At 41.1% G+C, this 288,358-nt stretch overlaps 3 protein-coding genes across 3 annotated transcripts; 1 reads left to right on the top strand and 2 right to left on the bottom strand.

The window, feature by feature from the left end:
• Positions 1–51,414: 51,414 nt before the first annotated feature.
• cwc27 (CWC27 spliceosome associated cyclophilin) lies at positions 51,415–220,167 on the bottom strand. Its single transcript, XM_063043006.1, has 14 exons — positions 219,780–220,167; positions 211,393–211,489; positions 209,290–209,402; positions 208,640–208,783; positions 203,912–204,010; positions 201,233–201,336; positions 200,136–200,205; positions 193,201–193,280; positions 191,266–191,305; positions 189,092–189,240; positions 133,915–134,015; positions 91,631–91,740; positions 83,141–83,244; positions 51,415–51,762 (listed from the first exon to the last, which is right to left on the bottom strand). The coding sequence occupies exons 1-14, from the start codon at positions 219,819–219,821 to the stop codon at positions 51,600–51,602; spliced, it is 1,416 nt and encodes a 471-aa protein (XP_062899076.1). The 5' UTR covers positions 219,822–220,167; the 3' UTR covers positions 51,415–51,599.
• Positions 220,168–220,374: 207 nt separating this feature from the next.
• srek1ip1 (SREK1-interacting protein 1) lies at positions 220,375–250,498 on the top strand. Its single transcript, XM_063042111.1, has 5 exons — positions 220,375–220,435; positions 228,781–228,828; positions 240,819–240,962; positions 245,770–245,845; positions 248,418–250,498. The coding sequence occupies exons 1-5, from the start codon at positions 220,423–220,425 to the stop codon at positions 248,605–248,607; spliced, it is 471 nt and encodes a 156-aa protein (XP_062898181.1). The 5' UTR covers positions 220,375–220,422; the 3' UTR covers positions 248,608–250,498.
• A 9,109-nt stretch (positions 250,499–259,607) lies between these two features.
• LOC134343404 (protein shisa-like-2B) lies at positions 259,608–272,553 on the bottom strand. Its single transcript, XM_063042110.1, has 3 exons — positions 272,288–272,553; positions 267,081–267,238; positions 259,608–259,970 (listed from the first exon to the last, which is right to left on the bottom strand). The coding sequence occupies exons 1-3, from the start codon at positions 272,476–272,478 to the stop codon at positions 259,822–259,824; spliced, it is 498 nt and encodes a 165-aa protein (XP_062898180.1). The 5' UTR covers positions 272,479–272,553; the 3' UTR covers positions 259,608–259,821.
• Between the last annotated feature and the right edge of the window lie 15,805 nt (positions 272,554–288,358).

Below are 288,358 nucleotides of genomic sequence, written 5' to 3'. Positions count from 1 at the left end.
ATTAAAGCAATTAGGACATTATGTTGTGCTAGTCGTAGGTGATTCTGCATTTGGAGTACTCTGTATAGTTTTAGTCATGCTGTTATAGGAAAGATGTAGTTGAACTGGAAAGAGTGTAGAAAGGTTTTACAATGATATGTCAGAACTAAAGGGCCTGAGTTAAAGAGAAAGGTTGGCCAGTCCAAGTCTTTATTCCTCAGAGTATAGGAGAATGAAACCTAGTTAAAATTATGAGAGATATTGAAAAGGTGGATGTACCAATCTTTCCTCCAGAATAGGGGAGACGGATTTAGGGTGAGAGGAGAACGAGTTAAAAGGGACCTGAGGGGCAATTTTTTTCATACAGAGGGTGCTGAGTATATGAAATGGACTGCCGGTAGAAGCGGCTGAGGCAGGTATAGTATTATCATTTAAGAAGCATTTGGATAGGTACATGTGGGCATGAGGCTGAGAGGGATATTGGTTGAACAGAGGAAACTGGGACAAAATGGGTGAGCACGGTGGTCAGCAAGGCCTGGTTGGGCTGAAGGGCCTGTATCCCTGCTGAATTACCATAGGACTATGACTCTAATTCTTCTGTTGTTCGATTGAAATAAATACTCAGCACTAATGCTGATATACAATGAGAATTAGTCAGGTTTGTGTGTAACACATGCAATAATGGAAACTAGGAATGCTTGCACTGAATAAAATGGGATTTAGGGCACAGTTAGTTTTTCTAATTTTCTGTTTCTCAACACTTCCATGAGTTTCATCAAAGGTCTCCATTTAATTCAGGCACACAAAGTATACAAATGAAGGATAAATTCCAAAATCTGTTAATGTTTCATATGATTGTTGAAACTCACAATCTATAACACGCACAATTCATTCCATTAATACCTTATTAACAACGTTGAGGAAAAAGTGTATTTCAGTGTCAACATTTGAGATTATTTGTAATAACCCGATCAAAATCTTTCCTTTCTTTGAAACAGGTGTTTAATTGCTTCTTCATGCTCACATATGTTTAGGATTTCATACCTAAATACTTACGTTGCCTATTAATCATGCAGACTATGTTAAAAAAAACATTTCCTTGATCTGCTGTGAAGTCCAGACAAAATAGAATGATGTAAAGCATTCTACACAGATGTAGCTGATAAGTTTTATGGAATCAGTGACAATCAAATCAGTTCAGATGGAATTCTGATCTTCACAGTCGCTTCTTAAAAGGTTGCATTTCAGATGAGATCAAGTTTGACCATGTCTGGAATTGAAAAATGTTTTCAAAACGCTTCCTGATAGTTGCTAATAGTGTTCCTGTTACATTGATGTGCTGTTGAGTGTTCTAATATGTGCAACCTCGCTGCAGAAATTAGCAGATACTCAACACCTTACAAGTTATTATTGCTGCAGCTCATGAAACTTGGATTTCTCCACATTGTTATTTAACATTAGCAAATTAGCTTTATTTGTCACATGTATGTCAAAACATCAAAACATCCACCCAGTCGCCACCTTATTAGGTACACCTGCTCGTTAATGCGAATTTCCAATCAGCTAATCATGTGGTGGGACACAACGCATAAAAGCATGCAGATGTGTTCAAGAGGTTCGGTTGTTGTTCAGACCAAACATCAGAACAGGAACGAAATGTGATCTAATTGACTTTGATTGTTGGTGCCAGATGGGGTGGTTTGAGTATCTCAGAAACTGAAAATCTGGGATTTTCATGCACAACAGTATCTAGAATTTACAGAAAATGGTGCAAAAAACAAAAAAAGTCCAGTGAATGACAGTTCAGTGAATGGAAATACCTTATTAATGAGAGAGGTCAGAGGAGAATGGCCAGACTTGTTTCAGCTGACAGGAAGCTGACAGTAACTCAGATAACAGTGGTGTGCAGAAGAGGATCTCTGAATGCACAACATGTCAAATCTTGAATGGGTGGGTTACAGCGAAGAGAACACCGGATTCCACTCCTGTGCCTCACAAAGTGGCCACCAAGTTCACAGTGAAATGCATTGCTTGGACAATGACCAACAAGAATGAGCTGGAGTCAGCCCACAAGTGTTGTTATACACACAACTTACTATCCCTAACCCAGGCATACATCTTTTGAACGTGGGAGGGAACTGGAGCACCCGGAGGAAACTCACACAGTTACAGGGGGGAGAACATATAAACTCCTTACAAACAGTGGCAGGAAGTGCATCTCAATCTAACTATCACTGACTCTAAAGTGCTATGCTAACTACTATGCTACTAGGGGTAGGTTTTGGGCACAAGTTAAAATACAGAGAAGAAAGAAGGCAATGCAGTCTTGGCGTGGCATCAATGTGTTAGCAGAATTCTTCATTCTCAGTGCTGGGACTGGAGGAATTTAGTTATACGTAGAGGCTGGATAGGCTGGGACTGTTCTTCCTGGATTGAAGGAGACTGAGGGGCTAGTCTTACAGAGATATACAAAATGATGAGGGCACAGATAAGGTGGAGGGTCATAGTCTTTCTCCCTGGGCCGGAGGATCAAAAACCAGAGGACATACATTTGAGGTGAGAGTGGAAGAATTTAAAGAGGACCTGGGGAGGGGGAATATTTTCAGAGAGAATGTGGTGGGTATCTGGAATGAACTGTCAGAGCAAGTAGTAAAGGCAAGTACAGTTAAAGGTTTAAAAGCATTTGGACAGGTATCATGGGTGGGAAACATAGTTGGATGCATCAGCAAGGGAGATGAGGCTGAGTACAGGGCTACGGTAGGAAACTTTGTCACATGGTGTGAGCAGAATTACCTGCAGCTTAATGTGAAAAAGACTAAGGAGCTGGTGGTAGACCTGAGGAGAGCTAAGGTACCAGTGACCCCTGTTTCCATCCAGGGGGTCAGTGTGGACATAGTGGAGGATTACAAATACCTGGGGATACGAATTGACAATAAACTGGACTGGTCAAAGAACACTGAGGCTGTCTACAAGAAGGGTCAGAGCCGTCTCTATTTCCTGAGGAGACTGAGGTTCTTTAACATCTGCCGGACGATGCTGAGGATGTTCTACGAGTCTGTGGTGGCCAGTGCTATCATGTTTGCTGTTGTGCGCTGGGGCAGCAGGCTGAGGGTAGCAGACACCAACAGAATCAACAAACTTATTCGTAAGGCCAGTGATGTTGTGGGGATGGAACTGGACTCTCTGACGGTGGTGTCTGAAAAGAGGATGCTGTCCAAGTTGCATGCCATCTTGGTCAATGTCTCCCATCCACTACATAATGTACTGGATGGGCACAGGAGTACATTCAGCCAGAGACTCATTCCACCGAGATGCAGCACTGAGCGTCATAGGAAGTCATTTCTGCCTGTGGCCATCAAACTTTACTCCTCCCTTGGAGGGTCAGACACCCTGTGCCGATAGGCTGGTCCTGGACTTATTTCATAATTTACTGGCATAATTTACATATTACTATTTAACTATTTATTATTTATGGTGCAACTGTAACGAAAACCAATTTCCCCCGGGATCAATAAAGTATGACAATGACTATGACATTTACAGGGATATGAGCTTAGGCTGGCATCTTGGTTGACCTGGACGTATTGGGTTGAAGATATATGACTCCATGACATTGACTGTATCCTATCTATGCCTCTCACAATTTTACATACTTCTATCAGGTCACCCCTCAGATTCTGATGCTCAATTGGAAACAATCCAAGGTTGTTCAACTCTCCTTGTAGCTAATACACTCCAAACTATTGGAGGGGAAAAGATTGCAGACAAAATATCATTACAAAAAAAAACAGGTATGCTTAAACCTTTGGAAATAATATGTTCTTTTACACTGTCTTACAAAAATATAATTTGTTCTTCGAACTATATCAATTTCTGTCCACACTGGATGCCAGGTGACAGGTGAATTTCTCCAACACAGTGTACATGTCAACACCAGAAATCCATCTCTTTCAAACAAGTTGATGTTTTTGTTTGAAATGCCAATTAAAGAAAACTTTTAAAAGAAAACGTATGTAGTGCTGTCCTTTTGTGACAATAAGATTAATCCTCACTGCACATTCCACTTATGCACAAGGAGGACCGTATCTCCTACCTGCAATTTGCAGTAAATGGAGGTCCTACTGACAGCTACAGTCCAAGCTGCTATTTCTCAGGGCTTTCTCAGACAAAGATTTCCTTTGCAAGAAACGTCCTGTATCTTTTAATACTAGTTATTCTTAAGTTGGTTTTAACTCTTTTAGAGAGAAGAAGCACAACATGATAAATGGAATGGTTTTTTAATTTCAGAAATACAATAGCAAACTCTCTAACTAATCTGAGAAAATCATTAACAAGCCTTGGTTTATATCTTGAACTAAGTATAGGTCTGATTAAAGTTAATATTTTTGGTCTGATCCAACCTATCTTAACTCTTACTCCAAGCTTTTTCACAATATCTAGAACAGGTACCATTACATTAAAGTATATTTTTAATGGTATTTCGGACTCATTTTGTGGATTGATACAAGTAACTGGGTTATACTCCTGGGATCCCCTACATTCAGGAAAAGAGAATTAAGCATCCTTAAGAAAATAGTGCACAAAAACCTCAGCTTGTGGATTAAAAAAAAATTCCACAACAAAAGGCAATGAAAGTGGATTGCTGTAGATACAAATTGATCCACTAATATCCTTTGTGATGGAAACTTCTCAGTCTTTGCAAGTCCAGGTACTTGTGTTGAAGGACATAACCATACATTTTGTCTAATACGATGTTTTCAATCTCTATATGAGAAAAATGTTATCAAATATTCATTGCTAAATGATATCAGATTCCTTGTGGGAATACTGTGTGCTCTGGAAATGTGATTCTTATGCTCCGTACATACGATATACATACACCTACCAAATGTTGGACTTCCACACTTCACAAGAGAACAACACATACCTCGAGCTCTAGTATGTGTCTGAACAGGTTGGTGAAGACCACTTGGGTGTTGGTTTAGATGGCTGACCTAATATGAGCATCAACAGGGTAGACTGAGGCATCAGAATCTTTCATTATCTTCTCATCCATAGTGATTCCTTCCTCACCCAACAACTCTCTACCAATGTCCTCTCAACTCCTTTTTCCATGCTCCCTCTAATTATCTGGTTAGAGGGTTGATCTACTCATTTTCTCCTGACCTGCTCCCTAGCCCATTTCAGGGTTCCATCACCAGTCATCTCTCCCCACCACCTAGAATCCTCTCTCTATTCACCTGCATTTTTCGTCAGTCGCTTTTCATCAACTTCTGATTCTCTCAAAAGCATCTCCACCTCTGTCCCCTAAGTCTCCCTCACTAATCATTTCACCTCTCAGCCCGATATGGTGTACAAAATGCTGCCGTCTCCATTTCATTCCATACCATAATAGTGAGAGACTGTAGAGACGACTTCATGCAGTTTTATTTATTAAAGCCTTATTCTGCTGATAGAAGTTTATAAAATTATGGGATGTATAGGCAGACTAAACAGAATCTTTTCTCCCAGGGCAGAAATGTCAAATACTATAATCATCATCATCATTATATGCCGTGTCATATCACGTAGATGATCAGTCATGGCAAATTTTTCTACAGAAGTGGCCTGCCACTGGTTTCTTCTGGGCAGCGTCTTTACAAGATTAGTGACCCCAGCCATTATCAATACTCTTCAGAGATTGTCTGCCTGGTGTCGGTGGTCACATAACCAGGACTTGTGATATGCACCAGTTACTCACCCACCATCGACGTCCCATGGCTTCACGTGACCCTGATCTCCCTTGGTAGAGTCGTACCTCCACCCCGCCACCCTATAGGACATGTATTTAAGGTGAGGGGGGAAAGTTTAAAAGAGATGTGTGGGACAAATTTATTACACAGATAGTGGTAGGGTCCTGTAATAGGCTGCCAAGACAAGTGCTGGAAGTGGATAGGATAGTGGCTTCGAAGAAGCTTTTAGATAGGAAAATGAATACGTTGGGGATGGAGGGATGTGGATTAGCTGCAGGCAGAAGAGATTTTGATTAATTTGGCATCTTGTTCGGCACAGAGATTGTGGCTGAATGGCTTAAAATTGTGTTGTTCTCTTCTATGTCCTGTATTCTGCTACATCTGATATGAATCTGAAAAATCACAGGGGCATATCCCAAAAATAATAATATTAAAACCATTGCTTTCAACTTTTTCTTAGATATGGAGAAACAGAGCAGCTCAAGTAAAAGAAGCAATCTGTTTCTGAAACAGTTACAGGTTTCTAGAAATTCAATCAGAAAACCCATTTTATTTCACTACACAATTAGCAGCAATGTAAAATGAATTGCAAAGTGAGATCGTAACATGAAATGAACAGGTGCTTTGATGCAGTACACGTGCTCATATTGATTGCTATAAAACCTGCTCTGTTATGAAAAAAGGTAATACCCTTTTATGGAATACTCACTGTGACATGCCAGATTGCGTCAGGATGGCTGACTATGAATTGCAGAAGAGTGCCGACGGCCATCCTTACAGGTATTCTTCCTACCTGCTTCTTTGGATGAAAGAGCTCCCATTGTATAATTTAGACGAAGGCTGGGCTTTCTGCGTACCTGACCATAACTCCTCCCTCCAGCAACGACAACAAAGCACACTGTCTGATCAATCAACTCGTTTGTTTATGAAACCTTGGTAGGAATGGTTCACTGATAAGGAGTTTACTAAACAACAAGGAATATACTACAAAAGGGATTGACAGATTTGAAATGACCGTGGGGCATTGCAGGAATGTGAAAAAAACACAAAACACAAGCTCAATCTTCACATAATCAGATTATAATAGCTAGGAGAATAATTACCACAGTCATTAATCTTTCAAATCTGCATCATTTTTACACAAGTAATAATTCTACAGCTGGAGGGCAGTGAATCTATGAATTTATTGCCATGGACGGCTGTGGAGATCAAGTCAATGAGTACATTTAAAGCGGAGGTTGGTAGGTTTTTAACTAGTTCGGGCGTGAAAGGTTATGGGGAGAAGGCAGGAGGATGAGGTTGAGAGGGATAATGGATCAGCCACAATGAAACGGTGGAGCAGACTCAAAGGCCCAAGTGGCCTGATTATGCTCCTAAGTCTTATATGTTCTTATCATAAGGATCCGATAATTAATCAAATGGCTATTAGGAATAAAACTGCTTTAGTATAGCTTGATTTTAGAATTCTGACCTTCAGTTGCCAAGCTTATATGGTGGTTCTGAATATTTAAACTGCCAACATGAACTGCAATTTCTTCATCCAGATTCGAGACAATTTTTGTGACATTGGATAGTGAGGCATGTTCAATTCCTATCAATATACAACGCCACATATGCCTGCCTCCGCAAACCTATGCATCAGGAGTTTGTTTCAAATACATTCGTGGATGGGAGTTCTGCTTTTTATTTCACCAACGATAGAAGACACAGCAATTTGTGGTACCATTAATCCCTTTAGTTATAAGGCTCCAGGCTATGTCCATCAAAGTTCAGCCTTGGTTTAAAGGTTACATACCAGAATTCATGAAGAGATTTAAAAAAATTCTGCTTGCATTTTTGTGGTATCATCATCATTGTAAAAGTATTTCTCATTCTTTATCTCTAATAGTTGAGGATGTTAAAGTTATACATTTAGACCTGGAATACTTAACAGGAAATTTTCAAAAATTGGCAACATCGATTGAATCAAATTGAAAAGCTTTTTCTCAAGAGACCTAATGGGTTTATTACTGTCTGCATTTTAGAAACTGTATTAACATTGGGAATATATTTTCAAACCGCACTCATATTTTCATAAAAAGGGCTGGATTTTAATTTACGCAGAGGATGGTTGAGGATAGGATGTTGGACAAACAGGACTTTGTGCAGGTCAGGGTTTGTTTATTGGAGTTTAGAGATATTTACAGAAGAGATTGTGAGAAACCACCAATGATAACTCAAAATTGAATCAACAAGTTTGTTTTAGTAAATGGAATGCTGTAATTATTTTCTACACCATTTGTCCAGTCTGGACACTGCCAGTTAGACCTTCTGTGCCTGAGAGAGCAGCTTAATAATATATTTCCATCTTCCAGCAGAATACTTCCTGAGCTGGTTGCAAACCAATTTATGATCGACTCCATTTCTCCCCAATCCTGCCGATTAAAGCGTCGAGGAAGATTGAAATCAATGAGAACGAGAGCAGAAGGCGGGCAGATGCTTAGCATCATCTATCTGTGTGTGGAAGGTCTCTCTCTCTCTCCTTCTGGCTTGCTTCCCTGGAGGAAGGTGCCTATGTATGAACGAATGGTGTTTCTCAAAGCTGCCGGTGAATGGTGCCGGAGTCCTTGGGGGTCTTGGGCAGGATTTAGTCGACCTGGTTTGAGGACTGGTGGACTCTGTAGTTCACATTACAATGTCTTTCTGGTTTCTGGTCACCCAGTTTTCTGTTGCTGCTTTGTACAATTTTGATGGGGTGGGCTTATGTTGCAGCCTGCAGATAGTGAGAGATTAAACTGAACTGAGCTGGACTGAACGTACCTGGACACTTTTGATGCCTTTGTGATTTGATGTTTTGTATTGTGTGTTTTCTGCTCCTTTTTTGCCAGTTTTGGTGTGACTTGTTCTTTTTTTGTTCATTGGGGTTTGATGTTTTTCTTTAAAAGGATTCCATGGTTTTCTTTGTTTTGTGGCTGTCTGTGCAAAGATGAAGTTCAGGGTTGCATATTGCATACATACTTTGATAATACATGTACTTTGAATCTTCGAATCTTGAATGGCACAGCATTTTGCCTCCCTCTAACTTTCTTATTCCAATTGCCTAACTCCGCCTTCTCTCATTTGCCAGATTGTCTACATGTTGCTCATACAGCCATTTTCACTACAGCAGCCAGTGCTATCAGACTTACAAGTCAGAGCAAAAAGCGAAGAATACATCCATTAAATGCTAAATGTGTCAATCATTACGAACTGATGAAACTTTGCAAACTTCTATAGATGTGTAGTGGAGAGTATATTGACGGGCTGCATAACTGGTATGGAAACATCAATGCTCTTGAATGGAAAATCCTGCAAAGTTAGTGGATACGACACAGTCCATCACGGATAAGGCTCTCCCCACCATTGACCACATCTAGAGGAAGCGTCAACTCTGGAAAACAGCATCCATCGTCAGGGACTGCTGCCACCCAGGCCATGCTCTCTTCTCACTGCTGCCATAAGGAAAAAGGTACAGGAAGCTCAGGACTCACACCACCATGTTCAGGAACCATTATTACCCCTCAAAGTTAGGCTCTTGAACCAAAAGGGATAACTTCACTCAACATCACTTGCCCCATCACTAAGGTGTTCCCACAACCTCTGGACTCACTTTCAAGGACTCGTCATCTCATGTTCTTAATATGTAGAGTTATTTTTTATTATTATCATTTCTTTATTATTGTATTTATGCATTTTGTTACTGTTTGCATATGGTTGAACACCCATGTTGGTGTGATCTTTCATTGATTCTGTTATGGGTATTATTCTATTATGGATGTAGTGAGTATGGTCTCAAAAAAGTAAATCTCAGTGTTGTATATGGTGATGTATATGTACTTTGATGATAAATTTACTTTGAACTTTGAAATAATGACCAGAACTGCAAAACTAACAGTATGAATAAAAACAAATAAATTCACTTGGTGACTTTTGGACTTCTTAAGATAAAATGCTGGATAATGGCAAATGGAATACAGGTTTATTTTATACAACTACCAGTGGAATCCAGCATGCTTGGGTCAAATACAGCACATTAATCGGAAATTAAAGGCCTTCTTTGTTTCATCAGATCAGATGTTTATATAAACCACTCGTGATCAGTTTGAGGAATAAGCAGTGGAAAGTGGAGTAGTTTCAATTCCTGGGTGTCAACATCTCTGAGGATCTATCCTGAAGCCAATATATACTTTTTCTTTTAATGATGAGGTGGGCCCTTCTAACCCTTTGAGCCACACCAGCTCAGCAACCCCTGACAACCCCGATTTTAATCCTAACCTAATTACGGGGCAATCTACAATGATCAATTATCCTACTTGGTACGTTTTTGGACTGCGGGGGGAAACTGGAGAACCCGAGAAAACCCACGCATTCCACAGGGAAGATGTACTGACTCCTTACAGATTGCACTGGAATTGAACTCCAATCTCTGATGGCCTCAGCTGTAGTAGTGTCACCCTAACCTCCATACTACTGTGACAACCTTATATATTGATGCAATTACAAATAAGGCACATCAGTGGCTAATTCATTAGGAGTTTGGGGAGATCTAGCATGTCAGCAAAGACTCCAGCAAATTCCTACAGATGTGCTGTGGAGAGCATTCTAACTGGATACCCCTTCAGCCTCCAAGGAAAGGAAATGTAGACTATCGCAACTCTCACAACTGAAATGCCTATCCTTGCCAGTATCCTGGTGATCTTCATGCAGATATTGTCGGATCTACTAAGTTTTTCCAGCATTTACCACTTTGATTTCAGATTTCCTGCATTTGCAGGATTTTTATCAAGTGCCTGTACCCACCTATGTCCAATATCCATTGGTAACTTTGGCAACAGAAGAAACTAAGAATCTCATATTTAAAGTTATCAATTAAATCAGCATTGATTGCAATTTGCAGAAGAGAATTCCAGACTGATAGTTCTTTGTGTGTAACATGTTTGCTAACTTTTCCTTTGGAAGGGCTGGTCCATTTGCCATGCTGCATGCTATGGTCCTATATTTGTCAAAAAAGCAGAAATCCTTAGTTCTATTTTAATCAAATTAGACCTTCCACCTATTCAGTACTGGGTATGAGGAACTAGTCAAACTTGACTAATTCCTGATACCCAGTACTCACTGTCCCTTACTAATGTTGTGGGCATTATTTGCTGTCTGAAGTACATACAGTCTATACACTACAAGAAGGAGTGGATAAATATTAACTGGGCTACTCCCTATAACTGACACAAGCAAGGAGACAGAGGATGATCACTTCGGCACAAGTCTTTAACTTGCAGTGATGAGGGGAAAACATATTGGTGAAAGGAAATCATTTTCCGGCAAGGAAGAGTAGATATCCCCATCGAAGGTTACAAACTGTATGGATTGAATATTATATTTTCTAGCAATGGGTATTGTCAGCATTGAGTGTTAATTTATTTAAGCTGATTAGCACAGACTAAAAGCACATACAATTGTCCGGTCATAAGCAAAGGATGTAATGGAACTGTCTTCCTCCGTAATTCCATGCAGATACACAGATCAGTTTTAAATATTTCTCCAGATGACACTCACGGTTGTCATAATAAACATAACATTCAAACAGAAACAACTGCTGTTACACATACTAAAAATCATCTCAGCAGTTGCAGTCAGTGATTGCAGACTTTAAATATTTTACTCCTGCAGGGAAGATGGAGGGATATGAACATGGTGTAGGTAGGAGGGATTAGTGTTTGGGTATTTTTGCTTTGTTTTTTTAGCTGGTTTGGCATAACATTGTGGGCTGAATGGCCTGTTTTTGTGCTGTATTCTTTTATCTATCTATCTTCTTGACTTTATCAGTCCATTAAAAATTCTCTGCTTGCTTGATAGTAATAGGAAGAGTCACTTATAGCAATTATACACTTAATGCAATGTATTCATAGCATACCAACATTTGGCTGCTGTTTACTGAATTCAGCGCAACGCAATCCTATCTTCATTAACAAGCTCCAAAACCTGGGCCCCTTTTCCTCCCCATGCAACTGGATCCTTGACTTCCTCAAAAGGAAGTCTGTGTGGATCAGATATAACATCTCCTCCTCACTGACAATCAACACTGGTGCAACTCAAGGATGCGTGCTTAGCCCACTGCTCTACTCTCTCTACACCCACAGTTGTGTGGCTAGGCACAGCTCAAACACCATCTATAAATCTGTTGATGACACAACTAATGTTTGCAAGATTTCAGATGGCAATGAGCAAGTGTACAGTATGACCGAGGAGTCGATTGTGGATTTCAGGAAGGGGAAGTCGAGGGAACATGGACCTGTCCTAATCAGGGGATCAGAAGTGGAAAGGGTGAACAGTTTCAAGTTCCTAGTTGTCAATATCTCTGAGGATTTGTCTTGAGCCTGACATATTTTTGCAATTACGAAGAAGACATGACAGCAGCTATATTTCATTGGGAGTTAGAGGTGAATTGATATGTCACCAAAAACACTTGAAAATTTCTACGCCTATCCTGGACAGCATACTAACTGTGTGGTGTGGAGGAGAAATCATATATCACTGCCTGGCACAAGATTGGAAAAGTTGCAGAAAGTTGTAAACTCAGCCAGCTCCATCTTGGGCATAATCTCCCCAGCATCAAGGACATCTTCAAAAGGCTGCACCCATCACTAAGAACCCCCATCCCCCCAGGACACGCCTTCTTCTCATTGCTACTATCAGAGAGGAGGTACAGGAGCCGGAAGACAGACACTCAACATTTTAGGAGCAGCTTTTTCCCCTCTGCCCTCAGATTACTGAATGGATACTGAACTCATGAACACAACATCAGAAGGTTTTCCCCCTCTTTTTGCATTTCTTAATTAATTTAATTTTCTTTTTTGTATATACTTTTTGATTGTAATTTATAGTTTTCATTAGTACATTTTGCAATGTACTGCTGCCACAAAACCACAAATTTCACAACATATGCTATAAAAACTGATTTTGATTCTGATCCTTCTAACCAGGTCTGGTGTACTTGCAATATTCAGCAAGTCAGGTAGAAACTACAGACTTAAGGCTGAGAGCCTTCTTAATGACTAAAATGTTGCCTGTTTATTCCACACCCCCCCCCCACCCGGCACCCCCATAGATGCTCCCTGAATTGCTAAGTTCCTCCAGCATTTTGTGAGTGTTTCCAGCGCCTGCAAGATTTCTTCTGTGTTACCACTTGTGTTATTGATGTTCAGCTGTCATCTATAACAAACAGGCGTGCTTTTTATTAATGTCAAAATGCTACAAAATTAATTATTGCCAGAACCAACAGATTGTTCAGTACATTGGCCAGGCGACAAACAATAATCCAATGAGGAGGGAGGAAGTGCACATCAGAAGCAGTGCCTGGTGTTACGTACCCCGTAACTGGGTTGCCAAACCAGCAGAAATGGACCACTTGTTGGAGTCTGGATTACTAGGAACTAATAAAGTTTTATTAAAGAAATAAGTAACACAGTACTCTAATCGTAAGGATATAAATGCAACAGGTTCGCAATGATAATACACACATGTACACAGAACTAGGGTAATAGGGATCAACCAAGTCTAGGAGTAAAATGATCAGTCGTAAGTGATGCAGAGTTCAGTTCAGCTTAGTACAGTTCGCAGTAATCGCTGTTGTGCCATTGGGGAGAGAGAGAGAGGGAGGGGGATGCAATTTGATTCAGGCAGACCTTCGATGCCTTCACAGTTGGTTTCAGGTGGACCCTTTTATGTCTTCTATCCCGCTGTGGTCACCGACTGTGACCCCTCCGTTCCGGATATGATCGTTCTTCCGTTGTGAACCCAGCACCCAGGCAAGGGCGGACACACACACCAGGTTTCCACCAATCGTACCTTTACACCCTGTGAGCCTATGGTCGGTTCCCATTAACCGGACCTCCAAACTCCTACCAACTTGTGGGGGCACACCGCTCTTTCCAGGGTCTCGCTATCTCATGATCTCATGGTGTGTCGCATGCCTTAGCGAACCTGCTCTTTTTATCCTCCTGCTGGGGTATCACCTATCCATCAAACTTCAAAGAGTTCAGGTTCAAAGTAACCGGTCTGTCAATATTCTGAATTGTGTTTCTTTTCCGTTAATCCCTCTCTCCTCTCTTATTAGCATTTTGAATGTTTCTCCATTGTCTCTCTTATCTCTCCAATTAGCATCAATTGTCCGATAGCTTGGTTTGGCGTCACACTGGCATATCTAAAACCAAAGTGTCAGCCTAGCAAAGCTACAACCATGAACAACAGGAGCGTTTAGCAGCATTCGATGGACAGTTCCAAGAGATCTCATGCTCAATGTGGTTCCTATCTTTCTTCAAGACAATCCCAAGATGACAAACTCCCTGTTGAAGTGCAACATGTTCTTTCTTCATAAGGGGGAGAGAGAAAGATGTTCAAATTTTTTTTAAAGCGCAGCATTTTTTTTCAGAATTGCAGCACATTTTGTTTCCTTTGCAGGTGGAGAAAGATGGTCGAGTTAAAAAAAGGCAGAAAACAGACGAAATTCATGGGTTCATAAGCAGTGAGTATTGGGTGATAATATAATTTTAAAAAGCAGAAATGGCTGGTCACATTGGAAAGATAGACGCGTTCGATTGCAGAACAGGTAACTAGATGTTGTATACTGAACAAATTGAGAAGTATTTTGAAGCAAATGAAATAGCCCATGAAAAGCTAATGCCAGTGTTACTGAGTGCTAGAGGTGGAAAGGCATACAGTTTGCTTTGAGGTTTAATCGTTCCAACCAGACAGCTAAAGTTAGCTTGCTGGAATCATGAAAGTAACACAGGGACATTTAGGACTGAAGTCATTGTTGATTGCAAAATGCTTTTGGTTTCATAAGTGCAATCAAAAGAAAGGGGAGTCTATTTCAGTGTACATGGCTGAATTGAAGAGATTGTCAGAGCATTGTCAGTTCAGTGATGGACAATGATTCACTGAGAGGTCATTTATTTTGTGGAATCTTTCAAGAAAGCATTCAAAAATGGCTAACTAAAGCATTACTCACATTTAACAGAGTGGTTGAAATCACTGTATCAGTGGAATCACCAGACAGAGACAGAGCTGAGTTGCTGACAGGAATGAAAACGAGCAAGATCAAAATTGCAATGTCTAAACAGGAAGCTGCCTGGCTGAACAAACTGTGTGGCAGGGGCTCACATACACCAGACCAATGCAGGCTTGATGGTGAAACTTCTAGAAAATGCACATATAAAGAGCATGTCAGGCAGAAAGAGTAAATGGACTACACAGGGAAGAGAAAAAGCTAAATAGTCAAATTCCAGTTTCGAAAAGAGCACTAATCTGCACACTGTTAATGAAAAATCTGATAATGACCAGAGTGACATAGGACTGACAGCCTTAAGATTTAAAATATGAAAACTAACAAGAGACAAACAATATGGTTTACACCAGAAGTGAACTACAAATTAATTAAAACAAAATTGGACACCAGCTCAGGTGTTTCAATACTTCCATAAAATGAGTTTGAATGGCATTTCAAAGATACTGAATCAAATTCTGCAAGTATCTGAGTAACACAAATAGCATCTGCTGATTTTCTCTTGTTTGTGAAGCATCCAAGTAAGAACTTAAACTAGAGAAAAGATAACTCCTGTGGAAATGATATTTGTAGTAGTGAACTACAACAACCAACAAGCCACATTAGACTTGTATAGGGTAAAAACATGAAGGACAACTTTGAGGGGCTGTGATTAACTGAGACAACTACAACTTGATTGAAAGTGAATCAAGAAAGGTACTGAATGATGCCACGGCAGTGTTCAAAGATGGCACTGAAAAATTCAAACATATCAAGGGTAAAATAGTGTGAAATGAAAATGCCACACCCAAGTTTTACAAAGCCTGCCCGTTCTTCATACCATCCTTGATAAAGTAGCTGGCAAGCTAGATCACACAGAGGCTGAAGGAAATCTTTGCAAGGTTGAATTTAGCCCACGGTAACACCAGTAGTCCCAATAGCCATGAAGAAAGGGACCTATGGTGATTTTAATGTAACCATCAACCCAGTACTGAAAGTAGATCACTACCCCCTGCCCAGGATAGAGGATAACTTGTAAACATTTCTGGAGGAAAGCACTTCAACAAAGTGGACAGCTGAGGCCTACCTACAGATGGAGATGGAAGAAGAATCCAAAGTATTTCTTACTTTAAACACTCACAAAGGACTTTATCACTATAACAGGCTTATTTTTGGTGTTGCCTCTGCAGTTGCGTCCTGGCAGAAAGCTATGGACCAGGTGCTGCTGGGCTGCACTGGCTCTTGGTGTTACCTGGATGACACCTTTGTTACTGGTAAGGATAATAAGGAAAATCTCCAAAATCTGAAGGCAGTGTTAAACAGATTAAAAGATTATGGGCTCAGAGCATGACACATCAAGTGCGATTTATTTAAACCAAGCAACACTTACTGTGGCCACACCATTGTCACACAAGATTTATTCAAGTGTGCTGAGAAAATTCAAACAGTGGATGCCCCAAGGCCAAAGGACGCGTCACAGTTGTGGTCCATTTTAGGATTTGTCAATTACTATAACAGGTTCCTGCCAAATCTGGCTACTGTGCTCCACCCCTTGAACTCGTTACTACAGCTTGGGAAGAAATGGCAATGTCAGGTGGCCTTCCAAAAGGTAAAGGAAATGGTGAATCAGACACTATGATCGATATTGTCCGGTGAAGCTTGCCTGTGATTCCTCACGTTATGGTATTGGTTCATTCATGTCACATGTTATGAGTGATGAAAGTGCATGCCCCATAGCTTTGCATCACATTCCTTACTGCTGCAGAGAAAAATTACGCACACATTGACAGAGAGGCCTTGAGTCTGGTTTGGGGTGTAAAATGGTTCAACCAGTATTTGTATAGGTGAGTTTACCCTCATCACTGTGCTGGGGAAATGGCATCAACACGGGTGATGTCAACAGGCTCAAAAATCTGATTAGAAAGGCTGGCTCTGTAATAGGACTGAAACAGGACACACTGGAGGCTGTGGTAGATCAAAGAACCCTTTGGAAAATACTGGCAATTCTGGACAATGTTTCTCACCCTCTGCGTGCCTGCTTGGCTGTACAGAGGAGCAGTTTTAGTAATAGACTAAGACAACTGTGCTGCTCCAAATAGCGCCGTATGAGGTAATTCCTACCCTGAGCCATAAAGCTCTATAAGGAGGCAACCTATAGCCGGGGAAGTGATGACCCCCCTCCTGTTTAGCTGTTTGAGGTAACTTATTTTTTATTCTTTCTACTTCTCTTCTAATATTTGTATATCTGTGCACTTGTAATGCCACTGTGACACTGTAATTTCCTTTGGGATCAATAAAGTATCTATCTATCAACAACTAGTGTACTCTTTCACCCTATTTAATTCTTTCATGTAGGTAGGTGATCAAAACTGCACACGGTACTCCAAATTAAGCCTCACAAGCGTCTTATATAACTTCAACATAACATCCCACCTCTTGTACTCAATACTTTGATCTATGAAGGGCAATATGCCAAAAGCTTTCTTTATGACCCTGTCTACCTGTGCACCACTTTCAATGAATTATGGACCTATACTCACAGATTCCTTTGTTCTACCGCACTCCTCAGTACCCTATGGTTCACTGCGTAAGACCTACCCTAGTCCGTTCTACTGAAATGCAACACATTGCTCTTTTCTGCATTAGATTTCATCTGCCTTTTTATCAGCCCATTTTTCCAGCTGGTGCAGATACCAATGCATGCTCTGATAGTCTTCCTCACTGTCCACTACAACCCAATCTTGGTGTCATTCATAAATTTGCTAATCCAGTTAATCACATTATCATCCAGATCACTGATATCAATGAAAAACAACAATGCAGCCAGCTCTGATTTCAGCACCACTCCACTAATCACAGGCTTCCAGTCAAAGAGGCAACCATCTACTACCTCTGTCTGGCTTTTCCCAGAAGGCCAATATCTAATCCAATTTACTACCACATCTTGAATGTCAAGCGACTGAACCTTCTTAACCAACCTCTCATGCGGTACTTTGTCAAATGTCTTGCTAAAGTCCATGTTGACAACATCCACTGCCTTGCCTTCATCAACTTCCCTGGTAACTTCCTTGAAAAACTCTATAAGACTGGTTAGGCCCAACCTACCATGCATGAAGCCATGCTGTCTATCCCTAATCAGCCCTGTCTATCCAATATTCATATATCCTGTCCCTTAGCATACCTTCCAATAATTTTCCCATTACTGATAGCAGGCTCACTAGCCTATAATTTCTAGGTTTATTTTCGAAGCCTTTCTTAAACAGCAGAACATAATTGAGGTACCAGGATCTTCCAATCCTCTGGTACCTCAGCTGTTGCTAAGGATGATTTAAATATCTCTGGTGGGGCTCCTTCAATTTCTGCATTTGACTCCCACAGGGTCCAAGGGAACACCTTGTCAAGCCCTGGAGATTAATCCACCCCAATTTGCCTCAAGACAACAAACACCTCCTCCTCTATAATCTGTGTAGGGTCCATGATCTTACTGCCACTTTGCCTCTTCCTGCTCTGTGTACATCTCCTGAATAAATACATATGCAGAAAATCTATTTAAGATCTCGCCCACCTCTTTTGTCTCCATGCATATATTACCGTTCTGATCTTCCAGAGGACCAAATTTGTCCCTTGTAATCCTTTTGCTCTTTATCTGTAGAATCTCTTAGGATTCTCTTCCATCTTGTTTGCTAGGCAACCTCATGCCTTCTTTCAGCCCTCCTGATTTCTTCCTTAAGTGGCAAAGATCATCCAAAGGAAAACCGAAGAGACACCATACTGTCTCAGGTCTACACGATCACCCAAAATGACTTGAGTGTGCAACTGAAATTCCAGATCCCTCATTGTTACTGGTGCTGGGATGAAACTGCCCTTGACAGGTTTGCATTATGTTGAGATTATGAGTTGTTTTACAATCTAATCTGAATCTGAGAGCTAAAGTGTTGGAGGAGCTACATGCTGGTCATCTAGTCAAAATGAAAACGTTGGCTTAAAGCTTTGTCTGGTGGGCTGGAATAGATCAACAGTTTGAGCAGCTTGCATGCACTGTTCAGGATCTCAATGCCTACAGATGATGCCAAGAGTAGCACCTCTCCATCCCTGAGAATGGTTTGCATTGCCCTGGAAGAGGATTCGTGTCAATTTTGCTGGACCATTCATGGGCACAAAATTCTTGGTAGTAACGGATGCAGCTACAAAGTGGCCAGAAGAGTTTCCAATAGCCTCCACGACAGTCTTGCACAGAGCTGATGTGTTGAGAAGCCTCTTCACAAGGGCTGGTGTTTCATAACACCTAGTCAGTGACAATGGACCACTGTTTGTTGTGGAACAGTATTCATCATTCCTGAAAAATTAATGGAATAAGGCATATTACATCTGCACCGTCCCACCCTTCTGCAATGGCTTGGCGGAAAGGTTTGTTCAGAGTCTGAAGAACACACTGTTAGCAATATCAGCAGAACACAGTATATTAACACTGATTCAGAAGCTTCATCCTTGGATATTGCAGTGCAGCACACTCCACGACCAACAACTCACCAGCTATGCTGTTCTTGGGTCGTCCTTTGCACTCACTCTTCGATCTCCTCAAACCCAACCTGAGAAGGAATATGCAGGACAAACAGCTGAGACAAACTGAGGGCTCCTCAACCAAGGAGGTGAGATGTTTCACTTCTGGACAAGCAGTCCTGGTGAGGGGCTACGGAGGTAATCAGATGTGGGTACTCTGAAAGTTTAAGGATAGAACTGGACCACTCTCCTACATGGTGGAGATTGCGACTGATAACATCTGGAGATGACACATCGATCAGTTGAGGAGAGCAGAGTCAACCAGAAGCTCTCATTCTTTCACAGCCAGAAATCTCACCTGCCAAGAAGAATGACCCACCCTTGTCAGCAAAGACATTATCCCTCAAGAGTACAAAATCTTCCACAGCGAGTAAGTCTTTAGTCCTGAATGAAACAATTTAAAATTTAGTATGCTGTGGATGTCTATATAGTTCTTGTATTATATAGTATACTGTATATGTATATAAGTTGCATTCTATATTGAGTTGGAGTTTGTAGCTAAGCAGGGTAAGTGTTGGCATTAATATCTCAGTAAGAGTTGAGTAATATTGTAAATATACTGTTTGATAAAGCATTTTTTGTTGTTTACATAATTCATTATGGGTTCTATGTAAAAGTATATGAATGGCATATGTCATTATGTTACGCACCTCGCTACAGTAAAACAAAGTACACTCATTTATCTCTGGTCTCTCCATGTTTTTCTTTTGATCAGTTTTATGATTTGGCGTTCCAAAACATAACAAAGTGCTTATTGATTATTGAGGGAGGGGTGAAATGTGCTGTTACTGGAAAACAACACCGCCCAACCTCAAAGCTGCTGCTTTACCTCTCGAGTTGTAGAGATGCTTGTCAACAACTGAAGCATCCAGGGTGAAGCTCGTATTCTGAGGCATGTTATATCGAGGCGTATGAACAGCGCTGAAAAATGCTTTGATCATGATCTAAATTAATTGACCAGTTGGCTCAAGGATTTGGCTCGTCCTAAAAGCTAATGTAACACTCAGTTCGGGCACATTTGCGGGACAAGAACACCATGTGCCACAACATTGCAATCTGTTTCCAGTCCATGTTCCATGCCTACCCCAGAAATGCTCATTGTTTCTTCCGCTACGTTGATGACTGCCTCATGCACCCATGCTGAGCTCATCATTTTCATCAACTTTGCCCCCACCTTCCACCCTGCCCTCTAATTCACTCGGTCCATTTCCAACACCTCCCTCCTTTTTCTCGATTACTCTGTCTCCATTTCAGGAGACAAACTGTCAACCAACTTCTATTCTAAACCCACTGAATCCCATGGCTATCTCGACTACACCTGTTCCCACCCTGGCTCCTGTAAACACACTATTTCTTTTTCTCAGTTCCTCCATCACCACCACATCTATTCCCAGGATGATGCTTTCCTTTCCAGAATATCAGAGATATCCTCCTCCTTCAAACAAGGTCTCCCTTCCCCCACCATTGATGCTGCCCTCACCCTCATCTCCTCCATTTCCTGAACATCCGCACTCATCCCATCTTCCTACCACCTTAACAGTGATAGCTTCTCTTGTCCTCACCTACCACCAATGAGCCTCTGTATCCAATGCATCATCCTCCACACCTCCTGCCATTTCCAAAGGGATCCTACCACTAAACACGTCTTTACCTCCCCTCCACTGTGTCCTGCTGTTGCAAGGAGACCAATTTTATGTAGTTGTCTTGGATGCCAGTTATGTGAAGATTCTAAAAGATTAGCTTTATTTGTTACATGTACTTCAAAATAGTGAAATGCGTCATTTCACATGAACCACCTCATTCTTCTAAATTCCAGTGAGCACAGGCCCAGGATCCTTCAATCGCTGTTCATATGATAACCCTTTCATTCCCAGAATCATTCTTGTGAACTTCCGGTGAAGCCGATCCAGTGTCAACACATTCTTTCTTAGATAAAGGTGTCACAACCACGGATTCGGCAGCGCAGTAGATATGGCAATTGCACCTGTGAATTTGCACATGTCAGTTAATTATTATCTAATCGTGATGGTATTTAACTCCATACTTGGCGTCGTAATTCTTATCGAGACTTGGACAGAGCACAGCAACGCTTCGCTGTTGTTTTGCATTTGGCCTTCCCTGAAATACTGGACTTTCAAGTCAACTGCCTCTGAAGACTAGTGGTATTTGTTTAATATTTAGATGTTCTTTTCAGCCGCAGTGTAGACTTTGTTTTCCTCTTGAGAGTTTTAGTTAACAACTCTGTTTGGCCTAGCATTTATTGTTTTGTTCTCCCTTTAACACTGTTCGTATTAAAGTCTGTGAACTATCGACCTGCTTCAATGTCTCTCACCCCACGCTTGGGCCACATCCGAACCTGGTAACAAAATGACCCAACACTGCTCACAATAATCCAAGTGAGGCCTCACCAGTGCCTTTTACAGGTTCAGCATTACATCCTTGCAATAATATTCTAGTCTTCTTGAAATGAATGCTAACATTGCATTTGTCTTCCTCACCACTGATTCAACCTGCAAATTAACCTTTAGGGAATCCTGCATGAGGACTCCCAAATCCCTTTGAACTTCAGATTATTGAACTTTCTCACCCATTTAGAAAATAGTCCATGCTTTTAGTCCCTCTACCAAAGTGCATGACCATACACTTCCTGACACTGTATTCCACCTGCCAGCTCTTTGGCCATTTCTTAATCTATCTATCCCTCTGCAGCCTCTCTGCTTCCTCAACACTACCTGCCCCTCCACCTATCTTCATATTGTCCACAAACTTGGCCACAAATCCATCAATTTCATCATCCAAATTGTTGACATACAACTGTAAAGTGCTGTAAGGGTTCACTGCTAATGTATTGACGTTCACTGCTGAAGTAATGGTTTCTCTGTATCAGCAATGTTTGGGTTATGGCTGGAGGTAACAGGACTGTGGATGCATGTTAGCCAATCAGGATTTTGTTGCCCTGCCTTGTGATTCTGGAAGCAGTTGATTTTGCGGGCTTTTGGGAGAGGGAGAGAGAGAGATGAGGGGAGAAGACGCGAGTGGAGAGATTTGGTAGACTGCTGGATGGGGGTCTGAAGTTTGGTGATGCTCGGAGAAGACCGATGGTGGAAGAAGGACTACCAAATGAGCTCCAACTTTGTGCACAGACTGTTTATTATTATATCTTATGATTTGGGCCCTTTTTCTTTTATATTTTGTTTCTCTACTAACCATATAGTCAAAGTAAGAGTTATAAAGCTTAATCATTTAATCACATATTGTGTACTGTTTGTTATCTCGGGGTACAGATTTGTAACAGGGGACACTGTGCAGCATCCAACCAAACGAGATTTCTTAAGTTTGGCCAGGCAGGGGGTTATCACCCCCTATATTAAGCTGCTAGGTGAAGCGAGTGTTACACAACATAAACAGAAGCAATCCCAACACAGACCCCTGTGGAACACCACTAGTCACAGTCAGCCAATCAGAAAAGGTTCCTTTTATTCCCACCCTTTGCCTCCTGCCAATCAGCTAATGCTCTATTCATGCTAATACCTTTTCTGAAATATTCTGGGCTCTTATCTTGTTTATCAGCAGCATGTGTGGCACCTTGTCAAAGGCCTTCTGAAAATCCAAGTTCACAGCATCCACCAATTCTCCTTTGTCTATCCTGCTTGTTATTTCTTCAAAGAATTCCAACAGATCTATCAGGCAAGACTTTCCCATAAGGAAACTATGCTTACTTTGGTCATGTGCCTCTTTGTACCCAATAACACATCCTTAACAATCAACTCCAACATCTTTCCAACCACTGAGATCAGGCCAACTGGCCTATAATTTCCTTTCTTCTGCCTCTCTCCCTTCCTGAAAAGATGGTGTGACATTTATAATTTTCCATTCCTCCAGAACCATGCCAGTACCTATTGATGCACCAATGTAACTCTGACGCACCAAATTTCTCTCTCCTATCAAGCAAACAGTCTCTCATCCCTGGAATAAATATCTTGCTAACTATGAAAAGTTGACAATTTTTTTGTCATACTTTATACAAAACTGCAGCTGAGCATCATGTGTTACTTCTACTTTGCTATATCGATATCTTGTCAGAAAAGGCTGAAGAAGTACTTGGGATGATGAACTGCTCAGAGGTGAGCCTTATGCAGCCAAATGAAAAACAGACATGGCATCAATTTTGTGGTAAATTGAGCACTCTGTGCACAATATATGTTGAAACCAGATTGGATAAAGAAACTAAAGCCAAGAAAACTTTTCCAGAAATTCCCCAGAAGCTACTGGGGAAAGGACTGTGGAGAGAAAATTCCCTCCAAGACTGCTAACTTGATAGCAGGGCTGGATTTCTCAGATTGTGCAGGGAACGCGTTTGCACAGAGATATCACTAGACTCGACTAAAGACGTGCATTTATGAAGTGAAATCTTTTCCTGTTTTGGTGAGTGTCTACACTCTCTGAAGATGGGTCGACAGGTCTCAGGATATCAATAAAGTTGATAATACGTATCATTAGAACACAAACAATACACTGGAGGAAATCATTAGGCCAGGCAGCATCGAAGGAAATAAGTACAGAAAAAGGGTGATGAAGCAGGGGAGGTGATAGATGGAAAAGGTCAAACTTCTTACTTACCTACCCCACCCACCCACCCACCTCGGTTCACCTATCACCTTTTAGCTTGTACTCCTTCCTCTTCCCCTACTTTCTTACTTTGGCTATTTTCCCCTTCCTTTTACAGTCCTGATGAAGGGTCTCAGTCTGAAATGTCCACTGCTTTTTCGTTTCCATAGATGCTGACTGACCTGCTGAGTTCCTCTGGCACTTTGTGTGTGTTGCTCTGGATTTCCAGCATCAGCAGAATACCTTCTGTTACTTATATACTTATGATTAGTTTGCTTTGTCGCTACAGCTGGACGATCGGCAATTTGAAATCTAAAGTTAATTTCATAACTAAGACACAATCACATCTGGCTGTTCTGCAGGCATTCCAAGTATACATTTTATGAGGGTTGCCACATAACCTGGGCCCATTTGTCTCTGACCTCATATGCCCAGATGTCATGTGCTGTTAATGTCAGTATTTTTCTTGCTGTTCTTTGATATCCAATAAAAAATAATTAAGGAAGCATAATTTTAATTAAAGAATGACCAATAATCTTAATAGAAGTATTTTAGTAATGCAGGTGTACTCAGCAATATCCACTCCAAAGCAGTTTTCTTTTATTGGGGAGTGGGAACAGAGGGACAAACAGTGTATCCAGCACTGTTCATTTGTCAGTGTCATGTAATGTGTTGGCTATGGATAGTTGAAAAGAGGAAAAGGTATGTCACCAAAGACTCTAGCAAATTTCTACAGAGGTACTGTGGAGAGTGCTCTGACTGGCTGCGTCACCACCTAGCAAGAAGGCTCCAATACAGAGAATCGAGAAAAGTTACAGAGAGTTGCATACTCAGCCAGCTCTGTCACAGGCACGAGCACGAGAACGAGCCTCCCCACCATCAACGGGATCTTCAACAAGCGGTGCCTCCAGAAGCTGACATCCATCATTACGGACCCTCACCGTCCAGGACATCCCCTCTTCTCATTACAACCATCTGGGAGCAGGTACAGGGAACTGAGAACACAGACTCAACAGTTTAGGAACAGGTTGTTCCCCTCTACTATTAGATTTTTGAATGGTCCATGAACGCATGAACAATACCTCACCATTTAGCCACCTTTTTGAACTATTTATTTGCTTCTTATTTCTATGTTTCTTATTTCAACTTAACGTAATTTTTTTTGCCTTGCACTGCAGTGTTACCACAAACAACAGATTTCTTGACATACGTCAGTGATAATTAAACCTGATTCTGATAAGGAAAACAAGAAACAGTAACAAAGAAAGAATGAAGAGAATTTAGTAATCCAGAAAAGCAAAGATGAAGGGTAGCGGGGCAAATCGAAAAAAGTCAGAGGATATGTTTTCTTCGGCTCTTTTTACAACATTGTATACCAGGCAGAATGCGTTCATACCTGTTCAAGAGCCCTACAGCTATCACACAATACAATTAGATGCTGGATGCTGTTTGCAAATTGCATACTATAATCTGGATTAATTTTCCCCCCTCCTCATATACCTCTAAACTCCCAAGGCAGTTTGCAATATAGTATACTAAGATTAAAACTTCTGTATTTGATCAGTAATATTTCATTTATTTAAATTGAATTTTGAGGGATGAATATATTTAAAAAACAAAAGTAACTACATTCCTGTGGGTATTTGAAAGCAGCACATTACATAAAAAATGAAGGTTGCCATTAACTGAATCTCTTTTGTTAAAATTCATCTTCAGGCTGACAGTTTTTCTACTTGATCAATTTCTTGCTTAAATCAGCTTTTACTTGATTATCCAGGTAAATATTGACTAAAATTAGACCATTAATTAGCCCAGCACGATCATATCATTTCCTCTTTTTTTCTCCAGGCCTGCTGAAAGTGTCTCAGCCCAAAACATTGACTGTATTTTTTCCATAGATGCTACCTGTCCTGCTGAGCTCCTCCAGCATTTTGCTTGTGTTGCTTTGATATCATTTCCTCTGACTCCTGCTGAGCTTCTTGGAGGCCATACTGCCATTTAACACTAAGAAACTGACCTTCCTGCTTAAAAGAAATAATATTTCAGATGCAGAAAATCTGAAATAAAAACTAAAAATGTAAGAAAAAAACTGATGAAATTGAATGGTAATGTTAACTCTGTCTCTTTCTGTAAATGTTTCTTATACTGTCGAGTAATTCCTCTACTTTCTAAGCTTTATTTCTGATAATTTTATTGCTCTCTTAGAAATGGGTCACTCAAAATTTTAAAATGAATCATAAACAAAACCACCGTTTTGTGATTTTAGAGAAAAATATCTGCAGATTTTAAATTGCAAAAGATTATTGGAAGTCTTGCAATTTCACTGTTGAATATTATTTGCAACAAATAGTGTTTCTATCTAAAATGTATTATTAATCTCAAACAAGAGAAAATCTGCAGATGCTAGAAATCTAAGCAACACACACAAAATGCTGGAGGAATTCTGCAGGCTAGGTAGTATCCATGGAGAAGAGTAAACAAATTGTGTTTCCAGTTCTGATGTAGGGTCTCGGCCTGAAACGTCAAATGTTTACTCTTTTCCATGGATGCTGCCTGGCCTGCTGAGTTCCTTCAGCATCTTATGTGTGTTTTATTATTCATCTGCATGCTTTTCAGTTAGAAGCACTGTAACATAATAGACAGGACCAAGGTCACAAACTTACACAAAGTTATAGGCCTGATTTTCTACTTTCTGAGAATGGTTGTCCCTTAAGTGGTTTTGAAATGATCGGAAGTATCCAAGTGCAAAGTGTCACAGCTGCTTAAATCTGCAGTTAATGGTTCTTTAGTTACTGATCAGTTCTATAATCTATTCAAGTTCATTAATTGCCACTATATGAATTGAGTGCACTTTACTTAAGCTCACTATTACCATTTTAGCATTTTCTTCATTTACTTATTCACCAACTCACAAGACTGCCAACTTCTTATCCATTGTCTGAGCTTACATTAGGCATTGTGTATTGGCTTCAGTATGTGAAAACACATTACTAGGGTATGGATTCCCCCTGCAATAGTACCAGAGAGGTGCTTCAATCCACTTGTGCAAACCTTGGCCACTTGCTGGAATGGAAGTGATTAATCATGCAGACTGACTCCTGTTGGACTCCAGGCGGGAATATAACCACACATAGGGAACCTGCCACTTTCAGAAAACAAAATTGGATATTGTAAGAAAGAGGAACCATGATTAAAGAGGGCAGGACATTCCATAAAGGGCTATATTATCAGAACAAAGGATTTGTACTGCAACGTGTTCAACTTCAGGACTCTCAGGCTTGTTCTGCTAAATCTCAGAACTGAGCTAGAGGCTTTAAGCAGAGTGCTGGAAAATGAGATAAATGCAGTTAGGTACTCAATGTCTGGCAAGAGCCTGCTTCCAGATTGATTGACCTGATGACTTTGTGTTCTTTCTCCCCAGGACCATTGCCAGTTCCTCAAATGCTGCTAAATAATTCCATGCAAATAATGCTAAATACAAAGGCCTTGGTTTTACAGTATCTTGTCTTTCCCAAATTTGCCATATGAATAACAGAACTCCTACACATTTCATTACTGATCTGTTAGTGTTGATCCTTGCGTTGTTCAATATTCTACTGTTCTATGATCACCCGCTGGAGAGATATAACCTTCTGAGTGTGGCTGTCTATCTTCATATAATGAGTCTATGTTCCTATTGTTAGATCTTCTCAGCTTTTATACGAAGAAAATAAACAAATAAAATTTTACTCCATTACTCTTTATACACTCCATTGCAGATATACTTATTAACAAATAATGAATAAATACATTTATGATGGAATATGCAAAGATTAACAGAATAAACTTTTATTTGTGAAAAAGAGAAAGAACATTATTCAATTCATCTGAAGGAACAGCAGAGCTAATATACATATTAATAAAGTCTACAATTATAAAATAAAAAAATAAAACAGATAGGGGCCTTTCTGAAACTAGTTCCACAATACCTCTTATTGTCCATAATCTGGTAATTCCTCATTTTCAAATGTGTATCAAACCTCTTTCTGAATTGTTTAAGAATCAATTTATGCTCAGTTTCCTGCTGGAATATTTGAAATCTCATTTAGAAAGGATAAAACTCTTGCAGTTTGGACTTAACAAGACTGATAATAATTGGAGAATAAAAAGTGGAATTGGCCAGATCAAGATTTGGGAAAGAAAAGTTATTTGAATTGTGGTTAATTTTTTAAAATCTCTTAAGAGGCATACTACTTGGAGGCATTCTCTTTCAACTGTGTAATAGATTATAGGAAAGGAATTTTGAGCTTTTACTCTCACTATTACATATCTCTAAAAGCAAAGTATCAATCATATACTGTAAATGTGGTTTGAAATATTTTGTACTTTAATTGATCAATGCATTAAGGAATAATTTCTGCCAATATATTGTTTCATATGGCAATTTTGTTGCACCACTGAGCTGGTTTATATACTTCACACTTCAGAGCTGTCAAATGTACTGTGGCAATACTTTGATAAATCTCTTACCCATTAATTTTATTCCTGCCATGAAAACATGCCAGCACTTTGCTCTTTGTGACCTTGGATTCCAGTGATTCTTCATTTCTTTCGTAAAATGGTGAAATAGTAGTAAAATTTTCTGTTGAAAGGAGGAAGAAAATACTAACATTGATTAAAATTCTTCTGAGTCATGTAAAATTTCTTACTTTATTTCTTATATATACTTACTTATATATCATTATTCTTCACTCACTTTGCTTCAAAGTTCCCTCTACTCAGCTGTTTGCAAGGTAGCTCAAGGTAAATCACTTTTACACTTTCTCCTTACCTGCTATGCAGAAAAAGATCTCTGACTTGTGGTCTTATAGTACACACCAAATAATATAAAATATTAAAGGGCGTTATGTGAACTAGAACCAAGTGAGTTTGAAGGGAACACAGGAATCAAGGCACAGTGAGTGGATGGGTATTGTCGGAACTGTGGCCAATAACATCGTGTGAGGCAGATGTAAAACAGTTGGGATTTCTGAATAGTCAGATAGTCATTATAAAAATGTAAAATATTTTGGTGTTACCTATTTAAAAATTTTTACTCTTCTTTCATTCTGCATATAATGTTTACTAGGGGATATTAAAGGACAGTCTTTTGAATTTTAATCAACACACATCAAAGTTGCTGGTGAACGCAGCAGGCCAGGCAGCATCTCTAGGAGGAGGTGCAGTCGACGTTTCAGGCCGAGACCCTTCATCAGGACTAGTTGTTTGCGTTTTGAATTTTAATATTGGGCCATACTAAAATTAGTAATTAATTTTGTTTCAGTAGTAAAGGTAAATATGTTTAAATTGATTTACAAACAGAAAACAAATAGAATCAATGGGAATTGTGTTACTCTTATTCTGAGAGGATGGACAAGTCTTTGAATTATACACAAAAACAAAAAAAAATTACTAGTAGAACTCTCATGGCATTTCTCATAGTCAGAGAATAGGCTGTATTATTAATAATAGGCATCCGTTAGTCTCATGAGACCATGGATTTGCGCCTTGGAAGGTTTCCAGGGCACAGGCCTGGGCAAAGTTGTATGGAAGACCAGCAGTTGCCCATGCTGCAAGTCTCCCCTCTCCATGCCACCGATGTTGTCCAAGGGAAGGGCACTAGGACCAATACAGCTTGGCACCGGTGTCATCGCAGAGCAATGTGTGGTTAAGTGTCTTGCTGAAGGACACACATGTTGCCTCAGCCAAGGCTCAAACCAGCGACCTTCAAATCACTAGGCGAACGGCTTAACTGCTTGGCCACATGCCAACACGCTGTATTATTACATTTCATATAAATGTTAAAGGTTTGTATGATGGAATTAAATGCAACATTTTCAGGTTTACAGAAGACACATTCGGGGAAATTGATAGGAAGATCAGGAATCAGACTGGAATTGGGGTTCTAAATAAGTTAGATAAGGAGATTACTTGTAATATATCCAATCTCCCCGTAAAACAAAGCAATGCAGCATTGAGGGGTGAAAAGAGAAAGTAGAAAAGCTTCAGGAGTTAGAGGAGAATGGGTAAATGTGGAAAAATGATACCTATTTTTGTTAATAAATATTAAAAAGGGGGAGCATGTTTTAAATAGTGAAAATTTGAAATGTTACATTGCTTCAAGGAACCTGGATATCATCACAGATCAATCACTGAAATTTAACACACAGGCATGTTAAACAATTCAGAAGGCAAATTGCATGATGGGCTTTATTATAAAGGGATTTTGAGCCCAACAGTATAAGTCATAGAATCATAGAATACTACAGCACAGAAACAGGCCCTTCGTTCCATAAGTCCATGCTGAACGATTAATCTGCCTGGGCTCATAGACCAAAGCCCTCCATACCCCTCCATCCATGTACCTATCCAAACTTCTGTTAAATGTTGAAATTGAACCCACATCCACCACTTCCACTGGCAGCTCGTTTCTCACTCTCACCACCCTCTGAGTGAAGAAGTTCCCTGTCATGCTCTCCTTAAAAATTTCACCTTTCATCCCTATCAAAAGCATGCTTATATTTACCCTATCTATACTTATAATTCAGTATACTTTTATCAAATCTCCCCTCATTCTTCTATGCTCTAGGGAATGAAGTCCTAACCTGTTTAACCTTTCCCTATAACTCAGTTCCCAGCAACATCCTTGTAATTTGTTTCTGCAAGTACCTTGTTCCTATTATACAAAGCGCTGGTGAAATCATAATTAGCATATTGCATATAGCTCTGGGCTCTCCCCTTAACAACACATTGACTTATGATATGCAAAATGCCACCAAGTGCATCAGATTGATTCCTGATAAGAGGTAAATGATTATCCATAATCTTATTAAATGGCAGATTTGGCAAGAGGGGTTCAGTAGCTTATGATGATGATGTTAATTTTTGTCACGAATATATTTTGTTTCTGATTTGCCAACTTCTGTGATCAAGACCGGTCAAGACGGTGCCATCAAGGTCCTGGCGCTGACTTACTTGTTTTTAGGTTCTTATAGATATTTTTGGTTACCTGGACTGTGGTGTAATGGCATCAGCACTGGCGAACTGGTGGCGAGTGGTCCTGGGTTCGAATCTGGCCAGCTCCTTGCACGCTTTCCATTCAGGCTGAGCACTGAGCCAGCGACTCAGCCTTGTAAAGAACAGTCAAATGCAGCAGGGTTGCCGCATTGCGATGAAAGGAACAACAGGTTGTTTTAGGGGCAATGTGAGTAGATAGGGGACAGGTTGGGTTTAGGGACAGTGTTAAGGGGAGTTGATTATTATTATTATGATTATGAGGACACACAGTTCTCTTTCATTGTCATTTAGTAATGCATGCATTAAGAAATGATAAAATGTTTTTCCAGAATGATATCATGAAAACACATGATAAACTGACTTAAAAACTAACAAAAACCACATAATTACAACATATAGTTACAAAGCAATACCATAATTTGATAAGAACAGACCATGGGCACAGTAAAAGTCTCAAAGTCTCTCAAAAGCCCCATCATCTCATGCAGATGGTAAACTTCCAGCACCGCCAACTTGCCGATGCAGCATCCCGGAAGCATCCGACTACAGTCCGACTCCAAGTCTGTCCGAAAACTCCGAGCCTCCGACCGGCTCTCCGACACCGAGCACCAAGCACAATCTCTGCCAAGCGCTTCGACCCCGGCCCCAGCGATACGCAAAGCCGAGGATTTGGGGCCTTCGTCTCCGGAGATTCTCGATCGCACAGTAGCAGCGGCAGCGAAGCAGGCATTTCAGAAGTTACTCCAGATCTTCCTCTGCGCTTCTCACAGCTGTCCCCATCAAACCCAGATTGTGCACGGCCACTAGTTAACACATAATTGATATCATTCGGAATGGCGGTGCGCGCTGCATCACTGAGTTGAAGGTAAGGGGTAGTAAATGAAGAGCTGTAGTCCAGATTTCGTGTTCCACGGTAGAAAGTCAGTGATCCTTGTAAACAGGTGTTGGGTCGTCAGGTGCTGAGATGTAAACCGGCAAACCCTGTGGTCAATAACCAAGGTAATTGGGCCCAGTAGACAAGGGCTGGTGAACCCCTAGATCGGTGAGTCCCAGGAACAGGGGATCGGAGGTTCATGTGAACAGAAGGCCGGAGGGCAAGTGACCCCTCAGGTTGGCGAGTCTCATGCTAGTCCTAACTTCAACACTCCATGAATCAGTGAGTCCTGGGGTTGATACTGAGGGTTGAAGACAGAAATCGGGTGGTCTGGAAGTCGAGGCCCCTAGGTCAGTGTGTCTAGAAGTCAGAAGTCCAATGTCTGTGAGTCTGAATCCACCCAAGGGACTGGAGATTGGAGGCTTGGAGACAGCCTGTCCTGTGTTGGTGGATTGTAGGTGGGAGGGGTAAAAGGGGTCTGCTTTGCTTTTGTTTTGTAGCTGTGTTGATCTGCTAAATGTTGAGGGCATGCCATTCTGGAATGTGTGGCGACACTTGTGGACTGCTCCCAGAATATCCTTAGCTTGTGTTGCTTGTTAATTGTACATGTAATAAATAAATGAAACTGATTCTAAAATCTGAAACACTTATAACAAAAGGATTCTAAATATATTGATAATAAGGAAACCCTAATTCCTAAAGAAAACATAGAAAATAGGGGCAGTAGTAGGCCATTCGGCCCTTCGAGCCTGCACTGCCATTCAGTATGTTCATGGCTGATCATCCAACTCAGAACCCTGTACCAGCCCTCTCTCCATACCCCCTGATCCCTTTAGCCACAAGGGCCATATCTAACTCCCTCTTAAATATAGCCAATGAACTGGCCTCAACTGTTTCCTGTGGCAGAGAATTCCACAGATTCACCACTCTCTGTGTGAAGAAGTTTTTCCTAATCTCGGTCCTAAAAGGCTTCCCCTTTATCCTCAAACTGTGACCCCTTGTTCTGGACTTCCCCAACATCGGGAACAATCTTCCTGCATCTAGCCTGTCCAATCCCTTCAGGATTTTATACATTTCAATAAGATCCCCCCTCATCTTCTAAATTCCAGCGAGTATAAGCCTAGTCGATCCAGTCTTTCATCATATGAAAGTCCTGCCATCCCAGGAATCAATCTGGTGAACCTTCTTTCTACTCCCTCTATGGCAAGGATGTCTTTCCTCAGATTAGGGGACCAAAACTGCACACAATACTCCAGGTGTGGTCTCACCAAGGCCTTGTACAACTGCAGTAGTACCTCCCTGCTCCTGTACTCGAATCCTCTTGCTATGAATGCCAGCATACCATTCGCCTTTTTCACCGGCTGCTGTACCTGCACGCCCACTTTCAATGACTGGTATATAATGACACCCAGGTCTCGTTGCACCTCCTCTTTTCCTAATCGGCCACCATTCAGATAATAATCTGTTTTCCTGTTTTTGCCACCAAAGTGGATAACCTCACATTTATCCACATTAAATTGCATCTGCCATGAATTTGCCCACTCACCTAACCTATCCAAGTCACCCTGCATCCTCTTAGCATCCTCCTCACAGCTAACACTGCCACCCAGCTTCGTGTCATCTGCAAACTTGGAGATGCTGCATTTAATTCCCTCATCCAAGTCATTAATATATATTGTAAACAACTGGGTTCCCAGCACTGAGCCTTGCGGTACCCCCACTAGTCACTGCCTGCCATTCTGAAAAGGTCCCGTTTATTCCCACTCTTTGCTTCCTGTCTGCCAACCAATTCTCTATCCGCATCAATACCTTACCCCCAATACCGTGTGCTTTAAGTTTGCACACTAATCTCCTGTGTGGGACCTTGTCAATAGCCTTTTGAAAATCCAAATATACCACATCCACTGGTTCTCCCCTATCCATTCTACTAGTTACATCCTCAAAAAATTCTGTGAGATTCGTCAGACATGATTTTCCTTTCACAAATCCATGCTGACTTTGTCTGATGATTTCATCGCTTTCCAAATGTGCTGTTATCACATCTTTGATAACTGACTCTAGTATTTTCCCCACCACCGATGTCAGGCTAATCGGTCTATAATTCCCCGGTTTCTCTCTATGAAATATTTCCCCTGAATTCTTGTAGTTCTTTGTATGTTGTCACAATATTCCCACATTTCCTATTCTCTTTCTGGTTTTCATTGATATTAGTTGCTTTCTTTCTTTCAAACTGACAATAAAAATAATGCAAGACAGGTTTTTCACTGTATCTTGGACGATAATAAACCGAAACCAAAGATCTTCCCTTCAGAAATCTAGATGCTCCTGCAGTGTAAGATATAGCTGCATCTCCAGTCTCCTTCAACATGCTCCTACATCTCAGGTTTCTTGTTGGTTGTCTGCAGAATTCCGTATTTGAATCTCTCCAATTAAGTTTTGCTTTTGCCCAAGTGACTCTTTATCAAAGTCACATGACATCCAATGTGACGATGGAAAAGATAGGGGATCCCTTCTCAACTTGTCTGCAGCCTTTGCATGATTGACTGCACATCCTCCTTCAACACCTCATCTTACCAGAGTTGTTCGGGATCATAAGTGCATTGTTTACATATGTATTTATAATTGAAATTGGATAATTTCCTATATGAGTTCTCTCTACTTTATTACCATTACCTCTAGTGTCCCCAAATAATCATTTCATTGACCGCTTTTGCTTCTCAGCTCTATATTTTCTCTTGAGGTCATTATCCAAACATGGCTTCAGTTCCATTGAAACCTTGTTGATATTCTGCCCAACCTCAACACTATCTAAGTAGACCATTTTAAAAAAAATCTATAAAATGCTTAATTGATACAAATATCATGAGAGAAATCTAATTATTTTTGTTATACCCAGCCACAAATTCACCAGCCTAACCGTAGCTCCAACACTCTCCTTCATAATTGCCTGAAAATTAAGCGGTTCACAATCTGTGTATCCTACAACATATGGCTAAGATGGGACTTAAAGGATAAACAAACCATTTTCAATGACTTCCTGCTATGCAATGAGCTAGTTCTCTTATAGAAACCTTAAGACCATAAAAGATAGGACTGGAATAAGGCCATTCATTCCATCCAGTCTACTTTGTCATTCTATCATGGCTGGTTTATTTCTCCCAACCCCATTCACTTGCCTTCTCCCTATAACCTATGATGCCTTTACTAATTAAGAACCTATCAACCTCTGCTTCAAATATACCCGATGACTTGGCCTCCACAACCATCTGTGGCAATGAATTTCACTGATTCAGCACCTCTGGCTAAAGAAATTCCTCCTCATCTCTGTTCTAAAGGGACATAACTCGATTCTGAGGCTGTGCTCTCTGGACTTACGTTTAAAACTAATAAAATTTTGCACCAATGAGGCACCTTCAATCAAACCAAACGATCTGAGATAGTTCTCAAGAGCATTACTTAGCAAAAATCTGACACAGAGAAATAAAAGGTGACTCTATTGGAAGTGACAAAATGTCACGCCAAAAAGGAGAGTGAAAAAGAGGCAGAAAGGTTGGGGGAAGAATTTCTATAATTTAAAGCTTATGCGGTTCAAGGGATGGTCACCAATGGAGATAAACAGTTAATTTATCTTGTGATACATATCTCATCCTATGATTAAATCACTTCCATCTCCATAACACTACCTGACTCCATTCCTCAGCACAGCTATTACTAATGTTTTTATTTGTTGCAATTCCAAGGCATATGTCCAGATACCTTATTTTCTTTCATCCAAAAAACTGGCGTCCATTGCCTATCATGCCCATTCCCTCTTTGACCTACATTGATCCTAATAAATGGCACTCCAAATTTTAAAACATAATCCTTGCTCTCACTTCGCCTTCCACCTGCACCTCTTAGATATCTCTGATTTTAAGCACTCCACCACAGGTAGCCTTACCTTCACCTTTTTTCATCTATGAAATACCTTCTCTAAACATTTCTATTTCTTTTTCCTCCTACAAGATGCTCTTGGAAACCACTTCCAACATTCCCTTCTCCCCTGATTTGTTTGTATCCGTGATTTATTTTCCTGCATATATGCCTATCAATTCCCCTTTGAGATTTATTTTTTGGTCACACTAATAATACAGCATAACTCAGGTAGATAATTAACCCACCAGCATGTTTTTGGACTGTGGGAGGAAACCAGAGAATCCACATGGTAAAAGAAGGAAAAGTAAAGCTCCAGACATCTTGCACCCGAGGTTGGGAATGTACCCAGGTCCTTGGAGCTGTGAGCCATCACCACCAGCTGCTACACCACTGCACTTTTACCGCAGCCTAATCTTCAAATGGGTGAGTCTGCTAAGGGTTTTATAACTACTGTAATAATTGAAAAAGGATCTTGTGCTTTCCCAGTGTTTATGACAAATAGGCTTCTTGCTGGGTACAGGTTTCGATTTTCAGCACGAGAAGAGTTTACTATAATAATTACTTACCGAAAATGTAGAAAAAATAGCTGGTGTGTTATCAGATCATAAAGAAAGCACTGCTGGTTTCCATTCAATCCAGGCTGATATTCTGTTTCATCTATATTTATAACAGCATGCTACCTGCATCATTTCATACAGCATCGCTTGCTCCTCCTCGTGCTGTTCAAATGTGCATTTCCACACTTGATAGTTTAAATTTGATAGTTTTTGAAGGGGTACCTTGAACAGTGACATATTATACTTAAATGTGCAATGTAATTATTGGGAGATGGAAGTGTCTTTGTGTCTTTGCCCTCACACATTTGTACACACCTTTAGTTGTCACCATCTCTCCTTGCATCCTTCAATCCAGACCCAAAACTGCGTTACTAGCAGAGACTGTGAGTCCATGCCAGGGTCTGAGATTGGAGCCTGGATATCTGAGTCTGAGAATCTGGGGCCAAGTTCTGAACTTCATGGGCACGGTATGAGACATCATACTATGTGGCAAAACTTGTGGGCTGCCTCAGCACATCCTTGGGTGTGTTGATTATTAATGTACATGTGAGAAATAAATCTGAATCTGAAGTGCTCTCAACAGGTACAAGTGAGGCTTCACGTTACAACCAACCTGATGTGTGACAAGGTTGAATATTCAGTCAAACTTACAGCTTCTTACCATCTGTCTCTAAAATTTGAGAAGGTTCTTTTAAACTAAAACAAAACAATGCATAATTTTAGTTAAGTCTGGATCACAGAAAGGAAATGCTGCTTGTTGTTACACATGGGAAACTGAGGAAATTATTGTTTTTTAAAAACTTGATCTCTGAATGTGGAACTCTGGGCCGAAGAAGTTCCTCTTTGTCCCTATGGAAATTGTGTGACGCTTCCAGAAAATGATCAGAGCTTTAAAAATTGCTAAATAATGTGTAAAGATTGGGAAAGAAAACTTCAGAAGATATATATAAAGGTGCTGCTAAACACTCCATGAACACCAGGAATCTTGACCACAGAAAACAATAAGCAAGTCATAGAAAATAAAGGTCAAAATATTCACAAACACTGGGAAGTTCTGTTTGTGAAAAATTTAACACATCCTCTTTGAATGTCTTGAGATGGTGGGTTGACCAACATCCACAATGAAACATGCTGTGTGCTGCTATTCTGTGCTTTCTCAAGACCTTTTTTGTTTATACGAACATAATTTTTTGACTGGTGTTCATGCTAACAGTATGCTACTCAGTGTTTCTTATTCACCCTGCGAATATTTTGAGTTTTATGAACAGATTTGTAAAGAAATGTAGGCAAAAAACTTTTGGATATTCTTTATTACAAAACAATTCATGGAGTATGAAGTATGTGTCATCATACAACTGTTGTACACTCATTGCACCCATTTTCAAGGACCCCCGCCATCCAGCCATGCTTTCTTCTTGCTGCTGCCATCAGGAAGAAGGTAAAGGAGCCCCAAGACCGGCAGCATTAGGTTCATGAACAGTTATTATCCATCAACCACCATGCTCTTGAACCAGAGGGGAGAAGTTCCCTTGGCCCATCACTAAACTGTTCCCATAACCACTTGCAAGGACTCTTCATCTCATGTTCTTGCTATTCGTTGCTTATTTATCTTTCCTTTCTTTTTGTATTTGCACAGCTTGTTGTTTTATTGTTGCACATTGGTTGTTGTCTGTCCATTTGGGTGCAGTCCATTGTCCATTGTGTCGATTTTTGAAGAGGAAGTATGAGATGGAAGAAAAAGATTCTAGGCTTCAGCCTATGGACAATTCTGATAAAGTTAATGATGAAGAATTACAATCTTCAGAGTCATTTCACTGCACTAGTGCAACAACAGACACAAAAAAGACTGTCTTTACAATGAACACGATTTATCAATGGGTTTTACATGGACTGGTGATCCAAGTTAGAAACATAGAAAACCTACAGCAGAATACAGGCCCTTCGGCCCACAAAGCTGTGCCGAACATGTCCCTGAGAACTACCTAGGCTTTACCTATAGCCCTCTATTTTTCTAAACTCCATGTAGCCATCCAGGACTCTCTTAAAAGACCCTATTGCTTCCACCACCAGCAGCCCATTCCACACAATCACCACTCTCTGCGTAAAAAACTTACCCCTGAAATCTCCTCTGTACCTACTTCCAAGCACCTTAAAATGCTAGCCATTTTAGCCCTGGGGAAAAACCTCTGACTATCCACACAATCAATGCCTCTCATCATCTTATACACCTCTATCAGGTCACCTCTCATCCTCCGTCGCTCCAAGGAGAAAAGCCCGAGTTCACTCAATTTGTTTTCATAAGGCATGCTCCCCAATCCAGGCAACGTCCTTGTAAATCTTCTCTTCACCCTTTCTATGGCTTCCACATCCTTCCTGTAGTGAGGCGACCAGAACTGAGCACAGTACTCCAAGTGGGGTCTGACCAGGGTCCTATATAGCTGCAACATTACGTCTCGGCTCCTAAACTCAATCCCACGATTGATGAAGGCCAATGCACCGTATGCCTTCTTAACCACAGAGTTAACCTGCGTAGCAGCTTTGAGTGTCCTATGGACTCAGACCCCAAGAACCCTTTGATCCTCCACACTGCCAAGAGTCTTAACATTAATGCTTTATTCTGCCATCATATTTGACCTACTAAAATGAACCACCTCACACCTATCTGGGTTGAACTCCATCTGCCACTTCTCAGCCCAGTTTTGCATCCTATCGATATCCCACTGTAACCTCAGACAGCCCTCCACACTATCCACAACACCCCCAACCTTTGTGTCATCAGAAAATTTACTAACCCATCCCTCCACTTACTCATCCAGATCATTTATAAAAATCACAAACAGTAGGGGTCCCAGAACAGATCACTGAGGCACACCACTGGTCACCAGCCTCCATGCAAAATATGACCCGTCTACAACCACTCTCTGCATTCTGTGGGGAAGCCAGTTCTGGATCCACAAAGCAATGTCCCCTTGGATCCCATGCCTCCTTACTTTCTCAATAAGCCTTGCATGGGGTACCTTATCAAATGCCTTGCTAAAATCCATATACACTACATCTATGGCTCTACCTTCATCAATGTGTTTAGTCACATCCTCAAAAAATTCAGTCAGGCTTGTAAGGCATGACCTGCCTTTGACAAAGCCATGCTGACTATTCCTAATCATATTATGCCTCTCCAAATGTTCATAAATCCTGCCTCTCAGGATCTTCTCCATCAACTTACCAACCACTGAAATAAGATTCACTGGCCTATACTTTCCTGGGCTAACCCTACTCTCTTTCTTGAACAAGGGAACAACATCTGCAACCCTCCAATCCTCCAGAACCCTTCCCGTCCTCATTGATGATGCAAAGGTCATTGCCAGAGGCTCAGCAATCTCCTCCCTCACTTCCCACAGTAGCCTGGTGTACATCTCATCTGGTCCCGGCATCTTATCCAACTTGATGCTTTCCAAAAGCTCCAGCACATCCTCTCCCTTAATATCTACATGCCCAAGCTTTTCAGTCCAATGCAAGTCATCCCTACAATCACCAATATCCTTTTCCGCAGTGAATACTAAAGCAAAGTATTCATTAAGTACCTCCACTATTTCCTCTGGTTCCATACACACTTTTCCACTGTCACACTTGATTGGTCCTATTCTCTCACGTCTTATCCTCTTGCTCTTCACATACTTCTCAGGGTTTCCCTTAATCCTGTCCATCAAGGCCTTCTCATGGCCCCTTCTGGCTCTCCTAATTTCATTCTTAAGCTCCTTCCTGCGAGCCTTATAATCTAAATTCCTATCATTACCTAGTTTTTTGAGCCTTTCGTAAGCTCTTCTTTTCTTCTTGACTAGATTTATAACAGCCTTTGTACAGCATGGATCTTGTACCCTACCATCCTTTCCATGTCTCATTGGAACAAACGTACTCAGAAACCCACGCAAATATCCCCTGAAAATTTGCCACATTTCTTCCATATGTTTCCTTGAGAACATCTGTTTCCAATTTATGCTTCCAAGTTCATGCTTAATAGCCTCATATTTCCCCTTACTCCAATTAAACATTTCCCTAACTTGTCTGTTCCTATCCCTCTCCAATGCAAGGGTAAAGGAGATAGAACTGTGATCACTATCTCTAAAATGCTCTCACTGAGAGACCTGAGACCTGACCAGGTTCATTTCCCAATACCAGATCAAGGACAGCCTCTCCTCTTGTAGGCTTATCTAACTATTGTGTCAAGAAAACTTCCTGAACACACCTAACAAACTCTACCCCATCTAATCCCCTCACTCTAAGCAGATGCCAATCAATATTTGGGAAATTAAAATCTCCCACCACAACAACCCTGTTATTATTACTCCTTTCCGGAATCTGTCTCCCTGTCTGCTCCTCGATGTCCATGTTACTATTGGGTGGTCTACAAAAAAACACCCAGTAGAGTTATTGACCCCTTCCTGTTCCTAACTTCCACCCACAGAGACTCAGTAGACAACCCCTCCATGACTTCCTCCTTTTATGCAGCTGTGACACTATCTCTGATCAACAGTGCCACGCCCCCACCTCTTTTGCCTCCCTCCCTGTCCTTTCTGAAACATCTAAAACCTGGCACTTGAAGTAACCATTCCTGCCCCTGCACCATCCAATTCTCTGTAATGGCCACAACATCACTGCTCCAAGTGCTGATCCACGCTCTAAGCTCATCCACTTTATTCATAATACTCCCTGCATTAAAATAGACACGTCAAACCATCGATCTGAGTGCGTCCCTTCTCTATCACCTGCCTATCCTCCCTTTCGCACTGTCTCTAAACTTTCTCTATTTGTGGGCAACCTCACTTTCCTCCGTCACTTCAGTTCATTTCCCACCCTCCAGCAATTCTCATTTAAACTCTCAATAGCTTTAGCAAACCATCCTGCCAGGATATTAGTCCCCCTCTGATTCAAGTGCAACCTGTCCTTTTTGTGCAGGTCACACCTGCCCCGGAAGAGGTCCCAGTGATCCAAAAATCTGAATCCCTGTCCCCTGCTCCAATCCCTCAGCCACGCATTTATCCTCCACCTCATTCTATTCCTATACTCACTGTCACATGGCACAGGCAGTAATCCCAAGATTATTACCTTTGAGATCTTGCTTCCCGACTTCCTTCCTAACTCCCTGTAGTCTGTTTTCAGGACCTCCTCCCATCTCCTACCTATGTTGTTGGTACCAATATGTACCACAACCTCTGGCTGTTCTTGCTCCCACTGTAGGATATCGTGGACACGATCAGAAAGATCCTGGACCCTGGCAAACTACCATCCGCGTTTCTTTCCTGTGTCCACAGATTGCCTATCTGACCCCCTAACTATAGAGTCCCCTATCACTGCTGCCATCCTCTTCCTTTCCCTATCCTTCTGAGCCACAGGGCCAGACTTTGTGCCAAAGTCTCAGCCCCAGGTAGGCCATCCCCCCCAACAGTACTCAAGCACCTGCTTCTTGCCCTTCCCTCTCCTGACTGTTACCCACTTCTCTGTCTCCTGTGATCCTGGGGTGACTACCTGCCTATAGCTCCTCTCTATCACGTCCTCACCCTCCCTGACCAGATGAAGGTCATCGAGCTGCAGCTCAGCACACCTGGTGCAGATGTGGTCATCCGGGAAGCCGGGAGTCTCCAGGACTTCCCACATCTGACACCGAGCACAGAAAACTGGCCTCACACACATACCTTCTGTCTTTACTTTAAATAGATAACCCACCTGGCCTCGACCCCTTATCGTCTAAGCCCCGTTGAGCCAAAGCCTTCCTACTCTATCTCCCACTACTCCATCACCTGCTCCTCCGATGCCCGCTCTGTAAATCTGTCTTTTTTTTAAACTCTTCCCACTGTTCACACTGGGCGACCTCCACGTGCATGAGCAGTTGCGCCCCGTTCAAACTGCTGAAGAAATAACTGTCACCTTTTAAACTCTGCTCACTTTTAAACTCTTCCAGCTGTTCTCACTGACTGACCTCCACGCACTTGTGCAGTCATGCCCCGTTGAAACCACTGAAGAAATAATCGTCACCCTTTAAACTCTGCTCACTTTTCAACTCTTCCCGATGTTCTCACTGGCCGACCTCCACGTGCTTGCGCAGTTGTGCCCCGTTCAAACCGCTGAAGAAATAACCTATTCCGTCGTGCCTATTCTGTGGCAAAAATATACAAATGCAGCAATGGCTCAGCAAAATTGAAAAGACTATAGTTGAAGTCAGAAGTTTACATACACCTTAGCCAAATACATTTAAACTCAGTTTTTCACAATTCCTGACATTTAATCCTAGGAAACATTCCCTGTCTTAGGTCAGTTAGGATCACTACTCTATTTTAAGAATGTGAAATGTCAGAATAATAGTAGAGAGAATGATTTATTTCAGCTTTTATTTCTTTCATCGCTTTCCCAGTGGGTTAGAAGTTTACATACATTTCGTTAGTATTTGGTAGCATTGCCTTTAAGTTGTTTAACTTGGGTCAAACATTTTGGGTAGCCTTCCACAAGCTTCTCACAATTAGTTGCTGGAATTTTTTTCCATTCCTCCAAACAGAACTGGTGTAACTGAGTCAGGTTTGTAGGCCTCCTTGCTCGCACACGCTTTTTCAGTTCTGCCCACAAGTTTTCTATCGGATTGAGGTCAGGGCTTTGTGATGGCCACTCCAGTACCTTGACTTAGTTGTCCTTAAGCAATTTTGCCACAACTTTGGAGGTATGCTTGGGGTCATTGTCCATTTAGAAGACCTATTTGTGACCAAGCTTTAACTTCCTGGCTGATGTCTTGAGATGTTGCTTCAATATATCCACATAATTTTCCTTCCTCATGATGCCATCTATTTTGTGAAGTGCACCAGTCCCTACTGCAGCAAAGCACCCCTACAACATGATGCTGCCACCCCCATGCTTCACAGCTGGGAAGGTGTTCTTTGGCTTGCAAGCCTCACCCTTTTTCCTCCAAACATAACGAAGGTCATTATGGCCAAACAGTTCAAATTTTGTTGCATCAGACCAGAGGACAGTTCTCCAAAAAGTAAGATCTTGGTCCCCATGTGCCCTTGCAAACTGTAGTCTGGCTTTTTTAACACAGAATAGTAGAGCACATTACAGGCCCTTCGGCCCACAATGTTGTGCCAACCCTCAAACCCTGCCTCCCATATAACCCCCGACCTTAAATTCCTCCATATACCTATCTAGTAGTCTCTTAAACTTCATTAGTGTATCTGCCTCCACCACTGACTCAGGCAGTGCATTCCACGCACCAACCACTCTCTGAGTAAAAAACCTTCCTCTAATATCCCCCTTGAACTTCCCACCCCTTACCTTAAAGCCATGTCCTCTTGTATTGAGCAGTGATGCCCTGGGGAAGAGGCGCTGGCTATCCTCTCTATCTATTCCTCTTATTATCTTGTACACTTCTATCATGTCTCCTCTCATCCTCCTTCTCTCCAAAGAGTAAAGCCCCAGATCCCTTAATCTCTGATCATAATGCATACTCTCTAAACCAGGCAACATCCTGGTTAATCTCCTCTGTACCCTTTCCAATGCTTCCACATCCTTCCTATAGTGAGGCGACCAGAACTGGACCAGTAGTCCAAGTGTGGCCTAACCAGAGTTTTATAGAGCTGCATCATTACATCACGACTCTTAAACTCTATCCCTCGACTTATGAAAGCTAACACCCCATAAGCTTTCTTAACTACCCTATCTACCTGTGAGGCAGCTTTCAGGGATCTGTGGACATGTACACCCAGATCCCTCTGCTCCTCCACACTACTAAGTATCCTGCCATTTACTTTGTATTCTGCCTTGGAGTTTGTCCTTCCAAAGTGTACCACCTCACACTTCTCTGGGTTGAACTCCATCTGCCACTTCTCAGCCCACTTCTGCATCCTACCATTGTCTCTCTGCAATCTTCGACAATCCTCTACACTGTCTACAACACCACCAACCTTTGTGTCATCTGCAAACTTGCCAACCCACCCTTCTACCCCCACATCCAGGTCGTTAATAAAAATCATGAAAAGTAGAGGTCCCAGAACAGATCCTTGTGGGACACCACTAGTCACAATCCTCCAATCTGAATGTACTCCTTCCACCACGACCCTCTGCCTTCTGGAGGCAAGCCAATTCTGAATCCACCTGGCCAAACTTCCCTGGATCCCATGCCTTCTGACTTTCTGAATAAGCCTACTGTGTGGAACCTTGTCAAATGCCTTACTAAAATCCATATAGATCACATCCACTGCACTACCCTCATCCATATGCCTGGTCACCTCCTCAAAGAACTCTATCAGGCTTGTTGGACGTGATCTGCCCTTCACAAAGCCATGCTGACTATCTGTGATCAGACCATGATTCTTCAAATGCCTATAGATCCTATCTCTAAGAATCTTTTCCAACAGCTTTCGCACCACAGACGTAAGGCTCATTGGTCTATAATTACCCGGACTATCCCTACTACCTTTTTTGAACAAGGGGACAACATTCGCCTCCCTCCAATCCTCCGGTACCATTCCCGTGGACAATGAGGACATATAGGTCCTAGCCAGAGGCTCAGCAATCTCTTCCCTCGCCTTATGGAGCAGCCTGGGGAATATTCCGTCAGGCCCCGGGGACTTATCCGTCCTAATGTATTTTAACAACTCCAACACCTCCTCTCCTTTAATATCAACATGCTCCAGAACATCAACCTTACTCATATTGTCCTCACCATCATCAAGTTCCCTCTCATTGGTGAATACCAAAGAGAAGTATTCATTGAGGACCTCGCTCACTTCCACAGCCTCCAGGCACATCTTCCCACCTTTATCTCTAATCGGTCCTACCTTCACTCCTGAAATCCTTTTTTTTTCACATATTTGAAGAATGCCTTGGGGTTTTCCTTTACCCTACTCACCAAGGCCTTCTCATGCCCCCTTCTTGCTCTTCTCAGCCCCTTCTTAAGCTCTTTTTTTGCTTCCCTATATTCCTCAATAGACCCATCTGATCCATGCTTCCTAAACCTCATGTATGCTGCCTTCTTCCACCTGACTAGATTTTCCACCTTCCTTGTGACCCATGTTTCCTTCACCCTACCATTCCTTATCTTCCGCACCGGGAAAAATTTGTCCCTAACCTCTTGCAAGAGATCTCTAAACATTGACCACATGTCCATAGTACATTTCCCTGCAAAAACATCATCCCAATTCACACCCACAAGTTCTAGCCTTATAGCCTCATAATTTGCCCTTCCCAGTTAAAAATTTTCCTGTCCTCTCTGATTCTATCCTTTTCCATGATAATGCTAAAGGCCAGGGAGCGGTGGTCGCTGTCCCCCAGATGCTCACCCACTGAGAGATCTGTGACCTGACCCAGTTCATTACCTAGTACTAGATCTTGTATGGCATTCCCCCTAGTTGGCCTGTCCACACACTGTGACAAGAATCTGTCCTGGACACACTTAACAAACTCTGCCCCAACTAAATCCTTGGAACTACTCAGGTGTCAATCAATATTAAGGAAGTTAAAGTCACTCATGATAACAACCCTGTTATTTTTGCACCTTTCCAAAATCTGCCACCCAATCTGCTCCTCTGTATCTCTGCTGCTACCAGGGGGCCTATAGAATGCCACTACATCATAATTCCATGTATGTATCCAAGCTCTCAGTTCATCACCTTTATTCCTGATGCTTCTTGCATTGAGGTACACACACTTCAGCCCTTCTGCCTTACTACCTTTACAGCATTTATTCAGCTTCTCTTTCCTCAAAGCCTCTCTATATGTTAGATCTGGCTTTACTCCATGCACTTCTTTCACTGCTCTATCGTTCTGGGTTCCATCCCCCTTGCAAATTAGTTTAAACCCTCCCGAACCATGCTAGCAAACCTACCTGCAAGGATATTGCTCCCCCTCGAGTTCAGGTGCAACTCATCCAATCTGTACAGGTCCCACCTTCCCCAGAAGAGATCCCAATGATCTAAAAATCTAAAACCCTGCTCCCTGCACCAACTCCTCAGCCATGCATTCAACTGCTATCTCCTCCAATTCTTACCATCACGGTCACGTAGCACTGGCAGCAATCCTGAGAACGCCACCCTTGAGGTCCTGTTCTTCAGCCTTCTGCCTAGTTCCCGAAACTCACACTTCAGGACCTCATCCCTCTTCCTGCCTATGTCGTTCGTACCAACATGTATCACGACTTCCGGTTGCTTTCCCTCTCGTACCAGGATGTCGTGCACCCAGTCAGACACATCCTGGACCCTGGCACCCGGGAGGCAACAAACCATGCAGGTGTCCTTCTCACATCCACAAAATCTCCTGTCTGCTCCCCTGACTATAGAGTCTCCAATGACGACCGTTCTCCTCTTCTCCGTCCCACTCTTCTGCACCACCGGGTCAGACTCAGTGCCGGAGGCCTTGCCACCGTGGCTCACACCTGGTCGGTCGTCTCCACCAACAGTATCCAGCACGGTAAACTTATTATTCAGGGCTGCTCTGCATTACCTGTCTGCTCACCTTCGCTTTCCCCCCTCTGACTGTCACCCAACGACCTGCTTCTGACAGCCTAGGTGCAACTACCTCCCTGTAGCTCTGGTATGAACACAGAATTCTCCAACTTCCGGTAATTCCCTCCCCTTCCCTTCCTCTATCCCTATTTCACATCACCTCCCTCATAGTTCCGCCTCCTTCTACTACTGTGCATTGTTCTCCTGCCAATCACCTCCCTGCTTCCCCTCCCCCACCCCTTTGTCTTTCAAATTACTGATTTTTTTCAACTACCAGCATTCTTCAAACCTTCCCCAAAGTTCTTCCTTCAGTCCTGATGAAGGGTTTCGGCCCGAAACGTCGACTAATCTTTTCAACTTATGCTGACTGACCTGCTGAGTTCCAGGGCATTGTGAGAGCTCTCATCTATGACTGCCTCATTCTCCCTTATGAGTTGAGGGGCATCCAGCTGCTGTTCCAGATTCCTTACACGGTCTTCCAGATCGCCCAGCCGCATGCACTTCTGGCAGATGTGACTCTGCAGAGAGGGACGTTCCCCCAAGACTGCCACATCTCACATGAGAGGCACATCACCGTTTCAGGAGGCATTGTAAAGTCTAACTGCGAGCAAGCTTGTCCTCCGCCTCTTCTCGTCAAAGCCTCTTGAGTCAAACCCTCAAATCTCCACTCTTTCCCTACTCACTCACTGGCCGCTTTCCACAGGCCCTCCGCTTGAGCTAACCCTCTATCTATCTGTTCGAGCTTTTCAAAATGCTTGGGAGTTTTGGAGCAGTGGCTTTTTCCTTGCTGAGCAGCCTTTCAGGTTATGTCGATATTGGATTTGTTTTACTGTGGATATAGATACTTGTCTACCTGTTTGCTCCAGCATCTTCACAAGGTCCTTTGCTGTTGTTCTGGGATTCATTTGCACGTTTCGCGCCAAAGTACATTCATCTCCAGGAGACAGAATGCGTCTCCTTCCTGAGCGGTATGATGACTGCATGGTCCCTTGGTGTTTATACTTGCGTACTATTGTTTGTACAGATGAACCTGGTACCTTCAGGCATTTGGAAATTGCTCCCAAGGAAGAACCAGACTTGTGGAGGTCCACAATTTTTTTTTTCTGAGGTCTTAGCTGATTTCTTTTGATTTTGTTTGTAAACTTCTGACCCACTGGAATTGTGATATAGTCAATTAAAAGTGAAATAATCTGTCTGTAAACAATTGTTGGAGAATTTACTTGTGTCATGCATAAAGTAGATGTCCTCAATGTCTTGCCAAAACTGTAGTTTGCTAATATGAAATCTGTGGAGTGGTTAAACAATGAGTTTTAATGACTTCAACCTAAGTGTATGTAAACTTCCGACTTCAACTGTACGAATTACAGGCAAATGACATGTACAAGTGCTGATTATTTTAAATAACTATTGGAGTCTTAAAACAAACGGATTAAAGCTTTTGAAAATAAAGCCACAGTCAGTAAAAAGTGGAGGAGGGAAGTTATTTAGTAGTTTTAAGACCAGATCACTCAAGAATGTTTGAAAAACTGTGAAAGCCTGGACAAGGAGCACACCAATCTCCTGCTATATACAAAAATACGGTGGCTTTGCAGAGGAAAAGTTCTCAATAGGGTGTTTGCGCTGAAAGGTGAATTGCAGGAGTACTTTCAAGAAAATAGTAGGACAGATTTTGCCATGTGCTTTGAAGATGAAGAATGGCTGCAGAAGATGACCTACTTAACAGACACTTTTCATCATATGAACCAGTTGAACAAGTCTCTGCAAGGCCCTGAAGTAACTATGTTGAATTCAAGTAACAAGATTCTTGGATTTAAAAGGAAACTGAAACTTTGGAAAAATCATGTTGCAAAAGGAAATTCCGAAATGTTTCCATTGCTGCTTGGCTTGAGAGCGAGGAAGGATATCAGAAAGTCTTGAGTCTTATTGAAAACCATCTGCAAGAACTGCTGAACAAAATTGAATAGCATTTTTCCCCCTTTTCTCTGAATCTTCTGCTCAGCCTGAGAACTTGATTTTGAGAGAAGAGGAAGAACTTTGTGAGCGGCAATCTGATCATGCATTCAAGATAAGATTTACTGACCTGCCCCTGGATTTCTCTGAAAGAAGAATATCCTGCCATTCATAGGAAAGCAATGAACATTTTGCTGCAGTTTTCAGCTACTTACATGTGTGAGCAAGTTACTTCTTGTTTAACCAGCATCAAGAGCGAGGACAGAAATTGTCTCATTTCAGTTGAAGGTGAAATCCATGTGAGCTTATCTCAAGTTCAACCCAGAACTGAGAAATTTATTAGAATGCCCTATGAGTTTTTAAAATTTATGAAAGAGAAAGAAAGAGATTAATTTCAAGAAAGGCAAGCTAAGCTTAACTATCTGGTGCTTTTTTTTTCCAAGGGAGGTTGGCTAAAAATTCATTCCCTACTCAAAAGAGCATTTGACAATTATTTTTGGATTACTATATCTACAATTTGCTGATCACAGTAACGTATTGAGAGCTCTGGATATAATAATTTTTTATGCAAGGGTTCCCTGAGACCTGAAAATTATTTCAAGGGTTCCTCCAGGGGAGAAAGGTTGAGAAAGACTCGAGTAGAATGACAAGCTAAGCAGGCATCCTTGAGGTGCACTGGTGTTGTACTGTCAATGAGGAGTAGATGTTAGCTCCAATCCACATTGACTGTGGTCTCCCGATGAGGAAGTCTAGGATCCAGTTGCAGAGGGTGATACCGAGGCCCAGGTTTTGAAGCTTCTTGATTAGTACTGAGGAACTGATGGTGTTGAATGCTGAGCTGTAATCAATGAACAGCAGCCTGCTGTAGGTACTGTCGGCCCTCCTTATCCGCGAGTTCCGCATGCGCGAATTCAACCAACCGTGAATCGAGAAAACCTGGAAGTGCTCTTCCAGCACTTTGTTGTTCGAACACGTACAGACTTTTTTTTCTTGTCATTATTCCCTAAACAATGCAGTATAACAACTATTTTACATAGCATTTACATTGTATTAGGTATTATAAGTAATCTAGAGATGATTTAAAGTATTCGGGAGGATGTGCGTAGGTTATCGTGGATTGGGATCGGAAAAAAAACCTGGAAGTTCTCTTACTAAGTAAGTCAGAACAGGTACATCCGATATTATTTAGCGCCAGTTAGTTAAACGTTTGTCTTAGTAATTTTACCTTTCTATGCATATAAAACACTTAAGAAACGTATGTTTCAGCGCTGGGCTCGGGATCGGAAATTCCTGAGTTCGATCCAGTGACAGACACTCCCGAGCGCGCTCTCCATCCGTGCCGGGTTGATGCGGAGGATCAAAAACCCAAAAACCCAATAATTAAACCACTGCGTTGCTTAGTAATAATTGTAGCTTCCATCGGGGCAGGGCCTTTCTCACTTTATCCCTTAAAATTGTTCCAATCGTTGACTGACTGTAGCCTAACGCTTTTCCAATGACCGATGGCGTTTCACCTCTTTCCGATCTCTTTATTATTTCCACTTTATTTTAAATCGTGATCGTGATTATTTTCGTGAACAGAAACACTGTGGATTCAGAGCTCCGCCACCGGGTCCTAATGTCCACTGCACTGAGACAGGTTAAATAAGGTCTGGGGTTCCGTTGGGTCCTAAGATCCACCACATTTAGACAGGTTGAATAAGGGATTTGAGCATCCGCATTTTTTGGTATCCGTGAGGGGTCTCGGAACCAATCCCTCGCGGATAAGGAGGGCCGACTGTATTGCTGTTGCCCAGCTGGTCCAAGGCCGAGTGGAGAGCTAGTGAGATTGCATCTGCTGTAAACTTACACCAGTTGGTTGGCACAGATTTTCAGTGCCCTACCAGATACACCATCACCTTGAGAGGGTTTAACCTCTTGAAAGATGTTCTGCCATTGGCCTCTGAAACAGATAACTTAGCGTTACCATATGTGGCTTTATTTGCCCTTTCAATGCATGCATAAAAGGAATTAGGCTCACCCGTCAGTGAAGTATCACAACTATTTATGATGCTGGGTTTCACTTCGTAGGAGGTCATGGCCTTTAAACCCTGCCAGAGCTGACTTGCATCTAATTTTGTATCTAAATTCATTCAGAATTGTCTTTGCACTCTCAAGATAGCCTTCCATAGGTCATATCTGGACTTCTTGTAGAGTTCTGGATCAACGGTATTGAACTCCACAGATCTAGCCCTCTGTAGACAGTAAGTCTCAAGGTTTATCCATGGCCTTTGCTTTGAGTATGTACAATATGTTCTTGAAGGCACAAATTCATCCATGCAGGTCTTGATGGAGCTGGTGATAAATGTGGCATCTGCAGACGAATCTTTGAATATTGCCCATTCTACCAATTTAAAGCTGTCTTGTAACTGCTCGTCCACCTCCCTTGACCACACCTTCATGGTTCTCACCACTAGTGCTGTGGTCCCCAGTCTCTGCATGTAAGCCGGGAGTAGAAGTACAGCCAGATGTACAGCTTTATGTTCTGATAGCATGTGAAGGCTACAGGAAGAAATATTAAACTTTACAAAGAGTATTCTACCAGGTAATGATGCAGTTTGTGCACAGGAGACATAAAATACTTGGCATTATTAAAGACACTACAGAAGAACAAAAAAATTGCTATAATAAAATTTATTTTCTTGCTATTTGAAGAAAAATTATTAGAAAATGTATTCTTTCAATGAGCATCACTTGGCAAATTTGTAACATTACAGACTGCTTCAAGCTGCTTAAATATTAGCAGACGCTGGATGATTTGTGAAGAATTTATCATATATATACAGCTTCCTCTTTTAGGTATGTTAGGGTTTATCTTCTTTCTTTTTTCTCTTTCATGATCTTCTTACTTTCTTCCCTTCGTCTTTTATTCACTGGATTCCGGGGATCGTGTATTTCAAATGTGTCTTCATCTTGCATGTTTGCATCCTTTACTTTTCTTGTTTGTTCTTCAAACTGAAGAACGTGAGACATCCTGGAATAGAAAGAAATAAGACAAGTACAATATAAGCAATAAAATTCTCCTGAATGAAATGAAGCACAATCAATTATGGAAAACACGGACAATGATTTATCAGTTAATACGATAGCAAATCAAAACATAAAGGTACCTATAATTATTTTTATACATATGTTAGGTGTATTATCTTCTGTGTCGAATAAGATTCGACACAGAAGATCCGTGGCAGAGAGAACATCACAATCGCCATATGGAATGTAAGAACGCTGAACCATGCAGGGAAACTCAAGGAAGTCACGCATGAGTTGGAAAGATACAACTGGCACCTCCTCGGTCTCTGTGAAGCCAGATGGAAGAACGCTGGAGAACTGCATACTGAGGAAGGACGTGTACTCTATTATAGCGGAGAAGAGAACAGACATGAAAATGGCGTAGGGTTCCTAATCAACAAGTCCATCAAGAATGCTGTTCGAGGATGCCAACCAGTGTCAAGTAGGCTCATGACCATCCGCCTGCGAGCAAAACCATTCGACATCACAGCGGTTCAAGTCTACACCCCAACAACAGACTATGACAATGAACACATTGAAGAATTCTGTAGGAAACTACAAGATGCATCAACAAGGTGGACAAAAAAGTTATTTTGATCATTCAGGGTGACTAGAATGCCAAGGTGGGCAGAGACGCAGAAGATGATTGGGGAAATCTCATCGGCTCCTCATGCAATGACATCTCCAATAAGAGGGGACTACGCCTGCTGGAATTTGCCAGTTATAACAACATGGTGCTGTCGAACACACTTGGAGAGCACAAAGCATCCTGAAGGTGGACCTGGCATGCCCCCAGTGGTCAACATCACTAGATTGACTACATCCTGGTGCAAAGATGGCACAAATTTGGTGTGAACAGACTGAAGACCAGAACATTCCCAGGAGCAGACGTGGGCAGTGACCATGACCTTGTCATGATGAACATCAGAGTGCCCTTGAGGAGAATCAACAAGCCAAAAAACAGCAGCTGAGATTCGACCTTCAAAAACTGAAAGACCATGGCACCTCTGAAGAATTTCAGGCAGCAATTGGGGGGGGGGAAGTTTGCACCAATACTCCTCCTTGATGAAGACCTGGAGACCACCACAAATAACTTTAACACAGTGACAACGGAAACAGCAAGCAAGATTCTGGGGAAAAGTTGCTGCAAGTCTAAACCATGGGTCACTAACAAGATACTGGATATGTGTGACACAAGAAGGAAATTAAATAAACATAAAAACACAGCAGCGGGAAGAACAGAATACAGGAAAATAAACAAGGAAATCAGGAGGGAAATGAAGGAAGCAGAGCAAAGATGGATAGCCAAACAATGTGCGGACATTGAAGGCAGCCTCTCCAACAACAACACAAGGAAGGCATTCCAACTGGTGAAAGATCTTACCAAAGAAAGACAAGCCAAAGTAAACACCATCCAAGACAAAAATGGCAAAAGTCTCACAGAAGAAAAGGAAATAATGGAAAGGTGGACAGAGTACTGTTCAGAACTGTACAACTACCTGAGCAAAGGGGATCCAAGCGTGCTGAATGTACAGGAATCTTCCAATGAGGATGACTATCCAATCATGTGTGAAGAAGTTGAAGCCAGAATACGATCACTGGAGTGCGGGAAGTCAGCAGGAATTGACAACATCCCTGCTGAACTGCTGAAGCATGGAGGAGAGGCCACGATAGACATGCTTACCACCATCTGCAATAAGATCTGGTAGACAGGTGAATGGCCGACAGCTTGGACTCAGTTGCTGATCCAAGAAAGGAAATCTCCAACTTTGCCAGAATTACCGTACCATCAGTTTGATCAGCCATGTAAGCAAGGTAATGCTCAGAATCATCTTGAACAGACTGAGACCTCAGGCAGAAGACATCATTGCCAAGGAACAAGCAGGCTTCCGTAAAGGCAGAAGCACCACTGAGCATACGTTCAACCTCCGCACCCTCTGTGAGAAACACCTTCAGCACCGAAGAGAGTTTTATCATGTCTTCATAGACTTCAAGAAGGTGTTTGACGGAGTCTGGCATGATGCCTTATGGGCCACCATGAAGAAATTCAACATGGGGCAGAGGCTGATTCATACAATCCATCAGCCTTACGCCAGGGCAACCAGTACAGTACTCGATCAGGGCACCATCGGGGGAGTGGTTCCATACCTCTGTAGGAGTCCGTCAGGCCTGCCTTCTCTCCCCCACTCTCTTCAACGTCTTCCTGGAACGGATCATGAGTGTTGCCCTTGAAGATCATGTGGGCACAGTCAGCATCGGAGGGAGGAACGTCACAAGCCTAAGATTTGCTGACGACATTGATGGACTTGCAGGAAAAGAGGATGAACTGGCCAACCTGATCAGCCACCTTGACAGAGCCTCCACAAAGTTTGGAATGGAAATAAGTGCCAAGGAAACCAAGCTCATGGCAAATGCTAATGGTGCCATCACAACAGACATCTCAGTCCATCGTCAGAAACTTGAGACAGTGCAGCAGTTCAAATACCTGGGGGCAATCATCAGTGATGAAGGATCAAGACCAGAAGTCCTGGCAAAAACCACGCAGACTATGATTGCACTATCCAAACTCAAGACAATACGGAGGGACAGCAACATCACCATGAAGTACAAGATCAGACTCCTGCGTGCATTGGTATTCTCCATCTTCCTGTATGCATGTGAGACATGGACCCTCACAGCAGAGCTACACAGGAAGATACAGGCATTGGAAATGAGATGCTATCGCAACATCTTAGGCATCTTATACTTGGACCACATCACAAACGAGCAGGTCTGCAAGACCATCCAGCACCACAATGGCCCCCATGAAGACCTTCTCACAACTGTGGAGAAAAGAAAGCTGAGATGGTACAGCCATGTAACAAGATCCAGTGGCCTTGCAAAGACTGTTCTACAAGGAACTATGGAAGGGAAAAGACGGACGGACAACATTAAAGAATGGACAGTGAAAACATTTGCGGTGACCCAGGCTCTGGCACACGACCTCGACTGATGGAACAGACTGGTGCAAAGCTTGACATGACGGCACCCCGACGACTCCACCGGGGGTTTGGGGCGCAAGGCAAGGCAAGGAAAGATGTATTATGAAAAGGAATCTTCAAAAGAAACACTGGCATAGGATAAGTATTAAACATAATTTGAGAAACATTCATTTATATTAATATGCCAAAATAAGCAACTAATTAGAAAGTAACACAGTTCGAAATTTATGTACCTAGGAAGTCTTTGGAAACAACTTAAAAATAAAACAAAACATGTCCTTCTACAACAATAACATCTCCAAGCAGGGATCAATCAGAAACCTGCTATTGTAAAGACATACTAAGGTAATGCCACTTCAAATGAACTCTAAAGATACTTATAACATTTCATGTATGCCAGATTCTCGGTTATTAATTGATAAACACATACGTCTCTTCATGATTTCTGAAGTGGTAGTGACAAGGAATGTAATTAACCAATTTTTTTTACTGTGGTATTATCAGAAACTCTTAGAAACAGAAAACCTACAGCACAATACAGGCCCTTCGGCCCACAAAGCTGTGCCGAACATGTCTTTACCTTAGAAATTACCTATGGTTACCCATAGCCCTCTATTTTTCTAAGCTGCATGTACCTGTCCAGGAGCCTCTTGAAAGACCCTATGTATCCGCCTCCACCACTGTTGCCAGCAGCCCATTCCATGCACTCACCACTCTGCATAAAAAACTTACCCCTGACATCTCCTCTGTACCTACTTCCAAGCACATTAAAACTGTGCCCTCTCATGCTAGCCATTTCAGCCCTAGGAAAAAGCCTCTGACTATCCACATGATCAATGCCTCTCATCATCTCATACACCTCTGTCAGGTCACCTCTCGTCCTCCGTTGCTCCAAGGAGAAAAGGCTGAGTTCACTCAACCTATTCTCATAAGGCATGCTCCCCAATCCAGGCAACATCCTTGTAAATCTCCTTTGCACCCTTTCTATGCTTTCCACATTCTTCCTGTAGTGAGGTGACCAGAACTGAGCACAGTACTCCAAGTGGGATCTGACCAGGATCCTATATAGCTGCAACATTACCTCTCGGGCTCCTAAACTCAATCCCATGATTGACAAAGGTCAACGCACCGTAAGCTTTCTTAACCACAGAGTCAACCTGTGCAGCAGCTTTGAGTGTCTTATGGACTCCGACCCCAAGATCCCTCTGATCCTCCACGCTGCCAAGAGTCTTACCATTAATACTATATTCTGCCATCATATTGGACCTCCCAAAATGAACCACCTCACATTATTGTAAACAAGCAATATCATTTAAGTTAAGATGATTGAATTTTACAGTGTTATGAGCATAAGATGGTAGCTTTGCACCTCTAAAATGTTATAGTAATACATTGTGGTGGGGTAACTGTGAAAGGAACTACATGTGTGACTCATAATCTGAATCACATTTAACATCACAGACATATGTCATGAAATTTGTTGTTTTGTATCAGCAGTACAGTGCAATACACAAAAATAGTATAAATTTCAATAAGAAATACATATAAAATAAATTAAATAAGTAGCGTAAAAAGAAAGCAAAGATAGTGAGGTAGTGTTCATGGGTTGATTCAATGTCTATTCAGCAAAGGGGAAGAAGCTGCTCCTAAAATGTTGAGTGTGTGTCTCCTTTGTGATGGTAGTAACAAGAAGAGAGTATGTCCTGGAAGATGGGGGTCCTCAATGACAGATGCTGCCTTTTTGGAGGCATTGCTTTTGAAGATGATTCTATGCCGAGGAAGCTAGCGCCCATGATGGAGTGGCTAAGTTTGCAACCCTCTGCAGCTTTCTCCAATCCTAAGCAGTGGTCCCTCCATACCAAACAGTGATGTAATCAGTTAGAGTGTTCGCCATGGGTCATCTGTAGAAATTTTCTAGCGTCTTGGGTAACATACCAAATCTCCTCAAACTCTTAATGAATATAGCCACTGTCAGGTCTTCTTCATAATTGCATCAATATGATGTGCTCAGGATAGATCTTCAGAGATGTTGACACCCAGGAACTTAAACTGTTCACCCTTTCCACTGCTGATTCTGATTCTGACCCCTTGATAAGGACTCTGTGTGTTCCCTCAACTTCCTCTCCTGAAGTCCACAATAAATTCCTTCGTCTTACTGATGTTCAGTGCCAAGTTACTGACGCACCCTCCTCTGCGAATATATAGCTCCTCTGCAGAAAGAGTTCAATGCACCAAGTACCTTGGAGTTCACATCAAGATGACCTCACCTGGTCCCTTTCTGTCACCTCCCTGAACAAGAAGGTACAGCAGTGCTTCCTAATAAGATTGAGGCAAGCAATGCTCCCACCACCCTCCATTTTAACTGTGTTTTACAGAAGCACCATTGACAGCATCTGGACAATTTGCATTTCCATCTGGTACAGGAGCAGCTGAGCATCAGACCAGAAGGCCCTACAAAGGACTGTGAGAACAGCTGAGAGGATCATAGGGGTCTCCCTACCATCCATCAGAAACATTTGTCAGGAGCACTGCATACACAGGGCCCTTAGTATTATTAAGGATCCCACCCGTCCATCCAACATCCTCTTTGACTTTCTAACATCAGGCAGAAGGCTACAAGAATGGTCAGGATGCAAAACAGTTTCCTCCCCCAGGCCATTAGGCTTTTGAATTCTCTGCTGCATTGTGTTTGAAGTGACACTGGTTAATCTGTTCTGTACATTACAATATTAATATAAAGTGCACTTTAGTTTGTTATTTATGTTTGATTCATCTGTAGATTTTATCATTACCTTCATAAGTTATTGTGTGTTACGTTTACTACTGTGCTTTACACCATGGCTTGGAGAAACATTGCCTCGTTTTTATATAATTTATATGGTTATATCCATTTTACAACGTATGAAGTTAAATGACAATAAACTTGAATTGACTTGACTTGACACTTGCAACATCATTCAACCAGCCATTCTATGATCAGCAAATGTATAGATGGTGTCTGAACTGCGCCTAGCCACACAGGCATGGGTGTAGAGAGAGTAGAGCAGCAGGCTCAGCACACATCCTTGAGATACATCGGTGTTGTATCATCAATAAGCAGTAGATGTTACTTCCAATCCGCACTGACTGTGGTCTCCTGAAGAGGAAGTAAAGCATCCAGTTGTAGAGGAAGGTACAGAGGACCAGGTTTTGATTATTAAACAAACATATCATTCAAATGTATCTGGATCAAATGATATAGAATTTTATACATTATATAAATTAATATATATTAGAAAATAAAATCAGCAAGGAAAATAATAAAATCTGTACAAAACTGTTGACTGCATAAATCTGCCAATCAGTTTTAAACTATTATGAGGAAAGGTAATTCACTCACAAAATAGTGAGTCACATTTCATGATATAGATTTTATATTAATCATAAACGGAGAATAGATACCATACAATTACAACACCATTTTCAGAAAAGGATATGTAACTTCAATAAGATATCATTGCAATTGCAGTATTTAGATAAAGCATTATAGTTAATTCAAGGACTTTGGAGATTCATAAGGGAGACTTACAGAATGTACAGGTGTCCCCTGCTTTTCGAACGTTCGCTTTACGACACCTCGCTGTTACGAAAGACCTACATTAGTTCCCTGTTTTCGCTAACAGAAGGTGTTCTCACTGTTACGAAAAAAGGCAGCGCGCGCCACAAGCAGCCGCTCTCCCCTGGATTTGGAACTGTATTCTAGCCGGCTGCATTGGCACTGCTTCCTGCACGCATGCAGAACTCGTTGACTTTATTAACTTTGCCTCCAACTTTCACCCTGCCCTCAAGTTTACCTGGTCCATTTCCGACACCTCCCTCCCCTTTCTAGATCTTTCTGTCTCTGTCTCTGGAGACAGCTTATCCACTGATGTCTACTATAAGCCTACTGACTCTCACAGCTATCTGGACTATTCCTCTTCTCACCGTCTCTTGCAAAAACGCCATCCCCTTCTCGCAATTCCTCCATCTCCGCCGCATCTGCTCTCAGGATGAGGCTTTTCATTCTGGGACGAGGGAGATGTCTTCCTTTTTTAAAGAAAGGGGCTTCCCTTCCTCCACTATCAACTCTGCTCTTAAACGCATCTCCCCCATTTCACGTACATCTGCTCTCACTCCATCCTCCCGCCACCCCACTAGGAATAGGGTTCCCCTGGTCCTCACCTACCACCCCACCAGCCTCCGGGTCCAACATATTATTCTCTGTAACTTCCGCCACCTCCACGGGATCCCACCACTCAGCACATCTTTCCCTCCCCCCCCTCTCTGCATTCCGCAGGGATCGCTCCCTACGCAACTCCCTTGTCCATTCGTCCCCCCCCATCCCTCCCCACTGATCTCCCTCCTGGCACTTATCCATGTAAGCGGAACAAGTGCTACACATGCCCTTACACTTCCTTCCTTACCACCATTCAGGGCCCCAAACAGTCCTTCCAGGTGAGGCAACACTTCACCTGTGAGTCGACTGAGGTGATATACTGCGTCCAGTGCTCCCGATGTGGCCTTTTATATATTGGCGAGACCCGACGCAGACTGGGAGACCGCTTTGCTGAACATCTACGCTCTGTCCGCCAGAGAAAGCAGGATCTCCCAGTGGCCACACATTTTAATTCCACATCCCATTCCTATTCTGACATGTCTATCCACGGCCTCCTCTACTGTAAAGATGAAGCCACACTCAGGTTGGAGGAACAACACCTTACATTCCGTCTGGGTAGCCGCCAACCTGATGGCATGAACATCCACTTCTCTAACTTCCGCTAAGGCCCCACCTCCCCCTCGTACCCCATCTGTTACTTATTATTATTTTTATGCACACATTCTTTCTCTCACTCTCCTTTTTCTCCCTCTGTCCCTCTGAATATACCTCTTGCCCATCCTCTGGGTACCCCCCCCCCGCCCTTGTCTTTCTTCCCGGACCTCCTGTCCCATGATCCTCTCGTATCCCCTTTTGCCTATCACCTGTCCAGCTCTTGGCTCTATCCCTCCCCCTCCTGTCTTCTCCTATCATTTTGGATCTCCCCCTCCCCCTCCAACTTTCAAATCCCTTACTCACTCTTCCTTCAGTTAGTCCTGACGAAGGGTCTCGGCCTGAAACGTCGACTGCACCTCTTCCTACAGATGCTGCCTGGCCTGCTGCGTTCACCAGCAACCTTGATGTGTGTTGCTTGAATTTCCAGCATCTGCAGAATTCCTGTTGTTTGCATTCTAGCCGGCATTGCTTAAACACGTGCCTGTGAGCAGCTGTTAGCAAGATGAGTTCTAAGGTATCGGAAGAGCCTAAAGGAGCTCGTAAGGGTGTTACACTTAGCGTAAAACTAGACATAATTAAGCGTTTCGATCGTGGTGAATGAAGTAAGGACAAAGTGAGTTTGGCTTGTGGAAGTTGATGAAGATGATGTTGAAGAGGTTTTGGCATCTCATGACCAAGAACTGATAGATGAAGAGCTGATGCAATTGGAAGAGGAAAGGATAACAATCGAAACTGAATGAGTAATGATAAAGTACGACTTTAATTTGAAAAGGTACGTCGGTTTAGGGCATATTTGCAAGATGGTTTGAGACCTTACAAAGAACTGTATGATCTAAAAATGCGCGAGGGTAAACAGTAAAGCAAGCTTTCCACATCAGCCACAGCAGACGATGAACCTCGACCTTCGACATCGAGGCAGGCAGAGATAGAAGCAGATGACCTGCCTGCCCTAATAGAAACAGACGACGATGAGATGACACCCCAGTGTCCCACCACCCCAACCCCCAGGCCGCGGACAGATACCGATTCGCGGAGAATGCAGCGGTAGCTGGGAGGCACACAGCACATCTTTAAGAAAAATGCCGAAATAAACATGCTAATTAATTAGGTGCCGCCCGACATGTAATTGCTGGCCCAGATCATAGGTGATGCAATCGGAAATCGGCACTGATCTGGGCCAACAATTACGTAAGGGGCATCACCTAGTTAATTAGCTTGTTTATTTCGGCTTTTTTCTTAAAGATGTGCTGTGTGCCTCCCAGCTACTGCTGGACCGCTGCATGCTTCGTGGATCAGTATCGGTTCGCTGCCCGGAGGGTGGGGGCCACTGCACCACCCCAACCTGCAACGACTCAGCCTAACACACCATCATCAGTGTGCTTGGCGCTGTTCCAATTCCGGTAAGTGATACTACACTGTACATACATTATTTCTACTTTATATAGGTTGTACATTTTTACGTGTTATTTGGTATGATTTGGCAGCTTCATAGCTTAAAGGTTACTGGAGAGCGCTTGCGTGAGGTTTTCGCTACGGAGAACAGTTCAGGCAATGATTGTGGAAAAGTATTTCTACCTTATATAGGCCGTGTATTTATCATATCATTTCTGCTTTTACTATATGTTACTGTTATTTTAGGTTTTATGTCTTGTTTGGCATGATTTGGTAGGTTATTTTTGGGTCTGCGAACGCTCACAAAATTTTCCCATATAAGTAAATGGAAATTGCTTCTTCGCTTTACGACATTCCGGCTTATGAACCGTTTCATAGGAACGCTCTACCTTCGGATGGCGGGGGAAATCTGTACTTTTATTATTAGAAAATTAAATACCAAGCAAGACTTCTAAACGTTTAGAAATCAATGAATACCAATTGATACGTTCAATTAAAATATAGAGAAAAGATTTCAATAACCATATTTTACCGTCTAATTGAACTTGAGAACAAACATAATGAATATTTTCACATTTTGTAAATATGTGTATAAATTCTGAGGAATCATATGGAGAGAGTGGATATAGGAATGCTGCCTTGATTCTGCAGTTTATGCTGTTAGGAAGTGACTTCCCACTTCTTACACATCTTAGGCCCCAGAACCTGTATAAGGTTTTCTGTTCAGTTAAACAATGAAATAGAAGATAATAAACCACAAATCATTCCCCTCCCAAAAAAAATGTAAACCACTGTGAAGTTTGCAGATATACACATGGATTCGCAATGTGTGGAGTACTCACAGAATTCAAAGAAGGTAAAAACAAACTACCAAGACAGATAAACTATTCCACTTCTTCATTTTGCATCCTCTCTGTAATATAAAGTTAGAATTTTAAAACAAAGTTTAAGTTGCCTTAACACTGATTCTGGTGATAAATGGATTTTCAACTCAAAGATCCTCACTGAAATAATGTATAGGATCATACTGATTAGTTTTCAACTAATTAACAATTATTTTCAGATGATTACCTGCAATTTATTTCTACATAAGGGCAAATCTGATGTCAAGATTCACAGCAGAACTGCACTCTGAATACTCTGGAATCAATGAGTGATAATTTAACTTTCTGCTAGGGCAGTGGTCCCCAACCACCAGGCCGCAAAGCATGTGCTACTGGGCCATGAGGAAACGATATGATTTGGCGATATGAGTCAGCTGCACCTTTCTTCATTCCCTGTCTGCACTGCTGAACTTAAACACCCACCTTTCCCCACCGTCGCTGGTCTGCAAGAATATTGTCAATATTAAACCGGTCCATGGTGCAAAAAAGGTTGGGGACCCTTGTGCTAGGGGAATGGTAAGGATTTTATTTAATTAAGTTAGTTTGCTTGCTGCAATTACTTTTATAGCACACACTTTTCTTACTTCTAAATATTAAGAAAGCTATCTTTAAGCTATTTTCTTGCTCGGTACTGTCTGATTCTAAATAGTTGTGACCATCACATAACTTCAAATCAGACTGAGTGAAGGGGTCTCATTTATAGCCAAAGCAGAATAAAAAGTTATTGGAGAATGCCACTTGTGTTGGGGCAACACTCACTCTACCCTTAACTTTGTTGAGATATTAGGAGACAGACTCCTATTATAAGGCTACTCTATCATTATTGAGGACTAAAAATTTATTGATAGTTGACTGGGTATCAATCAGATTAAACTAAAAGTGTGTGTCCACATGCTGAAGTTAGAATGTCATAGCTACTCCTGGATATCTCTAGGCTTCAGTTATGGCTGATAGCAGATATGTTAATTCGTTTAACAGTCACAATCCTCACAGCTCCCTGGTTTCACCATCTAGAATTATTGCTTCTTAAGAAACCCTACCATGCTGCACATGCTTATCCATATCTCTTAACAGTTAATTTCGCACTGCTGTAACACACGGCCTCAGACCAGTTTGTTTTCCTTGCTTTTGAAGAAAAAAGTAATCTCCTTGGAGAGACACAGATGGAATAGTTTACATTCATGGCCCAGACTTGACTTCCAGTGTCTGACCTACTATAACCCACATTCTGTTAGTAGGCCTCAAAAGTCACTGACTGCTTCTTGTTCTAAACCTCCCACCAGTGCTATCTGCAATACTTCCTTTCTACTTTACTGCTCTCCTATCAACTCGTGTTTCATTAGGCTGTCCTGTGGATCTCGTGATTTGTTTGGATTTCTTTGTAACTAGCTGTTCTTTAAGTATTAAATCTAATAAGCAATATTAAAATGCTGGTGAAGCAAGCTAATTTTCTGTTCTAACTGTAAATTAAATGCCTTATTTTTTTCAGTTGTGTTGTTCCACAGATTAGTAAAGGGCTTTTCCCCAAATTCAGCATCTGAAGTTTTATAATTACAAAAATGCCACATAAAGTGAATCTTAACTGAATCACTGAATATTACCTGATATCTAAAGTGCATGCAGTAGAAAGTTACATTGTAAATCTGAAGTGAGATTGTATCTTAAATACAGATGTAGAGGATAAAATTACAGCCATGGCACAATACTGTTGGCACGATGTAATTGGAATTTTTACTTTAGGAAAGCAAAGGGGAGAACCACAAGGCAAGTGTGCTTACCCTTCTGCTCTACTGGCTTTATACTTACGACTACTAAGCAGAGGCTAAGTAGAACGTCACAATTAAGTTTGCTGATAGCATTGCTGTTGGCTGAATCAAAAGTGGTAACAAATCTGCATATAGAAGAGAGATTGAAAATCTGTTCGAATGGTGCCACAACAACAACCCCTCACTCAGCATCAGCAAAACCAAAGAGCAGATTATTAACTACAGAAGGAAGAAATCGGGGGTACATTAGCCAGTCCTCATGAGGGGATCGGAGGTGGAGAGGGTCAGTAACTTGAAATGCCTTGGAGTTATCCTATCAGAGGATCTGTGCTGGGGGGCAATTATAAAGAAGGCATGGCAGCACCTCTACTTTCTAAGAAGTTTGTGCAGGTTCTCAATGTCATCTAAAGCTTTGACAAACCTTTATAAATGCACAGTGGAGAGTAGCCTGACTGGTTGCATCACGGCCTTGTACAGAAACACCATAGCCGAAGAATGGAAAAGCTTAAGTGGTGGATACAAACAACAGGAATTCTGCAGATGCCGGAAATTCAAGCAACATACATCAAAGTTGCTGGTGAACGCAGCAGGCCAAGCAGCATCTATAGGAAGAGGCGCAGTCGACGTTTCAGGCCGAGACCCTTCGTCAGGACTAACTGAAGGAAGAGTGAGTAAGGGATTTGAAAGCTGGAGGGGGAGGGGGAGATGCAAAATGATAGGAGAAGACAGGAGGGGGAGGGATAGAGCCGAGAGCTGGACAGGTGATAGGCAAAAGGGGATACGAGAGGATCATGGGACAGGAGGCCTAGGGAGAAAGACGGGGGGGGGTGACCCAGAGGATGGGCAAGAGGTATATTCAGAGGGACAGAGGGAGAAAAAGGAGAGTGAGAGAAAGAATGTGTGCATAAAAATGAGTAACAGCTGGGGTACGAGGGGGAGGTGGGGCCTAGCGGAAGTTAGAGAAGTCAATGTTCATGCCATCAGGTTGGAGGCTACCCAGACGGAATATAAGGTGTTGTTCCTCCAACCTGAGTGTGGCTTCATCTTTACAGTAGAGGAGGCCGTGGATAGACATGTCAGAATGGGAATGGGATGTGGAATTAAAATGTGTGGCCACTGGGAGATCCTGCTTTCTCTGGCGGACAGAGCGTAGATGTTCAGCAAAGCAGTCTCCCAGTCTGCGTCGGGTCTCACCAATATATAAAAGGCCACATCGGGAGCACCGGACGCAGTATATCACCCCAGTCGACTCACAGGTGAAGTGATGCCTCACCTGGAAGGACTGTTTGGGGCCCTGAATGGTGGTAAGGGAGGAAGTGTAAGGGCATGTGTAGCACTTGTTCCGCTTACACGGATAAGTGCCAGGAGGGAGATCAGTGGGGAGGGATGGGGGGGACGAATGGACAAGGGAGTTGTGTAGGGAGCGATCCCTGCGGAATGCAGAGACAGGGGGGGAGGGAAAGATGTGCTTAGTGGTGGGATCCCGTTGGAGGTGGCGGAAGTTACGGAGAATAATATGTTGGACCCGGAGGCTGGTGGGGTGGTAGGTGAGGACCAGGGGAACCCTATTCCTAGTGGGGTGGTGGGAGGATGGAGTGAGAGCAGATGTACGTGAAATGGAGGAGATGCGTTTAAGAGCAGAGTTGATAGTGGAGGAAGGGAAGCCCCTTTCTTTAAAAAATGAAGACATCTGCCTCGTCCTAGAATGAAAAGCCTCATCCTGAGAGCAGATGCGGCGGAGACGGAGGAATTGCGAGAAGGGGATGGCGTTTTTGCAAGAGACAGGGTGAGAAGAGGAATAGTCCAGATAGCTGTGAGAGTCAGTAGGCTTATAGTAGATATCAGTGGATAAGCTGTCTCCAGAGACAGAGACAGAAAGATCTAGAAAGGGGAGGGAGGTGTCGGAAATAGACCAGGTAAACTTGAGGGCAGGGTGAAAGTTGGAGGCAAAGTTAATAAAGTTGGAGGCAAAGTTCTGCATGCGTGCAGGAAGCAGCGCCAATGCAGTCGTCGATATAGCGAAGGAAAAGTGGGGGACAGATACCAGAATAGGCACGGAACATAGATTGTTCCACAAACCCAACAAAAAGGCAGGCATAGCTAGGACCCATACGGGTGCCAATAGCTACACCTTTAGTTTGGAGGAAATGGGAGGAGCAAAAGGAGAAATTATTAAGAGTAAGGACTAATTCCGCTAGACGGAGCAGAGTGGTGGTAGAGGGGAACTGATTAGGTCTGGAATCCAAAAAGAAGCGTAGAGCTTTGAGACCTTCCTGATGGGGGATGGAAGTATATAAGGACTGGACATCCATGGTGAAAATAAAGCGGTGGGGGCCAGGGAACTTAAAATCATCGAAAAGTTTAAGAGCGTGAGAAGTGTCACGAACATAGGTCGGAAGGGATTGAACAAGGGGTGATAAAACAGTGTCGAGGTATGCAGAAACGAGTTCGGTGGGGCAGGAGCAAGCTGAGACAATAGGTCGGCCAGGACAGGCAGGTTTGTGGATCTTGGGTAGGAGGTAGAAACGGGAAGTGCGGGGTGTGGGAACTATAAGGTTGGTAGCAGTGGATGGGAGATCCCCTGAGCGGATAAAGTCGTTGATAGTGTGGGAGACAATGGCCTGGTGCTCCTTGGTGGGGTCACGATCGAGGGGTAAATAAGAGGAGGTATCCGCGAGTTGTCGCTGTGCCTCGGCAAGGTAGAGGTCAGTACGCCAGACTACAACAGCACCCCCTTTATCAGCGGGTTTAATAATAAGGTTAGGATTAGTGCGGAGGGAGTGGAGAGCAGAGCGTTCCGAAGGAGTGAGGTTGGAATGGGAACAAGGTGCGGTGAAGTCGAGACGGTTGATGTCCCGTCGGCAGTTGGCAATAAAGAGATCCAGAGCAGGCAGAAGACCTGTGGTGGATACAGCCCAGTTAATCACAGAAAAAACCTTTCCCATCACCGAGTATATCTACAAGGAGTGCTGCCACAAGAAAGCAGCGTCCATCATCAAGAACAACAACCATCCAGGCCTTGGTCTCTTCTCGCTGCTGCCATCAGGAAGAGGGTGCAGCAGCCTAAGGAAGTTTCAGGAACGGTCATTACCCTTCAACCATCAGGCTCCTGAACCAGCATGGATAACTTCAGCCACTTCAACTCTGACTCACTTTCAAAGACTGTAAAACTCATGTTCTCAGTATTACCTGTGTATGTGCTGTATCTACCTGTCTGAGTCTTTCATTTTTTTTGTATTTGCGCAATTTGCCTTCTTTTGCAGATTGATTGGTTGTCAAACTTTGGTTGTGTATAGTTTTTCACTGATTGCCTGCAAGAAAATGAATCTCAGGGAGGTATATAGTGACATTTATGTACTTTGATAATATACCGGTAGCATAGTAGTTACAACAACACTTTATTACAGTCCACTACTTTTACAGGGTTCAAGTCCCGCCACTGCCTTTAAGGAGCTTGTACACTCCCGCTCCCCTGTGACCACGTGAGTTTCCTCTGGATGCTCTGGTTTCCTCCCACAGCCCAAAGACCTGCCGGCTGGTAGGTTAATTGGTCATTGTAGATTGTCATGTGATTAGGCTAGGATTAAATAGGGGGATTACTGGTGGCGCAGCTCGAAGGGTGGGAAGGGCCTTCTCTGTGCTGTATGCCAATAAATAAATAAATTTACTTTGAACGAGATGAAATACGTAAAACAAAATAAAATTATAATCCGCTGCAAAAAATAAACTGCTGACTTACCAGATTTGAGTACTACCTGTGCAGAGAGAATAATTGTAGTTTATGGTTGAATCCCTGCATCAGAACACTGAAACAGTCCTGATGCAACTTATCGATCCAAACGTTGACAATTCTTCTCTCCACACAAAGGCTGCCTGACTAGCCTTATTCCTCTTGGAGACACTAGAGACTGCAGGTACTCTAGATTCTAGCATCTGAAGTCTCTTGTGTTTCCATGATAAACTGTTATCTGATTGCTGGTTCATTATTGGGCTGACTGGGCCTAGTTCCCACACCCTCTCTATGCACCAGAACCCCTGATTCCTGTACTCTTCTCCTGAAGCCCCCAAGAACCTGCACATAAACTCTAGAATACTAAAGTTTCAGTTTGCACACTCCCTTTCAATAGACCAAGACCCTGTTTCCCACATTCCCTTCAAACACACCAGGTTCCAGATACTTGCATTCTCTTTAAATTCACCTGGTTGTGTCTCACAGCTTCTCTTGAAACTTAGGTTCACGGGAAGTGTTGGTGTACTACTACGCTGAGTAACATTTTTAAAAAAGTGCAATAAAGTGTGTTGATAATTTAAATAACATCAAATCATATGGAAGATCTACAAATCTCGTACCACCTAAATACTGAAGGTACTGAATTACCAGTTTTACAAATAAAAATTGGATTTAATGTGATCATTAGACTTTATTATTAGTCATAATTTAATACAGCAGATTAATGGACTTGAGGATAAACTGCAGCTATTCAGAAAGAGAACTCCCCACCACATTCTTCCAGCAATAAAGGGCATGAAAAAGCAAAAAGTTTTAATATCTGTAGCTGACTTTGGTACTGAAGATGTCTAGGGAAATGAGTTAAATGAAAAAAAATCCACTGTAGAAGTCATTACTGATTCCAGTAAATTTCTTGGCTCTCTTAGTCTAACCAAACTGCATGTCACTCTGACATTAAATGAAAGCTGAAACAAACATTTCAAAATAGAATAAATGAAACATCACGAACAATTTCCCTACAATGCAAAGGGTACATTTTTATGAATATTAACCGATGAAAGCAAAGTTAATGTAATACATGATTGAATGCTCAAAATGTCCAAGATATTGAAACCCCTCTGGAATGCAGTATTTTTAAATGGAGTTTCTGGAATTCAAATCAGACTTTTTTTTTGTTTCAATAATGTCCAATTATCCCATGTCCACTTAGTTTAACAGCAGCATAAACTAGAATTGCGCAATATATGATTACATGACAGTTGCAATACTTAATTGGTAGTAGAAACATCAAACTACAAATAAAATAATTTTGGTTCCATTTTGGATGTATAAAGAAAATGCAGCAACAAGTACAAAACAAATGTTTTTTTTAATATATTGGGACCAAGCTTTTACAGATAAATCTGCTGTTAAGACCTACATAATAACCACAAATGAAAGTAGCTGGATAACAAAATTATTCACTATGTAAACGTATCGCAGACCACATCGCTACTTGTCTAGACTTCAGTCCTGTCTATCTTCCTTCAGTTACATCTTTTTTTATATTAATTTCATATATACTGTATAAAAATAAAATCAAAATATCTGTAGTAGTATTACAAATTCCAACCAACAAATATAAAATATATAGCAACTGTGAAAGTTTATAAAAGTGAGTGTGCATTGCATGCCAACTAAATTCCATTCCTCGGGTGGGGGAGGGGAAAAGGAACTAAAGGGAGAAGTATAGCAGGTAAATGGAGAACCAGTATAAGGCATTAATCACATATTCAAGTGGCAACATAATTGAGACTCTAAACTTAAAGGGTTGGTGCAACAATTGTTTCTAACATACAGTATTCTAACTCTAAAGTATTTACATTAAGTTAACTTCATATTTCAAGTGTTAACAGGACAAGACTGCTTCCTGCTGGCTACATCAGACAATGCAAATGTTCTGGCTTCCAGAGCCACAGTTGTATGAACATCACTTCTCATACATAAGCTGTTTTTTAAATATAATTTCCTGCATGGGTTAACTTGGATTCGATATGAAGCTCATGGTGGAAAGACATCCATTTCAATCCTTTCTTTATTTGCCTTTGAAACAGCAATATCTGTGAATCTTAAGTTTTGTTAATATTAGTAAACATTTAGTAGATTTATTTTGAAGGATTGTGTTTATCTCTTATCATTGCGCCACGGGTTTACGCCACAGCATAATCATGGAGTACTGCGTGTGTGTATTACCTTGGTTAACACCGATTATCAGAATAATCAACAGGATTAGTATAGTCAGGGGAGTGGTGATTCTATATTGAATTTAATATGTAATTTTCTTAATTTTCTACAGTTTCACAAGTAAGATCTCATTAAAAACCTTGAAGAAAGTGTTCATCTCAGGCGATTTTTGAGAAAATGCTTAACTCAGTGCATAGCTTTGTATATCCACACTGCACAGGGATCTACATACACAGTAGAGTATATCCACTCAACTGTGAAAAGATCATTCACTTTCAGAGGCATGGCGCACAGAGGGGAGACGCGTCTGAATGCTACACGACAATGTCAGCCTCTGAGCTGAGCAACGACGATTGCCAAGATCTGGAAATGAGATCAAAACGTGGTGATTCAATTGCTTCTTAGAAAGAGTCCATCGTTATCATAGCTGCAGCACGAGTCTGTACCAGAGCTGAAGCGGCAAGAATGAGAACAACTTGGGCTAAAAGCGAAGTTGAGATGTAAACAGAGAAAGCCTACATATTCATGGAGAACACTCACAGAGACAAGAAAAGAGCACGTGTAGAGGCTACATTAAGTGTGCTCAAGTAAGAGGCTGCCTCAGCAGAGGCAAAGGTGTATGAGGCAGCAGCTGACTCAGACAGTGGTGAAAGTACAACCAGAATCTGTCACGCTTTGCCATCACAACAGCCAATGCAGCTTACTAAAGAATATGTCCAAACACATTTTGGCTATAAAAAGATGGCGCTCTAGCTCTACGAGAAGTCGTCTAAACCATGCAGCCAAAATACCTTTCACATAGTCTAGGTTTTGACAGTCAAGGTCTACAGTTGCAAAGACCGATGACATCCCTTTCTGCAGTTTCATCACAGCAAAGACTTCAGTCAAGAATTGTTACCGATGTCAATTCCATCAGCACAGACATGGACAGACTGAACTTCCAACCATCCCAGAACACACATTTGGCAAACCAGTTTCCACAATGTCCTCTTTCAGGAGTCACAGGTGGATTAAATTTGGCTTGTTTTCTGGCTCATCGAGACTTAGTCACAGCAGAACTAAAGGTGTTCGACAACCAGTCTGCCAGTTCATCTGTTTTGGAAGTCAAGGTTTTGCAATGCTGTGGGAGGACCAAGTCTCAAACCTAGCAAAGGGCTAGACCTTCTCTAGAAGCATATTGATGGGGAGTCATGTAAACATGCAAAAGGGTTAGGGAAGTGCACATTACCAATACAACTGTGGGTTTGTAAGTGCTGTAGCAGAGGCTGGACAAATGCGATGGCTCTCCAGTGGCAATTGAAGTATCTCTCTTCAGCAGACTCGATAATTTTCCAAAGCTTTCACACAAACTGTGGAAGCTACTGCAGCTTGCTTTGCAAGCCACAAAGAATGAAGGTTACTTACTAGGAAACATCAAGAGGAATAAACACAAAGGTGGAGAAACCAAACAATATGCAAAAACAATGGATAACTGAAGGGTTCAAGCATAAATTGAAGCATCCTGCCTTCTAACTGCAATTTTCATTCTTAGTGGAATTTGTCTGCTGCCATGCAAAAATGCAAAATGACTCTAGTCTTGTGCTCTCAACTTCCGGTAACTCGCCTTAGAGAGGTCTCCAACAGAAGAATGGGAAACCATAATCACAAGTGGAAAATTCCATTCGAAGCCCGTCAGACAATGCCTGGTCCATAAGAAACCTCGCCCCTTAGGGAAGTGCAGAGGATGCAGGGAGAAACCACTTGCAGATAGGAGATGCTTTCTAAAGGAGCACTCAATATGTTTCAAATTTCATGCTTCAACAGAGCACCAAGCAAGACTGTAAATCTATCAGTGAGTGCAACACTGGCCAGCAACTTTGGTCACTATTAGCTCCAGCAAATCTACAGCAGAGCATGGAGGATGCCAGCTGAGCATCTGTCGGATGTAGCTACTTCCACAGCAGAGGTATGTGGGAAGGGCTTCTAAGGCAAATCCTGCTCTATGATATGTTTAGTCAAAAACCTAAAGGTATATGTTATATTGGATGAGCAGAGCAATATATCATTGGCAAAATCAACATTCTTTGACACAGTTAGTATTCAAAGTTCTGTTTCCCCATACACTCTAAAGTTGTGTTCTGGAACATCAGGAATTGCAGGAAGAGGAGCCAGTGGATTTGTTGTGGAGTCAATAGTAGGGAGATCTGCTTACCTTTGCCAACACTCATTGAATTGAGAGTGACCATATTCCCAACAACAGGGATGAAATCCTAACTCCTGAAGCTGCACACTGACACTCACATCTTACGGCCGTAGCTGAGGATATCCCCATTTAACTCTTCTGCTGTGATTTTCCTGTTGCTTGGCAGAGATGCCATCCATGCACATAAGGTATGTGAACAGTGCAATGATTGGTACAATGCACCTTTTGCCCAATGACTGGACCTGAGTTGTGTCATAGTGCGTGAAGTGATAGCACTCATCAGCTCATTGTCAGCACATTTAAGAGTAATGTCCTAAAGAACGGTGTTCAAGTCATTTTAGACCCTGTGAGAGCAGAATCCATAAGAATGACAAAATTGTAGACAGCAAATCAAGCACCCTGACATACCTGCTTCTGCTCAACCAGATTAAGGCAAGCTAGTCTTCTGTCACTCGAAGATGGTTATAAGCTGGCACCAGCCATTGAACACGAGGTCTTCCATCGAATCATGAACGACGTGTTTAGTAAAGACGTGTCAAACAGTTGGGTAGCTCCCTTTCTTTTCCACTCTCCACAACTGCCAAACAAAGAGCAAGTCCTTCGTTGACTCAGGTCTCTCAGTCACACATTGATGAAGGTAGAGCAGTGGATGTAGTGTATATCGATTTCAGTAAGGCATTTGATAAGGTTCCCCATGCGAGGCTCATTCAGAAAGTAATGAGGCATGGGATCCAAGGAAACCTTGCTTTGTGGATCCAGAATTGCCTTGCCTATAGAAGGTAAAGGGCGGTTTTAGATGGTTCGAATTCTGCATGGAGGTTGGTGATCAGTGGTGTTCCACAGGGGTCTGTTCTGGGACCCTTCCTCTTTGTGATTTTTATAAATGACTTGGATGAGGAAGTAGAAGGGTGGGTTAGTAAACTTGCTGATGACACAAAGGTTGGGGGTGTTGTGGGTAGTGTGGAGGGTTGTCAGGGGTTACAGCAGGACATCAATAGGATGCAGAACTTGGCTGAGAAGTGGCAGATGGAGCTCAACCCAGATAAGTGTGAAGTAGTTCATTTCGGTAGAAATTTGAAGACAGAATATAATTATTAATGGTAAGACCCTTGGCAGTGTGGAGGATCAGTGAAATCTTGAGGTCCGTGTCCATAGGACATTCAAAGCTACTGTGCAGGTTGACAGTGTTGTTAAGAAGGTGATGGTGTATTGGCCTTCATCAACCGTGGGATTGAGTTCAAGAGCCGTGAGGTAATGTTACAACTATATAAGACCCCACTTGGAGTACTGTGTTCAGTTCGGGTCACCTCATTACAGGAAGGATGTGGATGCTATAGAGAGAGTGCAGACGAGCTTTACCAGGATGTTGCTTGGATTGGAGAGCATGCCTCGATAGGTTGCGTGAACTTGGTCTTTTCTCCTTGGGGGCGACAGAGAATGCGGTGACCTGACAGAGGTATGTAAGATAATGAGAGGCATTGATCAAGTGGATAGTTAGATGCTTTTCCCCAGGGCTGAAATGGCAAAAACCAGTGGACATAGTTTTAAGGTGTTTGGACGTAGGTACAAGGGGGACTTCAGAGGTAAGTTTTTCACACAGGGTCGTGGGTGCGTGAAATGCACTGCCAGTGAAGGTGACAGAGGTGGATACAATAAGGTCTTAGATGATTAGAGAGGTACATGGAGCTTAGTAAAATAAAGGGCTATGTGGTAGGGTAATTCTAGGCAGTTTCTAGAGTAGGTTACATGGTCAGCACAACATTGTGGGCTGAAGAACCTGTAATGTGCTGTAGATTTCTATGTTTCTATGAACCAGAAATGAAAGATCATTACACGGAGTTCACAGAAAGACCCAAAGGAACAATCATGCTGAGTTAGTGGCTCCATCAGATCCCATAAAAGAAAACTGGTATTTGCCCAGCTTCAGTATTTACCATGTCCAGAAGCCAGCACAAATATGAATTGTCTTTGATTCAAGTGCTCAATTCAAAGGCGTATCACTAAGTAATGTGTTCTTGCAGGGTTCAGACCTCAATAATAGTCTGCTTGGGGTCCTCGTACACTTCAGAACTGAGTCTGTCACAGTGATGGCAATCTCAGATTCTTGTGATTTCATGACCACCAAGTGGACAGAGAGATTCTGAAGTACCACATGAGAGTTCATGTAGTTAGTACCTGTCCCTCACCAACTGTGGCAATCTATGGCCTTAGAGGACAGCAACTGAAGGAGAGAAGGAATTCGGGACTGTAGGCACGTATTAACTTGTCGATGGTCTTAAGTCATTTTCTAGTAGAGAGCAGTCATTGCACTGAAAGCAGTGCAAGATGTGTTGATAGTCTGATCTCAAACTGCATAAGATCACATCCAACAACGCTGAGGTCTTACAGTATTTCCCATCTGAACATCCGTCCGAAGGTCTGCAGAAATTTGATCTTGGAAAGGACCTTCGTCCTATGCAATGCAGTCTGGGCCTTGGATGGAATCCTGTTACCAACACTCTTATTTTCCAGGTCACTGATACTGAAAGACCCTTAACCCGTCATGGCGCACTACTGACTATCAATAGCTTATTTGACCCTCTTGGATTTGCTGCGCCAGTCAGTATCCAGGGTAAGAGAGCTGACCTTGGGCACTTGTGGATGGGATGTTCCATTCTCCAAAGAGAAATATAAGCAGTGGTGTTCTTCCCTTCAGAACCTTAAAGGCTTGAAAATTCCAAGAACTTGAACAACAACTCTTCCAGCTACAGCTCAAAAGAAAGAGATCTGCCTTTTCTGTGATGTGTCAACTAAAGTTAATGCTGTTGCATACCTGAAAGTCACAGATGTTGCTAGGATTCATCCTGGCCAAGGCTTGAACTCAGTACTGTTGTTCTAGTAGTGAGACAGCAGAAATGATAACCGAAGAGCTGGACACATAACTAGATAATATTGAGCACTTTACCGACAGCAAAGTTGTGCTCATTTTATGTAGTTAATGAAACAGGGAAATTCTACTTGTATGTACATAATAGGATCTAACTTATCAGGCAATCAACTCAGAACAGCCAATGGAACGATGATCCCACTGATCTCAGCCCGGTTGATCATACCAAAACAGGGCTCCAAGCTAATCAGCTCACCCTCTTCTCATGGGTAACTGCCTTGAATTTCTTGCTGATCCCCAGCAATGTCATCAAGGCCAGTATTTTCGATGTGAGAATGGTTAAAGACTGTGTAATAAGAATGCTTTCAAGACACAAGTCTCCGAGACTATCCTTTTTCCAAACACTTAATAAAACAGGCATTTGACTTTTGTTTCAATAATTAAGTTTGACATCCTATGAAAGCTAGGTGGGTAGGGTTTTGGCCTGTAGTGTTGCAGTTCATTTTGTATGAACATCACTTCTTGTACATAAGCAGTTTTTATATCATTTCCTGGATTGGTTAATTTGGATTCGACATGAAGCACACGGTGGAAAGACATCCATCTCAATCCTCTTTATTTGCCCTTGAAATAGCAACATCTATGAGTCTTAAGTTTCGTTAATATTGGTACACATTTAGTAGATATATTTTCAAGAAGTTTATCACTTATTGTTGTGCCACAAATTTATTCTTGTTTACGCAGCATAATTATGGAGTGTGGCGTGTGTATTACCTTGGTTAACACTGATTCAGGGGTGCAACGATTCTGTATAGAACTTAATATGTATTTTACTTAACTCTCTGCAGTTCCACAAGTAAGGTTTCATTAAAAACTCTGAAGGAAGTTTCTGACTCGGGCGATTTTTGAGAAAGTCCTGCTTTTCAGCTTTCTGCCTAACTCATTGTATAGTTTTGTATATCCACATTGCCAGGGTGGTAGAATAAGACCAAGAGACAAAAGAGCAGAATTAGGCCAATTCCATCATGGCATATTATTATTATCATTGTATATTATTCATCTCAACCCCATTCTCCTGCCTTCTCCCTGTAACCTTTGCCCTGACTAATCAAAAACCTATCAACATCAATCTTAAATCTACCCAATGAACAGACCTGCACAGCTGTCTGTGGTAATGAATTCCACAGATCTACCACCCTTTGGATAAAGAAATTTTCCCTCATTTCTGTTCTAAATGGACATCACTCTATTCTGAGGCTGTGCCCCCTGGTGCTAGACTCCCCCACTACAGGAACCATCCTCTCCACAACCACTATCTAGACCTTTCAATATTCGACAGTCCTCAATGAGATTCTACCCCCCGCCCCCCCATTGTTCTACACTCCAGACCACAGGCCATCAAACACTACCCTTTCATTCCTGTGATCAATCTCGTAAACCACAAATGTGCTCTTCAATGCCAGCATATTTTTTCTTACATCAGGACCCAAAACTGCTCACATATTCCAAATGCAGTCTGACCAATGCCTTATAAAGCCTCAGCATTACATTATTGCTTTTGTATTCTAGTCCTCTCAAAATGAACTCTAACATTGCATTTGCCTTCCTTACCACCAATTCAACCTGCAAGTTAACCTTTAGGAAATCCTGCATGAGAAGTCCCTTTACATCTCAAGAGTTTTGAATTTTCTCCTTATTTAGAAAATATTCCACGTCTTTATTCCTTCTGCCAAAGTGCACGACTATGCACTTCCCTAAACTATATTCCATCTGCCACTTCTATGTCCATTCCACCAATTTGTACGTCTTTCTAGAGACATCTTGCTTCTTCAACGTTACCTGCCCTTCCACCTACCTTCGTATCGTCCGCAAACCTGGCCAGCAAGTCATCAATTTCTTCATCTAAATCATTGACATATAACGTGAAAAGAATTGATTCCAACTCTGACTCCTGCAGCACACCGTTAGTCACCGGCAGCCAACCAGAAAAGGCTCCCTTTATTCCCACCTTTGCTTCTTGCCACTCAGCTAGTACCTTTCCTGTATAATACCATGGGCTCTTATCTTGCTAAGCATGCTAATCTGAAGCACCTTGTCAAAGCCCTTCTGAAAATTCAAAAAAGCAACATCCTGACACTCCTTTGTCTATCCTACTTGTTACTTCCTCAAAGAATTCCAACCAATTCGTCAGGCAAGAGTTGCCCTTGAGAAAACCACGCTGAATTTGGGCTATTTTATCATGTGCCTCCAAGTACCCCAAAACCTCAAACTTAATAACAAGCTCCAACAAATACTTATTAAGGTTGCTTACCATTTCTTGTCCCCCATTACTACCACTCCAGCGTCAATTTCCAGCGGTCTGAAATCCACTTCCATCTCTCTTTTACTCCTTATATATCTGAAAGAGCTTTTCGTATCCACTTTTACATTATTGGCTAGCTTATCTTCATATTTCAACTTTTCTCCCTTTATCGTTGTCTTAGTTGGCTTCTGTTGGCTTTTATGATGTTTCCACTCCTCTACCTTCCATCTAATTTATGCTTTCTCTTTTGCTTTAATGCTGTCTTTGACTTTCTTCGTCAGCCATAGTTGCCTCATCTTCCCTTTAGAATAATTCTTTATCTTTGGGATGTTCCTTTCCTGCACATACTGAATTTCCCCCAGAAACACCAGCCATTGCTGTTCTGCCGTCATCGCTGCTAGTGTCTTCTTCCAATCAACTTTCACCAACTCCTCTCTCATGCCTCTATAATTCCTTTCACTCTCTACTGTAATACTGATTTTAGCTTCTCTTTCTCAACCTGCAGGGTGAATTCAATAATATTATGATCACTGCCTCCTAAGCATTCCTACACTTTAAGCTCCCTAGTCAAATCTGGGTCATTACTTAACACCCAACCCAGAATTGCCTTTCTCCTAGTGGTCTTAACCATAAAGCTGTTCTAAAAAGCCATCTTGTAGGCATGCTACAAATTACCTCTCTTGGGATCCACCCCCAACCTGATTTTCCCAATCTACCTGCATATTGAAACTCCCCCATGACTATTGTAACACTGCCCTTTTAACATGCTTTTTCTATCTCCCATTCTAATTTGTAGCTCACACCCTGGCTACTGCCTATATGTAACTCCCACCGGGGACTTTTTATTCTTGCAGTTTCTTAACTCTAATCACAAAACTTCCACACCTTCTGATCCTATGTCACCTCAATCTAAAAATTTAATTTCTTTATCTTTACCAACAGAGCCACCCCAACCACTCTCTTTTTGATACATTGTGTATCCTTGGACGTTAAGCTCCCAACTATGATCTTCTTTCAGCCATAACTCAAAGGTGCCCACAACATCAAACCAGAGTGCAAAAGACAACAAACAGCAAATGCAAAAATAATTAAAGTTTTAGATGTCACGCCGAATCTCTGTCGACTCTGAAGGAAGCAAACTCCTTCAGTGCTACATTCGTCACCCTTTTTGATTTTGGCCCCATGTTACACTTTAACTCATCCCACTGACTGCAATTTTGCCCTATCATCTATTTGTCCTTCTTCAGTCTCACTACACACTACATCAATTTGTATACCAACTACCCCATCCTCAGACCTATCACTCCCAATCCCATCCCTCTGCCAAATTAGTTGAAGTCCTCACCTACAGCTTCAGCAAACCTGCTTGCAAGGACATTGGTCCCCTTCGGGTTCAGGTGTAACCTGTGCTTTTTAACAGGTCATACCTTCCCTAAAATAGATTTAATGATCCAGAAATCAGAAACCTTGCCCCCTGCACCAACTCGTCAGTCATGCATTCATCTTCCAAATCATCCTATTCTTACTCTCACAGTCATGTGGCACAGGCAGCAATCCAGAGATTTCTATCTTGGAAGTCCTGCTTTTCAGCTTTCTGCCCAACTCCCATAAGACCATAAGACAAAGGAGCAGAAGTCGGCCATTAGGCCCATCGAGTCTGCTCCGCCATTTTATCATGAGCTGATCCATTCTCCCATTTAGTCCCACTCCCCCGCCTTCTCACCATAACCTTTGATGCCCTGGCTACTCAGATACCTATCAATCTCTGCCTTAAATACACCCAGTGACTTGGCCTCCACTGCTGCCCGTGGCAACAAATTCCATAGATTCACCACCCTCTGGCTAAAAAAATTTCTTCGCATCTCTGTTCTGAATGGGCACCCTTCAATCCTTAGTCATGCCCTCTCGTACTAGACTCCCACATCATGAGAAACTACTTTGCCACATCCACTCTGTCCATGCCTTTCAACATTCGAAATGTTTCTATGAGGTCTCCCCTCATTCTTCTAAACTCCAAGGAATACAGTCCAAGAGCGGACAAATGTTCCTCATATGTTAACCCTCTCATTCCCGGAATCATTCTAGTGAATCTTCTCTGTACCCTCCCCAACGTCAGCATATCCTTTCTTAAATAAGGAGACCAAAACTGCCCACAGTCCTCCAAGTGAGGTCTCACCAGTACCTTATAGAGCCTCAACATCACATCCCTGCTCCTATACTCTATTCCTCTAGAAATGAATGCCAACATTGCATTCGCCTTCTTCACCACCGACTCAACCTGAAGGTTAACCTTAAGGGTATCCTGTATGAGGACTCTCAAGTCCCGTTGCATCTCAGAACTTCGAATTCTCTCCCTATTTAAATAATAGTCTGCCCGTTTATTTCTTCTGCCAAAGTGCATAACCATACACTTTCCAACATTGTATTTCATTTGCCACTTCTTTGCCCATTCTTCCCATCTATCCAAGTCTCTCTGCAGACTCTCTGTTTCCTCAGCACTACTGGCCCCTCCACCTATCTTCGTATCATCAGCAGTATACCGGACTTCGTATCAAACTTGGCCACAAAGCCATCCATTCCATAATTCAAATCATTGATGTACAACGTAAAAAGAAGCGGCCCCAACATGGACCCCTGTGGAACACCACTGGTAACCGGCAACCAACCAGAATAGGATCCCTTTATTCCCACTCTCTGTTTCCTGCCAATCAGCCAATGCTCTATCCACGTATGTAACTTTCCCATAATTCCATGGGCTCTTATCTTGTTAAGTAGCCTCATGTGTGGCACCTTGTCAAAGGCCTTCTGAAAATCCAAATATACAACATCCACTCCATCTCCCTTGTCTAGCCTACTTGTAATTTCCTCAAAAAATTGTAATAGGTTTGTCAGGCAGGATTTTCCTTTAAGGAATCCATGCTGAGATCTGCCTATCTTGTCATATGCCTCCAGGTACTTTGTAACCTCATCCTTGACAATCGACTCCAACAACTTCCCAACCACTGATGTCAAGCTAACAGGTCTATAATTTCCTTTTTGCTTCCTTGCCCCCTTCTTAAATAGCGAAGTGACATTTGCCATCTTCCAGTCCTCTGGAACCATGCCAGAATCTATCGACTCTTGAAAGATTATCGCTAATGCCTCTGCAATCTCCACAGCTACTTCCTTCAGAACACGAGGGTGCATTCCATCTGGTCCAGGAGATTTGTCTACCTTTAGACTATTCAGCTTCCTGAGTACCTTCTCTGTTGTAATTGTGACTGCACTCACTTCTCTTCCCTGCCACCCTTGAGTGTCCGGTATACTGCTGACGTCTTCCTCAGTGAAGACTGATGCAAAATACTTGTTCAGTTCCTCCGCCATCTCCTTATCTCCCATTACAATTTCTCCAGCATCATTTTCTATAGGACCTATATCTCCTCTCACCTGTCTTTTACTCTGTATATACTTGAAAGAGCTTTTATAGTATCCTCTTTGATATTATTTGCTAGCTTCCTTTCATAGTTAATCTTTCCCCTCTTAATGACCTTCTTAGTTTCCTTTTGTAAGCTTTTAAAAACTTCCCAATCCTCTGTCTTCCCACTAATTTTTGCTTCCTTGTATGCCCTCTCCTTTGCTTTAACTTTGGCTTTGACTTCACTAGTCAGCCACGGTTGCATCCTTTTCCCATTCAAAAATTTCTTCTTTTTCAGAATATACCTGTCTGGCACCTTCCTTACTTCTCGCGTAAGCTCCAGCCACTGCTACTCTGCCGTCTTTCCCGCCAGTGTCTCTTTCCAGTCAACTTTGGCCAGTTCCTCTCTCATGCCACTGTAATTTCCTTTACTCCACTGAAACACCGACACGTCAGATTTCGGCTTCTCTTTCTCAAATTTCACAGTGAAGTCAATCATGTTATGATCACTGCCTCCTAAGGGTTCCTTCATCTCAATCTCTCTAATCATCTCCGGTTCATTACACAATACCCAATCCAGTACAGCCGATTCCCTAGTGGGCTCAACAACAAGCTGTTCTAGAAAGCCATCTCGCAGACGTTCTACAAATTCTCTCTCTTGAGCTCCAGTACCGACCTGATTTTCCCAATCCACTCGCATGTTAAAATCCTCCACGATTATCATAACACTGCCCTTCTGACAAGCCTTTTCTATTTACTGTTGTAATTTGTAGTCCACATCACTGCAAGCTGTTTGGAGGCCTGTATATAACTGCCATCAGGGTCCTTTTACCCCTGCGATTTCTTAGCTCAACCCATAAAAATTCTGCACCTTCCGATCCTCTGTCACCTCTTTCTAATGATTTAATATCATTTCTTACTAATAAAGCCACGCCTCCCCCTCCCTATATTGTCTCTTCAGGACCTCCTCCATTTTTCTACTTATGTCATTGGTACTAATATGTACCATAACTTCCAGCAGTTCACCCTCCCCATCCCCCTTCAGAATGCTGTGGATCAGATCCAAGATATGCCTGATCCTGGCAACTGGAAGGCAACATACCATCTGGGTGTCTCTTTCGTGCCTACAGAATCTGCTCTCTGCTCCTCTAACTATGGAACCCCCTGTCACTACAACACTACCGCAACATTGCCCTTTTGACATGCCTTTTCTATTTCCTGTTATAATCTGTGGTCCACCTCCCAGCCTCTGTTGGGAGGCCTGTATATAACTGGCATCAATGTCTTTTTATCCTTGCAGTTTCTTAACGCAACCCATAAGGATTCAACATCTTCCAAACCTGTGTCACATCTTTCTATTGATTTGATGCCATTCTTTATCAGTAGAGCCATGCCAACCCCTCTGCCTACCTCCCTATCCCTCCGAGATAATGTGTAACCTTGGACATTCAGCTCCCAACTACAACCATCCTTTAGCCACAATTCAGTGATGGCTACAACATCATACCTGGCAATCTGTAATTTACTTTATGTACTTCATAGTAAAAGAATCAAATCTACATTCTGAACTTATTACAACAGCACTGTCGGAGGGCTTGCTTTCCTATAAAATTGGTTTTATTTAGATTTTTTGCAACATGAACTGTTGTTAAAAGTTTTCAACCTTTGTTGTTTTTTTCGATGTTGTGTTTAGTTAGGTTCCCCCCCCACATAAATTCTGTAAAGGAACATTTTAATTCTATATTTCAGTTTTTTGGTAGTCGTTTGTGAATTCTGTAATTATGCAAGCTGCTGTAAGAATGGAGTATGCTGTACTTGCATCTGTGCATGCAAAGAGGGAGAAAGAAGAGGGACAGAAGGGGAAGAAAGAAGGGTAAAATGAGAATGAAAAAGATTGTGATAATAAAATAAAAATCAAAAAATGTCCTTAAGGTTTGTAAATAGTAACAGTATAAGAAAAGGAGGTGGGCTTACTGTGGGACCAAAAACTAGGTGGAGAGCATGACCGAGGTAATGAGAGTATTTTATATTCATCTGTACCCAAGATTCCACCAGATTATCAACCAAGTAAGATATAGTAGAGATAGTAAATAGGTCAGAAATTGATAAAGAGATGCTAGAAAGCTCGCTGTAAAATTAATTGTCCAGTCCAGAGAGGTGCTACATCTTAAACGGCTTGATGGAAAAGTAGATTCTGGCAAAAATCTCTGCTATAAAAGTCTCTCCTTCAAATGCCTCTTTCATTTCTCTTAGTAACTTGCGAAGCTTTCTCTTAACTGGTTTATTTAAAAGATATCCCTGTCTGTGTGTGTATGAGTGGGTGGGTGGGAGGGAGGCAAGAAGCTTCGTTTGCTGTTGTTGCTGTTGCTTGCATGTCCTACTAAACATTGTGGGCAGGCTACGTTGGCGCCAGAATGTGTGGTGACTCTTGCAGGCTGCTTTCAGCACATCCTGTTTGTTAATGCAAAAGATGCACTTTACTATATGTTTTCACATACATGCGATAGATAAATAAATCTGAATCAGAATATCAAATTTTAAAGTACACTCTCTTCATTTACTCTTACCCAAGTCATTTTCATATTCAACATCCTTTACTGTGACAAGGCAACATATGGTGCTTTATGAAATTGCTGCAAAACACTCAATCATGTCCTCTCTTTCAGTAAGATAATTTTCTTTTAACACAAAAAATTTCTTGGCCAGTGTTTGCAGAATAAAGAATCCTTACCAAAGTTTTTTCTAAAACATAAATATATTAACAATCGATTGGAAATTAATTATTAAATAATTATACAAGATAAATATGGCGTCTTGTTGTTAATAGAACTCACCAGCCTTCATCATCATCTCCTTCTGGTTGAACTACATCTTCCTCTGGAGTTTCTGAGATAGCTTTTGTAAGCTTTGATTTGAATCGATCAAGCAATGCCAAAGTCTGTGAATAGAAATTCTCAGTAATTAAAATCTGTTGAAATCATGCTCGGTTTTACAAATTGTTTTGATTTTTGGAATAAAAACTTTCTGTACTTCATAAGCCTTATGTTCGTCTGCTGTTTTATACAAGTTAATCGTGGAAATGCATGGTAAGGATATATATTGGACTCAGCTTAATTGGGCCATCAGTTAATTGGGGCAGCCACTTACTTGGGACAACTCTTAACAAACAAAAACTAATCAGTTGTGTGTACTTGAGTTCAAAAAGCAGTAATTTTTTTTCACTGACAGTTGGTGAGAAATAAAGAGTAAGCCAAATCAGAACTGTTTTGCTCAGTGTGGCTTCAAGCATTTAGGTTTGGAGATGCCAGAAATAGCAGGAAATGAAAATGAAACAATTTCACTTTATCTACAAGTTAGAAACGAAGAAGAATTTGAAGGTATCGACAATCATCTTGAATGTTAAAATTAAAATGAAGAATTGGAGGATGGAATTAGCAAAAACATTGTATAAAGGCAGTCCATTATCTGCACTAACTGATTTTGTTCATTTACAATTGAGAGAACATGACAGGGTACTCTGGATAAATTCCTCCGTTGATAACTACTAGGAACTAATGCACAGTTTTATAGTAGTGTATATAATAGTGTTTTTGTTAGTGTTCTAATTTGCTCTGTATTTTATTTAAATACATAACTTGTTACTCAGTTTTTCTTTTATGCCTTGCTTCAGCTAATTGAGGCAGGCGGTTAATTGGAACAAAATGTACTGGTTCCAATGTGTTCCGATTAACTAGATTCCACTGTATTCCTTTCTTTGTGACCATATTTTTGGAAGAGTGCATTGCATAACAAAATCTTTGCATTGTTGTTTCAGAGCTTAATCCTAGTGCATATTGGAATAATAATCTTCTCTAGTAGCCCTAATAACATTACATAAAAATTAGCTCACATGTAATCTGATGCTGAAGGCATCACTGTAAATATGCTTATATGGATGCCTGTTGTTAGAAGTGAAAAGATTTCCAAAGGTGAGTTTAGGGCCAAGGAGGATTGCTGTGGCCATGAAAATAATTATTATAATTACTATGTATATAGCTAAATGGAGGATACATAATCTTAAACACCAAAAATGAAAACAGTGTACTGATTTTCAGTGACTTATTTTGTCTACGAGTTAAGGATTTCCAATGGAAAAAAAATCTACTTAAAGATCATTATCAAGGTAAGTCAAATGCTATGAATAATGCTACAGCAGTCACATTTCACAATTTTGAACTTAAATGCCATCCCCATTACCCTACTATCTTGCTATTTGAGAGCCGTGATTTAACAGCTGGCAGGTGCAAATCCAATAAAATAAGTTAATTTAGGGTAAGCCAGGTACAGCAGGGCAAATTGTTCCTATATTTCCTCCTTACTCTTTTACTATAGTGCAGTAACATTTCTACTTTTTCAAAAAGAAACGTCATGCTTCACCCATTCTTAGATAAATTCACTTTACCAGACTAATAGTTGACTAGTACCATTAAATTACAACAGTGATCATGAAATTTATAAAATAGGTTTTGATTTGGATACATATTTTAAAGCATGGAGCTGTCCCGAAGATGGATTGGTGGATAGTGTGCTTTTTAGTAATGATTTAATCTAGGTAGCATCTCAAAATCATGGCACTATATGAAAGTTCAAATAACATACCCCTGCATGATCAATCTGGCATGTGGGAATTTATCAAAAGCCTTGCTAAAATTCAAGTAGGTACCATCAATAACATAACCCTCATCAACCCACTTTGTTACCTACCTAAAAAAATTTAATTATAGTCAAATATGACCTTCCCTTGAAAAATCAAAGCTGACTATAATTATTATTGTTCTAAATGATAATTAGTATCAAACTCCATCCAAAAATTAGTCCAATAGGGAAAGAGACAGACTTCTAATTACTCTCTCATTTTCCCTACTACAGAATGGGATAATGTCAGCAGACCTTTAGTCTTTGCCAGTGAGGTTTGAGAAAAGTCCACATCCTTTCTCACTTGTAACAACCTGAGTTTTTAATTCATGCTGTAGTTTATTTGCTTTCAAAAATGCTTTTTGAATGCTTTCAAAAACAATGTACTATTTTCTCTCTCACTAAAGCTATCCATCCAATATTTCAAATTTTATCACTTAAAAACAACATGCTTTGTGAATGCAAATAAAAATATACATTAAAAATCAACTTAAGAGTGTTGATTGTGATTTCTGCATTGGAGATCAGAGATTTAAAATTTCACTTCAAAGATAAGAAAAGATAGACAGACTCTCCAGCTTACGATTTGATCTTTATATCTAGGTTTCTATTTCCATGGTAATCATGTGTCAAGAATAGATACAGTAGGTTTTCAGGAGTGAATACTACTTCAAGTTAATGAAATAATACTTTGGTCCACCTGCAAGCAAAATAATATAATCCTTATACTGTTCGGAAATAACTGTAAGCAACACACACACAAAATGCTGGAGGAACTCAGTAGGCCAGGCAGCATCTATGGAAAAAACAGTACACGCGACGTTTCGGCAGGACTAGAGAAAAAAAAAGATGAGTAGTAGATTTTAAAGGTGGGGAGGGGGAGAGACAAACACAAGATGATAGGTGAAACCGGGAGGGGGATAGCTGGGAAGTTGATTAATGAAAGAGATACAGGGCTGGAAAAGGCGGAGTCTGACAGATGAGGATAGAAAGCTACGAAAGAAAGAAAAGGGGGGAGGAGCTCCAGAGGGAGGCGATGGCAGGCAAGAAGATAGGGTGAGAGAGGGAAAAAGGGATGGGGACTGGTGAAGGACAGAGTGGGGGTTGGGAGAGTAGCCATTACCGGAAGTTCGAGAAATCGATGTTCATACCCTCAGGTTGCAGGCTACCCAGGCAGAATGTAAGGTGGTGTTTTTCCAACCCGAGTGTGGCCTCATCGTAACAGTAGAGGTGGCCATGAATTGACATATTAGAATGAGAATGGGGGATAACTGTCACTTAACTACCATTGATCATAACACTATGCCAAAGATGATATTTAAAAAAGAGACACATTGTGGAGTTCACTATTTTTGCTAAACTTTCCCAAAGACCAATGGATTACGGATGCTTAAAATCAGCAACACATTTCAGTAAGAAAACATCCCCTCGCAATAATCTTAGAACAGTTCAGAAGAATCTGTTCATTAGGTATAGGAATGAGGTACGATAAAAATTATCACATTTCTGATAATTATATGATAGGATGAAAGATTTGTACTTAAGCTATGTTTTCATTCACAAGTGGTTGGACAACAATCTGGAGATATCCTCATATTCCCGAGAAACAGAACTCGCCTGAATTTGATATGCATATTGGGAAAACTTGGAGTTTATAAAGAGCATGAAGTACCAATACAAAGGTACCTTTGTTATCTGCTTCTAGTGCAAGTCTACTTAACTGTTGCAAAAGGTAAACACCTGGCTAATGTTGTCCACAGTGGTATAACTCTAAATCATCATCTGTGGAAACACACAAGCAACAGGCCTAACAATTTGAGTACCGAAGGGTAATGTTCATCCAATGATTATGGTAAGAGATTACTAATGCCATGGATGTTCCTTGCATACAAAATATTTTACTTTAGGTGTCCTAAAAACTTTGATTCCACTGGACAGATTAGGCCTTTAGCTGAAGATGCATTATTTAATCATTACCTGAACAACCATTAAAGAATCAACCAGTCAGCAGTTTGGAAATCATTTCGTCTACAAATCTTTATCATTATTCCACTTTGAGGGCTCCTTCTATTCGGATGAGAAAATACAAATAATCTGAGAGATCTCAACATAGGGATCATTAATCTCCCAGTAAAAACATTGCTTAGGTAAACAGTTTACTGTGTGCAAATGCCTGGGATAGACCACTTCAGTTATAAGAAAAAATAGGATAGGTGGGGTTTCTTTTTGTAGAGTAGAGGGGATAGGAAGAAGTCCTTAAAGAAATATACAAAATAATGAAGGAGCATAAATGCTGCCTGGCCGGCTGAGTTCCTCCAGCATTTTGTGTGTGTTGCTTATAGTTATCTCTGAACAGTTTAAGGATTATATTTTTTTTGCTTGCAGGTATTATTTCAATAAATTGAAGTAGTATTCGCTCCTGAAAACCTACTGTAATAATATTGGGATGAAATTTTCTATGATGAGATTCTTCTCAGTTATTTTCATAACCACTTTTGAAACTCAAATACAGCATTAACAGTCCAGGCCAATGAAAGAAAATATTGAAATGATTACTATATAGATAGGTGTAAAGGCCTTTCTAAAACTGTTGTTACAAAAATACATTTGTGGGTTATCTCACAAAAAGAAATGGCAGAAGTTATAGTAGAGGCTTTGGTGATAATTTACCAAAATTCTCTGGACTCTAGGCAGGTCCCGGCGGATTGGAAGACAGTGAATGTTGCGCAATGTTCAAAAAAGGATGTAGGCAAAAGGTAGATAACTATAGGCCAGTTAGTTTAGCATCTGTAGTTGGAAAAATGCTTGAAGCTGTCATTAAAGAAGAAATAGCAAGGCATCTGGAAAGAAATGGATTCATCAGGCAGGCACAGCATGGATTCAGCAAAGGCAAGTCGTGTTTGACAACCTTACTGGAGTTCTTTGAGGATATAATGAGCGCAATGGATAGAGGGGAACAGATGGTCATTACTTACTTGGATTTCCAGAAGGCGTTTGATAAGGTGCCACATAAAAGACTTATCCATAAGATAAGGATGTATAGAGTTCAGGTTTATGTATTAGCATGGATAAAGGATTGGTTAACTAATAGAAAGCAGAGAGTTGGGATACATGAGTGTTACTCTGCTTGGCAATCAGTGGTGAGCAGTGTATTACAGGGGTCAGTGCTGGGCCTGCAACTGTTCACGATATACATTAACGACCAGAAAGATAGGACCAAGTGTAGTGTATCTAAGTTTGCTGATGATACTAAATTGAGGTGAAAAGCAAATTATGCAGCAGTTGTGGAGAGTCTGCAGAGAGATATAGATAGGCTAAATGAATGGGCAAAGGTCTGGCAGATGGAGTACAATGTTAGTAAAGGCGAGGGTTATCCACTTTGGAAGGAAAGATGAAAGACCAGATTATTATTTAAACCGTGAAAAAATTGCAGCATGCTGCTGTGCAGAGGGACTTGGGAGTACTTGTGCATGAGTCACAAAAGGTTGTTTTGCAGGTGCAGCAGGCTATCAAGAAAGCACATGGGATGTTGGCTTTCATTGGCAAAGGAATTGAATTTAAGAGCAGGGAGGTCATGCTGCAACTGTACAGAGTACTGGTGAGGCCCCACCTGGAGTACTGTGTAAAGTTCTGGCCTCCTTACTTGAAGAAGAATATCCCGGGCTTTGGAGGCATTTCACCAGGTTGATTCCAGAGATGAGGGGGTTAGACTTTCAGGAGAGATTGAGTTACCTGGGTCTGTACTAGTTGGAATTCAGAAGAATGAGAGGAGATCTTATAGAAACACATAAAATTTTGAAAGGGATAGATAAGATAGAGGTAAGAAAGTTGGTTCCACTGATAGGTGAGACTAGAATTAGGGGACATAGCCTCAAGATTTGGGGGAGTAGATTTAGGATGGAGATGAGGAGGAACTGCTTTTCTCAGAGGGTAATGCATCTGTGGAATTCTCTGCCCAATGAAGCAGTGGAGGCTATCTCAGTAAATATATTGAAGACAAGGTTGGATAGACTTTTGCATAGTAAAGGAATTAAAGGCATTGGGGAAAAGGCAAGTAGGTGGGGATGAATCCATGGCCCGATCAGCCATGCTCTTATTGAAAGGTGGAGCAGTCTCGATGGGTAGATGGCCTACTCTTGCTCCTATTTCCTATGTTGTTGCATATAAAGTCTGTATTTAAATGCTCAGTGAAAGTGACACTTGTGGATAACGTGAAAGAGGGTAGCTTTAGCAATTATAGCTTCTGGACTGGACACCCATTCAAAATTCATTACAGAAAAATAAATGTAATTTAGCAATGACTCGTACTCACAACTTTTTATATTACAAAGTGGGTTTTAAGATAGAGATGTCTCTGCTGCTGTGTCTCCACAGATATTTATTTATGTATCTGAGTGGAAAGACCATCCAGTGGCAAATGGTAATTAATCTCAAAAATGTAGTTCGGACCAAGACAGGAAATACTATTCCCAGCACTTGATTCATGAACTAGTTTAATTCATGAGCAAAAAAAGAGATACAAAGGAGTGGAGATGCTCCAACATGCTAAAAATAAACTGCTGCAAGAACTCAGAGGGTCAAGCAACATCTGGGAATGTTGATGTTCTTAATGTTTCAGATCAAGATCTTGTATCACAACTGAAAATGTGGAGGGAAAATACAGAAGTGAGAGGGAGGGGTGAGACAAAGGTTCGTAGGTGATAGGTGGAAACAGCTAATTTAGTTATTGTTGTGAAAAAGGTTACTCAAGGTACATGATCAATACAGAGAAACTATGAACAAACAAAAAAGACATAATCGTAATTTTTACTATAATGACAAAGCACAGTTACTAAATTAAACCGGGCAATTTGTTCAGAGGACTAACAAACCCTGAAAAGAAAAATAACATCTTGCTATATTAGAAGCATTGTATTAATGAGGCACTGTACTCAACTCCAAAGATGCAGTTCTGTCCTCATATAAGTACTTGATGAGACCATCTTGATACTGCCTCCTTTTTTGGCTACGAAAATGTTCAGAGGGAAGCCAGAAAAATAATTTGAAGCTTAAAGAACCCTAGCTTTTTGGATAGAACTTATCAATTTATTTATTTATTAATTTTAGGGTAGTGTAGATGTTAAGGTATGTCAAAAGTAGCACATCAACTAAATAATGCAAAGCATGGGTTTTTTTCCCTCATAAGTTGCAAATTGATAAATGAATTAAGTATCCATTTCAGCAAGAACTGTATAAACCTACAACAGCAAAATGGATTTTGAATTTGTTTGGTGGTTCTTTTTTCCCTAGAACGTATGACAACAGTTGACATGCATTGTTGACTCATATGATTTATACAGATTCAATATACGTAGTCAAAAGAGAACTGCATAGTTTCTTAGGTAGGTTAGGGATCACATAAAAATTACATATTATTTATCAATTGATACAAGTATGATCCATGAGGTCTCTTGGATTAGTTTATCACTATCCATTGTGACTAGAAAGAAAATTTACCGGTCTGTTTTCTCATTCTAGCCCTGAATTTCTTTCTGTTTTAATTTTGCTTCTTTCAGGATATTACAGAACCGCAAATGAAGGGATAAATATAGTAATGTAGTCAGTCTCTGGTCATAACCCTCCTATAATCATTAATGTTGGACAAGTTTGAGAGATCAAGTAATAACTTCTTGCCATTTACTTCACATGCTTGTGAATGGAACATAATTCCTTATCATCTTCAACAGCACTGTAATCTGTGGCAAAGTTGATATCATCTTCCTGCAATGGGTGTTTTATTAATTATTGTCACTTTATTCTACTCTTAATTATCTGATTGCAGTCAGAGTTCAGAATGGATAAATAATCTTTTTTTTCTACTAGGAAAACAGAAGTAAGTGTTTTATTTTGTTTGCAGAGCATGCACCAAGGAGGTTGCTGAACTTTGACCTGACCCCCTTGAAAAAATAACTACTGCTGCTCTGGCTCCTGATCAGTGATATTGTCACCCGTCATTCTGAAATGGTAAGAACTGCACGCTGTTACTTCTTATTCTACCTTGCGCTGTATTCTGATAAATGGAAGTATCGGACTCAGATATTTGAAAGAACTTAGGTTCATGAGAAAACATCAGCGTACAAAATAACTGGAAAAACCCTTTCTCCTACTAGGAAAACTTAAGTATCTTGTTTAATTTTAGAGTAAGAATTGAAGCGTCAGTACAAGGTGAGTGTCCAGTCAAATACTGAGTGTGATCAAAAGTATGGCAGTATTAGTTGGGATAGGAACTCTTCTGCTGATTAAGTACAGGTTGAAGAAAGTGAAATATTAAGTTTCTTTTTCCTCAGAACAACAATTAGTACTTTTGTATTGGGATACGTTATTAGTGTAGAGTTTGGGAGGAAACAGCGACAGTTGATCCTGATAAAAACATTTAAAACATTGCAGCTTTGCACAATCGTTAAAGTCTGGTAAAATGGATTTGCGATGTCTAAATTGTTTTCTCAGGTATGCTTATTTTGGTAATAAAATGTTGATAGTGCACTTTTCTAGTAATTTACATATGTTTTACAAACTTTAAACTTGGTTTGTTATTTGCATTATGAATTATCAATACTATTATGAATGCTTCCTTTACAGTTCAGTTAAAAGCATGGCTGAAGATTCATTACCTGTTCCTCACGGCTTGAGCCATTCTTTGGCTTTTGTCTGCGTAATTCTTCATACTTCTTCCTTTCATTTAGGTATTCTGCCAGGGCACTGTTTGGAGCTGGTTCACTCTCTGCAGATGAATAAAAATAACACATTGCATTTTTTTTCAAATTTTGCATTCCAGAGGCAACAGTATTCTGTCCAATGTAATAGATAATCAATGAATTTAACAGGACAATGACAGACTAAATAGCTTAAGGCCAGTAAGAGGAATCTTTTAGAGAGGAACATTCAGGACAAATCTACCGAACATAAGGTTATGGCAAATAAACAATTAGCATGGATATTTATATCGAGATCATGTTTAGTCCACAATAGGTATATAGTGATGAAACATACATCAACAGTGTGAACCTAAACTAAAAATAGAAAATGCTGGAAACACTCAGCAGGTCAAGCAGTATCTAAAGAACAAGAAGCACGGTTAATGTTTGCACTGTTTAACATCTGATTTTTCTTTTTTGCTTTATTTTCAAATTACCAGCATCTGGAGTTCTTTAAACTTCAACATGCTGAAGCTGCATGATTTCTTTTCAGTCTTTAAGTCCACAGAGCTCGGTATTATATTTGCTGTTATGACATAACTGCAATGGGCGCCACATTAGCGTAGTGGTTAGTGCAACACTATTACAGCTTGCAGCATTCTGGAGTTCAGAGTTCGATTCTGGCACCATCTCTAGTAGTTTTCACGTTCTCCCTATGAGTGCGAGGGTTTCCTCCCACAGTCCAAAGACCTACTGGTTGGTAGGTTAATTGGCCATTGTAAATTGTCCTGTGATTAAGCTAGAGTTAAATCGGTGGTTGCTGGGCAGTGCAGCTCATTGAGCTGGAAGGGCCTGTTTCACACCGTATCTTTAAATAAATAAATATTGTCATGCTTCTACAAAAGATAATCAGGGGCTCTTCAGTAATGTTTGGATATTATGATATTAGATGGGTATTTAAAAATACCTTCCAATTGTAACATTACTATTTTTGGTGTGTGTTGAAATACAATGGAATCAGAAAATGCAGAGAAGGACCTGCAGGGTAACCATATTGAAACACACTGTGACTAAGTGTAGCACTGAGGAAAATGATAAAATCAACACAAAAGGCCTTATCTAATATTTAAAATTTAATACCTACTCGAACACCTAGATAGGAACAGCTAAAAAACTATAAACATCTCTATTTATTTATTTAGAGATACAGCTTCGAATAGACCCTGCCAGCCCTTCAAGCTACACTGCCCAGCAACCTCCGACAACACTGATATAACCTAAACCTAATCATGGGACAATTTATACTACCCAATTAACCTACCTCTTATGTCTTTGTACTGAGGGAGGAAACCAGGGGACCCAGAGAAAACCCACGCATTCCATGGGGAACATGTACCGATTCTTTACAGGATGCTGGAATTGAACTCTGACGCCCCAAACGGTAATAGCATTGCACGATCTGCTATGCCACCATCGCACCAATTTATAATGATTTATTTGAATCACACTATAACTAGTCATTAGCAGAACTGGATAACCACTGGGTCAAACTGTAGTAGCTGTCCAAATCATCCGGAAGGTTCCACGCTGCTACATCAGACTTCTTGTTCCATCAGTGGACTCATCACTGACCTGGTGGAAGAACTTAACATACTTAATTTATTTTAACTGCGTACTTAATTTTAATGCTAGCAAACCTCCTAGTGTTTAGTGTATTTTAATTTTAAGTACACATGTATTTTAAGGTTATATAAATTTATCATAAGCCTGTGCAGTCGAAGGGTATCAGGACATTCTGGACTCAAGTAATGGCAGAATATACGCAGCCTGATGGTTAAGCACAGCATGAAGCCCATTATCCTCACTAGATGTCAGCTGACAGTTGAAAGGATTAGCTTGCTCAGCTTTCCATGTTCAGTAACAGAAAATAAAAATAGCTGGGCTATTACTAGTTCCTCATACAAATTCTTCAATTGGCCACAGGGATGCATCCCTAGAAAATGTCTCAAAAAGCAAAATTTCATAAATGAAAAAGGCTTGCAGAATGCATTATTTGCATTTCAATACAGTGTAATCCAATGTACAGAGTGGCACACCTTCATTTTTTGCCCAAAATAGCATAATAACCCATAGATGCGTATCCCAAAGGATCAAAGGCATTAAAGTGAACATCTGTAAATCAAACCATCATAAATCAAGGAATTATTGCTTGGGACAAAATGCGATGAAAGATAAAGTAATCAACAGTTCTTAAGAAGTCCCATAAGGTAGCAATCAAAAATCTTTTATTATCCAGGTAAGGAAATTTAAACTATGTCAACTGGTGGCAATGGATTAAGCAGCCTTTAAAACTGAACATTTTGCATTCTGACCTATTTTCAATAAAACCCCGCTGACCACAAAGGTAACTGTCAACTGCAGTTAAGTAACTAAAATGACCACCAGCAGCAGATGGGAAATTCATAAATTTATATCATAATATTTGAAGCATTTCCAAAAGTATCCAAAAATTTATTTTTGGAGGCAGAACTAAAAGGAACAGGAGGTCTCCCTTGGATTTCACAAAGGAAGCCGTGATCTCCCCTACTCATAACTGTTTCCACTATCATCAACTTAACCCCTTGATGACATCACACTTCAGAGTGGGTCAGTGGATTCAAGGCATCTTACAAATGACACAAGAATAAAATATACTGGCTCCAATTTAGGTTTGCAAGAATATTTGCAATGAACCTGAACTTACTTGGTGGTTAAAATATAAATATATATGGAAATGAAGATCTTCTTGCCACTGATTCCCAGCTTCACAAAGGGCACTCCTGGGAAAGGACAGATTTTTTGAATGCACAACCTGATGTTCCTTTATTTGCTATTGACTTAATGTAACCAATTCTCTAAAGGTATCCTGGCACCTGGTTTGGATTGTAGGGCTATTCTTATTTTCTGTTTTCTTTTCCATCTGTACCCAGCCATTCAAAACCCCCCAAAATGTCTGGCTTTTTAAACAGCTTGAGAACAGCTGTGAAACCAGCCTGCCTTGTAACATGCATTCGAGATACTATAATCGAATCCAGCCGTTTATACTGTCGAGGCCAAGACCAACTATAATCATCTCTTTTCTTTTGTTGGATGATCCTTCACAGCTGTCAGCAATACTCTTCATCTTTGTACTAACTCATTTAAGTTGCTTCTTTAGTGCTAGAACCTGACTGTAGAATATAAGAGTCTGAATGATGTTGCCTACAGGCACTACGGAAGAGTAGATACCTTACTACTCCAGCTGTTGTCACTAAATACTATCCTACAGTTTTGAAGGTGATTTTGACAACATTCCTGCTTTGTCCTGCCACTCAGGCAGAGGTAACTACAAATCATCACTGATGTGGCAACAAAGGATAAAGAACATCAAATTCTTCAGCATAAACACATTTAATCTTGCCAATCTGAAAGTTCATTTAAGAAACAAACCAGTGGTTATTTTTAAAAGACCCTGAGGCTGCTGTTCTCATAAATAGCTTAATGATTTCTTGTAGATTAACACAGGTGTCAAGTAATTTTGCAATTTAATGTTTTGTTGCAGCTAGCCCCTTATTAACTGAGAGACTAATCACTTAAAGTTAATAATGAAATTTTGAAATTTCTGAAGCAATAAATACAATGCAAAAGCATTTGAAAATGCTTTTAAAATTTAATGAGTAGAGAGGTAGTAATTTGACTTTAATCAGGAACTACGCTATTTATATCTCAGATGAAGGATTCATAGAAATTCTCAACAATAATCTAATATTTATCAGCATTAAAATAGGGATAGAAAATGTTACATGTCAGATTATTCACAAAGAAGGTGCACAAGAAAATCCACATTTAATCCATCTTTTAAAGGGATTATTCTGTACCATTGCAGAACACTGATTTAGCTCTAACTCAGCTTTGATCCAGAATTCGTTATGCTATACTTCAAGGATATCTCCAAGAGCAGGAACCAGAAGACATACATTTACAGTGAATATCGAAATAACAAATGATGAAGAACGTTGAGCAATCGTAATTTGAAATTTATTACCATCAACGGTAGTGGACGCAAATTCATTTATTACTTTCACATAAAAATGGAGAACTTAATAGATATATGTGGGACAAAGTAATGTACAATTACAAGTGGTAACAATGATTTAGTTGCTCTTGCAGACAGTCAACACAGGCTTAGTGGGCTTACCTCACAAGTTAATAGCTTCCTCAAGAGCTGAAAATGCTCCCTTATTCTGTAAGATGCTTTATATCTATTAGAACAGTGGACATGCATAACTGACCTTTTTAGGATTTTCGTTTGTTAACGAGTTGAACTGTACAGCCAAAACACTGATAGAAATGTTTACCTTTTTTTTGGCAATGGATTAAAATAGATGCATGATTTTGAAAAGAAAATCAAGATTTAAACTTACTTTTATTTAAAATGGGAAAAAATCTTAGCAGCCCCACAACTGACATTTTGATTATAGAACAAGTTAATGATGGTATATATGCTTTTTCTCACTTATTTGGAAGTTTTATTTTTATCCTAGTTGCTACGAAATATATAGCAGCAATGTGGGGTGGATTCTCCTTACAAGTTTCCCTCCTCATAGTAGCTAAGTAAACTGAAAATTCAGTGAAATGGGAACAATTAATCCAAATTCTATTTTGGCTTTGTAGTAAAACACAGCTTTATACTTTAAAATAATTATTTAAATTTCAGTTGGGAAGACTGCTAAGGATATTTCTTCTGATTAGCTGCCGGCTGTATTGCCTAGGGAAGCTTCAGCCTGAACTTATTATGAACAGTATAATTATATTTAATATATTTAAGCGTAATAGAAGTTGTATTTGTACCACACAAGAGTCAGGAATTAAAGATAAGAAGGTTCAATGTTACCTGTTCTTTTACTAATTTTACTTAGCACCCTTTGAATAACTTTGTTGGCATTAACTTTGATATGATTAATATCACTAAAATTAATAAAAGATCTAACTGTATTCCTTGACACTTCAAAAGAAATCACACAGAGTCTGCCAATGTAGATATAAACTCAAAAATGTAATAGGATTAATATGACAATTACGTTATACCAAAAAGGGATAACTTGTAGAATAGAACAAAATACTTTAAAAGACAAAAGTCTACTAAACTCCTGCATACCGGATGTAGTTTGGACAATACCATATAAACAAAAAAGTGAGGCAAATAGTTCAATAAATGAGATATAAAGCATTTGCTATGTTTCTAACTACTACACAATTGATGGCATGGTCAGATGATACATGAATAAAGATGCTGGAGGAACTCAGTTGGTCAGGCAGCATCTATGAAGGGAAACGTATAGTCAATGCTTTGGGAATAGTCTCTTAATCTGAATTGATCCACTGACTTCCTTCCAGCATGTTGGTTGTTGTTCCAGATTCCAGCGTGCCCAATCTCTTGTGTATTTATGATACATTAATTACTTTATTCCATCCAAGGCATTCGTATATCTTTCTCAACTAAATTTCTCAGGCCTATGGTTGTTTTTCTCCAATTCATAAAAAAGGTGCAGTTCTGGGAAACGTTTTATTAAGTCAAAATTCGTAAACACAAAACACAATTCAGGCAACCATCAATATAAATGTATTGGTTGCAATCCTGAACTCAATAATTTCAGTTCAAAACACCTAAACATTAAAATATATCAAAACAAGGGTCTGACATAATATACTACCTTAAAATTAAATTAAGTACGTACACTTAAGTACCTAAAATTTAACAGAGTTTAATATACAAGACAAACAAGTGAAAATCTCTAGATGCTGGAAATCCAGGCCACACACACAAAATGCTGGAAGAACTCAGCAGGCCAGGCACCATCTATAGAAAAAAGTACAGTTGGCCCTCCGTATCCACAGGGGATTGGTTCCAGGACCCCTCGCGGATACCAAAATTTGCAGATGTTCAAGTCCCTCACATAAAAACCTAAGAGAGCTCGTAACGGTGTTACGAAAAGCCAAAATAGCGTTCAGCATTTGTTTTGCAGCGAGCCGTTATAGAGGCAGCGCACGCCCCGAGCAGTGAGAGTGTTTTATCTCAATTTATTTTGTGCATCCGTGAGCAAGATGTGTCCTAAGGTATCAGAAAAGCCTAAGAGAGCTCGTAAGGGTGTCATGCTTAGTGTAAAACTGGACGTAATTAAGCGTTTCAATCGTGGTGAACGAAATAAAGACACTGTGCGTGTGTTGAACTTGCCTGCGTCCACCATTCATACTATTTACATGCAGAGAGAAAGAATCTTGAAAGCTGCCGATGTTACAATTGGTTCTGCTATTAGCATATCATTCCTGCTTTTACCCTCTTTTGCCCTCTGACCCTCAACACAGGAGTCCTCCTTTACTCTCTGTATACTCATAACTGTGTCGTCACCCACAGCTCTAATCTGCTAATTAAATTTGCTGATGATACTACACTGATTGACCTAATCTCAAATAATAACGAGGCAGCCTACAGAGAAGTCATCATCCTAAACAGTGGTGTCAAGAAAACAACCTCCCCCCCAATGTTACAAAAACAAAGGAGCTGGTTGTGGACTACAGGAGGAATGGAGACAGGCTAACCCCTACTGACATCAATGGATCTAGGGTTGAGAGGGTGAAAAGCTTTAAGTTCCTCGGTATACACCTCACTTGGTCTGTACATACCAGCTATTTAGTGAAAAAAAGCACAACAGCTGGTTGAAGAAGTTTGGCATGAGTCCCCAGATCCCAAGAACTTTCTACAGGGGCACAATTGAGAGCTTCCTGTCTGGCTGTATCACTGCCTGGTATGGGAACTGTACCTCTTTCAATCAGAGGACGCTGCAGAGAATGGTGCAGACAGCCCAGTGCATCTGTGGATGTGAACTTCCCATTATTCAGGACATTTACAGCGACAGGTGCGTAAAAGGGGCCCGAAGGATCATCAGGACCCGAGTCACCCCAACACAAACTGTTCCAGCTGCTATCATCCAGTAAACAGTACTGCAGCATAAAAGCCAGGACCAACAGTCTCCAGGACAACTTCTTCCACCAGGCCATCAGAATGATTAATTCATGCTGACACAATTGTATTTCTAGGCTATATTGACTGTTCTGTTGTATATCTTACTCTACATACTATTTATTATAAATTACTATAATTTGCACATTGCACATTCAGACAGAGACATAATGTAAAGATTTTTACTCCTCATGTACATGAACGATGTAAGAATTAAAGTCTATTCAACTCAAATCAATTCTCTCTTCCCACTCCTATTCTCTCAGGCAGTTGTCAGGTGAGTAAATTGTGATCTTCCTGACAAAAAAGACAATTAGAACCATTAAAAATTAAGGGACACCTATACTCTGGATCAACTCTTCAGTTCAATGACATGAATTCACAATACAAGTAGCCCCAACATGACAGAGAATTATTTCTAATTTCATTACAATAACATTTCCAGTCTACAGACTGGTATCCTGAATTCAGAGAATGGGACCCAGGTAGATTAGCATTATATCTGGAGATGGAGTCAGTTTTTTTTTGTCTGGGATGCTCCACATATTCAATATTATTTGATTAGCCTAGTAGGAGGTGCAATTGTAGCAAATAAAATGGGTACTCTATTCAAAGAAACTTCTGCAAACAACCGTTAGAAAAAGATCAGAGTCCTGGTGAAGGGTTATAGCCAGAAATGTTGACTGTACTTTCTTCCATAGATGCTGCCTGGCCTGCTGAGTTCCTCCAGCATTTTGTGTGTGTTACTTGGATTTCCAGCATCTGCAGATTTTCTCTTGTTTATGTATATATTTGTGGTATTTTTTCAGTGTACAAATTTTCACGTTTTGTTTTCACTTTTTCTCATACTAAACTTTTACACACACATGACTAATTGGGGGTAGCAGGTAGGATTTTAATGATGAGAACTTGAATAAATCAAAAAAAGCATGACTGAGCAATGGCATGGGTTAGTGAAGAGAATGAAATTAAAGCACAAGAAAGGTCAGACAGCATAAGCAAAACTATGCAGCAGCAAGTGAATTGGGAGTAAGTGAAATCTGTAAAAAGTCAAAGCTCTAGGGAAGGGGTTCCCAGACTTTTTTAAATGCCATGGAGCCTTACAATTAACTGAGGGGTTCCATGGACTCAGGCTGGGACCCCCTGCTCTATAGCTTGATCTGAATGCAGTAGCATTTTTAACAAGACAGAGTTGATGGGAAAATAGTAACCAATGAGTTTGAATTGATAGCTGACAGTTGAAACTGATGGTTTTAACATGAATATTCAAGCAAAATAATCAGATCAGATCAATGTTTTATGTTATTTGATATTCTGAGAGGGCAAAAAGGGGAAGGAGATGAGGTAGCGCTAGTTGAAGTTGGAGAATTGGAAAATTAAATGTGACTCCCTTGTTCAAGTAAAGAGGGAGAGGAAAGGTGGGAAACTATAGGCTGGTAGCTTAACATGTTGTTGGCAAGGTAATATAATCTACAGTCAAGGATAAAGTTGTTAGACATTTAGCGCTTAATGTAATTTAATCAACATGGCTAGAAGGAAAACCCTGTATGATGAATTTGCTAGAATTCTTTTAAAATGGAGCATGCAGAGTTGATGGAAGGGAAATTATAAATCCAGCATATTCAGACTTCAGGATGACACTTGACAAGTTACTACGTATTAGGCTGCTGCACAAGAGCTCATGGTATTAGGGAAAGTTGGTTAACATGGACTGAATACTGGTTACCACATTAAAGAAAGAGATGGTTCTTTATCAGATTGGAAGGATGTAATTAATCGAATGCCTAAAGTATCATTTCTCAACTCAATTATTCACATTCTACAGTGTGTTAAGTATCCAAATAAGTCATTAACAGGAAAATGGATGCAGAAATGTGGACATTTCTACTGTGAAGAGGGATGCGTGTAGATTGACTGGGGAAAAACAGCGCATAGCGTGCAATGGAAAGATCTACCATTTTTGAAGTGGAACATGAAAATATGACTCTGTGGAGAATTGCATTGGATAGTAAGTTAGACCAGGCACTGTGAGCTCCATGCATGTGTGAATACACCACCCATTTGAGGAAGGGAGCACTCAAAGAATGATGATCTCATATAAAACTCATTTGCTGCAAGAGCTGAAACTACAAGCAGGTATTAGAGGCAATGCTGATATGTTTAGGAGACTTAACCATTACAATTCTCTAGCAAGAAGAACAGAGGGTTTGAAAGCCCTACAGAATACCTTGGGGATTATGTGGATTTATTAAGAATGCTTAAAAACAAATTAATTTAAGATCCTTTAGACAATTAGTAACTGAGCTTTCAATACTCAACAAAAAAAAGTCAGAGATTTAATTGCCAATTGGCTTGTTTTCGAAAAGATTTGTGCACAATAGTAGATTACAACTAAAGGCGGTGGACCAGCTTAACTTGGAATTTAACTAGCACTGTAGGAGTGCTGTCATCTATTTAGGCATGTCATCTGTTGGGCTTGTGAGGTTTTGTTCTAAACAAAAATATTTGGGGAAATATATCTTTGTTGGCTTTTCTACAGATCATGCAAATTAGGACTCTATTCTAATAAAGAACAAACTTAGACTACAGCAATCAAAATAACGAGGGCAGCATTGTGCTTTGAATCCCTTATCTATCTTTGTAGTTGATCGTGTAAAATGTAGGTCTCCGTCAGAACTTTGAAGCTATTCAAATCAGGTCATGCCAAAGACTTTAAGAGCTCAATCTAGAATGGAGGTCTCTCCCAGTGAACCATTTAACATAAAAAGGGAAAGATGATGTGATGGTTATCTTACTAGACTAGAGGCCTAGACGAACATTTCAGACACACAAGTCTGCGTCCCAGCGCGGTAATTGAGCAATTTTCATTTAACAAAATAATTTGAAAATTTTCTTTAATAACTACTCTTAGCAGTGGCAGACGCAAAGCTTTCAGAATATAATTGTTTACTGATGTTCTTTACTCAGTTTGGCACTATTTGTGAGCAGTGCAGTTAATTTGCAACAGTTCTCAGAAATGCCAACAGCAAGCTTTCAACTGTCAGTTGTATGAAAATTGCTACATTGAAATGTAAAAGAATGAAAACATGTACAGTACCTTATTTAATAGATCAAATCATGGTTATATCACTCCCAGTCCAGTCGACCTAACAAAATCTTTCTTCTCAAACATCTCAACACTGACATCCAAATTGCCAATTCTAAACCACAGACCATGCAGGCTGCTGTTTGACCAGCATATAGGCACGGTTACATCTTATAGCTAACATTTCAGAATCCTCTATCAAAATCCTTTGACATCAAAGGAGGTGGTAACACTGTAAAATACAGTTGAGGAGTGACAACCTATGAATCCTCAATCTTGATAAAGTACTAAAAGCTAAGAAATTTAAATTAACCATGAATATATTAAAAGTGAAATATCTTACATCCATTAAATCCTTTACGCACATATGTTTGCTGTATGTGACATTTTGCAAGCAGCCCACAAAACCTTTTCTTAATTACTATTGCTGTAATTTGCAGCCTGTAATTTTCCTTTATGTAATGTACTTTTGAACACTCACTGGCCGTTTATTTGTCTCTATAGTGTGCAGTTCCTCATCAATTCTATCATGCTTCTTTGTATTTACTATGAATACCCACAGGAAAATGAATGTCAGGGTAGTATACCATGACATATACGTACTTTGATAACATTTCAATCATCATAAACTACTAAAGTCATGTATCCACTGCAGCAGTGCTCTAGCACCAGATTGCATCACATTTTCCATTGTGCATTAGAATTTACACAGTAATATAAATATACAATGTTAACTGATCCTGAATTTGTGAATCTTTAGGGGAAGAAATCCAAGTCTTAATTATTCTGTGTAAAATCCAGTGATTCCATCATAAATTCCTACATCCACATTAAATATGGATGCAGGTCAGCAAATTCTTACCTTGCAGTTGTATTCTCTGGAAAACCGAGGCCCTAGTTTTATACTTGGAGCTCCCTAATCTGATTTCATATTCCCTTTGCTTCAGCCAATTCTACACCTTGTTCTTCACAACTCCCATATTTTGTTTTCTATGCACGTTAAAGTGGGGAGAATTACTTCTAAATAAGGCACATTATTCCTTTCACTTTAACCTCCATTGTACTTAAAAGCCATAATTTGAAAATACATGTCTACCAATGTGTGTACTTCAGTTTATATAATTTTGTAATATTATTTCCCATTCTCTTCAAACTGTTTCACTTGAAAGGTACATTTGGAAGGTAACATTTGAATATAAATCTGCTGGCAGTGCCAAAGAAAATATTTAGTAAAAATTCATACAGCGGGAAAGAGAAAAATATGATCCACAAGACTTCATTACTCAAGCAGATTAATGAGTGGCAGAGGATGAAGAGTGATAAAATATATGGTTATCAGTGGTAAAGGATGAAGTGTCTTGACCTGAAATGTGGACTGTTTATTTTGTTCCACAGATGCTGCCTGACCTGCTGAGTTCCTCCAGCATTTTGTATGTGTTACTCTGGATTTCTAGCATCTACAGAATCTCTTGTGTTTATAGGTAGAGTAGTCAGCCAGCATCTTAGCCCATGAGAACAGGGGCCAATAGCAGACGACATACATTTACAGTGATTGGAAGAACATTTAGGGGAGATATCAGAGATAGGTTTTATTCTTCATACAGTAGAGTGGCGGATTCTTGGAAGGCATTGCCCAGGGTGGTTGTAGAAAGTGATACAATAGAGCTATTTATAAGACACTTAGATAGGTCCATGGATGTAAGAAAATGGGGGTTATGGGCTGTGTATGAGGGAGGAGTTAGATTGAGGTAGGCTTACATAGATTGGCACAACATTGTGGGCTGAAAGGCCGAGCCTCTGCTGAACTGTCCAACATTCCAGACTGTGAACAATTTAATCTTACAACACACACAAAATGCTGGTGGAATGCAGCAGGCCAGGCAACATCGATAGGAAGAGGTACAGTCAACATTTCGGGCCGAGACCCTTCGTCAGGACTAACTGACAGAAGAGATAGTAAGAGATTTGAAAGTGGGAGGGGGAGGGAGAGATCCGAAATGATAGGAGAAGACAGGAGGGGGAGGGATGGAGCTAAAAGCTGGAAAGTTGATTAGCAAAAGGGATACCGGGCTGGAGAAGGGAGAGAATCATGGGACGGGAGGCCTAGGGAGAAAGAAAGGGGGAGGAGAGCAGCACAGGAAGATATAGTGAGAGGGATAGAGGGAGAAAAAAGAGAAAGGGGGGGAAGAGAGAGAGAGAGAGAGAGAGAGAGAGAGAGAGAGGAAAAAAAAGAAAAGAATAAATAAATAAATAAATAAATAAGGGATGCAGCAAGAAGGGGAGGAGGGGCATTAATGGAAATGAGAGAAGTCAATGTTCATTCCATCAGGTTGGAGGCTACCCAGACGGAATACAAGGTGTTGTTCCTCCAACCTGCGTGTGGCTTCATCTTGACAGTAGAGGAGGCCATGGATGGACATATCAGAATGGGAATGGGACATGGAATTAAAATGTGTGGCCACTGGGAGATCCTGCTTTCTCTGGCGGACAGAACGTACGTGTTCAGCGAAACAGTCTCCCAGTCTGTGTTGGGTCTCACCAATATATAGAAGGCCACACTGGGAGCACCAGACTCAGTATATCACACATCTCTTCTATTTCTTCTTTCAGTTAGTCCTGACAAAGGGTCTCGGCTTGAAAAGTCGACTGTACCTCTTCCTATAGATGTTGCCTGGCCTGCTGCGTTCCACCAGCATTTTGTGTGTGTTGTTTGAATTTCCAGCATCTGCAGATTTCCTCGTGTTTGCGTTTTAAATTCAATCTTACGTTGCATTTTAGATACAATATTAATAAAACATAATATATTAACAAAATTCTGAATATAAATTTATGTATTTAGCTTAATATTTATTTCAGTCTTGAATGAATTTAAATACTGGAGTAAAAGAGCTATACATGACGTATAGAAAAATAAACCACCTCATTGATTAGAATAATTAAGTGACAATGTATAGTTGAATGGAGTGCAAGGCAATAAACAGCTCTCACATAGGTTATTTGCCAAAGGAATATGCCAAGAGCTTTAAGACCAACCATAGAAAGTGATATGCAGAGGACATTTTGTACCATCATTTTGCCTATTATTCTTTAAAATATAAAATGTTAAAAGAAATTCCAGTAATAGGTGTCATCAGGATTAAAAAAATTTAACTTCCTTTGTCAGCAACTACAATTGAAAATAAATCTCACTTAAGAAACACGTGAATAATCTGGATGACAGAATCATGTCCTGATTCAAATATTATAATTTCAATCAGATCATTTGTGTGAGAAAAACAGAATTAGATATTAAATCTAGAGGTCTGGGAACACAATAGATATGAATGTTAATTGATCGGTTAACTGGAATTTTTTCTCACTAATTATCATTATTTTTAGCTGTGAAATGAGGCCAGTCTTGGCACAATTACTTCACAGACACAATTCTTAAAATGATTCTTACCATTTGGGGGTTATTCAGGGACATTTGGTAACAAACCTGAGCATACCAATGGTCAGCAATAGGACCAGGGGTATGGAAACTAAGGCTATGTCCACACTACGCCAGATAATTTTGAAAACAAAGCTTTTTCTCTTTGTTTTGACCCTCCATCCACACTGAACCGGTGTTTTCATCCCCCAAAAACGGAGATTTTCGAAAACACTCTCCAGAGTGTGTAAATTTGAAAACGATTGTTTCGTGTTGTATTGTGTATGGGGTACATAGAACATAGAATAGTACAGCACATTACAGGCCCTTCGGCCCACAATGTTGTGCCCACCCTCAAACCCTGCCTCCCATATAACCCCCACCTTAAATTCCTCCAGATACCTGTCTAGTAATCTCTTAAACTTCACGAGTGTATCTGCCTCCACCACTGACTCAGGCAGTGCATTCCACACGCCAACCACTCTCTGAGTAAAAAACCTTCCTTTACTATCACCCTTGAACTTCCCACCCCTTACCTTAAAGCCATGTCCTCTTGCATTGAGTAGTGGTGCCCTGGGGAAGAGGCGCTGGCTATCCACTCTATCTATTCCCCTTATTATCTTGTACACCTCTATCATGTCTCCTCTCATCCTCCTTCTCTCCAAAGAGAAAAGCCCTAGCTCCCTTAATCTCTGATCATAATGCGTACTCCCTAAACCAGGCAGCATCCTGGTAAATCTCCTCTGTACCCTTTCCAATGCTTCCACATCCTTCCTATAGTGAGGTGACCAGAACCGGACACAGTACTCCAAGTGTGGCCTAACCAGAGTTTTATAGAGCTGCATCATTACATCGTGACTCTTAAACTCTATCCCTCAACCTATGAAAGCTAACACCCCATAAGCTTTCTTAATTACCCTCTCCACCTGTGAGGCAACTTTCAGGGATCTGTGGACATGTACCCCCACCGATCCCTCTGCTCCTACACACTACTAAGTATCCTGCCATTTACCTTGTACTCTGTCTTGGAGTTTGTCCTTCCAAAGTGTACCACCTCATACTTCTCTGGATTGAACTCCATCTGCCACTTCTCAGCCCACTTCTGCATCCTATCAATGTCTCTCTGCAATCTTCGACAATTCTCTACACTATCTACAACACCACCAACCTTTGTGTCGTCTGCAAACTTGCCAACCCACCCTTCTACCTCCACATCCAGGTCGTTAATAAAAATCACGAAAAGTAGAGGTCCCAGAACAGATCCTTGTGCGACACCACTAGTCACAATCCTCCAATCTGAATGTAATCCCTCCACCACGACCCTCTGCCTTCTGCAGGCAAGCCAATTCTGAATCCTCCTGGCCAAACCTCCCTGGATCCCATGCCTTCTGACTTTCTGAATAAGCCTACCGTGTAGAACCTTGTCAAATGCCTTACTAAAATCCATATAGATCACATCCACTGCACTACCCTCTTCTATATGCCTGGTCACCTCCTCAAGGAACTCTATCAGGCTTGTTAGACACGATCTGCCCTTCACAAAGCCATGCTGACTGTCCCTGATCAGACCATGATTCTCTAAATGCCCATAGATCCTATCTCTAAGAATCTTTTCCAACAGCTTTCCCACCACAGATGCAAGGCTCAGTGGTCTATAATTACCCGGACTACCCCTACTACCTTTTCTGAACTAGGGGACAACATTTGCCTCCCTCCAATCCTCCGGTACCATTCCTGTGGACAATGAGGACATGAAGATCCTAGCCAGAGGCTCAGCAATCTCTTCTCTCGCCTCGTGGAGCAGCCTGGTGAATATTCCGTCAGGCCCCGGGGACTTATCTGACCTAATGTATTTTAACAACTCCAACACTTCCTCTCCCTTAATATCAACATGCTCCAGAACATCAACCTCACTCATGTTCTCCTCACCATCATCAAGTTCCCTCTCATTGGTGAATACCGAAGAGAAGTATTCATCGAGGACCTCGCTCACTTCCACAGCCTCCAGGCACATCTTCCCACCTTTACCACTCATCGATCCTACCATCACTCCTGTCATCCTTTTGTTCTTCACATAACAGAAGAATGCCTGAAGAATCCCTGCTCGCCAAGGCCTTCTCATACCCCCTTCTTGCTCTTCTCAGTCCCTTCTTAAGCTCCTTTCTTGCTTCCCTATATTCCTCAATAGACCCATCTGATCCTTGCTTCCTAAACCTCATGTATGCTGCCTTCTTCTACCTGACTAGATTTTCCACCTCACTTGTCACCCATGGTTCCTTCACCCGGCCATTCTTTATCTTCCTCACTGGGACAAATTTATCCCTAACATCCTGCAAGAGATCTCTAAACATCGACCACATGTCCATAGTACATTTCCCTGCAAAAACATCATCCCAATTCACACCTGCAAGTTCTAGCCTTATAGCCTCATAATTTGCCTTTCCCCAATTAAAAATTTTCCTGTCCTCTCTGATTCTATCCTTTTCCATGATAATGCTAAAGGTCAGGGAGCAGTGGTCACTGTCCCCCAGATGCTCACCCACTGAGAGATCTGTGACCTGACCCGGTTCATTACCTAGTACTAGATCTAGTATGGCATTCCCCCTGGTCGGCCTGTCCACATACTGTGACAGGAATCTGTCCTGGACACACTTAAACTCTGCCCCATCTAAACCCTTGGAACTAATCAGGTGCCAATCAATATTAGGGAAGTTAAAGTCACCCATGATAACAATCCTGTTATTTTTACACCTTTCCAAAATCTGCCTCCCAATCTGCTCCTCTGTACCTCTGCTGCCACCAGTGGGCCTATAGAATACCCCCAATAGAGTAACTGCTCCCTTCCTGTTCCTGACTTCCACCCATACTGACTCAAAAGAGGACCCTGCTACATTACCCACCCTTTCTGTAGCTGTAATAGTATCCCTGACCAGTAATGCCACCCTTCCTCCCCTTTTTCCCCCCTCTCTGTCCCCTTTAAAGCACTGAAATCCAGGAATATTGAGAATCCATTCCTGCCCTGGTGCCAGCCAAGTCTCTGTAATGGCCACTACATCATAATTCCATGTATGTATCCAAGCTCTCAGTTCATCACCTTGGTTCCTGATGCTTCTTGCATTGAGGTACACACACTTCAGCCCTTCTGCCTTACTGTCTTTACACCATTTATTCTGCTTCTCTTTCCTCAAAGCCTCTCTATATGTTAGATCTGGCTTTACTCCATGCACTTCTTCCACTGCTCTATCGCTCCCGGTCCCATCCCCCTTGCAAATTAGTTTAAACCCTCCCGAACCATGCTAGCAAACCTACCTGCAAGAATATTGCTCCCCCTCTGGTTCAGGTGCAACCCATCCAATCTGTACAGGTCCCACCTTCCCCAGAAGAGATCCCAATGATCCAAAAATCTAAAATCCTGCTCCCTGCACCAACTCCTCAGTCACGCATTCAACTGCCATCTCCTCCAATTCTTACCATCCCTGTCACGAAGCACTGGCAGCAATCCTGAGAACGCCACCCTTGAGGTCCTGTTCTTCAGCCTTCTGCCTAGTTCCTGAAAGTCACACTTCAGGACCTCATCCGTATTCCTGCCTATGTCGTTGGTACCAACATGTATCACGACTTCTGGTTGCTTTCCCTCTCATACCAGGATGTCGTGCACCCGGTCATAGACATCCCGGACCCTGGCACCCGGGAGGCAACAAACTATGCGGGTGTCCTTCTCACGTCCACAAAATCTCCTGTCTGCTCCCCTGACTATAGAGTCTCCAATGACGACAGCTCTCCTCTTCTCCGTCCCACCCTTCTGCACCACAGGGTCAGACTCAGTGCCAGAGGCCCTGCCACCGTGGCTCACATCAGGTTGGTCATCCCCGCCAACAGTACCCAGGACGGTAAAATTATTATTCAGGGGAATGGCTACAGGGATGCTCTGCACTACCTGTCTACTCATCTTCACTTTCCCCCCTCTGATTGTCACCCAATGACCTGCTTCCGACAGCCTAGGTGTGACTACCTCCCTGTAGCTCTCACCTATGACTGCCTTCTTCTCCCTTATGAGTCGAAGGTCATCCAGCTGCTGCTCCAGATTCCTTACACGATCTTCCAGGTCGCCCAGCTGCATGCACTTCTGGCAGATGTGACTCTGCGGGAGAGGGACGTTCCCCCAAGACTGCCGCATCTCACATGAGAGGCACATCACCGTCTCAGGAGGCATTGTAAAGACTAACTGCGAGCAAGCTTGTTCTCCGCCTCTTCTCGTCGAAGCCTCTCGAGTTAAAGCCTCAAAGCTCTACTCCATCACTGGCCCACTCACTCACTGGCTGCTTTCCACAGGCCGCTCCGCTTCAGCTACCCTTCTATTTATCTGTTTGAGCTTTTCAAAATGCTTGATCACCTGACCTCGATTGCCCAATCAGCTGCTTTCTGCTGAGTCTGAGCTATTCAAATCTTGTTTGTCTAATCAACGGCTTTCTGTGGATCTATTCAAATCTTGATTAACTTGATTGCACAGACCAGCTTCCGAAACTGCCAGAATCTCTCGAGTCAAAGTCTCAAAGCTCCACTCCTTCACTGGCCCACTCACTCACTGGCCGCTTTCCACCGGAGAGATTTTAAAACGTTGTCATGACAAAACAACGCTTTTTCTTCTTCTGCTTGGGACTGCGCAAGCACTGCTGGATGGCTATTCTTGGTTCTTGATCCTCCAAAATATTCCGCATGGAATTTAAACTGGAGGTGGTGTTCAAGCTGGTCCCCTCGGTTTCTCTGTTTGCATCCTCTGTTCTTCTGCCTGTACTCTCCGGTCTCCCAGTCTGTGGTGGTCGTACCTTTGATCTCCTGTACCCCGGTGTCTCCAAGCTGGCACTGTCACTGACTGACCACCACTGTTATAACGCGCAGTTGGTGTGAACAGCGTGAGAGTTAAATTGTAAAGTGAGCTTTTTTGACTAGATCCGCTAAATTGACTTGATTGAGTCTATTTTTAAAAATATTAATGTCAGAAATACTGTGCAGACCTGGCGGCAGAAGGTTCCACTCTTTTGTTGATCTTGGGTAAAGAACGGCTTCATGCGTGTGTTGTTTACTTTATTGTCTATGTTAATAGTTTGTTTGGAATTAAACATCTCCACTGCTTTGCTGACTTTGTAGTCGTTTGTAACTCGCAGAAACAGATCGACCTCATTGTCTGTCTAAACAGAGAAGTCCGGTCTGATTTTTCCAGCGGAGATTTTCTTTGTATTCCTCGAAGACATTGTTGAAAACTTTCTTTCGCTGTTGTTGTTGGTACTCTAGTTTTACTCTATGGAAATAGCACAACGCCGCCGTGTAAACGTAAATATTATACCGTTTCCTCTTCTCTTGTTTTCTGTAGATGTGTCTGCGTATGCCCAGTAGGAGGAGATTCGCCCAAATATCCATTTTGGTGAGGACAGAGATATTTTGAAAAATGTGTACTGTGGACGCCTATCGTTTTTACTCGAAACCGGCGTTTTCAAAATTATCCAGCGTAGTGTGGACGTAGCCTGCAGCAAAAATTAGTGGCCATGTACAAGTTTTAAATAAACGTGTTTGCTCTATTGAATTTTAACAGTTTAATAGGAAACTTTTGAAATTGTTTATGTGGTGCAAAATGTGAGTTCCTGTTAAGCTGACAAATGTTGATAAGTACCTGTAAACGGTATGATTAGCTACTCATCTTCTGAATTTTTTTTTCTCTCTGCAGTAACTGGCTTACTGTAGAACTGAAAAATAACGTGGGTGTGATAAGCAACACACACAAAATGCTGGAGGAACTCAGCAGGCCAGGCAGCATCTGTTGAGAAAAGTACAGTTGACGTTTCGGGCCAAAACCCTTCGGCAGGATTGGAGAAAAAATGCTGAGAAGTATATTTGAAAGGTAGGGGGACTCAGTGTGATGATATCAGCAGAAAATAAGTGAACAGGAGTAGAAGATGAACCATAAAAGTAAGTTTTGAGGTAGCTCTGGGGAGAGCAATGAGATTGGGTTTTTGAGCAGCAGAAAGCTAATAACTGGACAGGGAGTTGAAAGGACGATTAGGAATCAGGTGGTAGAAACTCATGGGAAAAACAGGAGACCTTCATTTAAAGTCCAGGAAATAGATCATGTGCAGAGTGATTCAGAGGGTTAAAAGGAAGAGCGTGGGTTCGATTCTTGACTCCACAGAAAGGAGTATACCATGAAACACAGGTTGGAAGACCGGAACTTGGATGAATGAGGGAAAGCCAATAGGGAAATGAGACAGGATAAGAGTAATGAAATGGATTGTTATGTAGAGCTTGATACAGCAGCAATGTGGTGAATCAGCAAACAAAGGTTAATTACCAAGGCCAGTGAAGGAGTGCTACAAGATTTGTGATGTCAACAATGGTGAAGTTATCTGCACCATCTTCATGGAGTTAAGTCTCAGCAATTTATAAAATATGCAAGTTAAATGTGGAAATCCAATAGTTGTCAGTAATTCCCTATTCCTTCACAAGATAACATGTTACAGCTTTCTCTGGTACAATCAGTGAGCAATCAAGAATTTGAGATACAGTGGATTCCAAGTTAATTGAGACAGATGAGGTAACATATTTTGACCTAATTAGTTTCATGGAAATAGTTTAAAAGGTATAAAAACAAAGAAAAACTACCGTTTAAGTGAGTAACAAATTCTGTATTCAAGAGGAATTCAGAACCATTTAGAACGCTACCAATATAGTACTATAAAACTAACAGTTATCAACACAGGTTTTCATCCAGAGTATACGGCCATGTTCTTTTGATTGACTGCACTGGTGAGGCCTCACCTTGAGTACTGTGAACAGTTTTGGGCTCCTCATTTAAGAAGAGATGTGCTGGCATTAGAAAGGGTTCAAAGGAGGTTCACAAGGATGATTCTGGGAATGAAAGGGTTATCATATGAGGAATGTTTGGTGGCTCTGGGGCTGTACTAGCTGAAATTTAGAAGAATGAGGGGGGGGATCTCATTGAAACCTTTCAAATGTTGAAAGGCCTAGACAGAGTAGATGTGGAAAAGATGTTTCCCATAGTGGGGAGTCTAGGGCAAGAGGGCACAGCCTCAGGATAGAGGGGCATCCATTTAAAACAGAGATGTGGAGAAATTTCTTTAGCCGAAGGGTGGTGAATTAGTGGAACTTGTTACCACAGGCAGCTGTGGAGGCCAGGTCATTGGGAGTATTTAAGGTGGAGATCGGTACGTTCTTGATTGGCCACAACATCAAAGGATATGGGGATAAAGCTGGGGATTGGAGCTAAGTAGGGGAAAAAAGGATCAGCCATGATTGAATGTGGGTACAAACTCAAAGGGCCAAGTAGCCTAATTCTGCTACTATGCCTTATGGTCTAATGGACAGTAAATGAACAAATCAGTGCAGACACTTAGTGCAGATAACCGACTGTCTTCAAACAACGCTTATGTCGATTGCATCCTCTAAATCTTCACTTGATTACAACTTTCAAGATGATTGTCAATACCTTCAAATACTTCATAGTTCCTAACTTGTTGAAATAATGAAATGGTTACATTTTCACTCAAGGCTGTTTCTTTCATCCCCAAGCCTGAATGCTTGAAACCACAGTGAACAAAACAGTTCTGAATTGTCTCACTGCTTATTTCTTGCCAACTATCAGTGACAAAAATAGCTGATTTTTGAAAATTAACACACGCAAATGATACAATTTAAAAACTGTTTGCTTTAAGCATAGTGTAATGTCTAACGGCCACGCAAATACACGTGACTAACATTAGTTAGAAACTGTTCGGCGACAGTTTTCTGTTCCAATTTAGCAGCAGTGTCCCAAATAACTAAGGGAATCTCAGATATTTTCTCGTTTACTTTTATTTTCTATAAGAGTTATCCCAAATAAGTCATCACCCCATTACTCGATGGCCCAATTAGCCAGAATTCACTGTATTTATAACCTATTTATGAAAATATTACGGCTTGTTTGATAAGGTGAAGTTGATTTTTAAAATGTAATACTAAACTATATTTAATGCTTTAAGATCACAATAGATCAAAAACATGTTAACAATTAACACCTATAGACTCAAAAATGCAATAGTTTCTAAATTAAAATATGAGGGGTGATTGATAAGTTCGTGGCCTAAGGTAGAAGGAGTGAATTTTAGAAAACCTAGCACATTTATTTTTCAACATAGTCCCCTCCTACATGTACACACTTAGTCCAGCGGTCATGGCGCATACGGATCCCTTCTTTGTAGAAGTAGTCCACAGCAGCGGTGATTGTTAAGTTTGTGGCCTAAGGTAGCAGGAGATGAGTTACTAACTTCAAACTTTCTGCATTATCGCTCAGAGTTGAACTGCACGTGTATGTAACAAGAGCGTCTTGGACCTCCAGGTGGTCCAGAGCAGGTGTGATTGATAAATTTGTGGCCTAAGGTAGAAGGAGATGAGTTATACAGCTCTCATTACATGCAACTACAGTTCAACTCTTTGAGTGAAAATGCAGAAAGTTTGAAATTAATAACTCATCTCCTTCTACCTTAGGCCACGAACTTATCAATTACCCCTGCTGTGGACCACTTCTGGAGGTCCAAGATACCGACTTCTACAAAGGGATCTGTATGCTCCACGACTGCTGGACTAAGTGCGTAAATGTAGGAAAAATAAAAGTGCTAGAGTTTCTAAAATTGACACCATCTACCTTAGGCCACAAACTTATCAATCACCCCTCATATGTATGAGTGTGTTAGGATATTTCAATTTTATCAGAATTTTAAGTCCATGCCCAATCTTTACAAAAATGTTTGAAATATTAGTTAAAAAGAGAGTTTTTAAGTTCCTGGTTTGGTGCCGTGAATAAAATGTGATTGGCAACTGAGCCAGCTTAATGATGTTATTGTTGGATGTCAGAAATATCCTGAAGTTCAAATCTGTGAGCACCAGACATCTGGAAAGAAGAGTTCTACATCATACTTATCACTAGGTCTTTGAGAAAATCAAGCCATTACTTCCACCATGAATTCTAACTTTATTCAGGAAGTATCAGAGTCAAATGCTTGCCAAGAGATACAGAAGAATGTAATCTGAGTATTTCCAGCAATTACACATAGTAATGCTGTTGAATTTGAACTATCCTTCCTATCCACCCAACGCACAAAATGCTGGAGGAACTTAGCAGGTCAGGCAGCTTCTACGGAGGGGAATAAACCATCATCAAGACTAATGAAGGATCTCGACCCAAAACGACGACTGTTTATTCCCCTGATCTGCTAAGTTCCTTGAGTATTTTGTGTATTGATCTGGATTTCCAGCATCTGCAGAATCTCTTGTGTTGCTATTACCATGTGCTTCACAGAAGAAACATTTGATGAAAAATTCTAGCATTCCTTTTACGTCTGTTACCTAGCTCTCCTTATAGCTGAAAAAAACTAGCTGAGTCAAATGCTTTCTCCTTGGTTTCCATATCTTTTACAAAAGGATTAAAGTACATGCATTTATATCTAAAATGGTCAGACAGTTGGAGAAATTGGTGGAGTGGTGGGGGGCATGTGTCATTAAATCCCATATTATTTTATCATTAACATAATATGGGTTTTAAAGTGGATAAACAATTAGGGCCTATAGGGAGGTATTCCTGGCTGTTGTGGGTGGCAAGGGAGAAGATTACTGGGGCCTGACAAATATTTTTAAAGCTTTGCCAGCCACATGACTGAAGACAACAAATAGCTTTTTCAAGAGGGCATCAGGGATAAACAATTAAAAAATGGGGGATGAAAGGGGAGTAATGACATTCAAAAGATTGTACAGGGGCCACTGAGTGAACACTAAATGCAGTACCAAACAAGCTACCGGAGAAACTCAGTGGGTCAGACAGCATCTGTGGGAGGAAAGGAATTGGCCTAATGTAGGAGTTTGACCCTAAAGGTGACAGTTCCTTTTCTCCCACAGATGCTGCTCAACCTGGTAAGTTCCTCCAGCAGACAGCTTGTTGCCCCAGACTTCAGTTCACTAAATGCAGTACATGGATTGAAAGTTGAAGTAAAAACGGAAGGTGGTATCTTCTACATTGGAGAAAACAAATTCAAATTTGGTGATGGCTTTGCAGAATACCTGTGCCCAGGTCAGGAGTGACCCTGATCTTTCAGTTCCCTGCATTTTTCTTCATTACCCTACTCCTAGTGTGATCTTGTGGTCTATGGCTTCCTTCAGTGTTACAAATGTGACTTAGCAAAAACTCAAAGCTCATCCACATCTCATTTTTATCTGAATACATTACAGCCTCCATACTGAATTCTCTAACTTCAGATAACTTACTCTTTCTTAATGTTTGTAAAGGACTCCCCATTTGTGTTTGCAATTTCTTCTTCCCTACTGATTTTCACCCTTTATTTTCCCTCTCACTTTTATATTCTGGCCTGCTCCGCACATCCCAGTACACCAATCTAAACAATATCACCCAGATTTAACAACCAACAACAGATTACTTTACACAAAGGAGTGGAAATGCCCATTCAGTGGCTAAATCATCCTTCTCAGTACACACATTGCTTTTGATACACCCATTGCCCAAGCCCTCCCATATTTTTGCTACTTAAACTTCCTTGCTTTTTCAGTTTTTATGAAGTTTCCAACCTGAAATGTTAACTGTTTCTCTTTTTACAAATGCTGCCTGATCCGCTTATTCTTTTCTAGTATTATCTGTTTTTATTTCATTGTCTGCACTTTTAATATTTTTATTTCATTCTTGAGGACAAGAACGACTGAGCTATTGACTAATCAAAATTGTCAATATCTATTAATTAGTCTAAATGTTGAGCAAGCTATGAAGAAGAGAATGCTGTTGGAGAGACCTATAGGAACCATTGAAACATTCTTTCCAAGCATTCTATAGTTACAGCATATCAAATTACAATTGCACTGTAAACTTACATTATCTGAATGATATTTATCATAAAACCATAAGCTATAGAAATAGGAGTAGCCCATTCAACTGCTTATGCCTGCTTCACTATACAGTACAAGCAAGGCTGATCTTCTAACTCAACACCACTTTCCTGCACAAACAATGCATTGATCACAGTCTTGAAGATACACAGCCTTCTTGGATAGAAAATTCCAAAGATTAATCGCTATCTGGTGGAATATATTTCACCTCATCCCATTCTCGATCCTTTATTTTGAGTTAACTTCTAGACAGCTCCGCTGGAATTTTAGATGTTTCTATGAGATCACCTCTAATTCTTCTACTAGAGACTACAGGCCTAGTCTGTTTAATCTCAAACAACATTACCCTACACCTCGTTTAATCTATCCATTTATACAACCTCCCCTACATCTCAAGAAACATTACACTGAATTTTAATTGCACTCCTTTAATTGTAGTTATATTTTCTTTTGATATAGTATGAAGAAACCTGTTCACAATTTTCAATAATTTCACAAGGGCCATTATAAGAGCAGTGACTCATCTTTACTTTTGATCTCAATACCTCTTACAATGAAGACTGATACAGTATTTGCATTCCTAATTGTTTGTCAAATCTGCATGTTAACTTTTAGTGATTCACAATTAAGAATTCCCTGTTCCTCTGAACACCTTTCAATCTTTTATTCTTTATAAAATACGAAGATCTTTTATTTCTACCAGAGTGGTAAACCTCACATTTTTCCATATTATATACTACCTCTATGTCCTTGTCTATTTACTTAACCTAGATTCATAAACCTTCACCTCATCATCTTTACAACTCAGAAATATATAGGCTAATAATTCAGAGACAACATGCTAAAAGTCCTTGTGCTAAAGTTCAAGTTTACTTATCATTCAATCATACATGAATACTCATGAATACAGCCAAACGAAACAGCATTACTCCGGGGCCAAGGTGCAAAACACAAAATCAATAGCTGTACATAGCACAAGGCACACACAGCGCAGATAAGACAGTAGTAAAATACAGTCACATAAAAAAAATCCTTCAAGTCCCTGAGTCCATGAATGTTGCAGCAGTCAGCAGTTGAACACAATACATCTTGTCTTCTGCCAAGCGAACACTGGGCAGCAGCACCGACTTCAGCATATACACCACACCACCCCAACTCTGGCACTCCGGTAGAGCACTCTGACCCCGATGCCTCCCTCCTAGACAGCTGTGAACAGGTGACACAGTGACTTCAGGTCTAGTCCTCGTTACAACTGAGGATACACAGCTCCCCCGCCATTCTCCAAGGGAACAGTGAGTTGGACTTGCAGCATTCCACATTAACATGTCCAACAGGGTCTTGCAATCACAAGCAATGGACTAAGATGATCACTCACTGGTAAGCTGCACATACTTCAATGACACAGGCAGCACCACGATCTGCACCAAGTGCAACTCCTTCAGTATCTCTGCCAATGAGCAACTCACTGATGGGGCAGACCTGCAGTACTTTAAGTTCTTAATGTCCAGCAGGGTCTTGCAATCATAAAACATACATTTAAAAAAGACAAAAGCACCTTTGATTAGCCACATGGAGCTGCATCTTGATCAAAAGTGCTAAAAGAGAAATCAGGCTAACATAATGGTCTTAATTGAGAAATTAAAGGAGATCACGTGGACGTTCTTTATGTATTTTTTCAAAAAAGCAATTACTCAAGAATACCTAAATTGATAAAATTAAGTCATTCAGAAAGTATAGCAAATCATTAGGATGTTGCGAAATCAGAGTGCAAATGAAGCAGCATTACACTTTTGAACTTCTCTACATAAATTTTGTCAATTTAATTGTTGGTACAAGCATTACAAACGATAACCAGGGAGAACAGTTAGCAACAGATAAGCACGTTATACTGTTTCAAAATAGTTAAACCACCTCTAGACATTGCTGATAACTGCGAAATTAAGTGCAGAATGGCCTGTGAATGGAATATTTATTATTGTACAAGAACCCAGCTTGCTTAATTTGTGTGTCAGATTTCAATTGCCAACCAGGGTAATGGTAAGCAGTGCCATGCCTGATTAGGAGTGGTAACAATTTGATTTATTGATGTTTTGTAAATTTCTACAGATGTACCATGGAGAACATTCTAAATGGCTGCACCACCATCTGGTATGGGGAGGGGAAGGAGGAGGGATCAACAGCACAAGATCGGAAAAGGCTGCAGAGAGTTGTAAGCTTAGTCAGCTCCATCGTAAGACTGTAATACCAGAAGACATAGGAGCAGAGTTAGGCCACTAAGCCTATCGAGTCTGCTCTATCATTCAGTCATGGCTGATTCACTTCTCCCCCTCCTCAGCCCCACTCCCCGGCCTTCTCCCTGTAAACTTTGATGCCATGGCCAATCAAGAACCTATCAATCTTCGCCTTAAATACACTCAACAACCTGGCCTCTACAGCTGCATGTGGCAACAAATTCACTACCTTCTGGCTAAGGAAATTTCTCCACATCTCTGCTTTAAATGGTTGACCCTCTATCCTGAGGCTGTGCCCTATTGTCCTAGATTTCCGCACCATGGGAAACGCACTTTCCACATCTACCCTGTCTAGGCCTTTCAACATTCGAATAGTTTTAATAAGATCCCCGCTCAACAACTTGTCTCTGAATGTGAACAAAACAAAAGAGATGGTTGTTGACTTCAGGAGGACACGGAACAACCACTCTCCGCTGAACATTGATGGCTCCTCCGTAGAGATCATTAAGAGCACCAAATTTCTTGGTGTTCACCTGGCGGAGAATCTCACCTGGTCCCTCAACACCAGCTCCATAGCAAAGAAGGCCCAGCAGCGTCTCTACTTTCTGCAAAGGCTGAGAAAAGTCCATCTCCCACCCCCATCCTCACCACATTCTACAGAGGTTGTATTGAGAGCATCCTGAGCAACTGCATCACTGCCTGGTTCGGAAATTGCACCATCTCGGATCGCAAGTCCCTGTAGCGGATAGTGAGGTCAGCTGAGAAGATCATCGGGGTCTCTCTTCCCGCCATTAGAGACATCTACACCACACGCTGCATCCGTAAAGCAAACAGCTTTACGAAGGACCCCACGCACCCCTCATTACAAACTGTTCTCCCTCCTGCCATCTGGCAAAAGGCACCAAAGTATTCCAGCTCTCACGACCAGACTATGTAACAGTTTCTTCCTCCAAGTCATCAGACTCCTCAATACCCAGAGCCTGGACTGACACCAACCTACTGCCCCCTGCTGTGCATATTGTCTTGTTTATTATTTATTGTAATGCCTGCACTGTTTTGTGCACTTTATGCAGTCCTGGGTAGGTCTGTAGTCTAGTGTTTTTTTAAGTAGTTCAGTGTAGTTTTTGTATTGTTCATGTAGCACTGTGGTCCTGAAAAACATTGTCTCGTTTTTACTGCATACTGTACCAGCAGTTATGGTCAAAATGACAATAAAAGTGACTTGACTTGACTTGACTAAATTCCAGCCAATAAAGGCCCAGACCCATCAAACGTTCCTCATCTGATAACCATTTCATTCCTGGAATCATCCTTGTGAGCTTCCTCTGAACCCTCTCCAATGCCAACACAACTTTTCTTAGATAAGGAGACCAAAACTGTTCACAATACTCAAGGTGATTCTAGGCCTCTTGAAATGAATGCTAACATTGCATTTGCATTCCACCGACTTAACCTGCATGTTACTGTTTAGGGCGTTCTGCACAAGGACTCCCAAGTTCCTTTGCATCTTAGATTTTTTGATTTTTCTCCGCAGTTAGAAAATACTCTGTACTTTTATTTCTACTACCAAAGTGCACGACTGTGCATTTTCTAACATTTCATTTGCCATATCCTTGTCCATTCTCCTAATATATCTAAATTCGGGAAATTAGGGAAGTTAAAGTCACCCATGATAACAATCCTGTTATTTTTACACCTTTCCAAAATCTGCCTCCCAATCTGCTCCTCTGTACCTCTGCTGCCACCAGTGGGCCTATAGAATACCCCCAATAGAGTAACTGCTCCCTTCCTGTTCCTGACTTCCACCCATACTGACTCAAAAGAGGACCCTGCTACATTACCCACCCTTTCTGTAGCTGTAATAGTATCCCTGACCAGTAATGCCACCCTTCCTCCCCTTTTTCCCCCCTCTCTGTCCCCTTTAAAGCACTGAAATCCAGGAATATTGAGAATCCATTCCTGCCCTGGTGCCAGCCAAGTCTCTGTAATGGCCACTACATCATAATTCCATGTATGTATCCAAGCTCTCAGTTCATCACCTTGGTTCCTGATGCTTCTTGCATTGAGGTACACACACTTCAGCCCTTCTGCCTTACTGTCTTTACACCATTTATTCTGCTTCTCTTTCCTCAAAGCCTCTCTATATGTTAGATCTGGCTTTACTCCATGCACTTCTTCCACTGCTCTATCGCTCCCGGTCCCATCCCCCTTGCAAATTAGTTTAAACCCTCCCGAACCATGCTAGCAAACCTACCTGCAAGAATATTGCTCCCCCTCTGGTTCAGGTGCAACCCATCCAATCTGTACAGGTCCCACCTTCCCCAGAAGAGATCCCAATGATCCAAAAATCTAAAATCCTGCTCCCTGCACCAACTCCTCAGTCACGCATTCAACTGCCATCTCCTCCAATTCTTACCATCCCTGTCACGAAGCACTGGCAGCAATCCTGAGAACGCCACCCTTGAGGTCCTGTTCTTCAGCCTTCTGCCTAGTTCCTGAAAGTCACACTTCAGGACCTCATCCGTATTCCTGCCTATGTCGTTGGTACCAACATGTATCACGACTTCTGGTTGCTTTCCCTCTCATACCAGGATGTCGTGCACCCGGTCATAGACATCCCGGACCCTGGCACCCGGGAGGCAACAAACTATGCGGGTGTCCTTCTCACGTCCACAAAATCTCCTGTCTGCTCCCCTGACTATAGAGTCTCCAATGACGACAGCTCTCCTCTTCTCCGTCCCACCCTTCTGCACCACAGGGTCAGACTCAGTGCCAGAGGCCCTGCCACCGTGGCTCACATCAGGTTGGTCATCCCCGCCAACAGTACCCAGGACGGTAAAATTATTATTCAGGGGAATGGCTACAGGGATGCTCTGCACTACCTGTCTACTCATCTTCACTTTCCCCCCTCTGATTGTCACCCAATGACCTGCTTCCGACAGCCTAGGTGTGACTACCTCCCTGTAGCTCTCACCTATGACTGCCTTCTTCTCCCTTATGAGTCGAAGGTCATCCAGCTGCTGCTCCAGATTCCTTACACGATCTTCCAGGTCGCCCAGCTGCATGCACTTCTGGCAGATGTGACTCTGCGGGAGAGGGACGTTCCCCCAAGACTGCCGCATCTCACATGAGAGGCACATCACCGTCTCAGGAGGCATTGTAAAGACTAACTGCGAGCAAGCTTGTTCTCCGCCTCTTCTCGTCGAAGCCTCTCGAGTTAAAGCCTCAAAGCTCTACTCCATCACTGGCCCACTCACTCACTGGCTGCTTTCCACAGGCCGCTCCGCTTCAGCTACCCTTCTATTTATCTGTTTGAGCTTTTCAAAATGCTTGATCACCTGACCTCGATTGCCCAATCAGCTGCTTTCTGCTGAGTCTGAGCTATTCAAATCTTGTTTGTCTAATCAACGGCTTTCTGTGGATCTATTCAAATCTTGATTAACTTGATTGCACAGACCAGCTTCCGAAACTGCCAGAATCTCTCGAGTCAAAGTCTCAAAGCTCCACTCCTTCACTGGCCCACTCACTCACTGGCCGCTTTCCACCGGAGAGATTTTAAAACGTTGTCATGACAAAACAACGCTTTTTCTTCTTCTGCTTGGGACTGCGCAAGCACTGCTGGATGGCTATTCTTGGTTCTTGATCCTCCAAAATATTCCGCATGGAATTTAAACTGGAGGTGGTGTTCAAGCTGGTCCCCTCGGTTTCTCTGTTTGCATCCTCTGTTCTTCTGCCTGTACTCTCCGGTCTCCCAGTCTGTGGTGGTCGTACCTTTGATCTCCTGTACCCCGGTGTCTCCAAGCTGGCACTGTCACTGACTGACCACCACTGTTATAACGCGCAGTTGGTGTGAACAGCGTGAGAGTTAAATTGTAAAGTGAGCTTTTTTGACTAGATCCGCTAAATTGACTTGATTGAGTCTATTTTTAAAAATATTAATGTCAGAAATACTGTGCAGACCTGGCGGCAGAAGGTTCCACTCTTTTGTTGATCTTGGGTAAAGAACGGCTTCATGCGTGTGTTGTTTACTTTATTGTCTATGTTAATAGTTTGTTTGGAATTAAACATCTCCACTGCTTTGCTGACTTTGTAGTCGTTTGTAACTCGCAGAAACAGATCGACCTCATTGTCTGTCTAAACAGAGAAGTCCGGTCTGATTTTTCCAGCGGAGATTTTCTTTGTATTCCTCGAAGACATTGTTGAAAACTTTCTTTCGCTGTTGTTGTTGGTACTCTAGTTTTACTCTATGGAAATAGCACAACGCCGCCGTGTAAACGTAAATATTATACCGTTTCCTCTTCTCTTGTTTTCTGTAGATGTGTCTGCGTATGCCCAGTAGGAGGAGATTCGCCCAAATATCCATTTTGGTGAGGACAGAGATATTTTGAAAAATGTGTACTGTGGACGCCTATCGTTTTTACTCGAAACCGGCGTTTTCAAAATTATCCAGCGTAGTGTGGACGTAGCCTGCAGCAAAAATTAGTGGCCATGTACAAGTTTTAAATAAACGTGTTTGCTCTATTGAATTTTAACAGTTTAATAGGAAACTTTTGAAATTGTTTATGTGGTGCAAAATGTGAGTTCCTGTTAAGCTGACAAATGTTGATAAGTACCTGTAAACGGTATGATTAGCTACTCATCTTCTGAATTTTTTTTTCTCTCTGCAGTAACTGGCTTACTGTAGAACTGAAAAATAACGTGGGTGTGATAAGCAACACACACAAAATGCTGGAGGAACTCAGCAGGCCAGGCAGCATCTGTTGAGAAAAGTACAGTTGACGTTTCGGGCCAAAACCCTTCGGCAGGATTGGAGAAAAAATGCTGAGAAGTATATTTGAAAGGTAGGGGGACTCAGTGTGATGATATCAGCAGAAAATAAGTGAACAGGAGTAGAAGATGAACCATAAAAGTAAGTTTTGAGGTAGCTCTGGGGAGAGCAATGAGATTGGGTTTTTGAGCAGCAGAAAGCTAATAACTGGACAGGGAGTTGAAAGGACGATTAGGAATCAGGTGGTAGAAACTCATGGGAAAAACAGGAGACCTTCATTTAAAGTCCAGGAAATAGATCATGTGCAGAGTGATTCAGAGGGTTAAAAGGAAGAGCGTGGGTTCGATTCTTGACTCCACAGAAAGGAGTATACCATGAAACACAGGTTGGAAGACCGGAACTTGGATGAATGAGGGAAAGCCAATAGGGAAATGAGACAGGATAAGAGTAATGAAATGGATTGTTATGTAGAGCTTGATACAGCAGCAATGTGGTGAATCAGCAAACAAAGGTTAATTACCAAGGCCAGTGAAGGAGTGCTACAAGATTTGTGATGTCAACAATGGTGAAGTTATCTGCACCATCTTCATGGAGTTAAGTCTCAGCAATTTATAAAATATGCAAGTTAAATGTGGAAATCCAATAGTTGTCAGTAATTCCCTATTCCTTCACAAGATAACATGTTACAGCTTTCTCTGGTACAATCAGTGAGCAATCAAGAATTTGAGATACAGTGGATTCCAAGTTAATTGAGACAGATGAGGTAACATATTTTGACCTAATTAGTTTCATGGAAATAGTTTAAAAGGTATAAAAACAAAGAAAAACTACCGTTTAAGTGAGTAACAAATTCTGTATTCAAGAGGAATTCAGAACCATTTAGAACGCTACCAATATAGTACTATAAAACTAACAGTTATCAACACAGGTTTTCATCCAGAGTATACGGCCATGTTCTTTTGATTGACTGCACTGGTGAGGCCTCACCTTGAGTACTGTGAACAGTTTTGGGCTCCTCATTTAAGAAGAGATGTGCTGGCATTAGAAAGGGTTCAAAGGAGGTTCACAAGGATGATTCTGGGAATGAAAGGGTTATCATATGAGGAATGTTTGGTGGCTCTGGGGCTGTACTAGCTGAAATTTAGAAGAATGAGGGGGGGGATCTCATTGAAACCTTTCAAATGTTGAAAGGCCTAGACAGAGTAGATGTGGAAAAGATGTTTCCCATAGTGGGGAGTCTAGGGCAAGAGGGCACAGCCTCAGGATAGAGGGGCATCCATTTAAAACAGAGATGTGGAGAAATTTCTTTAGCCGAAGGGTGGTGAATTAGTGGAACTTGTTACCACAGGCAGCTGTGGAGGCCAGGTCATTGGGAGTATTTAAGGTGGAGATCGGTACGTTCTTGATTGGCCACAACATCAAAGGATATGGGGATAAAGCTGGGGATTGGAGCTAAGTAGGGGAAAAAAGGATCAGCCATGATTGAATGTGGGTACAAACTCAAAGGGCCAAGTAGCCTAATTCTGCTACTATGCCTTATGGTCTAATGGACAGTAAATGAACAAATCAGTGCAGACACTTAGTGCAGATAACCGACTGTCTTCAAACAACGCTTATGTCGATTGCATCCTCTAAATCTTCACTTGATTACAACTTTCAAGATGATTGTCAATACCTTCAAATACTTCATAGTTCCTAACTTGTTGAAATAATGAAATGGTTACATTTTCACTCAAGGCTGTTTCTTTCATCCCCAAGCCTGAATGCTTGAAACCACAGTGAACAAAACAGTTCTGAATTGTCTCACTGCTTATTTCTTGCCAACTATCAGTGACAAAAATAGCTGATTTTTGAAAATTAACACACGCAAATGATACAATTTAAAAACTGTTTGCTTTAAGCATAGTGTAATGTCTAACGGCCACGCAAATACACGTGACTAACATTAGTTAGAAACTGTTCGGCGACAGTTTTCTGTTCCAATTTAGCAGCAGTGTCCCAAATAACTAAGGGAATCTCAGATATTTTCTCGTTTACTTTTATTTTCTATAAGAGTTATCCCAAATAAGTCATCACCCCATTACTCGATGGCCCAATTAGCCAGAATTCACTGTATTTATAACCTATTTATGAAAATATTACGGCTTGTTTGATAAGGTGAAGTTGATTTTTAAAATGTAATACTAAACTATATTTAATGCTTTAAGATCACAATAGATCAAAAACATGTTAACAATTAACACCTATAGACTCAAAAATGCAATAGTTTCTAAATTAAAATATGAGGGGTGATTGATAAGTTCGTGGCCTAAGGTAGAAGGAGTGAATTTTAGAAAACCTAGCACATTTATTTTTCAACATAGTCCCCTCCTACATGTACACACTTAGTCCAGCGGTCATGGCGCATACGGATCCCTTCTTTGTAGAAGTAGTCCACAGCAGCGGTGATTGTTAAGTTTGTGGCCTAAGGTAGCAGGAGATGAGTTACTAACTTCAAACTTTCTGCATTATCGCTCAGAGTTGAACTGCACGTGTATGTAACAAGAGCGTCTTGGACCTCCAGGTGGTCCAGAGCAGGTGTGATTGATAAATTTGTGGCCTAAGGTAGAAGGAGATGAGTTATACAGCTCTCATTACATGCAACTACAGTTCAACTCTTTGAGTGAAAATGCAGAAAGTTTGAAATTAATAACTCATCTCCTTCTACCTTAGGCCACGAACTTATCAATTACCCCTGCTGTGGACCACTTCTGGAGGTCCAAGATACCGACTTCTACAAAGGGATCTGTATGCTCCACGACTGCTGGACTAAGTGCGTAAATGTAGGAAAAATAAAAGTGCTAGAGTTTCTAAAATTGACACCATCTACCTTAGGCCACAAACTTATCAATCACCCCTCATATGTATGAGTGTGTTAGGATATTTCAATTTTATCAGAATTTTAAGTCCATGCCCAATCTTTACAAAAATGTTTGAAATATTAGTTAAAAAGAGAGTTTTTAAGTTCCTGGTTTGGTGCCGTGAATAAAATGTGATTGGCAACTGAGCCAGCTTAATGATGTTATTGTTGGATGTCAGAAATATCCTGAAGTTCAAATCTGTGAGCACCAGACATCTGGAAAGAAGAGTTCTACATCATACTTATCACTAGGTCTTTGAGAAAATCAAGCCATTACTTCCACCATGAATTCTAACTTTATTCAGGAAGTATCAGAGTCAAATGCTTGCCAAGAGATACAGAAGAATGTAATCTGAGTATTTCCAGCAATTACACATAGTAATGCTGTTGAATTTGAACTATCCTTCCTATCCACCCAACGCACAAAATGCTGGAGGAACTTAGCAGGTCAGGCAGCTTCTACGGAGGGGAATAAACCATCATCAAGACTAATGAAGGATCTCGACCCAAAACGACGACTGTTTATTCCCCTGATCTGCTAAGTTCCTTGAGTATTTTGTGTATTGATCTGGATTTCCAGCATCTGCAGAATCTCTTGTGTTGCTATTACCATGTGCTTCACAGAAGAAACATTTGATGAAAAATTCTAGCATTCCTTTTACGTCTGTTACCTAGCTCTCCTTATAGCTGAAAAAAACTAGCTGAGTCAAATGCTTTCTCCTTGGTTTCCATATCTTTTACAAAAGGATTAAAGTACATGCATTTATATCTAAAATGGTCAGACAGTTGGAGAAATTGGTGGAGTGGTGGGGGGCATGTGTCATTAAATCCCATATTATTTTATCATTAACATAATATGGGTTTTAAAGTGGATAAACAATTAGGGCCTATAGGGAGGTATTCCTGGCTGTTGTGGGTGGCAAGGGAGAAGATTACTGGGGCCTGACAAATATTTTTAAAGCTTTGCCAGCCACATGACTGAAGACAACAAATAGCTTTTTCAAGAGGGCATCAGGGATAAACAATTAAAAAATGGGGGATGAAAGGGGAGTAATGACATTCAAAAGATTGTACAGGGGCCACTGAGTGAACACTAAATGCAGTACCAAACAAGCTACCGGAGAAACTCAGTGGGTCAGACAGCATCTGTGGGAGGAAAGGAATTGGCCTAATGTAGGAGTTTGACCCTAAAGGTGACAGTTCCTTTTCTCCCACAGATGCTGCTCAACCTGGTAAGTTCCTCCAGCAGACAGCTTGTTGCCCCAGACTTCAGTTCACTAAATGCAGTACATGGATTGAAAGTTGAAGTAAAAACGGAAGGTGGTATCTTCTACATTGGAGAAAACAAATTCAAATTTGGTGATGGCTTTGCAGAATACCTGTGCCCAGGTCAGGAGTGACCCTGATCTTTCAGTTCCCTGCATTTTTCTTCATTACCCTACTCCTAGTGTGATCTTGTGGTCTATGGCTTCCTTCAGTGTTACAAATGTGACTTAGCAAAAACTCAAAGCTCATCCACATCTCATTTTTATCTGAATACATTACAGCCTCCATACTGAATTCTCTAACTTCAGATAACTTACTCTTTCTTAATGTTTGTAAAGGACTCCCCATTTGTGTTTGCAATTTCTTCTTCCCTACTGATTTTCACCCTTTATTTTCCCTCTCACTTTTATATTCTGGCCTGCTCCGCACATCCCAGTACACCAATCTAAACAATATCACCCAGATTTAACAACCAACAACAGATTACTTTACACAAAGGAGTGGAAATGCCCATTCAGTGGCTAAATCATCCTTCTCAGTACACACATTGCTTTTGATACACCCATTGCCCAAGCCCTCCCATATTTTTGCTACTTAAACTTCCTTGCTTTTTCAGTTTTTATGAAGTTTCCAACCTGAAATGTTAACTGTTTCTCTTTTTACAAATGCTGCCTGATCCGCTTATTCTTTTCTAGTATTATCTGTTTTTATTTCATTGTCTGCACTTTTAATATTTTTATTTCATTCTTGAGGACAAGAACGACTGAGCTATTGACTAATCAAAATTGTCAATATCTATTAATTAGTCTAAATGTTGAGCAAGCTATGAAGAAGAGAATGCTGTTGGAGAGACCTATAGGAACCATTGAAACATTCTTTCCAAGCATTCTATAGTTACAGCATATCAAATTACAATTGCACTGTAAACTTACATTATCTGAATGATATTTATCATAAAACCATAAGCTATAGAAATAGGAGTAGCCCATTCAACTGCTTATGCCTGCTTCACTATACAGTACAAGCAAGGCTGATCTTCTAACTCAACACCACTTTCCTGCACAAACAATGCATTGATCACAGTCTTGAAGATACACAGCCTTCTTGGATAGAAAATTCCAAAGATTAATCGCTATCTGGTGGAATATATTTCACCTCATCCCATTCTCGATCCTTTATTTTGAGTTAACTTCTAGACAGCTCCGCTGGAATTTTAGATGTTTCTATGAGATCACCTCTAATTCTTCTACTAGAGACTACAGGCCTAGTCTGTTTAATCTCAAACAACATTACCCTACACCTCGTTTAATCTATCCATTTATACAACCTCCCCTACATCTCAAGAAACATTACACTGAATTTTAATTGCACTCCTTTAATTGTAGTTATATTTTCTTTTGATATAGTATGAAGAAACCTGTTCACAATTTTCAATAATTTCACAAGGGCCATTATAAGAGCAGTGACTCATCTTTACTTTTGATCTCAATACCTCTTACAATGAAGACTGATACAGTATTTGCATTCCTAATTGTTTGTCAAATCTGCATGTTAACTTTTAGTGATTCACAATTAAGAATTCCCTGTTCCTCTGAACACCTTTCAATCTTTTATTCTTTATAAAATACGAAGATCTTTTATTTCTACCAGAGTGGTAAACCTCACATTTTTCCATATTATATACTACCTCTATGTCCTTGTCTATTTACTTAACCTAGATTCATAAACCTTCACCTCATCATCTTTACAACTCAGAAATATATAGGCTAATAATTCAGAGACAACATGCTAAAAGTCCTTGTGCTAAAGTTCAAGTTTACTTATCATTCAATCATACATGAATACTCATGAATACAGCCAAACGAAACAGCATTACTCCGGGGCCAAGGTGCAAAACACAAAATCAATAGCTGTACATAGCACAAGGCACACACAGCGCAGATAAGACAGTAGTAAAATACAGTCACATAAAAAAAATCCTTCAAGTCCCTGAGTCCATGAATGTTGCAGCAGTCAGCAGTTGAACACAATACATCTTGTCTTCTGCCAAGCGAACACTGGGCAGCAGCACCGACTTCAGCATATACACCACACCACCCCAACTCTGGCACTCCGGTAGAGCACTCTGACCCCGATGCCTCCCTCCTAGACAGCTGTGAACAGGTGACACAGTGACTTCAGGTCTAGTCCTCGTTACAACTGAGGATACACAGCTCCCCCGCCATTCTCCAAGGGAACAGTGAGTTGGACTTGCAGCATTCCACATTAACATGTCCAACAGGGTCTTGCAATCACAAGCAATGGACTAAGATGATCACTCACTGGTAAGCTGCACATACTTCAATGACACAGGCAGCACCACGATCTGCACCAAGTGCAACTCCTTCAGTATCTCTGCCAATGAGCAACTCACTGATGGGGCAGACCTGCAGTACTTTAAGTTCTTAATGTCCAGCAGGGTCTTGCAATCATAAAACATACATTTAAAAAAGACAAAAGCACCTTTGATTAGCCACATGGAGCTGCATCTTGATCAAAAGTGCTAAAAGAGAAATCAGGCTAACATAATGGTCTTAATTGAGAAATTAAAGGAGATCACGTGGACGTTCTTTATGTATTTTTTCAAAAAAGCAATTACTCAAGAATACCTAAATTGATAAAATTAAGTCATTCAGAAAGTATAGCAAATCATTAGGATGTTGCGAAATCAGAGTGCAAATGAAGCAGCATTACACTTTTGAACTTCTCTACATAAATTTTGTCAATTTAATTGTTGGTACAAGCATTACAAACGATAACCAGGGAGAACAGTTAGCAACAGATAAGCACGTTATACTGTTTCAAAATAGTTAAACCACCTCTAGACATTGCTGATAACTGCGAAATTAAGTGCAGAATGGCCTGTGAATGGAATATTTATTATTGTACAAGAACCCAGCTTGCTTAATTTGTGTGTCAGATTTCAATTGCCAACCAGGGTAATGGTAAGCAGTGCCATGCCTGATTAGGAGTGGTAACAATTTGATTTATTGATGTTTTGTAAATTTCTACAGATGTACCATGGAGAACATTCTAAATGGCTGCACCACCATCTGGTATGGGGAGGGGAAGGAGGAGGGATCAACAGCACAAGATCGGAAAAGGCTGCAGAGAGTTGTAAGCTTAGTCAGCTCCATCGTAAGACTGTAATACCAGAAGACATAGGAGCAGAGTTAGGCCACTAAGCCTATCGAGTCTGCTCTATCATTCAGTCATGGCTGATTCACTTCTCCCCCTCCTCAGCCCCACTCCCCGGCCTTCTCCCTGTAAACTTTGATGCCATGGCCAATCAAGAACCTATCAATCTTCGCCTTAAATACACTCAACAACCTGGCCTCTACAGCTGCATGTGGCAACAAATTCACTACCTTCTGGCTAAGGAAATTTCTCCACATCTCTGCTTTAAATGGTTGACCCTCTATCCTGAGGCTGTGCCCTATTGTCCTAGATTTCCGCACCATGGGAAACGCACTTTCCACATCTACCCTGTCTAGGCCTTTCAACATTCGAATAGTTTTAATAAGATCCCCGCTCAACAACTTGTCTCTGAATGTGAACAAAACAAAAGAGATGGTTGTTGACTTCAGGAGGACACGGAACAACCACTCTCCGCTGAACATTGATGGCTCCTCCGTAGAGATCATTAAGAGCACCAAATTTCTTGGTGTTCACCTGGCGGAGAATCTCACCTGGTCCCTCAACACCAGCTCCATAGCAAAGAAGGCCCAGCAGCGTCTCTACTTTCTGCAAAGGCTGAGAAAAGTCCATCTCCCACCCCCATCCTCACCACATTCTACAGAGGTTGTATTGAGAGCATCCTGAGCAACTGCATCACTGCCTGGTTCGGAAATTGCACCATCTCGGATCGCAAGTCCCTGTAGCGGATAGTGAGGTCAGCTGAGAAGATCATCGGGGTCTCTCTTCCCGCCATTAGAGACATCTACACCACACGCTGCATCCGTAAAGCAAACAGCTTTACGAAGGACCCCACGCACCCCTCATACAAACTGTTCTCCCTCCTGCCATCTGGCAAAAGGCACCAAAGTATTCCAGCTCTCACGACCAGACTATGTAACAGTTTCTTCCTCCAAGTCATCAGACTCCTCAATACCCAGAGCCTGGACTGACACCAACCTACTGCCCCCTGCTGTGCATATTGTCTTGTTTATTATTTATTGTAATGCCTGCACTGTTTTGTGCACTTTATGCAGTCCTGGGTAGGTCTGTAGTCTAGTGTTTTTTTAAGTAGTTCAGTGTAGTTTTTGTATTGTTCATGTAGCACCGTGGTCCTGAAAAACATTGTCTCGTTTTTACTGCATACTGTACCAGCAGTTATGGTCAAAATGACAATAAAAGTGACTTGACTTGACTTGACTAAATTCCAGCCAATAAAGGCCCAGACCCATCAAACGTTCCTCATCTGATAACCATTTCATTCCTGGAATCATCCTTGTGAGCTTCCTCTGAACCCTCTCCAATGCCAACACAACTTTTCTTAGATAAGGAGACCAAAACTGTTCACAATACTCAAGGTGATTCTAGGCCTCTTGAAATGAATGCTAACATTGCATTTGCATTCCACCGACTTAACCTGCATGTTACTGTTTAGGGCGTTCTGCACAAGGACTCCCAAGTTCCTTTGCATCTTAGATTTTTTGATTTTTCTCCGCAGTTAGAAAATACTCTGTACTTTTATTTCTACTACCAAAGTGCACGACTGTGCATTTTCTAACATTTCATTTGCCATATCCTTGTCCATTCTCCTAATATATCTAAATTCGTCCACAGCCTTCCTGTTTCCTCAACATTACCTGTATCTCCACTAATCATCATACTTGGCAACAAAGCCATCTATTCCATCATCTATATACAGAATAATAAGAAGCGGTCCCAACTCTGACCCCTGTGGAACACCGCTGGTCACTGGCAGCCAACCAGAAAAGGAACCTTTTATTTCCACTTGCTGCCCCCTACCAATCAGCCAATGCTCTAACCATGCTAGTAATTTTCCTGTTATACCATAGGCTCTTAGTTTGGTAGGCAGCCTCATGTGTGGCACCTTGATAAAGGTCTTCTGAAAATCCAAAAATACAACACTATTGTTCAATAGATAGATAGATATACTTTATTAATCCCGAGGGAAACTTGGTTTCGTCGGGATTAATAAAGTATGTCTATCTATCTATTGAACAAGGTCATAACACCCTCAGAAAAGATCCCAATGATCTAAGAACCTGAAGCCCTACTCCGCACCAGCTTCTCAGCCACACATTTATCTGTCAGATCATTCTGTTTCTACCCTCACTGGTGTGTGGCACAGGTAATTTCTGGATTGCTATGTCATTTCTCCAAACAAACTGTTTCAGAACATCAATATTTCTCAAATAGCTTGCATGAAAAGCCCTCTTCAGGTCATGCCACAGCATCTCAATTGGGTTAAGGCCTGGACTCTGACAATCTAAAACATGAATTTTCTTCTTCTTAAAGCAGTCTGTTGTTGATTTACTCTTGTGTTTCTGATTACTGTCTTGTTCTAACTTCTGTTAAACTTCAAGTGAAGGACTCTGACATTCTCCTGCAAAATGTGTTGATAAAGTTTTGAATTCATTGTTCCCTCAATGACTGTAAGCTGTTCAAGCCCAAAGGCAGCAAAGCATCCCAAACCATGATGTTCCTTCCACAATGCTTCATAGTTGGGATAAGGTTTTGGTGTGGGTGTGCAGTACCTTTTCCCCTCCAAACATAGCATTATGTATTTCTACCAAAAATTTCAACGTTTTTCTCATCTGTCCAGAGAATGCTGTCCCAGAAACATTGCGGATCATCTTGGTCATCTTTTGCAAACTTGAGATGCGCAGCAATGTTTTTTTTTGGAGAGCAGTTAGTTCCTCCGTGGTGTCCTTCCATGAATACCGTTCTTGTTCAGTGTTTTTCTTATAATGGACACATGAACAGATACATTAGCAAGTTCTAGAGATTTCTGCAGCTATTTTGCTGTTACTCTGGTTCTTTTTCACCTCCTTCAGCATTGCACGTCGTGCCCTTGGTGTGATCCTAGGGAGAGCGGCAACAGTACTGAATTTCCTCCATTTGTAGACAATTACTCTTACTCTGGACTGATGAACACTCAGGTCTTTAGGAATGCTTTTGTAGCCTTTTCCAGCTTCATGTATCTACAGTTCTTCTTATAAGATCCTGCGAAGGTTGTTTTGATCGAGGCATGGTGCATATAAACAGATCTTTCTTCAGAAGAGCTGGCTCTGTCAGTAACCTAGCTTTCTGTGTCTTTTTTATATGGCAGGGCATTTCTACAATCCATACCTCCAATCTCATCTCATTGATTGGAACACCTGACTCCAAACAGTTTTTGTAGACAGCATTACCCCAGAGTTTCATATGCTTTTTCTAAAACCTAACTGTGCTTACTGTAATTCCAGTGTTTTTTCTTTATTATGTATTGCATTATACTGCTTCCACAAAGACTACAGATTCTGATTTACAATTGCCATATTATTTGTCGTTTACTGATTTTCAAACCACCCATTAGAAAAAAACTAAATGGTTTTTATAAATATATTCTTAATTCTACCTTTTGATTCTGTTTCTTCCTTTTTCAGATGGTCTGCCTTTTTCAGTTTTGCCGCCAACAGTTCTCGTTTTAACTGACGTGCTTCTCTGCGTAGCTCTTCGCTGCATGAAAAAATATTTACATAAGCAATTAATTTTCTCAGCAATAAAATCAACTACAAGGACGAGTTCAAAGCAATTGCTTAGAAATTCAGAGCTATATAAAAAAGAATGAAGTATTAGAAACATATGCCATTATTTATTACTATCCATAAGTTCAAGAAGCACTCTGATATTTTCAGGTAAAATCAAGTTCTAAAATAATTCTTAAAATCTTTTGTTTTAAAACATTGCAACACTCAAAATTGCTTGTTTTATGTCTTTGCACCAGTTCAAGGCCTCTCTTCACATTCCACTCCTTCTTTGTATCAACTTTTTTCTTCATTGATCATCCAACCCTTACCTTGTTGATGACTGCAATGTACATTCAAAAAACTACCTACAGATCCACACAGTCAATGCTCAGATCTTCAGTCCTCTCTCAGTGAGACAGCTGAATCACTACCATTCAAAATTTCCCAAGCTTGCTCCCCACACTCACTGCCCATGTTTCCCAGACCTGTATTCCTTGAAACTACATCTTCCTGTTTCAGCAAATTGATTTTGTTGGTGGACATGTTCTTGGAATAGGACGTTGACGACCTGATCTAGGTCAGGTCCTCAAACAATATAATTGTGTCAAGCAGACAAGCTGGAATAAGTCTTGTACATAATTGCTCCGGAAACCTGAACTTAAACTTTGCCAGCTTTCCAAAAGTTCAAGGGTTTTCAATGCTCCTAGATGGCCAGGTATTCAAAAATGTCAAAAAAACCACTAAAAATGAAGATATTTTTAAAATCTAAAATCATTTCAAAGCATTAGTAAATAATTAAAAACATTAAAAAAAGGAGGAATAATTTAAGGAAACAATTTTCTTCTCCACAAACTTCATCCAAAAGCAGTCTTCCCAAATTGTGCTGGGGAATCACACCAAGCTCCTGCTCTGCTGCTGGGGATTTTGTATTCACAAAGGAGTTCCAAAAGCTGCTAGCATTTATAGTGAGTAATGACAGCAGTTCCATGTGGACCTGCTGCTAATACCCAATGAAATCAGCATCAATAACTTCCATTTATATCCATGTCCTTTCAATGCAGCAACCAAAACCTTTTCAATTCATTAGATAGTTTCTTCATCTTCCTGTCTTGTCCAAATTACATACACTGGCCGAGAAAAAGTTTACCAGAAACTCTGGTGTAAATCCCAAGACTGTTTCCTGCAAGTTTATTTACCAATATAAACATTAAATTGAAGTCTTGCACCTCATGCAACAGAGTATTGCCTGGCAGCAAAACTCCATGCACAATATTCCAAGTGTAGCCTCACAAGCACCCTGAGAGTAATATTAAAGTATTAAATGTACTTGAGCATTGTGGAGAGTTAGCAAGAGGAGAATAAAGGGTAAAAGAAAAGTTCTCTTTTTTTAAAGATAGACTGAACAGCAGAAGGAACAAAAGCAGATGAAGTAGGTGAATCAATGAAGAGATCTTGTATTTATAATCTTTCAGGGTAGGATAATTAGAAGTACCTCATGACTCATGAATAGTTTTGAAAAATAAACAGAAATATAACATAGACAAATGCAGCAGTTAAATTACATCCAGTAAGGCTCCACAGAGATGACATAATTGTTTAAATAATCCACTGTTTTTAATCAGTTAAATTGAGGAAAATATGATAGGAAGAGAAACCTAGAAGAACTATCTTGTTCTTCTTTAAATAATGCCATGGGATTTTAAAAGTTCACCAAGAGAATAAATAGAGCCAATGTTTAACATTTTTATTTGAAATATGGCACTTTTGGCAGTGCAGTGCTCTGTCAATACTTTGCAAAAATGTTAGTCTATAATGTGTGCTTAATTCTTTGGAATGGGCTTGAATGATCAAATTTTTTGAAGGTGCTATCAATGAGTCAAAGCTAACACCTTACCACTATGGTGTATTTTCAGAAGAGTGGGTTGGGATGCATTATAAGGCAATTTAAATTGTGTTAGTTCAGCTATTTTTCTGTCCTACCAAGAGTGCTGGAAACTTGGCAGGTGTGCAAAATAATCCCATGGTACTCTCAAATTATGATATGATTCAGAGTTTGAGAAAAAAGTAGAACATTAGACCATAAATTTGAAAGCTCCTTCCACTTGGGTAATGGCACAATCATTTAGATACAGAAGTGAGAGATTTTGATATCACAGTGAAAATACAGAAGTCTCTGCAAAATATCTCAGAAAATGTGTAGCCCTTTAGAAAAAACTGTTACTATAGCCATGGCACAAATTCTAATGTTAAAATAGTACAAAGTATTTCAAGTACTTAAATGCATTTATGCTGAATCTAAATTCCATATGCGCAAGTATGCTATTGATGTGCAAATGATTTGTTCTTTAGAGGGAATATTCTTTGTCTCTTTTTAACATTAGTACAGAACTCCTTCCTGATATTCTGGACATCAATGTAATCTTTACACTCACTTATTGCAAGTTTATATGATATTGCAACAGTAATGATTTTGATCACATAAAGACTCTACTTCAGATAATTTTAGGCAAAATATCTTATTTGAAAATGCTCTCCAAGGTGAATGAACTAGAGTAGAATACTTGAAGTTTTGCACTTCTCGATAACTATATATACTAAAACTATTACTGTTCTCTTATTCTGCAAATTTGAATGAAATAAAATTGACTTCTTATCTCTTCATATTGATAAGGATATCTATGCATTCCAGGTGCTGAAATTGCTAGTATAGTTTCTGAAGTTCTGTCTGAATGGATTCCGTGGCCAGCATTGCATTTACCAGAACAACCAGTATGGTATCCAGTGGCAAAGCCCCAGGGGCAGACGCCATACCTGCAGAGATCTACAAAGCTGGTGGTCCTGTACTTATAGAAAAGCTCACGGAGTTGTTCCAGTCTTTTTGGAAGCTAGGATCGATTCCTCAGGAACTTAAAGATGCATCCATCGCACACCTCTATAAGAGGAAGAGCAATCAACAAGTATGCGACAACCACCGAGGAATCTTGCTGCTTTCCATTGCAGGAAACGCACTTCAAGTCAAGTCAAGTCAAGTCACTTTTTAATTGCCATTTCGACCATAACTGCTGGTACAGTACACAGTAAAAACGAGACAACGTTTTTCAGGACCATGGTGCTACATGAAAGAATACAAAAACTACACTGAACTACGTCAAACAACACAAAAACTACACTAGACTACAGACCTACCCAGGACTGCATAAAGTACAGAGAACAGTGCAGACATTACAATAAATAATAAATACGACAATAGGCACAGCAGAGGGCAGTAGGTTGGTAGTCCAATGGCTTGGGGGAAAAACTGTTACATAAGCAAACAGCTGATTGGCGGCGTCCGGGATCATGTCTGTTTCTGTACTCCCGTTGAAGTCCAATTTAATGTCCATTGGATAGCAGAATGGATGGGCTAGGGCTTGGCAAGACAAAATACCAGACACTGAAGTTCTCTCCAGAGCAAGTCTACCATCAGTCCACACACGGCTGATGAGAGCACAGACCTGGTGGGCAGGTTATGTCATCCGCATGCCGGACGAGCGCATACTCAAGCAGCTCCTTTTTGGGGAACTCTCTGCTGGAAGAAGCTCGCATGGAGGGCAGAAGAAACGTTACAAAGACACACTAAAGGCCTCCCTGAAGCTACTCGACATAGACACAACTTCTTGGGAAACGCTGGCACAAAACCGCCCTGCCTGGCACGGCCTCATCCACAAGGGCTGTCAAGCTTACGAAGCAAGGCACATTGCTGAAGCACAACATAAGCGCGAGCTGCGCAAGTCCAGAGGCACCAGCGCAACAACTGCAGTGCCTACGCATGTCTGCCCAACATGTGCCAGGACATTCCGTGCCCGAATTGGCCTGGCCAGTCACCTTCGGACACACCGCATCCAGTCTCAAAGTGACTAATGATGTCGAGGTCTTCATCAACGACAATGGACAAACCACCAGTTTCTGAAGTCCTGTCTGAATGGATTCAGTGCCTAGCATTGCATTTACCAGAACAACCAGTATGGAAAAACATTTACAACAATATTTTGAGTTACTCTTTCTTCTTTTTTAAAATTGTACAATTGCAGTTTATTTTTATGCCTTCCTCCTAAGAAATGCAAGAGCTTTTATTTTCCTGCTTCATGTACTGTTTAAGATCATACTTTAAATCGTATTGGTGACACCCAGTTTCTAGTCAAAATAATTTCACTCCCAAGATTCATGGGCTGAAATCTGGGTCATGCCTTAATTTACTGCCCAAGGTTCCTGTGCACCAGAATCTTCTTGACTTGGTAACTCCACATTCTGGAAGCATCTAGCGAGGCACGGCAAATCCTCAATAACAAGCCCTTTGGTGACACAGTGCTAAGCCCCATCTCTGGAACATTCTACAACAATGATTTAAATCTTTAACCGAAGGTCTGCATTTCAGTTCTTCTTGGACTTCAATGGATTCACTTTTAAGGGGTTGACTAAGTTAGCTTACTGACAAATCTTTTTAGTGGTTCCAATGAAAAAAGCATTCCTTAGTACAGGAATGTTGCAACAGTCACAAATATCGATTTAAGATTCTGTCATGAGACAAATCCTAGCTAGGATGATTGATTCACTGAACTATGAAAACAGTGCAGGTGAGTGAAAGGTGAAGAGGAATCCTATCATAGTTCTGGATGACGGGTGCTGACAGCATCAATATGGGACACAGAGCAGATGCCATTGAGAGCTACATTAGCTCTGAAAAGAGAGGAAGTTACAGTTTAGGAAAAGAAAGACCTTTTGGGTTCCCAGGGTAGGGGAGTCAAAAGCTAGATGGCACAGGTTTAAGGTGAGAGGGAAAAGATTTAAAGGGGACCTGGGGTAAGTTTTTCCAAATTAGGAAGTGGTAGAGCCAGGTACAATTACAATGCTTAAAAGACATTTGTACAGGTACACAGATAGGAAGGGTTTCAAAGGAAATAGGCCAAATGCAGACAAAAATGACCAACAGGTAGATACCTTGGTTGGCATGGACTAGTTGGATGAGGGGCCTATATACATGCTATATATCTCTATAATTTTATCTCAGAAGTGCTGCTGTGAAATGTCTTGTTATCAGAGAAGAAATGGCAATGACACTGAAAACAGGTGAATGGAAAAGATCAAAATGTCTTTGATGGGGATGTAGAGAATATTCACAGTGAAGATGAGCTGGGTGGAACCAGGAAGTTGCAAAACATTCAAAGTAATATACTAAGGTATCCTAGGCACAACTGGGAAGTTTTGGGACAAGGGGAGAAATAATAGATATGGGGAGAGAATAGGAACAGATTTTGCCTGACCCATGTTGATTACCTGCAGTATTTTCCGATTTTACTTTAGATTTACATATTTTCTTTCCATCTGCAGGAGCTTGCATTTGGGAGACTAAGTGGCTACGAAAATATATTCATCGAATGTTTCAAAACTTTTTAAATTAAGAAGAGCAGAGATTGATATTGCATACATTAAAATCCAGAAGCAGTGGGAGGTGAAATAAATTTGGAAGTAACACATGATTTTAAATGCTGCATTTTAAAAGTCTGAAGTTAGAAACAAGAACAATAGAGACAGATTGAAATAAATGTGGAAAATACTTATCAAGAAGCAGAAGATTTACAACAGAAACATAAATGAGCACAATGGCAGCAGTAAAGCAAATTATAGTAATAAATAAAAATAGACATTGGGGAAAAAAAGACAGGGTTAAGCAGATTGAAAAAATGTTGTGCATGATTGAAACCTTAATCGTGAGATGAGATATACCCAAACCTTGAAAGCCAATTTGATCAAACTATAACAAATTCAGAATTTCAATGTGACTACCATTTTCCCACTAAAACAAAGAACTATTGTACATTGAAAAAGGTACTATTTATCTCTCCAAATACACATCAGCATTTTTTCCTGGTTATGCAAGCACATTTGCTTGAGGTACTCTTCGTGAAGTAATCAGCAACCATCCATCCATTCATTAAAATTAGGTTTCAGACTGGATTGCAGGGCTAACTGTGAGGTTTTCAGCATTTAACAGTAACTTTCAACCCAAGTAAACATGGATATCAGTTTGCTGCCCAATTTGCTCTCTTCTTCCTGTAGCTTTCCAAAACTGAAACTCTAACAGGAAGTTTAACACTCAAATGTATGAAGGGCATGAAGTTCCAGTCCTCATCTACTAGGAAACACTATATATGTTATGGCTTCCGGTAAGATGGCGCTATTAGGTGACAACTCTTTGCATGCAGCTCCGATGCGAGTCATCAAATATTTCTAATTAGAACTACTGCAGCTGAAATCTGGAGTCACAGCCATGTGTACTTCAGTAAGAAATGTTGTTTTAAGACGTTTAAAAGAATCCTTCAATACTCAAAATCAACAAACCACAGATAGCAGACTCCCCTTTAAGAAAATGAAAGCACAGATCCCCCAGCTGTCTACAGGTACAATTGATACACAGAGGCCTTAGACTTCCACTTCTGACTATCCTGCTGGTGAATTTACAGTCTCTGGAAAATAAATTTGAAGACTTCAGAGTAAGATTGCTGTACTAGAGGGACATCAGGGATTGTTATTTACTTCACTTCATGGAAATATGGTTCAAATCAACCATTTTGACTGCAGCATTGCAGCACAATGGCTTCACCATTCTCCACAAAGACAGGATAGCTGTCTTTTAAAGGCAGAGGTGGAGTATGGTCTATAATTAACTCATTGTAATGCACAAATGTTATGTCTCAGTCTTGTTCATCTGACCTGGAATATCTCGCGGTCAAGTGTCATCCATTTTATCTGCTGAGAGTGTTTTCCACTGTTATCTACTGTTAACAGTGTCCATTCCACTACAAGCCAAAGTCAGGCAGACACTGGAGGTGCTGAGAAACATAATACACAGGCATGAAACTGCACTCCCTGATGCCTTTCTTAATATTGTGAGAGATTCCAACCAGGCCAGCCTGAAGAAGTTGCTGAACAACTACCACCAACATATCACCTGTGAAATCAGAGGAACCAACACACTTGACCACTGGTATACCACCATGAAGAAACCTCACCATGCCATTTCACACCCATACCTTGTGAAGTCCAATCACCTGACTGTTGTTCCTCTCCCGGCGCATAGGCAGAGACTAAAGACCGCAGCACCAGTGGTGAGAACCAAGAAGGTATGGTCAAGGGAGGTGCCGGAGTGCTTACAGTTCTGCTTTGAGTCGGTGGACTGGACAATATTCAGGGATTCATCTTTGAGTCTATGCCTTCAAGAAAATGCAGATATGCCCAAACCAAAAGCCATGGATGAACCAGGAGATTCATAGTCTGCTGACGGCTAGATCTGTGGCATTCAAGACCGGTGATCCAGAACTATACAAGAAGTTCAGTTATAATCTACATAAAGCTATTTTAAGGGCAAGAAATCAATTCCAATTGAGGTTAGAGGTGGAACTGGATGCACGTCAGCTCTGGCAGGGTTTGCAGGCCATTACTTCCTACAAAGCAAAACCTAACGTCATGAACGGCTGTGATGCTTCACTTCCTGGTGAGCTCAACACCTTGCTATGCATGCTTTGAAAGGGAGAATAAAACCACACCTGTGTGTATACCCTGCACATTCTGGTGACCCTGTGATCTCTGTCTCAGAGGCCACTGATACAACACCTTTCAAGAGGGTAAACCCTTGCAAGGTGTCAGGCCGTGCTGTTGTACCTGGTGGAGCTCTGAAAACCTGTACCAATCAACTGGTGGGAGAGTTCAAGGACATCTTCAATCTCTCACTGCTGCAGTCGGAGGTGTCCACCTGCTTCAAAAAGGTGACAATCATACCAGTGCCCAAGAACAGCGGAGAGATCCGCCTCAATAACTATCGTCCAGTAGCATTCATATTTATTGTGATGGAGTGCTTTGAAAGGTTGGTCATGGCTAGTATCAACTCCTATCTACGCAAGGACCTGAACCCGCTGCAATTTGCCTACTGCTGCAAGAGGTCTACAGTGGATGCAGTAGAGATCAGCAGATGTAAACTGGCTCTCTACTGGGCCTTGGATCACTTCAACAACAGTAATACCCACAACAGGCTGCTGTTTATTGACTACAGCTCAGCATTCAGCACAATCAAACCCTCAGTTCTAATCAACAAACTCCAAAATCTGGGCGCAAACAACAGGAATTCTGCAGATGCTGGAAATTCAAGCAACATACATCAAAGTTGCTGGTGAACGCAGCAGGCCAGGCAGCATCTATAGGAAGAGGCGCAGTCGACGTTTCAGGCCGAGACCCTTCGTCCTGACCCTCCTGATGAAGGGTCTCGGCCTGAAACGTCGACTGCGCCTCTTCCTATAGATGCTGCCTGGCCTGCTGCGTTCACCAGCAACTTTGATGTATGTTCCAAAATCTGGGCCTCTGTACCTCCTTCTGCAACTGGATCCTTAACTTCCTTACCGATAGACCAGTGTGTGCAGATTGGAAATGACATCTCCTCCACACTGACATTTACTTGGAGATACAGCGCAGAATAGAGTCTTCTGGCTGTTCGAGCTGCACCAACCAGCAACTCTTGATATAATCCTAGACTAAACACGGGACAATTTACAATGACCAATTAACCTTCAAACAAGAGGACATGAGTTTGAAACAAGAGGACATGAGTTGAGAGTTAAAGGACAAAAGTATAGGGGTAACATGAGGGGCAACTTCTTTACTCAGAGAGTGGTAGTTGTGTGGAACGAGCTTCCAGCAGAAGTGGTTAAATCAGGTTCGATGTTGTTGTTTAAAGTTAAACTGGATAGATATATGGACAGGAAAGGAATGGAGGATTATGGGCCGAGTGCAGGTCGGTGGGACTAGGTGAAAGTAAGAGTTCGGCAGGACTAGAAGGGCCGAGATGGCCTGTTTCTGTGCTGTAATTGTTATATGTTATATGGTTATATGGATAGTCAGAGGCTTTTTCCCAGGGCTGAAATGGCTAACATGAGAGGACACAGTTTTAAGGTGCTGGGGAGTAGGTACAGAGGAGATGTCAGGGGTAAGTTTTTTATGCAGAGAGTGGTGAATGCATGGAATGGGCTGCTGGTGATGGTGGTGGAGGCGGATATGATAGGGTCTTTTAAGAGACTCCTGGATAGGTATACGGAGCCTAGAAAAATAGAGGGCTATGGGTAACCCTAGGTAATTTCTAAAAAAAAGTCCGTGTTCCGCACAGCATTGTGGGCCGAAGGGCCTGCATTGTGCTGTAGGTTTTCTATGTTTCTATATTTTTCTATGTTTCTATAAGCTAGTAACCTCCATGTCTTTTTGGACTGTGGGAGGAAACCAGAGGTCCCAAAGAAAACCCACGCATTCCTCAGGGAAGACATACAGATTCCTTACAGATGACATCGGAACTGAACTCCAAATTCCGAAACACCGGGCTGTAATAGCATCACGTTAACCTCTACACTACCGTAGGTGCAATTTCACTTATTGTCTCTTAATCCCATTTGTCTTCCCTGTTTTGCCTTTTAATTTTGGTTTATAAAATTACAATTAATATTTCTGTTATTAGATTTTGCATTAAATTTAGAATTCTTCACAGTTTGAAGAATTCGCTTTTTTAAAAAAACATACTCTTAAGATCCCAAAAGGGAGTCTATGTTATACTGGTCTCCCAATGACCATAAATTGGCATGCAAAAGACTAGTAAATTTTAGTGGTATCTGCAAGTATAATGCAAGATGAATATCAATTTTTCATTATTCTCCACAAAAATTAAAACTATGTATTTGTGCTTTAACTAGAGGATTGAGGGAAAATCTTAACTATAAATCACACTACACTTAAGGTCGCTAAAACAATAACATGGATATACTGTACACCGAAAAGCTACATAAACAAGACCTCTACTTCTACTTGGCATTAAAATCATATACAATACCAGCTAAAAAAATAAAACACATTGATTTAATTGCCTGTGCTTTTCTAATCTCAACACATTGCAAAACATTGGCTTTTACTGCTTAACTCAAAAAGCTTCCATATGTAGCACAGAGTCCATAGAATGAACATGTAACATGTTTATACCACAGGATTTTTGTTTTTTAATCAGCTTTCATCTCAGTGTAACAATCTCTAAAAGTGAGAAACAATGTATAAAAGTATAAAAACATAACAAGTAAGTAAAATTTCTCCCAAATCTACCTAGCAGAAACAGACAAAATAGGAATAGCTGTTGTCATAGAAGACAGGTTTAATCCAGTAGAGAGAAAACATCTTAACTCAGTTAATCCTAGGAATTGAATCAGTTTGGGTGAGCTAAGGATCAGCAACAAGAATGAAACACTGATGAGTTACCTAGTGCCCCCCAAGATAGCACTGGTCATTGGAAAATTTCAAGTGCTTGTAACAAGAATTATATGTGTACATGTGTGCTTAGTCCACTGCTGTACTCTGTCTACACCCATGACTGTGTGGTTCAGCACATCTCAAACACCATTCATAAATTCATTGTTGACATTATGTTGGTTAAGAGAAGGCATATACAGTAGGAATGAAATAGATCCATTGTTTGAGGAATGTTGCAATAACAACTTTGTACTCAATATCAGTGAAACCAAAGAATTGATTGCAGACTTCAGGAAAGGGAAGTCAGAAGAACAAATACCAGTCCTCATTTAGAGGTCAGTAGTGGAACGGTTGAGCAGCTCCAAATTCCTGAGCATCAATATCTATCCTGATGGATCAACATCTATGGATGCATCTTGGGCCCAATATATTGATGTGATCATGATGAAGGCATGCCAGAGGCTTTACTTCATTAGGAGTTTGATGAGATTTGGTATGTCACCACAGACTCTTGCAAATTCCTACAGTTATGGTGGAGAACATTTTGATTGATAGCATTACAGTCTGGTAAGGACATGTTCGTAACAGCATTGTGGGCCAAAAGGCCTTCATTGTGCTGCAGGTTTTCTATGTTTCTATATGACTCCAACATTCAGGATTGAAAGATGTTGCAGACTTAGCCAGTTCTATCATGAACACAATCTGTCACCATCAAGGACATCTTCAGGAGGTCAGCATCCATTATTAAGGACCTTCACTGTACAGAATATGCCCTCTTTTTGCTACTACCATTGGGGAGGAAGTGGAGGAGCTTGAAGACCCACACTGAACATTTTAGGAACAGTTTCTTCCTCTCCACCATCAGATTTTGGAGTGGTCCATAAATCCATGACTGCCACCTCATTATTCCTCATTTGAACAACTCAATTGTATAAATTTAATAATTTTTATGTCTTGTACTGTACTGCTGCTGTAGAACAAAATTCACTACATATGACAGTTATAATAAACCTGATTCTAATTCTGAATCTGAAATGGGAACTGCAATAATCACAGGGCAATTTAATTCACATGTGAACTGACAAACTAAATAATTAATAACAGTGTGGAAGGAACATTCAAGAGGTATAAAAGAAATACGTTTCAAGATAATTATATTGAGAAAACAATAATGAAACATCTTATTTCAAATATAGGACCTTGCACCAAGAAAAGGTTAATTAATACTCTGGTAGCTAAGTAACTTTTAAGGAAAATTGATCAAAATAAACAGAACTTTATAACACTTGAAAGTAATTTAAAAACAGCAAACCACAAAGGTATGTAGCATGAAAAAGCTATGGTAGATTAGTAAATGGAATGAAAATGGATGAAAAGTGCATAATATTTAAAAAATGTACAAATACAATAAATAAATATTCCTTTAAGTGACAAAAGCTCAAGAGGAAATGTCTACTGTGGCCATTAAAGTTAGTACAGGTTAGTACAAAGTTTATCAAAAGAAAATGTTTATAATGTCAAAAAATGCAGCAAACTCTGGGATTGGGAAGATTTCAGAATTCAGCAAAGGAAAATCAAGGGATTAATAAGAACATTTAGAATATGGGTAAAATCCAACAAGAAATAATATTTTGTAAAGCTTCTATTGGTATGTGAAATACAACAGCTTGTATCTGCACAGAAATCCTTCTGAAAATAGTAGGGAGCAGCCAGAACTGAGTAGGGAGCTGAAGGAGATTGTGAAAGCTGTAAGTTAGTACTGGATCTATATTGGACTATCATCTTCCAAAATTATAGTTTCTAGAACAACTTCCCAGCAAAAGCATCTCCATGATTGAAAAATAGAGAGATAAAACAGGGAATTTTAGACTAGTTAACCTGAAATTGGAAAATTGCTGGAATCGATTCAGGAAGTGATAACGGGGCAATTAGAACGCAATAACAGGATTGAACTGAGTAAATATGTTCTTATGAAAAGTAAATCCCGATTTACAAACTTGTTGTGCTTTTGAGGGTATAACCAGCATTCTAATTAATTGGAAAGCTGTTGAATGTGGTATACTTGGGACTATCAGAAGGGCCTTAATAAGGTGCCAAGCAAGAGGTTATTAAACAACTTTTGAACACATAGGTTGGGAGTAATATTCTACTCCAGACAGAAAACAGAGTTACAATAACTGGATAATTTCTGGTTAGGAGGCTGTAACCAGTAGTACAAGGATAGCTGCTGGGGATCCATCTGTTTACAATCTACAGCTATGATTTGAATGAGGGGAGAACTCAAGCAAAATTTATCCAAGTTTACTGGTAATAAGAAGCTGTGTGACAGTAAGAACTGAAAGATACAGAATTGCTTCAAGGGGATGTAAGTAGGCTAATGGAAAGGGTGTAAGGGTTTCAGCTTGAAACATCGACTGTACGCTTTTTTTTAGATGCTCCCTGGCCTGCTGAATTCCTCCGGCATTTTGTGTGGGTTGATTAGTGATAAGGGTGATATGGCAGTTCACCAGGGTGACTGCTGGTTTTGGGGTGGGAAGGGGGAATTATCCTCAGGAGAGAAATCAAGGAGATGGGCCTATACTCCCCTGTTTAAAAGCTGTGAATTGACTTTACTGAAATATACAAAACAAATTATGAAGCTTTGTCATAGCAGATTCAGGAATAATATTTCCCTCGGCTAAGGTGCTTCACACTAGAGCCTGGTTTCAAAAAGAGGGTTTGTCCATTAAGGATCAGAATGAGACTTTTTCTGACCCAGAAAGTTGTAGATTTTTGGAATTCTTTATGAGGAAACTTGTGCAGGATTTCTGAGAACATCCAAAATGCAATCTAATACATTTATGGGTACTAAGGGAATCACAGTAAATGAAGCAGAGGTAAAGTATGTATAACATCATCCATTTGGAAGGGATGCAATCAAAATCTGTATCTCAGGACATGACAATAAGCCAATACCAATATATCAGTAAATCTTAATCTCTCAGCTATAACATCTACTTAGTATGGTAAGCATGAAAAACATACAAGAGTTTGCATTGTATAGAGTATGTAATGTCTAGTCTTTAAACAATCACCTCTGTACTCAATGAAGTGTCAAGAAGGGAATTTCCAGCACAATAGACATATATACTGAAGCATACGTGTTTGCTTTGTCTCAATAGCACTAGTGCACTATAAGGCAAGTACTATAAAGGTGTAAAAATCTGGAACAGCTTGGGTCAGACTGTAACAGAAAAACAGTCATTAGTTCAAATGGAAGATACTTCATCATTCTGCTGAATGTACAGTATTCCTCTAACTGCAGATGCTGCCTGACCAGCTGATTATTTCCAGCATTTTCTAGTTTTTTTTTCAGCATATGCAGCTTTCTAGCACAAATGCCAATCATATGAGGGGCATGTTCTACAAAAAAAAACAAAATCAAAGGAATGGAGCATTAAGTTAGGGAGGGGGAGGAAAAGTGTAAGGTCAGAAGGTAGAAGTAATGGAGAAAAGAGTGATGTAAGGTACCAGAAGTGGAACATTCATTCCTCAAATTTTACTCTTTCAATTAATAATATCATGCTCTTGGGTTAATTGAATGTTTGATGGAAATTACAAGATAGAGAAAGTAAGGTTCATGAGAGATATAATCACAGATTCTAAAGCATACCACACAGGAGGTCAGTTGGCATGTTGTGCTTGTGCTGGCTCTTTAAAGAATTGAGCTTCATACAAGTATTCTGCTGATGTATTTGAATGTGCTCGGTATACAGAATAAGGTAGGTGAACTTGCAGCACAGTTACAGATTGGCAGGTATGGTGTTATAGGCATCACTGAATCATGGCTGAAAGATTGTAGCTGGGAGATTAATATCCAAGGAGATAGGACAGGCAGGAAGGCAGAGGAGATGGCATTGCTCTGTTGGTAAAAAATGAAATCAAGTCATTAGAAAGAGGAGACATAGGGTTGGAAGGTGTTGAATCATTGTGAATAGGGCAACTGCAAGGGTAAAAGGACCCTGGTGGGAGTTGTGGACAGACCCCCAAAAAGAGGTAAGGATGTGGCCTACAAATTACAACAGGAGACAGAAAATGCATGTCAAAAGGCCAATGTTACAATAGTTGAGGGGGAATTCAGTATCCAGATAGATTGGGAAAATCAAGTTGGTGCTGGATTACAGGAGTGGGAATTTCTGGAGTGCCTACGAGATGGATTTTTAGAACAGCTTGTGGTTGAGCCCACTAGACGATCAGCTATTCTGGAATGCATGTTGTGCAATGATCGGAAATTGATTAGAGAGCTTAAGGTAAAAGAACCCAAGGGGAACATGATCAAATACACTCTAAAATTTGAGAAGGAGAAGACAGTCAGATGTATCAGTATTACAGTGGAGTAAAGGGAATTATAGAGGCATGAGAGAGGAGTTGGCCAGAATTGATTGGAAAAGAACACTGGCAGGGATGACAGCAGAGCAGCAACGGCTAGAATTTCTGGAAACAATTTGGAAGGCACAGGATATATACATTCCAAAGCAAAAGAAGTACTCTAAAGGAAAGATGACACAACTATGGCTAAGAAGAGAAGTCAAAGCCAAAGCGAGGGCATACAATAGAGCAAAAAATTGTGGGAAGTTGGAGGATTGGGAAGTTTTTAAAAACCAACAGAAGGCAACTTAAAAGGACATTAACAAGGTAATGATGGAATATGAAAGCAAGCTAGCAAATAATATTGAAGAAGATAGCAAAAATTTCTTCAGGTACATAAAGTGTAAAAGAGAGGCAAGATTGAATATTGGACCGCCGGAAAACAAGGCTGGGAAGGTAGCAATGGAGGACAACAGATGAACTGAATATGTACTTTGCATCAGTTTTCACTGAGAAAGACACTAGCAGTATGGTGGCGGTTCCAGGAGTCAGGGGTCATGATCTGCGTGAAGTTACCATAAGTAGAGAGAAGGTTCTTGGGAAACTGAAAGGTCTGAATGTAGATAATTCACCTGGACCAGATGGTGTACACCCAGGGTTCTGAAAGAGGTGGCTGAAGTGATCATGGGGGCATTAATGATGATCTTTCAGGAATCACAAGATTCTGAAATGGTTCTGGAAGACTAGAAATTGCAAATGTCACTCCACTCTTCAAGAAGGCAGAAAGGCAGGAGAAAGGAACCTACAGGCCAGTTAGTCTGACCTCAGTGGTTGAGAAGATGTTGGGAGTCAATTATTAAGGATGAGGTCTCAGGGTAAAAATATTTTTCTCGAGAAAATCTTGTCTGACAAATCCGTTGGAATTCTTTAAAGAAATAACAAGCAAGACAGACAAAGGAGAATCAGTTGATGTTGTGTACTTGGATTTTCAAAAGGCCTTTGACAAGGTGCCACACAAGGCTGCTTTTTTTCTAAACGGAGAGAAGATACAAAAAACTGAGGTGCAAAGGGACATGGGAGTTCTTGTGCAGGATTCCCTCAATGTTAATTTGCAGCAACACACACAAAATGCTGGAGGAAATGCAATGGAAGACGGTCCTGCCGAAGGATTTTGGGCCAAAACTTCGACTGTACTTTTTTCCATAGATGCTTCCTGGCCTGCTGAGTTCTTCCAATATTTTGTGTGCTGCTCGGATTTCCAGAAACCTGGGAGCAGGTTTGGGCCCCTTATTGTAGAAAAGATATGGTGAAACTGGAGAGAGTTCAAAAGAGGTTCACAAAAACGCTTCTACGATTGAATGGCTTGTCATATGAAGAGCATTTGTTGTCTTTGGGCCTGTTCACCAGAATTCAGAAGAATGAGGGGTGATCTCATTCAAATCTATCAAATGGTGAAATTTCATGAGAGAATGGATGTGAAGAGGATGTTTCCTATGGTGGGAGAGTCTAAGACCAGAGGACGCAGCCTCAGAATTGAGAGGTATCCTTTTAGAACAGAGATGAGGAGGAATTTCTTCAGTCAGGGAGGGGTGAATCTGGGGAATTCTTGGCCACAGGCAGCTGTGGAGGCAGTCTCTTTGTATATTTAAGGCAGAGGTTGATAGATTCTTGATTATTCATGGCATGAAGGGTTACATGACGAAGGCAGGAGATTGGGGCTGAGGGAAATTGTATCAGCCACGATGAAATGGTGGAGCAGACTCAATGGGCCAAATGGCCCAATTCTCCTCCGATATCTTATGGTCTTATGTCCATAACAATGTGAACTCATTTTCAAATATTTATCATTATAAAATTACATGGCATTATCTCACATCAGTTTTTTTTCCCCTGAAACGAACAGTATCCCAAATCCCATCATTTTTCACAATAGCGCATGAGGTTACACAAATCTCATTACTTTCTATATCCTCTAGTTTCTGATCCACTCCAAAGGGAAGGGTTGTTCTCTACCCAAGATGAAATCCAGAAAATCTCTAACTGTTACCCTTTGTCCTAAGGAAAATTACTTTCCAATCTCTTCTCGATTCCAGTCCGCATCCTGATAAACCACCTCTAGTTCTTGCAAGCCTTTATAACTTTCTGTAAAGTGGTATAACAAAACTGCAATAATCCACCATCTAACTATTCAAAAATTCCAATGGCTCTTAATTGGGCTCACTTGGTGATTGATACTGTTCTCACTTTCTTTTCATCTTGGCTTCTGTTCCCATTCATTCATCAGTTCCCCAATTCCTGCACTCCCTTTAAATCCCAAGGATTTATGAATATATTTTAGGTTTGTATGTAGCATCTAGACGTGTTAAGATATGAAATAGAATTAATATCCAACAATTCTAGTCTAGCCACGTGGATGCTATGACCAAGAAAACACATCAGCATCTCTACTGCCTCAGAAGGCTAAGGAAATTCAGCTTATCCCTGATAACCCTCACCAATATTTACATATCCATTCTAGAAAGCATGTTACCTTGGTATGGCAATTGATCTGCCCAAGACTATCACATAATAGGGAATTTTGAACACTGCCCAGTCTCTTCTCCATTGATTCTGTCTACAGTTTCTGCTGTTTCAGGAAAGCAGTTGGCATTATCAAGGATCCCTCCTACCTTGGTCATTCTCTTTCCTTTACCCTTCCATTAAGTAGAAGAACAAAGGCTTGAGAATATATACCACTAAGCTCTAGGACGGTTTCTGTTATGCTGTTATAAAACTCTTGAAAAGAATTCTTATATTGCAGTTTGCCTACCAGGAGCAGGTTGGAGTTGACAATGCTGTCATCTACCTGCTGAACAAAGCCTACTCCCATTTGGATATGCAGGACAGCACTGTGAGGATCATGTTTTTTTGATTTCTGATGGAAGTGCCATCAATACCACAAAGCCCTCATCACTGGGGGAAAAGCTCCATTTAATGCAGGTTGGCACTTCCATTGTATCCTGGATAATGGACTACCTGACTGACAGACCACAGTTTGTGCGTCTTCAGAACTGTGTGTCAGGCGTGGCCATAAGCAGCACTGGGGCCCCACAGGGGACTGTATTGGCTCCCTTCCTGTTTACACTGTATACTTTGGGCTTTAGATACAACACAGAGTCATGTCATCTGCAGAAATTCTCTGATGACTCAGCAATAGTTGAGAGTATAAAGGGAAGATGGGAGGATGAATACAGGGCTCTGGTGGAGGACTTCTGAAGTGGTGTAAACTAAATCATCTGCAGCTCAACATCAGTAAGACAAAAGAGATGGTGATGGACCTTAGGAAAACTAAGCCTGTACTGTTCCCTGTTACTACTGATAGTGAGGACATGGATATGGTGGGAACCTACACGCACCTAAGGGGGAACATGGAAGACAGACTTGAATGGAGCACCAACACAGAGGTTGTGTACAAGAAGGACCAGAGTTGCCTCTTCTTCCTGAGGAGACTGAGGTCCTTTGGAGTATGCAGGCTTTTCCTTCACATGTTCTATCTGTCTGTTGTCACCATTACAATTTTCTACGTGGTGATGTGCTGCCCCAATAATATCAACACGGGTAATTCCAAAAGGGTCAATAAACTGATTAGAAAGGCTGGCTCTGTTTGACGAGTCAAACTGGACACATTGGAGGCTGTGGGAGAACAACTGACCCTATGGAAACTCCTGGCAATTCTGGACAATGTTTCTCAGCCTCTGCATTCCACCTTCGCTGATCAAAGGAGCACTTTTACTAATAGACTAAGACAATTGTGCTGCTCCAAAGAGCGCTATATGAGGTCATTCTTCCTCTTGGCCATTAGACTCTATAATGAGTTAACCTATAAGTGATGACCCCCTCCTGTTAGACTGTTTGAGGTAACATTTTTTTTAATTCTTTCTTACGTTTCTTCTAATATGTGTACATCTGTGCACTTGTAATGCTACTGGGACACTATAATTTGCTTTGAGATCAATAATATTTATCTATATGATAAAAGTGGACTCTTAATATACCTCGTCATGGCCCATGCAATTTTCTTGTCTACCTGTGCTGCACCACTGTTTAAATGGCTTGCAAACAAAAACATTTCAGAGGACTTTGTACATGTGACAAAAATATATCAATTATCATTACCATTCCTGATTACTCCATATTACTTCAGTTAACTCTAACCAATAATCACCAAAGTCAGAAAGTTATAGAACTGTTAAAGCACAGGAGATTGGGTGATTATTTTTGTTATATAGCACACTACAGCTTCAAATACTCTGCCCTTTCCCTGAAAATAGCCTAGGCTGTATGTGAACTCCATTTAACTAATGCTTTCAATGCTCCACAGCTGAATTAAATTTTGCCATACTTCTCACTTATTGACAAAAATGACAATGAACATTTAAAATTAAGGTGGATATTTTTCAAGGCTATTGAGAGAGGAAGGAAATGAAATTGCTGAGGCCTTGATCATGACCTCTGTGTCTTCAGCTTTAGGCAAGGTCCCAGAGGACTGGGGAGTACCTAATCTGGCTCCAGTGTTCGAGAGGGGAGATGAGATAATCTGGGAAACTATAGACCAGTGAGTTAAGTCAGTGGTAGGGAAGCTATCAGAGAAGGTTCCTAGGGATAAAATTTATGAACATTTGGAAAACATAAAGCTATTAGGGATGGTCAGCATGACTTTGCACAGGGAAAATCTTACTTCACAACCTTGATTTAGTTTTTAAGAGGAGATAATTGATGGAAGTATTGAGAATGTTGTTTACATGGATTTTAGTAAGGTGTTTGACAAAGTAGGCTCATCCAAAAGATTATGATTCACAGGATTGACAGTGTATTTGCCAGCTGGATTCAGAATTGGCTTGGCCATTGAGAACTGTGGTAGTGGTTGACATAGACTTATTCTGGCTGGAAGTTTGTGACTAGTGATGTTCCACAGCAATCTGTACCAGGATCCCTGCAGTTTGTGATGTATTTAACTGACATGGAAAAACACTTGGATTTGGATTTTGAAAACATGAGTGGGTTAGTAAGTTCACAGTTAATACAAAGATCAGTGGTGTTATGTATGGAGTAAAAGATTTCCAAAGGATTTAGCAGGATACAGATCAATTGTAGATATGGCTGCAGAAATGACAGATGGAAATTAGCCCAGCCAGATATGAAATGCTACACACTGGGAAATCAAATGTAAATGAACAGTATACAGTTAATGGCAAGACCCTTCTCAGTGTTGATGTACAGAGGCCAGCTTATGGTCCAAGTCCACAGCTCCCTGAAGGTGGCGGCACAACTTGATAAGATGCTGAAGAAAGCATATGCTTGGTTACCTTTATTAGTTTCATTGAGGCACTGAGTTCAAGAGTCAACGAGTTATGTTGCCGCTTTATAAAACTCTGTTTAGACTGCATCTGCAGTATTGCATTCATTTCTGGTCACCCCATTATAAGAAGGATGTGGAGGTTTATCAGAATGATACCCGGAATAGGGGACGTATGCTATTAGGATTGGTTGTACAAACATCTTCACTGCAGTTACTGAAGCTGAGTGGAGACCTAATAGAAATGCATACTGAGCTCATCAATTTCAATCAACTTTGCCTCCAACCCACTCTGTCCTTAAAATTTCCGACACCTCTCTCCCCATTCTCGCCCCGTCTCCATCTCTGCAAACTGTCTACCAACATCTTTTATAAAACTACTGATTCCCATAGCTATCTTCACTATACCTCTTCCCAGGATGAGGTTTTCCTTTCCAGGACATCAGAGATGTCCTCCTCCTTCACAGAACAGGGTTTCCTTTCCTCCACCACTGATGCTGCCCTCATCCGCATCCCCTCAATTCCCTGGATATCTGCGCTCACCCCATCTTCTTGCCTTCATTAACGGGGATTGAGTGAGCTTCTTTTGTCCTCACCTACCACCCCATGAGTCTCCACATCCAACACATCATTCTCCATAACTTCTACAATCTTCAATGGGATACTACAGCCCAACATATCCTTAAATTCCTCCCACCGCCACTATGCAAGGATTCTCTTGTCCATTTGTCCCCATCTACTAATCTCCTTCCTGGCACATATCCCTGGAAACTACTGAAATGGTACATTTGCCCATTCACCTCCCTCCCTCACCTCTTTTCAGGGCCCCAGACTGTCATTCCAGGTGAGTCAACACTTCACCTGCAAATCTGTTGGGGTTGGTTATTGTATCCAGTGCTTCCAGTGCAGCTTCCTCTATATCAGTGAGACTTGATGCAAATTGGGAGACTGTTTTGTTGAGTACCTCTGCTCCATCCCAGTGACTATCCATTTTCATTCCTATCCCCATTCCGACCTGTCAGTCCATGGCCACCTCTTCTGTCATGATGAATCCACTCTCAGGGTGAAACAGCAAAACCACATATCCTGTCTAGGATCTGACAGCACAAACATTGATTTCTCCTTCCAGTAACCTTTTTCTCCCTTTTTCCTTTTCTCCTCCACCTTCCCTCTTCTTCTATTCCCCACTCTGGTCTCTTTTACCTATATTCCTCACCTGCCTATCACCTCCTGCTGGTGCCCCCCTTCTTCCCTTTCTTCTATGGTTCACTCTTCTCTCCGATCAAATTCCTTCTTCTCCAACCCCTTACTTTTCCCACCCACCTGGATTCACTTATCACATTCCAGCTTTTCCTTCTCCTCCCCCCACATTTTTATTCTGACACCTTCTCATTCCTTAGTGTGTATTGCTTTAGCTCCAGTAGTTTCTTCAATACCACTTTATCATTATTGCCAATTCCCTTTAGTACTTCATTTACTGTACAGTAGTTGTTTCCACTATGGGCAGTTCAGCTTTCCCTAAATAAACAGGTCAACTGCTGCCAGTGCGAGAATGAAAATTCCCACCACTGTCTGTAAGGACTTTTTTTTGTATAATCCCCATGATCGCACGGGTTTCCTTCAGGTCCTCCAGTTTTTTTTCTCCCACAGTCCAAAGGCATATACCACTTGGTCATCATAAATTGCCCAGTGATTAGTCTAGGGTTAACAGGGATTGCTGGGCGGTGCAGCTCGAGGGGCCGAAAGGGCCTATCTCAATAAATAAATAATATGAAGATAATTCCCTAGACAATGAAACACTACATGAATGCTCTTTTTTAGATAGAAAAAAATTTGCTGTACATTCCAGAAAGCACAAAATTACAAAGTCTACTTTGTCAGGAAGAGCTGAAAGGATTTGCCCATGGATATTAATTGGAAATGAATCTTTTTGCTTTTTAACTTGCACTTTATTTGCAATTTCCCTAATTACTTGCTTTGATTCATTGTGGGCTCTTATACAAGAACAAAAATTTGATGAACTGTGATGCTGTTGGATTTAACCCGAGAAAGGAGAATGAATATGTTGATTTAATTGGTGATTCAAGTTCCTGTACTTTAAGCTGTGGCAAGGTTTTATTTAAGTACTCTTTTTATTACACATCACTTGAGCAAAATAGCCTTACAGATATAGTATGTAAGTTGAGTTGAGAATCCTGTGGCTCTGCACGTTTACTATGAAGTGTAGTTTTAGGATCAATCTTGCACTTTAGAATAACTGTACATTTTGATGGTATGGTTTCATTTTCCCGGTGATGTTATTCTCAAGTAGTTCTTCAAATCCTAAAGCATATGCAAGTAGCTTATAACTTAAAAACTACCTGCTTATACTTCAGTGTAGCAATGAATTCCATTTCATTTTTACATGAACAAACCTGCACAGAAGAATGGACAACAGAGGATGACTTGGACTGTTTTGGTCTCTCAGCCCACTGGTAGCTATGAGAACATTTCTCTTTTGCCAGCGAAACAACTTTGATTCAAAAGCTATGTTGGACAGTGCACACAGTCATTGATAGCAGTAGAAATATGCTTTTCAAATGTATTGAATATAGCACTAGTAACAAACCTGAAACTGGTAGTCCATGCTTCAACAGGGGAAATTAGTATGTAGTAATGCAATACTGTTTATCCAAACGGTTCTACAGTGAACCCGTATGTTAATAAACACCACTACATGACATCTGATAAGAATTTATAACAGATGGAAATGATTGCAAAGTGAACAGCAACCTTCAAGCTCTGTATTCAAAAGCATTAATCACAAAAACCTGGATCTGCTTATAATCAAACAACAATAGCTCTGTTGTCAATGAGATCATTGAATGTCCCAGAAAAACCAGACACTGTTAGATCTGGATGTCAAACATGTATTACACACTTGGTTGTGTTTTTGTAAAAATTTACATGCTTAAGTGATTCCAAAACAATACTTAATGGTTTGTCCACCTGGTAATATGCTCTTCAGGATTTTGACTATAATCAAAAAAGATAACAAACTCTTTAGTATTTTATTACATTCTGGTTTCTATCAAACAAGCAACACATTTTTACCATTTTCACTTCACACTGAAAGCTTAAGTACCCATTCAAACTAATCAGGAAATATGGAAGCAATAATTCACATATCACAATCTTTATCTTTTATCACACAAGTAAGGTGCACAGTTCAGTGAAAATGTTGACCTAATCCCGTGTATATCTGTTTGCAAAAATAAAACAGCATTTGAATCCAAACACTGAAAATACTATTTGTCAAATAAATGATAATATTCTGACATCTGCAGTTATTTTATATTTGTCCATTATTGTTTCATTGCTCAAAGTTTTGAATCAGATGGGAAAAACAGTAAAGGAGGTATTGGTTTATAATTGTCACATGTACCAAGCAATGTTCCCTCTAATTTTTAGTCATCAGTGTGCGCAGAAATCTTATGTTGTGCAAATTTATTTCCTGTGACAAAAGTATGTGCGCACTGAATGCACACATGGCACAGTTTATGTAGGTTTACAAATTATTTGACATAAAACTGCACAGAATAACAACAAGATAACTTACATATTTAAGTCACTCAGTTATTTTTTCTCTCTCCTGTCTTTGGCATTTACCCATTCTTTGTAAACTCTATCTAGACCATAGAACTTTCATCCAATTGATAGCTTTTGATTCTCAGTAACATATCCAAATGACATTCACCTAAACGGTTTCTCAGCTTGTTTTTGAGTTGATACATTAGGCTAAAACCTCGCTCACAGTCCGCACTAGACCCAAGAAAGGTTCCCCAATGTCCCAACTGTGCAAGGTCGCAAAACTGTTCATTTTGAAGTACAAATGCCACCATTTGAGCAGAGTTTGAAATCAGTCTGGATTTTTCATGTACGGAAAATTTGAAATCATTAAACTGTCTAACTATTACAGTATTTTCAGCTAGAAAATCATGATATTTTAGACATAAGGCATTAACTTGTTCATCGGCAAATGTGAAGTCACAAACTGCAATTGCGGAGAAATCAAAAGCTGACTATTCTTGTACCTCATCTTCAGGAAACCTTTCTTCTAAATGAACACAAAGACCATTTATAAAAGTCAACAGCGAACTTGTATCTACTGCGACATTTTCTTCACGTTGTTGGCTTAGCAAAGCTTTAACTTTGTCACTCCATGAAACATTGTCTCCTAGATACTACTTTCTCATCTTGTTAATTTTACCTCATGCAAAATGAAGTGAATCAATCAGTGTCAGGCCACTCTTTTGTAGAATCTTGCAGAGTGCAGCCAGTTCATCAAAGACATCACTTAAAACCTGTAAAGCTACCCTGTATGTGATGTTTATCAATTTCTTGTGACAGCATTTAGCCACAGGGTCACTTGACTGATCTTTTTCAATAAAAACTTAGTAAGCTATCTACAGGATTTGAAACAGGTCTTTGTAAACTTTACGATATGAACACTGTCCGCCAAAGATGGCTGGGGCCGTGATGCAGCTGTACAAACTAGAATAGGAAAGGTGAGGTGACGTAAATTAGTGATGTGCATTGTGGTACAGTATTTGAAAAACCGACTAACTAGTTAACAGAAACATTTAGCTAAAAGATTATTTTCAATAAGTATAATTATTAACTACTACATTATTTTAGGTAACTAACCTTTTGTGCGCACATTAATTTCCTTTGTGCACTGGTTGAAAGATGTGTGTGCGCGCACATGCGCACAGCTTAGAGGGAACATAAGTACCAAGATAGAGTGAAAAATGTGCCTTGCATACTGTTGAAATAGATCAAAGTAATTGAGCTAAAAATGTGTCGAGGGTGCAAGTCCGTGATCAATGCCATTGCCTCTCCGACTGAGGCATTGAGCAAGGTTGAAGTCGAAGAGGACGAGACTAGAGGACAGGTGAGTGTTTGGCGCAGTCTGCCTGCATTCAGCCGGTTTTTCTCTCCCTCTCACAAGCTGCCAGAGGAAAGTGCCAGAGTCTTGGGATCTACATTGCCAGGATTGATCGGCGAGTCTGAGGGACTCATTTTGGATACTTTGAGGTTGATGTTGCTTGTGTTCCTGGATTCTGGTGAGTTTTTTTTCCCCGTCCTTTGAGCAGCTTGATTGGGACTATCGAAGTGGACTGCGGTGCTTTGGCAAAGAATGGCCTATGGCCTGCATTGGCTAGTGGCACGGCACTGGATGGAACTAAACTGAATACTACTGGTTTGATGTTTCCATGTGCTGTTCACTCATTTTTTTGCTGTTTGCACGATTTGTTCTTTTCTCCCCCCCGCGCATTGCATGTTTGATGTCTTCTTGAACGTGTTCCATGGTGGTTTCTCTGTTTCACGGCTGCCTGTGGGATGATGAATCTCAGATCTGCATTCTGAATACATACTTTGATAATAGATGTATTTTGAACTTTGAATAACGATGCAGAATAAAGTGTAAAAGGTACTGCAAAAGAAGCTGCCTGTGAACCCGCTGGTGCATGCATTCAGGATTTTGTATCTTCTACCTGATAGGCAGGGGAGAAGAAAGAATGGGTGGGGTCTTTGATTCGTACTGAGGCCCAGCTGCCTCTGATGATCAGGCATCCTGATATATCATGTAGCGATAGTCAAAAGTGTTATTCCGAAACCACTCAGTTAACCACTCCCATATGGGAGGAGTTCACATACTATATAAATAGGGTTGTCAACAAAGTTCAGTTGAGTATCCTGCATGCTAGCATCCTGGGGTGCTCTGCACTGTCCCTCAATTACAAATACAGCATGCCGTGGGAAGTGGTTGATCGTCAATGAATTGGTGCTACAGACCAAGTGAGATCCCCAACAAGGAAGAATTTAAAGTAAGACTGTTCTTGTTTGCCAATATCTATGAAAAATATCCAGATTTATCAACCTAAACTGCCTCTGCTAGTTGCTAAATGTGTGCACCTTGAGGGATGAGCTGAGAAAGGGCCAGGATTTCTAGGTAACACCTTCAGTCTATACCCAGAAGTGGATACATTGTAATAATCTGTGGGCCATTAGCTTGGGGAAGTGCACAGAAACACAGACACAGCAGAGAAGTCACTCAAACTCTCAGGGAGAGTAGTCCAAATAAACAAAATAATAAATAAATGAACAAACTGAAAAATGGAGCAAATACCTGCAGTACCTACATCTCCTTATCTGATAAAGCGCCCCGAGACATTTGATTTCTCTAAACCAGAGGACTTTTAGAAATGGCTCAGATGCTTTGAGAGATTTAGGGTTGCAAGCAATCTCATTCAGGTTTCAGAACAGCATCAAGTAAGCATACTGGAGTACTGCATGGGTGACAAAGCAGATGACATCATGGGTGAATTAAGATTGAGAGATAGTCAGAAAACGGAGTGCAAACTAGTGCAGGTCAAACTCAAAGAATGTGAAATGCCATATCTGAAAGGGTAACGTTCAACTCCAGAAAACAGGAGACGGATGAAAGTGTAAATGATTTAATCACAGCATTGCATAGCCTGTTAGATATTAGAGAGATGAGCTCATTAGAAACAGGATTATTGCTGGGTTTATAGACATCAAATTGTCAAAGAGACTTCAGTTGCAGGCAAATCTGACACTAGCAAAAGCTTTTTCTACGGTCAGGCAGTGTGGGAATGTTCATCAGCAACAGACAGAACTCAGGCATGAAAATAATGCGGAGCTAAAGCTAGAAGCTATACAAAAAGGGTACAAACAAGGTGCAGTCATAAAGACTGCAGAAAGAGGTGACAGTAGAGCTCATCTCAATCAAAACAAGCAAGCGAAATAAAGAGCAGGTAAAATATCCAACTGCAGGAGATGTGGCAAGTCTCCGTTCCAAGTCAAAGAGGTCCGACCAGTAAAAGAAGTGAAATGCCACCAATGCAATTGAGTCCGCTATTATAAAAGCCAGTGTTACTCAAAATAAGTTCTTCAAGAGGTTAAAGACGACCATGATAAGAGAGCTTTACTTGGGCCTCTAGATTCAAATAGAAAAGGCTAGCGTTCTAAGGTTCAGTTGCAAAATGAGGCAGTGATGTTCGAAATGGAAACTGGGGCAGATGTCATAGCAATCCTTCAATGTCTGTTCACAAAACTGGTGTAAAAAAAAAGTATTATATTAAACCCAAGAAAGTAAGTGCTCATGAGGTCAGGAAAACATAAGCTCAGTGTGAAAGAAATGTTTACTACTTCCATCTGTAAAAATGAGAAACAATTTAAAGAGGATGTCAACACGAAGAAATCTGCAGCTGCTGGAAATTCAAGCAACACACACAAAAAATGCTGGTGAATGCAGCAGACCAGGCAGCATCTATAGGAAGAGGTAGAGTCGACATTTTGAGCCGAGACCATTCGTCTGAACTAACTGAAAGAAGAGACAGTAAGAGATTTAGTACTGTACCTCTTCCTATAGATGCTGCCTGGTCTGCTGCGTTCACCAGCATTTTTTGTGTGTGTTGCTTAAAGAGGATGTCTATGTCGTTCAGAATATCTTCTCACCACTAGTAGGATGACGTGCCTTCTAGAAAGTGAATCTCATTGCAAGGTTGGGATTTGCTAAACGATGTTCAGTGGCAAAGGTACCCGGAGTTGTTCACATCTGGGATGCACCACAGAAGAAGTCATTCTCATCACTTAAAGCAGAGTTCATCGGTCAGCCAACACCGGCATTGCTTGATCCAAACAAAGCAACCAAGGTCTCAGCAAATGCCTCTTTCTTTGGCCTAGGAGAAGGTCATGCAGTACTGTGGTGGTGTATGGAAACTGGAACATATGCATCAAGAGTACAGACTCCTGCTCAAAAAAGAGATGCTGGCTCTCGTGTGGGCTTGTGAATGCTTCAGCTGCTACTTGACAAGCACTAATTTCCCCCGGGATCAATAAAGTATGACTATGACTAAGTTCCTATCTGAAACACACCATAAGCCAATTGTCAGCCTCCTCAACTCAAAACACTTGGATGACTTACCTCCACATCGGCAAAGATTCAGAATGAGGTTTATATGATATTGTTATGACAATGAATATGTCCCTGGCAAACCTTTCATAACACCAGACACTCTGTCAAGGATGCCATGCAAGAGTGGGTGGACGGAATCTGACTCTACCATCATGGAAGACGACAACATCTTCTTAGCTCAGGTACTTGAAAGCTTTCCTGCATCACAGAGTAAACGGGACGAAATTTGTGCTGAGTTTTAAAAGAACCAAATCTCCCGCTAGGTCATGCGATACTGTGAGCGTGGATGGCCAGATGTTCCAAAAGGAGCTCCATGGACATTACATCCTAGATGTCTACATGATATGCAAGGCAGTGCACAAGCAAAGGCAGTATGATGTGGAGAAAGCTGTTGTCCATATAGCAGGCTTCACCTCTCTATGCAGCTGATGAATCCAAAGGAACAGTGGAGACCGATACATTTGACACCACTGGCATCGCAGGAGTTGCTGGTCAGTGTTGAACTCAACGTGGGGCTGCCTTAGAGACTTCAGCTCCGGAATTTTCTTTGGGGTTTACTCCCAAAGTCTTCCTTATGTGTGGGTGTAGCTACAAGGTAGCTGAGGTTTGAGATCAATGTTTTCCTTCTACTTGACGAGCCCTATCTTCCCGAAGCAACTGGTTTTAAGGCATCAGTAACCCACCTTTGCTCCTTCTCCTGTCTGTAGAAACGGTTCCCCTAGGCTAAGCCACACATGAAGCCATGGATTAAACTTGGATGTCGACGCTATTTGAGACACATGCCATTGGGAATACTTAATAGGTAGTGGGAGCTTATCCCCACTACAATTCCCAGCTATAGCAACCTTAAATAACCATTCTTGGACATGAAACTGATTAATATTTTAGATTATCTTTATACACATCAACACCTAATAGTGCTTCTTTCAAGGTTAAGTACTGTTGATACTTGCTTATAAAGTCAGTGGTTCAAAAGCAACAACCCTACTTCCTATAACTTTTGATTATTTTGAGTCTTTTTTACTTTACCAATATTATGAGCTGAATTCTTCCTTGTCTCACAGTCTACACAGTGGCCACTCCTTGCTCTAGTGGCAGCTCTTTGAAGCCATTGTACATAAACATAAGCTTTCCAAACCAACAGTCTGCCCTCAACCTCTTATTTGTCTTCTTCATGTAACTGGGCATACTTCGCCTCTGTTTGCTTGAGTCATTCCAATACACTATTTACATATACGCTGTACACGAGTATACATGATACACAGGCAATTCTAGTAGACCTGAGTATCTACTGAAGTGAAGAGCTAACCAGCTGGAGCACCTGCTGCCAACCCCCAAGGCCTGATCTGTTGTGTTTGTTATTGAGGGACAGTGCAGAGCACACAGGATGCCACCATGCAGGACACTCAACTGAACTGTATTGACAACCTTGCTGCCACAGTATGTGAACTGCTCACACGTGGGAGTGGCTAACTAAGTGGCATAGGAATAACATTATTAACTATCACTACATCCCCCCCTTCCTGGGGAAAATAAAGCAAAACCAGAAACAAAAAACTCTGCATGTACTTCTTGACTATAGAACACCTTTGAAATTATAGTCACTGAAATTGAGTGATTCAGTTCACTTTACACATAAGACTCCGAGGTGCACTGAAGTCAAGATGGCACTAAACGGCAACTCCTTTGCTTGCATCTTCAGAAACAGCTCTATTTTTATCATTGATATCTCTTTTTTTCCTTTTCAGGGTGTGGGCGGTTATTTTGAAGACCCTGACCTGGAGTTAGACTCTGACTTTGGTCTTTGCAAGAAATGGGACCCGCTCTCAGGGCCTCACGACCAGTCGCTTTGTGATATCCCAAGGACACGGCCTGGAAGACGATCACGCCTTCAGAGTTCTGGGTTCCGGGTTTTCGTGGCTCTGAGGACGTGCTGATTCTAGGCTGGAGCCCCTGACTGAAGCATTGTGGGAGAACATGGAACATCGGGTGCAGTCGGTTAGCTGCCAGGGGTTGTGTGCCTGGAGAAGAAGAAGAAGAATAGCCCTTAACTCGGCAGTGGAGTTATCAGGGCGCCGTCATGACGGTGTTTCCGTAGCAAGCTATTCTTGTTTTTACGAGGCCGAGTTGCTAGCTCGACACTCAACCCCACTTGGATTCGAACTCCTCAGGAACCTTCGCTCCGGAGTCTGGCACTGACATTATTGCACCACCAAACGGGACTGTATGTCTGTAGAGCTGCGTCTTTTTGCAGTCTCTGGGCGCAGAGCTTCAAAAAAGTGACGCAATTGACTTTTAACATCATAAATCAGTGAGTTGTTTGTTATGTCTCCCCTCTCGCTGTGAAATGAGGACATCTCTTTTTCCCCTTATTAGGGAGGCAGAGAGCCTGTGGTATGTCGAATTACTAGGTGAACAAGTAGCCTTTGGGGTACTGCAAGGCTGTGTCTTTATTGATGCTTTACTGCACGCTTGAGTGCTCAGTGGGGGGTGCTGATGCTTTTTTGCTTGTGAGGGTGGCGGGGTCATTGCCTTGCTGCTGCTTATGTGTGGGAGAGGGGAGTTGGGGGGGGTCATTGGGGTTCTAACATTTTAACTGTCATTCATCCTTTGGGGTACTTCTGTTTTCATGGATGTTTGTGAAGGAAAAGAATTTCAGGGTGCATATTGTATATATTTCTCTGATATTAAATGTATATTAATATTAATCTGATATTAATCCAGAGGAATAATAGTCCAGTAGCATGGACAATGACCGTTTGTGCTCATCACAACGTGAAATCAGGCAGAAAGGATGTGCGTTCCTGTACCTTCAAAATTCACGAAAGGTAGAGAAAGAAATAGAGTGGCCTAATCCTTATGATGAGGACCACTTACCTGAGATGGTGCACCGATTCAAGAATCTCCATCTGCTCCAACACTTCCAGGAACCTACACCAGATCGGGTTGTTTATCTATCCCACCACAGAGATATACATAGCCTATAGCTTAGGGTAAGTGACTAAAGAGGGAGAATAATCCTCTCACTTTGTCAGAGTGTTCAGTTAGTCTACCCCGACCTCCATTAAATTAGAACTCTTTTTAAAAAAAACATTAATGTTGAAAACATTGCACAAAATGAGACTGCTCTTAAAAAAAGGAATTACTAATAAAAAGGAGGCAAACAAAGAGAAAGACAGTTAGATTGTTGGCAGTTCTTTTTTGTACAAAGATAATGAGAGACCATTAAAACAAAAGAGAAAGACAGTTATAATGTTGGCATTTTCTATTTTATACAAAGAGAGTGAGAAACTATTAAAAACAAAGAGAAAGACAGCTGTAATGTTGGCAATTCTTTTATATGTTTAAGTAAGGAGCATAAGTTATGTGCTATGTGTGAAGTGAACTGAATCACTCAATTTCAGTGACTATAATTTCAATAGCGTTCTGCAGTCAAGAAGTACATACCTGGTTTTGCTTTATTTTCCCCAGGAAGGGGGGGATGTAGTGATAGTTAATAATGTTATTCCTATGCCACTTAGTTAGCCACTCCCACGTGTGAGCAGTTCACATACTGTGGCAGCAGGTTTGTCAATAAAGTTCAGTTGAGTGTCCTGCACGCCGGTGTCCTGTGTGCTCTGCACTGTCACTCAATAACAAAACACAACAGATCAGGCCTTGGAGGTTGGCAGCAGGTGCTCCTGCTGGTTGGCTCTCCACTTCAGTAGATACTCAGATCTACTAGGATTACCCGTGTATGGTGTATACTCGTGTACAGCGTATATGTAAATAGTGTATTGGAACGACTCAAGCGAACAGAGGCTAAGTATGCACAGTTGCATGAAGAAGACAATTGCAAGTCTGAGGGCAGACAGTGTTTGGAAGGGTTATGTTTATGCAAAATGGCAAAATGGCCAGTAGAGCAAGGAGTGGCTACGGTATAAACTGTGAGGCAAGGAAGCATTCAGCTCATAATATTGGGAAGGAAACAAAAGACTAAAAATAATCAAAAGTTATAGGAAGTAGGATTGTTGCTTAGTTTGCACAACATCATGTCCAACTTGTAACAATGCCTTTCTATTCTTAACCTCCAATCTCTTTGCAGTAACGGCTAACATTCCTTCCTAACTAGTTATTGCAACTACCATTAACTTTTGCTTTTTCTAGGTGGATGGGTTCTGTCACTGCCCTTGACCTGCAGCTGCACTCAAACTGCAGATCTTTACAGTGATGGTTCCCACTCCAAGGGCTCACCATCAAGCCATTTTTCGATATCCCAAGGGCGCAGCCGAGAAGACAAGCACGCCTTACGGGTTTCGAGGCTTTGCAGCTCTGTGGACAAGCTGATTCTATGCTGGTGCTGCTGCCTGAAGCGTCATGGGAAAAAACGGAATATTGGGAACAGCAGATCAGCTGTCAGAGGTCTCTGTACGGCAAACCACTCTCTCTCTCTCGGTGGAGGAGAGTTTGCTGCCAACTCTTGAGTCGGAGAACTTGAAAAAAGTGACACGGCAGACTATAACACCATAAGTCAGTGTTGTCTTGTTTTGGTTGGTCTCCCCTCTTGCTGTGCGACATCCCTCTGTCCCTTTATTAGGGACAGAGAGAGCCTGTGACATATCAAGTTGATCAGGTAAACAATTAGCTTTGCTGTACAGCAGATCATGGTCTCTCCTGGGGACTTTGCTATTGCTTTCTTGGTGGGTGGTGGGTGCTGATGCTTTTTGCTGAAATAAGTGGGGCAGGGGGAGGGAGGGTTGATGCTTTGCTGCTGCTTGTGCATGGGAGGGGAGGGGAGGGGAGAGAGGGCTTTGGGGTTCTCATGCTTTACTGTCATTCATTCTTGGGGATACTCTTATGATTTCATAGATGGCTGTGAATTTCAGGTTGTATATTGTATACATTCTCTGATATTAAACAGAACTATTGATCTACACTCATTTTCAGTTGCTGTACATTTAATTGATAATCTACCTCTTGATTCCTCTTAACAAAATGCATGACTTCACATTTCTCACCTTAAATTCTATTTGCCAAGTTTTCACCTAGACACTTATCTACATTCCACTGCAGACTCACAATGTCCTCACCACAACATTCTATTTTTGAATTTTGTATCATCAGCACAATATTGACAGCCTGGCATTTGTCTTTCATTTGAAAGCTTTACTTGAAGAAAAGGATAGTTTTGTGAAAAAAAAAGTTCTCTTCACCATTCACTGAAAAAAGGTGGAGAAATAATACTAGGTGTTATTTTGTATAGTCTTAGTAAAGCTATATTACAACATGTCAGTTCGAGGCTTGTGATACATATTACTTTCCATGTACACATTATGTATTTTCCTTGCATTTTAATCCCGATTTTCTGTTTGTACGTTCCTCATTATTCCAAAGAATCTCCTACATCCTAATATGGAATACATCTCCTTCAGCTCAACCTTCAACAGCTCCTGGAGTGGTACTTCCATACCAATTTGTTTTTTAGTATGGTTACCGCATTTTAATACAGCAAAGTCTCACCTTGTACAATTTGAGGGCTATTTGATGGTCAAATAGGCAGACACTGGTGGAGGGGGATTTCAAGCTAATGAGCAATTAATCTGCCAACTTAGCACGTTCTGCAAATGATGTGAGGCTATGGCAAAGATGTCTTTTCTGTGAAGCCATAAGCAATCAACAACTTCTGAGATTTCCAACTCATTAATGTCTCTTAATCCACTGAGTTTGCTAACTTAATCTTATATAAAATGGTACATTATCAGCAAACCCTTTCCCAGTAAACTCTGTGCCACTCCAGGCATATGAGATAATGCAAATGCTGGAAATCTGGAGCAACACACAAAATGCTGGAGGAACTCAGTGGGTCAGGCAGCATCTGTGGAGGAAATACACCTCTCTTCAATGTACATCCAAACTTCTCTTAAATGCTACAAATGTATCTGAATCTACCACTTCTGTTGGCAGCTCATTCCATACTCACACTGCCACCTGAGTGAAGATGCTTCCCCTTACATATTTCATTTTTCATTCTAAACTTATGACCTCTAGTTCTACTCTCACTAAACCTGAAGGGAAAAAGCATGAATGCATCCACCCTATCTATAAATTGTGTATACCTTATAAGATCACTCATTATCCTGCACTCCCAGAAATAAAAACCTAACTTATTCAACCTTTCCCTATAACTCAGATCCACAAGTTCCTAGCGGAGGTGAGTTGCAGTATTGCAGCAAGTAAAACTGAGAAGAGTTCAGGTGTGGTAACATATCCCTGCTAGATTTTTGTCTGTACTAGGATAGGGTCTATAGTGGACCTGTTGGTTGGGAATAAAACTTGCATGTTATTATGCAGCAGGAATCACATGGTAATGAAATTCTGAGGATAGCTACATTTGAAAAAGATCTTTCACTATCTCCCACAATCAGTGGCTTTTGTGTGTTTGATAAAACCATGTATAATGGTATAATTGGTGCCGTGTTTTGCATGTTTCTTCTATTTGTTATGCCATGAGGATCACTGTATCTCTTGGTAGAAAGAATCTCATACAGTTCTAGGGAAAGCTCTTCTGGCACTGGAATTAGAGAGACTTGGGGGGTGGGGGTGGTTCCTTGGAATTACTTTTCCTGTGACAGGAAGCACCTCTTATCGAAATTGGCCTTATTAAAAGGTAACCAGAATTACAACATGTGCAAAATCCACTGACATACTTTCCTCTTCCCAGATGAAATTATGAATTTGGGTCAGAAGGACTCTTCTGTTTTGGTTTAGTACTTCAGTAGGGATTACAGTTGCTGAAGAGTTGTTGTTTTAAAGCTATTGTATGGAATTTTAAATATCTTGCTAGGCTCAATTAGCACAGAGGTTATAGAAGAAAGTGAGCCCTGCAATAACACGGCACATCCACCACAAAATGTGTACAACTCTGTTCAGACCATTACCAAGGTAACGCTTTGGTTGTGGCAGCACTGCTCCTCAGGTAATTTAGTCTAATTTCATTTCTTCAACTAAAAATAAAAAAGATCTGGAGTGAACCCATTTTTGCAGAATTGGATAGTACATAATATCCCTGGAGAACAGCAAAGACTTGGCATATAACCAAAGGGCTTGGAAAGAGGTGAAACAAGCTGTCTGACTGCAGTCTGCCAAAGTTCCAGAATCTATTGTTCAGTGTAACAGGTATAATCACTACCATTCACTTAACAGGATCTTGTGTCAGAAAAACATTGTTATTTTGAAATGGTCTGACAACTGTTTTTAGCTCAGTTTTGGCCCGTTTTCACATCACAGGTAAGTTAACATAGTCTGGGCCAACTGCTCACATCAATTAAAAGAATCCTAGAGTGAAACAATCTCAAGCTTTGTTTCTCACATCTGTAACCTGAACTGGAAAGTTTCTGGAAATTACCTAACTCTTGTGCATACAATTAGAATGTGCCTGCAAGACAAATAAATGTGAAACTGATAATATTCTGTTTATTTATACCTAGTCACTATTTCTAATGAGGGGTATCTTGCTATTTCACGGGCATGCATGCTGGTAAGTTCAGTTAAGCACTATAACTTCTGCTCAAATTTCAGGCTAAAGTTTATGCATGCCTTTAAATACATTGCTGTATTGTTCTGTAATTCCATTAAAGAAGAAAGCCATTCACACTACTATATCATTTCCAACTCTGGTAGAGTTTGTAGAGCAAAAAAATATGGCAGATGGTTGAAATCTAAAATGATCAGTTTCTCTCAGGCATTCTCAATTGCTACCAACTGATTCTTAATCAATCCATTCTTTATTTAATAGTCCATCTACTCTAATCCAAATTTCCTGCATTAGATCTGTATTCTTCTATACCTCACCTTGTCAAAGCCTTTCTAAATGTTTCTTGCACCACCTCCTCCATCAGATTATCAACCAATCTATGTAAAAAAAACCTTAAATTCCCTTTAAAACTTTCTCCTCTCACCTTATCACCTTAAACCTACGGCCTGTTTTCTTTTTTATTTGCGACCACTGGAAAAAAATCTATTTGCTTTATCTATGCCTCTAATAAATTTATATACTTCTGTCAGGTCACCCTTCAGCCTCATTAACTCCAGGGAAATCAAGCCCAGCTTAATCCAATCTCTCCCTATAACAAAAGTCCTCCATCTTGTGAATTGCTTATGTATCCTCTTCAGGATGATCATTATCATTCCTATAGTGTGGCGACTTGGAACTGACAGTGTGGCCGAATCAATGTATTGTAAGGTTGAAACATTACTCACAAGTTCCATAATCTGACCCATAAAAGCAAGCATGCCATATCTCTTCTTCACCACACCATCCCTATGAGAGAACTATGGATGAATCCCAAAGTCCTTCTGTTAACCACTTAACGTCCCAACATGCAACAGCTTGCACTTATTAGAATTAAATTCCAATGGCCACCAATTTGCCCAATTTTTCAACTGATCCATATCCTGCTGTAACCTCAGACAACGTTTCTGACTATACACATTACCACACATGTTCACGTCATCCTCTAACTTACTAATTATTTCTCCAACATTTACAAAACACATGGGTCCCAGCATTGATTGCTGATTGCAGACACCCAAATGGAAAAGCAACTTGCCAGACCACTATCTGCCTTCCATAACCAATCTAAGTTTGGATCCACTTAGCCAGCTTGCCTTTGATCTCATGTGCTTTAACTTTTCGGACCAGCCTACCACGTGGGACCTTAGCAAATGCTCCATTAAATTCAACTGTGATGGTTTGCAAATTAGAATTTCATTGAATTATCAAGTCAAGACCATGTACATTTCTTCAGAAAAATAGTTCTTCTTTTAGCTTCACTGGAACTTTGGAAGAAAATAACTGCAAGGAATAAGTTTAGAAAAATAAAGATTTCTTAAAGCTATCCATCTTCTCTTTTTCCCATGGTGCCACAACAACAACCTCTTACTCATTGTCAGCAAGACAAGAAGTTGATTATTGACTTCAGGAGAAGGAAACTAGAGGTCCATGAGCCAGTCCTCATTAGAGGTGTCAGCAGCTTTAAATTTCTTGGTGTTATTATTTCTGAGGACCTGTTCTCAGCCCAGCGTGCAAGTACAATTATGAAAAGGGCACTGCATTACCTTTACTTCCCTTTGAGTTTGCAGAGATTCAGCAAGACATCAATAGAAATTTGTCAAAGTTTTAGAAGTGTAATGCAGAGTATATTGACTGACTGCATCACACCTTTGTATGGAAACACCAACTCCTTTGAATGGAATATCTTGTAAAATGTAATGGATACACTCCAGTCTAGTGGGAAAGCCCTTCCCACTGTTGAGCATATCTACATGAAACAATGTCAAAGAAAAGAAGCATCCATCATCAAGACCCCCACCACCCAGGTCATACTCCCTTCTTGCTGCTGCTATCAGGCAAAAGGTACAGGAGCCTCAGGACTCATACCACCAGGTTCAGGAACAGTTACTACCCCTCAACCAACAGGCTCTTGAATTAAGGGGGATAACTTTACTCAATTTCACTTGTCCTCTCATTGAAATGTTCCCACAACCAATGGACTCACTTTCAAGAACTCGACACCTTGTGTTCTCGATGTATGTTATTAACTTATTATTTCTTTCTTTTTGTATTTGTACAATTTGTTGTCTTTTGCACTGTTCAAACTCCCAAGTTGTTACTGTCTTTCACTGATTCTGTTATGGCTATTGTTCTATAGATTTATTGAGTATGCCCACAAGAAAATGAATCTCAGGATTTTATTTGGTGACATATAGGTTCTTTGAACTTTAAACCTCAGTGACTCCACTGGTTCACATTTCCCATTTGATTTCTTAGTATCTCTTAATTTTTCCTCTGGTTTTCCATTTCCCATAAACTTTGTGCCTAACTTCTGAAAACATTTGTGAAATGTAAAAAATCTTTACTAGATTACCACTCAACATTTTCTTTTCTAAAGAGGAGCAGTTTATTGATTTATTCATCCTTTCCTAAAGGGGATATTTTACATATAAAATTAAAGCTATAAGTCTTTTTTGCATGCTCTCCTGTGGTTCTAATACTAGAAACATAGAAAACCTACAGCACAATACAGGCCCTTCGGCCCACAATGCTGTGCTGAACATGTCCTTACCTGAGGAATTACCCAGGGTTACCCAAAGCCCTCTATTTTTCTAAGCCCTTGTACCAATGCAGGAGTCTCTTAAAAGACCCTATCGTTTCCATCTCCACCACAGTCGCTGGCAGCCTATCCACACACTCCACTCTCTGCGTTAAAAAAAACTTACCCCGACATCTCTTCTGTACCTACTTCCAAACACCTTAAAACTGTGCGCTCTTGTGTTAGCCATTTCAGCCCTGGGAAAAAGCCTCTGACTAGCCACACGATCAATGCCTCTCATCATCTTATACACCTCTGACAGGTCACCTCTCATCTTCCGCCGCTCCAAGGAGAAAAAGCCGAGTTCACTCAACCTATTCTCATAAGACATATTGACTTTATTATTGTTGTAGCATGATGACCAGAACAGTATATAACACTTTAAAGTATTTTCTTAATTCTGATTTAGACCACAAGACTTTTCTCTTTGAAATCCATGCCAATTATTCATTACATTTTTAATCTGTATCCTTTTCCATTAGCAGGAAAAATATACAAATTAAAAATGTAATAATGAGTAATTGCATTTTTTACTTCCACTTGACTTTTAAGTTCGCAAGCATGATTCTCATTTCTTGAATATGCATAATATTTTTTGTTAGGCTTCTGAAGTAAGACTTTTTCTTATCAAAAGGTGATCTAATTTATCTTTCTAATTATTTCTTCGATGTCTTTCATAACCTTTTGGTGTTTTCCACCTGTTACATCCTGCCATTTCTGTTCCTGGTTTATGCTGCATTTCTTATCCTCAGGATTTTTTCCTCATGCCTTTATTCATCCATGGTTTCTCAGCCTGTTCTTACATTTTGGCAGAACTTATTTTTCCTGTCCTTCCAGCTTTCACTGCAGACAAACTATAAAGGAGGCTCCTAGCAGATGTCATTTTTTCTGTAAAAGGCATCAGACAGGATTCAGTGCTAGAGCTTGAATGAAACTAGTGTGGTTATTATTAGTACAACATTGTATCTCAGGCCAACTTCTGCAAATTCATTGTAAAAATAAAAGATATCTTTTTGTCATTTGATCACTGTTTGTCAGGTGCTTCACCCATTTCTTGGCAGGAATCTTACAAGCTGGATAAAGGAAAGAAATTCTTTTCCAACAATAGATCCTGTATTCCAAAAGTTATCAGAAAGATATTAAAAAAAAACTGGTTAGAAGAAATATATTTTAAAAAGATGTGACTTGAGCAATTACTGAATTCAAGTCCTGATTGAAACTGTTCAGGATTGGAATACTTCGAAGTACTGCAAGTTCAGGTTATAAAGTACCTGAAGTTACGGAAGCACAAAGCAACAACTGCAAATTACTATTTCTAGCCTATATATCTTTCAAAAATCTGTTTAATTGTATCAAGGTTAAGTCAAATTTATTAGAAACAGCTGCTAGCAAGCTGATGAAAGGCAACCAACTTACACTGACTTCTGTGTACTCTCAGCCCTCTTGCAAACGTTTACTGATTTACCCTGGCTGAGCAGCATCACATCTTCACATTCTTGTAACAAAGTTTATTCACACTTTTGTTTCTCTGTATCAGTTGCCTTGTTCAGCCCTCAAAGGCTACTTAATTCCTTCAAAATACCTTCACAATTCCTTCAATTGAGAATGTATCTGGGTTAAAGTTTTCAGATACTCATTAAACTGCTGACTTTCTGCACAACAGAGACCAGGTTCCTTGCAACAAGTGCTAGAAGCATAATGATACATTTTGTATATCAGTAAGCCACCTCGCCTTCCAGGCTTCACTGAAATTTCTTGCTGTACCTATTACAAGAAAAGGATTTTGATTGTGTGCCTTACCTATGCCTCTCATTAATGTTATAAACCTCTATCAGATCTCCCCACAGCCTTTGTATCAAGTTTGTCTAGCCTTTTCTTATACCTCATCGCCTCAAATTCAGGCAGCATTCTGTTAAATTTCTTCTGCACCCTTTCCATAGTTTCCATATCCTTCCTATAATGGGACAAGGCAAATGCAAACGATGCTCCAAATGCGAATAATTAATGCTGTATTTACTATATGTAGCTGCAGCATGACTTCTTGACATAAAAGCGCATTTCTCAAATTATTTTTATGCAATTACTGAATGTCTTGACAGGGTGCTTTCACCATCATTCAGCTTCTTAAACTCTTATATAGCTGAAACGAATCAAGCCACTGAATGAAGAGAGTTGATTGAGGTAGAAGTGCACTGATCCTGATGTGGGAATGGAGGGAGGATTTTTAAATTAAGATATTTGCTTGTATGGTGATCCATTGGAATACTCAAATCTAGAGGTTAGAATAAGGTATGTGCGAGAGTTTAAAGAGTAAATAGATAAGCTGTGATGGAGTGAAAATGAATAATTGCTATGGAGGTAGCAGTAGACACTCTTGATAAGGAAGAACCAGAGAAATTATACTGGTGCCTACGAAGAACATGGTAACCTGTCTCAATGACTATTGTCCAATAGCTCTTACATCCACAGTGATGAAGTGTTTTGAGAGGTCGGTGATGAAACATATCAACTCCTGCCTGAAAAGCGACTTGGATCTGCTCCAATCTGCCTACTGGAGCAGCAGGTCCACAGCAGATGCCATTTCATTGGTTCTTTGCTCAACCCTGGAACATCTGGACAGTAAAGGTGCATACGTCAGGATGATCTTTATTGACTACAACTCAGTATTCAATCCCATCATACCCTCAAAACTGATCAAACTCCTAGACCTTGGCCTAGTGTACCTCAGTGTGCAATTGGATCCTCGATTTCCTCTCTTGCAGACCCCAGTCAGTTTGGATTAGCAACATCGCCTCCACAATTTCCGTCAGCACAGGTACACCACAACTCTATGTTTAGCCACCTGTTTTACTCTCCCTACATTTACGACTGTGTGACTAAGCACAGCTCCAATGCCATATTCAAGTTTGCTGGTGACACCACTGCCATAGGTCGAATAAAAGCTGGTGACATAGAAATGGCAAAAGGCAAAGTTGATGGCTCAGAGACTATAGTAAGATCCGCCAAAAATGTCTACCATAGCAAGATACAGTTAGGGCAGATTGAGGACAGGAGTGGTGGTGGCATCCGTTAGTCTTGCGAGACCATGGATCTGTGCCTGGAAGGTCTTGCTTCAGTCTGTGTTGGTAGAGCAGCGTCTGTTGTGGCTGTAGAGTCCCACACGGGAGTGACAGTCTCGGCTGCAGCGACTGCACTTGAAGGCACTGTCCTCCAGTGTTGTCTTGGTGCCGTTTTTCCGGCGAGTGCACTTTTTTTTTCAGCAGCAAGCCTCAGCTTCTCTCTTCCTCTTTTTAGACCTCTGCGTAGTTCCAGCCTCCAGTGAGAGCAATCGCTTGCGATGTCCTCCCACCTCTCAACGTTCATTTTCAGTGACCTTATGTCTCTCTTGCAAGCGTCTTTGAAATGAAGATGAGGCTGCCCTTGTGCTCTCTTGCCGGAGGCCTGTTCCCCGTACAGCAGGTCTTTCAGGATCCTCCCATCAGACATGCAGTGTACGTGGCCCAGCCAGCGGAGACGGCGTTGTTGGAGCAGGGTGAAGAGGCTGGGTATCTGGGCGTGGGCCAGGACCTCATTGTTGGTGACCCGGTCAGTCCACGTGATGTCCAGGATGTGTCTCAGGCTGCGAAGGTGGAAGGCGTTGAGACGCCACTCTTGTCTGTAGTAGAGGCTCCAGGTCTCGCTGCTGTAAAGCAGTGTGCTGAGGATGCAGGCCCTGTAGACTGCAACTTCGGTGTGCGTTGTCAGCTTTCTGTTCTCCCAGACTCTCTTTGTCAGCCTGGCGAATGTTGAGGCTGCTCGTCCGATCCGTCTGTTGATCTCGGGGTCTAGGGAGAGGCTGTACGTGATGGTGGAGCCAAGGTATCTGAACTCGTGAACTATCTCCAGCTTGTAGTTGTTGATGGTAATGGCAGGGGGGTGCTCAACGCCTTGGCCCAACAAGTTGGTTTTCTTCAGGCTGATGGTCAAGCTGAAGTCCTGGCAGGCTCTTGAGAAGCTGTCCATGAGGCGTTGCAGTTGCTCTTCAGAGTGTGTTGCCAGTGCCGCGTCACCTGCAAACAACACGTCCCTGATGAGTACTTCAAGAACCTTGGTTTTTGCCCTCAGCCCGGACAGACTGAACAGGCTCCCATCCAATCTGGTGTGGAGGTAGACACCATCAGTTGATGTTCCAAAGGCGTGCTTCAGCATGACTGCGAAGAAGATGCCAAACAGAGTGGGGGGAAGCACACAACCCTGCTTCACACCGCTACAGATGTTGAAGGCCTCCGAAGAAGAGTCGTTGAACTGAACATCACCCTTCATGTCTGTGTGGAATGACTGAACTATCCTGAGGAGCATCAGGGGACAACCAATCCTGGCGAGGATTTTGAACAGGCCGTCTCTGCTCACAAGGTCAAAGGCCTTCGTAAGGTCAATGAAAGCAACATGGAGTGGTTGTCTTTGCTCTCTGCATTTCTCTTGTAGCTGTCGAAGGGAGAAGACCATGTCGATTGTGGAGAGTTCTGACCTGAAACCACACTGAGACTCAGGATATACCCTTTCGGCTATTTTCTGCAGTCTGTTCAGGACCATGTGGGCGAAAACCTTCCCAACGATGCTCAGCAAGGAGATTCCCCTGTAGCTGTTATAGTCGCTTCTGTCCCCTTTGTTCTTATATATGGTGACAATGTTGCAGTCTGTCATGTCTTGCGGCACTGCTCCCTCTATTCAGCACTGGCACAATAGTTTGTGCAGGTGGTTTAGCAGGACGCCCTTTGCGCATTTGATGGCCTCTGGTGGAATGCCATCCAATCCTGGTGCCTTCCCAGTGGGCAGGCTGTCGGTGGCTTTACTCAGCTCTTCGGCAGTCGGCAATGCATCAAGTTCCACCATGACAAGCAGGCATTCCACGGCGTCTAGCTTGCTGTCCGAGATGCTAGACGAGGACAGGAGTACAGTATATCTAAAAAGTTAAGGAAGTACTGTACCAAGAAAAGGGAATATTACAGCTAGTTATGTAACAAAGAGGAAGGACAGCAAGAAAATAAGATATATTTCTTAAAGGAGAAATCTGATAGCAAAATCTTAAAGCTCTTGTATCAAGAGCAGCAGCTAGTGGACAAAGTCATAATTTCATACTGGGAAACCTTTTACACACAGAAACTCATAATAATCATTTATATAATTTCATTTATGAGCAAGAACCATCTAAACTGAGGGATGAACTTCAGAACAAACGTAGCAGAATTAATCAAAATTGTTGAAAAGTAATGTTTTTTTTCCCCTATCATAGACTGAAAAACATCATAATTATGTAAACTCTATCTGCTTATAAAGATAATCTTTGATCTACTGTCCCGCTTGGTGGTGTAATAATATCAGTGCTGGACTCCAGAGCGAAGGTTCCCGAGTTCGAATTCAAGTCGGGTTGAGCGTCCAGCTAACAACTCAGCCTTGTAAAAATAAGAATAGCTTGCTACGGAAACACTGTCAAAAGACGGTGCCCTGATAACTCCACTGCCGAGTTAAGGGCTATTCATCTTACCTACTAACGTTTCTGATATCCACTTTTTTGCACCTTAGAAAAATACAACAGCAAGGTAGCAATGACCAGCAGTGACAGTCAAAACCATAAGACATACGAGCAAAATTCAGCCATACAGCCCACCGAGTCTGCTCGTCCATTTCATCATGGCTGATCCTTTTCCATTTCCGTCCCAACCCCATTCTTCTGCCTTCTCCCCATAACCTTTCACACCCTCACTAACCAGAAACCTATCAACCTCTGCCTTAAAGACACCCAGTGACCTGTCCTCCACAGCCATCTGTGGCAATGAATTCCACAGATTCACCAGTCACTGGCTAGTGAAATTCCTTTCATCTCTGTTCTAAGAAGCTGTGCCCTCTGGTCCTAGTCTCCCCCACCATAGGAAACATCCTCTCCATATCCACTCTAACTAGGCCTTTCAACATTCAATAGGTTTCAATGAGATCCCCCACGCATTTAAATTCCAGTGAGTCAAGGCCTGGAGCATCAATCACTCATCATACAATAAGCTTTTAATTTCTGGAATTATTTTTGTGAAGCTTCTCTGAACCCCCTCCAATGTCAGCAGATCCTTTCTTAAATAAGGAGCCCAAAACTGCTCACAAAACTCCAAGTGAGACCTCATTTGCCTTGTAGTGCTGAGGCATTATATCCTTGCTTTCATATTCTAGTCCTCTTGAAATAAATGAACACATTGCATTTGCCTTTCTCACCACCAACTCAATGTCCAAATTAACCTTAGGGAATCCTGTAAAAGGACTCCCAATTCCTGTTGCATCTTAGATCTTTGAATTTGGTCCCCATTTAGAAAATAGTCTAAGCGTTTACTCCTCCTACCAGAGTGCATGACAATACACGTCCCATCAGTGTATTCCATCTGCCACTTCGCCCATTCTCATAATCTGTCTCCAATTTGCAGTCTCCCTCAACACTAACAGCCCCTCCACCTATCTTCATATCGTCCACGAACTTGGCCACAAAACCATTAAATTCATCATCCAAATCAATTGCATACAACGTAATAAGAAACTGTCCCAACACTGACCCCTGCAGAACACCACTAGTCACTGGTAGCCAATCAAAAAAGGTACCTTTCATTCCCACTCCTTGTCTCCTGCTAATCGACTAATATTTCTATCCATGCTAGTATCTTTCCTGTAATACCACAGGCTCCTACCTTGTTAAGTAGCCTCATGTGCAGCACCTTATCAAAGTCCTTCTGAAAATCCAAGTACACAATATCCACCTTTGTTTATCCTACTTGTTATTTCTTCAAAGATTTCTAACAGATTTGTCAGGCAAGATTTTCCATTAAGGAATCCAAGCTCACTATGGGCTATTTTATCATGTGCCTCCAAGTACTCCGAAACCACATTCTTAACAATCAACTCCAGCATCTTCCCAACCACTGAGGTCAAGCTAACTGGCCTAAAATTTCCTTTCTTCTTCCTCCCTCCCATCTTGAGGAGTGGAGTGACATCTGCAATTTTCCAGTCCCTTGGAACCATACCAGCATCTATTGATCCTTGAAAATTCATTACTAATGGCTGCACAATCTCTTTAGCTACCTCTTTCAGAACCCTGGTGTGCAGTCCATCTGGTCCAGGTGACTTGTCTACCTTCAGGCCTTTCAACTTCCCAAGAACTTTCTCCCTCGTAATCACAACCGCAATCACTTCTGCCCCCGACACTTTCAAACTTCCAACATACCGCTAGTGTCTTCCAGTGAAGACTGATGCAAAATTGTTGTCTGTCATTTCCTTGCTCCCCCATTACTACCTCGCCAACGTAATTTTCCAGCAATCTGATATCCACTCTTGCCACTCTTTTACTCTTTATATATCTGAAAAATAACTTGGAATCCTCTTTGATATTACCGGCTGGCTTACTTTCATATTTCATCTTTTTCCCCCTTATAGCTTTTTCAGTTGCCTTCTCTGAGTTTTTATAAGTTTCCCAATCTTCTAATTTTCCACTAATTTTTGCTCTATTATATGCCCACTCTTTTGCTTTTATTTTGGCTTTGACTTTCTTTGACAACTACAGGTGCATCATCAAGTATTTACAATACTTCTTTTTCTTTGGGATGTATCTATCCTGCACTTTTTGAATTGCTCCCAAAAACTCCAGCCATTGCTGCTCCGCTGTCATCCCTGCCGGTGTTCCCTTCCAGGCAACTTTGGCCCGCTCATCTGTAATTCTCTCTACTCCACTGTAATACTGATACTTCTGACATTAGCTTCTCTGTCTCAAGTTGCAAAGTGAATTCTTATCATATTATCACTGCCTCCTAAGGTCCTTTACCTTAAAGTTCTATAATCAGATCTGATTCATTGCACAAAAGTTTAAAGTATTCAGCTGTAAAACCTGGTTTGACTATATACAAATATTATACCTCTACAGCAGTATTTCTTGTAAGGTATACCATTGTAACTAAGCTGTTGTAGAACTGTCCAGTCATACTTCATAGCTGTCAAATATCTAATCCACATTGCATAAATGTTGAATAAGAAAGTAAACATTTTCTTAAGATGCAACAGTTTTCATTAATAGTTTGGCATTGCAGGCAATAAACTTTTTATTGAGTTTCAGTTATCATCATTTATCAATGAGTAATTGACGTGCTGAATTACTGCAAACCACAGATTCTATCTTGTGGGCATTGGTGAAGAAAAATAACCACTTAAATTTTCAATCTTCTGTACTTGAAAGGTAAAATTTTCAACAAAGTCTGAGTTGATTAGCTTCTAAACATTTTAATCATTGCTCAACTACAGTGCCTTGAAAAAATATTCAGCCCTCACAACTATTTTCACATTTTACTGTCTCATTTTTATAAATTTAAAATAAATCGAAGTAGGAGTTTTTGAGCTAACCTACAAAAGGTGCATCATATCATATCAAAAGAAAAATTCCAAAACCTGTCAACATTTTACTAAAAATTAAAAACCAAATTGTCAGGCTGAAAAGTATTCATCCTCTTTGTAATTAATACACTAACTTTCCTCTGGTACAATATACCATATTACCAGCTCACCCAATTTGATGACACAGAACATTGGAGGATCACCTGTTTTCAATGAATTGCAAAGAATAAATAGCTCCTCTCTCTGCAAGGTCCAACAGTATGAATTGACTTCATTTGACTTTATTTCTTACATCCTTCATATACATGAGTAAAAATCTTTACAGTATGTCACCATCTAACTGTGCAATGTGCAATTTATAGTAATTTGTAATAAATAGTATGTATAACAGGACACTCAATATAGCATAGAAATACAAGTATATCAGCATGAATTAATCAGTCTGATGGCCTGATGGAAGAAGTTGTCCCGGAGTCTGTTGGTCCTGGCTTTTATGCTGCAGTACCATTTCCTGGATGGTAACAGCTGGAACAGTTTGTGGTTGGGGTGACTCGGATCCCCAATGACCCTTCGGGTCATTTTTACACCTGTCTTTGTAAATGTCCCGAATAGTGAGAAGTGCACATCCACAGATTCGCTGGGCTGTCCGCACTATTCTCTATAGAGTCCTGCGATTGGAAGAGGTACAGTTCCCATACCAGGCAGTGATGCAGCCAGTCAGGTTGCTCTCAAATGTGCCCCTGTGGAAAATCCTAAGGATTTGGGGACTCATGCCAAACTTTTTCAACCGTCTGAGATCAAAGAGACACTTTTTCACCACAGAGCCAGTATGTACAGGTCTTGTGAGATCCTCGGTGATATGTGTGCCAAGGAACTTAAAGCTGTTCACCTTCTCAACTCCAGATCCATTGATGTCAATAGGAGTTAGCCTGTCTCTATTCCTCCTGTAGTCCACAGTGTCAAGAACACCAATGTGTATGGCACATTTTCAACCCAACAAACCAAAAAGAATATAGAAGAGCATTCAAGACAAGATGATAATAGAGAAGCACAAATCTGGGGAAGGGTACAAGGCCATCTCACAGTACTTAACATATCTCAGCGAGTGTAGTCCAATGTGAAAAAGTGAAAAAATATGAAACCACAGTAACATGCTTAGGTCACGCCGCCCATCTAAACACAGTCACCAGAGAAGAACTGCAGTTGTAAGAGAAACTACTGCGACACCAACAGTCACGCTGGGTGAGCTGCAGAAGTCAGTGGGTGCAACTGGAGCTGAAGTTCATGGATCCACAATCTCCAAGGCCTTACACAAAATGGAAGAGTGGTCTGGAAAGACTTTGCAAAGTGACACTTAGAAGAGACTGTAAAAATGTGTAAGGTCTTGTGGTCAGATAAGACTAAAATGGAACTTTTTGACCTCAGCAATAAGTGGCATCTGTGGCATAAATCTAATACTGCGCATCAGTCAGGTAACACCACCCCTACTGTAAAGAAAATGCAGTGGAATAAGATGGCACCTGAACAAAGTGACCAAGGGTGACATTCTCCAGATGGGTCACAAGTGGTCTTTCAATTTTTACATTGTCTTTTTCTTTCAAAAGTGGTTCTGCTAATGTTGGAGCCTGTGATCTACATTTTGGTGGTGTGCTTTCAGGTTGATTGAGCAATCTATTGCTTTGCTGTCTCTGAGGGTGGCACGTGGCCTCAAGGCCAAGCAGCCTGGAGATGGGACGCGAGCTCAGAATCAACTCCATTTCCCACCAAATAAAGCACTGAGGAAGACTGAAATCATCGAGTCCAGAGTGGAATGCGAGCAGGTGTTTAGCGCCACCTATCAGTCTCTAGTTGGGTGCCCCCAGAGGACAGACCCTGCGTTCAAATAGTCACTCTCTCTCTCTCTCTCCCCCCCTCCCTCTCTCTCTCTCTCCCTCCCTTCTCCCCCCGCCCCCCCCCTCTCTAAGCATGAGATTTTGCAGATGCTGGAAAGCTTAGGTGATACACACAAAGTGTTGGAGGAACTCAGCAAGTCAAGCAACATCTGTGGAGAGGAACGAACAGTCGATGTTGCGAAACAAGAGCCTTCATCAGGACTGGAATGGAAAGGGGCAGAATAAATGGGGGCGGGGTGGGAGTATAAACTGGAGGTGATAGGCGTGAGCAGATAAGGAGGAAGAAGAGACGAAGTAAGAAGCTGAGGAGGGATAGATGGAAGAGATAAATGTCTGCAAAAGGGGGAATCTGATGGAAGAAGACAGTGGTCCGTGGAAGGAAGTGATGGAGGAAGGGAACCAGACGAAAGTGATGGTCAGGTGAGGAGAAGAAAAGGGGTGAGAGAGAAACCAGATGGTGAATAGAAAAAGAGAGATTACTAAAAGTTGGAGAAATCGATGTTCTTCCCACCAGATTGGCAGCTAACCAGACAGAATATGAGGTGTTGCTCCTCCAACCTGAATTTAACCTCATCAGGGCAGTAGAAAACGGGCATGGGAAGTTGAATTAAAATGAGTGACAAAAGGGAGATCCTGCAAAGTTGCTCGACCAAGCAGTCCCCTAATCTGCTTTAAGTGTCCTTGATATAGCGCAGTTTGCACTGGGTACAGTAGATGACCCTGACACACTCACAGGTGAAGTGCTGCCTCACCTAAAAGGACTGTTTGGGTCCTGAATGGTGGTGAGAGAGCTGAAGGGGAAGGTGTAGTACTTGTCACGCTTTTAAGAGATTAAGTGTCAGAAAGGCTGATTGGACAAGGGAGTCACATAAAAAGCATTCCCTATGGAAGGCAGAGAGGGAGCGAGAAGGTAAGATGTGCCTAGTGGAAGGATCCTGTTGTAGATGGTGGAAGTTACAGAGAATGATGTGTGAATACACAGGCTCCTGGGGTGGTAGGTAAAGACAAGAAGAATCTTATTTCCTGTTATGATGGCAGGAAAATGCGGTAAGGGCAGATGTGCAGGAACTGGAGGTGATGCAGGTGAGGGCAGCATCAATGGTGGTGGAAGGGAATCCCAGTTCTTTGAAAAAGAGGACGTCTCAGATGTAATGGGATCCAACCACTAAGAACATCTGTTCCTCCTCATGCAACCACTGGCTTTCCATAGGGATTGCTTCCTACTCCCTTATCGACTTATCCCTCCACACTGATCTAGTTATCTGTCACAACTTCTCTCCTGCTCACCTGCTCATCGCCTCCCTCTGGTTCTCTTCCTCCTTCCATTTCTTCTATGGTCCGCTGTCCTCTGCCATCAGATTCCTTCAGCCTTTATCTCTTCCACCTATCCTGGTCTTACCTATCACCTGCCAGCTTGTACTCCTAGACCCCACCCCCCACTTTGTTATTAGGGATGGGAACCGGAATAACAGGGTTGAGGGTGATATACAAACAGATGCGGTGTCCAGTGAGACTGTGAGGAAGGATAGGTAGATGATAGGGCAAAACTGCAGTCAGCTGGATGAGTTGAAGCATAACATGAGGGGGGTGGAATTGAAACGGGTGATGAATACAGGTCTGAAGTCCTGTTCAGGATTTCAGTATGCAGGTAGATTGGGAAAATCAGGTTGGTGCTGGATCCCAAGAGAGGGGATTTGTAGAATACACGCAAGATGGATTTTTAGAGCAGCTAGTGGTTGGGAAAGTCCATTCTGGATTGGGTGTTGTGTAACGAACCAAATTTAATTAGGGAGCTTAAGGTAAAGGAACTCCTAGAAAGCAGTGATAAAATATCATAGAATTCACCCTGCAGTTTGAGAGGGAGAAAATAAAGTCGGATGTATCAGTACTACAGTGGAGTTTAGGGAGTTACAAAGGCATGAGAGGACCTGACCAAAGATGATTGGAACAGGACACTAGCAGGAATGATGGTAGAACACCACTGACTGGAGTTTCTGGGGACAATTCGGAAGGTGCAGGATAGATCCATCACAAGGTATTCTAAAGAGAGGTTGAGGCAACCGTGGCTGACAGGGCAATTCAAAGATAGCATAAAAGCAAAAGAGAGGGCATACAATATATCAGAAATTATTGGGAAGGTAGAGGATTGGGAAGGTTTTAAATCCCAGCAGAAGGCATCTAAAAAGCCATAGAAAGAGAAGAGATGAAACCTTAAAGTAAACCAGCCAATAATACAAAAACAGATGCCTAAAGTTTTTTCAAATATATAAAGAGCAAAAGAGAGGACAGAGTGCATAGTGGACCTCTGGAAAATGACGCTGGAGAGGCAGTAATGCGGGACAAAGAAATAGCAGAGGAACATAATAAGTATTTTGTGTCGGTCTTCACTATGGAAAGACACCTGACACTACGCCAGAGATTCTAGTGTCAAGGAGTAGAAGTGATTGTTGTTGCTATTACTAAGGAGAAAGTGCTTGGGAAAGGTGAAATGTTTGAAGCTAGATAAATTACCTGAACCAGATGGACTACACCCCAGGAGTCTGACAAAGGTAGCTGAAGAACTTGATTCTTAAGAATCACTTGATTCTGGAATGGTTCTACAGGACTGGAAATTGCAAATGTCACTCTACTCTTCAAGAAGGGAGGGAGGCAGAAGAAAGGAAAGTATAGGCCAGTTAGCCTGACTTCAGGGAAGATGTTGGGAGTCAATTATTAAGGATGAGGTTTCAGAGTACTTGGAGGCACATGATAAAATAGGCCAAAATCAGCATAGTTGCAATAAGGAGAAATCTTGCCTGACAAATCTGATGGAATTCTTTGAGGAAATTACAGGCAAGATAGACAAAGGAGAGTCAGTGGATGTTATATACCTGGATTTTCAGAAGATCTTTGACAAGGTGCCGCACATGAGGTTGCTTAACAAGAGCCAATGGTATTATAGGAAAATTACCAGCATGGATACAAGGTTGATAACTGGCAGGCGGCAAAGAGTAGGAATAAAAGGGACCTTTTCTGGTTGGCTGCCAGTGACTAGTGGTGTTCCGTATGGTGTCGCAACTGCTCCTTTTCACATTATAGAACACAGAAAACCTACAGCACAATACAGGCCCTTCGGCCCACAAAGCTGTGCCGAACATGTCTTTACCTTAGAAATTACCTAGGGTTAACCATAGCCCTCTATTTTTCCAAGCTCCATGTATGTCCAGGACTGTCTTAAAAGACTCTTATCGTTTCCGCCTCCACCACTATCACCGGCAGCCCATTCCACACACTCACCACTCTGTGTAAAAAAAACTTACCCCTGACCTACTTCTGTACCTACTTCCAAGCACCCTAAAATTGTGCCCTCTCATGCTAGCCATTTCAGCCCTGTGGAAAAGCCTCTGACTATCCACACGATCAATGCCTCTCATTATCTTGTACACCTCTCATCCTCTGTTACTCCAAGGAAAAAAGGCCGAGTTCATTCAACCTATTCTCATAAGGCAAGCTTCCCAATCCAGGCAACATCCTTGTAAAAGAGATTATATGGGAAAAAAAGATTTGGATGACTGAATTGATGGCTTTGTAGCCACCTTTCCGGATGATACAAAGATAGGTGGAGGTGCAGGTAGTGTTGAGGAAGCAGCGAGTCTGTACAAGGACTTAAGACAGATTAGGTGAATGGGCAAAGAAGTGGCAGATGGAATATGGTGTAGGGAAGTGTATGGTCATGCACTTTGGTCGATGGGATAAAGGCATAGACTATTTTCTAAACGGAGAGAAAATTCAAAAATCAAAGGTGCAAAGGGACCTGGGAGTTCTAGTACAGGTTTCCCTAAAGGTTCATTGGCAAGTTGCGCTGGTGCAATGTTAGCATTCGTTTCAAGAGGACCAGAATATACGAGCAAGCATGTAATGCTGAAACTGTATAAGGCACTGGTCAGACCACATCTAGAGTATTGAGAGGGCCCAGAGGAGGTTTACGAGAATGATTCCAGGAGTGAAAGAGCTAACAAATGAGGATCATTTGATGGCTCTGAGCCTGCATTTGCTGGAGTTTAGAAGAATGAAGGAGAATCTCATTGAAACCTATCCAATATGGAAAGGTCTGGATAGAGTGGATGGAGGGAGGATGTTTCCTACAATGGGCAAGTCTAGGACCGGAGGGCACAGCCTCAGACTTCAGGGATGTCCATTTAGAACAGGGATGAGGAGGAATTTCCTTACCTAGAGGACAGGGAATCTGTGGAGTTCATTGCCATAGGAGGCTGTGGAGGCCAAGTCATCAAGTATATTTACAGCAGAGGTTGACAGGTTCTTAATTAGTCAGGACTAAAGGTCACAGGGGTGAAGGCAGGAGAATGGGGTTGAGAGGGATAATAAATCAGCCATAACGGAACGGTGGAGCAGACTCAATGGGTCAAATGTTCTAATTCTGCTGTGATGTTTTATGGTTTTATTCTTGCTTTTGCCTCCATCAGAACTAGAAAGGAGGAAGGATCTTGGCCCAAAAGCCTAACTTCTTTGCCCATTCACCTAATCTGTCTTAACAGCCCTCTATAGATGCTGCCTGACTTGCTGAGTTCCTCCAGCATTTTGTGTGTGTCCTCCATTAGCATGATTTTTGGGATACTGTCTTGGGCAATCCAAAGCAATGACATACTTGGCAGCTTCTGATATATACCACATTGGATAGAATAGAGTAACTATAGTAAATAAACAGTGAAGAAAATAAACGTACAACTATTGTCTGTGTATTTCCAATCAAACAATTCTTTCATTCAGTTAGTGTCTTTAATCACACATACCAATAGATTGTTCTTAGTGACTAATGTATTTTTTTCTGAATACAACATCTCTCTGCAATTTATTTGTCCAATCCAGAGATGTGATTGGTTTGGTTAACATAGTAACATAAGAAATAGGAGCAGGAGTAGATTATCAATCTCTTCAAGGAATCATGCCATTCATCAAGATCTGTGACATTTTCCTGCCCTACCCCAAATATCTTAATTCCACCAATAATTCCAGTATTCTCTTTTATTTCAGCAAGATCAGTGAATGAGGTGATGGGAGTATAACGCCGAAAATTGTAAGGTCATCTATTTTGGGAGAACACACGTGCTGACTGCATTTTAAATGATAAGACATTGGGCAAAAGTAATGGCCAAAGAAACTTGCAGGTTCTAGTACATCAGTCACTAAAAGCTAACATCCATGTGGAGAAGGGAATTTAGAAAGCAAAAAGTATGTCGGTCTTTGTTGGTATGTGTGAGTAAAGATATAGCCTTTGAGAGACCATACCTGGAGTAAGTGGACTTTATGATCTCCTTACATTAAAAAAATTCCTAAATTTAGGATGAACAGAAAACTCATCAAAATATGCAAAAACATTAGAGAGCTCAGTGTGTGCAAATGGGGAGGATATTTTCCTTGAATAATGAGTTTGGAACTAGTGGGTCACATGTTGAAATGAGGAGAAATTTATTGATTCAATGAGAAATAAAACTTCAGAATTTTCTTAAGTTCATTGTATTCAAAACTAATTTCAATAGATTTCTAGATATTCAAGGAATCAATGGGGATAAAGTCAGGAACTGTGTTCAATAACCATGATATTACAGAGTGGCAGAACAGGGTGAAAAGAACATGGTCAAGATAAATTGGCTCAATTTGTTGTCCTTCTGTGATGGTCTCATTCCAACGTCAATTCTGATATTCAAGACATGCAGCATTTCACACTATACTGAACAACTAGGTTCATGTACTATTTCTGCCAAGTACTTCCCTACGTTCTCTTGCTGACAATACGAATATTGTAATACTGCTAATTAATGCATGTTGAAATCACTCTGGCCTCAATACTCAGCATTTACTGTTTTAAAAACTTTCAGTCAAAAGTTTTCAAAACTGAACATCTGTAATATGCTGCGAAATATTTAAAATCAAATATTTCTTCTTGTGTACATTGTAACTATATGTTGTTCTCTTATTATTACATGTTAAAATTATTAAATATTTGCTTTTTTGAGTCGATTAACTTCAAATCATTAACCAAAAATTTGATGTCCTAGGATTTTGTCATCTTTAAAAGGTTTCTTGATTTATATAACATTACTGATTATATTAGTTTAATCCACATACAATCAAAAACAACAATCTTGATGATGAATGTCCAATTTCTGTTAACTAATCTTAAAATCTTTCCTACCAAATGTAATTAGCATATACAACAGTTCATCTCTGTGTGACAGGAGAACAGACATCATAGTACAATAGTCCCTGCTTTATTATTTTGTAAATTACTATTGCACATTGGTACACTATTTTTATATTATTACTATTTTTACACTATTATTATTCTGTATTTATTATTAGTTAAGCACACTGCTAAGTGTATTTTTAAATGTTGCTGCTGTAACAAAAGAATTTTCTACTTGGGATCAATGAAGTATTATTATTATCAAATATAATTTCAGGAGAATTTTTTTCCCATTGCAAATACAATGTAATGTGAACATGTAGGCTCTATATTAAAGTGCTAAGTAAACAAATGAATAAAGAGCACAGTAGGTTTGGGGGGAAGAAGGAAACAAGAACAGTAAATTTAATTAGCAGATTTATGCTCAAAGTGAGAACATATCTGCAACATAAAATTTACTAATATAAAAATGGTTAAAATACTGCACTGACCTGCGACTGAGTTTCTTTTTCTCTTCATTATCAATATTATGTTCTTCATCCTGAAGTTTAATATCCTCATTTTTGTCTTTCTTCAATTTCTTAGCAATCTGTCCTTTTAGCTGTTCACATTCTTCGCTGCCAGAATCATCATCTTCCTCCTGGGAGAGCAGCCATTTTTAATGCACGTCTTCAGGGGAGAAAACAACTCCTAAACCAGACTTTAAGGGCTACAAATGGTTACAAGCTGGCTTCAAGCTCCTATTCAATTCGAATAAAGTGCCTACATCAAGCTAATTTTATATTTATCCTCAAAATTTAATGTTCAAAAAGCTAAGTCAACCCTCCTGTAGATTTAATCAATATCATAACATGGCTTTATGATAAAATAATGGTTAATGGTTTTTCCAGAAAGTGAACACTTCATTAATGATACTTTCCCTTGATTTCCCTAAAGATGATCCAGGATTTCTTGCTGTTAATTGCTTCAAGGAAATAGATTAAGATACGGATTTTGAACAGTCTTATTTAATTCTTGGTTTGCAGAATCTATCAAATATGCTATTAAGGGAAGATTCCATCTCCATGTTAATATACCAGGAATGCCACAAATTGGATGCAAGAAAGTATTTCTACATTGGCAATTAGTCATAAATATTCATAAAACCAATACCTAAAATGATTTTAAAAATTCAGCATCAATGAAGGGAAATGTGCTATCACCATTTTGGGTCAAAACCCTTCAAATGGACTGAAGGAGGGAAAATAGCCAGTATAAAAAGGTGGAGGAAAAAGGTAATTAAGAGCTGGCAAATGATTGCTACATCCAGGTAAGGGATGTAATGGGCAAGAGTGGAAATGATGTCAGAAGCTGAAAATAGAAAGCTGGAAGTGACAAAAAGCTATAGAAGAAACATAATAGCAGAGAAAGCTGGAGCAAGGAATAATTATGAAAATAACATTTATACCTAAACTCCATCTTGACAATTTATATATGAACTTGGGATTTGACTAGTAATCTTTTCTTTGCAGTAGGGATGTGTAAGTTTAAGGACAATAAAACTTTAAAAACATTATGAGTATTCTAAAGTACTCATTAGCAAAGTGTAGTTTCAGAATTTTCAAGTCACGCTGTGCTATTATTTTTAAAAGTACTTTTCAGAACATGGTAGACATTGATAAAACCAGCCTACGTTGTCCATTTTGGAATACTCTGAACAGACCAGTTTGTTTGGCTGCTACATAAGCAGCTGCAATGGAAGTGAAATCATGTGTCAATTAGACTAAGTAGCATAGCAAGTTTCTTTATTTGAAAGTATTTTAGAAATTTGATTTTTTATATTCTGATTTTAATTTCCAGATTTGTGCCAATTCAAATTCTCAATCCATAATGGTAAGATTTCAGCTCATATTCTCCAACTCAATTATTTATTTTCTAGACCAGTAACAAACTTATTACACTAACCATATTCACCAACAATATAAATTCACTTTATTAATTTTAGTACTTTATATCGGAAAGGTCAGTGGCTCTGAAGTTTGTTCTTCTTTAATATTAATTTTACTAGAGTTACTGTGAATGCTTGTCCCCAAAGGCATATTAGATTGGCACTAGGAACTAAGAAGCAATGATAAAAGGAAATAATTAAAAATAAAAGGTATACACATCGAACTTGCTCATTAGAATCACAAATATTCCTTGCTTCAACCCATTAAATCCTTGCTACTGGTGCCTCTTCAAAAGTACTATTGTGTTTGTCCCACCTTAACCACTTTTATCCAAACCCTGTAAGATTACAATTCACAACCTCCAAATCAATTTCCCATTAAAACTTTGTGTAGAAACACCTTGGTCTTGATCCACACACCAGAAGCAGCTTCTTTCCTCTATCCAATATTAAAACTCATTAATTTGTAAACCTATTGGAAAATATTTTCGAATTGTTTTCAGTGTAGTGATACTGTATAATCTGAGGTAGTTTACAGTACTGGGGCACTTAAAGGATTCCTGAAATTACTGAAAAAAATACTAAGGTATTTGCCCTCAGACAGTCATTCCATTTACAAATCATTACAGATGTAAGACTTTGGAAATAGCTGGAGTAGACACAATAGATTAAATAGCCCCTTCTATTTCGGTAAGAATTCCATAACATATTCTCTTTAAATAGTGCTAAATTCCACACCTTGTCAGATGCTCCTTGTGACTTCATTACTGCCAATTCACTGGAGGGAATACAATTACAAAAAATTATTAGATACATGCACAGCTACACAGTTGTATAAAATTCTATCTCCATTCCTATTATAGAAAAAGTCCAAAACTCATCCTGAATCTAAATTAGGCAGTTATTGGTAGACTAAACCAAATTTCAGTAATTCCTGAAATTCAATCTGTTTTCACACCTGCTATTATGCAAATCAATTCACATTTTTATCATGATATTCTATGAACAGAACCACAATCAACCCATTAAAAGTAAGTTAATTATTTTTAAAAGACCTAAGGATGGAATTTTTCCTTAGATTATGAATACTTAAAATGTGATAATGCAAAAAAAGACCTAGATTTAAAGTCTGATTACATATGCGGCCGGCCTAATGGCTTTTTCTACTGCATAGCTTTGAAGATTCTAATGGATTGGAGCAATGACCATATGAATGCACTGAAATAATCAATATATTCATTGAAATAAATTAAAAATATACTTTCAAAATCTATATCATACAGCATTTTATTGACAATACTTGAACTCCAGTTACAGTAGTAACATAGGAAACGCAGACAGCCATTTGTTAACAGCAATGAGATATGACAAGAAAATTTAGTGATGCTGGTTCTACTTTCGTGGATTTCTAGTCCTAAACACCACTGATCTAGCCCTCAGCAGATTTTGAATTATTTGTTTCATCCTGGGCTGCTAAGAATGATCTTGTGGGGACACACTTGTCCACTCATGTATTTATAAAGTCCATGACAACCATGCGTATTCATTCAGGTCCTCTGAAGAGTTCTTGGACATGACCCAGTCTACAGAGTCAAAGCAGGCCATAGCCACTCACCTGCCTCCTGTGACCACCTCTTTGTTGTCCCTACCTCTGCTGCCTTGCTCTTTAACCTTTGCCTATACGCAAGCCCGAGGAGGACAGGCAGATTAACAGATTTCACGAAAAGTACTAGAGCAGGACTTCCCAACCTGGGGGTCCACAGATCTCTTACTTAATGGTATTGGTCCATGGCATAAAAAAGATTGGGATTCCCTGCACTAGAGGGATGGAACCAAAGGCATTCTTGACAGTAGTGCTGCACTGGTCGAGTGTGTTGGGTCTTCTGGTGATGCAGGTGATATGCTGGAGGTAGTTGGGCAGAGATTTCTTCAAGCTAGCCTACTGAAATCCCCAGAATGATGTGAAAGGTATCAGAGTAGACTGTTTCTTGCTTGTTAATCATACCACTCAATACATCAAGTGCTAGCTTGACATCTGCCTTTGGAGGTATGTCAACTGCAGTCAGGATCACCGTGGAGAACTCTCTCAGTAAATAGAACAGTTGGCACTTAATCATTAGATGTTCCAGGTTGGGAGAACAAAAGTGAGACAAGGCTGCTACATCCAAGCACCATGATGAGCTTATCAGGAAGCAGATGTTGCCACCTCTGCACTTTCCTTGTACCACTGTCCGGTGCATCCAGTGGATTGAGAATCCCTCGGGCTGGAGCACAATGTCTGGAATGCGAGAGATGAGCCACCTCTCAGTGAAACAGAGAATGCAGCAATCGCTTATTTCCTTCCAGTACAACAATCTTGACTTTAGGTCCTTTACTTTGCACTCCAGCGATTGTACAATGGTCAGGAAGATGGCATTTGTCAAGTCACTTCCAGGTGCTGAGCCTGCATTCCTAGGACTCAAGTTTGCCGAGTCTTTAAGGCTCATCAGGAGATTGTAAGATGGTTCATGCATTTAGACCATTCTAAATGTGTTTCTTAAAGGGAAATTACAGGCTGTAAATTGCAGCGATAATAGTTCAGAAGATGTACAACCAGCAGTTTTCCAGTGAGCCGCCCACAAAATGTTACTGTCTACTGCTAGTGCCATATTGTATGGAAAAGAAAGGACTCACCTTTCAACAACTGGTACAGAACTTAGGCGAGGGTCATCCTTCAACAAATCATGGCTGCTTTTGCTTTTTCCTTTCATACTCTATGAAACATAAATGAACAGCACAATGACATTTTATTGTTCTACTGTTTAATGGAAGATGAACCATGGGCAAATAGGAAAATAATTTGCAAGACTTATGGTGAGAAGGAATGGCTCACTCTGTACTTGCAGGATGGTAACATACCAAGTCTCCTCAAAGTCCCAATGAAATATAGCCACTGCCATACCCAGGAACATGAAATCGCTCACCCTTTTCACTACTGACCCATCGATAGGGACTGGTGTGTGTTCTCTTGACTTCCCTTACCTGAAGTATAGAATCAATTCCTTAGTCTTACTGACATTGAGTGCAAGGTTGTTGTTACAACACTACTCAACCAGCTCCTGTATGCCTCTTTGTCACCATCTGAAATTCTATCAATAATAGTTGTATTATCAGCAAATTTGTAGAAGGCCTTTGAGCTGTGCTTAGTCACACTGTTGTAGGTGTAGAGAGCAGATCAGTGGGCAAGGGATGCATCGTTGAGGTGCACCATCATTGATTGTAAGCAAGGAAGAGATGTCATTTCTGACCCGCACTGACTGTGATCTCCCGGTGAGAAGTCAAGGATCCAGTTGCAGAGGTAGGTGCAGATGCTCAGGTTTTAGAGTTTGTTGATTAGTACCGATTGTGTTGAATGCTGAGTGGTGATCAATAAGCAGCAGGCTGACGTAGGAATTGCTGTTGTCCAGGTGATCCTGGGCCGAGTAGAGAACCAGTGAGATTGCAATAAGCAAATTACAGCAGGTCCAGGTCCTTGCTTAGGCAGAAGTTGATTCTGGCCATGACCAACCTCTCAAAGACAATCATCACAGTGGATCTGAGTGAACTGGGTGGTAGTTGTTCAGAGAGCTCACCCTGCTCTTCTGGGCCACTGGTATAATTGTCACCCTTTTGAAGTAGATGTGAACCTTTGACTGCCACAGTGAGAGACTGAAGATGTCTGCTGCCAGTTTGCTGACATGTTCTCAGTACCCTATCAGGTTCACCATCCGGGCCTAACGCCTTGCAAGAGTTTAGTCTCTTGAAAGGTGTTCTGACGTCAGCCTCAGAGACAGAGACCACATGGTCACCAGATGCTACAGGGTTTTGCACAGTTGTACATATAACATAGAATAGTACAGCACATTACAGGCCCTTCGGCCCAGTGTTGTGCCGACCCTCAAACCCTGCCTCCCATATAACCCCCCACCTTAAATTCCTCCATATACCTGTCTAGTAGTCTCTTAAACTTCACAAGTGTAACTGCCTCCACCACTGACTCAGGCAGTGCATTCCACGCATCAACCACTCTCTTGAGTAAAAAACCTTCCTCTAATATCCCTCTTGAACTTCCCAACCCTTACCTTAAAGCCATGTCCTCTTCTATTGAGCAGTGGTGCCCCGGGGCAGAGGCGCTGGCTATCCACTCTATCTATTCCTCTTATTATCTTGTACACCTCTATCATGTCTCCTCTCATCCTCCTTCTCTCCAAAGAGTAAACCCCTAGCTCCCTTAATCGCTGATCATAATCCATACCCTCTAAACCAGGCAGCATTCCAGTCAATCTCCTCAGTACCCTTTCCAATGCTTCCACATCCTTCCTATAGTGAGGTGACCAGAACTGGACACAGTACTCCAAGTGTGGCCTAACCAGAGTTTTATAGAGCTGCATCATTACATCGCAACTCTTAAACTCTATCCCTCGACTTATGAAAGCTAACACCCCCATAAGCTTTCTTAACTACCCTATCTACCTGTGAGGCAACTTTCAGGGATCTGTGGACATGTACCCCCAGATCCCTCTGCTCCTCCGCTCCTCCATACTACCAAGTATCCTGCCATTTACTTTGTACTCTGCCTTGGAGTTTGTCCTTCCAAAGTGTACCACCTCACACTTCTCCAGGTTGAACTCCATCTGCCACTTCTCAGTCCACTTCTGCAACCTATTAATGTCTCTCTGCAATCTTCAACAATCCTCTACACTATCTACAACACCACCAACCTTTGTGTCGTCTGCAAACTTGCCAACCCACCCTTTTACCCCCACTTCCAGGTCGTTAAAAAAAATCACGGAAAGTAGAGGTCCCAGAACAGATCCTTGTGGGACACCACTAATCACAATCCTCCAATCTGAATGTACTCCCTCCACCATGACCCGCTGCCTTCTGCAGGCAAGCCAATTCTGAATCCACCTGGCCAAACTTCCCTGGATCCCATGCCTTCTGACTTTCTGAATAAGCCTACTGTGTGGAACCTTGTCAAATGCCTTACTAAAATCCATATAGATCACATCCACTGCACTACCCTCTTCTATATGCCTGGTCACCTCCTCAAGGAACTCTATCAGGCTTGTTAGACACGATCTGCCCTTCACAAAGCCATGCTGACTGTCCCTGATCAGACCATGATTCTCTAAATGCCCAGAGATGCTATCTCTAAGAATCTTTTCCAAAAGCTTTCCCTCCACAGACGTAAAGCACACTGGCCGATAATTACTCGGACTATCCCTACTACTTTTTTTGAAGAAGGGGACAACATTCGCCTCCCTCCGGTACCATTCCTGTGGACAACGAGGACATAAAGATCCTAGCCAGAGGCTCAGTAATCTCTTCCCTCGCCTCATGGAGCAGCCTGGGGAATATTCCGTCAGGCCCCGGGGACTTATCCATCCTAATGTATTTTAACAACTTCAACACCTCCTCTCACTTAATATCAACATTCTCCAGAACATCAACCTCACTCATATTGTCCTCACCATCATCAAGTTCCCTCTCATTGGTGAATACCGAAGAGAAGTATTCATTGAGGACCTCGCTTACTTCCACAGCCTCCAGGCACATCTTCCCACCTTTATCTCTAATCAGTCCTACCTTCACTCCAGTCATCCTTTTGTTCTTCACATAATTGAAGAATGCCTTGGGGTTTTCCTTTACTCTACTCGCCAAGGCCTTCTCATGCCCCCTTCTTGCTCTTCTCAGCCCCTTCTTAAGCTCCTTTCTTGCTTCCCTATATTCCTCAATAGACCCATCTGACCCTTGCTTCCTAAACTTCATATATGCTGCCTTCTTTCAGCTGACTAGATTTTCCACCTCACTTGTCACCCATGGTTCCTTCACCCTACCATTCTTTATCTTCCTCACCGGGACAAATTTATCCCTAACATCCTGCAAGAGATCTCTAAACATCGACCACATGTCCATAGTACACTTCCCTGCAAAAACATCATCCCAATCCACACCCGCAAGTTCTAGCCTTATAGCCTCATAATTTGCCCTTCCCCAATTAAAAATATTCCTGTCCTCTCTAATTCTGTCCTTTTCCATGATAATGCTAAAGGCTAGGGAGCAGTGGTCACTGTCCCCCAGATGCTCACAGACTGAGAGATCTGTGACCTGACCCGGTTCATTACCTAGTACTAGATCTAGTATGGCATTCCCCCTAGTCTGCCTGTCCACATACTGTGACAGGAATCCGTCCTGGCCATACTTAGTGCGCATAGTGCGCATGTGCCGGTCGTGCATGGAGCCTGTTACAGCCGTTCCGACCAGTATTCTTACTTTTTTCTTCTTACTTTTTTAAGTTACGTTATTTTTTTGTATTTTTTTTCACGGTAACACGTTGAAGCTGCACCCTCTCTAACATGCTGGTAGAGAGAGTTTTATTTGGGTTTTTAGCGCTGGAAATAGTTACATTCGGACACGTCTCATTAGCGGGGCAGAAGCATGGTCATATTGTTTATTCCAGGGACCAGCTGATTGAGCTTATGCCGGCTGGTTTAGTGAGCAGAGCGACGGACACCCCTGCTGAAATCTGGAGGAAAACACACAGAGGATGCAGAGGGGGATCACAAAGGCGAGGAAAGAGGACGGGGTCGAGACAACAGAGACTTCTGGAGAAGAGGAGTTCGTTGGGTAATAAAATGGACGAGTTCACGGTGCTAGCCAGGCGTCAGAGAACATTTCAGGAATGCAGTGTTATGTGTTTTACTGGAACGGGGCTGCACGAGGACAAACCCGATCAAATCTTTTCCATGGACGGCTTCCAGACCGTTCGGGCTGACCGGAAGTGCACTGAGAGCGGTAAGCATAAAGGAGTTGGGTGCTTACTGTTCTGGTTAACAACAGATGGTGCAATCCGGGTCATATTACTATCGAAGAACGTCTTTGTCGACCAGATATTGAACTTTTTTGCTGTTGGACCCTGGCCATATTCCACCGAGATACAACACTGGGCGTCATGGGAGGTCGTTCCTGCCCGTGGCCATCGAACTTTGCAGCTCCTCCCGTGGAGGGTCAGAGACCCTGAGCCAATAGGCTGGTCCTGAACTTATTTCTATCTGGACTTATTTCCATCTGGTATAATTTGCAATTTGTTGTATGATTGTTTGTGGTTTTTGTATTGCTATATTTATGCTCTATTCTTGGTTGGTGCGGCTGTAACAAAACCCAATTTCCCTCGGGATCAATAAAGTATATCTATCTATCTGTCTATTAACAAACTCTGCCCCATCTAAACCCTTGGAACTAATCAGGTGCCAATCAATATTAGGCAAGTTAAAGTCACCCATGATAACAACCCTGTTATTTTTGCACCTTTCCAAAATCTGCCTCCCAATCTGCTCCTCTGTATCTCTGCCGCTACCAGGGGGCCTATAGAACTGCTCCCTTCCTGTTCCTGACTTCCACCCATACTGACTCAAAAGAGGATCCTGCTACATTACTCACCCTTTCTGTAGCTGTAATAGTATCCCTGACCAGTAATGCCACCCCTCCTCCCCTTTCCCCCCCTCTCTATCCCTTTTAAAGCACTGAAATCTTGGAATATTGAGAATCCATTCCTGCCCTGGTGCCAGCCAAGTCTCTGTAATGGCCACTACATCATAATTCCATGTATGTATCCAAGCTCTCAGTTCATCACCTTTATTCTGTAGTTTTATTCTCCCTTTCACTGCATGCATAAAAGGCATTGAGCTCATCTAGGAGCGAAGTGTCAACTGCCATTCATGACGTTATGCTTTGCTTGTAGGAAGTAATGGTGCAAACTCTGCCAGAGTTGACATGCATCTAATTCTGCCTCTAACCTCAATTGGAATTGTTTTCTCATCCATAAAATAGCCTTACGTAGGACGTAACTGGATGCCTTACATAGTTCTGGATAACGGTCTTGAATACTGTAAATCTAGCCCTCAGCAGTCCATCTATCTTCTGGTTCATCATGGCTTTTGGTTTAGGTATGTTCTCGTTACAGCGATTTTAGTTCTGGCACATTTAGATTTAGCAAATGACTTCGGCCACCAGTCTTCAGATCTGAATATGCATTGTGGATTTGACTTTAATGCAGCTCTGAACATAGGTTCACAGACAGGTAGACCAGGAAACAGGCACTTAGCTAATTGTCTGCATATGCACGAGTCCAATCAACATTCCATTGCATGGATGAGACAGTGATTAACACTTGTTCTGGGTGTGATGGTGGGAAGATTGTAAATATGGATTTGTTTGAATCGTCTTGAATTTTCTTTGTTCTTTAGCACATAAAATGTGTGTCGTGCTGCGTAATGGCAGACCTTTCGAATGAAAGCATCTCCATATGATCTGCTGTACCTTGTTTTGTTGAATAAGGAAGCTGCTTTGTATCTACCAGTACTTTTCTCCAGTGACTTCATTCATGCAACAACAGTTCTCAAAGGCACATTCTCATCCACATAGACTGTGATGAACTCGGTGACAACTGTGGCATATTCAGATTCAAAGGTGAATCCGTGAATACTCTAGTCCACTGACTCAAAGCATTCCTGTAAGCACTCCTCAGCCTCCCAAGACCACACCTTCCTGGTCCTCAGCACTGATGCTGCAATCTTTAGTCTCCGTCTGTACATCAAAGTATAAGCACAACCGAGTGATCAGGCTTTTAAAAGTTGGATGCAAGATGGCATGGTGAGCATTCTTGATGGTGGTATAACAGTGATCAAGTGTGTTGGCTCCTCTAGTTCCACAGGTGATATGTTGGTGGTAGTTATTCAGAGACTTCTTCAAGCTGGCCTGGTTGAAATCCCCTGCAATGATAGGGAAGGCATCAGAATGCAGTCTTTTGTGACTACTGATCACGTTGGTCAGCCAATCCAGTGTCTGCTTGACATCTTACACCACCACTAGAATGATAGCAGAAAACCCTCTGTGCAGATAAAATGGATAAGACTTGACTGCTAGATGTTCCAGTCAGGTGAAGAGGATTGAGACAGAACTGCCACGTCCACGTACCATGATGAGTTAACCATGAAGCATAGTCCACCTCCTCTACCTTTAAAAGACTCAGCTGTCCTGTCATTTTGGTGGATGGTGCTGTTGTCAGGCTGTAGTGCTGCATCTGAAATGGCAGAGGTAAGCCATGTTTCCATGAAGCAAAGTACACAGCAGTCCCTGATGTCCGTCTGGTACTACGATCTTGTTCTGAGGTCTTCAAGTTTATTTTCCGGAGATGTACATTCACTAGCAGGATAATTGCGAGTGGGGGGGGGGGTCGAAGGGTTCTACATTTCAATCGTACCTGCAACACAGCACACCTTCCTCACTTTTTTTTAAAGGGGAACTGCATTTGTAACCAATTCTCAATCTATGATAATATTGTACTCTAAGTTCTACACCCACTGATTGCCTGGGTGGGACATTATCAAAAACCTTTTAAAAATCCAAGTACACCATATTCAGCCGCTTTCCCTCTCCTGAAGCTAATGAATAAATTAGCTTCATAGAGTGAAATTAGCAACAAGATTGACAAGAAGCAAAGCAAAATACCAACTAACAATCCAAGTGCATTGCTGAAATATAGCCAACATCATATTTAGTAACCAAATGCAAGAGCAAATTATTACCTGGCTAACTCTATTTACTTCTTCTTCCTCCTCCTCTGCTTCTTCTCCAAAGGAAAGTAAGCTGAAATTTCTGATAAATAAAAACCAACAAATATTTTCTTAATGCATTTTGGCAGCTTGCACATTTTGAGACAGTACTTATTCCTAAAGGATATATAGGCCCCTGGAAAGACGTATTAATTGTGTATTGGACCATGAATCTCCAATGCATTAGATAGAAGCTGCTTTAACCATTATCACACTGAAAAGATCTTTTCCCTGTGTGCGGCTGCTGTTGAGCATGAGGAAAACACAGAGAACAGATAAGCCACAGATCTGGTTCACAGTAAAGAAGATCTGATGACAGCACAGTCCTGATATGTTTTTTGTGAACAGCTTGGATCAGGACATTGGTGAAAGGAGATTATGACTACAGAGAGTAGAGAATGCCAACCAGTGATTTGAGGGAAAGCTTCTGCATTAAGTGAGACTGAACTTAATATGGGCTTACCATAAATTATTCTCAGCAATGGATTGCACAGCCTGGAAGATGCCCAGGTAGTTCTCTTAAACCCATGTTAAAGTAGGCCTTCGCAATGTCAGGGCCTGCTTCTAAATAAATAGCCTCCACTGTTTCACTGGTGCCTCAGCAAGTTAGTGATTAGAGACAAAGAAAAATCAGCGGTGAGGTTGCAGGACAGGTACTCTAAGTTTGGTTTAAGGTTTGAAATATTTTCTAATGAGACTGAGTCATATGGATCAAGTTAAAACTGCAATACATGCTTGAATTCCTATGCTAAAAGGGTACTGGTTTGCTGGATTACTTATAAAGTTTGTGATGGGCATAAATTTAAATCTACAGCACATCAAGTAATTTATATGGATTATTCTGTTCTCTATATCCCTAGACATAAAAGTTACATATGTTTAATCTACAAATAGAAATTTCTGCCCCACAAAGGTTCCAAAATATTAACTGCTGTCATTTCTTATGTTTACCCAACCCAGAGATTAGCTTTCTCTAATTTTAAGTTCCCAATGAAATAAGTGAAGATTGAAGAACAGAACTAACTGTGAAGCAACCTAACTTCATATAATGAGAAGATAATTCGGTTTACTTTGTGCCTTTCAAATGAGTTTTTTTCGATTCTTCATCTCTCTTCTCTTTCTTGTGTTTTTTCAATATTCTTGGAACAATGTCATCAAAGCTGTTATGTAGCACCTAGAAAGTATTTTAACAAATTTTCACTTTAAAGCAATTACTTGGACACAATGAATTTTTACTTTTATGTACCTTTAACACACATTACTGGGGCTGAAGTCAATCCTTAAAATAACAGAGAAAAGGAATATACAGGCTTTTTTATGTGAATAATCTCTTCACAACCTTGGGACACTAAAAGTATATCATAGCTAACAAACACAAAATGCTGGAGGAGTTCACCAAGTCAGGTGATCTATGGAGGGGAATACACATTTGACATTTTGGACTAAGGCTCTTCATCGGGACTGGAAAGAAAGGAGGAAGAAGCCAGAAGTGACGGGGGGAGGGTAGAAATTACTGCAAGTTAAAAATTTTGATGTTCATGCCATCAGTTTGGGGACAATCCAGACGGAATATGAAGTGTGGCTCCTCAAACCTGAGTTTGTCTTCATCATGGCAATAGAGCAGGCCATAGACAGATATGTCTCGATGAGAATGGGACGGATTCACATCTGAAAGTCAGCTCTTTCGTTCCGCTTTGGAGCCAGAGTATGAAAAGGTCTGAAGCCAAGTGGTCCTGGTTCAACTCAAAATGGTCAACAGAGAGAAGGTGTCATGCTACAGTGTAGTCAACACCACCACTCAACACTTCACTAATAGCAAAGTAGTTTGAGCAATAAATAGCTGGATTGTATTTTACCTTTTTGTGCAGTAATCATACTGAGTCTATTTTCTACATTTTGACAGTGGATTTCATTATCATTAACGTCTGCCTTTTTTTTAAGATGGCTACCAAGGTACGGGAAGCAATTTACATTCACCAAAGTTCAGTTATGGTTCTTGACTGAGGATGGCCGTAATGAGTGGCTGGGACAGTTACTGAAAGAGTAACTACTTAGTAGCCAAAGGCCCAAAGCTTTCACACCACTCAGTTTAGGAATCGGCAGGTTTGGAGCTCAGTGTTGAAGAGGGCACTTTGGCAAGCATAATCTCAATAGTATGGCTTAATGATCAAGACTGGAGCTAATATGGTTCAGGACTGGAACTTATCATAAAACACCTCACCACCAACCCCTAGGGATTCACTCATTGAGGAATTTAGCAAAATACAATCCCTACCTGTTACTCTCATCATTAACAAGGTAAGTATCCACATCCTCTTACAAATTTATCTTGGAAGAGCTTGCTCTTTACGCTGCTTGATTTAGATGATAGGGAGTAAGAACTTGCAAGTCATGATGGGTGGTGTTAAAACCACCACCTTGCACCCAACATCAGTAAGACCATGGAACCGATTGTGGACTTCAGGAAGGGGAAGTTGAGGGAACACACACCTGTCCTCAATGAGGTGTCAGCTAAGGCAAAGGAGAGCAGTTTCAAGTTCCTGGGTGTCAACATCTCTGAAAATCTATCCTGGGCACAACTTATTGATACAATTACAAAGAAGACACACCAGTGGCTACATTCATTAGAGTTTGAGGAGATTTGGTATGTCACCAAAGGCTAGCAAATTTCTAGATGTACCACGGAGAGCATTCTGACTGGTTGCATTACCATCTGGTATGGAGGTGCCAATGCACAGGATTGGAAAAAGCTGTAGAGGTTTGTAACCTCAGCCAGCTCCATGGGTACCAGCCTCCCCACCGTCAAGAACATTTTCAAAAAGTAGTGCCTCAAGGACAAAGTATCCTTCACCTAGGACCCTCACCATCCAGGACATGCCCTGTTCTCATTAGCAACATCAATGAGGAGGTCCAGAAGCTTGAAGACACATAATTAGTGTGTGCTTCTTCCCCTCCATAATCAGATTTCTGAACTGTTCATAAACCCATTGAAAAGAATCTCACTATTTTTCTCTTTTTGCACTACTTATTTATTTATAAACATTTCGTATTGTAACTTACTAGCCTTATTTTTATCTATCACACTGTTCAGTAGCTGTAAAACAAGAAATTTCATGACATACTGTATGTCAGTGATAATAAGCCCAATTCTGAATCGGAGCCCAAATCCGACCATAGCAGTTTTTTCCTTCTTTTACATCTTTAGGGAAATTTTTAAGAGAATAGTCAGAATGGTCAGTAATGCCTTGCTCCCTTTCCTGAACTGCAGAAAGCCAAGGATCATACTATTGTACAAGTGATGAGATAAGCAAGCTAGAAGACAAATGAATCAGGAAAGATCCATGGAAATAGACAGGATGTCTCTTAGATTGGAGAGGTCATTCAATCAATAATGACACTGAACAACAAATTAATGGCAAGCAGTGCAGTTCACTTATACCACATCCATGTCTAGTGTTAAGCTCATTATAGTTGGTTGCTGGACAGGAAGGAGGGGTAAACAAACAAAAGTATTGATTTTTCATGACTCCAAGCATAACAGGTGTCAAAACAATCCAAAGTATGGTATGAAAGGTACTATCACAGAACCAGTCTGAGGCATATAACAAACTACAGTTAATGTTCACAGTATGAAATTGGTATGATACAGTTATATAACTTTGCTGCACTACATAAATATGACTGAAGAACTTGTAAAAGTAAAATATCCAAAAAACATGCTGTCTAACACCAATCTATACTCAACTCACCTCTGTAGATTTGATTCTGTGAGGGACAATTGGTCGTTCATCCTTATCAATTTCTACTTCCGCTAATCTTAATATATTATAAATTGTGTCGCCAGTCACCTGTTCGGAAAATAATGTATAATTTTCACATCAACAATATAATTGTTAATGTAAGTTACCTTAATACAAGTTACATACATACTAAGTATACGTGGAACACTCTATATACAAAAATATTTTTTACAAATAAACTTTATTATGCAAAATATTCAATACTGCTTCAAAAACAGCATTAAAATATTGACACCAAGTCAATTTTAAGCATAAATTCTCAAAAGCTTGGTCAAAAAGCTAAACTTTAAAGAGCTTCTTAAAATAAGAAAGAGGTAGGAAGGTCCCAGGAGAGATGCCTCAGCAGGCAGAAGCCTATGAGTAGCCAGAAGCCTATGGGAAGGAATAGGATGCCAAAACTGGAAAAACACAGAAGGCTTTAAGACCGGAAGAGTTTACATTATGGAGAGACACACCACCAACTAAAATTATCAAAGTTGCTGGTGAACGCAGCAGGCCAGGCAGCATCTCTATGAAGAGGTACAGTCGAAGTTTCAGGCCGAGACCCTTCGTCAGGGTTGGTGAACGCAGCAGGCCAGGCAGCATCTCTATGAAGAGGTACAGTCAACGTTTCAGGCATCTGCAGAATTCCCGTTGTTTACCAACTAAAATTACGTGTATTTTTTTCAATGAAAAGAAACCAATCTCTCAAATTATGAACATGCAGTAAATTTTACTACAATACAGTTCAGGGCATGTGCCTCCTTTTTGTTATAGAAAATAACCATTAATATTAAGGGAAGTGCGAGACTACATCTCATTAAGGTGTGACAAATGTGATTAAGCATGTGAATAAAACAGAAACAACGGCAAATGACCCTGTTTTTGATTATGATTAGTGAAAAGACAAGACTTCAAATAATGTAAAGTGGGTGGTGGCTCCACCAGGAAATGCCATAACATTCAGGCATGCTTGCCTGGTTTGAACATTTCAGGAATTTTACAATCATGCATAACTTTCGTCTTCCAGACAAAGAAGCAATTGCAGCTTTCAGAGCAGAATAAAATAAGCTGAAACAAATGTTACTGTCTGAAAATAAATGTTCTGTTTCCTTTAATTCACAAAAGCCCAAAGGCTCTGGAGAGAGATTACAAGATAGCAATCTTTCAGTAGTGTAGTAACCTACAAAAAATGTCAAGATTTCTTTACTTCATCAAATTATAATTTACAAGGAATACATTGGATATTGCTCATCAAGCACATCCAATTTTCATTAATGAAATGACAACATTTAAGTAATATTTTAGGTCCCCTGTAACTAGTTCATTGGAAGAACACCAGGGTCGGTGTGTTATTGCTACTTTCAAGGATTATCATCTGAAATGTGTGTAATAAGGCATATCACTTTGGAGACATGGAGTGAAGTAAGAACAACATATATGGGTTTACAATTTTGAATATTTTTAGAGAAGATATTAAGTTAACATTGAGGCTGGGTTTAATGAAGTGGACCCAAACAGGAGGATGTGGAAGACTTTCTTAAATCACACACAAATTAAAATGTGTTAAATCTTCAGCAGAAGTTAGTGGAGGAACAAGAGGCCATAAACAGCAGCAGCACACCAAAATAGCTTGCCACAAAGATACTTTTGGAGGCATCTGACACTTGAAATGAGTGATAACTACTTACAAAGGTAACAACAAAACAAAGCAAGCTTTACATTTGTTGATGGAAAATGTTATTCTTTAAAGTACTTTATCAAATGAGAAATAGAAGAACTGCCCAGATGCACATTGGCAATGGCTCAAGCCAGTGTAAGAACTTATAGTCATAGAACACTACAGCACAAACCCTTCAGCCCATCTAGACAGTGCCAACCCATTAATCTGCTTATTCTCATTGACTTGCTCCTGGACCATAGCGCTGCATATTCCATCCATCCATGTACCTATCCAATTAAACCCACATCCACCACTTTGCTCTGGCAGTTTTCTCCACACCCTTAATTATGACCTCTAGTTGTAGTCTCACCCAACCTCAATGGAAAAAGCCAGATGGCATTTACCCTATCTATACACCTGATAATTTTGTATAACTCTATCAAATTTCCCCTCAATCTTCTACGTTCTAGGGAATAAAGTTCTACTTTCCCTATAACTCAGATCCTTCAGTTCCAGCATCATCCTTGTAAGTTTTTGCTGCATTCTTTCAATCTTATTTACATCTTTCCAATAGGAAGGTGACTGAAACTACATACAATACTCCAAATTAGGGCTCACCAAAACCTTATACCATTTCAACAGAACATTCCCACTCCTGTACTCAATACATTGATTTATGAAAGCCTATGTGCCAAAAGCTTTCTTTACGCCCCTCTCTACCTGTGACACCACTTTTAAGGAATTATGGATCTGTATTCCAAGATTGTTGTTCTACTGCACTCAATACCCTATTATTCACCTTGAAAGACCTTACACTGGTTGGTCCTCCCAAAGTGAAACACCTCACACACGTTTGCATTAAATTCCATCTGCCATTTTTCAGCACATTGTCCAGCTAATCCAGATCCTACTGCAAGCTTTGATAGTCTTCCTTGTTGTCCACTGCACTCTCAGTCTTGGTGTCATCCACAAATTTGCATATCCATTTTACCACATATCATCCAGATCATTGATATAGATGACAAACAACAGACCCAGCACTGATCCCTGCAAAACACCACTAGTCACAGGTCTTCAGTCACAACCATCTACTACCACTCTCTGGCTTCCCCTGCAAAGCCAACGTCTAATCCAATTTACTACCTCTTCTTGAATGCCAATCGACTGAATCTTCTTGATCAACCTCCCATGTGGGACCTTGTCAAAGGCCTTGCTAAAGTCCATGTAGACACCATCCACTGCCTTGCTTTCATTAACATTCCTGGTAACTTCCTCAAAAAACTCTAAGATTGGTTAGGCATGACCGACAGTACCACACACAAAGTCATGTTGACTATCCCTTAGCAGTCCCTGTCTACCAAATACTTACGTATACATACAGTCCCTTAGAGTACCTTCCAGTAACTTTCCCACTACACATATCAGGCTCATCAGCCTATAATTTCCTGTCTTATTCTCAGAGCCTTTCTTAGACAATGGAACAACATCAGCTATCCTCCAAATCTCCAGCACCTGACCTGTAGGTAAGGAAGTTTTCAGTATCTCTGCTAGGGTCCCTGCAATTTCTGTATTAGCCTCCTGCAGGGTCCAAGGGAACACCATGTCATACCCTGGGGGATTTATCCACCCTAATTTGGCTTAAGACAGCAAAGAGTTCATGACCTCACTGCTGCTCTGCTTCACTTCTATTGTCTCTGTATATGTCTCCTAATACAGACGCAAAAAATCCACTTAAGATCGCCCCCATCTTTTTCAGCTCCATGCATAGATCACCACCCTGATCTAACAAAACACCAATTTTGTCCCTTGCTATCCTTTCACTCTGAATATACCTGTAGAAGCCCTTAGGATTCTACTTCACCTTGACTGTTAAAGCAACCTCATACCTTCTTTTCGTCATCCTGATTTCCTTAACCTCAGTGCAAAAAAAGACAAAAATCAAAGACAAGTCCATGCTACTTTAAGAGGTAGTCCATAGTGCTCTATTACTGATGTAGGGTTAGGATTGTGCATGCTTGAACCTCCTGAAAGCAAAAGCAGTGTTCTGTACATTCTACCAATGCTACACTGACTGAATTTATGGCAAACTGCATTTTTCTCACAATGAATATGATTCAGTCAAGAGGGAAGAAAAGACTGAGGAAACAAAAAAAAATTAACCATTCATTTCAGCAGGAAGATGAGAAAAGAATTTAATCGCAATTCATGAAGCCATTATTATTTAATGTTTTTGCAGCTTAAATAACAAAAGATCCCACAAAATTATTTTCCAGGCTTTGAAGGGAATTCCTTTCACATAGCTTAACAAATCCCTGAAAAAAAAAACAAAAATGGCTTCAAGTGTGGGAGGGAATCCAGTGAGAACATAGTTTGACTTTCAACAACAAATACATTCAAAGAAACAAGGAAGAGCACCCTTGTTATTAAGCCAAGCCACAGTAAGTCCTGATGTCAACTTTCAAAATGTAGATTGGATAAATTGAAACAACATTTCATAGTCAGACAGGAACAAAAGAATAAAAAGAGTACTTTTGGAAGAATTGTTTTCTTTTTAAATAAACAGTAACACAGTTAACCAGGAAGACCTTTTTTCTTCATCTCAGCTTTGGCAGGTTCTCAGTTATTACCAGGAAATGGCTTTAAGTAATTAAACATGAAATGAAAAACTCAAGGAAAGATTAGATCAAGAGTAGATAAAACAACAAATCCAATGAAAGCGGATTTCAGTTCAGTGGTTAGGAGAATATAGGCTTGAAAGATGTGAAAGGAAGATTCCAGGTTCAACAGCACAAAGTGCTCAAAAACAGAATGAGTGGAGAAGGCACAATATTGAGGCAGGAATTAATCAACTGACACAGAATTTTCTTCATTATATATTGTTACTGAAAAAATGTAACACAGTAAATAAAGTTATTGGATAAGTTGTATGTGTACAGCATGTGTGCGTCTACATTTAGTGTGTGAACTTTGTGATGAATTCGTTACTAGATAATACTGGAATCAAAAACCAAAATTTATTTATTATCATAGCTAACCTTTCCAAAGATGGTATGCTTGTTATTAAGTTCATCTGCAGGTCCCAATGTAAAGAAAAATTGACTTCCATTATCATGAGGGCCGGCATTTGCCATAGCAACCAATCCTCTTCTGTTAAAACGTAAACGAGAATGAAATTCATCCTGAAATAAAATAATAAAGAAAAAGACTAAAGTTTATTAAAAATGGATTTCAAGCAACAAATAATCCAAACAATTCACATACAAAATGCTGCCCAAACCTAGCGGGTCAGGCAGTATCTATGAAGGGAAATTCTTGTTGTTTTGTGCCAAGATCCTTCATCAAGACTATTCCCGTTCAAATACATTGCCCAACCTGCTAAGTTACTCCCGATATTTGTGTGTGTTGTTCAAGAGTTCCAACAAATTATAATGCAACTGCAATTAATGAATGAGCAAAGTTCTAGACCGCAAAACTCTAAAATCTGGATAAGCACAGAAAAATCAAGGCTTTCCCATTCTCTTGTTGTCTTAAGATATATATACAGACAAGTGTGCTGCCTGTATCACACAGACAATTCCACAACTCTCATCCCTTACTAAAAAATCGTGGCAAAATCTTCACATTTAACTGGGATAATTCAATATCTTAAAGAAACAAAATAAAGAAAATAGAAAATAATATTTACCTTAAATGGCTTCCCATATATTGACTCACCACCTGCTCCACTTTGAGTAGGATCCCCTCCTTGAACAATAAAGCCGGGTACAACTCTGTGAAATATTGTGTTATCATAATAACCTAATTGGAATAAACAACAGTACATAATCAGAAAAGCATTACAAATTAGCAGTCTTCAGTAAATATTAATATTTTCTTTGTAAAATAAACCCTCTTGATCAAAAGGTCCATTAACTGGATTAAAACTAACCTTACTTAAATCCTAAAGCTTGCAAAATAAGTTACTTATTTGGTGCACTGCTGCTTCAGCTCTGGATTTGACCCCGACCTTGGAACTTGCATGTCTTCTTTGACAACAAAGTTTCTGCAGGTTCATCACCTCTTTCTAGTTTCAATAGAGAGCCTGATAGGTTAATTAGCTACTATAAAATTATTCTTTACTTCAGTTGCGTGGATTTAAAAAAAGATGGAATTAATAGGCATGCAGGGGAAAATAAGTTGTAGAGTTCAAGGAAATAAAGAAAGAGTAAATGGAACTGAGCAAATTGCAGATGAGAGTAGTATGGACATATGGACAAAATGGTTTCCTTCTGTGTCAAAGTAAGTAAATTCAAAGGTAAATTTGGATAAGCAGATATATATTTTCAGTCAGGATATGAATCCGTTATTAAAGTAAGAGAGAATATCTGTAGAAAAGATGGCCGATATACATTTATGGGTCTCCTGTGATGTCATTAAATCATCACCATCATCAGGTGCCATGCCCAGTTTGAGATTTGACTGCCATGGCCCACACACTCCTGTTTCGGGTCAAGTGGATCAGTTCATTGGTATTCATTTCCAATTCTTTGGCAGCTGCCTCCATCATCATTTGTCTTTGTCTTCCTCTTGCTTTCTTCCCTTCAATCTTTCCCATAATTACCATGCATTCTCACTCCTCTTTCCTAATCACATGTCCAACGAAGGGTCTCGGCCTGAAACGTCGACTGCGCCTCTTCCTATAGATGCTGCTTGGCCTGCTGCGTTCACCAGCAACTTTGATGTATGTTGCTTGAATTTCCAGCATCTGCAGAATTCCTGTTGTTTCCAATGAAGTTATGTTGCCTTTTCATCATCTCATACATTATTTCTCTTTTTGTGTTTGCTCTGTTCATGACATCCTCGTTAGATATTAGTTTCATCCATGATATTCTTTGCATCCTCCTGAAAAACCACATCTCTGCTGCTACAATTCGTTTCCTCATTTTACTAGATATTGTTCAACATTCTGAGCCATATAACATAACTGGATAAACGTAACATTTCAGTACTCTGAGGAGGGTTGTCATGCCTAGTTTAGTATTAGTCAGTATACTCTATATTCTCATAAAGGTGTCTTTTTCCATCCCTATTCTTCTTTTGATGTCCATGTCGCACCTGCCATCTGATGTCACCCAGCTTCCTAAGTAGCAAAAGTGCTATTAAATAGAAGTTACATTACATGGACAAAAGAACTAGGTTTTGGTTCCCTTTCCTTGGGCAGAGACCTTAGTACATTCAACTTACCTGTATTTTCATGATTTTATACACTTCCAAAAGGTCACCCCTCAGTCTCCTACACCACAAGGAATAAAATCCTAACCCGCCCAACCTTTCCCTGTAACTCAGACCTGAGTCCAGGAAACATTCTTGTAAATCTTTATTACATTCTTTACAGCTCATTAATGTCCTTTCTATTGCAGGGTAATCAAAACTGTACAATCATCATAATTTGCAGAAAAGAGACATTCATTCCCTCTACCACCATTTCATGGTTGCTGCATTTTGTACCGTCTACAAGTTTCTTCAGCAGTACTTTCCAAGTTATCGAACAGTGAAAACAAGAGATGACTGCATATTCCAACTTTTCTGTGACATCATCCTGAATTTTAAGTCACAAGGCTCCATTATCAGAAATTATGAGGGTTTTAGGAATTGATCTAATAATCTCAATATCTACATATATAGTAAATTGTATTAACTGTAAAAGTATTTCTTCAGTTAATATAATCATATAAAAACTCTTGTTTCAATGTAACAAATTGTAGGGAAACTAGAACAATTTTACAAAATAACACAGTTGTTGAGTTACCTTCCATGCAGAGTTGAATAAAGTTCCTGCACGCTTTTGGTGCCTCTTTTGACCATAATTCTATATCAATGTCACCTGCGGTAGTCTTCAAAAGGACCTGAAAATTAAAATCCCACAATGAATCACATAGTCAGAAGCATAATTGTTTAATAACATTGGTATCTGTAACAATTTTCTTAATCAAAATCAAAACTTCTGTATCACCTGGTAGATATTGTAATCATGGTCTAAAAGTAAAGAAACAAAAGGGCATCTCACAATTATATGATGCTCACTGATTCTGTAAATTAGGCAGATTTTTGGGATTCAATACGGTACCTATAACCATTGACTGAGACAGCAGGAGTAGTGCAGTCAGGCAAGGTAAATGATGTGCCCATGAAAACAAGCTGAGGGGTATAGACAGAGGAGAATGGACAATGAACTTTGAAGAGACAGTGGCAACGGGAGAAAGCCATGAAGCTATCTTGCCAGGAGAAAATAATTTTTATCTCAAGAGAGGGAAAGAAGAAAATGACAGAAAGAGAATTATAGTTAGAATCAAATTAGAGCTGTTACTATCGTTGAAAGGAAATTATTAAAACAAAAATCATTATGGTTCAGGGTTGGGGTGGACAACAGCTCTTGAAGCTTGAAGTCAAGATTAGTGGTTTAAACTAAGATGCACTCACTACCTGAGATGTTGCAATATGGAAGAAATAAGAAAGCAAAGATGGTACTGAAATAAATTAATCAATAGAAAGTTGATTGAGAAGCTGTCAGCTCAAAGATTCATAATATAGGGGACAAACTGATGCAAGTTTATGTAAGGGGGTTTCATTTTTTATGTTACTGTGTAGGCTAATTAAAATGCCTTCTTTGTTATGTTATACTTGGGAATGCTTGTTATGTTAAACGCTGAGGACGTCCTTCCCACTAGCAGTTTGTTGAATCACATTACTGATAAGAAGACATTATGAACCAATTGGAATTGTTATGTTTTTAGATAGATAGATAGATAGATAGATATATAGATATACTTTATTAATCCCGAGGGAAATTTGGTTTCGTTACAGCCGCACCAACCAAGAATAGAGTGTAAATATAGCAATACCGCAATAGCAATAATTTTGGTGTATTTGAAGATACTGTATGCGCGGGGTTTTGGGGCAGAAGGCGGGAGAGAAAGGCAGAGGATGGACCAGGTGCTGTGAGTCCGCTAACTGGGTCGGACCCCGAGGAGGGCGTTCGGCGAGGAGAGGAGACGGAGACGGACACGTGTGGAGCGTCTGGTTGACCACCATTGTTGTTCCCAGGCAGCCGGTATAGGTGGTCCAAAGAGTCACAGGGTGAAGAAGAAGGGTCCCAAGCTCCAACTGTTTTGTGCACGAAGAGATTGAACTTTGATAAGTGTGACGCCTTTTATTTTCCTTTTATAATTTATTCTCTATTAATTATATAGTTCCAGTAATATCTATAAACTGTAAATCATTTAATCGTATCTGGTGCATTGTCTGTTATTTGGGCGGGGTGGGGTACATCACACAGCATCCACACAAACTTATTACCCAGTTTGGCGGGGCCGAGGGCTGTTTCCCTCGATGACAGTGAGCCGAGCGACCCTGAGGGTGGCCAGGGGGGCTACATTGTGTGGTCTTTGTCCAGGATTGGGTCAACTGGTATGCTGTGTGGGTGCCCTGTTTAAATCTGTAACGTGTGTCTCTGTGGGTTATTTGCTGGTTATTGCTGTATGCGTGGTGGGTGAGATCTTTGTTCGAGTTCAGGCTGGCATTGACGAGTTGGAGGTGGCACTCGGGGCTGTCCATGCTGTTGGGAGAGAGAGGAAAGAGTGGTCTGATTTGGAGGTAATGTGTGCGAATAAATGTTCTAGCTCTGGCAGGCTCCGCCTGGCGCTTGGGATAGTGTCCACCCCAAGAGGGGTGGAGGCGTGCGTGACGTGGGCGAAGCGGATCTCTCAGTTGTTAGATGAGTGGCAGTGCTCGGTTGAGGGAGAGCGACAGGGATTGGTTGAAAGTTTAAGTAGGCGGGCTGGTGACGGTGTTAGAGCTGTCCGGTTCACTTACACCGTAGTGACAGCTGTCAGTTATTTGAAAGAGGGGGGAAAGTTTTCAGTGTGTCTTCTCTGGCTAGGAGGGCGGCTAAATTGCTTGCAGTGCCAGGGGGATCATTTCAGGGGATCAGCCCCTCCCCCAGTTGTTCAGCTGATCAGAGAGGTGTCGGGAAACTTAGTGGAGGCCCAGTGGGGGAATGGCTTGGGGTCTCTGGGAAAGCACGTTCCCAGCAATGTACCAATGAACTTCCGAAAGGAAAAGACCCTATTCCTGAAGGCTTAGAGGGACCACACCCCAGGGTGTCGTTACGGATAGAGGTGAGCAATGCTAAAGCTATCCTCAACCCCGGGGCGCAAGTCAAGTTGTTGTACAGTTCATTTTACAACCGGTGTCTGAAGCATTTACCCTTGACAACTGCAAGGGCACCGGAGGTTTTGGGTACCAGTGCCAGTAATTATCCAGAAGATGATGATTGGTTAATGACCCTGGTGTTCATGGGGGCATTGACTGGGCACCCAGCGTGTCGAGTTGCTTCTGAGGACGTGTGTAGCAGCCTTGAGCTGGTACCGAATTTAAACAAGACCCAGCTGTGGTACGGCCTGGGGGAAGTAGCTGAGGGTAATACCCTCTTAGTAGATGCTCCGAACTACCACGAGGGAGGGGAGTTGACCGCTGAAGACACCTCAGTGAGAGAGAGGTCGCGGCAACTGGACCCTGGCGCCGTGGAAGATGAAGGCAGCCTGTGTGTGGATTATGCGACGTGGTTTAATGTGCTGGATCTGAGGAGTGCATGTTGCCAGAACCCGAGGAGTGTGGTTGTTGAGCCGAAGACAGCTGTTATTAGTTCCCTAGGATTCTTCTGATCCGTAAAGATGCCCAAGGGCATATCCGGAGCTCCTGCATCTTTCCCGCGGGACATGAGGAAGACCATGGGGGAAGTGAAGGTGTATGGTGTTTTGGCGTATGTAGATGACCGCCTAGAGCTTGGATTGGCCTGGGGGGACTATGAGGCGAGGTGAGTGGCTGAGCCCGGGCGACAGAAGCGAAGTGTCAAACACGGAGGAGTTTTTGGCCGGAGGAGTTTGGTGCAATGTGAGAAAAATGACCCGACATACCAGTTGAACTTCCTGGTGTTGGAACAGACGTTGGTGGACCTGGGGATGGAAACCCAGGTCGTCAATCTGAATGAGACACAGGGGAGAGAGGGGATTTGCACTGCTGAACTGAGTGCTCAGAAATGCCGGCCGGAGACTGAGTGCCGCACTTGTGGGACGACCATTGCAGACTTGGAATTCACGCTCGTCAACGTGGAGAAGGAGCTACAGAATTCCAAGCCGACACTGTGGTCATGTACTGATGAATTAATCCAGCGAGAAGAAACAATGACCCACCTTCGAAGGGAGCAGCAGAAGCTCAAGACGTCGATCCAGAAAAGATTGGAAGACTTACCAGTTGGGGAAGATCAAGGAAGTGTTCTGACTAAGGCCAACAGAAAACCGAGAGCCCAGGGAGGGGACTTTGACTACACTCCCCAGGAGGTGAAGAAATGGAGGACAGATCTCGGAAAAGGGAGGCAGACACTTGAAAGGAGCCTGAAAGTTGACCTGGAAGACGTCATCAAGAAGAAAAAACTGGAGGCTGAACATACTTTAACTGCTGCTTTTCAGGTCAGGGTGGAAGAAGCTGGTGGGGTAACTGCGTCCCAGATTGAGATGGCCAAGAACCCTGAGTCAGAGCTGCTGAGACTGTGGCGGGAGTTGAAGGAGTCCCCAAAGCTGACGTCTCGACTGCAGGAGGCTGAAAGGGTAGCCCCGGCTAAATGTTTCAGGTTGGAGGAAACTTAAACAGCAGCTACCGATCGAGAATACAGATTCGAAGGATGATGTGCTGCACATGTGGTACCTGCTGCCTTTCGCTAACTTCCCCGTGATTGAGGAAGAGACCTTTGGCCCTTCTCCCACTGAGTCAGGTGTAGTGGGGAGGGCTGGCTGTGGGCAGTCTGAGTTACAACAGGACCAGGAAGGAAAATAAGCGGGGCCCCGGACACGGGACAGGGGGCTCCGAGCTGTAATGGTGGCCTGAGTGAGAGAGGAGCTGGCAAGCAGGCCCGAGGTATCCCTAGTAGTGTCTGAGCCTTTTGGGTTTAGGTGAGGGGGTACGGAGGTCTCGGAGGGTTAAGAAGCTCCCAGATAGGTTGGCCTATGTAGCGCCCGTAGGATGGGCCTAAGGTCCACTGTTTGGGGAGCACTGTCACTGTGTGTATCTGTGTATGTGTTTGTTGTGTGTCTGCAGGACTGGTTGGCGAGTTATTTATAAGTCATTAGGACATGACTTTATTTGATGGGGGGAGAGTGTAAGGCGGTTTCATTTTTAATGTTACTGTGTAGGCTAACTAAAGTGGCTTCTTTGTTATGTTATACTTGGGAATGCTTTTTTGTTATGTTAAACGCTGAGGAAGTCCTTCCTGATAGCAGTTTGTTGAATCACGTTACTGATATGATGTTATGAACCAATTGGGATAGTTGTTATGTTTTTGGTGTATTTGAAGATACTGTATGCATGGGGTTTTGGGGCAGAAGGTGGAAGAGAAAGACAGAGGATGGACCAGGTGCTGTGAGTCCGCTAACGGGGTTGGACCCCGAGGAGGGCGTTCAGCGAGGAGAGGAGACGGAGACAGACTCGTGTGGAGCGTCTGGTCGACCACCGTTGTTGGTACCAGGCGGCTGGTATAGTTGGTCCAAAGGGTCACAGGGTGAAGAAGAAGGGTCCCGAGCTCCAACTGTTTTGTGCACGAAGAGACTGAACTTTGATACGTGTGGCGCCTTTTATTTTCCTTTGATAATTTATTCTCTATTAATTATATAGTTCCAGTAATATCTATAAACTGTAAATCATTTAAACGTATCTGGTGTATTGTCTGTTATTTGGGCGGGGTGGGGTACATCACACAGCATCCACACAAACTAATTACCCAGTTTGGCGGGGCCGAGGGCTGTTTCCCTAGACGACAGCGAGCCGAGTGACCCTGAAGGTGGCCAGGGGGGCTACATTTATATAAAAAAACAAATACAGCAATAGTTGTCAAAGTGACTATTACCTGATTTAATTCCAGACATCCTATTTTGAATTGTACACAATGCACAAAATAGTTCACATCAATTCAGGATTCTCTCTCCCATGCAACTTGAGTCTCTCTGTATTCTTACCATTTCTCCAACCAAACCCTCTATCACATTCCTCTGCATTTTACACCCTTTTGCCTCATCATTAAGGAGTGAAAGTACAATCCAGAGCAAGAGACAGCTCTGGATGCCACATCAGTATAGTACTGCAAACTGTTACACATTCAAATTTAGAAAATTTCCGCAAGTTATTAAAATATTTCCTTCTTTAGTTTGTGACGACAAACCAAGTTATCAGAAGATTGATGCTGATGAGAGGGATAAGTGAGACAATGGAGAAACGTTCAAAATGCTAATAAGAGAGGAGAGAGATTAACGAGAAAGAAACACATTTCAGAATATTGACAGACCAGTTGCTTTGAACCTGAACTGTTTGAAGTTTGATGGACAGGTGTTACCCCAGCAGGGGGATAAAAAGAACAGCTTCACTAAGGCATAACACACACCACGAGCTCACGAGATAACGAGACCCTGGAAGAGCGGTGTGCCCCCACAAGTTGGTAGGAGTTGGAGGTCTGATTTGAGGGAACCGACCATAGACTGACAGGGTGAAAAGGGACGATCGGCAGGAACTTGGTGTGTGTGTCCGCCCTTGCCTGGGTGCCGGGTTCACCGCGGAAGAACGGTCGTATCCGGAACGGAGGGGTCACAGTCGGTGACCACAGAAGACATAAAAGGGTTCGCCCGAAAGCTAACTGCGAAGAACATCAAAGGTTTGTTTGAATCAAAATTTGTATTCTCTCTCTCTCTCTCCAACAGCACAACAGCGATTACTGCGAACTGTACTAAGCTGAACTGAACTCTGCATCATTTGAGACTGATCATTTTACCCCTAGACTGCGATAGAGCTTGGTTGATTCCTATTACCCTAGTTCTGTGTACATGTGTGTTTTATCATTGCTAACCTGTTGCATTTATATCCTTACGATTAGAGTACTGTGTTGCTTATTTCTTTAATAAAACTTTATTAGTTTCTGTTAACCAGACTCCAACTAAGTGGTCCACTTCTGCTGGTTTGGCAACCCAGTTACGGGGTACGTAACAAGTTGAACACCAAGAAAATGTGTCAGCATTTTGGAGAGCAGCAGAATTTTACCAGCTGTTCTCAACCAATGCCAAGGATCAAACATGATCTTAATAGTAGAGCGGTCCTACATTTATTTGGCTCTTATGATCTTTTATATCTCGATCCATTAGCAAATGTACCAGTGCAATTTTGCTCACAGGACAAAATAAAGCAAGTCAGCATGTTGTAAAGACACAAAAAAACTGCAAAGGATGTATAGAATTAAATTAAATTAAATGGGTGGGCTTGAAGTTAGTGGAGTATATTGTGGGAAAAAGTTATGCACTTCAGAAAGAAAAATGGAAAGGCAAATTATTTAAACAGAATGAGATTACAAAATGTTATGGAAGACATAGAACATGAAACACGTAGCTGCATCCACATCTTTTTTAGTCAGCATGCAGGTACAATGTCAATGCAAAACAGAATGTTAACTTTAATTGCAATTGATATGTTGTATAAAAGAATGGAAACTGATGCAACTTCAAAGGGTATCACAAATTAGAGTACTTTGCATTTTGGTCTCCATGTTTAAAGAATGATGAGGCTGTATGGGGGAGGGGTTTGCTGAGGTAATGTTTCTCCTACAGAAAATGTCTAGAAGTAGGGGACATAGTTAATCGTGGAAGTCACCCTTTCCAAATGGAGACAAGCAGGTAGAGAACATAAAACAGAAATCTACAGCCCACAATGTTGTGCTGACCATTTAACCTGCCCTAGAAACTGCATAGGATTACCCTACCACATAGGTCTCTATTTTTCTAACCTCCATGTAGCTATCTAAGAGTCTCTTAAAAGACCGTATTGTATACGCCTCCGCCACCATCACCAGCAGTGCATTCCACGTGCCCCTGACATCCCTTCTGTACCTACTTCCAAACACCTTAAAACCGTGCCCCCTCGTGTTAGCCATTTCAGCCCTGGGAAAAAAGCCTCCAGCTATCCACACGATTAATGCCTCTCATCACCTTATGCACCTCTATCAGGTCACCTCTCATCCTCCGTCACCCCAAGGAGAAAAGGACAAATATTTCTTCTCAGTATTGTAAATCCTTGGAATTTTCTACCTCAGAGAATCGAGGAGGTTATATAGGTGAAGAATGACATTTAAATTTTAAAAAAATTCAAGAGAAGTCAGGAGAAAGTGTAGAAGAGATATTAAGGCCAAGATTGGGTCAGGCATGATTTTACTAAATGGTGGAGCACATTCAAGATTCCAATGATCGGCTCCTTCTCCTTCTCTTAACATTTCCACTGCAGCAAAATCACACATCAGAACAAATGGCAAGTTATCAGGAAAATTGTTCCTTTGCTTTTGTGGACTGGAAGAAAGCACCTTTTAACAGCTCATCCATGGCAATGAAACAAGCCTTTCTGCCCATTCTCTCTGGGTTACTTACCCATCTGTAATCTATCTATCTATACCCATTACAACATTCACCCCATAGCCATGATACTTCAGGTGCTTATCTAAATACATCTTAAATGTTGTGTGCGTGCCTGCCTCACATTCTTTATAGGCAATGTGTTCCGAATTTCAACCACCCTTTGCATGGGAAATATCTTCCTTAGACCTTCTCTGAAACTTGTATACCCTACCTCCAACCTACGGTAGCAAACAATCTGCTGGAGGTACTCAGCGAATCAGGCATCATCTGAAGGGGAGGGGATACGAACTGTCAACGATTCGGGTCTTGATGCAGGGTTTTGACCCAATTCAACAATTTGTTTTGTCCAATACATTATGCTCAACCCGCTGAGTTCCTCCAGGAGATCGTGTGTCTCCTTCAGCCAGTGCCTTTCAGTTGACGTTAATTGGTCATGACAATTTCCTATCCTTCCTATATAACCTTCATAAATTTGTATACATCAATCTGCTCTCCCCGTGTCTCAGCCTTCGTCACTCCAAGTCTTGGATATTTAAGGCTCTCCTTACAAATGTAGCATCGTAACCCAGCTAACTCTTAGCAAATCTCTTGCGCAGCCCCTTCCAGGAGACGGCCTTGAATTTCGTTTGCATCACCTCAGTGTGAGCGCAGTAACAGGAGCGCGGAACTGGAGTACTCCGGATGGCGGACGTTACTTTACCTTGCCACTGCTGGGCGGTTCTTGGATGTAGATGTTACTCATGGCAGCAGTTTGGCGGGGATTTCTATCTAAATCTCCAGAACCCGCGCCCTGCGGCCTCGCACCTCCGACCCGTCAGTAGCACTTGCAGTCCCGGCACACGCTTTGCGCCGTGTTTGCAGCTTGCCAAGTGCGTTCGAAAGAAAGCGGGCGATCTGGATTCAGCCGCTCCAGCCCACGAACACAATGAAATATCAGCTTGCAATAAACCCCAATAACCTTCAAAAGCCAAGCCACTATTCCCTTAGTACGGTTACACGTTTCCACTTAAAACAAGCGACAGCTAACGCCGCACAGCAAAGTAACCAACACTTCAGCAGATGGTAGTACGCGGCGAAAACTGTCCTGAAAGCAAATGACTTCCAAGACTGATTATTGAGAAAAAATATTATTTGTCGAAGAAAGGTAACTTCCTTTTATCATATTTTAGATTCTGAAGATAATGGTAATTTTTCACTTTTACTGGTATTCTTGTGACACTTGCTCTTTGTTACTGTATCTCTATTCCAATTTAGAGCGGAAGTCTGGCTGGCGGGTAGGTTTCAAAGGTGTACCAGGAAGTGGAAGTTGATCTTGCAAACGAGGTTGCGAGTGGAGGTTTGCGATGGCTTTTTCAGGTGAATATAAGGATAAAACGTAATTCCTTGTGTTTTCTTTAGGGTACTCTGAGGTTTCTCAAACACTGATAATTTTAAAGGAGGGAAATGTGATTCAAATTGGATCTGTTTACAGAAGAAGCAGATCACTGGATGGCGTGGTAAAGTTAGCGACGTTCATAGAAGAGTTCTGACATCCTTTCCCTTCTTGACAATCGATTCACCTATCCACGCCCAAATAATGGATGTTGACATTCAGAGCGATGTGATCCTTTAGAAACAGTAGGTCGATGCGAATTTTGAACGCACTGTATTTAACTGTTATTTCGAGGGTTTGGGATTGGCTAAAATATTTGGTTATTAGTGGGCAAAACAAGACCATTGTTGTGAAGTTGTATCTCCTTACGGAACGATGATATGTCTGTTTTGAATAAGCTACTCTTCCTAGAGTTCACCAGATCAATTTCTAGCATTAAGAAATTCTACAAAAAATGGTTCTATATCGAAATGTATTACTTTTTAATGTGTTTCAAGTCATGAGCACCAATCGACTGAGTAGGGTTTGTTTTGCTGCCTAGTTTAGAGGTAATTGTCTCAGGATAAGAGATGAGAGAGAGATTATGAGAAATGAAATTGAAGGATGTGGATCTGGAATTCTGTACACCTAAAGAACTCTGTTCAACTGAGTGTAGCAACTCCAAAGTTGGCGGCTAATGAGTCACTCAAAGGAATTGAGGATGTTAGCACACAGCTGGACTTAGTGTAGGCTTAGACATGATCTAAATAGTAGAATGGTCTCATTAATTCAGATTCTCTGCTTTTGCTTTTTTTAAATACGAATGATTAGTGAGAAGAAATTTCCAATAATGCTGAAGCATTTTTGTTTTAGAAATTATTTGGTTTTCTTTCAATTACTTGTGGTTATATGGATCTCAACTGAGAAGGCCAGCATCTTATTGCCTTTCTGTAACTGACCTGCAGATGGTGATGATAAGATGTTTGGGGAAGAGTTCCAAGATTTAATGTCAGTGGCAGTTGTATTTGCAAAGTCAAGGGTGAGCACCAGATGCATGGAGCCTAGAGACGTTTGTATTCTCATACATCTGGTGCTCTTGCTCTTTGATGGGAGACATTATCAGTGCAAGTTAATAGCATACTGTGCATCTGGACTAGCTCAATGGTGTTGAGTGAGGTGCCAATCAAATAAACTGTTTTGTATCCAATAGTTTTGTGTTACTAAAGTTCTCTTGGAGCTGCACACATCCAAACAAATGGACAATGTTTTGTCACGTTCCTATTGTGTTCTCAAGATGGTGAAAAAGTATTGGAGAATTGGGAGGTGAGTCATTAACCCCTCTCCTGTACTTACTCCCACAATAATTATTTGTCTGGTTCAATTGTCTGGTCTTTTAAGAGACTCCTGGATAGGTATATGGAGCTTAGAGAAATAGAGGGCTATGGGTAACCCTAGGTAATTTCTAAAGTAAGTACATGTTCTGCATAGCATTGTGGGCCAAAGGGCCTGTATTGTGCTGTAGGTTTTCTATGTTTCTAATTAAATTACTGGTCAGAGGTGACTTGGCGAATGCTAATACTGTTAAATATCAAGAGTAGGTAGACTCTTGATGGAAGTGGATATTATCCTCTTGTGTGGCTTGAATATTGTCTATATCAAGGTGGACTGCTGCATTCTTGCAAAATGTGCAAATGACATTATATGATTGCGCAGAGCAGATCTTGTAGATAATGGAGAATACAAAAAATGAGTAGTTTTCCAAGATCATAAGTGAGGTCAAAGCATAAGACAGAATGTTTAGTAAACCAGTCACAGAACAGAAAACAGATCAGAGAGTAATCATAGTTACTCTTAACTGACAGGGTTTTGAACTACTGTTTCTAATTTGCATAAATGATTTAACATAGAAAACCTACAGCACAATACAGGCCCTTCGGCCCACAAAGTTGTGCTGAACATGTCCCTACCTTAGAAATTACTAGGGTTACCCATAGCCCTCTATTTTTCTAAGCTCCATGTACCTATCTAAAAGTCTCTTAAAAGACTCTTATCATGTCCGCCTCCACCACCGTTGCCAGCAGCCCATTCCACGCACTCACCACTCTACGTAAAAAACTTACCCCTGACAACTCCTCTGTACCTACTCCCAAGCACCTTAAACCTGTGTCCTCTTGTGGCAGCCATTTCAGCCCTGGGAAAAAGCCTCTGACTATCCACACGATCAATGCCTCTCATCATCTTAGAACTGGGATTTGGAAGTACTATATCAAAATTTGACAATAGCAGAAGACCGAGATTTAATTTAATCTTCACGTTTCATCAATATACAAGAAGCCACACTGGGAGCACCAATACGATAGATGGCCCCACAGACTCACAGGTGAAGTGCCGCCTCTTGTATATCGGCGAGACCCGAGGTAGATTAGGAGACTACTTTGCCAAGCAGCTACGCTCCTTCCACCAGAGAAAGAGGGATCTCCCAGTGGCCACCCTCTTTAATTCCACTTCCCATTCCCATTCCCATTCTGACATGGCCATCCATGGCCTCCTCCACTATCGTGATGAGGCCACACTCAGATTGGAGGAGCAACCCCTTATATTCTGTGTGGGTAGCGTCCAACCTAATGGCATGAACATCGATTTATCGAACTTTCAGTAATGTCCCCCTTCCTCTATTCCCCATTCTGATTTCCCTCTCTCACCTTATCTCCTTGGCTGTCCATCGCCTCCTTCCGATGCTCTCTCCCCTTTCTCTTTCTTCCATAGCCTTCTGTCCTCTCCTATTAGATTCTGTCATTCTCCAGCTCTGTATCTCTTTCACCCCTCCCCCCTCCCAGTTTCACCTATCACCTTGTGTTTCTCCCTCCACTCCCCCACCCTTTTACTTCGACTCCTCGTCTTTTTCCTTCAGTCCTGCTGAAGGGTCTCAGCTCGAAACATAGACTGTCCTCTTTTCGATAGACGCTGCCTGGCCTGCTGAGTTCCTCCAGCATTTTGTGTGTGTTACTTGAATTACCAGTATCTGCAGATTTTCTCTTGTTTGTGATTTCAAAACTGAAGGCCATTCTCATAATATATCCACTTTCTTAATTCTTTACTTTGAGTATGGTGGAAATGTGGAGGTGCTTGTGACAAAATGTAGTGATTAGGAAGAATAGCATAGACACTAGGAAGAATATGTTGGTGGCACAAAAGTTTGGATGAATTATCAAACACTACAACTTCAGTCAATATCCATAGAGTACTACAGCTTTGAAACGGGCCCTTCAGCCCATCTAGTTATGCCTCACTGTTATTCTGCTTAGTCCCATCGACCCACCTCTGGACCATAGCCCTACATACCCCAACTATCCATGTATCTATCCAAATCTTGCAATCTTCAATGTGACAAAATATAATAGTCTTCCTTTGTTCAATGGAATTATTACCATAATTATATCTACAATAATTATAATTAATGAAAAAATAATTGGACCATCCAATTAAGGCGTTCGTCTAGTGATTTGAAGGTTGCTAGTTCGAGCCTTTGCTGAGGCAGCGTCTGTGCCCTTGAGCAAGGCACTTAACCACACATTGCTCTGCGACGACACTGGTGCCAAGCTGTGTGGGTCCTAATGACCTTCCCTTGGACAACATCGGTGGCGTGGAGAGGGGAGACTTGCAGCATGGGCAGCTGCTGGTCTTCCATATAACCTTGCCCGGGCCTGCGCCCTGGAAATCTTCCAAGGCACAAATCCATGGTCTCATGAGACTAACGGATGCCTATAATTGGATCATCCATATTAATACTGTCGCTACAAGAGCTGCCGTAGCCTAGGTCATGCAGCCAGGGACTTCTCTCATAACTCCCCTAACCTTTTTACCACTTGCTACTCACAAATGTGGTGTAATAGTCTGTACTTGCCCAGGTGACTGCATTCCAACAACACTCAATGCACAGTGCCATCCAGGGTGAACCAGCTGCTTACTTTGAACCTCACTGGCTCCTGTAAACTTAGTCCACAATATCTGCCAGGTGCACCATCTACAAAATGCACTGCCAACTTCTAAAAGAGATTTTGAAAGCATTTTTTGAATTAGCAACCTCTTAAAACCAAGTGCGGGGTCAGGCATACAGGAATTTCACTCAAATTCCTCTTCAGTTTGCAGACTGCTTTGATTTGGAAAATTCTTGAAACTCTGTACCTGACATCATTGGAAGATTGTCATCAGCACAAGCACTATAGTAGTTCAAGAAAGTAACTCTGATGACTTGTTGTACATCATTGGGTGGGTACAGTGCTGGCATTCACTATCTGTAGGGAAAATGCTAAATCAGATGAGAACTGAACGACCAGTGCTGGCTATAAAATTGGATCACAGCAAGATGTCAACACTTCAAAAGAAGGAAAATAACAATGAAAAATAATGTGTCATATCATCACATTAATGTAATTCAGTTTATTCCAATTCTTCTACATTGTAGCATGTTAATACACACGTTTCAAATGAGATACCGCAACTATGTCCTTTCTTTCCTCTCGGATAGACAAAACTATTTTAGAGGATAGCAGGATGAATATCCAAAAATCAATATTACAAAGCTGTTACATGTTACTATTTTTGGGAACTTACTTTGTGGAAGTTGTTGAGAGTGTTGCCTGTGTTCCAAGATCTGAGACGGTGTTGGATTATGAGGGGATCTGGAAAGGAGTGCACTTTAGCCATGGGTATCTCAGGATACGCTGGAGCATTTGATATAGTACGGAGGATACAAAGAAGCCTTTTTTTCATTTTGGTTTATTATTGTCACCTGTACCAAGATACGGTGAAAAGCTTTTCTTGCCTACTGTTGATACAGACCAAATCATTGCACAATAAATTGAGCTGGAATAAGGTAAAACAATAACAATGCAGAATTAAGTATAAAAGCTACTGATAAAGTGCAAGATCATAGCGAGTCCACCTTAACGTACAAGGGATCCATTCAAGTGTGTGATAACAGTGGGATTTAAAGCTATTCTTGAGCCTTGTGGTATGTACCTTCAGGCCTTTGTATCCTCAGCCTGATGGGTGAAGGGCGAAGAGAGAATGTCTGGGGTGGGTGGGATCCTTGATTATGCTGGCTGCTTTACTGTGGCAGCAACAAGTGTAGACAGAGTCACTGGAGTGGTGGCAAGTTTCTGTGTTGTGCTGAGCCATGTGGGAAAGAATGTGTGCAGGTCATGAAGGTTTTTGCAGTTACACGCAGGAGATGCCATAACAACCTATTATGCATCCAGACAAAAAGCTCTCTATGGTACATGGATAAATATTGCGACGAGCTGATGGGGATGTGCTGAATTTGTTTCGCCTCTTGAGGAAGCAGAGGCATCGGTCAGCTTTCTTGGCCATGACATCCACCTGGTTGGACTAGGACAGCCTATTGGTGATTTTCACACCTGGGTACTTGAAACTTTCAACCTCTACACCACTGAAGTAGACATGGGCATGTGCATTACTCCTCTCTCTGAAGTCAATGACAAGCTCTTTTGTTTTCCTGACATTGAGGGAAAGGTTATTATCATGACGCCATGTCACTAAGCTGTCTATCCCCTTCCTGCACTCATATTCATTGCTGAAAGTGTATTGAGTGAATCTCCTTCTGGTACCCCTTCCCCACCCCCCACCCCCATCTCTACCAGTGGCAAAATCTGTAAGTCTGATATTGGCCTCATCAGTCAGCTTGGATCCCACAGAACTGGAGTCAAAGAAACCATCTGTAATCCAGAGGCACTGACTGAAGAGGAAAATAGTGGCTCAGGAGCTGGTGTGCTTCTGATGTTAAGTCAGGCTTCAGTATACTCCTGGAGAGCTCAGAGTCATCCTAAATGTTCCTCCTCCTTTAGAGCAGCTGACTGGCCTGCTCTGCTAGTCATCAAGATTGCTGTAGTCTGGTAGACTTTCAGCTTCATACTGGTCTGAGGTTGTGATCTTCAAGTATACTTTTTCCTCAGCTAGTCAAAGTCTGTGTGGCACACTAAAGATTTTATTGAATTTCAAATTACATTTATTATCAAAGATTTGCTTGCTTATAGGTAGCCACAAAGCAAGAAATCCAAAAGCACCCAATTAAAGAAAAAAAAGACCAACACCTGATGTACAAGAGAAAGGGGGAAAAAAACACAAATCATGCAAACGACAACATTCCAAACCAAATTGAGTCCTCAGATCCGAACCCCAGGACAGCCCGGAGTAGACCCAAAGCCTCGCTTATCAGCTCATCATATTAGAAGGCATGGAGCACAGCAGCTGGGGCAATCTTCCTAGTCCCAGTGCCATGTAGAAAGCAGTGACCATCATGGAGAGCGAGTGAAATTGGCTCTTGCCTTGGATCCTGGCACCCTGCCTTTTCAGTCTATCTGGGCCAGTGTTTAAATTGACCAAACACCACAGCAGCGAAAGGCTCCAGTGCCCTGAAGAGAGGAGTGAACATAGTGGACAACGAGCAAAATCTCATCTCCGATCTGGGCTGGTGTTTAAATTGTCTAAACAGCGGAATGTGCCACACACTAGGACCCAACTACTACGAAGGGCTTGGAGCCTAGACCACACTGCCCAGCGACTCGCTCCAAGCCCAGGTTTCGCCATCCTGCCTGAAGCCATTCTCAAGCTCTTCAAATCAGATCGGCATCCAGAGCGATCCAACCTCGCACTCAGGCAAGTTGTACAGGCATTGAATCTCCTCTGTCCCAACTTCTCCTCTCCAAATGGCTTACTCCATCTGCATCAATTCTACAACACACCATCTTGGCTTATTCCCTAAACTTGCCTCACTATCACTCACCCCCTCGCTGTTTGCGGTGATAATTTAACACAGTTTGCCTCAGAAAAATGTTTTTTTAGGCATAAACACGAGGAATTCTGCAGATGCTGGAAATTCAAGCAACACACATCAAAGTTGCTGGTGAACGCAGCAGGCCAGGCAGCATCTCTAGGAAGAGGTACAGTGGACATTTCGGGCGTCTCGGCCTGAAACGTCGACTGTACCTCTTCCTAGAGATGCTGCCTGGCTTGCTGCGTTCACCAGCAACTTTGATGTGTGTTGCTTTTTTTTTAGGGATGTTTTTAGTTGAAACTCCTGCCTTTTTAACTACCAGTGAGCTGTCGCACGCCATCTTTGCGCTATCGAATTTAATCATTGATGTCTGCCTTCTCTGTGATTGGTTCTCGAGTTATTGGAAGCAGTCCGTATTTTTCAGGATCTTGTTAGAGGGAGGTTTGGGAGAGGACCTGTGCTTATTCAGTGTTACAGCCCATTCTCACTCGTGCTTCAGTGAATGTATGAACAATGACTTGCAGCTGCACCTCCAAACATGTACATACATGTGTGTCTGTGTACAGCAGCTGAATAACCAAGGTTGTGGTGACCTTAATTCTGGAGTGAGAATGCATAAGTTGAAGAGTTTCCCATGTCCTGTGAATAGCTCCACTCCATCAGGAATTTTGCTGGAAGTAAGGTGCAACAAGAAAGATGAGATAAATGTTGAGGTGATGACAGAAGTGTGCATTAATCTAACATAGAATTTGCAGAACAACATTTCCAGGTGCTTCTGGGATGATGAAGTGAATAGAGGCATTTATGTAAGAATTGGGAGATAATTAAACTTTTTTTCAATGAACTGTTAAAGACAAAGTTAAATGACAGATTTCATTTTGACATTGAGGTTGAAATAGCCAAGGGTTTCCAAGTAGGTCTGACTGAAGGAGAAGCTGAGAGTGAGGGGATTATGGGGAAGAAGAGGTAAGGGGACACATGGTGAACTGAAGGTGTGAGGAGCTTATAATTGGGAATGAAACGGGGTGGAGTGGGCTAATGAATAGAGTTTAGCATTTTGTGTGTGCTGCTTAGATGAGAATGTATTTTTGTCCATACGTGTATGTCTGTGGTCAGGGTATATCTGTGTGTGCTTAAACAATGTGTATATGTATGAATTTACATATACTAAGTCTGTGTAGTAGAGCTTGGTCTCCTATTGTCATTAACCTCTTTTGCTATTACAGTCTATCAAGATAATCTAGTATCTGGTGTACAGTACCTACTTCACAGTAAACCAATTCATTTGCAAGCTTCTTCTAGACATTGAAACTAGAGTGGTTGTGTCATCCTTGACTCTGAGTTTCAGCCTTCAAAGAAGACAACTGTGTTTCAGAAATACTCTATTCTCTGTAAAATTCTTTTGCAGCCCTGAGACCATGAAAGATATTGCATGTATTCAAGTGTTTTGAAATGACAAAGAAAGATGCATTAAATAAAAAAAAAATCATCATGCATTCTTATTCTAGCACGGTTGTTCTAAATCCGTTTTAATTTAAAAATACTTTATTTCAGGCCCAAATAAAGACAGTATCCGAGCAGGATGCAAGAAGTGTGGATATCGTAAGTAGTAAACATTGAAAATTATTAAACTCTATTGGTAGTAGAGAACTTTTTTCTGGTCTTCAGACCGGCAGGAATGTCTGACTGATAAATTTCAGAATCCACCATTTTCTTGTTTTTTTGGGTATTTGGTGGTTTGACCTTTTTTTCTTTTATAATTGTTATTTCTGATAAGGGGGAATAATTTTCACTGATCACAAATTAAAGAGTCTGCTATTTATTATAAATAATCGAGGTTCAGTTACCTGCGCCACATGATATCTGGATTTGTCACAGCTTAGTTTAAGCTTTATTTAACTCTACACTTTTGTTTCGTTAGTGCATAAAATTATATTTCCACAAATATGCCAACTTTAGAGTCACAACTATTCAAGTCACTCTGAGAGTGACAGACATTCTGAGAGAGGAAAAAAAAATGCTGACCCTAGTCATATTTCATGATATTTAGGTAATAGTGCAATCAATATAAATTTTGCACAGGTAACAAAGGGACTGAGCGTATGAGTATGAGTGGAGAGGGGAGAACACAATTTCTTATTTGAATTATGTAGGGAAAGACATTATCAATCAACATATTGACTTTGTGAATAAAATTGAAACTGTCCATGTTGTATTCCACACAAGGATTTTCTTTTAATTAAACTAACTGTTGTGCAGCAAAGTTCCTCATTTGCATTCACTACTTTAGTTCTGAAATTAACTCCTGTTAGTTGTTTCAGATGCAACTTTGCACGGTTGAATTATTATTTAAGTTATACTTATGCTAGCTCTCTAAATCCTATTATCTTGCTCTATGTCTGTAAAGTCAGTTTAAAACACAATTCACTAGCAGCACCTTCAACTTTTTTTCCTAATCTCTTCAAGTCTTTTAAAACATCTTTGAACATTTAGGATGTTTTGCATGCTCAAGATAACATTTAAATATGGTTGTTGATCATTTAGTATGCAGAAGGATCTAGACAACATTTGGCATGGATGGTGACACATTCATGCCACAAAATTGCCCAATACCAGTCATCTTCAAAGATATTGAGAGTCTAATCATCTACCTTTTGAAGTTCAGTGGCATTACCATTGCTGCTCCACTGTCAATGTCCAAGGGATCACCAGTGATTACTTACAGAAATGCAAGTAAAACAGGTCAGAGTCTGGGTAACCAGCAGCAAGTGACTCACTTCCCAATATCCCAAAGCCTCTACACCATTTTTGGAGGCATGAATATGATGGAATATTCTCTGTTTGCCTGGATAAATGCAGCTCCCACAGCACTGAAGAAGCTCTATAATTATTTTTAAAAAACAGTCTTGATTCATTCCCCACTTGCTGCACTATAGCTTGATTCCACTGCCAGTGCACAGAAGCTGCATTATATATAATCTATCAAATACATTGCAGTTATTCTTCCTCGACAACCCCTCCTTAAGTCCAAGCTTTCTAAAAACAAAAAATACAAAAACTTCAGGCAAGTGAAAATCTCATGTTGCCATCCAAGTCACATACCATCATTGCTTGGTCTAAATTCTGGAACTCTCTACCCAATAGCACATTAGGGATATTTTCCCAAGAAGGAGTGAAGCAGTTCAAGAAAGTGGCTCACCATTATCTTCTCAAGGACATTTTAGGATGTCTAGGTAATGGATACTAGCTTTAGCAAAAGTGATCTGGACCTTTAAGGTGCATTTTTAAAAGGGAAAAGCAGTGATGAGAAGGTGGAGATAAAGGAAGATAAAATGCCTCTCAGAAAGAGGAAGAAGGGTTAAAGAATGAGATAAAGTTAGGAATTGTCAGATAAAGGAATGTTTTTAATGAAGTAAGAATTCAAATGGAGTTTAAATTTCAGAATATATTATAGCACTAGAGGAAGCTGTGCCTGCTGCTTGATTAAAGCATCAAATTTAATTCCACTTCCTTGCTATTTCCTTTACAAATCAGTAAAATGATTTATGTGTACATGTCCTTTTTATATGATCAATCATAATTGATTCAACCACTCATTTGTGTTATATGTTTGAATATTAATCTTCTGTATGCAGAAGTATCTCCTCATTTCCTCCCTGGTCCTATTATTAGTTATTTTAAATCTGCGACCTGCCAAAGGAAGTAAATTCACTTTTCTTGCTTTAACAAAACTGCTAATAATTTTGAATTCCTCTATTAGGTCTTCTCTTAAACATTTCTACCGTGAGGAGAGCAATCCCAACTTCTCCAGACTCTCCATATGACTGCATAATCTGTACAGAACCTTGACATCTTTCCAAAGGAGTGATGCCCTGAATTGTACACATTATTCTGAAGCTAAATCTGAGGTTTGTTAAGGTTATTATGACTTTCATGTTTTTGTACTCAGTGCACCATTTACAGAGCTAAGTACCCCATTCTTAACTACTTTCTTGATATACCCTGCCACATTTAAAACAATTAAATAGGCGTCCATGTGCTCTGCAGTAGAGCCATTCTCAGTTTAGGTAATATTGTATCTCATTTTGTTTCACCAGAGGCAAATCATTTCACGCCACATCAAATTGCATCTGCCACGTCCTACCTGTTTAATGTTCTGCTTGTGTCCTCCTGAAATCATGCTCACTGTGTTGCAGAGCTTTGAATCACTTGCAGATTTCAAAATTGTACTTACACCCAAGCCAAGAGTAAAAACAACTGTACCCAATACTGAATCCAGGAGATAGTTTTCTAAAGTCGAAAGGGCACCTGTTCAGTAATATTTTTACCTTCTATCCTTTAGCTACTTTTTGTGACTAAGTTGCTTTTACCCTTGGGGCACCTCTGTGAATAAATATTTATTGTATTTTCTTAATTTTGCAGAGAAAAAAAAATATTCTTTGGGCTGGCCCTCTTGGGAAGAAACTGAAGTGGCAACTGTTTGGACTGCTTCAGTTCATGTGTTAAAGGCCATTGAGTTACATTATTGGATAAGGATTCTAAGGATTTTTGCTCAGTGATGAAGTGTCCTTATCAGGACGGTGTCTATTGGGGGATTTTGTTACCCCTGAGTTTCAAGGTGCAGAGTCATCAACTATAGCAGAGTGTTTCCTGGGAGGAAATTGCGTTTTATACCTGACCGTTTCTGATGTACTCCTTGACCCACCATTTCCAAAACACATTTGCCATGTACTAGATTTGCTTTCATCTGTGATGAGCATAAATATCTTCCTTTTGGAACTCGCCTGGTGGTAATGATGCTGAGGTCTTCAGAAGCAACAGATGGTTGGGTGCTAGCGTTTCAAAATCATTGGAATTGGAGGATGCCTTAGTAATTGACGACCATTGATAATAGCCTCTACTTCACTTTACAAACTCCCTTTATCAAGATTCTGTACTTTCATGGTAAAATTGAGGACCTTTCTGACAGACCTGATCAATCAGAATCACAATCAATGTTCCTCCATGAAATGAACCAGGTGGGGCAGGGGGGTGGTGTTAAAAATCCACTTAATTTCTTTCTGAAGGACATCACCGATCCATGAATGATTGCACTTCTCAATGGCATCTTGCAAATTACACTAGCTCCAACAAAGTTTGTTGCATTATCAATGCATAGTTCATGAACCTGTTCTCATCTTGCTATAAAGCATCTGTGCATTAACAAGGGAATCTGTGTCTAAAGATGCCAGTTAATTGTGAACCACTCTTAGTTAGACAGGCATATGTGACCCCATACCTCTTCATTGTACTGCTTCTGCTCTTCACCTCAAAAGGTCCAAAGTAGTCCACTCTTACACGTGTAAACAGAGGTTCATCTGAAAATCTCTTTCTTTGGCAAAACCCAATGATCTCCATTGCAACCTTTCTGAGATCTTCCACTGAGGGACAACCTTGACTAGTCTGACCTTTGGCCTTCTCAATCTCCCTCTCCAAAGAATAGCCTTGTTGTTCTTCATCCAAGTCAGACTGAGCAATAGTGATTTTCAAGTTGCTTCCTCTTCTGACAACAAAACAAGAGCAGGTTCTTAATCTAAGAATCCAAGCCACAGTCTTCCTCAAACGGGTCCAAGATGAGAAGTGATGGATTATACGTGTTATCGCATGCACCTCCTCTTCAATCTGCACAGCATTCATTGTAACACTCCTCTTGACTTCCAGATCATCCAGCAGAAATTCTCCAGAACAATCAGGATTCACAGGCTGGAGAAGATATTGAGGCCATGATACCTATATATCATTCTTCAGAAATGCTTTCACATTCAACCCTCTAGAAACCACATCTGTCAGGTTGCTTGAAGTGTTTACATACCTTCATTGAGTAGCCTGTGAGACCTCAAGAATTTCTGAAACTCAGTTTTCAATGAATATTCAGAACCTGGAAGTTTCATTTTTGATATACTTCAGCACATAAGTACTATCATTCCAAAAACCTGAGTTGTGAAGCTCCATGTACAACTCCTTCTTCATAATGTGTCCCTACGGCTTGCCATCATAGCATCGATGAGCTCTGTATGAGAGGTGGAAGCTGACTTCAACAAAGCTACCTTAGATTTTCCCATGGTAAAAGCGCTGTGCACCTGAGAATACGTGTTGTGCAAAAATAGGTAGATCACTGCTCCATAGCCATCTTTGCTTGCATGTGTAAAATGGTGTACCTGTAGCAGTAACTTCTCCAAAATCCAGAGGTTTCAAACATATAGCAACCTTGAAGTCTTCCAACTGGCAGAGTTCTTTCAGTCAGCTTGTCCACTCATGAGCAACTGATGCTCGTATAGTGTCATCCCAGCCCAGTTCTTTCTTACGTAGCTCTTGCAGGATCTTCTTAGCAGACAGCACAACCAGTCTCTAGATTCCTGAAGGATCATAGATGGAACTAACTGTGGAGAGGATCCTCCTTCTTGTGAGTGGTCTATCTAGACTGTGATCTTAAACTTGAAAGTGTCAGACTGAATGCACCACTGTACACCCAGTACTTTCTCCACCGAGGGTACCTTGATCCAAAATGAAAAGCTTCATGTCTTTCTCTCTTTGCTCTTCTGGTTTCACTGATGGCATACTACATTTGTTGCTTCTCTATGTTATGAGTTGAAAGCCATCTTTAACATAAATGGATACAAGGTCATGGTTGAGATACTGTTTCTTTCTCAGAGAACACTGATGCAAGGCAATCGTCAACATAGAAGCAATGCAAAACGTTATCCATTGAATGCTGAACTCTTCTTCATTGTTCTCTGTGCATTTTCTAAGGGCAAAGTTGGCACAGCTTGATGATGAAGTTGCTCCAAAGAAATATACCACCATGTCTTGGCTGAGGTCACTTTTCTGGGGTCGTAAACTCCATGATGTGGAATATACAGACTTTCCCACCATTGTGTTCCATATCTTCTACTGACACTCTTTCGGCATAACCTTTTCCTTCATGAAAGCAGTGTAGTCAGTGTGAAATGACAAATCCTTCTTAAGCCTCTTCCTTAGATTTAGAGCATGCTGTTCTGCAACCTTCCTGTTATTTGGCTGTTAACTTCCTTCTTTCTCAAAGATAAACCCATCTGGTAGTGGTCATCCACCAGTTTTGCAGAATTCATAACCAGCTCCATGAACTTGTCTTCTCTTGACAGACCAGGTTGTTCATCTTGACTACTTTCAGGGAAGTCTGCCTTAAACTGCCACTGCCACGGCTCATCCAACTTCAAAACTGAGATCCTGTTAACTGTCAGCTCAGGCTGAGCATGGTCTCTGTCATCACCATTGTCTCCTTTCAGTGGTCCATTCACAGTCCAAACCAACAATGTTCTGATTGCATGAAATCCATTATTAACACTGTGAATCACTTGCAACAGCTCCAATGCATTAGGCACATTCGTCCCTATCATCAGATCAATTCCTAAATCAATCTCTGGCAAATGGACATGTCTCAGTTGAGACTAGCCCTGCAGATCCCTCTGATGTGGAATATTCCCTCTGTAGATGTCTTTCCCATGTATAGATGTTAGGTAGTTCGTAATAGTTTTCACCATCTAAGTGCATCTCTCTCACTGGGGCTTGTATACAAACTTGGCTTATTAGCTAACTCTGCAAACAGCCATGTGACTCAGTGGTGAGAAGGCCACCTTCCATAAATAACACATCTTAGCTCGGTATGATTTGGGTTCAACCAAACGGGAAAGTTGGGATGTTCCGATGAGGGAACATCAATTGTGGTGAATGCTGTGTAAATACTGCCGCATACACAGTTATCGTTCATCAGGAAATGACAGATCGTACAGTGACATAAAATTCCTAAGGAAGTATATTAACCAATTTTTCAACTTTAGCAAACAGTTAACAGAAAAAGAAAATTAAAAAGTCCCATTACAGTTCAACCAGTCTAAACATGCACATTAACGATGGAGCTCATTTCTGAAGTAGTCAGATATATCACTTTACTGACACACTGAACCCACGTTCTATGTGAAAGACACCAACCACAGTTCAAATTTCCCTCGACCATCTCAAATGAATTGGCTAACTCAGGAGTACTGGCACTTCCTCCTTGGAACCATTTGCCTGCACAAAGCACTTCTTACAATGGGATCTCTCCTTTGAGCGGCGTTCTGCAACTATCTTCCCTTGTGCTGCATTCTGCAGCTCCTGCCAAAGGACCCCAAACCAAACTACTGTCCTTCAGAAATCTGGTCCTGCCCAGCTCTCCCGAATCTTCCATCACATCCCACTGGGCAGAAAGTTACAACATGTACCAAGACGAACCTGAGTGGCTGATACAATATTCCTAAGTTGGACAAAATCGCTCCTTATCTTTAGCTGAAGCCAAAACATTAGTCTGTGAAGCTTACTAACAGGACATGGTAGATCAAATATGATGGCAGAATATAGTATTAATGGTAAGATTCTTAGCAGTGTGGAGGATCAGAGGGATCTTGGGGTCCGAGTCCATAGGACACTCAAAGCTGCTGCGCAGGTTGACTGCATGGTTAAGGAGGCATACGGTGTATTGGCCTTCATCAACCATAATTGAGTTCAAGAGCCGAAAGATAATGTTACAGCTATATAGGACCCTGGTCAGACCTCACTTGGAGTACTATGCTCAGTTCTGGTCACCTCACTACAGGAAGGATGTGGAAACTATAGAAAGGGTGCAGAGGAGATTTACAAGGCTGTTTCCTGGACTGGGGAGCATGCCTTATGAGAATAGGTTGAGTGAACTCTGTCTTTTCTCCTTGGAGCGACGGAGGATGAGGGGTGACCTGATAGAGGTATATAAGATGATGAGAGGCATTGATCATGTGGATAGTCAGAGGCTTTTTTCCAGGGCTGAAATGGCTAACACGAGAGGGGACAGTTTTAAGGTGCTTGGAAGAGGGTACAGAGGGGATGTCAAGGGTAAGTTTTTTATGCAGAGAGTGGTAAGTGTGTGGAATGGGCTGCTGGCGACGGTGGTGGAGGTGAATACAATAGGGTCTTTTAAGAGAATTGGATAGGTACATGGAGCTTAGAAAAATAGAGCACTATGGGTAACCCTAGGTAATTTCTAAATTAAGTCATATTCGGCACAACATTCTGGGCCGAAGGACCTGTATTGCGCTGTATGTTTTCTGTTCTATGTTCTGTGACACACTGCGTTTGCAGAAATCTGCTAAAATAAAAAATACCTCAGCATAGAAGTAGAAATCTTAACCAGGGTGTTATATAAACCAGCCACTTCCAATCCTGAAACAATGTAGCTACTTATGGCTTTCTCTTGACCCATAGTATGTAAGAGAATAAATGTACTTTCCCTGTGAGGTTGAGCTTGTCCTTTAGGCCCCCTGTGCAGAACACTATTGTAATCCCTTGATCTAGGAAAGCATAAGAAACCACTCTGGTTACCCTTCTTGGACTTCACTTGTATTGGAATAATGGGAAGTTTACAATCATAATCGCCAGTTCCTGTAAGGCCAGTTGATACCAGAGCACAACTCACTGCTGTGTCTGATTCTGCACTCTTTTCGTCAGAGTGAATATAAGGTTTGCTGGGATGCCACTGCATATCTTGCATGAAAGACACTTACTGCAATCCTTGCTGATGTGTCCTGTACACAAACAGCCCAAGCAGCCACCATTTTCCTTTAGGAAGGCAATCTTCTCATTTTGAGCCCTTTTCTCCAGCTGAGGTCATGTATCCAATATGTGTTCACCTTTGCAGAACAGACAGATCTTTTTAGCTGACGAGACCATTTCCCTTTCATTAGTTCCAGGCTCAGTTTTAGCTTTACTTTTCACAGCGGTCACAGTAGTGGCCAAGTTGCTTCCTTTAGCCTTAGAATGAAGTTGTGACTTAGTTTTGTTCACACATTTGCTTATTGCAAGTGATGGAGCATCCTGTATATTCCCAACTACTGGATCTGATACAATCCTGTCTTACCTTTCAATAAAACCAATAATGTTAGCAAAAGTCTTATGGTTGTGTCTTTCATGCAGTTTACAGACCACCATTCTCCGTTTGTCTCTCAGCACACAGGACCATTTCTTTATGATAATACATATTAGCAGGCATGTCCAGCTCACACATGTACTGCACTTCTTCTATGGCATTATAACAGGTTCAAAGAAAAAGACTGTAGTCTTGAAGAGCTTTGATATCTTTAGATTTAATAGGTATCTAAGAAAGAGCCTTTTGCATGTAGGTGGATACAATTTTCTATTCAACACCAAATTGTTCCTGTAGTAAAGCCTTGGCTTTTACGTATCCTCTCTTGGGGTCGATATGTTGGCAACTTTTGACAAGTTCTGTAGGGCAACCCCTAGTGTACTCTTCACTGAAATAGAGGTAGTCATTATGGCTTCAACGCTGTTTTCAAAAGCCTTCATGAATGCATGATACTGCAATAGATCACCATCGAAGATTTGAATCTCTCTTTTAGGCACAGATGAAATGTGCTATTGTTATGCCAAAACGGTTGTTATTTAATTTTGCTTCCTCATGACTAATACTACTTGGACTTCTACCATCTGAAACGAGTGTGTTTTCATGCTGTAATTGAATGCCCCATGAGGCCTTTGAGCTGTTGGATATGATGTGGGTTCAGAGTGCCTCATTAGTGCAGACTGAGAGTAAACATCCTGAACTACCTGTTGTTCATGTTTCACAAACACTTGAGGAAAAAAATAAATCAGCATTGGCTTTGAGTGTTTTTGTTTTTCTCTGTGCTTTTTCAATATAGAAATTCACACCATAGAACTGTCCTGGAGGACTTTTATTACGCGCCACACTTGGAGCCCTCAGCACGTTAACTTCGACTATCTGTGTGGCAACTTCTTCCTGCAACTTAAGCTGCTCCTTTCTTTTCTGTAGCTGTTCCTCTTGCTGTTCAAGTGCATGCTTGCCCTTCAATAATGGTTGATGTGTGATTGACGCAGCTAAATCAGTCTCTATTTTAATGCGTACAGAGGAGGTACTAGATACAGAAGATGCTCTCCCTGCAGCAGAACTTCGAGTGCTGACATTTGACACCTTGTCACTCAGGTTTACATCATCTTGTGGGTCCTCTGCTATATGCATAGTCAAAACATGCCTTGGAATTTGAGAAACATCACCTGATGGCACTGATACTACACTGATTGGCCTAGTCTCAAATAATAATGAGGCAGCCTACAGAGAAGAAGTCATCACCCTGACACAGTGATGTCAAAAACACAACCACTGCCTCAGTGTCACAAAAACAAAGGAGCTGGTTGTGGATTACACAGGCTAACCCCTATTGACATCAATGGACTTGGGGTTGTGAGGGTGAACAGCTTTATGTTCCTCGGCATAAACATCACTGAGGATCTCGCGTGGTCTGTACATACCGGCTGTGTGGTGAAAAAGGCACAACAGCGCCTCTTTCACCTCAGACAGTTGAAGAAGTTTGGCATAGGCCCCCAAATCCTAAGAACTTTCTACAGGGGCACAATTGAGAGCAACCTGACTGGCTGCATCACTGCCTGGTATGGGAACTGTACTTCCCTCAATCACAGGATTCTGCAGAGAGTGGTGCGGACAGCCCAACACGTCTGTAGATGTGAACTTCCCACTATTCAGGACATGTACAAAGACAGGTATGTAAAAAGGGTCCGAAGGTTCATTGGGGACCTAAGTCACCCCAGCCACAAACTGTAACACCTGCTACCGTCTGGGAAACGGTACCGCAGCATAAAAGCCAGGACCAACAGGCTCTGGAACAGCTTTTTCCACCAAGCCATCAGACTGATTAATTCATGCTGATACAATTGTACTTTGCTGATACAATTGTACTTCAATGTTATATTGACTGTCCTTTTTTTTGTACATACTATGTATTATAAATTACTATAAATTGCACATTTAGACAAAGATGTAACATAAAGATTTTTACTCATGTATATGAAGGATGTAAGTAATAAAGTCAATTCAATTCAATTCAATATTCAGTTGCTGCAGCAACTTGACCTTCAATGTAACATGTTTGGATCAACCATTGTTTCACAACCGCTATGAATGCACCGCTGACATTCATTCTGTTAGTCCTGTTTGTCCTTGGGAAGTACTGAGATTAACATGTGATGTTGCTTAGCAACAGTTTCACAGAGATTAGCGAAGTCCTCAAGTTAAAATTGCATTTGTAAGGGATTTTTATTTCTTTGTCATAACATCCTTAATTGATGGTATTAAACCTTTAATTTTGTTCACATTTGTTTTAAACTTCCTTTGAAGATTTTCAATTCTATCCACTCAAGCTTTCCCAGTAAGTTTAATGTCTCTTTTGCTAGCCCCAACTTCAAGGTCACTAATGTCAGTTCCATGCTTCGATTCACTAGTGTTACTTTCTCCTTATTGCACAACTCGCAATTAACTCTCTCTTCACCCACAGCACATTTGCAAAACACACTGGTGATATTCCTTTCAATAAACATAGGTTTCAACCAAACGGTCCACACATCTACAGTGCTTAAAGCAGACCAAATTCAAATAACAACCACCAGGACGATATTTCAGCACTTCATTAAAAAGGAAGGGCCAAACCCTCAGGCAAACAGCATACAATCATACAACGGTCCCCAATGGACAGGCAGCACTGAAAATTCAAAACTGTGTTCAAACCACAAATACACAGCATGAATCAACAGAAGGTCACCAATAATCCTACGGTAGACTGATGTTTGTTTTTTATTGGCTATTCATTTTTGTAGACAAAATATAGCTGTTGCTTGAAAACAAACCAAGACCACTGAGAGACTGAGTACAGGAGTTGACACTGTATGATGTGCTTCCAAGTAACTAAGTTCCAAGTTGAAAAAGAGTACGTTCGATCCTTTAATACGAAACCAACAAAGACAAACAATCTTGTAGTGATATTAGAAATAAGCGTGAGTAAGCGGTCAGCAAAAACGATCATTCTCGTTAGCCTCCAGCCAACTAGACTAAACTTAACTAACTAAGACAAAGCGTGAATACATAACTATACCCACTTATTTCTACCGAGCCCCAACCTACGTGACAAATTACCATGACCCGTAACAAATGCACAACACAAAATACAATACAGAAAGACAGAAAATAGATACATGGCTCCAATAGAATGGATGTTTTAAACCAGTGGATCAGGTGTCAGGTGTCAATCAGGCTTCTCAAGTACCATAACTAATCTATGCAAGTGCAGAGGATTATTTTATATTGGTGAGTTCAGCATTTTGATACCAATTTGAGGAGTTGGGATGTGAGAGACTGAGAGCAATATCACCATGCTCTGACCTGCTTTAGTAACCATGACATAATTATGGCTGACGATACTTATTGATCATTGGTGATCCCAAGATATTGATGATCATAACTTCCAGAGTTAAACTCTCCTTTAAGGGCAATGTTTCTACAACTTGTGTATCCTAAATGTTATTGCTTATTAATGTTTCTGCCGCCTGAATTGAATTTATGTTCAGCTGCATGGGGCAAAGTCTGTGTTGTTATTCACCAAACTATGAATTGAGTGTTGCACTGTCAGTTGTTCACAGATCTTACTTAGTGTTTATATAATAAATAATTTTTATGCTTCCAGCTGGCCATCTAACTTTTGAGTGTCGAAATTTTGTTCGTGTGGACCCTAAAAAAGATATTGTTCTGGACGTCAGTAGTACCAGTAGTGAGGACACGGAAGAAGAAGAAGAACTTAAGCAATTGCAGGAAATTATTAATGAAAAAGGTACATTTCACTTTATTATTTAATTTTAAAAATAAGCAATGTGATTTATAATTGGCCACATTGGTTTTTAATCACTGTGTATGTCTCTAGAAATGTGAACAATTTGCAACAAATGAATGACTTGCACCACCTTTGTAGAGGTCCTAGAGAAGGTATGTAAATGATATGTAATAATGGTTTCAGGAAGGAAAGTTATGGTGGAAATTAAAGAATGAAATGTGTAAGACAAGATCCAGACCCAGAGGCTGAAGAGATGCGGGCTTTTGCAGGACACAATAAGTGTTTATACTTCATGATCTACTGTATGCATGGAATTTCCTCATGATTATTAGCCCATTTAATAACAACTGTAAATGAAAAAGGATTAATCTTTTTTTTGAAAAATACTTGAGCAAAACTAAGCAAGCTGAAGCGAAACAATGTGATGAAAAAGCAGGGAAAAAACTTTAGAAGCTGGAAATCTGAAATAAAAGCACTAATTCCTGAACAGGTGAATAGCATCTATGGAGAGAGAATTAATGTTAAATATTAAACATCTCCACGGTGTAGGCATTGCCATCAAGAACACCTTTCTACCAAGTCTCACAGAAACACCTGTTGGCATTAGTGAAAGACTAATGACCCTCCGTATCCCCCGGCAAAGAAATGTTATGCTTTGCTTCTCAGTGCCTATGCACCAACTTTGCCATCTGAGAATGAGGCCAAGGAATGCTTTTATCAGACATTGGATGAAGCTCTTTGTCGGATCCCTAAGAATGATAAGATCCTTTTGCTTGGGGACTTCAACGCTAGGGTGGGACAGAAAAACAGGATATGGAGTGGAGTGCTAGGTAGGCATGGTATTGGCAAGGTGAATGTAAATGGCATGAGGCTACTTACTCTTTGCTCTGAGCAAAACCTTACCATAACCAACACCATCTTCCAGCAGAAGGCAAAATATAAGACCTCGTGGATGCACCCTTGCTCTAAACATTGGCACATGATCGACTTCATCATTGTGAGACGTAGTGACATCAAGGATGTTCTCATCACCGGTGCCATGAGAGGTGCAGAGTGCTGGACTGACAACCGTATGATTGTGGCCAAGCTCCATATGAAAGTGCGTCCCCCCTTGCAGCTGCAAAAACCCAATAAAAAGCGGCTAAATTGCAACCGCCTGAGAAACACAGAAGCAAGAAGTGAGTTTCGACGCATCCTTGCTGAGAAACTAAGGGAACTAGAACCTTGTCTGAGCTCAGAAAATACCATGGAACAACAGTGGACTTATATCAGCTCTGTGCTCTATGAGGCAGCAGCCCAATCCATCAGCCATAAGGGCAGGAACCACCAAGACTGGTTTGACGATAACTCAGACACCATCTACAACTTGCTTAAGGACATGCACAAAGCACACCGGGCAACTTTAGACAACCCGTCATCGATCAGCATCAGGCAGCTTGGAGGAAAGTGCAAAAGGCAATACAAAATGAGTGGTGGACTGAAAAGGCACATGAAATCCAGTCCTTTGTCGATAATAATGACATGCATAATTTTTACAATGCTGTCAAACCATGTACGGCCCAATAAATCGATGCGTTACTCCCCCGAAAACAGCAGATGGTCCAACACTTCTGAAGAATCAGAATACCATTCTGCTGAGGTGGGCTGAGCATTTTAACACCCTGCTTATATCAGGACTCTAACGCAGACCCCACCATCCTGGACAAACTGCCTGAACTTCCTCCTATCCACGACCTCAGTCTACCACCAACCTTCCAGGAGGTTCTATCAGCTGTCCATTCCCTTAAGAACAACAAGTCCCCTGGCACTGACAATATCCCTGCTGAGTTGCTGAAGAACAGAGGGTACATGTGTATGCAAACCGTCTACCAGTACATCACCAAGGCCTGGACTGATGAGAACATCCCACAGCAATGCAGAAATGCAAACATCGTTGTCATTTATAAGAACAAGGGTGACAAGGCCATCTGCGGCAATAGTAGGGGCATATCACTCCTTTCTGTTGCTGGAAAGGTCCTGGCTAAGGTGGTGCTTCAGAGATTCATCAGCGACATCACCGCGTCAATGCCTCCTGAATCGCAGTGTGGATTTAAGAAGGACTGGAGCACGATCGACACGATCTTCACAGCCCAGCAGCTTCAGGAAAAGTGTCGGGAGCAGCATCAGAACCTGTTTATGGCCCTGGTCGACCTCTCCAGAGCATTCGACACTGTGCAAAGAGAGCTCTTAATGGGACGTCCTCCTCAGGTTTGGCTGTCCCAATAAATTTGTTAATATCCTCCGCTCGTTCCACGTTGGGATGACTGCTCGAGTGACCATAGGAGGACAAGAGTCTGAACCCTCCCTTGTATGCACAGGGGTGAGGCAGGGGTGTGTGCTAGCGCCGGTGCTCTTTAACAACTACCCCTTGTGTGTTACCAAGCTTCTCCACAACAAGATTGAAGACAGCAGCAGTGTGGCAGTGGATGTCAGATTAGATGGCAACCTCTTTGACATCAGGAGGCTCCACCAAACTCCGTAGAGAGCGGGTCCAGAAGCTGCAGTATGCAGACTGTGCTCTTGTGGCCCATACTCCGGAGGATCTTCAGACTGTCCTTGCTGTGGTGGTGAGAGCGTACAGCAGGATGGGGCTGACTGTCAATACCACCAAGACATAAGTGGTTTGCCAATGGAGTACTAGTGTCCCACCCACTCTACCTGCCTTCACTGTTGGTAATGAAAAGCTGTCAGTAATGCCATCTTTGAAATATCTGGGGATCATTCTGTCTGAGGATAGCGGCATTGACAATGACATCCAGAGCCGCATTAAACAGGCATCAGCCGCCTTTGGGAGACTTCGGCGTAGAGTCTTTCAGAACAGGAACAGAGACTTCATCCCTCCACAAAGGTCCCATATACCAAGCAGTCTGTGTCACCACCCTCCTTTATAGCTGTGAAGCTTGGGTAACCTACAACCGTCACATCAAGTCCTTGGAGCGCTTCCACTAAACTGCCTTCAGCGCATCCTGGGAATTACCTGGCGTGAGCGGGTGCCTCACACTGAAATACTTGTAAAGACCAACTGCAGAAGTATTGAGGCCATGATCACCCAGCATCAGCTGCAGTGGCTGGGGCATGTGATAAGGATGCCCCCATGTCGGCTACCTCACAGAGTGTTATATGGCCAGCTACATCATGGTCGACGCTCAGCTGGAGGGCCAAAGAAGCGCTATAAGGATCAGATGAAGAATGCTTTAAGGAAGTGCAAGATCAGACCCGAGGACCTGGAGGATGTTGCTGCTGACCGTACCACTTGGCGACAGCTGTGTAGGGACGGGGTTCGTATTTTGGAGATGGAAAGAACAACCAGAAGACAGCAGAAGAGAGCCAGGAGAAATGCAGCCATGGTTGCCACCAGTACCACATATACATGTCCCACCTGCAATAGAGCTTGTGGGTCCTGGATGGGACTGTATCGTCATCAAAGATCTCACCGTTAAAGGGGTGGACGTCGTCATCGGATTTCGATGGGTAACTGAAGAAGAGAATGTTAAGTATTATGGGTTGGTTTAAAAACTTCTCTGTGTCATTCAGGCGGATGAAACTTGGGTGTTTTTGTGATTGATGCCTTTGAATGCATGTGTATATCTGTTTCTTTAACCTTTAATCTTTATGTTCCTCATCTTTTAAATGTTTTGGAAAATGATACAAAAACTGCAAGTGCATAATCAGAACCACATTTTCACACTTCCACAAATAAGACTTTTTAAAATAATCAATGCAGTATTAATATGGTAAAGCTTTTCATTGAACATTGATCCACCAAATTTAAGCCACAAAGGCGTGCTATTCATTGCAGGGAAGGTTTGTGCTCAGAAGTATTTTTAATTTTGTCACTGTTATTTTGGAAAACAAAATTATGGGGGAAATACACATATAAACATGCATGGTATTTGGAACAGAACTTTGTTTGACCTATGGTCAGTCTCAATTTGAATCTTATTTGATATCAGCCAGCTTTTCTATGTCTTTTAAAACAAAATTTTAAAATTTGCCTATACCACTGGTAATCCAATATCTCAATTTTTAAAAAAATGATGGATAAATGTGCTACTGTTAGGATGCAGTTTGAAAGAATAAATCTCTTGTCCTTTGCAGAAATTTACTGATTTCCCAATGTAAAGATCCAATATCTATAAGTAAATAAATTTCATCTCAGATTTGAAGGGCCTTCACTCAGTTTCTAAGTTTCTGAACTTAGGTGTATCTTGTGTGAGTGCATCTCAAATTCCTTATCATGTTTCTGTATCCAGCACTTACAAATATAATAAAAACTGAAAGTGCTTTGAAGGTCGAGCTGCATCTGTGGGAAGAGAGACAAAGCTCTGATGAAGTGCTTTTGACCTGTAATGTCTCACTTCCCACTAATGTTGCCAGTTCTGCTGAATATTTCCAATGTTTTCTATTTCTGTGTTAGATTTCTGCCATCAGCAGGTTTTTTTTGGTGGGGGAGGTTTCACTTTACTACACTACTGTATGGATACCATATAATTTGAACTCTCTCTTTGCTTATCAGACCTTCATTGTCCATATAAATATATTGTTCTAAAGATCGAATGTATTCCCTGTTAACAGATTTCCCCATTGTGATGATCATCAGTAATTTGGAATAATAGGAAGCAGAGAACTTGAACTGGAAATGGATTATATAATTGGGATAGCAGATGGAGCAGAGATAAAATAAACAATAATATCAATTAGATCAATTTAAGATGTGAAACATTCAGTTATCCAGATAATTACATTTTCCTTGGGTAACCTCTTGTAGAAACAAAACCAGATGATGAGAAGAGAGACCATCACAAGAAGAAAAGGAAAGATAAAAGAGGTGAACAAAGAAAAAGGTAAATAGGCTGATGACTGGATAAAGAATTTATGTTATGCACAATGTAACTTCTCACAACTGATTTCAGTAGTTTTGAATCTGAGTTCCAAGATATTGTATTTGACCCGTTGATCACATTTAAAAAATTTAAAATCAGAGTGGATATTTCCCTCTCTTGTATATCTGATGACTTTATTCTTATAGTCATCAATAGATGTATACACATTATATAGAAAAACTAACATCAATTATAGACATACAGAATAATCGCAGTTTGTCTCCATCACAAAATCTGTGCCCTCACTTTGAGTTGCAAGCCTTCCACAACATATAGTAAGCCAAACCGCCTAGTACTGTGCCCCCTTCCAGCTCTGCTTCCCTCCCTGATGAGCTCAATTACTTCTACACTCGCTTTGACCGAGAGAACAAGGAGGTCACCCTCAAAGCGGATCTCCCACCTGGTGAACTGTCTCTCTCACTTTCCACCTCCGATGTTTGTGCCACCCTGAGCAGGGTGAATGTACGGAAGGCAGCTGGTCCGGATGGAATACCTGGCCGTGTGCTCAGAGTCTGTGCAGGGCAGTTGGCCGGGGTCTTCACGGACATTTTTAATCTGTCCCTGACCCAGTCAGTCGTCCCCACAAGCTTCAAGATCGCCACCATCGTGCCAGTGCCGAAGCATTCCACTGCCGCGGGCCTGAATGACTTCCGCCCAGTTGCACTCACCCCTATCATTGCAAAGTGCTTTGAAAGACTGGTTCTATCACATCTGAAATCCTGTCTGCCCACTAGCCTGGATCCCCATCAATTTGCCTATCACACCAACAGGTCAAAGGAGAATGCCATCTCCATGGCACTTCACTCTTCCCTGACCCACCTGGACAGCCCCAACTCTTACGTCGGAATGCTGTTCATTGACTTTAGTTCGGCATTCAATACTGTGATCCCCTCCAAGCTGATCACCAAACTTCACCTGCTTGGTATCAGCTCAATTGGACCTTGGACTTCCTGACTAACAGACCCCAATCTGTTAAGTTAGACAACCTCACCTCCTCCACTCTCACCCTGAACACCGGCGTGCCTCAAGGCTGTGTGCTGAGCCCTCTTCTGTACTCCCTTTTCACCATGACTGCATTCCTGTACATGGTTCTAACTCCATAATCAAGTTTGCAGACGATACCACGGTGGTTGGCCTGATCCGAGGGGATGACAAGACGGCCTACAGGGACGAGGTCCAGCACCTGGCCGCATGGTGTGCCGACAACAACCTGGCCCTTAACACCCGGAAGACCAAGGCGATCATTGTGGACTTCAGGCATGCTAGGAGCCACACTCACGTCCCCATCTACATCAACGGAGCTATAGTGGAGCGTGTATCAAGCTTGAAATTCCTTGGTGTCCACATTTCCGATGATCTCACCTGGTCCCTGAACTCCTGCATCCTGATCAAAAAGGCGCAACAGCACCTTTATTTCCTGCGGAGCATCAAGAAAGCTCGCCTCCCGTATCGGACCGCAAAGCACTCCAGTGTGTGGTGAAAACTGCCCAGTGGATTATTGGCACCCAATTGCCCACCATTGAGAACATCTACCATAAGCGCTGCCTGGGCAGGGTGAAAAGCATTATCAAGGATGCATCTCACCCTAAACATGGACTTTTTACTTTCCTCCCATCCAGTAGGCACTACAGGAGCCTCCGCTCTTGCATCAGCAGGCACAGGAAGAGCTGCTTCCCTGAGGCTGTGATCCTGCTGAACCTCACATCACAGCGCTAAGCAGTATTGAGTATTGCACCCATATTGTACTGTCTCAGTACTTTTATATTTGTGTGCTGTGGCACTTACTTTTCAATCACAGTTATTTTGTAAATAACACTATTCTTTGCATTTCTGGTTAGGTGCTAACTGCATTTCATTGGCTTTGTATCTGTACTCAGCACAATGACAATAAAGTTGAATCTAAATCTAAAATCTACATCTAAAAGTATAACTTGCCAAATGCCATTAAAACAAAATTTAGTTTCATCCTGTTTTAGGCCCTATTGCACATTTAACCAGTTCAAATCAGTAACATAAAATACTCTAAATGTTCTTAAAAAAAAAAAAAAAAAAAATTGACAGTCACACAGTGCCCATTTCACTCCTTTCCTACATCCATGTCCCCTTGTACTTTAGCGCTCTATATATACTTTAGTGTAGATCTAATATGTAATGGAATTCTCCCTGTTCCTGATATGCATAATAGCCCTGTACGTTCCTAATAGTGATGCAAATACATGATACTGTTGGAAGTCAGGTCCAACACCAGTGATAGCAGGTTAAATACAGGAAGAGTGGAACTAAATCTAAGGCATGCCTTTCCCCTTTGTGATGGTTGATCAATAGGGACTTGAATGCAAGTCCTCTTTCTTAATGTGATTCAGGTAGTCTGACTGTGCTCTTCAGTCTCCATGGTTCTGATTGGAACCATAAAAAACTAAGACAACTGGAAATACTACTGAGTCAGCAGACCTTCCATCTCATGTTACTATGGATATTGGGGGGCAGGGGAAGAACAGTGGCTGATGTTTAATTAAATTTGTTAATTTTTAAGATCCCGTTCATCCAGTGAAGACAGAAGTGAAAAAAGGAGCAGGAAACATCATGTTATTAAGAAGAAAAAGAAAAATAAGAAACGAAAACATAGAAGTCACAAGCATCACCAGAAAGTTAAGAAGAAAAAGGACCAAGCCACTTCTTCATCGTCATCAGAAAGTTTTAGTTCCTCTTCTGATAGTGATTGACTGATTCCATACACTTTTCTAGTCACAGATCTGTAACGGAAGGCAGTTTGTTTTTAAATACTTTTCTGTGTGGTGGGGAATGACTCCCAGTTTTGTGAACATTTCTTTGCAAATTAGAGACTGCTGCAAATTATTCAAATTTATAAGAAATATACACCTTATTCCAGTGGAAGTTTTGTTTGTCATTTTCTTTTGTTGCTGAATTGTACACGGAAAATGTTTGAACAGTTTACAATATCACTTATTGAAAACTCAAATGATCATTAATAGTGAAGGATTACCATTTGATACCTCAAAGTCAGTATTTGATCCATTACACAGACTATACAATGCACTCAAACAAATATTTTTAAAAATTCAGTATTTATAAAGAATGTTTTTTGGACAGCTTTCCAATACAATCAATATAATTATTGGATTTATCTCTATGTTTAGAAATGTAGTATGGAACTGTTCTTTATGTAACAGTCTTACAGTTTATTGACATTTCCCTGCTTATTTTTAAAAATATGTATTTCTGTAAATGTATATAATTCAACTGATTCATTTTAACTCAGACATCTTTTTGTAATAGCCTAATTCTGACTGACATGCCGGACAAAACTTCCTCAATAATTTGTCTTTCCTCAAAGATCAGTTCCAGTAATATGATACATTTTTGACTGTAGGATCAATTTTAAAACATTTGGAGTAAACTCCAGTAAATTATTCGTTACCCTAGTTTATAAGCAATGCCACACAATAATATTCAGTAAGAAAATAGTTTTGGAATAATGTTTCAAAACATTCTGCTCTATCTGTTGTAAGCAAATTTATTTTTTTAAAATATACATAGCTAGTTAATGTAAACCTGGTCTTTACTGGTGTATAATAATTGCTCTGTTGTATTAAGTAAATTATTATTTGTACCCAAGAAATGGTATTCATAGACATGGCAAAGTGAACCAGTATTTTAGAGGGGAGGCAGTAGATTTTTCTCAGGTCAATGTAGCATAGTGTCAGAAGGTTTTTATATCTGCTTCAGAATTGCTTTGGCCCATTGTTGCTTTATTGTCATATTCAGAATAATTCCACTGTTATCCCAATATAGAACAATTTCAATGCAGTTTCCACTCTCTGTCTCCCGTGTTCATCCATTTCCTGTAAGTGCCTGAAGCTTTTCATCCTTATGATCTCCAGTTCTAGATGTCTCCAGCAGGGGAAATATAAAATCCACTCTGTCAAGTTCCATCAGAACCCTGTATGTTTCAGTGAGGTTCAATCTTTCTTAGTAAGTTAGCCCTCTATCCTGGAAATACTTCAAATGAAACTGCTCTCCATTGACAGTGGTTTATTAGGTTAATTTCTTGGATGGAGTTTATAGTATTGAAGTGTGACCTCATTAGTATCTGAATTCTTGAAGCTTGTGTTCCCTACATCTGTACACCACAATTCTTGCAATAAAGTTCAATAGTCCATTTGCCTTCAAAATATGTAAAATTTGGTACTTAGGTGTGTGGTTTATTAAAAACTCATTATCTGGGATTTAATAGGATTGAAGTAATGGTACTCACTGCTAATCTTGAAGGGTAGCAATATCTGTAATTGAAATTTTCTCCTCTCTAGCATATTAGTGTCAGTCATCAGTTCATAGAGAATTCTGGCATAATGACATAATCAGATAAGCCTGGAAGTTAAATACAATAAAGATTTTTTATGCAGCAAACATAAAATTAAAAGTCATTTTGGTATATTTTAGCAGACACTGGGATATAATGCTTCTTTCAAATGAAGTCCGTAATGTTTTAATATGGAAATTACTGTATCTGTACACAAAACAAAACATGAGCGTTTTCTAAATACTGTATTATGTAATTTTATCAATCTGCTTAAAACATGCATTAAAATTGACTTTTCTGGGTATTTTGCTGCATAGAATTTCTACATAGCTTTAAAATTTGATCCACTTGTACTAATGATTATAAGTGATTTTTACCCAGTACTGATTATCCCAGTGTGGCTTGGAGGAAAGTATAGGTGGGATGGCAGGGGCTCTCCACTTGGCCTTAAATCACCTGAATAATAGTAATACCTACATCAAGGTGCTGTTTATTGACTACGGCTTAGTGTACAACACTATCATACCCTCACTTCTAATCAACAAGCTCCAAAACCTGGGCCTCTGTATCTCGCTCTGCAGCAGGATCCTTGACTTCTTCACTGGGAGAGCACAGTCTGTGCGGTTAGGAAATAACATCTCCTCCTCGCTGACAGTCAACACTGGCACACCACAAGGATGACTGCTCAGCACACTGCTGTACTCTCTCTACACCCATGACTGTGTGGCACAGCTCAAATGACATCTATAAATTTGCTGACAATAGAACTATTCTTGGCAAAATTTCAGATGATGATGTGGAGGCATACAGGAAAGAAGTAGACCTACTGTCTAGGTGCTATCACAGCAACAACCTTGCATGGGTGCACCACAAGGGTGTGTGCTCTGCTGCCTGCTCTACTCCTTTACACTTATGACTGTGTGGCTATGCACAGCTCCAATGCCTTTTCAAGTTTGCTAACAGCACTGTTGTAGGCGAAATCAAAGGTGGTGGCAAATCAACATACAGGGGGGATTGAAAATCTGGCTGAGTGGTGCCACAACCTCTCACTCAATGTCAACAAGACCAAGGAACTGATTATGGACTTCAGGAGGAAGAAACCAGAGGCCAATGAGCCAGTCCTCATTGGAGGATCAGAGATGTCAGCAACTTTAAACTCCTTAGTGTTATAATTTCAGAGGATGTAAGTGCATTTTTGAAGAAAGCACGATAGCACCTCGAATCCTTTAGGAGTTTGCAAAAATTTGGCCTGACATCTAAAACTTTGACAAACTTCTATAGATGTGTAGTGGAGAATATATTGACTGGCTGCATCACAGCCTAGCATGGAAACACCAATGCCCTTGAATTGAAAATCCTACAAAATGTGGATACAACCCAATCCACCACTTGTAAAGCCCTCTTCACCATAAGAGAAAGGGAATGACAAGGGGATCCAGGGGGAAGTGATAGGCAGGTGAGAAGAGGTAAGAGGCCAGAGCGGGGCATACAAGAAGAGGAGAGAGGGAGGGAAAAATTGCCAGAAGGAGAAATCGATGTTCATGCCATCAGTCTGGAGGCTCCTCCACCCTAAGGGTGAGCTTATCTTGGCACAAGAGGAGGGCATGGACCGGCATGTCGAAACGGGAATGGGAATGGGAATTGAAACGTTTGGCCACCAAGAAGTTCTGCTTTTGATGGATGGAGCAGAGGTGCTCAACGAAGCGGTCTTCTGATATACAGCAGTTCTCACCAATGTAGAAGAGGCCACATCAGGAGCACACTGGACACGATAGATAACCGCAGCAGATTTGCAGGTGAAGTGTCGCCTCACCTGGAAGGACTGTTTGGGTCCCTGAATGGAGGTGATTGGGCAGGTGTGGCACTTTGGCTGCTTGCAGGGATAAATGCCAGGAGAGAGGTTATTGGGGAGGAGCAAGTGGACAAGGGAATCACTGAGGGAGCAATCCCTGTGGAAAGTGGAAGGGGGAAGGAGGTAAGGATATGTTTGGTGGTAGGATTCTTGAAGTCAAGATGGCTGATGTCTCGACAACCTCAGTATTTTTCCTCTTTCTGCACTATTTACAGTGGCATGCAAAAGTTTGGGCACCCCAGTCAAAATTTCTGTTACTGTGAATATCTAAACGAGTAAAAGATGAACTGATTTCCAAAAGGCATAAAGTTAAAGATGACACATTTCTTTTAATATTTTAAGCAAGAAAACTTTTTTATTTTCATCTCTTACAGTTTCAAAATAACAAAAAAGGAAAAGTTTGGGGACCCTGCATGGCAGTACTTAGTAACACCCCCTTTGGCAAGTAGCACAGCTTGTAAATGCTTTTTGTGGCCAGCTAAGGGTCTTTCAATTCTTGTTTGGGGGATTTTCACCCATTCTTCCTTGCAAAAGGCTTCTAGTTCTGTGAGATTCTTGGGCCGTCTTGCATGCACTGTTCTTTTGAGGTCGATCCACAGATTCTCAATGATGTTTAGGTCAGGGGACTGTGAGGACCATGGCAAAACCTTCACCTTGCGCCTCTTGGGGTAGTCCATTGTGGATTTTGAGGTGTGCTTAGGTTCGTTATCCTGTTGTAGAAGCCATCCTCTTTTCATCTTCGCCTTTTTTACAGACGGTGTGATGTTTGCTTCCAGAATTTGCTGGTATTTAATTGAATTCATTCTTCCCTCTACCAGCGAAATGTTTCCTGTGCCACTGGCTGCAACACAAGCCCAAAGCATGATCGATCCACCCCCGTGCTTAACAGTTGGAGAGGGGTTCTTTTCATGAAATTCTGCACCCTTTTTTCTCCAAACATACCTTTGCTCACTGCAGCCAAAAAGTTCTATTCAAAAGGTTCAAAGGAACATCTAAACAAGCCTGATGCATTTTGGAAACAAGTCCTGTGGACTGAAGAAATTAAAATAGAACTTTTTGGCTCAAGACGGCCCTAGAAGCCTTTTGCAAGGAAGAATGGGCGAAAATCCCCCAAACAAGAATTGAAAGACTCTTAGCTGGCTACAAAAAGTGTTTACAAGCTGTGCTACTAAGTACTGCCATGCAGGATGCCCAAATTTTTGTTTCAGGTCCTTTTCCTTTTTTGTTATTTTGAATCTGTAAAAGATGGAAATAAAAAGTTTTCTTGCTCAAAATATTAAAGAAATGTGTCATCTTTATCTTTATGCCTTTTGGAAATCAGTTCATCTTTCACTCGCTTAGCTATTCACAGTAACAGAAATTTTGACCAGGGGTGCCCAAACTTTTGCATGCCACTGTATTTAATTTTCATTTTTATATATACTTATTGTAATTTATAGTTTTTATTATTATTATTATTGCAATGTACTGCTGCAAAACATATACCAGTGATATTAATTCTGATTCTGACAAAACAAATGGATCAACAGAATAATAAAGCATCAATCACACTGATAGTTCAATTTCAAGGCTATCTAGTAGTTAAATAGAGATGGAGGAAGAAATACATTGCAAACTTAGGGAAATGTGTAAAAATGCAGTAAAATATTCATTGAGAACTGCTTTACCCTGATATGAATTGGACACGAGGTATGTAAAGGGGATAAGGCATTTGAGTTCTCACAACATATTCAGCACACCTTTCTAACCCTAAATGCAAAAAGACTACCAGGAAAAATATGCAAACAAATTTCGTAATGGGAAATGAAGCAGAACAATATATGTGATATAAAAATATAGAATTATGCAATTATGGCCATATTATATCACATTAATGTTAGGGAAGGATATAAGTACAGTATAACAGAAACTATATTACAGAAAATCAAATTTTGAGAGGCTGAGAATATTATCATATTTATTTATGCATTTTCAGTTTTTGGGCATCACTGACTAGCAATTATTAACCAGGCAGAGAGTAATGATGAGCTCCTATTTCTTTTTTTTTATTTTTATTTTTATTTGGATAGGGAATTCACAATTATCATGTACTTTTTTCACACATATAACCTTTCTGGTGAAGTTACTCCAATTAAGTTTGATAAAGACATGCAGGATTCAGACCTTCGTACACCCTGCAAAGATCGGAAGATCGCGCATCTACAGACCACAGCACCTGTTGACACCAATGCCGGCAGGAGATCAGGAACTCTGATCTCAACGGCTCTAACACTCCAGAGCAGGCTCAAAACCTGGACTCCACCACCATCAATACAGGTTCCAACGAGCTCGGACATTGCCAAAGTGCCGATTGTGCAACCTCCAACTCCGACTCCGGCCTTGACTTCCAGGCCGGGTCTTCACGCGCTTCTGCTGGAACCTCCGTCTCCCCTTCCCCACCACCACCACCCCACAATCCTCACTCACACAGGTCCTACCGCCAGCTCTTGGGCTGTCGGAGACTCCATCCCCTCCCACCCCACGATCCCTGAACACCCCAAACCTCCCTTCTCCTCAGACACCAGTAACCCCTTTCCCCCTCCGATCCCAGCTCTCACCCATACCGGGTTCTCTCCATCCCCTCCGACATTCCCCTCTCTGAGACAGAACGCTCTGTCCAGAGTCAGGGCCTCACTTTTGTCCCCCTGCGCCCACACCTCAGTGAGTTCCGCGCCCACCACGACGCTGAGCTCTTCTTCCGCAGCCTTCGTCTGTCTCCGAGCCTCTTTCTTTGGTAAGGACTCCCCAGCCCGCACCGACAACCCCTTCTCCCGTCTTCATCCCTCCTCCTTTTCCTGGATACCCTGCCCCGGTCTTCTGCCTGCTCCGGACCTTTTCATTGCCAACTGCCGATGGGACATAAACCCTCCAGACTTTAACACTCCTCTCTCCTATTCCGACCTCACTCCTTACGAACGTTCGACTCTCCTCTCCCTCCGCACAAATCCTAACCTCACCATCAAACCTGCAGATAAGGCTATGCTGTAGTAGTCCCGCAGACTGACCTCTACCTTGCTGAGGCCCAGCGCCAACTCTCAGACACCTCCTCTTACTCACCCCTCCAACAGGACCCCACTACAGAACACCAGGCCATTGACTCTGGGGATCTCCCATCCACTGCCACCAACCTCATAGTTCCGGCACCTTGCACCTCCCATTTCTACCACCTACCCAAAATCCACAAACCAACTTGTTCAGACAGATCCATTGTTCTAGCTTGTTCCTGTGCCACTGTACTCATATCTGCATTCCTCGACTGTTTTATGCCCCCAGTTCAGTCCCTTTCTCCTACGTCCTTGACACCTCACACGCTCTTGATCTTTTCAAGGGTTTCAGGTTCCCTGGCCCCCATCATCTTATTTTTACTATGGATGTCCAGTCCCTATACACCTCCATCCCCCACCAGGAAGGTCTCAAAGCTTCCTGGACACCAGGCCCAACCAGTTTCACTCCACCACCACTCTCCTCCCCCGAGCGGAACTTGTCCTCACTCTCAATAATTTCTCCTATGGGTCCTCCCACTTCCTTCAAACAAAAGGGCATTCACATGGGTCTCAGCTATGCCTGCCTGTTTGTCGACTACGTGGAATATTCTATGTTCCAAGCCTACACTGGTGATCATCCCGCACTTTTCCTATGCTACGTCGATGACTGCTTTGACGTTGCTTCCTGCACATGTGCTGAACTCGTCGATTTCATCCATTTTGCCTCCACTTCCACCCGTCCCTCAAATTCACCTGGCCCATTTCTGACACTTCCCTTCCCATTCTGATCTCACTCTCTCTTTATCTCCAGAGACACTTATCCACCGCCATCTATCATAAACCAACGGACTCTCACAGCTACCTGGACTATGCCTCATCCCACCCTGCTAATTGTAAAAACACCATCCCCTTCTCCCAATTCTTCCGTCTCCACCGCATCTGGTCTCAGGAAGAGGCTTTTCATTCCAGGATGAAGGAGATGTCCTCCTTTTTCAAAGAAAGGGGCTTCCCTTCCTCAACCATCAACGCTGCCCTCAACCGCAAATCTTACTTTACACGCACATCTACTCCTATCCCATCCTCCCGCCATGCTACCAGGGATAGGATTCCTCTTGTCCTCACCTACCACCGCACCAGCCTCCGCGTCCAGCACATAATTCTCCGAAGCCTCCGCTACCTCCAACTGGATCCCGCCACCAAACACATCATTACCTCCCTTCCCTCTCACTTTCTGCTTTCTGCAGGGACAAAACACATCATTACCTCCCTTCCCTCCCACTTTCTGCTTTCTGCAGGGATCGCTCCCTACACAAATCCCTTGTCCATTCGTCCCTCCCACTGATCTCCCTCCTGGCACTTATCCTTACAAGTGGAACAAGTGCTTCATCTGCCCATACACCTCCTCCCTCACAACCATTCAGGGCCCCAAACAGTCCTTCCAGGTGAGGCAACACTTCACCTGTGAGTCTGTTGGGTTCACTTGCTCTGTTGTGGCCTCTTGTATATCGGTGAGAGACCGCTTCGTTCATTATCTACGCTCCATCCGCCGGAACAAGTGGAATCTCCCAGTGACCACCCATTTTAATTCCAATTCTACTTTCCATTCCAATTCCACTTCCCATTCCAATTCCTGTTCCGCTATGTCCATCCATGGCCTCATCCACTGTTGGGATAAGGCCAAACTTACAAGGGGTGATTAATAAGTTCGTGGCCTAAGGTAGAAGGAGTCAATTTTAGAAAACCTAGCACATTTATTTTTCCTACATTTACACACTTAGTCCAGCAGTCGTGAAGCATACAGATCCCTTCTTTGTAGAGGTCGGTGCCTTGGACCTCCAGAAAGTGGTCCACAGCAGAGGTGATTGGTAAGTTTGTGGCCTAAGGTAGAAGGAGATGAGTTATTAACTTCAAACAATCTGCATTTTCATTCAGAGTTGAACTGCACATGCATGTAACAAGAGCTGTATAACCCGTCTCCTTCTACGTCTGGCCACAAACTTATCGATCACCCCTGCTGTGGATCACCCGGAGGTCCAAGATGCTCTCATTACACGCATTTGCAGTTCAACTTTTTGAGTGATAATGCAGAAAGTTTTAAGTTAATAACTCATCTCCTTCTACCTTAGGCCACAAACTTATCAATCACCCCTGTTGTGGACTCTTTCTGGAGGTTCAAGATCCGTATGCTTCACGACCGCTGGACTAAGTGTGTACATGTAGGAGGGGACTATGTTGAAAAATAAATGTACTAGGTTTTCTAAAATTGACCCCTTCTACCTTAGGCTACAAACTTATCAATCACCCCTCATAGGTTGGAGGAACAACACCTGATATTCCGTTTGGGTAACCTCGATTTCTCAAACTTCCAATATTACCTCCATTCCCATTGTGGACTTGGAAGGATCTTTCAGAAAATAGAATGTTAGTTTCTGCAGAACATTTTGAACATGGTGACACTTCAATTATTTTACCCACTTTGGCAGAAGGAAAGAATATTTAGGGTAGTAGACAAAGTACTGATTAAGCAAACTGGTTTGTCCTGCATGCTATCGGGTTTCTTGAATGTTGCAGCTGGTATAGTAATTGGGGCAAGTGGTGAAGCTTTCATCATGATTGTGCCTTATAAATGCTGGAAAGACTTTAAGGTGTCAGAAAGAGAGTTACTTGCTAGACCTAGCCTCTGACTTGCTCTTGTGGCCACAGTATGGCGATTGAGCTGTTGATGAACAGCAACAGTAAGGCAAGGATAGATGGTTGGGTGTTTTCTTGTTGGAAGTATCATGGCCTGCACTCTTAAGGTGAGAATGTTACTTGTTAATTAACAACCCCTGTCCAAAGGTTGCTGTGGTAAGCTACACACCATCATGGGCAGCTTCATTTGCTCAGGAATTGTGAAGTGGAACATTCATGCAATCATCGGTGAAGATCATGATGTAGAGAAGGTCATTAGACCTTCTGACAGATTTAGTAAATTACTCTATACAACACATAAACAAGTCAGAAGGGAGACGGCAGCCTTGCTTCACACAGGTTTGATGAGGAAACTTAATTTCCTACTCCTTAATTTGGAGTATATCAACTGATAAGTGTAGATCAGATGTACTCAATTCCAGATTCCCTCCCCAAAGCCTATTTTGGAAAGCATGTCTGTTATACATGTGTTTGTCCTCTCGTCCCACACTGAGTTGATGGTATCACTGAGCAGTGCAATGTTGCTGGAAGTCATCATGTCAGATACAGTGCAAGTCCTATCCAGGTGGATGAAATGATTGTCTCCATCCTTGTTTACTGCTGAAATAGAAAATTTATCAATGTTTGCCCAAGCAGCTACATGACACAGAACTGACTCTATGATTGTCCCAGGAATGCACAGGAATGAGATAAGCATCAACAAGATCATTAACTTGCTGAAAGACAAATTACAGTCTGTCTGAAATTTATTGGTCATCCAGTGCAAACTGACTGTAAATAAATGCTTCTGATTGGTTCATTCTATTTGTGCAGAAAAACTTGCTGAGGGGGGCACTGATGCTCGGTACAGCAAGCACAAAGGATTCTTGGGGGGATGTTGACAGAGTCTAAGCTCCTGCCACAAATGAACACTGAGGAACTGTGCCCTCTGTAAAAGCCTCTCAAATTTCTCACTGTGCAATACACACAAAGTGCTGGAGGAATTCTGATCAGCCAGCATCTATGGAGGGAAATTAATAGTCAGCTGGTGAATGGTCATGGCCCAAAAAGGTCAACTGTTCAATTGCTTCCGTAAGTGCTACCTGACCTGCTGAGCTCCTCCAGCACTTTTGAATGTGTTGCTCTGGATTTCCAGCATCTGAGGAATCACTTGCACCTCAAATTTTGCACTGATACTGGAAATATTCACTGGAAAAACTGTATTGTGAATGAAGTATATTTTGGAGAAAAAAAATGAATACACAGGATCTTTGTGCTTTTGAAGAAAGGCAGCTAAGAGATGAGCAAAGAGAGGTCTTTTACATTATGGAAGGTTTGAAAGTGGATACATGAGAATGTTTCACTTATGAGGAATAACTCAAGTAGAGTCATACAATATATTTAAGATAATCATCTTGAAACCCAATAGGTAAATCAGAAGAACTCTTTAACCAAATTGGGAATACAGAACATGTTACTACAGGGAAAGTTATAAATTTAAGAGGAGATAGAATGAGCAAATGAGGGAGAAGGAATAGAGCGTTATACTGATATGTAATGTACCATTTGTAGGGCAGCTTTTATTATTTCTCCTTTTAGCTTTTCATCCTTATATTAAGAATTTTTCACAGTTGTGGCTGAAGTTTATACAAATCAAAAAGTAAGTTGATAAATATTTTTCAGTTTGGTGTAGTGCATATCACTATTGAGGAATTTCCTAATTCAATTAGAGGAATATGTTAGAGAATTCAAAACAAAATCTTATAAAAATAAATGATTTTGACCAGTGACATATCCATCACTCTGAATTAAGTATTCTTTTACTCCATGGGTGCTGATTTATATTATTTTCTTCAATCTTTTTATTTTTAAGCCTGTCACAGAACATTAAAGAAACATCATTAAGGGATTATATAATTTTGTTACTACTACATAGATTTCATGTACTTGTCACAGTAATCTTTCTTGTATAGAGAATTTAGATTATGCTGATCTATATATTTATTTCTCTTAATGAAGTGCTGTTAACATTTAATTTTAAAATAGAACTTGCGTAATTTACTTAACAAACTTAGGAGAGTTTGATTGCTGCAATTTCAGTCTCTACTGCTGTAGCTAACAGTTCCTCTTCACCAATTCTGTTGGTGATGGGTGGCGGGGTTGCTGACGGTGAAGGTTGCAGTGTTGTTTCCAAACTTCTTTGTTCAGTTTTCTTTTTCCCTTCAAAAAAAAGGTGAGGTTTACAGTGAATATTTTTTGTACAAGAATGTGAAACAGATGCAGATTATTCAGTATGCGCTATTTTGAATCCATGCATCAAAATAAGTTCCCATTTTTATTTGTTTTATAATGTAAAATCACAGTGTTTTTTTTTGAAGAATACATCTCATGATGCTCTGAAGACATCAACAGTGATGTAACCTGAGGTCAGCAGGTGTTTTGGGTTTTTCGGCATCAGACACCCTCACACATGTGACCCAAGCCACAACTTGTGTTCAGGTAGCATGTGCTGCAGATCCCAGTGGATTTGCTCTCTTCATCCAGAGCTATCCATTCATTATCTTCAGATGTGAGGTATAGTCATATGTAGAAAAGTATCTTCCCACTCCATACGTATACTCCCAATCAGCCTTTGGAGGTCAATTTTAAGAACACAGAAGATTCTGCAGATGCTGGAAATCCGAAGCAACACATATAAAATGCTGGAGGAACTTAGCAGGTAGGCAGCATCTATGGAAATGAACAAACAATCGACATTTTGGGCTGAGACCCTTCAGGAATATTTTTTTAAATGCCTTATATCTTTGCACAACTGTGCTCTGTCTACATGAATGAATGCGACTCATATTATGCACTGTATGGGAAAACCTGCAGCCAGATTGCAAGTTTTGTAAAGTTAATGTGAAAGTAATTGTCCAACACCAGAGTTGGTGTAACTTTAATCATTGTTTTTACAATCTTTATAAAGAATTTAAAGAGTTTAAATAGGTAACACACACAAAAATATTTAAACAGTTCAATATATTGTAGAACAATTTAAAGATTTATATTATATTTAAATAGAAAATGTATTATATTTTGAAGATTATTTTTGAACTGAAAGGAAAAATAATGGTATAAATGCCCTACAGAGTTCGTCACAGTAATGCTAACAGGAAGACTTTTTAACATTAGCACTATGCATGTATATAGCACTATTTATTTCAGGAGTGGGTGTTTCATATATCCTACTGAATTAAACCATACATGTTTCAGGTGAACATTGTTACATTAATTTCCAAGCAAAACTGTTTTCATAGTACTGAGCCAAGCCACAATCCCACTGAGCTAACATCTAGCAATGAATATCAAGCATAAGCTGATCAAAAAGGCATAAATGGACAGTTAAAATATGTTTTAGTAGTGAAATAAGTTACAGCATAAGCTTGTGACTATCTGTGGAGAATACCTTGGAACTCAGCTACATAGTTATTGCTCTTTAACTCCATCTAACAAAAGTGAAAATCCATAACATTCAAGAAAACATAATTAATGTACATAGTATGGACAACAGAGACTTAATTTCTCAACGAGGTACAATCCCCAACAGAAAAGTAGTATTTTATGCACTCTAGTTGAAGTTATTCCAGGCTTGAGTTAATGTGAATAATTGTGGTATCTCTGTTTATTTCTATTTAAAACGTGGGAATCATTGCTTCTGGAAAGAGAGGCCATTGAGGTATACAGGATAGTATAGCACAGGTATCAATAAAGAGTTTGTTTCCCTTCTGACAGCACTAACTATCAAGCAACTATACTGTGAAAACCTTATGGTACTCTGGTGAAAGTGTCATAAGCATTCTTTCTCACCCTGAGGAAACATTTTAACCTCCCTAGATATGTTGAAGTAACATAGCCATGGACCCTGTACACTGAACCACACCAGCAGTTATGACCATATACCTTCAAACAAACTCTTCACAAACACCAACTCAGAGAAAAATGATTGCAAAGATTCAATGATCGAGGCAAATAAAATCACATTGCAAACGAAGTACAATGAATTGAAGATCTTCCCTGGAACAGAATATATTAGACAATGGAGTGGAGGGTCAATGCCAGCTCCAAAGCCTGGGGGCATGATTTTAAAGGCTCAATATTCAATGGATAGCTCTTGCATCTGCAGATACCAGTGACTCAGCCATGTGTTGTGAGCACAGCATTTCAAGGAATTTACTATCTGCGTCACGGGTACCTGTGTGGATGGCTTTCTAACAAAGCAGTCTTTCCTGGAATACGTAGCAGCTTGAAGGACACCTAGAGAAGAGGCTCAAAGATATTCTGATTATCTTGTGCAGATATTCAAGCTGCTGCTCAGTAAATGAAGCAGCTGGCAGGGCACTGATTTCAGACAAAATGCCATTTTCCTGAAATGTTAACTCTGCCCCTCTCTCCACAACAGTTGCCTGACCTAATGTATGCTTCTGGCATTTTCTACTGTTATTTTCCACAACTTTATTAGAAGTACTCCAAAAGGAGCATGAGGCAACCATGGCTGACAAGGGAAGTCAAAGACAGCAAAAAAAAACAGAGAGGGCATACAAAATAGCAAAACTTAGTGGGAAGCTTTTAAAAATCAACAGAAGGCAATTAGAATGCAATGGGGAGAGAAAAGATTAAACATAAAGGTAAATTAGCCAATAATATAAATGAGGATATCAGAACTATTTTCAAATATGTAAAGAGAAAAAGAGAGGTGAGAGTGGACATCGAACCACTAGAAAATGACACTGGAGAGATAATAATTGGGGACAAAGAAATGGAGGATGAATTTAATACGTATTTTGCATCAGCCTTTACAGTATGCTAGAAATTCAATAGTGTCAGGAGTCGGAAATAAGTACAGTTGTTACTACTGAGGAAAAGATGCCTTGAAAGCTGCAAGGTCTAAAAGAGGTCGCAGAAGAAATGGTGGAGGTATTAGTAGTAATCATTCACTAATCACTAGATTCGGGAATGGTTCCGGAGGAATGGAAAATTGCAACTGTCACTTCACTGTTTAAGAAGGGAAAGAGGCCAAAGAAAGGAAATTATAGACTAGTTAGCCTGCATTCAGCAGTTGAGAAATTGCTGGAACCCATTATTAAGGATGAGGTTTTGGAAACTTGGAGCACATAATAAAATAGGCCGAAGTCAGCATAGTTTCCTTAAGAGGAAATCTTGCCTGACAAATCAGTTGGAATTCTTTGAGGAAATAACAAACAGGGTAGACAAAGGAGAGTCAATGAATGTTGTTTACTTGGATTTTCAGAGGGTTTTTGACAAGATGCTGCACATGAGACTACAAAAACAAGTTAAGAACCCTTGGCATTACCAGAAAGATAATAACATGGATAGAAAATTGGCTGATTGGCAGGAAGTAAATAGTGAGAATAAAGGGGGCTTTTACTGGATGGCTGCCAGTGTCTAGTGTTGTTCTGCAGGGATTGTGTTGGGACCGTCCCTTTTCATGTTGTATGTCAATGATTTGGATGACAAAATTGATGTCTTTGTGCCCAAGTTTGCAGATGATACAAAGATAGGTGGAGGGCAGGTAGTGTTGAGGAAACAGGAAGTCCTCAGAAGGACTTAGACAGACTATGTCACAGTCCCAACCGTTAATTCCCCATTTTCTCCTAATTCCCTTTAATTGTGCCACGCTTCCGACCATTAATTCCCCATTTTCTCCTAACTTCCTTTGATGGCGACACACCTGGTTTTCATCAAGACCTGCAGCATAAGAACTCCAGCTTTGCAACCACTAGTTGCCAGATCGTTGGTTTTGCCTGTGTGGTAATTAACATTTCCCGGCGATTTAGGACAGTGTTTTCTAAGTTTTGCTTCGGTACCGAGATTTACCTGTGAAACTCAGTCTCTTAGTGTCAAGATAAGTTTTCTAAGTTCTACTCCAGTTCCGAGGTTTACCTGTGAAACTCAGTCTATCCGTGTCAAGATAAGGCTGTTAAGTTTTACCTCAGCACCGAGGTTTACCTGTGTAACTCCGTCTCTCCGTGCTAAGAAAAGTTCTGCCTGCCGTTTCCCTTTCTACGCTCCGTGTCAAGATCAGTTCTGCCTGTCTCCTGCCTTCCAGCACTCTCTCCTGTTTGCCATTCAATGCTCACGCCTGCATCTACATTCTAACGCAACCTCCGTGCCTGTGTCCTGCACTTGGGTTCGCCTTGTTCATTGCAACAGACTAGGAGAATGGGCAGAGAAGTGGCAGGTGGAATAGCGTGGAGGGAAGTGCATGATCATACACTTTGATGGAAGAAGTAAAGGCGTAGACTATTTTCTAAACTAAGAGCAAATTCAGAAATCAGAGGTGCAAAGAGACTTGGGAATCTTCATGCAGGAAAGCTAACCTCAGAAAGGTCAACATGCAAGTTCTGAGTCTGATTAGCTGGATAAAGACTGGGAGATGCCTGCCTGTTCAGGCCACACATTTGATAGCCTTCCTCATACTATGCCCTCCCAATCTTTGTGTCATCAGCAAATCTGCTAATCCAGTTACCAGATCATTGATATGTATGGCAACAATGGATCCAGCACGACCCCTGCAGCACACCACTAGTCACAAGCCTCCAATCAGAAAGATAACTATTTACTACCACTATCTGGCTTCTCCCACTAAACCAACATTGGATCCAATGGACTACTTCATCCTGAGTTGTCATACTTATATAACCTGCCCCTTAGAATACCTTCCAATAACTTACTCACAATTGATTTGACAGGATCACTAACCTGTAATTTCCTGGTTTATTCTTAGAGACGTTCTTAAACAACAGAAAACCATTAATTATCTTCCAGTCCTCTCGTAACTATCCATGGTTAAGGACATTTTATATGTTTCTGCCAAGGCCCCTGCTTTTCTGCACTTATCTCCCACATGGTCTGAGGGGGTCACCTCATCATGTCCTGTGGACCTATCCACCTTAATTCACCACAAGACAGCAAGCATCTCCACTTCCATAATCCATGACCTCATCAGTTCTATAGACTGTGACTGTCTCCTAAGTAAATATAGATGTAAACAAAAAGGTAATTTCCCCATATTTTCAGCTCCATCCATAAATGGAGACCATGTTGATCTTTAAGAGGTCAATTTTTGTCTCTTGCTGCCCTTTTGCTCTTAATGTAGCTATCGAAGATGTGATTTTTGGGTTTAGGACATATATACTCAGCAATTGGCTTTGGCTACCAGTCTTCACATCTGAAAATGTATAGTGCATTTAACTTGGAGTGCTGCTCTGAACAGTGGGTTCCTAAAAGCTGTGAATCCAGACAATGCTGATTGAAATTCATTTGGGTATTTGTGGTGTGGATGTGAATCAGGAGGTGTGAAGGTTGTATGTAGTTTCAAAGAAAGCACTGTCCATACATTGTAAATATAGAGTTGTCCTTTGATGATGTTTGACACATAAAATATGGAGCCCCAGGCCGGGCCAGCAGGCATTTCCACTAAAAGTGTCTCCTTATGATGCCAGCTGTACCTTGTTTTGTCGAATAAAGGAGCTGCTTTGAAAAGAAGCTCTGGTGACTGTTCATGTAACAGCAAGATTCTCCACCTTGTCTGCCAGAGCAACCTCATGTCCCCTTTTAGCTCTCCTGATTTCTCTTTTCAGTGTTCTCTTGCACTTCTTATACTCTTGAAATGCCTTATTTAATTCAAACTGCGTAAACCTGTTTCCTTTTCTTTACCAAAGTCTCAATATCCCTTGATAACCAAGGTTCCCTAAACCTTTAGTCTTACCTTTTATTATAACTGGAACATACAGATTCTTCACTCTTAATATTTCAGTTTTGAAGGCATCCTGCTTACCAAGCACCTCTTTGCTGGAAAACAACTTATCCCAATCCACACTGCCAGATCCTTTCTGATGCCATCAGAAATGGCACTTCTCAGTTTAGAACCTTCACCTGAGGACCAGTCCTATCCGTTTCCATAATATTTTGAAACTAATGGAATTAATGGATGAAGGAACACATACCAATCCTCATAGAGGGATCAGAAGTGGAGAGAGTGAGCAGTTTCAAGTTCCTGGTTGTCAAGATCTCTGAGGATCTAACCTGGTGCTAACATATTGATGCAGTTATAAAGAAGGCAAGACAGAGGCTATACTTCATTAGGAGTTTGAAGAATTTGGTATGTCAACAAATACACTCAAAAACTTCTATAGATGTACCATGGAGAGCATTCTGACAGGCTGCATCACTGTCTGGTATTGGAGGTGGGGGACTACTGCACAGGACCGAAAGAAGCTGCAAAGGGTTGTAAATTTAGTTGGCTCCATCTTGGGTACTAGCCTACAAAGTATCCAGAACATCTTCAAGGAGTGGTGTCTGAGAAAAGCAGCATCCATTAGTAAGGACCTCCAGCACCCAAGCCATGCCCTTTTCTCACTGTTACCATCAGGTAGGAGGTACAGAAGCCTGAAGGCACACACTCAGCGATTCAGGAACAGCTTCTTCCCCTCTGTCATCTGATTCCTAAATGGACATTGAACCCGTGAACACTACCTCACTTTTTAAATATATATTATTTCTGTTTTATGCACAATTTTTCATCTATTCAATATACGTCTACTATAATTGATATACTTATTTATTATTATTATGATTTTATTTTGTTTTTTTCCTTCTATATTATGTATTGCATCGATCTGCTGCTGCTAAGTTAACAAATTTCACATCACATGCCGGTGATAATAAACCTGATTCTGATTCTGAATTATTATCACTATGTCCAAAGTGTTCCTCTACACTCTTGCCTGTCACCTGCCCTGTCTCATTTTCTAGAATCCAGTATCTCTCCAATAGGGGCCTCTACATATTGATTAAGGAACCTTTTGGGAACACATTTGACAAACTCTGTACTATCCAGTTCTTTTACAGTATGGGAGTCCCAGTCAATATATGGAAAGTTAAAATCATCCATTGTCACAGCTTTATATTTCATGCAACTATCTTCCATCGTTCTACAAATTTCCTCCTTTAAATCCCGACTACTGTACTTGGAGATCTATAATACAGTCAGTCCTGTTAGTTAGGCCATCACTTTTTTATTCCTCACTTCTACCCAAATTGTGTCAGTAGACTAGCCCCCCAGTGTGCCTTCAGTCAAAATTTATCAAAATAATGTGCACTTTGCTCCAAGGTGATTCACAGAAAATTGAGAAGTTAGGAAAGTATAGCAATTACATTAAGTCGAAGCAAAAAAAAGTGTACTCTTAAGTATGGTTATTTTCGGACCAGAGGAGCGATCATAGCTGGTACATTTGTAGTAATTTATTACTTATGAATCAGACTTACCCTTTTGCTTTGGAGATGTTGCAAGGTTTTGAAGCTTGAGGCCTGAATCTAATCGTTGAGGTTTATTGTAGAGATATAAGCCGCACATCACAAAAACACTGAAGATAAATATCAGTAGAAGAAGGGCAGCAACTCCTAATCCCACCATTGCACCTATACTGAATAAAGGAAGATAAAAAGATATGCTCTTAATTTGGTTTGATTTGGACATGGTTTAATTTAATGATCACTTGTAATATCTGAATATCAATTGCACTCAAAAACCCTGCCTCACAAATTGGCTGTAATTCTTTAAGGCCAATTTAAATTAAATGGTAATGAGGCAATCTAATCAATAGTATACAGTATACTAGCACTTTCAGATGGGTGGAGGTATTTTTCTATCAAAGGTGCTCCTTCCCTTCACTAGTCTGCAGATCACCGTTGGGCAAGGTGTAGCGCCTGTTTAGTCTGCTGATCAGGGTCTGACTCAATGGGCCAAATGACCTATTTCTACTCTTATGTCTTATGGTCTTATAGGAGGGGGAAAAAAAGATTAACCATGATTAAATGGTGGAGCAGACTCAATGGGCCTAATGGCCTAACTCTACTCCAATGTCTTATGGTCTTATGGGTCACGTGAAGACATTGGAGCAAATGGTGGATGATATGGGCAGCTGGTGCATATCATGTACTAGCTGATGCCAGGCAGATAATCTCTGAAGAGTATTGATAATGGCCTTGTACAGACACTGACCAGAAGAAGGCAATGGCAAACGACTTCTGTAGAAAAATTTCCCAAGAATAATCATGGTCATGGGTGGAGAAAGGAATAAGAACAACAGATGGAAAGGCAGGTGGAAGACCATGAGACCTGCATCATATGACATGGCACATAATGATGATGATGATGAACACTCTCGGAATATATTTGTTGAAATCCACATTAAGTCTAAGGGAAAGATAAAGGTTTGTGACATTAATGAAAAGTTTAGCTTAGATAACTGAAATGAACTTAGTAATTTAAAACAGAAATACAACTTAGTTTATTATACAATGTAAATAATGTTAACTTTGCTCTTCCATTCTTTATTCATATATAAATCAGATATCTATAAATATGCGTTAACACTAAGCCTTCTGTAATGAAAAGTTAGTGGTCTGAAAACACGTCATCTCATTTTACATGTTCTTCCTGTAAATCCTACTTTATTAATATATTCACGAATTTGATTTCTTGGCAGTAAATTAGAAGTATACTTATCTTCATACAAGTATTGCAATTGTAAACATTTCTATTTAATTGCTAGGTTTATATTTTTATTACATTCTGTGTTAAAAGTTAGCAGGCATTAAAAGTCATAAAGAAGAATTTTAATTCTGATCTGCAGCAGTAAAGATCTAATATATTTTTGCTGTAGAGATGTGTGGGAAAGCAAAATCTGGTGCAGGCAAGAGTAAAATTTGAATGAATACCTTGGAGACTGGGAGATTAGACAGGAGAAGATTTGTGCAATTGAGTCCAGCAATGATTAAGGTGTGGACGAGGGTTTCTGGAACAAAACTGGACAGTCAGAACTGAGAGTAAGTTAAGCCATGGAGACAATATGAGGTCAAAGTCTCGTCTCAATAGTAATGCAGTGGTTACTTAACTGTAGTAGAAGTCACTGTTCCCTCTAAACTGCACGGATGCACAGCTGCACAGTAACTGAAATATTCCTGTGCACATAGCCTTTTTTGCCAATTTCTTTTATGTAATGTTAATAACATTTTGAAATCTATATTAATATAATTGTGTAATACCCTGTAATTAATAATGTGTTAATGAATATAATCCACAATATTCACAATATTTCTAAGTAATAACCACAATAATAAAACCACAATTTTTATGTTGAAACATTGTAGAGCTTCAATGTAAACAGTCAGTGTTTCAAGTTGTAATGAACTGTAATAATAAACACAGAACAGAAGCTCATCATTAATAAACCACCAGCCCACTGAACATTGATGCCATCTATTCAAAACATTTTACTTTTGCTATTGTACCTTCAGCTGTTTTGACTGCGTGACATCATTTGCCTGTGTGGTGAGTTGTGGATTATGTTTGTTTGATGTGAAACAATCTCTTTCTGACTTTTTTGGTCAGAAATCTTTCCAAAAAAATTATAACCTAATAATTTTTAAATTAAAAAAAAGTTAGAACAACATAAAAATTCAAATAGTTTGTATGACTGTAGTTATTTTAATAAAATTATAAATTTTTGACTTATCTTGTTACATTTTTCAAATAATAATCATTATTATTAGCATCCTAAGATTGTCAGAAAGAAAAACAGAAGAGTTAAGTGCTTTTAAGAACAATGCTTGTAAAGACAGAATGGATTTTGCAACTTGTAGATACTGCACTACTGTCTTCCCATCAAAAACAAAAAATAAAAATTGGCGTTAATTTACATAGCATGATACTGATGATGTATGAACCAATTGCGCAGAAGTGAAAATTGAGGATAAGTTCCATTGTGGAAGTAAATGGGAAGAAGGGAGCTAGATTACTTACAATGATATTTTAATCAAGAATTCATATAGATGGAATTACCAAATTTTGCATGTCACCAAAAGAATTTTGCAGGTTAACTGAAACTCCAAAAGAACATGACAGCGTGAGCAAGATGCATGAAAGAAGTCTAACTTTGATATGGACAAAGTGGTAATTGATTTCAATATCTTAACAATTAAAAATAATGCTTCTACGCATTCTGTGCAAGAAATTCATGGCCAAATATGTAAAGATACCAGGGAGTTGGTGCAGTAAGAACTATGCATATTACAGAAAACCATGTAAGATACAACGCAGTTTACAGGCTGTGTAAAAATTTCCTGCTCTGAGTAATGGTTGGTCCGAGCTGCTGTAAATAAGATGAGGGAACACTGATAGTAATCCAGAAACCTGGACTGATAATCCATCGACCACAAGTTCAAATCTAAAAGTGAGTTTGAGCAATGAAATAATTTGAAAAATCTGGGAATTAAAATATTTGTGCCATAAAGAACACATTCATCTACCTTCAAATATCTTACATGGAAGAAATTCATATTGATTTGAGGTTTTAGAAGTATCACAGCTTTTGTTTTACTAAATTTACAATGGATAGGAAAAAATAGAATAATGACAATGGGAGAATACAAAAGCTATTTTGCACTGAATGTTAGAGAAAGAAATTCCAGATAAATGACTTAAAAAAAGCTATTAATGCAGGTACGCAAGTTGGACACTGCACATTGTGCACTCATGCCACTAGATAAGAGCTGTAGATACAAGAGGAAACCAGCTATTTTCTTCTTGTGGACTGCCCTGAAACAGAGAATCATGTAATACCTTCGGTGAATCACGCAAATCACAATAGAATTCAAGGAAAGATAACTCTGATCAATCTTCCTTGAGAAGATGCCATAAATAACTTGTGCATGGAGTATACTCTATAGTCCCTTCCCACCCAGACAACGGAAGGGTTTTTCATATAATAATTATGAAAACCGGTTCAATCTCGACCTCTGTGTGGAATTTGCATGTTCTCCCTGTGAACAGCTACTGTAGGTTTCCGCTGGGTGGTTCAGTTTCCTCCCCCTCCCCAATCACGTGGGGCTTGATAGGTTAGTTGCCCATGATGTGGGCAGATTCTAGAATCTAAGGGAGAGTTGACAAGAATGTGACAGAATAGATTACAGGGAAAATAGTGGAGCAATAGATTTGCTCCAAAAACCAGGTTACACTGCATCGGCTGAATAGTTTCCTTCTACTTCATAAGGAAACATGGCATATAAGTTAAAAAGCTCAGTCACATCACTCACAGATAAACGACTCTAACAGCGAATTTGAATTTGACCCAAACTCAGTTTTTTTAAAAAACCAAACACATGAAGTACCTTATATTTTTGTTGATTAATAAAGCACAAAGTATATTATCCATACTTGGAAATTGGTGGAGGAGGCAATCTAATACGGTATTAACATAGTTGACGATTTCACAAAGAAAAATCACTTAATTTGCAACGGCAATGCAATCGTGCAACAGGTTTCTTCCTGCGTAGCAATGAACCAACCTCTCTTCCCACAGTCACTGCTCTAACTCGCCAATTTTTAATCTCATGCTGTTCCTTCTAGGACACATGATACAGTGCAATTACCGCCCTGAGCCCAACAAATGTTACCCTGGTTCGGCTTGTGATACAGAAAAGAGGTTTCAGGGCTCACTGTGTATTCCAGCGCACCATCAAAGCCACGGTGCAAAACTGACGGAGTGCGACACTGCCCAGGAGGGAGTTCGCTTCTCCATGCCGCACTCAGTCCTAAATTACAAAGTACATCAACATCTCTTTCGTTTCATTGCTGTGGGATCTGAAACCTGTCTGCTGCTTTTACAGTACATGGGTGTCAACAGAGTGTGTAATTCGAAATGATTTATTGCCTGCGAACTAGTACCAGATTATTTGATTTCATTGGAGACTCAAGAGTCAATAGAGACACAAGAGACTGCAAATACTCAAATCTGGAGCAACAAAAATAAAACAAACTGCTGGAGGAACTCAGCGGGTCTGGTAACATCTGTGCAGGATTGCTCAGAAGGAAGGGTTTCGACCCGACATGTCCACTGTCCATTTCCCTCCGCAAATGTGGCCTGGCCACTGGGTTCCTTCACCAGTTTATCGTCCAGTCAATATCGGCTTACAGAACTACCCCATTCCTCTTATTCCCTGAAACCAAAATCTCCCACTCTCACATGAACTCTTTCTAGATTGTAACCTCGGTGACACCAGGGCAATTTACAGTGGCCAGATTAAAATTCCAGCCCCCCACTTCACCCCACCCCAAGGTGCCGCATTTAACATAAATTACAGTAAATCAGAAAACATCAGGATTGGGATACAAACAGTCAGCTACTTTGAAGTGAGATTGCTCGGTTTCATTTTCCCATATTCACCTTACTTGCCTCTTCCTTGTCCTAAGCAACACACATGGTGCCCAGAACAGATTAAGGGATGTCCGTAGGAAACGTTAACTGCCCATGTTGATCCGTCCAGTCCCCGCAGAGCAGTTCCTCCAAAATCTGGTGTGTTGCTCCAGGTTCCAGCGTCTGCAGGCTCTTGGGTCTTCTTGCCATGTGGGCTCCAACTTCCTCTCCATATCCCTGCTGTACTCTGCCCCTTCAGGAAATCACCCGACTTACCTCAGCGACCACATGTAGCCGTGCGGGTAGGGGAAATAGTTGCCAGCCTCATTGCAGCAGTACTTGAAATCGGAAAAGCCGCAGCAGTAAGCCTCGTCCCTGCCGTCTGTCGTCCTCGGACACTTGAAACTTGCTACCAGCTCCTCCCTCACGTTGGAGTAGCCGCTGCAAATTCGCGCGCCTCCGCTCATCTTGGCAGCTCTCCTCAGCCTTCTCAACCGCCGCCCGGTACGACGGCTCCAAGCAGACCCCGCCTCTGCCCAGCGCTGGCCACTCCACTCTTCCTTGGCGATTAGGTCCTGGAGGTATCACGCAGAGCCTCTAAATAGGAGAGGGCGTGTGGTAAATCAATCGAAGTTGTTGAAGTATATATACTGAAAGCCTGTCATTTCAAGGGAATCGCTATTTTACAGAGAGCGCTGGTTTTAGAGGTAAACCTGACAGATATCTCTAAGAATATTTTTTAGTGTTTTGGAAGGGGCGTGAAGAATGGATGTTAACCTGTTTTGTAAAGAGATGAATCAACATCATCTTACTAATTGACGGAGTGATTAACTCATCTTCTGGTACAGTATCTGAAGATTAACACGGTCACCGTCCTACGGCGCCATTGACAATCGAGTTTGAAAAGCACATCTCAGAATGCTGATTAATGGCCTGAAGCTGTTCGTACCGATGGTTCAACAAAAGTGTCAATGGGTAACAAGAACACGCAATAACAATTTGTGAAACAGTCTGACATTAATTTAAAACAGAGTGTTAGAAGCAAAGGGTACGTCATTAAAATGTATACGAGAGAACATTTTAATATTGGTACGAGTGCAGCTGGCTAGGGAAAGGCTTGTTTTACAAGTAGTTTCAGTATTGTATTTGAGCAGATCACGTTAAATTCTGTGGTATTGGTTAGACGCATGGCCAAGTGGTTAAGGCGTTCGTCCAGTGATGTGAAGGTCGCTAGTTCGAGCCTTGGCAGCCTGTGTCCTTGAGCAAGGCACTTAATCGCACATTGCTCTGCGACGACACTGGTGCCAAGCTGTATGGGTCCTAATGCCCTTCCCTTGGACAACATCGGTGGCGTGGAGAGGGGAGACTTGCAGCATGGGCGACTGCTGGTCTTCCATACAACCTTGCCCAGGCCTGTGCCCTGGAAACCTTCCAAGGCACAAATCCATGGTCTCACGAGACTAATGGATGCCTAAGAAGATTGGTTAGATAATGACAACAAACGGGATGGGGCCATTCAGCCCTTTGAGTACAAACTAGCTCTCTGTAAATTCTACTTACCCGTCCTTTCATTTATCTATGCATTATTTTCTCCTTTCAAAACCCATGACTACGTTTTCCTTCATGGAAGGTAAATGCACCCAGAAGCTAACAACATAGTATGTTAATCCTAATGTGGTGTTTTGTTCTTTTGTTCATTAGTTTGTTCCTTCTGAATTTTTCCCACCAATAGTGAGATTCTTCATTGTTTTCACCGATTTTTTTACGTCTTCCATGAACCTTAACTGCAAGAGCAACAACACAGCCATGCTCCACGGTCTTGATGCAGGGCCTCGACCTAAAATATCCATTTATACCTTTCACCTCCACAAATACTAATTAACCTGTGGAATTCTTACAGCACTTGTTTTTTATTCCAGATTGCAGCATCTGCATTCTCTTTTCTAAACTCATCATCTCAGGCTGTCTCTCCAATGCTCTTAAATCATTCCAAATATACAGTGGTAATAAAATGAGCACAATATTTCACTTGTGACAGAACCATAGTTTATACATTTGTAATAAATTGCTTGATTTTGTATACCTCGATTTATGAAGCCCAAAATCCTAAGTGATTTTTTTGTTTCATTACTTTCTCAATGTGCCCTGTAATCTGCAATGAGGTATGACTTTCTACAGCCTGCCCTGTAACCCTTAAGAATATATAAACAAGCACCTCTGTCCTTGGACTTCCTTAAAATATTTCTCATGCTTCTTAAAACACATATCATGCTGTACTTTTTATTATTTATTATTGCGGAATAAAGTCCTCCGGCCCTCCCAGCCTCACCAGCCAGCAACCCCCGAGTTAACCATAGCCTAATCACAAAGAAATGTACAATGTCCGGATAACCTATTAACCGGTAGGTCTTTGGATTGTAGGAGGAAACCAGAGCACCCAGAGAAAACCCATGTATTCCACGAGGAGAATGTACAGACTACTTACAGACGACGTCAAAATTGAACTCCAAAGCCCTGAGCTGTAATAGCGCTGTGCTAACCGCTACACCACCATGGTGCCCCCAATTACTTCCTACATTAAACTTCATCTACTATATGCCCATCATTTTACCACACTGATTATGTCCTCTTGAAGTCTGTGATCCGGTTGATGTTGTGATTTTCAGAAGGCCTTTGACAAGGTACCACAGATGAGGCTGCCCATGGTATTACAGGAAAATTCTAGCACGAATAAAGCAGTGGCTGATTGGGAGGAGGCAAATAGTGGGAATACAGGGAGCCTTTTCAGGCTGGCTACCAGTGACTAGTGTTGTTCCACAGGGGTCAGTGTGGGACCAATTATTTTTACATTATATGTCAATGATTTGAATGGAATTGATGGCTTTGTTACAAAGTTTGCAGATAATATGAAGATAGGTGGAGGGACAATAGTTTTGAGGAGGTAGAGATGCTTACAGAAGGACTTAGATAGATTAGGAGAATAGGTAAAAGAGATGGCACATGGAATACAGTGTCAGGAAGTGTATGGTCATACACTTTGGTAGAAGAAATGAAAGGGTTGACTGTTTTCTAAATGGATAGAAAATACAAGAAAAAATGAGACACAAAGAGACTTGGGAGTCCTTGTGCAGGATTTCCTAAAGGTTAATTTGTAGGTAGAGTTTGTGGTGAAGACGGGAAATGCAATGTTAGCATTCATTTCAAGAGGATGAGAATATAAAAGCAAAGATGTAATGTTGAGACTTTATAAAACACTGGTGAGGACTCACTTGGGTTAATGTGAGCAGTTTTGGGCCCCTCACTTTACATAGGATGTGCTGAAACTGGAGAGGGTTCAAAGGACGTTCACAAAAATGACTCCAGGAGTGAATAGCTTGTCATGTGAAGAGAATTTGATGACTCTGGGCTTGTATTCACTAGAATTCAGAAGAATGAGGGGTGACCTCATTGAAACCTATCAAATGGTGAAAGCCCTTGATAGAGTGGATGTGCAGAGGATGTTTCCTACATGGGAGATTCTAAGACCAGAGGATACAGCATCAGAACAGAGGGGCATCCTTTTAGAATGGAGATGAGGAGGAATTTCTTTAGCCAGAGAATGGTGAATCTGTGGAATTCTCTGCCGTAGACAGCTGTGGAAGCCAAGACTTTATGTATATTTAAGGCAGAGGTTGATAGTTTCTTGATTGGTCAAGGCATGAAGGGATATGGGGAGAAGGCAAGAGATTGGCGCTGAGAGGAAAATTGGATCAGCCATGTGTGAAATGGCAGAGCAGACTTGATGGGCCAAATGGCCTAATTCTGCTCCTATATCTTAAATGTAAATAACTTGTAAAAACCCAGTAAAATTAATCCTAGATTTCGAAAGAAACAAGAAAGAAAACAAATGATGATCTCCTGATGATCATTTTCTAAGCCACTTTTCTAAAGGTGAAGAACTGGACATCAGCTAATGTGCTGTCCATTGTTTGAAAAGTGAGAATGGAAAAGTGCAGGTAATTGATAAATTCGTGGCATAAGGTAGAAGGAGATGTTATTAACTTCAAACTTTCTGCATAACCACTGAAAGAGTTGAACTGCATGTGCATGTAATGAGAGCTGTATAACTCATCTCCTTCTACCCTAGGCCACAAACTTATCAATCACCCCTGCTGTGGACCACTTTCTGGAGGCCCAAGACACCGACTTCTACAAAGAAGGGATCTGTATGCTCCACGACCGCTGGACTAAGTGTGTTAATGCAGGAGAGGACTATGTTGAAAAACAAATGTGCTAGGTTTTCTAAAATTGACTCCTTCTACCTTAGGCCACAAACTTATCAATCACCCTTCATATCATGAAATAATCAGAAACAATTGGCAGAGGGCAAATTGGTATCAGCCATTGAAGCCTTAAAGGAACTTTAAGGGCCAGATCTTGTTTCGTGCATTAATTAGGTGTTGTCTTATCTAATGTCTAGCTGCTAGAGTCTGGAATATTACAGTCCCTCTTCATTTCCACAGGTAGGCAAAGATCAGAGTAACTGCAGACAGCAATTGCAATTAGTGATCTTGTAATAGTCAAGACTGGCCTATTATCATTTATTATTGAGGCTGAGTAGTGAAGGGATAAGGAAGCTGGGGTTGTTAAAGGGTTGATGAGTTAAGAACTAAGACCATAAGACATAGCAGAATTAGGCCATTCAGCCCATCTAGTCTACTCTGCCATTCCATCATAGCTGATCCCGGATTCCACACTTCTCATTCCTTTTAAGAGCAAAGTTCTAGATATGAACTACCTGTCATAATAATACTAGTCATCCCTTTCTGATTAATTTTTAGACCTAGAAAATGAGATTCTTTTCAATCATTCCTACTCTAGGTGAATTTTGATGAAGGTTAAGGGTTCACTCCAAACTAATGGTGTCAGTCGACATGAGATTCAAGGTATTAGTGATAAATCCAAAAGGTGAAGTTGTTCAAATATGTTCAATTGGAAATGTACAGCAACCAGCATACACTAAGACTATGGTGTGGTGGGATTGGCAGGAGGGGCAGGAACAACGCTTAATTGGGGAGGATGGGCAGAGCGGCACAACTAGTAGAGTTGCTGGTTCACAGCCCCAGTGACCCAATTTCAATCCTGATCTCGGGCACTGTTTGTGTGGAGTTTGCTCGTTCTCCCTGTGATTGTGTAGATTCGCTCTGGGTTCTCTGGCATCCTCCCACATCCAAAGATGTTCAGATTCATTGGCTGCAGTAAATTGTGTGGGTGGGTGGCAAAATCTGAAGGAAATTGAGGGGAATATGACCACAACAACAAAGGAATTAGTATAGGATTTGTGTAAATAGAAATAATGATGGTCATTGCAGAATGATTGAGCCGTAGATTCTGTTTTGGGTTGTAAGATTATATGACTCTCTGACTCTATGAGGAAGCAAGACTGGTGTATTAATGTGCAAATATAATTTTTCGAGGTATGCTGTCAGTGACAAAGGTAACAGTTTGAAAACTTGGGTCCTTTGATCAATTTTTTGCCATAACATCAATACTGTTCACACGATGAAATAACCTTATTGTCTCAACATCATGAATGAATTGAATCAATGTTTGGATTAACTGCCATTACAGAATGGCTGAAATGAGAAAGAATAATCTTTGGGCAGGGACAGATCTCCTTTCCTCAAGCTGTTGATTTCCTGAGAGAGCATGGCCAACCTCCAACCTGAATGATGCCTTATTATTATTAATACAACTTCCAGTTCCATTTTTTACCAGTCGAAGGTTTTTACCAGATGCATTATGCTTGTTGATTCCAGTAAGATGGCTGTGTGCTCGGATGCATTGGCCTCTCTAGGTCTAACCAAAGGAGTCATTGTTCATCCCTTAAGTATTTTTCATGATTGCAAGACATTGCGGGATATTAAGAACACCATGTACTCTCAGACTACTCAGAGCTGAACTTGTTGCACACTGTATTGCAGGGGTCCCCAACCTTTTTTGCACTGTGGACCGGTTTAATATTGACAATATTCTTGCGGCCCGGCCGACCGGGGGGGAGGGGGAGGGTAGGGTTGCCAATGGACAAGAGTAACAGTCAAATAAGTTGTGTTTAACCAGAAAAGACTGCAATGACCATGAAGCCTTGTGCGGTCACCAGTGCGCATACGTGTACCTGCCGATTTTTCCCCCGCTAATCGTTTTGGCGATTCTGTCCGGGGATAGGGGTGATGTTAAGCACGACCGGAATATAGGTGATAAGTGGCTAATATATTCAATTTTGTTTCTAAAAGGCTTTATCTAACGAATTTAATATTAAACACACAGCGCATATTTTCCTCGCATGAACATTGTGATAAGTCAATTATCAGGGGAGCTTGAAGTAGGTATTGAACGAACTTCCAGTAGAAGTGGCAGAATCAGGTTCGACATTATCATTAAAAAAAAAATTGGGTAGGTGTATGGACAGGAAAGGAATGGAGGGTTGTGGGCTGAGTGCAGATCGGTGGGACTAGGTGAGAGTAGCGTTCAGCACGGAATAGAAGGGCCGAGAAGGCCTGTTTCTGTGCTATAATTGTTATATGGTTATATAAGTCCATAGCATTATAACATTTTAAGTAATATTTGGATATTAAACAGACAACACATATTTTTCCCGTATGAACATATACAATCATTGCAACACACCAATATCGCTGAATCAGTGGGAGCCCTGGGCTTGTTTCCCTGCAACAAAATGATCCTATCGAGGGGTGATGGGAGACAGCGATACTCGAAGGGGGTTCCTTATGTCCAGTGTATTCCGTAATTCCATTGCAGAAAACTCTGCTTCGCAGAAAAATGTTGGAAATGGAAGCAATGTTTTCAGTGGTTTCGTGGCTCTCTCAGGATATTTATCCTTGACTTTGATCCAGAATACCGGCAGAAATGTTATGTCAAACATACTTTTCAGCCCGCCGTCATTTGCAAGCTCGAGGAGTTGATCTCCTTCCTGCGCTGACATGGATGACACGCGGGTAATAACCTCGCATGCGTAATGGCTCAACAGTGGGCGTGACAGGGAATGAGGAAAGGTGCAGCTGACTCCTATCGCCAAATCATATTGTTTCTTCGCGGCCCGGTAGCACATGCTTTGCGGCCCGGTGGTTGGGGGCCACTGCCGTATTGCAATCAGCTTCAGCCGTCCAGGGAGGAAGGCGTTAGGGGTGGTGTGCAGAGCACAGTCCAATGGACGCTGCGGGTGATTGTCTTGGACGTTTTTGTTGTGATCGTGAGACCCTGTTAGGATTGGTAATGTAGAATACTGCAGATCTGATTGACTGGTTCGTTAGTGAGACCGACGGCGGGGGAGCTGTGTTGCATCAGTTGTTGTACGGACAAGGCCCTTGTGCCTTGGGGTGACCCGTTCCATCTGCTGGGGAAAACAATGAGACCATAAGAGATAGGAGCAGAATTAGGCCATTTGGCCCATCGGGTCTGCTCCACATTTTCATCATGGCTGATCCGATTATCCTTTCCTGCCTTCTCCCCGTATCCCTTCAAGCCCTGTCCAATCAAGAAACTATCAACCTCTGCCTTAAATATACATAAAGACTTGGCCCCAACAGCTGCCTGTGGCAAAGAATTCCACAGGTACACCACTCTCTGACTGAAGAAGTTCCTCCTCATCTCTGTTCTAAAAGGATGCCCTTCAATTCTGAGGCTGTGTCCTCTGGACATAGGTTCTCCCACCATAGGAAACATCCTCTCCACATCCACTTTATCAAGGCCTTTCACCGTTCGATAGGTTTCAATGAGGTTACCCCTCATTCTTCTGAATTCTAGTGAATACAAGCCCAGAGCCATCAAATGCTTTTCATATGACAAGCCATTCAATCGTGGAATCATTTTTCTGAACTTCCTTTGAATCCTCTCCAGTTTCAGCACATCCTTTCTAAGATAAAGAGCCCAAACCTGCTCACAATACTCCAAGTGAGGCCTCACCAGTGCTTTATAAAGTTTCAACATTACATTCTTGCTTTTATATTCTAGTCCTCTTGAAATGAATGCTAACATTGCATTTGCCTTCCTCACCACAGACTCAACCTGCAAATTAAACTGTAGCGAATACTGCACAAGGGCTCCCAAGTCCCTTTGTGCCCCAGTTTTTTGTATTTTCACTCCATTTAGAAAATAGTCACCCTTTATTTCTTCTACCAAAGTGCATGACCATACACTTCCCGACACTATTCCATCTGCCATTTCTTTGCCTATTTTCCTAATCTGTGTGTCCTTCTGTAGCCTCTCTACTTCCTCAAAACTACCTGTCCCCCCACCTATCTTCATATTGCCTGCAAACTTTGCAACAAAGCTGTCTATGATATCATTCAAATTATTGAGTTGTAATGTAAAAAGAATTGGTCCCAGCACAGCACTCTGAGGAACACCACTAGTCACCAGCAGCTAACCAGAAAAGGCTCCTTTTATTCCCACTCTTTGTCTCCTGCCAATCAGCCAATGTTTTATCTATGCTGGAATCTTTCCTGTAATACCATGGGCAGCCTCATCTGTGGTACCTTGTCAAAGGCCTTCTGAAAATGCAAGTACACAACTTAAACCGGATCACAGACTTCAAGAGGACATAATCAGTGTGGCAAAATGATGGGCATATAGTAGATGAAGTTTAATGTAGGAAGTAATTGGTGGTGCCACGGTAGTGCAGTGGTTAGCCCAGCACTATTACAGCTCAGGGCTTCGGAGTACAACGTCAAAGAAAGAAGACACTGGAGCTAACTGTGTGCCGCTAGATTCCATGCTGGGTTGCAGACCCTCCTGTCAGTCTTGCTGTCCAGTGTTTGCTCAGTGGACTTCAAGCTGGACTGTCTTTGTCTGCAGCTGCCCTTGTGCAAGACGAGAACCGCTGTGGGCTTGTCCTTGTTCATCAATCTGTGGGCCGTGACACTCAAGGACTTGGGTGATATTATATTTTATATTTTTTTGTAACTGTATGTTGGTTCAAATACTTCAAGTGGATTATTATTTTATTAAAATAAAATAGTGCTGAGCTGGCCATTCCATCCCTTCAAGCCGTGCTGTACAGTAACCCACCAATTAACCTGAGCCTATCATAGGTCAGCTTACAATGACCAATTAACCTACTAACCGGTATGCCTTTGGACTGAGGGAGGAATCCTACACGTATATGGCGTGAAGTGTACAAACTTGCTTACAGAGTTCACTAGGGATGAACTCTGTGCTACAATACCCTGACCTGTAGTAGCATCACGCTAACCCCATCATTACCATGGCGCCCCAACTACTGTGAGGAAGGAGCAGGTTTTTGGGATAAATTAAATAATTTTACGAAAGAATCCGCACTTACAGAATGGGTTGATTTTATTTTTTCCTGTATCTTACTGTTATGTATGATAAATTACAGTTTACAATTATAATTTTACAATGCTTAGCTAAAGTACAGTTTGATCTGAAATTTTAAGTATGATTGAATCTCACACTTACCTAATTTCAACTAACTGCATCTGCCAATGATCTGGCTAGTATCTTAATGCCATGTCATTGGAATATTGTGTTTAGTTCTGGTCACCTCATTATAGGAAGAATGTGGAAGTTTTAGAGAGGGTGCAGAAGAGATTTATCAGGATGGTGCCTGGATTTGAGAATAAGTCTTATGAGGATAGGTTGTGTGAGCTAAGGCGTTTTTCCTTAGGAGCAAAGCAGGATTGAGGTGACTCCATAGATGATAAGATCCATAGATAGAGTGGACAGCCAAAGAATCTTTTCCAGGGTGAAAGTGACAATTGTGAGGGAGCATAACTGTAAGGAGATTGGAGGAAACTATGGAGGGGATGTAAGGGGCAGTTTTTTTGCACAGAGACTGATAGGTACATGGAACGTGGTGCCAAGTGTAGTGGTAGAGGTTGATACATTAGAGACATTTAAGTGACTCTTAGGCTGGCACACGGGTGAAAGAAAAATGGAGGGTTATGTGGGAGGAAAAGGTTAGATTGGTCTTTGAGTAGGTTGAAATATAGGCACAACAATGTTAGCCGAAGGGCCTGCACTGTACTATACTGTTGAATATTCTATGTACTTTGTTTAATCACCTCTTTTTGTATCATCTGTAAACTTTTAAGTTTTTGTCCCATTCCTTCATCCAGAGTTAAATTTTCCATTTTCAACAAAGAACGAAATAAATTCTGAGTAGATGACCTCGCTTCAATGGATGCTGTAGAAGCTTAAACATTGATTGTGCTCAAGGCTTGTGTTTCATAGACGTTATAGTGAGCGAAGTGTAGGGCTGTTCAACAGTAAAGTGGGATGAAGAGAAAAGATCAGTTCTGATTTTGAGTGAAAGAATAGACTTGAGAACGCAAATGGCTTTTCATCTTTCTGTTTTGCTTTGATGAACGATTACGGTCTGATTTGTCATAATCTGTTTAATATTGAAAGTACTTGTATAATTGCCAGTCCTGAAATAATAGCTTGTAAAGGTATTCTGCAACAATTCATCTGATGGTACCAGCTGTAATAAATTTCTATCATAGTTTTTCTTGAGATCACTTGTTTTTCTCCAGCTTCTGCTGTGGTTATTGTGATAATTGATATGCTTGAGTCTAATACTGGTGGCACTTTTTCACTGCAATTTGCAGCAAGGCTCTATTTCAACCGAAAGCTGAGTACTATGTCCTTGCTCTTCAAGCCTGTCAATGCCAAATAAAGACACACAGAACTAAAGGAGTACAAAAGAAAGAAATCTCATGACGGATTTCAAGCTGGACATACTTCCATCAGAGCTGCAATATTGTGGAAGATCAACATCCTATTTACTCCTGCAGATGAGTCTGTCCTGGTTAGAAATGCAAGGTACTCTGTAGATGCTAGAAATTCTAAACGGTCTCAGGCCAAAATTTTGACTGTTTATTCCCCTCCATAGCTGTTGCCTGACCTGTTGAGTCCTCTGGCATCTTGTGTGATCTTCTGGTTATATTTGTGGATTGAAGACTTTTTGATTGAATATTTTTTCCCTCACTTATATCAGTGGGATTTTAATTATGCCCTGGATTGATCACTTCTCCTCACTTACATGCACCTACCTGTTCAGATGCAGAGGGACATTTGAGATGACCTTTCAAACTTGAGGGCCATCTGGTAAAAGATTCTCAGCAGTATATGTCAGTGCACCGAAGCAGTGCCCTACTCCTGACAGATACTGACAGAAAGCAAATGCTGTGGGTGTCTTAAAATACTTTTAAATGTCTGTGACATTCAGGGAGATTTAAAACTATTTCAAGGGATGTAAAAGAGTTAAAATTTGTAAGATAAAAATGATGAAAACAAATTGTGGTTGATCATTTTTCTTAAGTCCACTTTGCAATTGAGTAACCCCATCTCTCTATTCTTTTACGTAATGTCTGAAGTATATAATTACTTCTAAGTTTATAAAGCTCAGTCTTCAAACGAAGATAATATCAAGCTAATGCAGAGTTTATAGCACTCATCTTGAAAGCAGTTTGTTTGTTCATTTATCCCACTGCTGTTTGTAGAGCACAGTTGTGCTCATATGGGCTGAGTTGTCTCTATATTTCACCAATAACAGAACTTGCAAATGAATTTATTTGTAGCTGCATCCCAGCAGCTTGGGATGCCCTGAGGTGGGCAATACCACTATAATGATAACTATTTCTTACCCTTCAGCGTTACATACATCCGAGTCTTATCCTAAAGTGCTAGATGATAGTACTAGTGATGTTACGTACCCCGTAACTGGGTTGCCAAACCAGCAGAAATGGATCACTCAGTTGGAGTCTGGAGTACTAGAACTAAGAAAGTTTTATTAAAGAAACAAGCAACACAGTAATCAAAAGGATAATAAATGCAACAGTTCAGCAATGATAACCACACATGTGCACAGAATTAAGATAACAGCATCAATCAAGCTCTATCGTTGTCTAGGGGTAAATGACCAAATTTCAAAGTGACTCAAAGTTCAGTCCAGTTTAGTAGTTCAGTTCGCAGTAATCGTTGCCATGGCGATGGACAACGTGGGGGGAAGAGAGAGATAGAACAGGAACAACTGATCATTCAGAACGGCTTCACTCACAGACCGGCGATATTGCTCACAAGCAGCTTTTGGGCGGGTCCTTGGTGATGTCACCTGAGGTCACCGACTGTGACCCCTCCTCCAGATGCGGTCGATCCTCTGCAGTGAACCCGGCACCCAGACAAGGGCGGATACACACCGGGTTCCCGCTGATCGTACCTTTCCACCCTGTGCGTTGTCCGGTACTTCTCACCAACTCGTGAGAAGCGTACCGCTTCCAGGGTCTCGTTACCTCGGGTGGCGTGTGTGTCCTGCCTTAGCGAACCTGTCCCTTTTTATCCCCCTGCTGGGGCATCGCCTGTCCACCACTTCAAACAGTTCAGGGTTCAAAGGGGAAGCCGCTCCCGACAGCTCTCTCTCCCACGTCCCTTCATTACTCATCTCCAGACGCTGCTCCATTGTTCCTTATCTCTCCTTCCCCTGAGGGCAGGTGGCAGACCAACTGCTGATGCCACTGATGCTAGCCCAGGCCAGCAAACATCTTAATTTTATGTGTATTCTCGTCACAGTGATAATAAATGAACTGACAGAGAGTGAGCAATTGGTCATTCCATGGATTGGATTAGATCAGTTTATTGTCAGGGTGCAAATGAAAATCCTTGCTTGGATGAAGCCCAGAGAGTAAGCAGTATACATAGTAATGATAAATACAATTAGGAATAGCATGCTGAGCACAAAACAGTGGCATAGTGCAAATCTTGTAGTGCTAAAATAAATTGTAGAGTGCCAACAACATAATAACTGATTGAAGTAGCGTTAACAGTAAGCGAATATGGCAGCACCACTGGGAAGGGGATGTGAAGGAAGTGCTTGGTTCAGAAGTCTGACAGCAGTGGGGAAGAAGCTGTTCTTAAGTTTTGACATTCGGATTTTCAAGCTTCTGTATCTTCTCCCAGGAGGTAGCAGAAGAAAAAGAAATAGCTAAGGTGGTAAAAAAAAGTTGCCAGATTCATGTGAGGGATGAGACATTTTGCATATACTGTAGCTCCTCTTTTACACGAGCCACATGTTACACAAAGTGTCCTTGTTGCCATACAGTACATGGGCAATTAAGTTACTTACATAAACACAAAGGGTTAAATCCTAACTAAGTTATTAATCAAACAACACAATCAAGGCAATGATTGTGTTACTTTGTATAATAGAAGGGTACTTGCAGAAGTCCATGGCTGTTTACAATGATGAAAGTTATACTTCCTAGAGGATGGTGTCGTACCGTATCATTCAGGTTGTACTAGATGTATTCGACACTCAGAAGTATACTGTATTCATTACTGACTTGCATTTGCTATGTACAAACTCTTGTCATTTGTAACCAGATACAAGTGAGCTAGAAAGCTATTAACAACCTTTGGTACAATTTATACCTCTCCTTTTATTGCTTCTTGCAGTGATGTGTGTTGAGGGAAGATGAGGTGGATAGTTTGATTCATCTCTCTCTCTCTCTCTCTCTTTCTTTTCTCCACCCCCCCCGCCCCCCTTTGCTGGCAAGAATGCTGCAGCACCTATAAAGGCAACCTTTTATAGAAAAAGAATTGAGAAAGCTGGTGTCATTTACAGTATAATAAAACACACTTCATGGAAGTTGGAAAAATTGAGGTGAGCTTTCAGATTACTGTATGACACTGACAGTCTATGTCAAGAAGATTGCTATAGAAACAAACAAGAACCTATCAGTCTCAATAGAGTCAGTGTCATAGCATTGTAGAAAAGCACAGGACATAAATGGGCCCTTCGACCCATCTAGTCCATGGCTGAACCAGTTAGATTGCTTAGTCCCATTGACCTGCACCCAGACCATAGACATCCATATCCTTACCATCCTTGTATCTATCCAAACTTCTCTTAAACTTTGAAATCAAGCTTGCATTCACCATTTATGCTGGCTGCTCGTTCCACACTCTCACAACCTTCTGAGTGAAGAGGTTTCCCCTCATGTTCCCCTTAAATATATCACCTTTCACTCTAAGCACATGACCTCTAGTTGTAGTCCAACCCAATCTCAGTGCAAAAAGCCTGCTTGCATTTACCTTATCTATACCTCTCATAATTTTGTATACCTCTATCAAATCACTGCTCAATCTTCTATGTTTCAAGGAATAAAGACCTAACCTATTCAATCTTTCCTTATAACCCAGGCCCTCCAGTCACAATAACAACCTTGTAAATTTTCTCTGTTCTCTTTAAATCTTATTTATATCTTTCCTATAGGTAGGTGACCAAAACTGCACACAATACTCCAAATCAGATCTCACCAATGTCTCATACTACTTCAACATAACATCTCATCTCTTGTACTCAATAAAACTTACGAACGCCAATGTGCCAAAAGCTTTCTTTACAACTCAATCTATCCAGCCACCGCTTTTAATGAACTATGGACCTGTATTCCCAGATCCCTTTGTTCTACTGCACTCCTCAGTGTTCACTGTGTAAGACCTACCCTGGTTAGTCCTACCGAAGGACAAAACCTCACCGTTGTCTGTATTAAATTCCATCTGCCATTTTTCCAGCTGGTCCAGATTCTGCTGCAAGCTCTGATACTCCTCCTCAGTGTCCGCTACACCCTGATCTTGGTATCACCTGCAAACTTGCTGATCCATTTCACCACATTATTATCCAGATCATTGATAAATAGTAGATGACAAACAACAATGGACCCAGCACCAGTCACTGTGGGGCTCCACTAGTCACAGGCCTCTGGTCAGAGAGTCAACTATCTATGACTACTCTCTGGCTTCTCCCACAAAGTTAAGGTCTAATCCAATTTACTACCTCATCTTCGATGCAAAGCAACTGAACCATTCTGTCCCATGCGGGACTTTGTCAAATGCCTTGCTAAAGTTCATGTTGACAACATCCACTGCCTTGCCTTCATCAAATTTCCTGGTAACTTCCTCGAAAATCTTTAGACATGTCCTACCACACACAAAGTCATGCTGACTATCGCTAATCAGTCCCTGTCTATCCAAATACTTATATACTGTATCTGGTCCCTTAGAATACCTTCCAATAACTTTCCACTACTGATTTCAAGCTTTTCAGCCTATAATTTCCCGGTTTAATTTTAGAAATTTTTTTAAACTCCAATCCTCTGGTATCTCACCTGCCACTAAGGATTATTTAAATACTTCTACTAGGGCCCTGGCAATTTCTGCAGTTGCCTCCCACAAGGTCCAAGGGAACACCTTGTCAGGCCTTGGGGATTTGTCCACCCTAATTTGCCTCAAGACAGCAAACACCACCTCCTCTGTAATCTGTATAGGGCCCATAACCTCACTGCTGCTTGACTCACTTCTGTAGACTCTGTGTCTACTTCTGAGTAAATACAGTTGTAAAAAAAGTCCATTTAAGATCTCCCCCATCTCTCTTGGCTCCACGCAGAGATTACCATTACAATCTTCCGGGGGCTAATTTTGTCCCTTGCTATCCTTTTGTTTTTAATATATCTGTAGAATCCCTTTAGGATTCTCCTTCATCTTGCTGTTAGGTTTAAACCTCTTGCATTTTTTATACTCCATAAGTTCCTAATTTGATCCTATCTGCCAATACACACTATGCACCTCCTTTTGTCCTTTAACCAGGGCCTCAATATCTCTTGAAAACCGAGGTTCCCCAAACCTGTTATCTTTGCCTGTTATTCCTTCAGGCACATACAAGCTCTGTAATCTCAAAATTTAACTTTTGGTGGCCTTCCTCTTACCAGGAACATCTTTGCCAGAAAGCAGCCCATCCCAATCCATACTTGCCAAATCATTTCTGATACCATCAAACTTGTTGTTTCTCCAATTTAGTATCTCAGCCCACATGTCAGACCTACCTGTTTCCATATTTACTTTGAAACTAATGGCATTATGATTACTGGATGCAAAGTGTTCCTAAAAACAAACATCTGTCACCTGCAACACACACAAAATGCTGGTGGATCGCAGCAGGCCAGGCAGCGTCTATAGGAAGAGGTACAGTCGACGTTTCGGGCCGAGACCCTTTGTCAGGACTAACTGAAAGAAGAGATAGTAAGAGATTTGAAAGTGGGAGGGGGAGGGGGAGATCAGAAATGATAGAAGAAGACAGGAGGGGGAGGGATGAAGCTAAGAGCTGGAAAGTTGATTGGCAAAAGGGATACAGAGCTGGAGAAGGGGGAGGATCATGGGACGGGAAGAGAGGAGCACCAGAGGAAGATGGAGAGCAGGCAAGGAGTTATAGTGAGAGGGACAGAGGGAGAAAAAGGAGAGAGAGAAAGAAAGGGAATAAATAAATAAAGAAAG

This window comes from Mobula hypostoma, chromosome 3, assembly GCF_963921235.1.
Source record: "Mobula hypostoma chromosome 3, sMobHyp1.1, whole genome shotgun sequence".
NCBI lineage: Eukaryota > Metazoa > Chordata > Chondrichthyes > Myliobatiformes > Myliobatidae > Mobula > Mobula hypostoma.
Note: the sequence above shows the minus strand (reverse complement) of the source record. Positions and strands in the feature narration are given on the sequence as shown.

Excerpts from the sequence above, each read along its gene's own strand:
- cwc27 (XM_063043006.1), bottom strand. The coding sequence starts at position 219,821 with ATGAGTAACATCTACATCCAAGAACCGCCCAGCAGTGGCAAG. Across the intron at positions 200,206-201,232 it reads ACTCATTTGAAAGGCACAAA|AAATTTCAGCTTACTTTCCT; the intron begins GTAAACCGAATT and ends TTTATTTATCAG. Across the intron at positions 189,241-191,265 it reads CACAAGGAGCATCTGACAAG|GAGGAAGATGATGATTCTGG; the intron begins GTGTGGAATTTA and ends CTGCTCTCCCAG.
- srek1ip1 (XM_063042111.1), top strand. Across the intron at positions 240,963-245,769 it reads GGAAATTATTAATGAAAAAG|AAACAAAACCAGATGATGAG; the intron begins GTACATTTCACT and ends AACCTCTTGTAG. Across the intron at positions 245,846-248,417 it reads AGAGGTGAACAAAGAAAAAG|ATCCCGTTCATCCAGTGAAG; the intron begins GTAAATAGGCTG and ends TTAATTTTTAAG.
- LOC134343404 (XM_063042110.1), bottom strand. The coding sequence starts at position 272,478 with ATGAGCGGAGGCGCGCGAATTTGCAGCGGCTACTCCAACGTGAGGGAG. Across the intron at positions 267,239-272,287 it reads GGCTACATGTGGTCGCTGAG|TATAGGTGCAATGGTGGGAT; the intron begins GTAAGTCGGGTG and ends TCCTTTATTCAG. Across the intron at positions 259,971-267,080 it reads AACATCTCCAAAGCAAAAGG|GGAAAAAGAAAACTGAACAA; the intron begins GTAAGTCTGATT and ends TTTTTTTTGAAG.